At 39.4% G+C, this 267,500-nt stretch overlaps 22 protein-coding genes and 1 non-coding gene across 42 annotated transcripts; 13 read left to right on the top strand and 10 right to left on the bottom strand.

Annotated features, from left to right (window-relative positions):
- Positions 1-5,516: 5,516 nt before the first annotated feature.
- Positions 5,517-9,935, top strand: slc32a1 (solute carrier family 32 member 1). The gene is made up of 2 exons (XM_065274811.1): positions 5,517-6,445; positions 7,534-9,935. Exons 1-2 carry the CDS (start codon positions 6,041-6,043, stop codon positions 8,719-8,721), a joined length of 1,593 nt encoding a protein of 530 aa, XP_065130883.1. The 5' UTR covers positions 5,517-6,040; the 3' UTR covers positions 8,722-9,935.
- A 135-nt stretch (positions 9,936-10,070) lies between these two features.
- Positions 10,071-19,884, bottom strand: aurka (aurora kinase A). Of its 2 annotated transcripts, none has more exons than XM_065274813.2 (9): positions 19,679-19,884; positions 19,471-19,539; positions 18,814-19,114; positions 18,696-18,729; positions 16,519-16,710; positions 16,291-16,429; positions 16,063-16,211; positions 15,146-15,320; positions 10,071-11,533 (listed from the first exon to the last, which is right to left on the bottom strand). In XM_065274813.2, the coding sequence occupies exons 2-9, from the start codon at positions 19,534-19,536 to the stop codon at positions 11,366-11,368; spliced, it is 1,224 nt and encodes a 407-aa protein (XP_065130885.1). In that variant the 5' UTR covers positions 19,537-19,539; positions 19,679-19,884; the 3' UTR covers positions 10,071-11,365. The 2 variants fall into 2 exon arrangements, with proteins under 2 accessions (XP_065130885.1, XP_065130884.1); XM_065274812.1 differs by having other exon boundaries at positions 19,695-19,884.
- A 1,643-nt stretch (positions 19,885-21,527) lies between these two features.
- On the bottom strand, positions 21,528-26,676 carry prelid3b (PRELI domain containing 3). The gene is made up of 6 exons (XM_065274795.2): positions 26,550-26,676; positions 25,063-25,231; positions 23,615-23,704; positions 23,275-23,345; positions 23,004-23,106; positions 21,528-22,850 (listed from the first exon to the last, which is right to left on the bottom strand). The coding sequence occupies exons 1-6, from the start codon at positions 26,579-26,581 to the stop codon at positions 22,734-22,736; spliced, it is 582 nt and encodes a 193-aa protein (XP_065130867.2). The 5' UTR covers positions 26,582-26,676; the 3' UTR covers positions 21,528-22,733.
- A 5,627-nt stretch (positions 26,677-32,303) lies between these two features.
- Positions 32,304-48,741, top strand: LOC135760696 (protein TMEPAI-like). Of its 3 annotated transcripts, none has more exons than XM_065274803.2 (4): positions 32,304-32,653; positions 42,837-42,991; positions 45,356-45,400; positions 45,499-48,739. In XM_065274803.2, exons 1-4 carry the CDS (start codon positions 32,548-32,550, stop codon positions 45,997-45,999), a joined length of 807 nt encoding a protein of 268 aa, XP_065130875.1. In that variant the 5' UTR covers positions 32,304-32,547; the 3' UTR covers positions 46,000-48,739. The 3 variants fall into 3 exon arrangements, with proteins under 3 accessions (XP_065130875.1, XP_065130874.1, XP_065130876.1); XM_065274802.2 differs by having other exon boundaries at positions 45,496-48,736; XM_065274804.2 differs by lacking the exon at positions 32,304-32,653 and adding an exon at positions 40,874-41,348 and having other exon boundaries at positions 45,496-48,741.
- A 4,015-nt stretch (positions 48,742-52,756) lies between these two features.
- On the bottom strand, positions 52,757-56,885 carry pck1 (phosphoenolpyruvate carboxykinase 1 (soluble)). The gene is made up of 9 exons (XM_065274819.2): positions 56,780-56,885; positions 56,322-56,605; positions 55,732-55,916; positions 55,445-55,648; positions 55,148-55,335; positions 54,843-55,005; positions 54,520-54,744; positions 54,206-54,433; positions 52,757-53,948 (listed from the first exon to the last, which is right to left on the bottom strand). The coding sequence occupies exons 1-9, from the start codon at positions 56,834-56,836 to the stop codon at positions 53,488-53,490; spliced, it is 1,995 nt and encodes a 664-aa protein (XP_065130891.1). The 5' UTR covers positions 56,837-56,885; the 3' UTR covers positions 52,757-53,487.
- Positions 56,886-61,612: 4,727 nt separating this feature from the next.
- On the top strand, positions 61,613-67,565 carry ccndbp1 (cyclin D-type binding-protein 1). The gene is made up of 11 exons (XM_065274799.2): positions 61,613-61,790; positions 62,174-62,233; positions 62,316-62,395; positions 62,479-62,560; positions 62,844-62,940; positions 63,374-63,447; positions 64,053-64,129; positions 64,217-64,476; positions 66,123-66,183; positions 66,878-66,924; positions 67,044-67,565. Exons 1-11 carry the CDS (start codon positions 61,703-61,705, stop codon positions 67,153-67,155), a joined length of 1,038 nt encoding a protein of 345 aa, XP_065130871.1. The 5' UTR covers positions 61,613-61,702; the 3' UTR covers positions 67,156-67,565.
- Positions 67,413-74,822, bottom strand: tgm8 (transglutaminase 8). The gene is made up of 13 exons (XM_065274796.2): positions 74,676-74,822; positions 73,924-74,085; positions 73,509-73,745; positions 73,314-73,432; positions 73,098-73,226; positions 72,810-72,990; positions 72,596-72,731; positions 72,145-72,254; positions 71,764-72,006; positions 68,426-68,707; positions 68,099-68,262; positions 67,872-68,008; positions 67,413-67,783 (listed from the first exon to the last, which is right to left on the bottom strand). Exons 1-13 carry the CDS (start codon positions 74,707-74,709, stop codon positions 67,600-67,602), a joined length of 2,118 nt encoding a protein of 705 aa, XP_065130868.1. The 5' UTR covers positions 74,710-74,822; the 3' UTR covers positions 67,413-67,599.
- Positions 74,823-74,938: 116 nt separating this feature from the next.
- On the bottom strand, positions 74,939-79,853 carry gpr180 (G protein-coupled receptor 180). Of its 2 annotated transcripts, none has more exons than XM_065274798.2 (9): positions 79,624-79,853; positions 78,768-78,908; positions 78,339-78,539; positions 78,043-78,223; positions 77,920-77,969; positions 77,677-77,834; positions 77,399-77,590; positions 77,173-77,250; positions 74,939-77,021 (listed from the first exon to the last, which is right to left on the bottom strand). In XM_065274798.2, exons 1-9 carry the CDS (start codon positions 79,760-79,762, stop codon positions 76,905-76,907), a joined length of 1,257 nt encoding a protein of 418 aa, XP_065130870.1. In that variant the 5' UTR covers positions 79,763-79,853; the 3' UTR covers positions 74,939-76,904. The 2 variants fall into 2 exon arrangements, with proteins under 2 accessions (XP_065130870.1, XP_065130869.1); XM_065274797.2 differs by having other exon boundaries at positions 74,939-77,095; positions 79,624-79,852.
- A 96-nt stretch (positions 79,854-79,949) lies between these two features.
- On the top strand, positions 79,950-82,859 carry LOC135760695 (dTDP-D-glucose 4,6-dehydratase-like). Its single transcript, XM_065274800.2, has 12 exons — positions 79,950-80,159; positions 80,406-80,472; positions 80,790-80,858; positions 80,934-81,024; positions 81,120-81,262; positions 81,375-81,473; positions 81,651-81,710; positions 81,788-81,831; positions 81,909-82,074; positions 82,201-82,259; positions 82,334-82,431; positions 82,609-82,859. Exons 1-12 carry the CDS (start codon positions 80,104-80,106, stop codon positions 82,707-82,709), a joined length of 1,053 nt encoding a protein of 350 aa, XP_065130872.1. The 5' UTR covers positions 79,950-80,103; the 3' UTR covers positions 82,710-82,859.
- A 556-nt stretch (positions 82,860-83,415) lies between these two features.
- nufip1 (nuclear FMR1 interacting protein 1) lies at positions 83,416-88,075 on the top strand. Of its 2 annotated transcripts, none has more exons than XM_065272461.2 (10): positions 83,416-83,702; positions 84,082-84,161; positions 85,074-85,172; positions 85,266-85,328; positions 85,418-85,494; positions 85,607-85,699; positions 85,779-85,945; positions 86,084-86,224; positions 86,761-86,990; positions 87,101-88,075. In XM_065272461.2, the coding sequence occupies exons 1-10, from the start codon at positions 83,540-83,542 to the stop codon at positions 87,566-87,568; spliced, it is 1,581 nt and encodes a 526-aa protein (XP_065128533.2). In that variant the 5' UTR covers positions 83,416-83,539; the 3' UTR covers positions 87,569-88,075. The 2 variants fall into 2 exon arrangements, with proteins under 2 accessions (XP_065128533.2, XP_065128532.2); XM_065272460.2 differs by having other exon boundaries at positions 83,417-83,702; positions 85,071-85,172.
- Positions 88,076-91,594: 3,519 nt separating this feature from the next.
- Positions 91,595-102,565, top strand: LOC135760710 (TSC22 domain family protein 1-like). 4 transcript variants are annotated; one of them, XM_065274821.2, is made up of 5 exons: positions 91,595-91,819; positions 91,910-92,021; positions 92,152-93,997; positions 99,989-100,040; positions 100,885-102,565. In XM_065274821.2, exons 3-5 carry the CDS (start codon positions 92,169-92,171, stop codon positions 101,131-101,133), a joined length of 2,130 nt encoding a protein of 709 aa, XP_065130893.1. In that variant the 5' UTR covers positions 91,595-91,819; positions 91,910-92,021; positions 92,152-92,168; the 3' UTR covers positions 101,134-102,565. The 4 variants fall into 4 exon arrangements, with proteins under 4 accessions (XP_065130893.1, XP_065130896.1, XP_065130894.1 ...); XM_065274824.2 differs by having other exon boundaries at positions 91,910-93,997; XM_065274822.2 differs by having other exon boundaries at positions 91,595-92,021.
- Positions 102,566-104,141: 1,576 nt separating this feature from the next.
- On the top strand, positions 104,142-110,854 carry mtrf1 (mitochondrial translational release factor 1). 2 transcript variants are annotated; one of them, XM_065274829.2, is made up of 9 exons: positions 104,142-104,392; positions 107,277-107,365; positions 107,447-107,528; positions 107,617-107,724; positions 108,631-108,803; positions 108,937-109,054; positions 109,137-109,273; positions 109,409-109,507; positions 109,600-110,854. In XM_065274829.2, the coding sequence occupies exons 1-9, from the start codon at positions 104,344-104,346 to the stop codon at positions 109,732-109,734; spliced, it is 990 nt and encodes a 329-aa protein (XP_065130901.1). In that variant the 5' UTR covers positions 104,142-104,343; the 3' UTR covers positions 109,735-110,854. The 2 variants fall into 2 exon arrangements, with proteins under 2 accessions (XP_065130901.1, XP_065130900.1); XM_065274828.2 differs by having other exon boundaries at positions 104,142-104,642.
- A 155-nt stretch (positions 110,855-111,009) lies between these two features.
- Positions 111,010-115,050, bottom strand: wbp4 (WW domain binding protein 4). The gene is made up of 10 exons (XM_065274827.2): positions 114,948-115,050; positions 114,739-114,811; positions 114,595-114,657; positions 113,931-114,051; positions 113,600-113,779; positions 112,979-113,085; positions 112,832-112,907; positions 112,524-112,753; positions 111,505-111,704; positions 111,010-111,404 (listed from the first exon to the last, which is right to left on the bottom strand). Coding segments are annotated over exons 1-10 (1,269 nt in total). The 5' UTR covers positions 114,950-115,050; the 3' UTR covers positions 111,010-111,187.
- A 151-nt stretch (positions 115,051-115,201) lies between these two features.
- Positions 115,202-124,196, bottom strand: slain1b (SLAIN motif family, member 1b). The gene is made up of 8 exons (XM_065274826.2): positions 122,910-124,196; positions 122,119-122,240; positions 120,441-120,551; positions 120,221-120,355; positions 119,627-119,944; positions 117,327-117,470; positions 116,883-117,159; positions 115,202-116,689 (listed from the first exon to the last, which is right to left on the bottom strand). Exons 1-8 carry the CDS (start codon positions 123,227-123,229, stop codon positions 116,614-116,616), a joined length of 1,503 nt encoding a protein of 500 aa, XP_065130898.1. The 5' UTR covers positions 123,230-124,196; the 3' UTR covers positions 115,202-116,613.
- Positions 115,246-115,317, top strand: trnae-uuc (transfer RNA glutamic acid (anticodon UUC)). The gene has a single exon. It is a non-coding gene; the product is annotated as a tRNA-Glu (tRNA).
- A 144-nt stretch (positions 124,197-124,340) lies between the features above and the next one.
- LOC135760705 (uncharacterized) lies at positions 124,341-131,887 on the bottom strand. Its single transcript, XM_065274815.2, has 24 exons — positions 131,760-131,887; positions 131,085-131,228; positions 130,158-130,260; positions 130,016-130,078; positions 129,682-129,726; positions 129,559-129,594; positions 129,411-129,482; positions 129,244-129,324; positions 129,047-129,115; positions 128,878-128,931; positions 128,746-128,793; positions 128,607-128,657; positions 128,472-128,531; positions 128,288-128,374; positions 128,121-128,195; positions 127,951-128,028; positions 127,554-127,619; positions 127,411-127,461; positions 126,746-126,811; positions 126,603-126,653; positions 125,265-125,360; positions 125,071-125,182; positions 124,861-124,963; positions 124,341-124,751 (listed from the first exon to the last, which is right to left on the bottom strand). The coding sequence occupies exons 3-24, from the start codon at positions 130,241-130,243 to the stop codon at positions 124,735-124,737; spliced, it is 1,467 nt and encodes a 488-aa protein (XP_065130887.1). The 5' UTR covers positions 130,244-130,260; positions 131,085-131,228; positions 131,760-131,887; the 3' UTR covers positions 124,341-124,734.
- A 439-nt stretch (positions 131,888-132,326) lies between these two features.
- fbxl3b (F-box and leucine-rich repeat protein 3b) lies at positions 132,327-135,831 on the top strand. Its single transcript, XM_065272474.2, has 5 exons — positions 132,327-132,595; positions 133,234-133,594; positions 133,739-133,861; positions 133,947-134,118; positions 134,331-135,831. Exons 2-5 carry the CDS (start codon positions 133,235-133,237, stop codon positions 134,969-134,971), a joined length of 1,296 nt encoding a protein of 431 aa, XP_065128546.2. The 5' UTR covers positions 132,327-132,595; position 133,234; the 3' UTR covers positions 134,972-135,831.
- Positions 135,832-138,014: 2,183 nt separating this feature from the next.
- On the top strand, positions 138,015-175,524 carry caskb (calcium/calmodulin-dependent serine protein kinase b). 4 transcript variants are annotated; one of them, XM_065274791.2, is made up of 28 exons: positions 138,015-138,604; positions 147,265-147,377; positions 148,767-148,872; positions 149,144-149,221; positions 152,302-152,374; positions 156,213-156,315; positions 156,488-156,663; positions 157,412-157,534; positions 157,746-157,829; positions 158,257-158,356; positions 160,099-160,116; positions 161,588-161,709; positions 164,732-164,809; positions 164,884-164,964; positions 165,819-166,007; positions 166,172-166,250; positions 166,324-166,409; positions 166,514-166,582; positions 166,853-166,918; positions 167,636-167,671; positions 168,137-168,175; positions 168,333-168,529; positions 168,640-168,755; positions 171,210-171,290; positions 171,361-171,441; positions 171,526-171,728; positions 171,814-171,897; positions 173,800-175,524. In XM_065274791.2, the coding sequence occupies exons 1-28, from the start codon at positions 138,546-138,548 to the stop codon at positions 173,974-173,976; spliced, it is 2,817 nt and encodes a 938-aa protein (XP_065130863.1). In that variant the 5' UTR covers positions 138,015-138,545; the 3' UTR covers positions 173,977-175,524. The 4 variants fall into 4 exon arrangements, with proteins under 4 accessions (XP_065130863.1, XP_065130864.1, XP_065130862.1 ...); XM_065274792.2 differs by having other exon boundaries at positions 166,850-166,918; positions 171,225-171,290; XM_065274790.2 differs by having other exon boundaries at positions 166,850-166,918; positions 173,800-175,523.
- Positions 149,293-156,117, bottom strand: gpr34a (G protein-coupled receptor 34a). 2 transcript variants are annotated; one of them, XR_010537474.2, is made up of 3 exons: positions 155,779-156,117; positions 152,512-153,979; positions 149,294-151,776 (listed from the first exon to the last, which is right to left on the bottom strand). XR_010537474.2 is itself a non-coding variant. In XM_065274794.2 (2 exons), the coding sequence occupies exon 2, from the start codon at positions 153,906-153,908 to the stop codon at positions 152,733-152,735; it is 1,176 nt and encodes a 391-aa protein (XP_065130866.1). In that variant the 5' UTR covers positions 153,909-153,979; positions 155,779-156,117; the 3' UTR covers positions 149,293-152,732. The 2 variants fall into 2 exon arrangements, 1 of the variants encoding a protein (XP_065130866.1); XM_065274794.2 differs by having other exon boundaries at positions 149,293-153,979.
- Positions 175,525-177,790: 2,266 nt separating the features above from the next.
- Positions 177,791-203,040, top strand: LOC135760717 (ubiquitin carboxyl-terminal hydrolase 9X-like). Of its 2 annotated transcripts, none has more exons than XM_065274833.2 (45): positions 177,791-178,121; positions 180,614-180,852; positions 180,944-181,089; positions 181,193-181,272; positions 182,874-182,986; positions 183,069-183,287; positions 184,165-184,280; positions 184,572-184,823; positions 184,948-185,086; positions 185,714-185,866; positions 185,950-186,054; positions 186,295-186,501; positions 186,601-186,737; positions 186,818-186,951; positions 187,298-187,385; positions 187,737-188,079; positions 189,085-189,180; positions 189,273-189,475; positions 189,573-189,813; positions 190,303-190,452; positions 190,536-190,656; positions 190,743-190,873; positions 191,626-191,904; positions 191,994-192,119; positions 192,209-192,346; positions 192,445-192,611; positions 192,709-192,817; positions 192,906-193,052; positions 193,130-193,276; positions 193,365-193,572; positions 194,313-194,533; positions 194,623-194,813; positions 195,011-195,184; positions 195,256-195,397; positions 195,864-196,611; positions 196,754-196,877; positions 197,201-197,426; positions 197,860-197,989; positions 198,093-198,278; positions 198,370-198,590; positions 198,701-198,789; positions 198,901-199,057; positions 200,287-200,499; positions 200,676-200,771; positions 201,287-203,040. In XM_065274833.2, the coding sequence occupies exons 2-45, from the start codon at positions 180,751-180,753 to the stop codon at positions 201,422-201,424; spliced, it is 7,653 nt and encodes a 2,550-aa protein (XP_065130905.1). In that variant the 5' UTR covers positions 177,791-178,121; positions 180,614-180,750; the 3' UTR covers positions 201,425-203,040. The 2 variants fall into 2 exon arrangements, with proteins under 2 accessions (XP_065130905.1, XP_065130906.1); XM_065274834.2 differs by lacking the exon at positions 177,791-178,121 and adding an exon at positions 178,140-178,346.
- Positions 203,041-203,538: 498 nt separating this feature from the next.
- ddx3xb (DEAD-box helicase 3 X-linked b) lies at positions 203,539-217,886 on the top strand. Of its 2 annotated transcripts, XM_065272504.2 has the most exons (19): positions 203,539-203,869; positions 204,823-204,871; positions 205,004-205,051; positions 208,879-209,073; positions 209,189-209,321; positions 209,411-209,518; positions 210,983-211,082; positions 211,171-211,306; positions 211,445-211,542; positions 211,633-211,731; positions 212,621-212,781; positions 212,911-213,055; positions 213,133-213,277; positions 213,539-213,589; positions 214,045-214,226; positions 214,317-214,434; positions 214,526-214,679; positions 214,762-214,889; positions 215,021-217,886. In XM_065272504.2, exons 1-19 carry the CDS (start codon positions 203,825-203,827, stop codon positions 215,092-215,094), a joined length of 2,169 nt encoding a protein of 722 aa, XP_065128576.2. In that variant the 5' UTR covers positions 203,539-203,824; the 3' UTR covers positions 215,095-217,886. The 2 variants fall into 2 exon arrangements, with proteins under 2 accessions (XP_065128576.2, XP_065128577.2); XM_065272505.2 differs by lacking the exon at positions 213,539-213,589.
- Positions 217,887-225,110: 7,224 nt separating this feature from the next.
- LOC135760701 (FUN14 domain-containing protein 1-like) lies at positions 225,111-228,298 on the bottom strand. 3 transcript variants are annotated; one of them, XR_012336987.1, is made up of 6 exons: positions 227,951-228,298; positions 227,207-227,375; positions 225,930-226,005; positions 225,724-225,852; positions 225,479-225,646; positions 225,111-225,377 (listed from the first exon to the last, which is right to left on the bottom strand). XR_012336987.1 is itself a non-coding variant. In XM_073815226.1 (5 exons), the coding sequence occupies exons 2-5, from the start codon at positions 227,383-227,385 to the stop codon at positions 225,569-225,571; spliced, it is 462 nt and encodes a 153-aa protein (XP_073671327.1). In that variant the 5' UTR covers positions 227,386-227,533; positions 227,951-228,298; the 3' UTR covers positions 225,111-225,568. The 3 variants fall into 3 exon arrangements, 2 of the variants coding, with proteins under 2 accessions (XP_073671327.1, XP_073671326.1); XM_073815226.1 differs by having other exon boundaries at positions 225,111-225,646; positions 227,207-227,533; XM_073815225.1 differs by having other exon boundaries at positions 225,111-225,646.
- A 454-nt stretch (positions 228,299-228,752) lies between these two features.
- Positions 228,753-262,966, top strand: kdm6al (lysine (K)-specific demethylase 6A, like). 3 transcript variants are annotated; one of them, XM_065272450.2, is made up of 30 exons: positions 228,761-229,210; positions 229,336-229,399; positions 238,106-238,214; positions 238,329-238,378; positions 239,842-239,900; positions 240,623-240,743; positions 242,021-242,075; positions 243,802-243,836; positions 245,336-245,429; positions 245,675-245,801; positions 245,893-245,991; positions 246,935-247,154; positions 247,472-247,606; positions 250,702-250,836; positions 250,922-250,996; positions 251,137-251,247; positions 251,372-251,671; positions 255,317-256,047; positions 256,258-256,387; positions 256,525-256,630; positions 257,200-257,405; positions 257,491-257,555; positions 257,641-257,712; positions 258,330-258,478; positions 258,613-258,727; positions 260,363-260,550; positions 260,984-261,125; positions 261,326-261,452; positions 261,540-261,710; positions 262,002-262,966. In XM_065272450.2, exons 1-30 carry the CDS (start codon positions 229,041-229,043, stop codon positions 262,026-262,028), a joined length of 4,188 nt encoding a protein of 1,395 aa, XP_065128522.2. In that variant the 5' UTR covers positions 228,761-229,040; the 3' UTR covers positions 262,029-262,966. The 3 variants fall into 3 exon arrangements, with proteins under 3 accessions (XP_073671325.1, XP_065128522.2, XP_065128523.2); XM_065272451.2 differs by lacking the exon at positions 247,472-247,606 and having other exon boundaries at positions 228,762-229,210; XM_073815224.1 differs by lacking the exons at positions 261,326-261,452; positions 261,540-261,710; positions 262,002-262,966 and having other exon boundaries at positions 228,753-229,210; positions 260,984-261,129.
- The last annotated feature ends 4,534 nt before the right edge of the window (positions 262,967-267,500 follow it).

Genomic DNA, 267,500 nt, shown 5'->3' with positions numbered 1-267,500 from the left:
ATTTTATTGAATTCATGAATTCACATCAGCGAGTTAAAATAATAAAAGGTCTGTTGGGTAATTGTTTATTAATTTGTTTGTGTATCTATAGGACATGTTATTAGTATATTACAGATGAATAAATGGTTGAGATTAATCTCTTCATAGCAGCTCTTGAGGTTTCAGTTCACGCTGCCGAGAGCGCGCCCGATGACGTCACGATGGCACAACGCCAGACTTCTCAAGAAACAAAATACAGTGTCAGATTACACTTTCATTTTTTAATTGATTTATGTAAACTTTGTGGAATTGATGATGATAACGAACTACCCTGTTGACAATAACAATAAAACCATTATTAAAATTCTAATGGTTTCCATTAAAATACCAACACCATTAAAACCACACTGTAGTGTGTTTTGGGCCATATTCCATTAGAATCAATTAAATTCCCAATAAAACTTCTGTGATGGTGTATTTGTTTTTTAGCAGGGTGATAATAGCAGTAACGGTGCTGATCAGATCTTAAATGTAATAACACGACAATAGTGAATCTGAGAAAGTAACAACATACCTTACAAAATTAACTATGGTTTTACCACAGTTAAAACAAAACAAAAATATGGTTACTGTAGTAAAACCATGATAACCACAAAATAAACATGTTTTTTAAGGTAATCAATACAGCAAAAAATATATATACATTTGCCACAAAAAACAACATTGGTTAATTTTCGTAAGGGTATGTTTGTTTAAATTTGCTAAACAAATACAGTGAACAGAAGTCCATATGTTCAGATGACATCCCTAGACAAAAAGAAGTGATGTAACATTGATTTATAAAACTCTATTATTCTGTTAAACACGAGTGAAAACTGTCCCATGTGGGAACTGAGTCGTTTTCTTTATTTATTCATGAAGTGAACCGATGTGCGCAAGAGCGAAGTTCAAATATAATTCACAAAACATCTCTACTAATCTATTTATTTAATACAGCGCATCTTAAACACTATTAATGATATATAATGTATTTATAAACACATACACAAAGAGAAAGAGATAGTGTGTGTGCGGTGTGTGTGCGCGCGCGTGTGTCAGTGTGTATAATGGAAACAGATTTGTTGTGTTGATTGTGTGGCCTCGGGCTCTGAGTCCCAGATGACCGCGGCCACTTTACTGTGTTCACAGGCGAAGACTAAAAGCCAATTACAATGTTAATGTGTCCTGAACCACAGGGAAAAAAACTCAAAGTCTTGCGGCAAATAAGGTTGTAGGAGAGAGAAATACTAACACTTAACAACCAGACACGGGTATACATTAAATAAATAAATAAATCTAGGTCACATCGGAAAAGAAAGGAGCAGTGGTGGCTGTTATTTGACACACAAACAGAAAGAGAGAGAGAAAGAGAGAGAGAGAGAGATTGACATTGAGTTGCTGTGCGGCACTAGCAGGGTTAATAAAACCCGCAGCTCTCTCGGGATCTCATAATAGCCCATTAAACAGACGCATTCGGATAAATGAAAAGGCTTTTAAGTGGTTACCACAGGACCACCTGGATTTCACTCACGAGCCTCTGTGTGCGCGCGCGCGCGTGTCTGTGTATAATGGCTTTTGGCTAAAAGAGAAGATTTTATTCGAGAGCATTTGAGTACTTGTGTGATTTTCCTGCTTTGGTTTCTGGTAACATTCAACAAATCCAGACCATTCTCATGAAGTGTGGGTATAAATAGCACGTGCAATATATACGAGCCAAATAGCATTTGTTTCTTGCTATAGCAGTCCTTCCCGCATCTTGTAGTGTCGTTTTATGTATTGTTTTTTAGGCTATGTTTCTTATTTTTTTCTGTTTTTAAACCATTGTCGGTTGGTTTTTGGGGTTAGATTTGGGATTTGCTTTAGGATATCATTTAATATAGGTTTCTACATGTTTTTGTACATTTTTAAACCATGGTCGCCTGGAGTTGGGGTTAGAATTTGGTTAAGGTGTCATTTTATGTAACACAAAGTTGTTCCAAAACCCAAGCGACAATGGTAAAAAAAAGAAAAAGGACGGGAAGAACTGGTGTATATGCACGCAAAAATGGAATTTGGTTATGCGCGACGTTTCGCACTGCCCGCTATTTACGCATTTATGAGGATGGGTTGCCAAATCAGTTGCGAGACTTAAATACTAAATTGCACAGCGTTGTCAGGTGTCTGACGTTCAGAAAGGTTCATTGGCAAGTATAATTAAAGCAACATCATCAGGAAACATCAACGCGATAACAAGACACAATGATGCAATGATTTTTTTTAATCCACTCGTGGTTCATATAAAGCGGCAGATCTCTGGTCAGATATAGACTCTAATCAGTGCAATAATGTACTCGTGATTGTCATGCTAATAGTAATGGATTGTGATTGGCTAATTCCCGGAGACCCCTGGAGAGTCGCGCGTCATTTCAGCTCTGTGTTTTAATTGAAGTGTGTTATGTGTTATTTTCCGCTTCGATGAGCCGCAGAAGTGCCGTCGGATCTCGGCCATACCGTGTCTGAAACTGAAAGAAATTTGATATTCCTTCAAATGCAAGGCAGGCATTTCATCCCTTTAGACACAGAAACTCAAATAACATAAAACTACAAAAGCCTATTTCTCTAATATGTGATTCATAAAAATATTGCGTAGAAAAGTGATACAATTGGGGAGTCATCAAAAATACTCCTTACTGTATATCATTATAAAATAATTACAATCATTATATAGTTCTAGTTCATGCGCACGGAGTGCATCTGCGCAGCGTCATAGTTTTGTGTTCAGATAATAAATGATCTGTCTAAAGGAGAGAGAGAATTTATCTGCTAGACTGATTCAGCTCACAGCAGAGCACTGAAGTGTGTAATGAGAAAAAGGACAAAGCAGAAGACTGAGAGAGAGAGAGAGAGAGAGAGAGAGAGAGAGAGAGAGAGAGAGAGAGAGAGAGAGAGAGAGAGAGAGAGAGAGAGAGAGAGAGAGAGAGAGAGAGAGAGAGAGAGAGAGAGAGAGAGAGAGAGAGAGAGAGAGGGAGAGAGAGGGAGAGAGAGAGAGCTGAACAATGCGTTGAGATGGCACCTTGTGAGAGAAGATAACATGAATCCTACAGCAGAGTGACACAGACAGCAGCGTAAAACACCTGATCGAAGAGAGACTGATCCTGGACCAGTGTCTCTGGGGAGAGATGTAGTGTTATGTGCTTAGAGGACTCATGGGAGAGGGATTCTGACCTCCTATTGCCCTCTATGATTTTTCTGAAGGGTAATAAAGTGAATGAAAAGGAAAGAAGAGACCATGCGTTCAACCTCACTGAATTCCATTGATCTGAGACAAAATCAAAAACTAAAACTGGTCTTAAAGATGCGCGAATATGCAGTCACAATGAGGTAAAAATGACAAGGATATGTTATTTGGGGATTTTTACAAGAACAGGATAAAACATCAAATCTTTTAAAATTAAGTTCCATCATAATATCCAGCATGCGTGTAAGGACATGAAACATAAATATTTTAATATAGAACAATAGTTCATATTATAAAGGCTTTCAGGCTTTAAAATATGGTTATTTTACCATAAAAATATTTCTGTCGACAAGAATTCAGTAATACATGAAGGCAGTTATATTCACTCTTTTTACTCTAAAAAAATGCTGGGTTGTTTTTAACCCAGGGCTGATAACTATTGGACAGAACACATTGCTGGGTTAAAATGAATCAAAAATTGGGTTGTTTTAACCCAACTGCTAGGTTATTGTTAATCCAGCATGTTGAAATAACCCAGCAATTGGGTTAAAACAATCCACTATTTGGGTCATTTTAACCGAGCAATGTGTTCTGTCCAATAGTTACCCAGCCCTGGGTTAAAAACAACCCAGCAGTATTCTTATTTCTATTTGATTTTGCCCTCGCTTCTTCTTTGATGTATGATGTAGGAAAGTCAGTCTGCGTCTCGTGATTGTGTTTTTACAGCAGCTGATATCACGCGAGGTCTGTGCGCGACTGATAACGCGCGTGCGATTAACCCGTTGCGCTCCCACCGCGGCCGTCGACAGCCTGAGGCAGGAAAAAATAAATCTCCGGGGAAAGACAATCACAGATGTACACGATTAGATATGAAGACCACAGCAAAACACAAACTATAGAAAAAAATCTATAACATAACGCATAATATATGAAAACAAAAATATGACATCATTGAATGTTTTAAATGCTTTTCATCAAAGCATTATCATTTTTATATTACTGTAAAATATATGCCGTCACATAAACTAAATCTATAAAATCTTTCTGTTATAATCTTTTATCATTTAAAAAGATCAGTATGGGCGCGTTCACGTGAGCCCGCTGTCCATTCTCGTGGTGCTGAAATAAAGTTTCACAGACGCACTATTTACCCCGAGACAAATAACACCTTAAAAAATTAACAATATAACAGTATAGCAACTTTCACAGAAATTAAATATTGTAGTCTTTTTTTGTGAGAGATTTTTTACTATTTATTGTGTTAGATTTGTACAATATCCACGGCATCCAAATTGTTTGTAAATTTGATTGCAACACCGATTGAACAATATTTAATACAAACCAAAAATCACCAAATTTTTATAAAGTTAAAACGAGCGCATTTCTATTGTCTGGATGAAAACAGATATTTAGGCTGTAAAATTAAATGTATGCGTGTAATCTGCGTTCACATTTAGAATAGTTTAAATAACAGAGAAAATTTATTAGACCCAAATGTACACGATTGAAATGATCTATCAGGTCTGTAATAACTGTAAGATGCGTCCACTTCAGTGTCTGCAGGAATCCACAGAGAAGCTCGTGCACAAAAACGCATTCATAAAGCGCACCGGTATGTAAGAGCCGAATGACAAATGTAAATGAGTGAGAAGAGAACAAATCTATAGCTTTCTAACTCCTCAAAAACATCATGATTTATATTTAATTTAATGCAGGTTAACTAAAACACAGTCAGTATTTCTGCTTTATCCATCATAAATATATTGGTTCTTTTTCTAAATGAACAAAAAATAAAAAAAAGTGATCACAAACACACGAGATCATTTAGCACCTAAATCCTGTCTATTAAAACCCTGCTTTTGTGACGTATTTCATTGATTGTTCAATCCAGTGGTGAATGAAAGAAGGCTTTAAATCCAATAAAGCGCATATTCCAAAAACAACCCTACGCGTCGCTGAGGTTGCCACGTCTCCTCTTGTTATTTTCAAAAATAAATTCATTGTCCTATAAACCTTCAGCTGAAGTGATAAAAACCTGGCAAGCTGCAAAAGAAAAAGTCAAGAATTGTTCAAGACAACTTTTAGTGTGTCCATGTAAGCCCTGGTCCGATGTGTGGAGATGCTTTATATATACGTAAAGTTATGCAACACTCGGAGACCCCGGACGCCATTGGGTGCTCAAACCAACTATATTGGGCATAATGAGAGTGAAGAGGAGGATGGGGCATCGCAAGCACCTCCCCTAGAAATGCAGCAAATCTTTGCCCCGTTTTTTTTTTGTCGGTGAGGAGTAGCGCGCATTGGGAGCCGGAGACGCGCGTTGCGCGCGAGACTCTTGGCATTGGCAGGCTGACGGTGACACGTGCCTCTCTCAGCCCGAGCTCCAGTGTACCGCATTGGCATCAGCGACGGCCACTGAAACACAGGAGTGGAAGCTGTGCCACGGATACTGAAATATAATCAAAACGAAAGGCGAACATTCACCTTTACGCACCGGACATTAAATCTGCTCTCGCCTAGGACGCGCATTGTCTCCGTGTTCAGATAGAAAAAAAGAAGAAGCGAGTGAACAGGATGCGGGCACGAGGTATTATCCACGCATGAAAGTGACATGATCCACGGAAACTGCAAAAACAGCAGGCGTGATTGCAGTCTAAACTGGAGATAACGCGTCACCACGAGAGTCGTTTTCCTCTCGCTCCGTTGATGCGCAGACAAAGAACTCGGTCGCACACTTAAACTAGTTTTATCTTAACGCACATTTTCCGTCGTTTTTGAATTGGTCCCATTGAGATTAAACAAATCATGGCCACATTAATTAGAAGCAAGATCTCAAACAAGCTGTCCAACGCGGCCACCACGGTCACCAATAAGTCACAGGCGAAGGTGAGTGGGATGTTCGCCAGAATGGGCTTTCAGGCCGCCACTGATGATGAGGCTTTGGGATTCGCCGCTTGTGATGATCTGGACTATGACCACAGGCAGGGGCTTCAGATGGACATACTTAAAAACGATGAAATGGGAGGAGAGGGCGGCGGGGAAACGGGGGGAGATGGAACGTTTGAAGGGGACAGCCATTACCAGAGGGATGGAACGGGTCCTCCGCCCTCAGGGTCCAAAGACGGGGGATTCTGCTCGGATATTGGCGGTCCGGACAAGCCAAGAATCACTGCTTGGGAAGCTGGATGGAACGTGACCAATGCGATCCAGGTAAAAATGCATTAGGCGCATTGGGACAGGGTGTCCAACAGTGAACACGAATTGCGTTGAGACGTTCAGGAGCATGTTTTTATATTAAGGTCTAAAATATATAAATGGTATAGATTATAGAATGCCTAATGTTATAAATTGTGCAGGTCGAAAATCTTTGCAAATCTTGAGCCAGTAACGAGGAGAAACGTTTTCATTTGTCGTGATGTTGTGTTCTATTCGACGTTTCTAATAAAGCAATTTTAGGTATTTCTTACTGTTTTAGACCCCGACATGAAGGGGACATCATGCTCTCCAATTTACGCATGTCCAAAAAACGACCAAAAACGAACATCACGATTTTCTGAGTGTAAAAACTAGGGAAAAGATTATATAAAAATTTGAGATTTGGAGAAAAGTTTTTCTTTAGCAAAGAGTTTGCTACACGATTTCACATTTTTATATATATTTTTCCCTAGTTTTTACACTCAGAAAATCGTGAGGTTTGTTTGATCGGTTTTTTGGACATGCGTAAAATGGAGAGCATGATGTCCCCTTTATGTCTGGGTTAAAACAGCAATAAATACCTTAAATTGCTTTAAGTAGAAACGTCGAATAAAACAAAATTTTGCGTTTTTTCTTAGGTTTTCGATAGTGGCCAAATTTGCGATGAGCCAATAAAACCCCTCAGGTTTAATCATGCGCAGTTAAGGCTCTTTACATTAAAAGTGACAGTCGTGACGTGAATCCCTGCCTATTCGATTCCTGCTGATGACGACACGATGAGGAGAGCGTGACTTTGCTCAGAGCAAATGTCAGTTAAATTTCTACACAAACCCACAAAATCCCTGCATAAGTTCAACTTCACGCATTTAAGATCTCAATAATTAATTAAATGACAAACAAATAGCAAGGTTAATTATGTGTGGGGTGCTTACAGTTAGTGCTGACACCGAACTACTCTGTTTGAAATAAGAAAAATTGAAATAAACCATTATGTCCCCAGATAGTTGTGCAATATGAAAGTATAAGGAATGGAATAGAAATGAGCAAATGAATGAAATGTTTGGGCACGCGTTAACAGCGCACTCGTGTTTCTCTCCCCCCAGGGCATGTTTGTGCTCGGGTTACCGTACGCCATTCTCCACGGCGGATACCTCGGACTCTTCCTCATTATATTCGCCGCAGTCGTGTGCTGCTACACTGGGAAGATCCTCATCGCGTGCCTGTACGAAGAGAACGAAGACGGTCAGCTGGTGCGCGTGAGGGACTCGTACGTGGACATCGCCAACGCCTGCTGCGCGCCGCGCTTCCCCGCGCTGGGAGGCCACATCGTCAACGTGGCCCAAATCATCGAGCTCGTGATGACCTGCATCTTGTACGTGGTGGTGAGCGGGAATCTGATGTACAACAGCTTCCCTACACTTCCGGTGTCGCAGAGGTCATGGGCCATCATCGCCACCGCCGCCCTGCTGCCGTGCGCCTTCCTCAAGAACCTCAAGGCCGTGTCCAAGTTCAGCTTGCTGTGCACGCTCGCGCACTTCGTCATCAACATCCTCGTGATAGCCTACTGTCTGTCCCGCGCGCGAGACTGGGCTTGGGACAAGGTGAAGTTTTACATCGACGTCAAGAAGTTCCCCATCTCCATCGGCATCATCGTGTTCAGCTACACGTCGCAGATCTTCCTGCCCTCTCTGGAGGGCAACATGCAGAAACCCAGCGAGTTCCACTGCATGATGAACTGGACGCACATCGCCGCGTGCATCCTCAAAGGCCTCTTCGCGCTGGTGGCCTACCTGACGTGGGCCGACGAGACCAAAGAGGTCATCACCGACAACCTGCCGTCGAGCATCAGGGCCGTGGTGAACCTCTTCCTCGTTTCCAAGGCGCTGCTGTCGTACCCGCTGCCGTTTTTCGCCGCGGTCGAGGTGCTGGAAAAGACTTTCTTCCAAGACGGAGGTCGGGCGTTTTTCCCGGATTGCTACGGCGGCGACGGGCGCCTGAAGTCCTGGGGTCTCAGTCTGCGCTGCGCCCTCGTCGTCTTCACGATGCTCATGGCGATTTACGTGCCGCACTTCGCGCTTCTCATGGGTCTGACGGGCAGCCTGACGGGCGCGGGCCTTTGCTTTCTGCTGCCCAGTCTCTTTCATCTCAAGCTCTTGTGGAGGAAGCTCTTGTGGCATCAGGTCTTCTTCGACGTCTCCATATTCGTCATCGGCGGTATATGCAGTATCTCCGGCTTCATTCACTCCGTCGAAGGTCTCATCGAAGCCTACAAATACAACTTGCCCGATTAGTCTGCTCATCGTTTGGTGATCTAAGTGTTAAAACGCATCCCGCATATCAATAACCAGACCGGACGAGTTGCCCTGCCCCGATTCAAATACATCAGACCTTTAACCTCGGTTCACACGAAAGTGTCTGCCAATCTGACTTTAATACAAGAAACGAATTCATACGAATCTTTACGCATCCACACGATGCCTTGGTCGACAGAAATAGGCTAGATAGCAGAAGAAAACACTTTATTTTTTTTTTCGTTTCGTTTTTTAAGAGAGATGCTCATTTTTTTTTAAAGAAAATATTCTGGTTTAGAAAAAGAAAGAAATATTTTACATTCAACAAACGCAAAGCAATGATGTGGAGTGAAAATCTCCTGTTGTGATCATGATCATCTGCAATAGTACAAAATAATTATTTACAACATCACGGCAATAAAATTACACACGAGAATTCAGATACCTCGTGCAAAACAAATTTATAGATATTAATCAATGATATTATTTGATTTGTTTTGCATGAACCAAAATTAAACGATAAGGGAAACGTAGATTTTAAAGGCAGTCGGTGAGCAGATATTAAACTATGCATTCTGATCGTATGATGTCCATGCAGCACTAAACAGATTCACACACACACACTCAATAAATAAATATAAATATATGATCTGCTGCATTCCCGTTAATCTCTGCGAATTTAACACACAAAGAAAATCAGATTTTAAAATAAACGAAAATAAGAGACAAAGAAAAAGGACGAGTCGTCTCTGTCATCAAAAAGAAATTGTGTCTGATAATGAACCACTTTAAAATCAATTCACTAAATTAAAACTGTGACCATTTCGTTATTATCGTCATTTTTTTTTACTTTTTTTTTTTTAAGAAAACCCGGCTTCATGTACCTGCGTGAGATTTATTTACAGTGCGAGTCTTTTGATGGAAATCTGATTCATTATTTCAAATCGAGGGACTTGCATAAGACATTTTTCATTTTGTGCAATCCAATGGGTGCTGTGGAAATGTTATAAAACGTGTGTGTTGTGTTATTGTGGTTTAAAAGATGGAATGTATATCACAAAATCGTTATCATATATCGTGAAAATGAATATATTGAAGAATAAAGAAACGCGTGAAATTATATTGTACAATTGTGTTTTGGTTTTATGCGATATACAAATCCACTGAACACGTGCGTTTTCCTCTCTAAAACACAATAAATCTGCAAAACCGTGGAGCTCTCGCATTCATTGTAAAGTCATCACATTTCATTCAAACACCACATAAAACATTTCAATTACAGGCCACATGGGTTTGTGTTTTCTGGGTTTTTTATTTTGTATATTTTCAAATACCCAAATATGTGTCATTCAATTTTCTGAATTATTGTATTTGTCAAGCTGCAAATAAAAGGGATCATTTTAACTTATATAAATGCAAATATTGCGCAAATATGTAGTTGGAACAAAAAGGTAAAGTTCAACTGCTTCAATGTTAAGCATAATAAAAAAATAGACATTAATCACTGACTAACGAATTACATCTCACTCCTGACCATTAATATTATTTTAAGTAACTAAAGGACACGATGTAGGCTACAGATGATTTTAATGTCAGATGGCGCAACAGCGCGTGGCCAGATGTTTGTCTCCCGCAGGTTAAACCTGTGAACTAACATCTGCATTTAAAATGAAAAATATAATTATAGTGTGCATATACGAATAAATTAATGAGAAATATAAAAAAAAAATAGTTGAACATTTAACATGAACAGAAATGCTTTTTAACAGAAAGTAATAATTTAAATTTGAAGGATGCATTTATTTTTTACGCATTGTTTTCCTATTTAACGCAGCGATATTTTGTGTTCAAATAAAAGGCAACACAAGATGTGTTGTTCCAATAACACCGATGTGTCTAGTTAGAGACAACACATTCAATGCATTTTCCTTAACTACACACAAAATGTGTTTTAACAAAAGCTTTTAGACTAGTGTATGAACTAAATTTCACCAGGGAATAAATCAAAACATTCATCGACTAAGATTTCCATATTAAATCCACAGGAGACTCGAGAACATCACTGTGCTGAATTCTGGGAGTTTGAGTTCAAAGGAGAAGCCATTTTCTCAATCTTAAAAGCACACGTGACAGACAACTGCGCCACCTTGTGTTGAGATCAGACAATGATCAACACAAAGTGAAAGTCACAGTGATCTTAATGTACAATTTGTTTTGGTGGAGGTTTGTTTATAATAGGTAAACTAAATTATTATATTGAAGCGGAAGGACAGGAGACAACAAACAGTAATAAATAAAAGACCTTGAAAAACATTCAACAAACTACTAAACATGAAATACTTTGAGAAAATAGCAAAGAATAATTTAAGTATTATCTAAAGTAATTTAAATTTCACAGCAACACAGTAAAAGTTCACAAAATACACTAAAAGACTTCAAAGAGAAAATAAAATTTATTGTTTCAAGTAATTTTTAAAACTTTACACTGAGTGTCTTAAACAATTAAATATTAAGAAATGACACGAAAATTGCAGCACATGAACACAAAGAGGAGAACAGGAGAGAGAAAGAGAAATGTTGCCAACAGTCCTTTTTGTTCAAATAGTTTCTCATGATGGAGGAGTTAAACCGCAGTGTTTTTCACTCATTTGTTTGTCGAGCGGGTCGTTGGTTTTTTGACAGAGTTCTCCACAACCCATGGATGAATCAGAACCTCTTGAATGGGAAGTCTGTGCATTGGGTTGTGTTTTAGTAAGCTGTTGATCAGATCTCTGCTGCCCTCGCTGACATGAGCTGGATAGGAGAATTCAACCTACAGAGAGAACACAGGGGTCAAATATTAACTCATGAAGACCTCAGACAGATTAAGTAGTAGGAAAACATGTTATAGACGTCTGATAAAACATCAGATTACATAAACACCCCTTACATTACTGAACAATCATTTCTGCCCTGACACTTAAGAGATTACTGCATAATTAAGTGACTCTAATAGACACTCATTACATTTCTACATCAATGTTCACAGACCAGGAGTTACCAACCCAGTTACTGGAGATCTACACCCTTTAGGCCTACTCCACACAGACACGGGGATTTTGATAAAAAAATAAAAAAATCCCCTTCACGCATGCGCTGTTTTAAAGAAATCTCTGCCTACATAAACACACAAGAACCCGCAAAAACAGGCGTGTCAAGAGCATGCCACACCAGCAGGTGGTGATATAATCCTAATCGTAAAGCCTTAATCAGATTCAAAAACACCGGTTCTACCCATCTACACGACAACACTGCAACAGGTATTTCTGAAAAACCTCACCCTGGCAGGGGTTCACAAAAATATTTGGTTTCAGTGATGTGATTCTACGTTTCCGTGTGAACAAAGTAAAAAAAGTCACGGTTATAAAAATACATGTGTCCGTGTGGACAAGGCCTTAGATCAAACCCTGCTTCAGCACACCTGCCTCCAATATTTACAGGGCTTCTGCAGGGTTTAGTCAGTCAAATTTAAGACTTTAAGACCTTTTTATGACCATTATGATTTAAATTTATGACCTACACGAATAACAAAAAATAACAAAAATTCCTTTCAAAAGTCTTTTTTTTTTTACTTTCATTGAAATTAGTAACAAGTTTTATTAGTAAAGGTTCCACTTTCTTAAGAATAACAAATTGAAGGCTCCCTTTTATTAAGCATCAAGAACACAGGAACAACACTTAACAATTGTGTGTGGCACTGGATATGAGACAAACGGAATCCCGTTCTGTACTTGGACCGGGTAGTGACGGAGCCGAACAAAACTGACTGATCGCCTGCACCCGCTGCAGACCTTTTACAGCAACTTTATGCTTTTCTGACTTTGCATGCGAACGTAGGCTTTTATGCTAAGGTGACCAGATTTTTTTAAATGAAAACCGGGGACATTTCCTAGTTAAATGGTAAAAATATCATTAAAATCTCATTTGTTGTTATCTATAAATAAAAAAAAATGGGGACAAAACGTTTTTGAAAGTTTTCTTCTTTTTATTGTTGTGGGTTCACTGCAAAAAATTACTTCTTACTTAATAGTATTTTTGTCTTGTTTTCAGTACAAATATCTTAAAATTCTTAAATAAAGACGCATTTTCTTTAGAAGCAAAATCCCCTAAGAAAAATCTAGCTTTAAGACAAAAAAAAATCTAATTGAAGTGAATTTATTTGTGCTTAAAACATGCAAAAATCTTTTTCTTGATTTTTTTTCTTGTATTAAGTAGTGGAAGATTTTCCCTGTTTTAAGCACAAATTTAATATTTTTGTCTAAAAATGTAACTTATTTTGCCCATCAAGAAAATGCATCTTGACTTAAGAATTTTTTGATATTTGTATTGAAAACAAGAGGAAAAATACTAATAAGGTCATTTTTTTTGCAGTGTTTCTAATTCAATTAATTGTAATTTCTGTAGCCTAAATCTAGTTTTTTTTCCTGTTTTTATACAAGAGACATACCTCATCAAAAATGACTTCTAAGGTACTAATTCAGTTCACTTCATTGGTTTATTACTTTAATTTAACATGCGTAGTTAGTACCTTAACCCCCGATAACTTCAATTGTTTTCATATCTTATGATGACTTGATTGATGATAATGACGCTCTCTCATGTGTCTCAGAGTATATTCTTCATCGTGAAATCAGTGGCGTGCGCAAGTCATCATTAGCTCGCGGCCCCCTCTGCTGGTGAAGATAATCATTACATGATTGCTTTGGTCTGGTACTACAAACACTACATGTTGATCGGGTTTTCAGTGTATTTGCTTGTTGTTTTGGACGTGCTGAAACGGGGACATTTCCGGGGACAGAACACCAAAAAACGGGACTGTCCCCGGAAAACGGGGACGTCTGGTCACCTTATTTTATGCCTAAACTAGACAGCTCCAGCCCCTTCTTACACAGTGTGCAATAGGCTTGATACCGATTGTTTGCTCCGAGCTTGAGCCAACTACTAAACGCACCGTCTTCGATGCATAGCTGGTTTAATGTACACTTTCCCATTGTGATAGACACAGAGATTTCAGTTAAACTAAGCTGACCCTTGAGAGTTCGCAGCTCGCGCGGGACAGCGGGTTTCTGAAGTACTTCCGACAAGTCTGTTTGCTGCACTGAAGCATGGACCTTGTAGTCCTGGAACGCTGTGATTATCCCACCCAGATTCCTCAGACAGAACTACAACAGGCAAAACAAGTGAATGCCGCCGCCAGCGCATTTTTGTGGGGAAAGGCAACAATGAATGAACGAGTATATAAATTTAAGACGTGGCTAAATGTAATTTATGACCTTGTATGGAAAATCCGGATGTTTTTATGGCCTTAAATTTTCATTATTAAATTTAAGACGTTTTATGACTTTTTATGACTCCGCGGAAACCCTGTATTTAGGTAGCCATGAAAAGCTCGATTAGCAGGTTTAGGTGTGTTTGAGGTGAACTCTGCAGGAACAGGGTTAGTGACCAGTGCTTCACAATCCTGTTCCTCGAGCACCCCCTCCCAAAAAGTTTTAGATGTCTTCTTATTTAACCCACCTAATTTAATTTATCTGCTTGTTAGGGAGACAAGTTTCCATTTTGGGAGGCTGAATAAATTGAATCAGGCGTTTTAAATAAGACATCTGAAACTTTTTAGGAGGGGGTGCTTGAGGACCAGGACTGGGAAGCACTGACCTAGACAACCATGATTATGACTAAAGCAAAGCATGTGATATTCAACAAACCTCAACCCCTCACAGGATGAAGCTTTACTTTCTTCTTGTGTCTTCATGCATCCTAATTGACACTTTTTGGTGAATATAAACACCGACCAACCGCTCAATACATCAGCACATTATTGTGTCCCATCATGCCCTTTAACAAAGTCTTAATTTTGTTGTTGTGGTGTACTTGAATACGTTTTATGACGACTGTATGCATGTCACACGTTTTACATTACAGCAGATCTGCGTCAAACCCACAAGCTCTGTGAAGCGCTTCTCTCTGAAACGCTCTGATTGGTTAAGCTGGGATGCGGTGTTGTGATCGGTCATTCTCTTTTAAATGTGTGTAATGTGTATTGTATAGAATGGCTTTGAGGGGATTATTAGGGTACAACACAGAGTTATCTCTCATCATACAGCAGATGAAGACTTATGAAAGAGAAAACCTACAGCAGCTCAAGCAAACCTCTTTTGCTCTGGACAGAGATTTAAAAGTGAAATGTAAGGTCACAATATACAAGCAAGAATTCCACTGATCTTTTGATTTTCACGTCATTTTAAAGCTCAGAAAGCAAACATTCAACACAAGCTAAGAAAGTTTGAAGGCAATAACAAGAGTCATTTAAACATCAGGCGAGAGACAAAGAGCAGAAATCATCTCATAAATGAGAAACATTAATCCGCGCTGGATCTTCACTTACCCTGGATATCTTGCGGTACGTCTCTTCATGACTCTTAGTTTCAAAAGGTGGATGACCAACCAGAAATTCATAGCAAAGAACCCCGAGACTCCACAGATCGACCTTCTCATCGTGAGTTTTACCTTCAATCATCTCTGGAGGAAGATAATCCAGCGTCCCACAGAGCGTCGATCTCCTGCAGGACAAAAACACAAATACAATTACATGTTAGATTTACAATAAGCTCCAAATAACCACATAAACAAACTCTTATATACAGGTGATCTTTACATTTAGACAAGAAAAAAAAAGAAAAAGCAACAAGAAAAAAAATTAAATGGCTGTGAAATTTAAATCTATTTGCTTGAAACAAGTTGTGTAGTTGTTAATCTGTTATTAGATATAATGTGCTGTTCTGATCAGATTTTCTATTTGATTCAACTGAATAAGAAATTTAAAGGGGTCATAGCATGAAAATCTGTATTTTTAAGTGCTATAATTGGGTCTCCAGTGCTTCCATCAACCTAGAAAATGTAATCAAGATCAACCCAGTAACTAAGTTTTAGTAACCCATTCTCTGTAAGCATGAGAAAAAAAAAGCTCATTAAAATTTGGCTCCCCTTGTGATGTCAGAAGGGAATATTATTATTATTATTATAATACAGAGAACTATCATTGGGATCAGGGTTCGCATTTCTTCAGCTCATTTACATTTTAAAGGACACACCCTTACGTTACATCTTTAAAAAAAAAAAATGATCATAAGATCATTGATTAGAGAGTTTGAAGTCGGTTCAACGTGTTAAGATGTTAATGGTGTACAGTATGTGAAATGATACTGAACAAGTTTAATCATTGCCAAAACTAAATCAAGAGAAGCTTATGGTCGGTCATATTTATGCAGTTCTTGTTTGTAAGATGAGGAAGATGAAGGTCACCTTGAGGAGGGCGTGTGGACAGACCAACCAAAATCTGCAATCTTCAGCTCTCCATTGGATCCCAACAGCAAGTTTTCAGGTTTAATATCTCTGTGAATGACTTTCTTTGAATGACAGTAGCTCAGCGCGTCGGCCAGCTCCATTATATACTGCCAACAGATAATATAAAGACATTAAAGAACGACTGTCAGCTGTTGTGTAGAGCACATACGCATGCATGTTTCTTACCGTGGCACTGCGCTGGTCATCAAAGGTCCCGCAGCGCTGGAGCTCACCGTATAACTCTCCTTTAGGAGCAAACTCCAGGATGAGATAGACACGAGCCGTGTCGTGAAAGTAACCATAGAGACGGAGGATGTTGGGATGTCTGAGGAGGAAGAGAAGGAAAATGAGTCCTGTAAGACTCCGATCTCAAGAGAAATACACAAGACTTCAGTGTGTGATTGAGATTCATACCGGAGATGAGACTGAATCTCCACTTCTCTCCTCAGCTGATGTTCAACACCGGCTTTCTCCAGCTGCTTCTTAAACAAAACCTTCAGGGCCAGAATAAACTTGGTCTGACGTTCTCTGGCCAGATACACGCTCCCAAATTTACCTTTCCCAAGAGCTCGTCCAATGTCAAAGTTCTCTAAAGTCCAGGCTTTCCTAAACAGACAAAGAATCACAGTTTTTACATTTAAATTCAGGAATTGCACACAAAATAAACATACAAACTAAAACAAAACAGTAACTGGTGCTCCCATGTGCAGGACAACAGGGTTTACTTCAATAGGTTTAAAATGTCATGTAAAATATATCATGACAAACTATACCATTGCAAAGGTCTAATAGTCCAGAATAAATATTTCAACAGTGTTTTATAAAATCAATCATGTAGAGAGTAATCGACTCATTTATGAAAACATTTATCTCCTGCTTAATGTCACTTTACCCCAGCGGGACGCCTACGTTTACTTCAGTGTTGACTTATCCAATCATGACAAACTATATAATGTTAGAAAACTCTGAGAGTGTAGTTTTCCATTAGGACTCTTCACACTTGAAATAGTTAACCATGGGTTAGTCTAAACCCCAGCTTAACAAAATCATGGGTACCTGACTTCACATTGTTCATACTAAACCAGGGGTAAAGAGTAGTGGTCAACCAATATGGTTTTATGGCCGATGCCGATAAGAAAGCAATGTGTCCGATATTTAAATTCTCTCATTATATAAATACATAGAAATAATAAGTGAAACTAAATAAACATTATGCAAATGTATGCAATATATTCCTTTTTCTTTAAACGCCATATCAGCTTTTAATGCTATATTCACGGTGAGAGTAAAGTGTGATTATATGAAAACTAAAAGATGTGTTTAAAAATCAATTCCTCTAAAATTCTAAAGAACTATTATGCAATATATTAATTTAAAAAAACTTGGTAGGAGGTTAAATAACTACTGCTGTAGATTAATTATTATTTAACATGTATAATTAATGAAAAAACAGCAATTGCATTACCCAGTTAAAGGTTGTTTCACTTTCTTAATGTAACAAAGTTAAATAGTAAAAATATATTAGACCAAAAAAGATGTCTGTTCTTCAGTTTTGTCTTTGTATAAACAACATAACCAGCTGATCGTGTGCCACTGCATGGGCTTGAGTATCAAAGCAATGTGCTAAAGCAGGGGTGGGGAACCCTGGTCCTGGAGGGCCACTGTCCTGCAGAGTTTAGTTCCAACCCTAATTAAACACACTTGAAACATTTAATTAAAGTCTTTAGGATTACTTGGAAATGAAATTCAGGTGTGTTTGATTAGGGTTGGAACTAAACTCTGCAGGACAGTGGCCTTCCAGGACCCAGGGTTCCCCACTCCTGCGCTAAAGTAACCCAACCAGATAATCTATGGGTCAAACAGACTAAATCAACAATATATACTAGTCAACATTTGAAGTGGATCAAAAATGTTCATCAAAGTTGTCCTAAGACAAGAACGGGTATTGGGTATTGGTTTTAGACAACTTTTAAGAAAGGTTTTGATCCACTTCAAATGTTGACTAGTGTATATTAAAAAGCGGCCTCTGCAAATTTATAGGTTGACTACTTGTTAAGAGATAACCCTGGGTATTCATAATCTGACGTTTCACTTTCATACGGTGCACTCTTAAACACTGGGTTAACGCTTTAATTTGCATGTGTGTGTTGTCAACAGTCATGACTGGAAAAAAAGTGATGTCAAACTGACTGAATTAAAATCTAATAACTAAACAACTGTTATCACCCATCGGAAACAAAACAGATGAGAGATTTATGTAACTGCCTCAAAGTCTCCTGGGAAGTAATTTTTACTCCAGTTCAGGTGTTTTCAGTACACAGATGGTGATATGAGGTACAATCTCTTCAGTTTCTGATTGGCTGTCCATTGCTAAGCATCGAGTGACAACATTATAACCTCACTTGGTTTCACACTGCACACGAAAGCAAAGTCACTCCTTATTCTGAGCAGGGTTCATTTTAGGGATAACTCTGCTTCTAAATTACAAGAGGGAAACGATCCTTAACCCGGGGTTAAAAACAGGGTTTAGAACGAAGTTAATCCAGGGTTAATAGCAGCGTGAAAAACCCATTTGTGTGTCCCAAACTTACCTTGCACTACTTGATGATCCACTGGCAGGGGTTTCTGAAAGAGAAGAGTCATTGAGATGTTTAACACTTGATGTTCTGACTGAAAGAAAACATTTAAGAAATGAAGTTTGGTTCTTACGCTGTGGTTCGCTGGGATTGTTGGCATCAGTCACTGGAACACCGCTATGGTTGTTTGGTGTTGTTTGGTTCTGTACAGGTTTGTGTTGTGTCGCTGTTCTCATCTGTTCAGGGTTAACATTTTGATTTCCACGGCATTGAGTTTTCACAGGAACCGAGGGTCCAGCAGGTTTCTGTTGACTGCCGGGACGCTGAACCCGCTGAGGGCCCCATGTTGCACCCAGAGCACGCGCGTGAGGAGCGGACACGAGCTTCTGGTTGCTCTGAGTCACGGGAACTCTTTGAGCTCCACCGGCATAAACCTAGCACAACATAAAGTCTCTTAAAAATACTTTTACGGTTCTTCTCTTAATAAAATAAGTGCCAAGATTTGACACATATACATATATATATATATATATACACACACACACACACACGTGTCAACTGTAAACATACACAAGTGAATGTGTTAAAGAATCATTTACATAAAGACTACTAAATTTATCGAACAGACAAAGAGTCTCACAAACGAGGTTCGTCATGAGTATTTTAATAACAATAGACGATACAATACCAGGATTACAACAAAAGTAAGATTAAAACACAACTATAAGTTTGCTTATGATTGTGTATCATCAAATCAAATAAGAAAATCAAACATGAATTTGTCAAATACCTTTTCATTTTCCGCTCGCTGATTCTTCAAATCTTTGCTTGCTTTGGTTCTTGCAGCAGAGTCCATATCCTGTATTTGAACAACGACAATTCGTCAAACACAACGAAAAATAAAACAAACAATAATCAGTTTAATCATTTCAACACTTATAAACTAATGAAATTAAACGAGTGCAAAAAAAGAATCATGGCGGAGAATTAAAACACACCAGCAGCGGCCGATACCTCGAGTGAGCAGTTTCCTCAAAACACACGATAAACACGATAACTACCACCTCGCCTTGTTATTAATCGGTCTCTATAAACTACACGAAGGGTTTTAAGTCTGCACATACATGAAACATAAACTCGTATCTGTTTAAAATTACGACGACGATGCACCTCCCGTTAGCGTCCGTGAGTTCAGCCTGTTTAATTTCAAATATCCCACTTTTAAATACCTTTAAATCTTAACTGATATTTGATTGGTCGGATGCAACTGTTAACTGGAATACTATTGGCTAGTGGTGAATCTGTCTTGTGACGTTTCAGCACGCAAGTGAAGCCGGGAAAATGTTACACTGCAGAGGTAAGCAGCAGAGGGCGCTAATGATAATAAACGAACATGTCAGATGTTAACATTTATATAATGGAAACTAATTTAGTTCAAGTCTAATTATTCAACACGAGATACTTAAGAGAAATACGCGTATTCAATCTCTATTAAAAAAATAATGAAAACCATTATTTAAAGTTACAAACGACTGTGATTGTTTCATAATGATCAGCGCTGAGAAAAGTAACGAGCATCACGTGACAGTACAGCGCTATTTCTGACCTGGGCGGATGCACTTAAAGGGATAGTTCACCAAAAAATGAAAATTCTGTCGTCATTTTCTCAATCTCATGTTGTTTTAAACCTGTATGAACTTATTTGTTTCTGTTGAACACAAAAGAAGATATTTTGATAAATGATGGTAAGCACACAGCTGATTTTTTTTCTTACTATGGAAGTCAATTTTGGCAAACCCAATGGAATTCAAAGGTTACAATCAGCTGTATTGTTTACATTTCCATAAGGTTTAAACTATATTAAGTTTGAAGTAACTTAAAATAATTTTTTAATTATATATAATAAGTCTCAGTGAACAAGTGTAATACAATGTTCAAAAACCACAATAAGACAATTAAAAGTTCTTAAAAGACAAAACAGACATGTTGTATGATGTTAGTTTATTTTAAAACATGTAAAACAACTGCAATAGCCTTTTAGATTGGAAAAACCTGATTGACAGATGTCAATCATCATTCCTGATGTTTCAGTGACCTTCAGAGGTGGACACTAGTGAAGTATTTTTTACTTATTGAAGTACACTATAAATCTAGAAATGTCTTACTTTTACTCAAGTAAAACTTCTGCTTATTAAAAGTAAGAAAGCACTAGATTGTTAATGCATGTAGATATTAAATGAAATGTAGTGGAGTAATAAGTATAATACAATGTTATGCAGGGTAAAGGTTTACCAAAGAAAAACCCTTTGATCTGAGAATAGAGTCCACCTCTGCTTACAATATATCCAGTAGTACCATAAACTCTTAAATGAACAACAGAAAATAATTCCTGAATTACACAAATGTTTCTGCAGTACCAGTAAAACTCAAATAAATGTAGTATTATTATGGGCATCCAGGTGCGGTTTCCCAGGCAGGGCTTATCTTAGTCCCAAACTAAAATGCATGTTTGAGCTGCCTTTATTTAAAAAAATATATACCTATACCACCAAGGGCTAATGTTTTGTCTAAAGATGCACACCAGTATTGTTTTTTGTAAATAACGTTTGTAAAAACTACTAAAATGTCTAAATATAACTAAGGCCTAGTCCAAGATTAATCTAAACCCCGTCTGGGAAACTGACCTTTATGGGCATTTTGCCCCTACTGTCTTAAATGCAATCATGCTGTTTTATTGCAATAAGTCATAATATTAACTCGCCTCTTTGATAGCATTACAACCGAGAAGGAAATTTTTTGACACGTTCTGTGCTAAAGCAAATCCACAGACATACTCTAACATCATCCTGGTTTTTAGATATTTATTGTTACATTTATTAAATACATCCCATCAACATAAGCCCATCCATAGTTCTAAAGAGGTTCTGCATTGATATATTGGCGTTATGTTTTCCATCACCTACAAGAACGTGCTGAAGTTGTCTTCTGTGGGTGCAATGTTACCAAGGCACAAACATGAACCCACAAAAATAAATAAATAAATAGACACCATTCAAACGTCACAGCAGAGTGAGAAATTCACTTCTACAATAACCTTTTTTTTATGTTTGAGATGTTCAGATTCTGGCCTGTAAAGGTAAAGAATGCCCTGGGTTGACCTATCTTTTCATTGAACTATAACTGTTGAGATTAAAACATTACTGAATGATCTACCAGTGATGAACAATGAAAAAGGGATGACACATTATCATGATGAAAACATTTAGAAGTGCATGTCGTACGTAATCCTGTCCTGGTCAGTGTCTTATATTTTTTAATGAAAGCACAGATTTTAATTCAAACAATCCAACGACAGGTATCTATTGAGCATCTTCATTCTTTACATTTACCTTTTAAGATGATCTAAAACCAGAATCACACACAGACAGATAAACAAACACACATTTCAGAACTGAAATACTGCTGACATGGTCCACCAAAATCTTTTAGATTAAAACTCTAGTTTGTTCCCTTCCTGCTGTATAAGTGTTACCAGTATATTAATAATCATAAAAATAAATATCATAATCATTTTCAAGTATACAAGTGCTGGTGAAGCAATGTTATCCAGCGCTGAGCTGCTTTGCCTTCTGATGATAAAGTTGCATGTAACAGCTAAACTTGGCGGTTTTTGGCAAACAGTCACACAACTCACTCACAGCCTGTGTAAACCTATTTAACAATCTTAACCGGTTGATTTCTTCCTTCGAGTCAAGACAGACAGTTTATAAGACAGGTCTGAGATATTCCTGACGGAGTTGAGCCCTGTAACGGTCCTTTGATTTAATAAAACTGTATGTTTGAGAGTTTAGCATCACACACACATGATGAATACTCTGTGGTGCTGCTTCTTCTTCATGTTCTTGTGTGTTGACAGCGCTGTTAGTACAGAGTCTTCTTTACGTCCCCAATAAGCCTCTAATATAGACGCTTTAAAATGAAAGGGACTGACAAGATGAACTTCCATGATTGGAAAAAGACAGAAGCCAGAGATGAAGACGTGCACAGGAACCATCATTTCTCTGCCACGGCAGCAGCCATAGGTGTGCGTATGGTTCCTCTCGCAGTCATGGCTAATTCTTCGATCTCTGTGTTAAGGCGTCTGATGACCCACTCCATTGCCTCACGACCCTGCGGACAGCAAACACTGCATTTCACACATTTGGCAAAATAGTGACTTTCATGTGAAGAACATTACCAAACAAGAGCTGCAATATTTCTGTCTTTGATTTGATAAGGATTGGGATATTTTCAGTTTTGGGTTGTTTAAAGTGCTTTGCTTACCTTTCCTGCATTGTTTGAGATTGTGGATGCCATGAGTCCCTCCAGATAGCTGCTCAAACTGACACCCTTTACAGAGATGATGGCCTCCTGTGTGAGCATCGTCCTGTGAGCAGACATCATCACAAACATACAAATCAACCCCAGCGCAACAAGAATTTATAGTTCTTCATAAAGACATTATAGACAGTTTAGTTTTAAAGAGAAGTTAAAGAGGCTATTATATAGACTAGACAGCTCATGTGAAAGACTTCAGAAGCGGATGAAATCTTACTTCTCTGGGTCCTCTGGATGTGGTCTGTATGTGAGGCGTTCATCCACAGACACCATGTTAGTGAAGGTGATCTATTATGATAAAAGATTATTCTCTTTACAAGCAGAACTCAGGACAACACCCACCACACATTGCCATAACATATAAACTGGCAAATCCTCATTCCACAGAAACTTTAACATACACATCTAAAGAAGTTATAACATGTGTTGCATATACTGTCAAACCAATACACAATATTATTATTATTATTATATACAATAGAATAATTGGGCTTTAAACATGCTGACTATGATCTGGTTTAATTACTCTGTCTGTAGATCAATGTTAGGCTGCTTACATTAGTTGACTGAAGTTCAAAGGTCTTCTCTTTAGGGTCGACTACGGAGTGCTCTTGAATGTACGTACATGTCCGCGTGTTACCAATTATCTGTGGACATCAAAACAACAGGTTGATCAATAATCACTGCATATACATTTCAAATTTACACATAATAGATACAAAACATGTGAAATCAGATTCTGTTTTAGCTCGGATTTTACTCATTTATAGTTTAATCTTCACTGGCTTTATGCCCAACAAGTAGAAAATCAACTCAAAGCAACCTCTAAGTTTGTACGGTTAACCCTAAACAATTTAGTACATCACATATCTCCATAACAAACTACACAAGTGTTGTCAGGGGTTTAAGTTACCAAGCATATAAAAAAGCACTTTGTGGGAAATGAAAATGTAATATTTTCCCAATAGCAATGAGTCTGCAGATCATAGACACACATAGCAACACAAAGAGTTTATATTACAAACTTCCTCAAACACACTGCTTGGAAATGCAAGTGACAGACGCGAATAATAAAAAACAGCAACCGCCTCAGCTGACAGAATAACTTCCAACAGATGTACAAACATGAATGCAACAGGTCATGGATGAACACAAGGTCACATTCTGACCTCAGTATTATATCATACAACAACGTCACACGTGTAAAGTTCACTGACTGTAGAAATGAGACAACATGTGTCGAGTACACTCACGAGCTGTATTAAGGCCAAATAAGAACAAAGGTTATGACGCACTATAGCAAAGCAACTTTTCCAGCTGTGGTGTCAGGGGTCGTAACCCCTCAACTGCTGCTATAGACAAAAATGCCAAAAACATCAGCATGCAACCAACAGCAAATGCATCCCACTGCCTACCTCAAGTTTATTATAATCATTCTTAACTATCTTTGATTGTTACACTTTGTATTACGTGGTACATCTATCACAACTCCTAGATATCGCACGCACATGCTAGCACATCTTTTATTTGTGTTGACTCAAAATAAATATAAAACAACACCATAGCTTGTTTGTAAAATATTTTGTAATATGCTAATTATGTAAGTGAAACATATTGACACTTATGAATTATTATGTTGATGTTCTGTTGATTTTAATTCAATTTTGGCATGAAACTAAACCTGACTGAGCAAAAAATGTATAATACTTGATTTATTTATACATTTATTATTCTGCCATGGCAGAATGAATGTAGAGGAAACACACAGTACACATTATAGCAGCACCTAAAATCTAAAGCATTTAGCCTGTGTCCTTTAAAATGTGACAAGAATGATGAGACCTAGAAGCATGTAGTAAAGCAATGTCCTTCTGCTCCCCTGTACTTACATTCTAAAAAAACCCTTTCTAAGTTTAAACACCGACTCCTGCACACGACTGACAATAAAGAGGTCCACATTTACTTAAAATTATAATCATAGACCAAAAGAAAGAGAGAAGCGTACAGATCTAACGATGGAGGGAAGGCCCCATTCAGTGCTGAGCAGTCGCTTGCTGTGCAGACGCCCCTGCTGGTCCACATTACGGTCCAACACATCCACTCCAAACACACTGGGGTTCATGGGGTTTGGGTACTTCTGCATCGCAGCTTTGGTCACGGTCTCCCATGGATGACTATGAGAGAGAGAGAGAGAGAGAGAGAGATTATTTTGAGAACAGTGAAACACACCCTAATTCTTTCTTAAGCATTGTTATACAACATGTTTTCCATACCACACAAGTTCACGTAACTTATATCAAGCATTTATGTATAAGCCTGCACAATACCCACAGTGCATAATACTGACTGAGATGCACTTATTGTTACAGCCACTAAACCAATGCCAAAGATTAATATGACTGTATTATATAATATGTCTCCACGATCATGTTACACAACCACAGTAGTCTTCAGCCATTAGACTTCCTGAGTTACATCATCTGTAGTGTGAGCAACCACAGGACATCTCGAGCAGCAGTGCTGCTTTAATATAAACGCATGTCATGAGATAAAAAATGAACATTATAACAATCTGTAAAACAGCTGAACTGTAACTATTCGTCGACTAGTAAAAGGGAACAATCTGAGGTTTCATCTGGGACATTCCGTCATCTGAATGGTTGCCGGGAAACTGTGAGCCGTCACATGACTAGTGACGTCAGGCGCGGGGTACAAGTAGATGAAAGGTCAAGGAGAGTTGCGCAATATGGCTGCAACCTGATACATATTACACACAGTCCTCGTGCAATTCATTCATTCATCTATCTAATCTAATTATTTAATGCAACTCATCTATTTCACAATTGGTCATTGATATTTTACCAACCGGATCCAAAGTTAGTTGTATTCACTTTTGACCCACAGAAGCTTAAATACTAAGGTTAACATCAGGTTTGTGGCGTTTTGGATCACACAATACAAATGAGAGAAAAATATATATATTTAAGTGTCCTAAATTAAACCATACTGTTTATGACATCGATGTAAAACAGAAAGAGTTTGACGTGGATGTCAGTGAGTGTCACAGTGTTAGTCAAGGACAAGCAACTAACAGCAGTGTCCGAAAAGTGGGAACATTTATTTTGCAAACACGGTCTCTTTCAGTTACTCGTTAGTTTAAAAAATTTTGTAACTAGTGTAAGTGTCACCTCATTACCGCATAACCAGTGCAAGACACGAGCTCTCACAAGAAACTAACTGTAACCGAAAAGTTAACGTTACAAGCTCTTTGTATGTTCTATACTAATTTAGATATAAATAAGTTGCGTAAACTGGTGACTAGGAAGTATTTTCTCTAAAAAGTGAACATTTGACAAAAGCCGGCCTCGTGCAGTTCTCTCACCTACCGGTGGCTAAACCCCAGCACATTGACGACAGCGCGATGTTAAAACAACACCCGCGGTTCAAAGCTCGTTTCGTCGCTTTTAAATAAGAAATAAAACATTCACTTACTTGAAAACATGTTCCGACGTCCAGATTTTCATGGTTCTTGTTCTGTTTGATGTGTTTAATGACTGAAGGCTGTAGTGTGACACCGCTCCGCTTCCGCCGTTTGTTCGAGAAAACTCAACGCGAAGCCCCGCCCACAAATGACGCATGCGAAGCGTAGCAGATCAACCGGCCAATCAGATGATTGGATTGAAAACGGAAAATCCTCCCTCCCGGAGAATGTGCGCATGTATGTGTGGAACAGCTAACATTACTATGGGAACATTGTGTGTGTACTTTTAGGAAAGGTTACGAGATGTCACAAAAGAACTTACCGTGAACTTATGCTGCGTTCCAGGCAGGTTTTTGAGTCCGTAAATCACGACGTTAAAACCACGACTCTGAACTAGGAGTACGCGTTCCAGGTAACCTGTAACCCGTGTTTTTTCAAACTTCTACCCGTGAAAGTGCACTGGAATGGCAGTCAAACCCGTGACTGACCACTCGTGAACTCATATTTGATGGATGTACTCACAGTTCAGAGCCAACATTATCTGACTGAGTCGTGGTTTAAAGTCGTGATTTACGGGTTACAGGTTGCCTGGAACGCAGCATAAGTATCACAATACTTCTGTTTATTAACGTTAGCATTAGCAATATAAATGTACACACAACTCGTATATTTAACCTTCTTTAAGGTAATGCACTCTGCTTACCAGAGATGCTTTATAATATAGTACTAAACGAGCTTTCTCCATACTAGATTGCTTTAACTGATTCATTAAAACCTTTTTCAAACAAATATTATGAAAGACATTTACACATACTAACTTATATTTGTTAACCGAATTAATTTCAAGTATTCATACACTTTTAAATCAAGAGGTCATATGATTACAATTAACATACTGTACATTTAGTCAAGTGTCTAACTTTCCACTGCTAGTGGACAAAAATAAAGCAACAGCACATGGCAAGTCTGGCCGAAGCAGCCGATGGTCAGATGACTGACCTGACCCGACCCGCTGATCCGCTTTATGATAATAAATAGACCCAAAAAAGCTGGTATTGACCCATTCACCTCTACCAGATTCTGTTCGAGAAATCCACTAAAACCGCTCGTGCACATCCGGAGAAGATGGAAATGGAAAGATCAGGACTGACAGCATCAAATGAAGAGAAAAATCATTGATGAGTTCAGGGTTCAAGTGCAGGTCGGTCAGTGAGTCTCACCATCGGAAATATGCTTTAGTTTTATGTTCGCTAATCAAGTATTAACTAGTACAATGTCACTACTGTATAGTAGAAACATCAGCACAAGTACTACCCAATATACTAAAGCTGGGGTCACACTTAGATTTTTGCACAAATGATGAATGTAATCTGATCATGGCCAGTCTTTTCCAGTTGTGCTCAGTCTTTGGTTACAGTCACAAGAAAGAACCCTTAAGTGTGTTGTGTCCAGTCTTAGATTGAAGTCCTTAGGTGTGACCCCAACTTAAAACACAGCATAATTGTTTGGTAATTCCTAACCAGAAAAACACCACACATTTTCCAACTCTTCCTATTCAAACACACGTGTATCCACTCATCAGTTTATTAGTAGAGATTTCGAATAATGGGTTCAAAACGTGCACTGTTGGTGTGCTTTTAGGAACAGAGTTAGGAAACACTGAACGAAATCGAAAGCGGCTGTGCATTTATAGAGGAATCCATGTTGTCATTGTAAATACAGCGAGAGGAGACAGTAGCCTATTCAAAATAATAATAATTAAAATTCATGTTAAAAGGTAAACTAAAAATGTAAATAAACACGGGCAATATCATGTCCAATATTAGGATGTTCTTTTAAAGATATTTGAAGTTTCCCTCTCCTGGTTTTAAAGGGAATCTATTTAAACATTTCATGGAAAGTTGATTCTTGACTATATTTCATACATGCCATGAGATCCAGGCCTTAACTCTTGATACATAATAGGATGTGAGGTGGGGTTGTTTTTGTGGAACATTCTAGTCTATATTTGTGATATAAGTCAAGCGTTTTAACATAAACATGTAATGCCTGTAAAGCAGTGTCAGAACACATTGGAAAAGTGCTATAAATATAACATTAAGGTTAAATTAAAACAGTAAAATGAGCAAACAATTTAACTAAAATAATGGTCACAACAGAACATAAACAAACTAAAGTTATTTTATATTTAAAGAGTTACATTTATGTTACATGTATGTATTGGACACTTTTATATAAAGTGACACACAGTGCATTCAGTCTTTACAACTTATCAACATGTGTTTTTTGTAAGATCAAACCCCTGACCTTTGTGTTCTATCAAGTGAACAACAGGAACAAGTCAAGACACAAAGTAGCTAACTCACCAGCATGTGGCGCTGCTGTTCTTCTCATGTGTGTGTGTGTGTGTGTGCGTGTGCGTGCGTGCGTGCGTGCGTGCGTGCCTGTGTGCGCGTGCGCGCGCGCGTGTATGTGTGTGTGTGTGTGTGTGTGTGTGTGTGTGTGTGTGTGTGTGTGTGTGTGTGTGTGTGTGTGTGTGTGTGTGTGTGTGTTTGTGTGTCACGTGGGTGGGTGTGACGTGGGTGTGTGACGTGGAGTGTGGGTTAAGTTCAATGAGATGAAAGCTCACTGACATTATCAGCTGAAGGATGAATGTCATTCCCACAGGGTTCAGAAGGATTTAAAGCAACAGAGTTTATTGTGAATGAATGATTGAGGACACAAACATTTTGATATATGAAGAGGTTGAAAGGTGTCAAACAGCCCGATTACATATTACGCACACACACACACACACACACACACACACACACACACACACACATTTTAACATTTATTGTTACTGTTATACAATAGTTATGGGTTAGGTCGGGGTTCGGGTCATTAATTTTATAAATGTGTGTATATTATCTAACTCATCTTTATATTATGTGTTTGTTGTTATAAACATGCAGACTGCAGAAGGTCATGAAGGTGAAGAGAGACAGAATCATTTTACTGTGTGAATACATTTTAAATGAATGACCAAACCCAGTCATAAAAATAGTGATGTTTATGAGAGGAACACTGCTGCTAGATTTTTTACTTCCATTATAAAGAGATTGACAATTAACAAGTGACACATTACAGGAGCAATATTTTTAAACATTGTAAATTTAATTTTATCCATTTGTTTTATTTATTCATTTCTTTTACTGAAAATGTTAGGGGTCATACTAGTAAGGTTTAGTCAACAGCTTTTCGATCAAAAGATTAAGTGTCAAACAAATAACTTTATTAAAATTGTGATTTAACACAGGACTAAAGGTTACATTGGCATTCGTCATGTTATTAAGTAACAGATGAGAATTGAATATGACTTCAACTTCTCTTTATTTCTAAGTACTTTTGTGTGGCAATAGTTCTGTTATGCAAAGTTGCAGTAATGTTGAATAATGTCATAAATGTCTTGTGTTGTTTTTGAAATAAATGTTTGTTTTTCTCCCCCCACAGATCCTGGAGTCAGACACCCATTAAATTCATCTTTTCTCCTACTGCAGTCTAGACCATGTTTTTCCTGAACTCTGATGCATTCTTCATTTGTCTGTGCGTGTGTGTGCGTGTGTGTGCGTGTGTGTGTGTGTGTGTGTGTGTGTGTGTGTGTGTGTGTGTGTGTGTGTGTGTGTGTGTGTGTGTGTGTGTGTGTGTGTGTGTGTGTGTGTGTGTGTGTGTGTGTCTTCTCCACACTTCTCACTAGATCTTCTGGCTCATATTTGTGATGTTCTCTATCAGTTTTGATTATGTTAAGATCACATCATCATTATTCATGCTGTTTGAGCTCCACATATGCAAAAAATAACATTTCTAAAACTGTATCCTCATATTACTGATGTTATATTTAACTTGTTTGAGCAGTTAACAGTTATGTAATTTATTTATCACTTTTTAGCCAGAAATCTCAGACACAAAAGACACACTTCTTCTAGTGTATTGTTTAATTTCCAGATAAATCCCATTTTGAAAAACAGTAGACATGACCACATGTTGCCCAACAAACATTTGCTTTATAACATCATGTGAGTGTCTGACCATATGAGTCATCAAACATTTCTAAAGGTCTCAGATTATAACATCATCATCACACTTCTTTTGAAAGAGATAAAGCTTCATTAGAACCAGTGTATTAGGCCAAATAAACATTTCTTAAGTTATTTGAGACCATTATAGATGAATTAATGTACACTTCAGACAGTGGGGTGAATGCATTGAGTAAATGTTCTCATATTCTGTTGCTCATCAAGGTAAAAAGTCGCAGTAGGATTGTTGTAGGAGGAAATGAGAAGCAGAAAACAGGAAGTGATGTGTAGTCAACATGCTGTCATTTGCCAAAACAGTTGAAATGAAATTCTTATGGTTAAACTTATATAGCATGAACAACATCAACCAGTTATGGCTGTTATACTATACTGACTATACTGTAGATATACTGTGATTTGACTCAATGTTTTCAATTTTCATTATCCTGCCTGATCGAGACAAACAATACATCTGTCTCCATGTCTTTCTGTGTCTATCTCAGCATCAGTAAGTCTAGAAATGAGACTGTAGTGGCAAAAACTCAGGAAAAAATGTGCATAGTGTCAAACAAAAATGACTTTATTCACTCGAGCCAATCAAAAACTCCTTAAAGAGCGGCTCAAAGACCATCTGACCTTCCAGCATCTGACTCCTTTCTTTATACACTTGACTTCAAAAGTACTCTTATCTGAGATGACGTACACTCTTTGTTTATTGTGGCGAAACTGCAGCTGGACTCTTTTATAAAATAAACTGATTATCTTAATAAAAACTCAATTAAATGTCACTATGACCTTAAATAAAGTGTTGTTAACTTTTAATGCAGTAATCAGTGTTATATTCAGTGCTCTGTGAGAATATACCAGTGGAAACTATCATTTCAGTGTAACATAAAGTATCAGTGTATAATCAATAATAAAATCAATGAAACCCACCAAAAAACTATCATAAGACACACCAGCAGAGGAAAAAAGAAAGCTACAGTGTAGAGTGTGTGCCAAACACATGTGTGTGTCTATCAGTCCATAAAACAATAGAGAGAAGAAAGAGATTAAGGAGAAAGATTGATGGATTAAGACTGGAGACTTTCTGAATGTGTTGTAATGTGCTAGACAACTGCTTACGTCACAGACAGACATGAGCTCATGATGTGCCACACACTAATACATTCAAGATTATTATCACACAGCCTAATACATTAGGTAAGGTTTTAGTGCATTCCTTTATAAAACTTCTTACATCAGATCTAATCTAAAATCAAATGAGCTGAACCATGTTTATCATCAGAAGGAAATGTATAAATAAGGATGCACTTTTTGCTTTTGTCCAGATGGAGGCGTTTCATCTCTGCGTGTCCAGACCTCAGTTGAACCAAGACGCAGTACTGTGTGAGTACATGAACACTGACTCGTGTGCATTTATATCTTACAATACAATCAAATGTCTTCAAACATATAGTTTTATATTCCAGATAAGACAGATAAAATGGCATGAAGGCATTACAATTCTTTGGTCTAAACTATTCTAACATGTGATCCTGTTGTTGTTGTTGTTTATGAATAGTTTATTTTAATTGAAACAGATAAACTGATCGATATTGAAAAGCGTTTTATCACCGTTTGATTTGATTGGCTTTGAACTATGTGAAAGGCCAAGTCTGGCAGTGACGTCAGACTGTCTGCTTCGAGACCCCGCCCACCACAGATTCCCAGCCAACTTGGACTTGAATGAGGTGCGCGCAGCAGACAGACGACACGGCTGGGAATATCGCCGGGAACACTGGAGTACAGACAGCGGGACGGAGTGAGGGGGAAGTCGGCTAGACGACAGCCCTTCATAACCGCCGCCGGTAACACTAAAGGGAAAGAACGAAACCCGCGTCCATGTTTTTAATCACCAGCGCGCGCTGAAGCGAGCACGAGCCTCGTCAGGCAGCCCGTGAGATCGTTTTAAATGTTCGGCTTCATGGGTCTGATGAACGGAACCACCGACACTCACACCAATGTGTCGTGTACCTGTAACTGCAAACGGTCCGCTTCATTCCAGAGTATGGCCATCAGTAAGTAACGTTTATCTTCTTATCTTCTGTTCATTTCTGTTTGGCTCCGTTTCTTTGACGCACTTCACTGATTCGAATCAAAGCTCGAACACGACTCTGAGGAAACTACAGCTGATTCGTTCGGTTTGGGTTGATTTTCAAACTTCAGTCGTCTTTAATGTCTATCCGACGCTCGGTTTTTTGCTGTTTCTGTGGTAACTAGTTTGATTAGTGTAAGATCTGTTCACAACAGTACCTTTAATTCCAGTTTAATTATGTATTTATGCTATAGTAATGAAATTAGGGCTGTCAAAAGATTAAAAGCTTCCAAAATAAAAGTTTTGCATAATATATTTGTGTGCACTATGTGTTTTCTATCTATCTATCTATCTATCTATCTATCTATCTATCTATCTATCTATCTATCTATCCATCTATCCATCTATCCATCTATCTATCTATCTATAATTTTTCTTATATGGATGTGTGTATTTGTATATAATAATAATAATAATAATAATAATAATAACACACAATACACACACACAAGTATATTATGCAAACACAAACTTTTATTTTGTATGCGCAGTTAATCGCAATTATTTTTTTGACAGCCCTTAATGAAATGATATTAAATAGTTTCATTGGTTTAACATTCATAAGAGTTTTTTATGAGCAGATAAAGTCTCATGATTTTTTCAGCTATGACAAATCATCAAAACTTTTTAATTTGCCATAAAATCATAAATGATTTATTGTATTATAGTCTGTTTGGTGTATTCGATTGTTGTTGCTTTGAATCAGGTTGCCTGTTAATGACACGGTGATGTGGATTGATATCAGACATTAAATATTGAATCATGTTTAAAATTTTGTTGCCCTCGGGTGGAGCTGGTTGTCACGTGTCTGGGGTAACTGATGGTGTGTCTGATCTCAAACCCAATAGACTAAGAAATTGTTCAGACAGATTTGTCCTAACACATTCATTCATTCATTCATTCATTCAGACAGTTTTCTGTGAGGATTTAATAAAGAAAAATCTGAAGATGATATGAGTCTGTAGAAGACAAGATGATAATCCACATGTTCATCTCCCTGTTTTTATAATATCTAATTCTTTTTGCTAAGGTCTCTCTCTCTCTTTCTCTTTCTCTGTCTCTCTGTCTCTCTCTCTCTCTCTCTCTCTCTCTCTCTCTCTCTCTCTCTCTCTCTCTCTCTCTCTCTCTCTCTCTCTTTCTCAAAGGCTTTTGTCTAGACAGATTTCAGTCACGCTTGTGTCTACAGAACTTGTTTGACAGCTTGTTTAAGTGTCGTCCACATGGTTATAATCCACAGTTTAATTCCAGTAAATAGAAAAGATTTTGACCTAAACCGTCTTGAGCTGTTTTCATTAGTGTTTGTTTCAAACTGATCGCTTTTCCAGCTCTCTGTAATGATCTCAAAACACAACCCCATTTCCAGAAGAGCTGGGGGGTGGTTAGCGAGAAACAATGAATTATATGTGAGAAATGAGTGTTCTCATAACAGACACAAACCCCCCACCACCACCACCACCATATGATGGGTTTCATGAAAGCAAAGCTCATTTCCTGGCTGTTACAGATGACTCTCAGTGATTAAGCGTCTCTGTAAATCACATCAGCTGATCATTTACACAGACGTCTGAAGCTTAGGGCTGTTACTCTCTCAAACGGCTTGGTGGAGATGTTTTGGACTCGGATGGTGATGATTTGGATTCAGGTGGAGATGTTTTAAACTGAGGTGGAGATGTTTTGGACTCAGGTGGAGATGTTTTGGACTCAGGTGACGATGTTTTGAACTCAGGTGGAGATGTTTTGAACTCCGGTGGAGATGTTTTGAACTCAGGTGGAGATGTTTTGGACTCAGGTGGAGATGTTTTGGACTCAGGTGGAGATGTTTTGGACTCAGGTGGAGATGTTTTGGACTCAGGTGGAGATGTTTTGGACTCAGGTGACGATGTTTTGAACTCAGGTGGAGATGTTTTGAACTCAGGTGGAGATGTTTTGGACTCAGGTGGAGATGTTTTGGACTCAGGTGGAGATGTTTTGGACTCAGGTGGAGATGTTTTGGACTCAGGTGGAGATGTTTTGGACTCAGGTGGAGATGTTTTGGACTCAGGTGGAGATGTTTTGGACTCAGGTGGAGATGTTTTGAACTCAGGTGGAGATGTTTTGGACTCAGGTGGAGATGTTTTGGACTCAGGTGGAGATGTTTTGGACTCAGGTGGAGATGTTTTGGACTCAGGTGGAGATGTTTTGGACTCAGGTGGAGATGTTTTGGACTCAGGTGGAGATGTTTTGGACTCAGGTGGAGATGTTTTGGACTCAGGTGGAGATGTTTTGGACTCAGGTGACGATGTTTTGAACTCTGGTGGAGATGTTTTGAACTCTGGTGGAGATGATGTGGACTCAGGTGGAGATGATGTGGACTCAGGTGGAGATGATGTGGACTCAGGTGGAGATGATGTGGACTCAGGTGGAGATGATGTGGACTCAGGTGGAGATGATGTGGACTCAGGTGGAGATGATGTGGACTCAGGTGGAGATGTTTTAAACTGATGTAGAGATTATTTGGACTCAGGTGGAGATGTTTTGAACTCAGGTGGAGATGTTTTGAACACAGGTGGAGATGTTTTGAACTCAGGTGGAGATTATTTGGACTCAGGTGGAGATGTTTTGAACTCAGGTGGAGATGTTTTGAACACAGGTGGAGATGATGTGGACTCTGGTGGAGATGTTTTGAACGCAGGTGGAGATGTTTTGAACTCAGGTGGAGATGTTCAGTGTAGTTATCAAATCATTCCTGTGCCACCTTAAGAACTCATTATAGTTATGAGGTCTTACAGCATAGCCTCACTGTGTCGGTTTTCATTTATACTTCTGCATGGTCCGCATCGACGTGCAATTACACATGCAGACCACAGTAGTAAGCACTATCCACGCATGTAACCCACAGTAGCAGTGCAACAGCCAAAGAAGCAGCAGCTTGATCAGTAATGTCAGTGGTGGAGGTGAATAAACAGTGACTTTTGTTGCAGTTTGAGTTTTACTGCTCCTCAACTTGGCCCATCTTTGTTCTTACTGTTGCAAGCGGAAATGCCTTTGAAGAAATGCGACGCAGATTTTTTTTCCTGATATAAGGGTTCTACTGGACCAATCACAGCACTTGCGGTCCACTTAGAACGGGTGTATTACAATTTTGTCGAGGTGTGCACCAGGCTACGCATAACCTACGCCGTCGAACCTACGCACGACTATAAATTACACTTAAGGGTTCATATATGTTCATAACTGAAAAGAACACACCTTTAGCTGCGTGACAAAACTAAACAATGTTCAAGACCAGGCTGCTCACGTTATTGTTAAGCGGTTATATTCTAACACTTACTGGAAGTAGCAGGAGTAAATCCTGACCTTCGCTGTGTTTCTATTTGGTTGATCCCTGTATGACGTTCCTCAGTGTTCTGCTGCAGAAACATCTGTGTTGATCAGCACTCAGGAAAGAAACGGAAGAGGAAGAGGAAACAGCTGCTTGTTGGGAACGTTACTCAGAAATAAGACCCGATCCTATTCGTAAACAATGATGTTTGATCCACAGCTGTATGTTTAAAGAAATTCACATTGTGTCTTTATTATTCACCTTCATGTCATTTCAGACCTGTATGCTGTGTTCTCTTATGAGGTCTTGATTTTCTGGTGTTTGAGTGATGTATGGATCTTTAATAAATGTTTTGATCTTCATAGGTCAGCAGTAGTCTTATAATAGCTCGCTGTGGTGCGGACGCGCTGCTAATTGTATGGCCAGTCGGGTTTGACTCGTCTCGCTCACTCACGATGTTTTGTCTCTGTCCTGTGACGTCATTCGTCTTACGATTCAGTCATGGAGATCTCTGACTCTCTCTGCGCTTGTCCTGACACGTATGATATCTTCATTCATCCAGGCTGTGATTCTGCCATGGGTGCTTTGGATCAGGATCCAGTTACAGAAGATCCCAGACCTGCTTTAACGCTCCTGTTGGTTCTGGTTTTGTCATTTTTGTTTCAAAAATGAATATCTTGATCTGTCTGTCATTCTGTCCACCTTACACGTGCTGTTTTAAGAACATGCTGCTCTCTACAAGACGTTCTGCAGGTCTGTTTAGATCAAATTGAGATCAGATGAATGCGAGAAAGAATCCTCTCTGTATTGCGTCTCAATCCATGCACATGTAAGGTGAAGTACATACGAGACCTGGGATTTTAAGATCATGAGATTCAAGAGAGTCAAGGGGATATTTCTCTTAAGAGCACACACAGAGATGATCATTTTAGTGTGTGTGCGTGTGTGTGTGTGTGTGTGTGTGTGTGTGTGTTGTGTAGGACAGCCATCAGTGTTTGTTTCTTTTTTCAGTGATGAACTGACCTTTGTACGAATGTCTAGACTAGCTGCAAAAGAGCACACACATAGATACACACACATAGACAGATAGACACACACACAAACATACACACACCTCTTCTGATCATTATGTATATTATGTGTTGTCTTGTGTTATGTGAGTTCAGCTGTGTGTGTCTGTGTTAAGTGATGTGTTGTGTTGTGTATATTCTTGATCTTTACTTCACTCATGTTGGTTGGTGTGATTGATTGTCAGTTGTTTTAATCTGTTTGTTTACAGAGAGACAGACACACACACACACAGACACACACACACACAGATACACACAGACACAGACATTAGTCAAAGTTGTAATTATTGTCTTAGTTTAATTCAGATGAGTATGTAAATCAGTGTTTTAAATATGAGACACTACAGCTGCTAGGGAGTTTGGGTGAGGGGTGTCTGTGACCCTGAGGTCAGAGGTCAGGGTTGAGACTCACAGGGGCGGAGCTTCACTGTGAATGAACTCTGTGTGTATGTGTGTGTGTGTGTGTGTGTGAGAGAGAGAGAGATCTATCTATCTATCTATCTATCTATCTATCTATCTATCTATCTATCTATCTATCTATCTATCTATCTATCTATCTATCTATCTATCTATCTATCTATCTATCTATCTATCTATCTATCTATCTTTATATCTCTTTCTCTCTCCCTCTCTAGAGCTTGGATGTTTTTATTTGTTTTATTTTCATGAACACTGTCTGTACTTTTATCATTTTCAGTCACATGATTATTTTCCCTTTCAGTTTCCCTGAACACACATCCCATCTACACTTAATAGCGTACTCAGCTCAAATGACCTTTGTTTGATTTAGTCTTGTGTACTGAGATCTGGGAAGAGTTTGTTCTGTTGTGTGTTGTTGTGTCTGCTGTCAGGCGGTTGTGGTCATGTGACATGGAAATAGTGGGTGTGACACAAGACAACACACACACACACACAAACACAAACTGCAATATTCAACAAATATCTAAAAAAAATTTAATCAAGATGTATTTTCTTAAAAAACTAAATGACCTAAGAAAATAAGTCTAGTTTTTACCCCAAATATATACAATTTAAGTAAATTTGTGCCTAAAACAAGCCAAACAATCTGCCAATATTTCAATAAGAACCACAGTGAATAGGAACATGATAAAGATGTGATCGATGTTGACTCCCAGTAAAGAGAGGAATGTGATTTTACCCTCGGGTTAGGAAGGTGCACCTGGCATCTGCCCCAAAAACACAAACACTACCTGTAAGATAGTGTAAGTTTAGAGGAATGTGAGCTCTTTCTCATTCATTTCCTAACAGTGTCATTTAAACACAGATGAAAAGATTCATTTACTTTCTTCTTCTTATTAATGTTTTCCTATGTTGCTTGTTTTAAATCTATTATAGTTTGATCCTTGTCTAGTATAAGTTCAGCTCAACACTGTTTGTGCTTAAGTGTCTGAATTCTGGTTTGGTCTCTCTCTGTTTAAAACACAGTTTGCATTATTTACTGTGTTTTCTGTATAGGCATGTCTGAGCGTCCTCACACAAACACACACAACATGTTCAAACAGATTGCTCCCGAGCCACTAAACAGAAGAGTCTGATTATCCAAACATACACAGAGAAACCTGAGCTAAACCTCCACAGAGCTATAGACTGGGACCAAGTGCTCACGTTTTGAGACCATATTTTTATTTATTAATTTATTTTTTGTTAGGCAAGTGATTTAATTTGATCTGGACAGGGTCGGGTCCCTCCAGCAGGTGTGGCTGTGTGAAGTGAGAATAGTTGTGAGGATTTGTTTGGTCATCTCTCGACGCAGACAGATGCTGCAGGACAAACTAGTGAGGCAGCTCATCATATTGCTTAAAGCAAGAAGTTCAAGTCCAGCATAAGCAAATGACACCACGTGCGCTCAATGTATTAGGCTCATTGCTGCAGATACAATTAAATGCAAGAACACACGCACCCTTTTGTATCTTTTATGATTGATTTAGACTCAGATAATTGCCACGTTATGTTACAGGCATCCTGTAAACTATTTAAAACAAAGATTATGTCATTTAACGTTATTATCTTTGAAATAATGAGAATAAAAGTGTTTATTTAATGGATATTTGTATCAGTCAAGTTAGATTTAAGATGTTTACAATAAATTTAGGAAAACTAGCATACAGTAGGGTTTTCTGTTTACATAGATTCAAGTTGTGCTAACTATGCGTATGATAAAAATGCTGAAAGAGATGTTTATCCATAAGTAAGTAATTATCTGTATTTATGTGTAATTAATATAAAGCATTATTACTTTTATTACTATGTTATAACTTGTTGTTTTTGTTACAGGTCATATATTAAAAAACATGCATTTTCAAAAAAGATGCACACATCTTGCTTTAAAGTAACCATCTTTTTAAATTAAAAATGACCGGCGGGCCAGATAAAAATGATTGGAGGGCCGCATTTGGCCGGTGGGCTAGCCATGTCATTAACCCTTTCTGCGCATGTGCAGCAGACACATATTTTGACATGATGAGCAACACTCTGAACACAAACAGTACTGTGCAACCATGCCAAAATTAGATTTGTTGTTTTAGCAATGCTTATAGTGATCATATATTATATATATAATTGTATATAACTCAGTCTCTTTAATAGAATACATGCAGAAAATACAGGAAATGTGTATATAGTATTAAAGACTGCATAAAAATGTAATCTGATGCGTCAAGTTTTAGGGTAAATTCCACTTGAGCAATAGCAGAAAACTGCAGGATTAAACCTAAATAAAATTAAATCCTAATTTCTTATTTTAAAGAAATTTGTTTTTTACTTCATTCTGATCAAAAATGCTCAAGATGTCTTAAGTGCCAAGAGACGATGATGCCTAAAGAAGACATTTAGTCCTGAAATTTTTTAACATTACACAGATTTCCGGTATTTTCGGTTTGTATCTTAAAAAAATAGAATGAAATATAAATATGGATGGACATTAAAACTTCTAAAACAACAAGTCTGGTGGTGATGGCCTAAGACTTTTGCACAGTACTGTATATTGAATTTGCGCTGCTCGGAAGAGAAGTCAGCAGCCTCCACTGCCCATGACCCTGGTCCTACCAAATTATGTCCTGGTGCCACCAACTATAAAACTTTGTGTGGGAGTCAGGATCTTCATAATACACACACACACACATAAACACACAAACACACACACACACACACACACACACACACACGCATAAACACACACAGTCTTCATTCTTCTTTAACAGAAACATTTGCTTAGTAGATCACAGAGACACACAGAAAGTTTCCCACAGTCTGGTTTCCCTGTCGACTCGAGCGCTCATAAGTCAATGGGAAACAGGTCTGTCTCTCGCCCTTTCTGTCTCTCTCTCTCTCTGTCTTTCTCTCTTTGTTCGACTCTCTGCTTCGTCATTCCCATGAAAATTTGCAAGCAAATTGTGACCCTCTGTGACCTCATTCTCTCTCACACAGCCTGTGAGAATAAGAGTGTATGTGCGTGTGTGTGCGTGGATGCGTGCGTGTGTGTGCGTGGATGCGTGCGTGTGGATGCGTGCATGCGTGCGTGTTATACTATGGTACATCATAAGATACAAAGTTTGTTCATCATCTCTCATAAAGTAGCAGAAGAGATCATGATCAGAAATATTGAGATCCTGGAGAAAATAAATATTATGTCACTCATCATCATTTATATCACACAGATAAAGACCCTGAAATATTTGACATGTTGATATAAAGTAGATTAGAATGAGAGATGTTGTAAAATCTTTTAAAATAAATGGATCTTTTTTATTATTTTACATGAATGTCAAAGATGAAGGGTTGTAGTTTAGTATATGTTAGCTGTGATTGAGTTTTCTCTCTGACTCTCTGTAGATCTGCTGTGTTTATTATTATGGTCTATTCAGACAAAGAACAATCCAGTATTATGAGTTTATACCGTGGTATCCGTGTCTGGCACCCTGGCTGTGGCATATTTCACATCCGCACCCGTCAGCTGTCTTGACATCTTTTTGTTTTCATATGCAAAACTGAGTCTCTCAGACAATTCAGTCTAGACCCGTGGGCCGCTCCGCTCCTCCCCCTGTTACCCATCTGCCCACTTTTTCATTTGGGGTCTGTGGGTGTGGGTCAGCTCAGCTGTGGGAATTTGGTCTTCTTGTGTTAGTTTGACTCTGGACGTGAGAGGATCGAGTCGAGGGCTGAATTTGGCAACATGCAGCTTCATGCAGGCGACGGCTCGCAGCCGTGTGCGCAGACGCTGTGCAGATGTAAGTGATTTTGTTTCAGAGATGGACTTTATTTGATGTTTCTGAGGGTTTGTTATACGCTGTTATGAGCTAAGGATTGAAGCTTTATCTCTTCATATCATCCTGTGGTTGTCGTCTTGTTTTTGCTCATTGTTTTGGATGATGTGAGCTCAGTTTTCTGCATCTTAAACACAAACGGTCATTCTGCTATTGTTTAAGTTTATAATATCTGTGTGTTGGTGGGGTATCTAGTGTAGCTAAAGGTATGGTTATTTGAAACTTAGATGAGACTCTACTGATTCTGTCTACATGAATCAGTGTGAATCTGATTATGAGTCAAAAGTTTGCTGTCATTCACTCTGTTGTTTCTTACTAAATCTCTGTGTTTTGTTTAAGGATTTGTTCTTTAAAGATTTGTAAAGTGATTTCTATTTAGAAACAAACATTTGTTAGTTTTAGGCCTGCTCAATTATGAGGAAAATCATAATCACGGTTTGTAAAAACTCTTAATCATGATTGGTAAAATCATATCTGTGATTGGTAAAATCATAACCACGATTGGTAAAAGCATAACCGCAATTGGTAAAATCATAACCGCGATTGGTAAAATCATAACCGTGATTGGCAAAATCATAACCATGATTGGCAAAATCATAATTGTGATTGGCAAAATCAAAACAATGATTGGTAAAATCAACAGAGTAGTGGTGCCTTTAGACGTGCCATGCAAACACATCGGTCCAAAAGCACACAATTTATAATTGCACACTAATTGTTTTACCTCGATTATCTTGTTTTTGTAATTGTTTAAATCAAATATTTAATAAAAAATCAAAATGATAATTTGCACAGCCATAGTTAGTTAAAACTAAAAGGTTTTTCCGTTGCGTTGTTCAAAAATGTGCCAGGCACATCAAAAACATGCACTTTCCCCACCACTGATGGAAATTAAGAGAAAACACTTCCCTTCCAATGACGCTTCCCTGACTAGTTTTTACGGTAATCTATATTTCTGCTATTATCCACTAGGTGGCGCTCTTACCCAACGTATAAAAAACTAATTTAAGAACATAGAAAACTCATTTTTTTATCATCAATCTGAATCTGATCTCTAATAAAAGATCAGATGCATTTATCTGATTTTTTTTCAAGAAACCTACCCCTATTTAAGAGATTATAAAAAGAGAACAAGTGAAGATAGGATGAAATGGTTTTTTTTTTTCATTTTATATGTTGTATGATTATATATTTAAAGAAGAACATTTTACTTTTTGATGTAAATGTGGGCGCTGCCATCTTTGAGCTGTTTTGTATAAAATGTCTGGTATAAGTTAATACTTAAGTTAAGTTTGAATTCTCAGGACCCCAAAATAGTATTGTTGTGTAAACAAACAGCCAAGCCACATAATTAGTTGTGTTCACAGCCTCTCAAGCAATGTTTGACATGAAGACATTTGCATATATGTGCCGATATGTGTTTGTGATTTTGTGTGTCTTTTATTTGTGCAGCTCAGCTGGAGTTTGTTCAGATTCTGGTGATTGTTGTGGTGATGATGATGATGGTGGTGGTCATCACATGTCTGTTAAATCACTACAGACTCTCAACACAATCTCTTATCTCCCGTCACGGACGAGCGAGACAACGTCACCTACCCCTAACATCGGTAAGAGACACAAACACACACACACACACACAGACACACACACACACACACACACACACACACACACACACACACACACACACACACACAGACACACACACACACACACACTCACTCTCTCTCTCTCTCTCTCTCTCTCTCTCTCTCTCTCTCTCTCTCTCTCTCTCTCTCTCTCTCTCTCTCTCTCTCTCTCTCTCTCTCTCTCTCTCTCTCTCTCTCTCTCTCTCTCTCTCTCTCTCTCTCTCTCTCTCTCTAATAGTCGTCTGACAGCAGGTGTCAAATCACAGTGGAGTCGTTGCTCTAATTTTAGTTTGGGTCACATTATCAGACTCATGACTCACGCTGGGATGTGTGTGTTTGTGTGTGTGTGTGTGTGTGTGTGTGTGTGTGTGTTGTGTGTGTGTGTGTGTGTGTGTGTGTGTGTGTGTGTGTGTGTGTGTGTGTGTGTGTGTGTGTGTGTGTGTGTGTGTGTGTGTGTGTGTGTGTGTGTGTGTGTGTGTGTGTGTGTGTGTTTGTGTGTGTGTGTGTGTGTGTGTGCATGTTTGTGTCTTTATTTGTTCTGCATGTGTTTGTGTCTGTGTTTATCTTGTGATAAAAGAATTTTTAGGACATTCAGTGATTTCCTGTTATTGAGCATCAGTGAATGAGAGTTTTAATCCACAGCTCTCTGATCTTACTGAAGAAATTCTGACACCTGCTGGTTGTTGTTGTTCAGCTCATTAGAAAAACTGCAGTCACTCTTGACTTTCAACATCAGACATTTCTGTGTCCACCTTAGGAGTAATGTGACATATTTCCCTTTTTTAATAGTCGGCCGAGTGGTAGCAGTAGCACTCATCACACATAAATAAAAAAAACTATTATGTACTATTATGTAAATTATGATAAATATTTACTACACACGCCATGTAATCCAGTGTGAGGATGAAATGAAGAAGTGTCCTGATACATCATATGAAGATATATTCAATCATTTTGTGTTGTTTGTTAAAGTTGATGGGTCTTTGATGCGCAACTATAAAAGCAGAGAGGTATAGCAGCATCTGTACAGTGAGTCAGTCGAGTGTTTGTATCTGAAAATACCAAGACTTCATATTTTTTTACATTTTCAGGCGATGCTTTTAAATGTCACAACTGTCCCCTGGTGTAAGGGTTTTTTTTTAAACGGCAATTTTATCTGACTTGTATGAGTTTTTATGGCGACACATCAAGCTTATGACGCGGTCCGACAGTCAGCAGCATCTTTATCATTCAACACATTGTGAGTTATTTCAACAAACCATAATAAACATATTAAATTATTATTTGTATTCAGTATTGCTTTCGTTTTATGAAAATATCATTACATTGCCGCTTATGCCCTAGATGGAGACATGAGCTTATGACATTATTTGCTTATTTTAAAATGATTAGCTTTTTTATCTGAAACTTAACAAAAGTACGCAAAAACAGATGAACTCTTTCCTTGCCAGTATTTTTTATGATTTTCACAAAAATGTAATGCCTTCCAGAAAACGTTCTTTAAATATAAAAAACATACACTATATCAAATGAAAGAACAAAACCCCTGCTTTCAAACGAACAGAAAATCTCTTTGTTCTCTTTTATCACATCTAAAATATGCATAGGTTTCTTCAAAAATACCAAATTTTGACTTTTGATAGAGATCAGATTCAGAGAGATGATCAAAACATACACAGAGTTTGAGCGGTTTGACCTAAGGGAATACTTCAGTGTTTTATAAGTTGGGTAAGCGCGCCACCTGGTGGATAATAGTGGAAATATGGATTGCTGGAAAAACTTATCAATGGCTGGGAAAGAGTTAAGAACCTTTATAAACATTTAACTAATAAGCAGTTTGTCATTTATGACACATTTTTGTAATAATATATAATAGCAGAATAAATAAAATGGCAATAAGAGAACCATTAGATTTAGTGGCTCACCGGACGTTTTACACAAAAGAGCTGAAAGATGGCGGTGCTCACATTTACATCAAAAATAAAGTGGTATCGACCCGATGCAATTATGTTTTATTCACACAAAATTGTTCCTTGCAGTGTCAATAAAAAAGCTAAACACAAAGTTAAATAACAGAATAAAGCAGTAAAATATCTACTTCTAATGGAAACACACAGCATCAGGTCAGATTGATTTTCTCTTATATGATGACATCAGTCATTGTGTTCTCAGTTCCCCATAGTTTGATAGGATGTTAAATGTCTGGTTACATCACTAACTACCTCACAATACTATAACCAACATATACATTCATATATTTGTGTCCGCACCATACAGCTCTGGTGTGTTTTTTAGGAATGTTTCTCACTTATAATGTTGACCGAGTGATTTTCTCTTTTACAGGACGTCAGTTTGTGGTCATCTGATGGTACAGGATCTTCTGGTGAGGTAAATGTCAATCAATCAATCAATGAGTCTTTATCATGAGGTCACTCTTGTGTGCAGTCATCAGAGTTTCACTCCTCTTGTTTCTGTCTCTCCAGCAGGTGTATACACCTCGACCCCCCGACCGCGCCCCTCCTTACCTCCAGCGTCAACGTCTGCCCCGCTTTCAGCCCACTTACCCTTACCTGCCCCACTCCATCATCGATCTTCCCCCGACCATCTCGCTGTCAGATGGAGAAGAGCCGCCGCCCTACCAGGGTCAATGCACGCTTCAGCTCAGAGACCCGGAGCAGCAGCTGGAGCTCAACAGGGAGTCGGTCCGAGCTCCTCCCAATCGCACCGTATTTGACAGTCCGCTTACAAACTCTTCTCTGCGCCCACCGAGCGTCAACGCGGGCATCAGCGCTGGCAGAATGGAGGGCGCACCGCCCGCTTACAGTGAAGTAATAGGGCACTACTATCACCCGACATCATTACCGCAGACCGCCGGACCCGGTGCAGGAGTGGTTCGGGGTGTACTGCAGCTGACCCCGCCCCGAATCATCCGCACAGACAGCAAAAACACCCGCGACAAAGAAAAACACAAAGCACAGCAGGTCTGATATCAGCGTTGAGAGAAGTGACGTCCGTCAGTATGAAGCTCTGGTGTTTGTGGAGGAAAAGCATGAAAGACTTAAAATGGCTGCTCGTTCTCTTCCAAATCTTGCCCACTTTTTCCTTTTCAACTAAAACCTTGCTGATGAAAGTTAAAGGTTAAACATTTACTCTAAATATTTCCATGTTATTCATCGTCAGTGCCGTTTTATTTTTCATCCTGAGTGACTGTGGAGAGTTTGGATATCTTCCTTTAGATGTTTTCATGTCATCCACGGTGTGCTGTATGTACAGACTGCATGTGCTTATTTAAACTGTGCTGTATGTGTTTATGTGTGTGTGTTTGTCACACGCTGGTCTATGCATTAATGTATGTGCGTGTATATAGGCTACTATATAAATATATACAGTATATACATGTATATCAAAGGCAGAAAAGACAAACGTAAAAAGCACCATTTCAGAGTTATTTATATAAATGTCTAAAATTGCACTATTTTAATATAAGAATCTGAGGCTTTGAGCAGTCCACAAATCACAAGACAGAAAGACATTGGACTGAAGTGTGTGTGTGTGTGTGTGTGTGTGCGTGTGCGTGTGTGCGTGCGTGTGTGCGTGCGTGCGTGCGTGTGTGTGTGTGTGCGTGTGCACGTTGACCAGTTGCCCTTAACCACACAAAGCCGTCGATGAAGACGGATCTATTAAACCTGTGCTTCACGGCTCGACAGAACAAGTCTTAAATCAGCTGAGAGTTCTAGAGATCAAAACTAAAGTCATCTAAACTAGTCAAACAACTAGTCAAAGAGGCTTTAAGAAAAGTTCTAGTTTAGTAGAAGTAGTTTAGTTTAGTTTTTTAATCCGAGCTCTTTTCCATTCTGCCTTAGGTTTTCTTGAGCTCTGTGTGAGATAAATTCACAATCATTGATGTTTAGAGCAGCGGTTGAGAGATTTTCTTCTGTTCGGCTGGGAAACTTTCTGTCGGCTCGGCTCGGCTCGAGCGTCTCTAAAAGCACTTTATAGACATGTGGGAGAAAAATGATCTGTAAGCCATGATTTCATTGAGAGGAAAAGAAACTAAAGCAAATGAATATGCAACTGTTTCCTCGCTGGCTGGAGTCAGATTGATAACATCCACCATCTTCTGTAAGAGAGAGATTTTGGGTGGTACACAGATTAGTGGCACATCGATGAATCAATCCAAATGTAACCCAATCTCATTCATACACTGCCAAATACTGACTCACGGGACAGCTGCCAGTCTCATGAATCATCTCAGTCTGACCCGTGAGGGAATATTCCTCTGGTTTATTTTTACTTACTGAAGGATTGCTCTTCATTAAACACAATTGAACATGATCAGATTCAGAGACGCTTCACTTCAACACGTATAAAGGTGTTGTCATGGTTCGATTCAGATCTTATGATCAAAAGATTTGGATGAAACCGCACCTTTATGTCTGTTTGAATCCCATTCACTGTCATTGTATGGATTAAAAACAGCTGAATCTTTCCTCACATAGGTCTTCTTGTTTCTTTTGTGTTTGATTGAATTGTTCAAATGAAAGTGATTCAGTTCAATCGAAGCTTGATATTATAAACAGAAAGTGAATGTGTGCCGATGGTGATCCTCTCTACAGATTGACACGAGGTCTTCCCTTTACAGAGACGCCCGTCTTATACCCGCTGACACGTCAGTGTGACCTGATCCTTAGGTCAGCCAATCAGGTGACTGCTGACAGGAAGTGATGTCGTATGATAGTTTAGTGGAGAGAGTTGCAATATACCGACTATTTGCCTTTTGATAATGTAGTTTATTAAGATAAAGTTGTTCTTTTTCCTTTTTTTCTATGATTTTCTGTATATAAATAATGTTAACTTACTCTTTGTATTAGTTGCCTTCAGTTTGTTAAATGGTCAGATATTGTTTGAGAGACTAGTTAAAGTGTGCCTTTGAGCAGTCAGTAAAACCTCACGTGTGTGTGTTTGTTTTTATTGTTATTCCTCTGTTGCCTTCGAACTGTCCCAATATCTTATCCAACAAATCTGCATCTTCACGTAGACGTCTAAAGCACAAGATGAAGTCAAACGCTGTTGTTGTTATTTTATCTTCAATCATCTTCATGTTGCGTTAAGCTTTTACTTCTCAGTTTAAGTGAATCTGGAGTCACTCCGGTTTGGACCTTTAGTTTACTGACTCGTCTCATATTCTTCATCAAATAACTGAAGCGTTCCCTGTTAAGAGACATTTCCAAAGATGCACTTTCTCCATTGAACCCTTTGAGGTGATTTAAAGGGCCAGATGGAGATCTCAGCTCTTAAATGATGTTTGTGTTTCTGTCTGTGATTAAAGGCCATTCAACATTTCTGTGGGTTTGCAGTATGGACAGATTTGTTGGACTGCAGTGATATTTTTGGGGTTATTTGTTTTCATCTCCAGCTGTAATCAGCAATAACCATTGACATTCATGACCTTAATGTTTTATGTTTCATTTTATTTATATCACATCCTGAAAAGTGTTACTACATTTGAATCTTTGTTGTTATGAGAGCAGTTGAAACACATGTTATACAATCTAATACATTTCAATTAGCTGCCAATCAAACAAATAAACATTTTATAAAAACATACATTAGGTGCTGCTGTTGTTTTTCATTCATGAACAGTTAATACAGTAAAACATGGACTATAATACACTTCTAACATTAAATGTTTGCTTTTAATCCTCATGACATTTTTAAATGTTTTTGATATCATTCCTGTACTTCTTTAGTTCTCCCACTGTGTGGCGCTATAGGAGATGAGATTCAGTGAAGATTATTCACAGTTCAATCCAGTAGATGTCAGTCTCTCATCTTTCTGAATGATGAAAACCTTCAACAGAATGAATGAGAAGTTTTTGTGTGATTCATTAATCTGAACTGATATTACAACAAACATTAACAAACTAAAAAACCTTGTGTTACTCACATTAATGGAGATGAATTTTGCTCCTGGCTGTTATAAGATCATGGGTTTGAACCCTCATCGTGATTAAAAAGAAATGTATAGCTGATATTGAAGTCTCTGCCATATGCATAAATTTAATGAATCATTATCTTATCGATTATCTTGATGATCATTTATTCATTCCTTGAACTGCATTCAAAATTTCAACTTATTTATTTCCTATAAATTTATAAATGTATAAATGAATTTGTTAGATAAGTGAAAGTATTCAAGAATGAATTGAATGTTTAAAAGCTGCTCTGATGAAGTGAAATCCCTATGAATTTAGACTCAAACATTTCACCAAATATCAATTTTGAATAATAAATGATTTGACTAAAACTAATATAAGATTGCAACTAGTAAAATATCTCAATATACACATGTACATTAATTATGGTTAGTAAGTGAAACATCTGTCTGTCATGTCATGTTTAGCTGTGGTGACCTGATGATCCAGTATCAGTTAATGACGTCACTTTCACCTCAACTCATCTGATCTCTCAGAAATGTGCTTTAAGTTATATTTGCTAAATATTAAAACCATTCATAAATATTCATAGCAAAAATAAGCATATTTAATAGTGTTTCTCTTATTATTCTGCAAACACACTGGTTTATATGTGTAAGTAACTGCTTTTATAAAGTGTACACTAGTATTATACAATATTCACTAATATGGAGATTTTGTGCTTTTCTTTGAAGTCAGGTCATTGTGATCCGGTCTCATGTGGATTAAACCCGTGGACTCATAAACCTTGACTTGTGTTTGTAAATCTCTGTGTTGAATGGTTTATGATGTGATAAGATGAACTACAGTACATGTTTAAATGCTGATGCACACATATAGTAGATTTGAGGTGATTTGATCTGACTTGCTAATATTGTTCACATGGGTGAGTTAATGTCTAAACAGCTATAGCATAACTCACGTACAGATAAGAGTGAGAAAAACATGTTGTTGTTCCTGAGATATCTGTCTTAATCTTCATCAGCAGAGACTGAACGTACCGACACGACGATCATCTGTTTTCTGTTTGTTCAGGGCTTTAGTAAACATGGGTGTTAGTTACTAAAGATCTTATTTCAGATGAGAAACTAAATCAACACTTCTTCAATCAATCAAATGATGGGAAGCATGCAGCTGATTGTAACCATTGACTTCCATAGTAGGAAAACAAATATGATGGAAGTCAATGGGTACCATCAACTGTGTGCTTACCATCATTTATTAAAATATCTTCTCTTGTGTTCATCAAAATAAAAAAACTCATACAGATTTAGATCAACACAAGGATGAGAAAATTATGACAGAATTTACATTTTTGGGTGAACTATCAATGACTTTAACACTAGTATATAGTTTGGAATTAGAGGATTTGTTTACTAACAAAATTAAATACCTCCATGTACTCCATCCTAAATGTTCATTATATAATATTACACTCTTAGAAAGATCTTTTTGTCTTAAAAACACATAAATAAAATAAAAAACAAGTAACAAAAGTAACACAAAATGTGTTGTTTCCATAATAACAAAGAGATGAGACAACGCATGTAGTGTGTGTTGTCCCAGAATCAACACTAATGTCTTGTTTTTAACACGTCTGTTCTTCTAAGAGTGTATTTGTTACATTATTTAAATAAGAAAATATATTTAAATAAGCCTATAACTTTAAATACTCCATCCTAAACTATTCTTTGATTTTTGCTTTTCAGTTGTGAAAAGTTATAAATATAAATCAAATGAAATTGAACTGAATAAGGTTAAGCGGTGAACAGATGTGTGACTGTGATCCGGTTACCCATCATGCTCTGCTCAACACTGATATGAGTTCACCTTTGATGTTTCTGCTGTTGCAGCAAAGCGTCACAGGCAACATTATCACAAACATTTCTGCAGAATAAACATGAACTACGTTTGATCAGCGTCACTCACTGACATGAATGAACTTCTGCTCACCACTGAACCAAACCAAACCAGATCTGCATTACAGCTAACTATCAGTACTGAAAACACACTGGCCTAACAACACCAACAACTGCAAACATTACATCAATGATGATCTTTTATTGTGAAAGTTTTCACATGAATCAGTATTTCACATTTCACTTTACTAAATCAACTAAATGATATGTCAATGAATCAGAAATTATGCCATTTTATATAACACTTTATCTGTGAGATAACAGTAAATAGGTAAAAAAAAAAGTGAATTTTGTAATTCCAGAACTACAATAATAATAAAACCCCATCACATTACAGTAACAAGATGTGTAGTTCATTCATTGTAGATAAAGTTTCTCATCCTCCCTCTCTTTTGCATTTGGTCACAAGTTTTCATCAACATCACATCGTACTGTCTGTAATGTCTAATCCAGGGGTCTCCAACGTAGTGCCCGCAGGCACCAGGTAGCCCGCACAGAGTCTGTGAGGTGCCCGCCAAAGCAAATTCTAATAATAGTCTCAATTTTAATATGTATTCATTACATATTTTTTATTGGCTTGTTTTTCGTATGTTAACATTTTAAACAATACTAAAACATATCAAAAAGTAAAATAAAAGAAAATCAACAAGTGAAACAAAAAATGTTTTGAGTAGACTACGGTATATAAAAAAGTAGCCCTCCACATTGTTTTATCCATTGTGGTAGCCCTTGCCCACAAAAAGGTTGGGACCCCCAATCCAACCCTGACGGTCTTCAGGAGAAATGTCTCAACACCTGCACACGTTCACAGTCATCATCCGGTCATGTGAATGATTGTCATACAGTAAATGTTTGGAGATGGATGTGGCTCCTCTATGGGGTTTTACTGTAAGAAAGGAGACTGTGGAGGCAGAAACAGCAGTGATATCCTGAGATCTGAAGTAAACCCATCTGTGAATGCAGCGGAGCGCTGGGACGACACATCATCCCAAACAACACAACATAACACAACACAACACAACACTACACACAACACAACACAACACTGAAGTTAGAGAAGTTTGGTGCCCAGTTGCTGTCCATGATTCAGAAGAGAAAAGAGTCTCACTGTAGTTTGTGTAACAGCAAATCATCATCCTGATTTTATGTTAGCTCCTCTTTGGTCTGGGATATTCACTCTATGTCCGATCACATTTCTTTTCTTGCATTTTCTGCTCAAATTTCCTAAATATTCAAAAAATAACTGCATGCAATTTGCCATCATTTTGTTTTTAACCTTTTTAAATGCAGTGTGTTAGAATTTAAAAAAAAAGGCGCTGTAAATATCTCCAGGAGTAAAATCTTCATCAGAACTCACAACACATTTCTTTGTATTTGTTCAAATGATTATAATTTGACTTTTATTTACAGGTTGACTGAGAATCTTTATCTGATCATCTTCAAGTATTAAACCCCTTAAAGTTCCTGAAATGGAGGGGTTCATTGTAATGTTAAATGTGAAACACAGTAGGCAGTCTGCCAGCCCAGAACTGAATGAGATGAATGTACTGTGAGAGAAACATTGCATTATTTGACAGAAACTTCATGAAATAAAACAACTCAAAAACAAAAAGCTAAACATGTCCCATAACTTTGGAAAGCTGAGATTCTTGTGATTTAAATGCTGTAAAGCCTTTTAGGATACACAATGAGTGTCCTTTGACCCTAAACAAATGAATTATGTTTCTAATGACTGTTTTATCTCAGTGATATTTATTACTGCTGCTGGTCATCAAGGAAATCTTCAGCAATATTCAGGAGGATTAATGAATAATGGTGATATATTACAGACCTGTCTACTACTGAAAACACAGAAACATACAACATACTACAAATAAACTTTTATTAAGATGGACATCATAAAACATCATAGAAATAGAAAAATAAACATTCATACATTAAAGGTGACATAGAATGATTGAAGGAGTATTTATCCTTGTTCTGTGATGTGACATGTAGACAAAACAAATTTTGTTTGGGTCTGTAATGCCTTAGAAGCTTCCTAAAAACCTCTCTCAGATAGCTCTATTAGGGTGGGGGATTTTAAACAAGTGGTTTTGCACCTATTTGGCTCCCCCTACTGGCTTAACTTGCAATCTCATTACTGATTGGCTGACTTTGCTGTAGTTAATTATTTTAAAGTGGAGGGTCATTTAGATGCCTGTGATGTCATAAGCATCAGTTTTTCAGTTTGGGCCGTTTTCTGGCTGACATTTCTAAAAGAGGAATTTCTATGAGACTGAGATGTTTAGCATGTTTAGCACTTTTTGTATGTTTGTTTAATGTGGGTAGACTACCATTATTCAACAAAGACAAGGTAAAAATGGTTTTTCATTCTCTGTCCCCTTTAATCATAACAATAAAATCCTTGGAGTTCTTCACTATACAGTGAATATAATCATTTAAATAATGTTAAATAAACACAATCCTTTCATACATGTTTAAATATCTCACACACATCAGATGTTTCTGCATGAACATTTAAAACAGCAGAAATCAAACCCATAACTAAACAAACGTCATGTGTTTTTCTTTAGGAGCTTCATGATATTCTCCTAACTCTCTGGGCCAGCAGCTCCAGCTGTCTCTCCATCTCTGCAGGAAGATCATCGTTAACCTCACGCTCAAAGTACGCTTTGATCTCCTGAACCTCCTCAGTCCAGAACTCCGCTGAGAGGTCAAAGAGTTCACGCTGATCCACGGCATCCGTCAGACCGCTGAGGTTCAGCGAATCGCAGGCGGGCACGTAACCGACCGCCGAGGGCATCGCTCCCGTCTCTCCGTTTATCCTTCCAAACATCCACTGCAGAACTCGAATGTTCTCCCCGTATCCGGGCCAGAGGAAGCGTCCGCTCGAGCTCTTCCGGAACCAGTTGACGTGGAAGATTTTGGGCAGTTTGGCGTTTGGATGTTCCTCCATGCTCAACCAGTGAGCGAGATACCGACCAAAGTTATAGCCGAAGAACGGTCGCATGGCAAAGGGGTCGTGCATGATCACCTTACCTGTGCAGAAGAGAAAAAAAAACACATTTCTAGATCATTCAGACAAACACAAAAAACTGTTTTTCACTAAATGAACACATGCACAAATGTTTGCTTTTATATAGTTTGACTAAAACCTTGTGAGTCATGAATCACTGAATCAGAGTTGTTTAATGAGTCACAAAAATCACAAAATCAAACTCAAAAGCTGAAATAAAAGATGCCTTTCAATAAGAGCCGGAAAACTGATGAAGCAAAAGTGTTAAAGATCATCTCACCTTTGTGTTCAGCAGCGGCTGTGGCTTCAGATCTCATAGCGGCTCCTACGAACACTCCGTGTGCCCAGCTGAAAGCCTCGTACACCAGCGGGACGCCCTGAGGCCTGCGACCCCCGAATATAATGGCTTCAATAGGGACGCCCTCGGGTGACTCCCACTGCGGGTCGATGATGGGACACTGCCGAGCCGGAGTGCAGAAGCGAGAGTTAGGATGGGCGCTCGGTTCACCTGGAACACACAGCAGACGATATGAGCGAAAGAAATCAAGAGATAGAGATCTGAACGGTTGAGATTGATTGAGCGATGATACCGACCATCCTCGGGTGTCCAGGGTTTGTTCTTCCAGGATTTCAGCGTCACTCCCTCTGAAAGATCCTCATCCATTCCCTCCCAGTAAACTCCACCATCGCTGGTCTCTGCCACGTTGGTAAAGATGGTGTTTTGGCTGATGGTCTCCATTGCATTTGGATTGGTTTTGGTGGAGGTTCCCGGTGCCACGCCGAAGAATCCGTTCTCAGGGTTGATGGCTCTGAGATTTCCTTTAAAAGCACAGATTGAAAATGCAGCTTCTCACGTCTCTCATCTAAACCTCGGTTAACAACCCAGTACAGCCACACAATAACAGATGAGTTCATACCTTCTTTGTCAAACTTCATCCAGGCTATATCGTCTCCGACACACTCCACTTTCCATCCAGGTAAGGACGGCTTTAACATGGCCAGGTTTGTCTTTCCACAGGCACTCGGGAACGCAGCCGCAAAGTATTTCTTCTGTCCGGCCGGGTTAGTGATGCCCAGAATCTGCACGAAAACATCAACATACAGCACATTAATAACTCACTCAGTCTGAATTTAATACGTTTATATTCCCATAATTCAATAAACATTACGTTTCACACACATGACAAAATAAACTCAGTGATTTGTGTGTTTTTGCACTGACCAGCATGTGTTCGGCGAGCCAGCCCTCCTCTTTTGCCATTCGGGATGCGATTCGAAGGGCGAAACACTTTTTTCCAAGCAGCGAGTTTCCACCGTACCCGCTTCCGAAGGACACGATCTTCCTCTGGTCCGGGATGTGAGCGATGAGCGTCAGGTCCGGATTACACGGCCAATTATTTACCAGTGGCTCTGAAAGAGGAACGTTTGGGAATGTTAAATAAGTAGACATGTTCCTGCTCATTACATTGTTATTCACTGTAAGTTATTTTGGATGAAAGCAGTTTGAATGTTGACTTACTCTTGAGAGGAAGAGGACAGCCGACCGAATGCAGACATTGCACAAACTCTCCGTTCCCGAGAACGCTCAACACAGATTTGCCTATTCTGGTCATGATCCTCATACTCGCCACAACATACGGAGAGTCGGTCAACTCCACTCCGATCTTAGACAGCGGAGATCCGACTGGACCCATACTGTACGGAATCACGTACATGATACGACCTACAAGGAAAAATATGGTTACGATGATACCATGATGTCCATAACAAACACTACACGGGAATCTTCTTGCGATGCTTCCGGACCTTTCATGCATCCAGGAAATCGCAGGTTCATGGCTTTGTCCCATTCCTCCTTTGACATCCAGCGGCCGAGCTGACCGGCTCCACATCCACGCGGCGATGGAATGGCGTCTCGCTGATCCTGAGTCACGATAACCGTCTTACTCTCCACACGAGCGACGTCGCGAGGATCCGTGCGAGCCAACCAGCTGTGATGATGACATCAGCGTTCAGTAAACACACATTGAGATCTTCAACATTTCTAAGAGTCAGTTTCCCAGACAGGGTTTAGATTAATCCAGGATTAGGCTTTAGTTATATTAGACATTTAAGTAGTTTTTACAAACATACCTACAGAACACAATACTGGTGTGCATCTTTAGACAAAACAATGACACTAATATATTTTAAGATGTGAGTGCAAGTTGTTATTAAATGAAGGCAGCTCAAACATGTATTTTAATCTGGGACTAGGATAAGATGTGTACATGAAACCGGCCCATAATGTTCTTCAGCACAATCCATGACTACAAGCACATTCACAAATCAGTACTGAAGAACACAAAATGTCCTCATACAGATAATAATATAACACGACTGAACCGTTGTCATACCAGTTCTTGTATTTGGGCAGATTCCTGATAACCCCCTGCTCCACTAAGAGGGCGAGAATGGCTCGGTTCTCCTCATCAGAACCGTCACAGATGTGCAGGGCGTCGGGCTGACACAGCTTCACGCTGCTCTCAATGAACTCTCTGAGGCTGGAGCTCAAAGACGATAAATCGCCCTGAACAACTCTGATAGCACTCTGGTTTTGGGACTGCAGCTGGGGAGGCATGATGATGATGAAGATGAGAGGATGATGATGAGAAAAACAACAAGGGTCCTCACAGGAGTCCTATAGCAACAACAACACAGAAGAAGAAGAAAATGATGAATTATTACTGTATTATACACTGTAGTTTATTTTTAATTTAATGTATTTTAAAGAATTTCATGAATATCATTTCATTACACAATGAATGTATAGTTTATATAATCTCTCAATATAAAAACATCTGAATGATTTTACCTTCAGTGTTCCTGTAGAAGCATGAGATCTTAGAGATGTTAGAGATGTTCTGATCATTGTGTGGACCACTGAGGGGTATAAATACCCTAAAACTCTGAAGGAGGGGGGGAGGAGGAGAACACACACACACACACACACACACACACACACACACACACACACACACACACACACACACGCGCACACACACACACACACACACACACACACGGGCCAAACTACTACAGAGAACACGCCACGAGACAAAAGTCACTCAGTAATCCGCCACAAACACGTCGTCATATCTTCCGTAAATCATTGAATTATTTCACTGTACGTTTGTACCCGGGCCAAACTGAACTGACCTCTGACCTGTACAGCCGTGACGCAACAGCTCCACACGCAGGATCACCTGGTGACGTCATGAGCAGCTGGATGTCGAGCGCTGATTGGTCGCTCAGCTGAAGGCTCGCCTCGCATGACATGATTAAAAACGATGAATTAGTTTTATTTCCATCCATCTTACAAACACCGTTTCACTCATTTCTACAAATCTACACTTTATTAACTTAAGATTCAGTTCATATATTTATATAACATATTAATAACATTTGAAATAACTTTGTCATCCTGAATGTATTGTTGTTTTAATGTTTTTAATTATGATCTGAGAAAGTGATAGCCTATTATTTATATGTATAAAAATGTATATCAACCCTGACGAGATCTTAAACTTTATTATTAACATGTACAGATGTGTTTGTAGAATAAGAATCGATGTTAACATGTCATACGTAACATAACTGAGACTATTTGTCATAAGCAGATTATATAATGTGCCTTTTATGACTGACATTAAGCCTACAATTTATAAATAAGACAATATAAATATGAACTATTTGGATAAATACAGTAAGCCTTTATGTCATAAATAAACAAATGGAAAGTTGAAGACGACGTGTCGTGCTTATCTAAAGAGTTGTGTTTGTTTTTCTACAGAAAACAGAACAACCAGATGAGTTTACTGACTGCTCTTCTCTCAATAACATCTGATAAGCTGTCATAAATCAAGTCAATGTACAGCTGGCTATTGTAAAAACTTTTTGACAGATACTTTTATGGTATGCGGCTTTTTTCATACTGTATGTTTAAAGCCTGATCTTATTTCCCATACAGAATTCTTTAGATAAGATTATGATCTGTGACCAAAATAACAATGTACATTTTTATTTGATCCTAAATGTTATCATATAAAAGACATCAAATAAATCAACAAATATTTCAGATTCTGCACCGTTCTCTGTCTGGCTGTAGAAACTTGGCATCAGGGTTTAGTTTTTTAGCAGTTTTGTGTTTAAGAGCTGCTTCATACAAAGAGCTTCTGGTTTCCATTAAAGCACAAGAAGAAACCTCAGATCCTGCTGGAGAACATCAGGTATCTTCAGAGAGAGAATTCAGTTCGATGCTGATTATTTAATTTAGCTGAATCAGATACAGACTTTAGTTGAATAATATTGTTGATTCTGATTAAATACATTTCAACAGGTTTGCCATCAATTGATAATAATCAGCTAAACAATCACTTAAACAGTGGTTCTTAAACTGGGGGTCCCCAGTGTTATTACATTTTATAAAATACATTCATTTATCATCAATTCTGTGTAATTAAACCTTTGAAAAATAAGGCTATTAACCAGCATTACATTGTATATTTTAATAAAGTTTAACCATGTTTATTTAATTCAAATGTTATGTTTTATGTCATAGATTTATTTGGGGGGCCACGAAGGGCACAAGTGGGGGCCACACGCAAAAAAAGTTTGAGAACCACTGCTCTAAAGTCTTTCATGCAATGGCACAAAAGTCAGATATTACAAACACCTGCACAATAACCAGGTCTAAATAACCAACCACTAACTAAATGACTATTCTGTATTTGAACAGTTCTGAACCCAACACAGTTTTGTTAGAGAGAAGTGCTTACACAGGCTTGGATGATAAGTTATGCAATTCAACCGTGAGATATGGAGCGCATGTTGTAACCTCGCTTCACCCTGTGTCCAGTTTATCAGCACATATATATAACATATATATATACAGCAGGCTGGATGGAAATTCAGATTCAGATTCATTCATTTTTTTTCTCATAGAGGAAATTTGTTTCCACAGTCTGTGCTGTGATACTAAAACATACATATGACTCCTACATTTTCCACCCAATGCAAATCTACACATTTTAACATAAAAACAAACATATACATATTAACATACACATAAAAGATAAAAGTTCACCTGAAACTCAGATTGTACACCTCAGTACAGTCCTTGTATTAATATATGTGTGTGTTACCCAGAGGTGTTAGTAGCAGCAGGGTGATTCATTAATCACAGAGGATACAAAACTCTTTCCAAAGCTTGTTGGGTATCTGTCTGTATTTGTGACCTGATGGTAGAATAACGCAAGCATTGAGAGGATGACTGGGGTACTTTATTATACCATTTGCCCAGTGAATAATGGCTGCATCAGCTGATTATATGAAAGTTCATAGAAAAGAATTGAATGTTTCAGCATATGAAGATAATATGATACTGACAGTCACCAGATTTCTCTATTTACTGTATCTTTACCACAGTGCAGTATCAAATGTTAATACTATGGTACTTTGCTTTAAACCTTGTCAACTCGAGATCCACTTTCCTGCAGAGTTTAATCCTGATCTGGATATGTCTGCTATTCCTGAAGACCTTGATTATCTTGCTCAGGTGAGTTTGATCAGGGCTGGAGCTAAACTCTTCAGGAAAGTTGATCTCAAGGGTCAAAGTTTGCATTATTGTATATTTATTGTGAACAAGAATACTTACAAGCAGGGGCGTCAGTTTGTGTTGAAAAGTGGTGGGGACAAAAGATCAGATGAAAAAACATTACAGCAGGACGGGAAAAATATTGAATAACGGCGCATCAAAAATGGGCATAGTGTAGGCCGGTCAACAACACAAAAATAACAGTTTCTGCAACACCAGCTCAACTGAACAGTGTCAAAGCCACCTAACTGTAGAAAACAGCAGAACCTTAAGTCAATGATTACAATGAAATTCATTACATATGTAAAAGAAAGCACACCATAACACAACATATGTGATCCTGTTCGTACACTGCAAAAAATGATTTTCAAGAAAAAAAAATTTGTAGTATTTTTATCTTGTTTTCAGTAAAAATATCTAAAAATTCTTAAAAATTCTCTTTTTCTTGATGAGCAAAATGACCTAAGAAAATAAGTCTAGTTTTTAGACCAAAAATACCACATGTAAGTGATTTTGTGCATAAAACAGGCAAGAAAATCTGCCAATGGGGTAAGCAAAAACAATCTTGAACATTTTTCTTAAACACTAAATTCAAGAAAAATTCAAGAAAAAAATGCTTACCCCATTGGCAGATTTTCTTGCTTGTTTTAGTGCAAAATCACTTAAATTTGATATTTTTGGTCTAACAACAAGATTTTTGCTCATCAAGAAAAAGCATCTTAATTTAGAATTTATTGAGAATTTTTTTCTTCGAATCTGACTTTCTTACTTAGTATTTTTGTCTTGTTTTCAGTAGAAATATCTAAAAATGTATTTTCTTGATGAGCAAAATTATGTAAGAAAATAAGTCTAGTTTTTAGACCAAAACTATACAATTTAAGTGAATTTGTGCTTAAAACAACCAAAAAATCTGTCAATGGGGTGAGAAAATTTTGCTTAAATTAAGTGTTTAAGAAAATATAATATTATTTTTAGATTTTTTTTCTCACCCCATTGGCAGATATTTTTGTTTGTTTCAATCACAAATTCACTTCAATTGTATATTTTTGGTCTAAAAACTAAACTTATTTTCTAAGTCATTTTGCTCATCAAGAAAAAGTATCTTAATTTAAGAATTTTTAGATATTTCTACTGAAAACAAGACAAAATACTAAGAAAAAGAAAATATTTTTTTTTGCATTGTATCCCTTTAAAACAAGCAAAAAATCTGCCAGTGCAATAAGAAAAATGTTCTTGAAATAAGTATCATTTTTCATGAACACTTAAATCATGAGCATTTTTCTTATTCCAAAGTCATTTTTGAGTGTAAGTCCCACAGGTATTGTTTGATTTTCAGAACATTTTAACCAAATGCTTTTAAAAAGTGGTGGGGACATGTCCCCAGCGTCCCCAGTGTAAATGACACCTATGCTTACAAGAACATGGTAATGCTACATGATGCAAGATGTCATTTTGATAAACCAATTTATTGTTACGTATTGATTAGTTGTATTATAAATTATAACTTAATTATTATTCTTTTTTTTTTTGTTATAGACAAATAAACTGAATTTGTCTTGTTGGTATCGAGCGCCACCTGCTGTCCACGTCACTCTGGTAAACTTTATATGTTGATTTTGTGATTGACAGTTTTCTACACAAGATCAACCTACAGAAGAGTAAAGAACATTCTGTGATAATATATCTTTAATATCTTTAACTGAATGAGATCATGTCAAAGATTGAAATTAGTTAATGATATTCTTAAACTCATTATTAGATGAGATCTGGTCTGCACGACACATCATTTAGTAATATTATTTAGTTTACTTTAAATTTTATCTTCATGTATGGGTTTTAAAACAACTGTAATGAATATACAGAGGCCGTTTCTCAATCTGAAAGTGTTTTTTATTGCAACGTTTCTCATTGCACTGATACATGTTGTATTATGGCAAATAAAAAATAATAATAAAGAGGCTGCAGCTTTCGTTTTGAGAAACGGGCAGACAGCCACAGGTCTCAGATCAGATCAGTCTGAAGGTGTCACCAGAAACTCATTCCGTCGACACACACGCGACGACACTTCAGTTCCGCCGTAGCTTTGCTCTCTGAGGCTCCGCGTGACAGAAGAACGGAACGGAACCGAACCGAACCGGTGTCATGAGCTCTGAGAACTCGAGTGCAGAACTTCTGTTTCCTCTGCGGAATCTCTTCAACTGCGTGAGATCCACACGAGATCGCGTCAGAGGTATCACGAGTTTATTTCACGCGTGTTTGTGTTTAAGGCTAACGGCTAAACTCTCGATAACACAACAACAACAACACTAAACATTCACATCGCGATATTTACACGGTTAGCATGCAGAGAGGAGAAATTAAATACAATTAATAAAGGAGAATTAGCATGGAGGCTTAATTTAAAACATTGAATCAAATCATGAAGAAATATTCATAATAAAAAGTGCAATTCTTTTTGGGAAAATATGGTGAGATATTTAATGATATAGACCTTGATTTATATCCTTTTTTCTGTGTTTCTAATGGATTTGTATATGGTGGGTTATGCTTGTTAAATATGTTAACTTTACTAGAAATGTTTCTTAAAAACGAAACTCTGGTGTGTGTTCACAGATGGAGAGTCAAATGAAAGCAGCGGCTCGTTCAGTTTGTTGACTTTCTGGGAGACTTTAGGTTTGTGTGTTTTTATAATCTGTTGAATGAACTTCACTACATGAATCTCTCTCACGTGTGTTTTCTTCTGGTGTTGTCACAGATCAAGCGGTTAAGGCAACATCTCAAGAAGCAACCAAACTCAGTTTAATCTTCTCCAAGCCTCCGTTGCCCTCAGAGCAGGTGAAGCTCCAAAGCACTTAAACATTTCATTTCATTTCATTAACACGTCACGTCACACTAGTCAACATTTCTTCTCATTTCAGGACTGTGTTAAGTTAACAGATTCTGTTCAGAAGAGCGTCTTGACCTTATCAACAGTTTACTTCTGGTTACCAAAGAGTCAAGGTAGAGTAAGATAACCAGTAACACATAGACTTTATAAAGTGAAGGCTGTCTGTTGCTCTACTAGTTTACTAGATTCTGCTCTCTCCAGGTTTGGTTGCTGCTATATTTTAAATCATTTCTCTACTTTACTTTAGTATTGCACAGACAACAATTACAAGTCTGTTTTAAGTTCTAGTGTTGATCTGTAAGTTAGTAGTTAGTCATGGAGTCTTCAGTGAGTGGTTTGTTAATGAGAAGCATGAGATTAACTGAGATGTTATAATCCGTGTTGTGTTTTCTGTAGGTGTTACGCTGAGGAAAGCAGTTCGAGATGCGACCGCTGAAGTTTTGGAGGGTTTGGTTCAGCTGTTGGATGTTATTCTCTCTTCTCCTCTACAGAGGTACTGGATGTTATTTCACTCTTACATCATCTTTAAAGGTGCTGTGTGTAGATTTTAGTGGCATCTAGCAGTGAGAATCATAAACACAAAACACACAAACACACACAACATGGGAGCAACAGAGCATATCGATGAAATGCATTTAGCCTACACCCATTCCATGTTTTCCCTGTTTAAAGACTGTTACCTGAGGAGTTATACCAGTAAGTATGGTGCCACAAAATAAAACTTTTTTTGGTACCATAGGAATGAATGGGTCTAGGCTAAATGCTAACACATTCACAACGCGCTGTACAGTGCACGCATTGAAAAAAGATAGGTATGTATTAGTTCGTCTAAGTTGAGGTAATAACATAGTTTAATATGGCAAAAGGGTAGACTATTCCTTTAATGAGTATATTATTAACAGTATGTTTATCTTTTGTGTCACAAGTTTGTCTCAGGATCAGTTGACCTCGACCGGAGGAGTCTGGGCCGCCTGTGATCAGTTTCATCAGCTTCCAAAAGGTGAAAGGGGTCAAAACTAATATGGAGGTGTTAACCATTTACTATGGAGGATGAAAAATTACTTAATTCACTTTTTTTTTTCAAAAGTATCAACTTTTAATTTTATTTTTGCACCATTCCTGTTACTACATTTATTTCTAAATTTTTTTACATTATTTTTTATACACTTTAGTCATTTTTTTTGGCCATTTTTGCCTTTATTAACAGATGAATGATGAGAGGAAAGTACAGGGAGGAGAGAGGGGTATGGGATCGGCAAATGACCACGAGTCGGGAATCGTACTCGGGTCGCCGAAAGTGCGAAAGCACCACATTTCAGTGCGCTGCCCACTACACCATCGGCTCCGACTCTGAAGTCATTTTTTGTTCTCCATAGTTTATACATAAAGACAATTAATGCTACATATACTGTAGACTGTTATTGACATTATAAGCCAGATTTTAGTCTCATGCAGGGACAAATATAATCAATCAACACATACATACAATGTGATATGACTACTTCATGGGAACTTAATTTCAGGATAAAATAATCTGTGGTTTTAGGTCAAACTGGATAACAATATTTAACTACAGTGATTTGTGATTGATGCTTTTTATTACAGATAATCGCTCGGCTGTATTGAGAGTCTTGACATCATATATTGGTTTGGTGAAAGATGCCCTGGATGAAATGGAGCAGGTTAGGAGACAGTCTGGCTCTTAAAGTCTTCATCAAGTCTTCTGTGAGTCTTTCTTAAACTTTGATTGTACTCATTTCTCTCGTAAGGCTCTAGCTGAAGCTCAGGACCCGTTTGGAGACATCTTAGATGATGATGATGATGAAATGGACGTCCGTGGTAACCAGGACACATACTGGTCACAGTGGGACCGTCAGCTCATCGGTCAGTGTCAGGGTCTGATGAAGGCATCTGGTGCGTGTCTGCGTAAACTCACTTCTGCTGTCAGAAACAATGGACAGGTGGAGACGGAAGAGAAGATCGCACAGTTAGATGATCTGGCAGATATAGCCAAAGAGATCAGTCCCAGGTGAGTCTGTAAGAGCGACTGCTTGTCCTACATTCAGATTTAAGTCCTGCTGTGTGTCTGGGCCCGGTTGCATAAAGCACCTTAACTGTAATTTTCCCTTAAGTTCACTCGTATGTTTCCCTTAAACTTAAGGGTGTTGCAGAAAAAAAACATACGCTTTTTCTTTTGCATCTTCATGGTAACAATAGTATTTTATAACGGCAAACCTTGGTCACTGTCGTGAAATACTTAACATTTACCCTTACCTAAGAGAACCGTTTAAGGGATTATACTGTATGCAACACCCTTAAAGGAGTAGTCCACTTTAAAGATGGGGCCCATTGACTTACCATAGTATTTTTTTGACCTACTATGAAAAGTCAATGGACCCCATCTATAAAGTGGACTACTCCTTTAAATTATTCTCTTAGTTAAGGGGAATTTACTTGCACGGTTAATACAATGCATTTTTTTCAGGTAGTACAATTCAACAGGCTGTTTTAATTCAAAAACATAAAAATACAATGCATTAAAATTCAAGTACGGTTAATACAATGCATTTTTTCAGGTAGTACAATTCAACAGCCTATTTTAATTCAAAAACTTTTGTCATTAAATTTCTTCCATACAAATGTCAAAAACTTACTAAAATCAATGAACAGCACTAATAAAGCATCATTCTTACAGATCATTAACTAAATAAAGTTGGTTTAGGGTTTAGTTACGCTTTAAGAGAAAAACTAAATTTTTTAATGTTTAAGTTTATGAACTTAATGATTGTTTCATCAGCCTTAGCCGATGACCGATACAGGCTGCCGATTTTCTTGAGCCGATACTGCTTTTGCTCACTCATATTACATCATAAAAATGACACGATGATGATGCCAAATGTTACAAGTCTCAATTTAAAAAATAAAATTTATTGAACTTTAAAAAAAACTATATTTAACAAATAGTAAAAAAAGGTGAGGGTGCTATGGAACCACGAACTGCACTCTCCACAATGACGAGGAACTATCAGCAAAGGATATTGATTTCTAGCACTTTACCACTACAAATATATATATATAGAGATGAGAAATAAAAACCTGCTTTGTTCAGCTATGATCAGCTGTTAGGCTGAACTTTCAATATTGTCATGGAACGGTTGGTTGTTTTTAGTCACATGACCTACAATCGCTTGCGGCTTCCAGCACTCTGTCTGTAAATAATGTCGGAAGAAACTATCGCGAACACAGCAGCCACATATTGGCCAATTTCTTCTCTTTTGAATTATTTGATTCATTTTCTTTTTCAATGTATTTCTTTGGCTACCTCACAAATATTTATGCTTTATTTATTCAAATAAAATAAATCTGTTATCTCAGTTAAACTTGGTGTGTTGATATAAAACCGTATCAACCAATGAGAATGAAGCATCTATATAATCAATATACAGCTGCTCTTGATTTATACAATGACCACATCACAAATATAAAGATTATCAGGTACACACACACACTACCCAATCTTCCACTTCATGAGATGGTTCTGATGATGATGAAGAAGAAGGGTTCTTATGATGATGGGTTATGATGAAGATGATGGGTTCTGATGATAATGATGTTGACGGGTTTTGATGATGATGGGTTTTGATGATGATGTGTTCTTTTGTTTGTGTGTTCTAGTATTGATGACCTCACTCTCTCTCTTTATCCACCCGTGGACCGCTGTGCTGTGGATGAGAATGTAAGCATTTCAAATACAATCACCTTTTGATAATCGCACACCTGTATGTGACGTCTGTGGGCCGTGTTCAAACGAATCTCTGCTGTCCAACAGTGATCATCATCACTCATGTTACTGTAGATCTGACATCACCACAACTCATGTGTGTCTCACTATAGGTGTGCCCGTCTAAGTAATAATCCTTCAGGTGTTGTGAAATCTCTTTAAAAAAAAAAACACTTCAGAATGATTGACAACTTCAAACACAACTCCTGCTGGATTCATTGCTGTGCTTCTCACAAGGATTTGTATATCAATAAATGTTTAAAGGGATCGTTCACAAAAAAAGAAAATTCTGTCATCATTTATGCACTCTCATGTTGTTACAAACCTGTATAAATGTTTTTGAACATGAAGGAAGATATTTGAAAGAATGTTTGTAACCAAACCAATCATTAGCCACATTCACTTCCATAGTAGGACAAATAATACTATGGAAATGAATGTGGTTCACATACGGTTTGGTTACAAACATTATCTTCCTTTGTGTTCATCAGAACATTTATACAGCTTTAAAACAACATGAGAGTGAGGACATTTTTATTTTTAGGTGAACTATCCCTTTTGTGTGATGTGCTAGAATAATAATATTATATTATAATAATGTGAATCTTTTGGTTAAAATGATTATAGCATTATTTTATCATCGTTTTAGGTTTGTAAACTGTCAGTTGTGCTAAAGAAAGTCCTAGAGATCATAAGGTAAGAGCGCTTTAATACTCCTGATGTTGTTATGACTTCATGAGTCTGTGTTGAGACTTATGTCTCGTGTCTCTCCTCTTTATCTGTTGTTTACTGTTTGTTTTGTGATCTCACATCAGGACGAGTCATGTTTGCATGGAGGCAGATTTATCCTGGGTGGAGTTTCTGGATGGAGCTGTCAATCACAATCTGGAGAAAATCCAATCACTGCTGCGTGACTCCAGCTCATAGCGGTCATTCATTCATTCACTCACTCAAGAGAGTTAACCAAACTAAACTAAATCTCATTGACATGAATTCTGGACTTATTTCTTAAGAGTGAAGTCATCTTTTCATGTTATGTTTGGATGAATGATCTGTGTATTGCGTCATGTTATATAATATATGTGTGTGTGTGTGTGTGTGTGTGTGTGTATTTAAGTGGATTCTTCACCTCAGCTTTTATAGCAGCAGTGTTTGTAAAGGTTTAGTTCAGCACAAACACACACTTTATTTTTAATTTTTATTGACAGATAAAAACATGCATTTGCAATAATCTTAATTATTTAATTTACATCATGAACATAACAACTTTAATATTTACATGTAACTGTGCTATTCAGAATAAAACAGCAGGATGATGATGATGATGATGACTTTAACACTGTTTCTGAGGGTTTTTTTTCTCAAACTCTTTTATTTGGTGAAAGTGGTATAGGCCATGCGTGATGTGGCGAGTCGAATGTTGACATCGATGCTGTTTCTGATGTCTTTGAAGATTGAGCTGTCAAAGCTGGCCATCAGTTTCTTTGGTCCGGCTCTGTTGGGTCTGAACTTCACCTTCAGTGTTGCTTTCTGTCCCGGGCCGAGCTCAGAAACCCTGAAGTCATGAAGAGCGAACACAGCAGATGTGAGGGAGAGTCTAGTGTTTGTTTGTGTGTTTGTTTGTGTGTTTGTTTGTGTCTTACTTGTTCTCCTCAGTTTGTTTCAGTAGTCCACTGCCTGTCAGTGTAATGCAGCAGTTATACAGCGAGAGATCAGAAAGAGGATTTTCAAACATCACCTCGGCTGTCATTTCATTGTTCAGAATTGGAGTCCCACTCACCTGAACACAACAACACAACACACATATGAGTTTACACACACACACACACACTGTTAAGATGAATGGATTATTATTAGAGATGAGACACACAGTTAACTGAAGGCTGGGATTATGTGGGACGATGTCTTTCTCCACCAGATAAACCAGTTTTGAGTCTGATTTATCTGTCGCGATCACAGACACTTTAATGCAGTTGTTGTCCAGAAGTTCTGGTCCGTATGCAGCAAACGGGATTACGATGGGAATGATTTGCTCTAAAATAACACAAACAAACTCTTCAAACACCTGTCTGTCTCATATATTACATTATATTTCAAACAAAGACAGAAAACAACGCAATAAGTGTTTTTGTTGTCATTCTGATCATTTACTGTAGATTTTTGTTAATGTGGTATTGTATTTTGTGTTTGTGTTTACCGGTTTTGGGTTGTAGTTGAATATCTTTGGTGTCACTCCAGACTCCGGCTGAAGGGTTGTTGGTGTATTTCATGACCTGAGCGTTCATCTTGACTGTAACTTCTTGTGTTTTACTGCTGTCTGTGCTCACGCTGAGATTGACTTTAATGTCCACGCCGTTCAGAGGCTTCCCATCCAGACTGATCTTCATGTTTACATTTGGAAGAGGAGGATATTCTGCCATCATTACTGCAATGGCTCTCTTCACAGCCTCATCATATGCAGATCGCTCGTTCACAGAACCTGCAGACACACACACACACACATGAACACACAAACACCTCAGATCAACACTCTTCACTCTTTATCCTGGATCTGTCAAAATAATCATACTCATTTTAAAATAAAAGTGTGCGTGTGTGCGTGCGTGTTTGTATGTGTGTGTGTGTGTGTGTGTGTGTGTTAGGGCTGTCAACGAATATTCTAAATTCGAATATATATTCGAATAGTAAAAAAAAAACGAATTTCGAATATGAAAATTAATATTCGAATAATTTTTTTTTTAAAGCCCGCGGTTGTAGAGGCGTGGCTGTCTGCTTTGTAAGTGGGCGCACTAATGCGCCTGGTTCAGGAACAGGTCACAGTAGTCACACTGTCTGTCACTGTTAAAAGTTGACGTGTCTTGCATGGAAGATGGCAGAAATTGAAAGTAATTTACGGGACTGACAATCGCATTCTACAACCGCATTAACTCCCGCAAACTGCAGTGACAACCGCGTTTACAGAAACTTTGCATAGTGTGTAGCCTACATAACCGAAATGAACAACTAGTTAATAAAGTGTTTAAACGTGCATCATGGACATGACAGGTCTCTCTTCTGAAGAAATAAATTATAAATTAAGGGGGAAAAGTCTTCTGAATGACAGAGGCACAAGCGTTTGCTGACTAGTGTTGCCAGATCTTGCACTAAAAAACAGCGAACAAGAAAAATCCAATAATAAACCAAAATAAATCCAAACGCTTTACCTCAAAGATCAAAATATTGGGACAGGCACCTTCACATTTTAACAACACCAAAAACTTGATCGCTTCATGAGCCAAAAGCCATAAACGGTTAAGCGCTAAAATGGTATGTGAGTACAAAAAAGACGAGGACCTGGCAACACTGCAAGAGCGCGCGCAGCCTCACAAATGCGTACAATACACAATGACACGACGGAGGTTTATTGCAAAACATAATGCTCAAGGGCGTAGGTTTGATTCTGGCATTGGTGGGGACATAAATAAAATGGTCGCATTGCAAAAACTGTTTATCACCGTTTACTTGACATAAACAACAGACAACTCAGTATGCACTTTACTCAGTGACATCTGCCTCGCCACCCCCGGTGCCATCCCAAATTTAATGTACTATAATAAACAATTCGTTATGTCCTAGAGCCTAATAAACAGTAACTGTTTAAGTCTTTGTCAAAAAAAAAGAAAATCACATTGTAACATATATGAATCCATATTTACTTTATAACAATGAAGAATATGCAAGTAATATTTAATTCTTCATTTAATTTTGCCAAAAAATCCCTGTGTTGAAGTAGGAATGTATATCATGCTGTTTCCTGAACACAGTTTATTAACGTTTCTGTAGTTCACATTAAATCTTCTTTTCATTAACAGACAGTTAATCAGTGTGAAAAAAGTTTTAAGTTTAAAATGCAACCTTACATTATGTCTACATCTGTGCAAGTAATAACCACAGTGCAGTAATGTAAAGTATTCAGCAATCATGACATGAATTCATGTTTTTACCATGTTGGGGTTATTTTCTTTCATGGATTAGGGACCACCTAAATAACCTTGCTACCCCATTTATAAAAGGTTGACAAAAGTTTGCAACTCCTCAGGTTAACATGGGATTGTCGTGTATTGGTGAAAACACTGTCCTTGAATCATTATGTGACACAACTTTTTTGTGCATGAAACAGTTACAGTGGGTATAATAATACTTTCTTCCTCACTTACCTGTAGCCCGAATAATCACGCGTGTCTTGTTGAGTGAATATTGGCGCGTTGTACAAAGTGAAACCATCCTATCACACGTAAAGTGATGTGAGTTAGAGCGGCGGGACTCAAGAAATGGTAATCCAATCATATTAGCAATGTGAGTAGAGAGGCGGGACTAAAGAAATCCAAAGCCAATCATATTAGCGATGTGACTTACGGAGGCGGGCATTGCAGAGAACGAAAGCTGTTAACCGTTTGTGTACCACATAGAGCGTCATTTTTACAGAACGGGATTGCAACAGATTTCTAATCTCATTTAAATGATTCCTGAAAAAAATATAATAAGTAAAAAATAGAAAACACAAGAATAAGACGGACATCAGTGGTTATATATAAATACAGATTAATTGTTTGGTCGAAATTATTGCTAGGGACAATTCAGTCTTCCCTGAATTTTGCTAGGGACATGTCCCTAGCGTCCCACCCTAAATCTACGCCCATGATAATGCTGTTAAATTATTTTCATCAAAGCTGTGAGTGATAAGCATGTGAGGCGGCAGACCGTTGCTATGGTTATCTCCGTGTCAATCATCATATTTTCACATTTAAATGCGGTTGTCACTCCTGAAAGTTTGCAGTGTGTACGAGACCACAATTGTGGAACTCCAGCTAAACAGTCACGTCAACACTTACTTTACATCGCCCGCCACAAGCTATTTGTCTGCAACACAACAAGAGGTCATAACGGAGAAATTAATTTCGTTCATTTGTAAGGACATGAGACCGATCAGTGTCGTGGATGGAGCAGGCATCAGGGAGTTTTGTCAAGCAATGTAACCGAGGTACCATATAATTTTGATGTCTCTTAATTTACTTGTTTTGTGTATGTAATATACGTTGTCAAATATGTTTAAACTTAAATAGACTACCTATAGAAGTTGTTATGTCTCTTTATATTAATTTGTCCTGTTATTGAAGTAATGCGTCGTTAAACGTCGTTAACGTCGTTGAAAAAATGGGCAACCAGATATTCGAATAGTTCGAATATTCGTGGGTTCTTTAGGGAGAATATTCGAACGTCATGTGTGTGTGTGTGTGTGTGTGTGTGTGTGTGCATGTTTGTATGTATGTGTGTGTGTGTGTGTGTGTGTGTGTGTGTGTGTGTGTGTGTGTGTGTGTGTGTGTGTGTGTGTGTATGTATGTGTGTGTGTGTGTGTGTGTGCATGTTTGTATGTATGTGTGTGTGTGTGTGTGTGTGTGTGTGTGTGTGTGTGTGTGTGTGTGTGTGTGTGTGTGTGTGTGTGTGTATGTACATGCATGCATGTTTGTGTGTGTGTATGCATGTGTGCAGACTGACCCTCTGTGTATTTGTAGTTTTCAGTGATATCTTGTCTTTTGTTGGTCCCTATAGCTTTAGTGCTGATACTTTGTCCTACAGTTTTCGTGTCTGTTTGAATCTTCTTTTTGGAGCCGTTGGCCATAATCAGCCATGAGACTTTATCAGCATTCACTTCACCAAACACAAACGGCACATCGTATTTGATGTCGGTGTGACCTTCACGAATGGCTCTGACAGGAGCAGGACCACAGCAGTAAACATCTGAACGAAACAGAAGACTCTGATTCATTCATCTTCAATAATACTACAGCATCACACACCTCTGTCCCACTGAATATCACTTACACATCAAATAACCTGACTGAGATGAATGAAGTTACACAGTGATGGTCTGAGTACCTGTACTTTTCTCTTGTGGCGTTGGGTCCAGAACCTGCCAGCCGTCATAGAAGAAATCTTCAGAGAGATCAGGACGTCTCATCCAACCCTCCACCCACACATGATAATTCCTACATAACATTATTTATATTTATACACACACCTTCATATAAAAGATGAAGTCAACTCACTGTGGATCCAAAGATTTCTGCTTTAGATTCTTCAATTATATATATATATATAGAAATAATAATAATAATATATTTCTTTACAAAGCTATAATTATAGTTTATATAACTGAGCAGATTTATAATCTAAACATTCCAGTGCACTGGACACTCCTAATTCATCAATCCTTTATTCATTGAATGTTTTATTTCAAATGTGTTTAAAACATTATATATAAAATCATAAGATAACCAGATGACTGTTCAGTCCAGTAGTTTGATATGAATGATCAGATTTTACTTACCAAATACTGTCAAGGTTTCGTCTAGGCATGACGCCATAATCACCGTAGTATTCATCAATAATGAGATTCAGATCCGTGTCATGAGCCGACTGATAGTTGGTGACAACACGACAAGGAATCCCCAAACATCTCAACACTATACATAACACAAACATACATCAAACAGTGCACACAGTGTGTGTGTGTGTGTGTGTGTCTATGTGTGTGTGCGTACCTGTGCACATCACTGCTGCAAACACCCAACACTGTCCAAATTTGACGGGATACCAGTCATACTTCATCCATTTTCTTAAGATGTCCACACTGCTTGTCCATTGACTCGGCTCAACTCCTCCGATGTACGTGCCGTCCCACTGACCCGATAACACCCCCTTATCATCATCATCACAGTTGATCTGCAGGATTCAGAATGAAGTTTAACTAATCTGTCCTTCATCGTCATTTATCAGAAAACATTATGAGAGAGAAACATAAATGAAACGAGTCTGTATATAAAAGTTACCATAGCGGTGACCACCCGACTGATGTAGATGGGGTTACAGCGTGCAGAATAATCCTCCTGAGGGTTCTTCACACACTTTGGGTTCAAATCCAGGAGCTTCAGACAAATGTCCAAAATATCATCTTCAAACTAGAAGAGAACGAGAACACATTCAGATCACATTCACTTCATCATATAGAGATCTCTTATGTTTAGTCATATACTGTATGTGTCTACCTGCCCAAAGTCCCAGGCTTGAGTTGTGATGTATTCATTTACACCCTTGTACAAGATGCCCTGTTCATTCATAACATACTCCTGTTTCTCTGCTTCATTGGGCAGAAACACCCAATCATCTGTGAACACCAAGAGATCCATGAAGACATGAAGACACACAACATCATAAAAGAGTGAATAAGACGAGAGACGTACCCTCACACCAGGGGTTAAAGAGCACTGTGAACGAGGCCACGCGTGTCGCCACAGCCGTCGATGAGCCGCTTTTCACCCACAGTGAGTAGAGACCAATACAGGCGTTTGATGGAGACACAACAGACAGACTAACAGATAAAGATGAGCTGTCTAAAACCTGCAGACTCCATTTGCCGACCTGCTGCTGTTTACTGTCAAACACTGAACGAGTTCCCTTCTCTACAGACGCATTAGGACCTGATGGAGAGAGAGAAGCACTTTAGATTCATGACAGGTTTGGTAAAGAAATGATCAGATCTGCTTGAACATCTCCACAACTATCTAAACATTGAGATTGAGGATTTCTCTTCTATTCTGAGAGATGAATCATACAGCAGACAATCAAAGCAGAATCATTGTGTTGATATCTTCACACCTGTTTCCACAGTCAGCTCGATGTAATTTTGATGTGGACGCTCGAGACTGAGTTTGAATGTGAAGGGTTTTCCTCTCCTCACGATGAGCCGGTCCAATGTGATTTCATTTGTGCGATGGTCTGTGTTGTTCTTCTTACACTGAAGATCCACAGTAACACGACCTGTTAAACAACATTACTACAGTAAACAACCCAGCCGTGTGTGTGTTATAAAGTTACCTAACCCGAACCCTTTGACAGATTTCTGATGTTCTCAGGAAACTCATTTAGCTGTCACTCAAAAGAAAAACATTTTAAAGAAAGCTGGCAACACTAAACATTCATTTGTTTTTATTAAATGCAATGTATGTGTCTGTAATGGAGAAAGTTAATCTTAGATGATCTTAAACCCTTTAGGTGAATGAATTCTGAGTTTATACTGCGTACAGCATTCATGTTAGTAAACAAAGAGCATCACAATCATCAATACACTTTAGAAATGTGCACAAACATCTGAGCAATGTTTTATACCTCCTGAGACTAAAATAACCTCTTTACTAGATGATCTGAATCGGTTTAATATAGTAATGTGCAGAGATTGAATCGGATTTAAGCAATAAACCACTAAACTGTATGTTAGAAAAAACTATCTAAACATATATGTTACTCTCTCCAAAAATCTGTAATACTTTTTACTATAGTAAGACTGATGGTGTATTTACACAATTAGTACATAAACTAGTAGTATAATGCAGTGAGGATTGTTTTCTTACCCTGATCTGTGTTGAGAGAGTTTGTTGAGCTCATGGCTGATGGTTTTCTTCACTGGTATATCTGCGGTGTGTTTGTGTGTTTGTGTTTTATACGCAGCCGTGCCCATCACCTCCCATGAATTTGAGAACATTGAGCACATGTTACACCCTCTGAATGTGGGTTTCATCATTGAGTTATAGGTTGGGATTACAGGTGTGAAACCTTCACTGGAGTACAGTGAGAGAGGAGTAATGACTCATGACTGAATGAATGAATGAAGAGATTTGAACATTCAAAGAGTAAATGAATCCCTGTAATCACAGCAAACAAATCTTTTATTATATAAACTGAACATACGTCATGTACAGTATGATCCTGGATCTTTCATTTGAACTCAGTTTCATCTGTAATATTGAAATGTTGAATAAAAGGATCTTTAATTTCTCTTTATTTTTAAAACTGAAATCCGATGAGAAGAAAAAAACAAACATCTCTTAATATTAAGATGACCTAATTCTCTGGTTTTATTTGAGCTGTGGATAATGAAATGAGATCTCTGATCCCTGCTGATAAAAACAGCATATGTTGTGTTTTGGTGCTGGTATGTTGGTGACAAAACCAGCATGGGAATTATGCTTGTCTATGCTGTTTTTTTTAAGCATGGATATGCTTCACATAAACTACAAAACATGCAGGTCAGGTTCATTGAAGATCAACTTCTGTGTAGATTCATCAATAACTACAGATGCTGGACTGACCAATCAATCAACATTTTTAGATCAAATTTGTAAAAGAAGGAAGTTTATTTACATCACTAGATAATATTATAGAAATAGTTTCTCTGTTAACATGAGCTCAGACAGTAGTGATTGTGTTCATGTTTCCAAGTATTTCACCTGTGCATTCAGGTTTTAAAGGCGGGGTGCATGATTTGGAAAAACACTTTGGATAAGGGAGTCTGGCCGACCACCAAAACACACATGTAGCCAATCAGCAGTAAGGGGCGTGTCTACTAACCAACATCGTTGCCTGGGTTACGTATGCGTGGGGCGGGTCGATCTATTGGGGTACGGGCGTGTTTGTTTAAGTGATTTCAAATATCAACATTGGCTTTCAGAGATCATGCACCCCACCTTTAATGATTAATGGTAAATGAACTTGGCTTGCTGTCCTCGAAGGGAGCTCTGAACCTTCAGATAGATTGAACCTCAGGCCTGGGCTCGAGACCCAACTTCCACCCCATACAACAGAAACTGCATGGAGGAGTTAAAGAGGAGATTGTATGTCGGAACAACTACAGCTGGACCCGGAGGCCCTAAGGCTTCCTTATATACGCCCACAATGATGATTGACAGGCCTGAATGTTTAAGCTCCTCCCAAACCTGTATAGAGCTACATCATCTGCAGGGCTTGGTTTATTACATCAGACTGAATTCACCTCATTTCATCACACCATGAGCTGTTCAATGACACATACATAAATCTTTCACATTTATCTCAAAATCCTTTCTTCATCAGTGACACCCAACACAATACAAACTGACTAATCGTGTACATGACGTTTATTAACCATATTTCCACAGCAACACATGCGTGAGTTAACAGTTTTTATCCCAACAAATCTGTCACATGTCACACTGAAATGTGTAGGACCCAGCCCTACTGAAAAAAAAACTGCATAAACTTGTAGCTGGTTTAAGCTGGTCCTTCAGTCTGACCAGCTATTTCCAGCTAGACACAGCAAAACCAGTTAATACCAAGCTGAGAGACCAGCATAAACTGGTGAGCTGGTTTTAGCTGGTCTCTCAGATTGCTTTTAACTGGTTTTGCTGGTGGGTTTTTTTTCAGTAGGAAGGAGAGGGAATCAATAAACTTCCTCAATATTCATTTCTTTAAAAGTGATTGTCAATTCAGGCACTCATAGGAAATGTCTAATAATTATACAACCTAATTCAGATTACAAATAAAAACATTTATGAGCCATAAAACAAGAATCAGGTGGCATTGTTTCAGTACTGTCTCAGACAATAACACCGTTAGCTTCGTCTCTCGCTTTGACAGAATGTGCCGGACTTATAGATGAGAATAATGAATGAACAGATCCTCATTTACACTTCTGTGTGTCAGAGAGAAACTTCATCGAATAAATAACATCATCAATAACACCAGAATGATGTTCATCTCTGTGCACGACGGTCACGTGACTAAAGAGCATCAGTTTGTGTGTTTAGATGCGGAGTTTGCTGACTTCAGTGTGTCTCCAGGTCTTCATCAGACCATCGTCTTCTCAGTATCGATCTCGAGCGGTTCGCTTCATGGTCAGAGGCAGCGTGACGGAAGACAGCGACGACACTTCCCAATAAAGACTGCGTGACAGGAAGAGTTGGTACAGAATCACCACTGAGATACACTGACACAAAATCACACCGATCGTGACCACCTGCACACGCAAACACACACAGATGAGATGATGCTGAGCTTTAATGGAGACACAAGTTACTGTAGTTCCTCGCTTACCTTTTCTCTCTGATGTTCATTCAGCGTTAATGAGAACACAACCAAAACTGGCTGACACAGGAACCACAGAAAACAACCCTGAAACAAAACACATGCACAAACTGATTTGATTGACAAGTATTTCTAATATACAGGTCTTTAGTCTTCAAACTCATCTCAGTGTTGTGGTGTGGTGTATGCACGCATCTGACGCTCTTAGATCAGACTCTCTCTCTGTGTGTGTTACCTTTGTGAAACTGAGATAGAAATCTCTCTTGAGTGAACTTCTCTCTGTTGAAACCATCTTATAGATGACTGATGCCAGAAAGAGAGCGAGCGCCACACGCAGCACCATCAGCAGCCGCCCGGCGATACTGTGATGACTGTGAAAACTGTGATGCTCTGTGTCCTCAAACTGTTCCCAGATCAGTAATGCTGCCTATACACAGACACAGATACGTAATCTGAAAGTCATCATGTTTCATCATCACAATCTCTCTCTGTCCAGCTGCTGTGTCTTCTGACCTGTGTGATGACCGTGGCCACTGCGACACCCGTGGACACAGGAGATGAATCCCACTGAAGCGGTTTACTCAAAGACTTCCTGCTGCGACTCAGAGACCAGCCGACACACAAACTCAACAACATATAGACCATCTGAACCTGAGCGATCATATCACACACTAACACAAACACACACACATGCTAATGAGCTCATGAACCAACAACATGTGAATCAAGTGTTTGTGTGTATGAATATAAACTCACACTCGGCGAGGCTGCCCGTCAGAGGCATCCCTATCCCATCTCTAGCGTAACTGTGAGACGGACACAAGGTCAGTGTAACATCCCATAATAATGTTAATGATAAGAAGTGTTAGCGGGTCTCACCGGGCCATGTGGACGTAGTTGAGCAGCACTGATGTTCCCTGCAGAAACAGCGCTGTAGATAAAACCTTCAGCACAGTGAGCATAGGACCGCCTTTACTCAACGCCTGCCACAGCGGCTGCACGTAGATGCATGACGCCACGAAATACGCCAAGACCGACAGGAAGTAGAAACTGTGCAGACCTGCAGTGAGAGGTCATTAATGAGAATTAAACATTAGTGACCTTCTGTGTTAGTAAACAAGAAGAGAGAGAGGTTTTGTTTCCAGCATTGGATTAATGGGAAACTTGTGTCTCACCGGCCTCCTCAGCGCTGAAGTGATCCAATGGATTTCCTTCAGCATCCGGATTCAGTAGGATTATCTGGAAGTGTATGTCCTCCAGCTGCCGGTCCACCTGCTCCTCCTGACAGGTGTAACGGTCCGCATACATCACATACCACAGCTGTGGACTGGACTGTTGTGGTATCGTCTGGTTCTGCTCCGCTTTACTCACAATAACTGAGATTTAAATGCAACACTGTTAATATGCAGCTATAAGCTATGGCACATTCAAAATAAATGTTATAATAAAACAACCTCCCTTTGAAGTATTTAATTAAATCAGAGAGAGAGAGAGAGAGAGAGAGAGAGAGAGAGACAGAGAGAGAGAGAGAGAGAGAGAGAGAGAGAGAGAGAGAGAGAGAGAGAGAGAGAGAGAGAGAGAGAGAGAGAGAGTGATGTACTTACTGGAGATGTGCGCTGCAGAAACTCTCTCCAGACAGCTGAGATTGTCAAAAGCGTCGAGGCCCTGAAACAGCAGCAGTCTTGCTTCTCTCTGTAGAGCCACGTGAGCATCATCAACACGACAGACGATCACAGCATTCTCACCTGTGGGACAAACACCTGAGCATCAGACATTCACACACTGATGCTGAGCGTCAGACATTACACAACTGAGCGTCGACATTCACACACCTTAGCATCAGACATACACCAGGGCTCCAGACTGCCACCAAATGGGGGCATTTGGCCACCAAAATTTCAGTGTGCGCCACTGAATTTTACATCCAGTCTCACATGTGCGACCAGTAAATTTGGCTTTTTTTGTGATGTGACACTGAATTTGAAAACAGCACATTGTACTTTCTGCATCTATCATTAAAGTATTTATTAGTAATACAGTGGGAATGAGTAGAAATGTGAATATTTGGTTAGCATTTTGATTTACAGTGTGTGCCCCTAAATTTTCTGGTTGCGCCCCTAAAATTTTCAGTTGGTGGCCACCGTGCTCCTAGTGAAAAAAGTAAGTCTGGAGCCCTGCTGAGCATCAGACATTCAGTTTCAGTTTTATTGAACAATTGACAGTAATATAATACTACAGCAGTGTACCCAAATGTAAACTCACTGTCCGAAAAACAAAGAAAGATGAAAATAGTGAAATGCTTGTAGAATCTGACAAGCTTTGTGTTTTTTTTAAGCTAATATTAATTCAACATAGTGCATTATTTTTTTCTTGAATGAATGAATGAATAAATAAACAAATGAAGTGTGGTGACGTCATTGTTTTAATATATGTGTTATGCTGTAAGATTATAAAACTCACCATGAAACTGAAATCTTGTGATGTATTGTCCCCTGGTTTCTCTTGCCGCGTCGCTCCGGAAAACTCCAGAAACTGTTTTCGCTGTTGCAGGACACGAAGTGAACAGAAGAATCGTGAGACTTAAAACAAACACAAACATGATTTTATTTCTCTACATTCACTGAAATGAATGAGGCCAATACAGTCCTCGTTCTGCGCTGGACGATTGACTTCTGCTACAACCAATCACAGAGAGAGCCGTCTATCCAGCGGACCAAGGTAACCAATGAGAACTCGTCAGGGGCGGGGTTCAGTCTGAGGCGGTGCAGCACATACGTGTCAGCGCTGCCGTAAACCGATGAAACTGTCGCGATGACAGTGTTTACGGACTTTGACACGCATCGAATTATTTTGTGAAATGAAATCATTAAACCTCTGCCGAAAAAGAGACTTAATGTAAGTAACGGATGAGATCAGAAGGAGTTTGGTGTGAGATGAGTGATGTTGTGTGTACGTGAGTCTCACACTGTTCTGGTGACTGGAGGAGCAGGATTCATGTGAGTTACAAACCTCTAACTATCAGTTATAAACTTAACTTACTGGATCACACAGTTAACTTCAGCACAACTTTATACATAAAGCAACAAAAAAGTATCACCGTAAGCATAAATGAGAAAAGAGAAGTTAGTTTAGTGATTCTTGTGTTGATCATGTTGTTATTTCACTAATAGTAAAAACTCTAATATATTTATAAGTGTAAATTAATGTTTTCATGTCATTTATAATCATGTTTGTCATTGCAGTGGATCTCATTTAATTCTTGCTTTGGCTGCAAGATATCCACACTGGAAAATCCTCAATATAGATAATGTAAGATCAGTTGTGTTCATGAAGAGTGTTTTACTTACAAGAAGAGTGATATCAATCTAACTAAAAACACGCCTGTGTGCCTGTGTCTGCTTGCCTGTTCCTGCCCACCTTTGCCTCCACGCTTTTGCCTGCGCTTCTGTGCCTGTGTCTGCACGCCTGTGCTTGTGCCCCTGTGCATCTGTGTGTCTGTGCCTGCGCGCCTGTGCGTCTGTGCCTGCGTGCCTGTGCTTGTGCCCCTGTGCGTCTGTGCCTGCGCGCCTGTGCCTGCGCGCCTGTGCTTGTGCCCCTGTGCGCGTGTGTGTGTTTATTTCTTTCAGTTAGATTACTGCTCGAGTCTGAAGAACCTGAAGTCTTTAGAGAACACCAGCACTTATAAATTCATTCTGGTACAGATCACTTCTTAGTTATTATTATCATATATGTCCAAATGATCTATGACTAATTGCATTTATTTCTCTCAGGGAGACGTATGTGATCCATTATTCATAACCCATCTTTTTTCAACCGAAGACATCAGTGTTGTCTTTCATTGTGCTGCTCAGACTCATGTCGGTGGGTAAGAGCTTGACAAACACCATTCACTGATCATTGAATTCCTCTGACTTGAATTCATCTCACACGAATGTTTTCTTCTCACGTGTGCTTAGAGAATTCGTTTGTGTGTCCGTCACGGTTCATGCATGTAAATGCAGATGGTACCGGTGTGCTGGTCAGAGCCGCATTTCACGCTGGAGTCAAGAGATTCATCTTCGTGAGCACCGATGAGGTGTACGGACCCAGTTTACATCAGGTGAGCAAAGTCTGAACGAAACTGATTTGAAATCACAGAGTTAACCAGATACTAAACTGAGTTTAATTTAAAGTCTGTGAACTTCAGTGATTTGGTTCTTGTTTCACATCAGCCGTTTGATGAAGCGAGTCCACAAAAACCATGCAATCCATACTCGTCGTCTAAAGCCGCTGCAGAGAACGTCGTCATGTCCTACTGGAAGAAACACAAGGTCAATAACACAAATATTTATTATTATTAGAAGCTTATTTTCAGATTCTTGTCTGTCAGTAACATAATGCAGTAGATATGCAGTCTTTTTCTTTTTATTCATTTGTATTGTTGTTACAGTTGTGTGTTATCGCTGTAATAGGATGAATGAAATGTTGTAAATGATTTTCTCCTGCAGTTTCCTGTTATTATAACAAGGAGCAGTAATGTATACGGACCTCGGCAATATGAAGAGAAGGTACAGGTGAAGTTATGCCACACATGCAGATGTTTTAGGGTAAAATTTGAATTGTCATTTTGTATCTCTTTTTGCAGGTCATTCCCAAATTCCTGTCCCTCATACAACATGACCAAAAATGGTGAAGATTTTCTCTGTTTATAATAATACTGGAGTTATTGTTCAAAAACTAAAACTCATCTCTCTGCTCTTATACAGCACTATTGAGGGCACAGGCCTGCAGTCCAGACACTTTCTTTATATTGATGACCTCACTCAAGCCTTTCTTATTGTGATGGAGAAGGGCATTCTGGGAGAGATTTACAATATCGGGACCAACTTTGAGATTCCCATCATTCAGCTGGCCAGAGAACTTGTACACATGGTAAAAACATCATCCTAAAGTAGTGTTGTTTACTTTAGATTTGGTTCCCATCTCCTGGACTGCAGTGTGACATCACATTGGTTGATGTTTATTGTTGTGTTTTCATTGAAAATTGTTTATTTACAGACAGAGAAGAATGTTTCAAATGAAAATCTGGATGAATGGATACAGTTTGTTGAAGATCGGTAAGTAATGAATATAAATGAAGAGTTTTTATTATTTGTGACAGATTAGCGTTAATGATTGTTGATCTTTGTAGACCTGTCAGTGAGATGAGATATCCCATGATATCAGATAAACTTCACAGACTTGGGTGGAGATTAAAAGTAACGTGGAAAGAAGGAATTCGACGCACAGGTAAGAATCTACAACAAACCATTCTGTGATAAACTGTTAAGATCATAAACTGTGATGATGATGAAGACAAACTGTGATGATGATAAATTGATGATGATGATGACAAACTATGATGATGATGACAAACTATAATGATGATAAACTGATGATGATGATGATGTTTTTTTTTGTCTTCAGTTAAATGGTATGAAGAGAATCCAGAGTTTTGGTCGTTGATTACTAACAGGGAGGAAGAAAACTTGACAGCAGCTGTTGTTGGATCTGCCAAAGCCGATTAAAGATGTCTTTATAAAATAGGTTTAATAGATTTGATCTAGTCTATAAAAATCTTTTAACTGTTTTACTGTATTTGTTATCTATTTTGATTGAGACTGTACATATGTAAACTTGTGATACTGATTTAAAATAAAGGACTTGAATATGAATTACTTGAAGAGTTTATGCAGGTGATTCAGTGTTTAATAAAGTTTACTTTTACAGTCTTATCTTAAGCCAGGATTATGCCTTAGTTAAATTAGGATATTTAAGTGCCTTTGTTAAAAATTCCTTATAAAAACATGACGACGGTGTGCATCTTGAAACTGACAGGACAAGCATTCATTATGTCTGTGAAACCGGGCAAATGCAATTTAATACAAAGGCCACTGGATTGAAGATGACCAAAACACTGTAAAATGGGTTTTAAAAGATGTTCAAATATTTTTTTTAGAAGTTCAAGATCATTAAAATCAGTGTCATATATTTTGTTAGTTTTATGTTATACTGACCGGCCTGTTATTCACCGATTAATGACTTTACTTTACTATTAAAACACATGTTTATTAAGATCTATTGCTCTTATTTTGCTTTAACATATTTATTTATACTGCGTTAATGCACTAAACTAACATTTTAACATTTTACTGTAACAGTAAGGGTAAATATTGTGATCATTGATGAACAGTGTTCACCTGTACTAAAGCGACATCTAGTGTTAAAGGCGCGCACAGCGTTATCCGGAAGTGACGTTTGAGGGGACGCACATGTTGTGTCAGCCACATGCGTGTGAAGTGTGTAGTGTGTGTTTATGTGATAGTATTGTGATCGTGTCTAACGTTATATTGTTCTGATGGGTGGACACGAGCGTTATCCGCCGCCTCGCTTCATGTGTCCGGCCGAACCTTCACTCCATTGGACTCCACAGAAGTTCGAGGCCGCGAGAGACTGGAGCTGGACACAACAACCGACACCGGTACCGGCGGCCACGAGTTTCTCGCAACAGTTTTACACGGGTAAGTTATAGCATGCTGCTGCCGCGGACCTGTGCTGTGCTCATGTACCACAGTCATCTTTTAAACTAAAGCAGGGGTGGGGAATCCTGGACCTTTAGACCACTGTCCTGCAGAGTTTACTTCCAACACTAATTAAACACACCTGAAAAATCTAATAAGTCTTCAGGATTACTTGGAAACTCTGCAGGACAGTGGCCCTCCAGGACCCCTGGTCCCCCCTGATTTACAGAGTATCGTAATGATGTATGCCAGTCCTTCAGTGCAGTGTTTACCTGAACTCTTTAACTTCAGTTTGTGCTGAAAGAGTTAAAAATAATCATACTGTGTGTGTGTTTTAGTGTAATGATGATTTATTTACACTTGTTTATATATGATCTAGGTCAACGTCATTATTGTCCTCCTCATCCTCATCCTTACAGAAATGAGTGGCAGAATCATGGACAGCAGTGGGGCAAAAAGGTATCACGAGCAGGACAGTGTACTTTATAGGGAAGCAAAAGGGCGGAAAGTTTCCTGGAAATATTCCCAATTTTAAACTTAACAGGAATTTATGGGAATTATTTGGAAATTGTGGGAGATTTATATATGATACACAAACATAAATGAACATTTTGTTAGGTCATAAGCAGACATGCATGCAAGGTAATACAAACTTTGAAGATTACTAATACTTGCTCTCATCAAGATGTGGATTTAATTGATCAAATGATTGCAGGTTTGATGAGCATAAAAGACTTCATTTAAAAACATTTAAAATAGTAATGTGTCCAAATTTTTGGGTGTTACAGTTTTTCTGTATGATAACAGAAAACTTGTAAGCAGAATGTGGAAGGAAGAGCATCACAGCTACAGTACATGATGACCTCATATGTGTAGCCCTGTGTTTTTCGTATTGTATTTTTCTCCTTTCCTTGTCAAGCACTTTGGTCAATGCAAGTTGTTTTTTAAACGTGTTATACAAGTAAAATTGTATTGTATAAATGTTCAATGAAATAGTGCTAGCTTACATTTAGATATCTGATTAATTGGCTTTAAGAAATGATCTGTGTATGTTATGGATGAATGTTTAATACATGTAGGGGTTGTGGCCTCAATGGCCCTTCAATAAGCTTTGTGCATGTTACTGATAAATGTGCAGGGAGGAATTGCATTAAATCTTGTTGTTTTTATCAAAATTATGCTTCAAGATAACTACATTTAGTCTTAAGCAACTCTGCATTATTTTCAAATTCCCAGTTTATTCCCATTAATTCTCATGGAAAGTTTCCAGCCTTGAAAATTCCCAGAATTTATCAACCCTAGTACTTTAGCACATTTACTCTGATGTATTGATCCGTTGAGTCTGTGTTGTGTGTGTGATTTGATCAGAAGAAGCAGAAAGAGCCGGAGTTCAGTCACTTCTGTGACACGTGTGACCGAGGATTCAAAAATCAAGACAAATATGATGAACACATTTCACAGCATGTAAAGGTAAATTCATCACATTCAGTGTTGTGTTTAAAACTAAGTGATGTCATCATCTTTATCATTGACCGGTCTGATGTGATGATGTTCTCCTGACAGTGTTCTGTTGAGGATTGTCATTTTACTGCGCATGAGAAACTGGTCCAGATTCACTGGAGAAATGTAAGTCCATCATAAGCTCAGGTTTAATGTAAATCATGATGATGAATAGATTGGGTCCAGAGTTTCTCTAACTGGTTCTTATCCTCCAGAATCACGCTCCAGGTGCCAAGAGAATCAAACTGGACACACCAGAGGACATCGCCAGATGGAGAGAGGAGAGACGCAAGTATGATTTATCGTATTGTTCCTGTCATCACCCAAAAACATCTAGTCTGTGTTGTCATGAACTCGCTCTTGTGTGACTCTTCAGCGTGTTTATTGTGATCTTTTTTGTGCAGGAACTACCCGACGCTGAGTAATGTGGAGAAGAAAGTGAAGATGATGGAGGTGAAACAGCAAAGAGGAGATGTACTGGAGACGTCACAATTCGGGTTGGTTTGTTATCCAACTGAATTTACAGCTTGAATGGGAATCTGCTCAGCGTATTAAATCCCGTTCTCTCTCTCTCAGTCGTATTAAGAGCCGCGGTGGAGGTCGTGGAAGAGGGTTCAACAGATGGAGTGAAAATTCCCGTGATAAATTTGACCCCGTGACCCCAAAGACGGATCAGCCGACGTCACTGAAGCGGCCGAATCAGGACGGAGATCCTCTCGGTGCTCTGGCCAACAGTGATGCGGGTCAGCTAGAGAATTCATGCGTTTCTGTCATCAGATGAGACTTTCATCGTCTTACAAGAGTTTGTTTGAGCACAGACTAAACGAGTGCAGATACATCAGCAGCTCAATGAGTTTTCCTGTGTTTTTTTATTTTGTCAGGTTCTGATAAGGATGAGGAAGTTAAACAGAAGCAGATTGGACTCTCTGTTGCCCCCAGAAATGTGACGTCTGCTCTGGGATCACTCATGTCCAGTTATGGGGACGATATGACCACCAGTGAAAGTGAAGGAGAATCAGATGGTTAGTACTTAAAAACCCTGATGAATTTCCATCTAAAAATCTGAATATTCATGCCAGCCGCCTCAAAACAAAAGAAATGTCCACTGAAGTCAATCAGTTTTGTCATGTAACAAAATAAAATAAATGCTGAACATGTAGAAGGTTTGGGGAGATCATGCAAGTTATTTTGCTACCTTTGTATATTATACTTTATCAAAGAATCATCATAAAAAATGATAAAATATTTTGCCAAATATTTAATATGGGCTAAAGGGAATTGCACTCAATGTGCAAGGTGTTTTTTTTTGTTTGTTATTTTAATGACCTGACATTCCTCGCAAATAAAGTGAGAATTTCTTTACCCACCCCAACTCGACCCCGTGCTTCACTAATGTACATGCATGCTCCATAATGCATGAAATCTGTTGTAAAATGTATGTTGTGCATTGGTATTTAATGTGGTTGTAATTATTATAATGTCTTATTACTGCTGATATGAACACATTCTTTTATTTTCAAGCCTTTTGTCTGCTCTAACTAATTTTTGTCTGTCACAGATTCGCCTTTGTTACGAGCGAGTCGAGCTGTGGAGGACAATAAGACGATGTTAGTGGCTCATCCTGTTCCTATCCAGAGCAGCTCAGTACAGCACACAGAGAAACGTCCAGACAGTGTTAAACAATCCCAGCAAGCACCGGTCTGTAAAGGTGGACGACAGACAGGCAAGGGTCAGAAAGGAGTTCACAACAAACCGAGTCAATCACATCGACCGACACTGCTGGAAATGGTTAGTGAACTGATCGATCTGATCTGTTATTGTTTATGAAGAGATATCACAGACTATTTTGTCACGTGTGTGTGTATTTAAATCTTCTGGTTGTGTTCGGTGTATTTCAGTTATTGGCTCCTGATATTCGTCACGAGAGGAACGTCGTTCTTCAGTGCGTACGATACATTGTCCGGAAAGGTTTCTTTGGTCTGGCTGGAAAAGACCACAACGAAATCACGAGTGTGACTACTAGAGACTCGTCATTGTGTGAAGATCATAGAGGACACAACGGTTCCATAGATGAGAAGATCACGAGAGATGATGGAGTCATGAACAGTCAATCACTGGAGGAGGTGAATAACAGCACAGTGCTCCTCCAGAGATCTCCTTTAACCTCTGACACTTGTGATTCGTCTGCTGCTCAGAGTACAGATGAAGTCAAACACTCCGGTGTCTTTCTGAAACTGTTTGCACAGAGTCTAGTGTGTGAGGACACTAAAGATAACCGAGACTTTCCTGATCCATCAGAGCAAAGCCAGAATACATCAGCAAAAGACGATCAGAACGATTCAGTGATAAACACAGACGATCAGTAAATCATCATTGTGAGGAGATTTGTGGTCCCATGGCAATGTACTGAAGATGAACCTTTATTGTGCTGGAAGCCATCATCTGTTTATCTGTGATTTTGACCTTGTGTATGTGTGTGAATCTGAACTGATTCAGAAGTTAAATACGATGAAAAGATGGACCAACAGATGTTGATTTGTTTTTGTAACACTGTTCATATTTTGTGTAGATGAATTGGAGTATTTGTGTGATAATGATGGAGACAGATGGACACGTCTGTGTCTGTGTGTGATTGTATCTGTGTGTTGTCGCGTTCATGAATGCCTTTATATTATGGAATGATAATTTTCTTTTTGTTAATATATGACGTATATATGCACACATACAGACTTCTGTAACTGGATAAGTGTATGTTCAGATGTATTGGAGTTTGGCACAGAGATCTTGTAAATAGATTAACTAATTTCATCTAAAAGTGAATTTTGTTGTTCTGTTATGAATAAACTAATAAATCTGTTTATTTATCTCTGATATTCAAAGTCTATCACTACTTTGTGTTCACACCTAATATTTATGTTGGCTTGAGAAAGCCAACATACTGTTGTTGCACTTAAACTTATTATTATTCCCTCTTCTTTTCTTCTGAGACTAAAATTTCTAACTCTAACTCGTCCTAGAGCTTTCAAGCTACAGCCATCAAACTTTGGACAGACTTTCGGTCTGATCTGACGAGGTGTGCTATATCTTTTCTAACTGATGGGACCTTCCGAATTCCTAAACGGGGCGCTGAAACACCCCAAAATTTCCATTGACTTAACATTGAGACAAACTTTGACGGGTCAAAGCTGCGAGTGAGAAACTTGTAGAAACTTGTGGCTTACCACATTTAAGGAGGCTGACAGGCTGTGTAAGAACATACCTCACAATGGGGTGTAAGCTGTACCCCTGGGGTGTAAGAGGCCCCCAAAATTTCCCATTGACTTATAATGGGGCAGGAAACATGCCCATAAAAGGGAATAAAAGCGTCCCAGATGGAATATCTTCACTTTAGAGGGTCTTAGAGACATGGGGGTGGGCTCATTTTACTCAAGCATCCAATCAGTCTCTTAGGATCACCCCAGAGCTATTAAGCCACGCCCCTAGCAACAATTTTGGGTACCCTAGCAACATCTCCCATAGACTACCATTATAAAAAGCCCAGATGGATATCTTTGCACCAGAGTGTCATAGAGACATAGGGGTGGGCTCATTTTACTCAGGCATCCAATCAGTCTCTTAGGATTCTTATTGAGGTTTTAAGCCACGCCCCTAGCAACAAAATATGAAGACCCTAGCAACATAATAAACAAAGCCTTATATCTCTGGATCTGAACATCGTAGAGACACAGGGGTTGGACCGTTTTTCTTGTGGTTTGACGTGTAATCCTTATGGGATGCCAATTTTCTCCCTAGCAACCAAACTTAGTACCCTAGCAACGGAATAAACAAAGCCTTATATCTCCGCTTCAGAACATCATAGAGACACGGGGGTTGGACCGTTTTACTTGTGGCTTGAAGTGTGATCATTATGGGATGCCAATTTTCTCCCTAGCAACCAAACTTAGTACCCTAGCAACGGAATAAACAAAGCCTTATATCTCCGCATCAGAACATTGTAGAGACACGGGGGTTGGACCGTTTTACTTGTGGCTTGAAGGGTGATCATTATGGGATGCCAATTTTCTCCCTAGCAACCAAACTTAGTACCCTAGCAACGGAATAAACAAAGCCTTATATCTCCGCATCAGAACATTGTAGAGACACGGGGGTTGGACCGTTTTACTTGTGGCTTGAAGGGTGATCATTATGGGATGCCAATTTTCTCCCTAGCAACCAAACTTAGTACCCTAGCAACGGAATAAACAAAGCCTTATATCTCCGCATCAGAACATTGTAGAGACACGGGGGTTGGACCGTTTTACTTGTGGCTTGAAGGGTGATCATTATGGGATGCCAATTTTCTCCCTAGCAACCAAACTTAGTACCCTAGCAACGTAATAAATGTTAGCTTCATGCTAGCTTCCTGCTAATAATGCTAGCTTCATGCTAGCTTCATGTTAATCATGCTAACATCATGCTAGCTTCATGCTAATCATGCTAACTTCATGCTAGCTTCATGCTAATTATGCTAACTTCATGCTAGCTTCATGCTAATCATGCTAACATCATGCTAGCTTCATGCTTATCATGCTAGCTTCATGCTAATCATGCTAGCATCATGCTAGCTTCATGCTAATCATGCTAGCTTCATGCTAGCTTCATGCTAATCATGCTAACATCATGCTAGCTTCATGCTAATCATGCTAGCATCATGCTAGCTTCATGCTAATCATGCTAGCATCATGCTAGCTTCATGCTAATCATGCTAGCATCATGCTAGCTTCATGCTAATCATGCTAGCATCATGCTAGCTTCATGCTAATCATGCTAGCATCATGCTAGCTTCATGCTAATCATGCTAGCTTCATGCTACTCATGCTAACATTATGCTAGCTTCATGCTAATCATGCTAGCATCATGCTAGCTTCATGCTAATCATGCTAGCATCATGCTAGCTTCATGCTAATCATGCTAACATCATGCTAGCTTCATGCTAATCATGCTAGCATCATGCTAGCTTCATGCTAATCATGCTAACATCATGCTAGCTTCATGGTAAATCATGCTACCTTCATACTTAAACATACTAACAGCCAGATAGCCTACTAAACTAAATTTATGTCAAACCGTTTTAAACGTTCAGGCTACGCTTTCTCAAGCCAACATAAAGTTTGTCTTCAAACTTTACTATCTAGTTTGGAAATGATGTAGCAGTGGTTCTCAAACTTTTTGGCCCTGCAGCCCGCCTTATACGGTGAATCACTATGTGGGCCTCAAAGAAAATTGATGACAAAACATTATAAAACATTGGTCAGTAGCCAGTGTTGGGTAAGTTAAACGTAATTCCCAGTTATTAATTACTAATCTTTAATCATGTAATTTGATTATTGTACAAATTACTCTGTGTCTGTCCAAAAAGTATTTAATGACTTATTACTAATTACTTTTTAAATCCTATTTAGTAAACAATACAAAGATAGACTTGAAAAGGCTGGAATAATTCATATAAAAGTACATCAATTATTCTAGTCACACTTTTTAAGGTCTAATTCTCACTATTAACCAACTATTAACTACTTTGCTTCAATATACTCCTACTTACTGCTTATTAATTCTTAGTAAAGTAGTTTTTAAGTTTTGGTAGGATTAAGGATGTAGAATAAGGTTTTGCAGAATCAGGCATTAATATGTGCTTTTAAGTATTAATAAATAGCCAAACCCTGTAATATAAATACTAATAACCAACCAGTTAAAAATAGTGAGAATTGTAAACTACACTAATGTGTTACCATTTTTCTAATTAACTATTTAAAATGAGAAAGATAAATAAAAAAAAAACATGAATTTTAACCTTAGACTTTAAATGTTGATGTTAAATCCACAATTGTATTATATATCATTGATCTACAGTCCATACACAGGATTTACTTTAATTACCTCAGAAGTTACTGTCATTAAATTACTGAGTTATTCCTTACTTTACTTTTTCAAGGAAAAAGTTATTAAATTACAGTAACTAATGAGTTTTTAACTAGTCACACCAAACACTGTTAGTATAGCCTTGTTTTTCTGAGATTTAGTTGCACAGAATTTATGATAAATTAATTTATTTTATAAAATATCATAAAACAATTTTAGGGCCCTAGTTTGAGAATCACTGCTAACTTATATATGAAATACAAGGTAATGGCATCTTTTTGTACCATGGTATCTTAAGTCATGTAAACATTCATCATAACCTGTTAAAGTAAATATTTCTTTATCATTTATAAATGCGTTGCGTGCTTGTAAATGCTTAGAATTCTTTCATCTGCAGTTTTTAGCTGGTCTGAGATCAGCCATTCCTGCCGCATCCCTGCCGCGTCATCTGCCGGCTTGAGGTGGGCGTGTCCAGTGCGCCCGACGGCCCCGCCCCTCGCTGCTATCGTCACCACAGCTGCTAGCTCGTCGGTTAGCGTGCTAAGAGTTGATGTGTGAGGAGAGGATGAGACAGCAAACCTGCGAATGAAGCCATTTCACCACCAACACCATCATCTTCCTCCTCCTCAGCAGATCTTCATCAGGACAACTGCGACACGCGAGGACTCGCGGTATTTCTGACAACGTTCAGCGGAATTAAAGCTTCAGATGTGATGAAGGTGATGTCGAATGTTTATGTTCTTTATCAGCCGGCGTTCAGCTGAAGCGCGTGACAAAAATAAATATTTGTGTTTGTGTTTTTACATCAGAACTCATGACGCTGACGACGGATACAATTTGTGTTTCAAAGACTAACCAGTTAACCAGCGGGCGCATTTGATGTGCTAACCGAGAGCTAGCTGACGTTAGCCCGCTGCACAGGTGATATTATTTCTCATAATCAGCCTCGTGACAGCTCTCCTGCTTTCTCTTTAATGGGGGTTTTCTCCCAGTGACGTCACAGCACAGGGTCTGCTGTGCTCTCCTGACGCGTCTCTCACCTGTTTTACAGGAGTGGATTTCACCCACATGCATCACTCGGAGTCCACCGGTGAGTCCACAGGTAGCAGGAGGATGTCCCACCCGTCTGTGTTCACCGGTCGCAGGGGCAGCGGAGCTGCGGTACAACCCGATGAGCACCAGACAACAGCGATGATGACCCCATCCGGCTCTTCGTCGCCCGGGCCTCATCATCCTCCCCACAGCCTCAGCATCCACCCTCAGGCGCAGAGCGTTGGGGCGCAGGTCAAAAAGAAGAGCGGCTTCCAGATTACCAGCGTCCTCCCAGCGCAGGTGTCCGCTAGCGCCAACAACAGCATCGCGGACGACACCGAGAGTTACGACGACATGGACGAGTCGCACACCGAGGACCTTTCTTCATCCGACATGCTTGATGTGTCCGTTTCTCGAGCCACGGACACGGGCGTTCCCGAGAGGAGCTCCTCTGAAGAAACGCTCAACAGTTTGCACGGAGGTGAAACCCCTGGAGTCGTGTCACCCAACGAGCCCGTAATGCATCACCCTCAGCAAGGGTACATGATGAACGGCGTCCATCATCACGCTCCCCATCATCACAGCCATCAGCCTCCCGGTCATCACAAAGCTGCCCAGGGAAGACCTGCCGTGTCCCCCGTGGCCACGGTCGGACCAGCGACGCAGGGGAAAGTCACGAGCGGCCGTTCGGTTCAGGCTGCTGTCGTGGAGGGTGGTGGACCGGCAGCGATGAGCCACCCTGCGGCTTCGACTCCCGTCGCTGGAGCTTTGACAGGAAGCGTTGCGGGTGCAGCCCAGGAAGGCGGAGGTCCGACAGGGGTCGTAGGAAGCGCGACTGTTGCTCCTGTACAGCCGACACCTCCGACTCAGACGACCGTAGCCTCCACAGCATCCCGCTTCAGGGTGGTGAAACTCGATTCCAACTCGGAGCCGTTCCGAAAGGGTCGCTGGTCTTGTACAGAGTATTATGAAAAAGATGCCCCGCATGGAGATACGGCAGCAGCTCACAGAACTTTGGAGAACATCATTAACTCAGAACATGAGTCCACAAGCAGCAGTTCTTCTGGAAGCACCCTCAGCGGAGGAGGAGCTGGAGGAGATGTCCCGACACCCTCTCAACTCCACGCTCATCCCCAAGACCCAGGAGCTCATTCAGTACTTCAGCCCTCCATTAACGCCCAGGCTGTCCCTATGACAGGCATGTTGAGTACAGACAGTTTATCTGCTCCTGTTAGACCTCAACCGCCCGTGTCATATAGTGTAGATATAGCCCAAGTGCAGAGCAGCTATCCCACAAAACCCCCAGTGTCTGTCAGCCAGCCTGGAATACCACACATGGAATACGGCCAGATTTCATCCGGTGTCAAGCCTGGGGGAAATCAACCGCTCCAGGTTCCTCCGATTCAAGGTGCAGTTTCGCCCAGAGCTGCCCCGCTGCCCATTGGGATGCAGGGACTTCCGCCGGCAGTTTCTCAGCCCGTATCTCCGCGGCCACAGGTTTCTGCTCCCCAAATGGGAGCCCAGCTGTACCCGGATCAGCAGCAGACTGGAACCCAGCTGTCTTCGTCTATCGGGTCCAGCGTACCCCCTCAGAGTAACCTGCAACCAGCGTTACAAGGCCACCCGGGAGGACCGGGTCAACAGGGAGGACGTCTGCCACCGGCAGGAGCCTCTTATAGCGGGATGAGCGGCGTGACGCCCTCTCAGCTGGAGGACGCCCAACGTCTACTGTTGCAGCATCACCAGTTGCTGTCTCTGCCGCGTTTGACCGCAGTAGCCCTCGCTGGACCGACTGCGGCTGACGCCGGCGCTGCTCTTGGACAGGATGCGGTGTTTGCAGTAGCGACAGGTGCAGATGAAGACAGGTGAGACATCACTGGTCATTACCACAGTGTTTAATACATCTTACATCTCTACCCAAAATGTCCAGGTTACTTTTAAAGAAATTATCAATTATATTTTGCATAAAGGGAAGAAAGATTTTTAGTGTGATGTTCATCAATATTCAGCACAAGCACACTTTTATTCTCTTTAGATCAGCCTGTCTGAACACATCAACAGTGCTAGCATGATTTATTGCTCTTTATAGGTAAATAATACATCATTTTATAACCCACAATTATGGGCCAGACATTTCCTAATAGTTATTTCTAATAGTGGTACTTTTCCAAAATGTTATAAGAGCGTTTATTTTCAGTCTTTGGCTTGTTCTTGTTCTTTGCTTTCGGCTGCTCTGTTTGTTTGTGGTCAATGTCGGGTCAATCTTGTATCTCCAAATATATGAGCTCATCTTCAGAGAGTTCATCCACGGTCACATCTCTGTGTCTGTTAACTAGGGATGCATCGATACCGATACTGGTATCGGGTATCGGCCTCGATACCACATTTTCTAAAGTACTCGTACTCGTTAAAAGTCCCCCGATACCAGGGATCGATACCAAGGTCTGAGAAATGTCTATGTTTGAGTGGCGTGTAAGGGGTTAGTGCCTCTTGTGTTGTCCAAAGAGGCAGAGTTTACAACAAACTGGAAAACTAGTCACTTGTTTTTTTGTTAAATTATATGACTAAAGCTGTTACCTGTAAATTTGAATCATGTTTTTTATTAAGTACTCAGTATCGGTATCGGCAAGTACTGAAATGCAAGTACTCGTACTCGTACTCGTACTCGTATTCCAAAAAAGTGGTATCGGCGCATCCCTACTGTTAACGATCGATCGTTTCTTTTTATTTCTCTCTAAGCGTCTCATCTGAAGAGTCCGGTCATGATGTGTCTTGTATGACTGCAGGTGTCCTGACAGTCATTCGATATTGTTGTATATAACCGTGTGATCGGTTTTGTGACTTCATTGACTGCAGTCTGCAGCGAGCTCGTGCGGATGATGTGATTGAGGATGGCCTGTCTGGTTGCCATAGTGACGCATCTGCAGTTTTGTGAGTGACTCAGCAGAAGATGTGAGCATCGCTCCTCTGAACATGATGTTGTAATGAGGCAGGTGAAATTAATCACATGTAGTAACGTGACATCTCTCTGTGATCGCAGTGTTTTTGTATCTGCTCATCGTGTGTGATGTCACAGTGGTGCAGTAACTGAAGCACATCAGGGATTTTCAGGGAATGTTGATGCAGAATTGTGCAGTTAGAGTACTGTTGGTAACCCTCCACATTTATTTTGTTAAATGGTTGTATATCTCAATCTCAGCTGCGTTTCTTCAGACCTCAATCTTGCTCACATCTTCTGCTGTGATACAATCTGATGATCAGCTGTCCAGACTCAGAGATTTTGAACACTTCTGTTCTCACTCATTATTGTTATTTAAATCCTGAGTTCCCATAATCAAATGTTTGGTTTTGTAGTTTTCTAATTGTAACATCTGTTTAGTTTCCTGTGTTGATTAAAGTGTTTCATAGCTGTGTGGTTTAACCCTTACCTGGTGCTGTCCCGTGAGCGGGACACCTAAGTTAATATATGTTAATAAATAAATGTTAATCTATCACGACAAACCTATATATAGTTTGAGAGGTCTAAGAATGTAGTTCTCATATTTCAAAACCTTTTAGCAGTAATAATAATGCAGTAACTGTCATTTATTCATTTGTGACAAGATTATGCAGCAAACCAACACAAACTTCAGTTTTTTGATAGTTTTATGTATTAAAAATAATACTATATTGCATTTTTTATTTATTAAAAATAAATGTAAACTGCTATAAAAAATATATATTTTCACCTCTAAAAATTATGCTTCTAGACTAAGAGTTATATTAATTTAAAGGTGTACATCACCTTTTCACCCCCCCCCCAATCAAAAAGGGCTGCATCAGTTCAAGTGTTAAAGAAGATTTTAGTCAATAGCTGTGACCTCCAATGACTGTATTATAAGTTTGATTGCGTCACAGCAGCACGACTGAAGGTCAGTAAGGTCGTCCCAATTCAAAGGATGCTTAAAATGAAGACTCCTTATTTCTCCACGCTGCTAAGGATTAAACGAATGAATCCTTCACAGCCAAGGCTATCCTAAAATTTATTGCGCGCCTTAACGGCTGAATATGTCGGCTAGATTTTTTTAAATAAACATTTAAACCTTAATTAAATAAAAATTTGTATTTGGCAGAAACAAGTTTCTGTTCACTGTTTTAGTATTATAAGTTATGTTTTGTATTAATATTATTCTGTGTATGTTGCGTGTATTTCTATGTAAGGGATAATGTAGAGGCAGCCGGTAGTTATCGGGAAATAAGCCCCGACAGTGTGATCAGGACCCGACGTGAAGCGGAGGGTCTTGTATCACACTGAAGGGGCTTATTTCCCAATAACTACCGGCTGCCTCTACATTATCCCGCTTATTACACGGCTACTTGTTGCCACATAAGAAAAAAAACTGGACATGAATATGAATTTGAAACATTTTATTGGCATATTTGTTTTAAATTAACATTTTTATCCTTCCGCGAAACTTTGCACAGATGCATAAAATGATCGTAATACCTTATTAAGATCCTCTGCTTCATACTTGTCTGTCTCCATTTTTTTCTCTTTAACCAGTCTTTGAGAAGTTTTAATGCCCATTCTGTATTTTTTTGTGTGTTGGCTTCGTAGCTGTCATGCTCTATTTTGTCAAGTTCAGTCTCAGTAAGCTCTCTGTGTCTTGTCGTGGTTGTCCAGTGTTTGTCACAAGATGGCACCAAACAGTAATCTTTATTGATCTTTATTGGCGCGGAGCGATTTTACTCGTGCAAGTAGTCCGGCTATGCGTTATTAATTTGGAGCGGTTATTATTTGAAAAGAACGAACCTGCAAATGTCTCAACTGACCAATCAGAATCAAGCATTCCAGAGAGCCGTGTAATAAGGTTGATTAATTTAATATACTGTTGGTTAGTTTAATCTACATCAAGTCTACATATTTTCTAAATCTTTTCAATATGCCTTTTCTGATTCATTCGGTCATAAGATCCTCGTTCACAAATTATGTAATTCGTTCATGTCATTTATGACTTCGTTCAGACTCGGATGACTGACTCGTTCAGTGAAGGGATGAATTGAATTCAGTCAATGGCTCACATAAAATGTAAATCTTCCTAACAGCCCACATGATCATGACATTAGAACATAAATAATCATTATATACATTATTTATTAGAGCTGTGACGATGCATCGCATTTCCCATTAAAAAGACCTGTCTGAAATCGATTCTGAATCGCAAGACTCCGATTCTGTGATTTTGTGTGCTGTTTGTGCGTGTACTACGGGTCTTTGATCAGTAAGTCCTTATCAATCTAAAATCATTACGAGCCTGAGTCATTTACAACGTGCATTTAAAAAAGCAACACTTGTCAAACACAATCATTCAAAATATTCTTTATTATCATGAAAAAACCTGAAACAATCTGAAGAACAGTGATATTAATTTCCCTTTAGACATTTCCTGTAATAGTGTTGTTATGGTTCTTCTTTTGCGGCACAAATGGTGTTTCTGCACGAGAGCGCCCTCTGGCTTTTGGATGTGGCGTCATTTCACCGTAATTCATTCAAATTCATTCATTGAGAAAACGCACATTTGCACGATTATTTGTCACAGCCCTATTTTTTATTATCATGAAAATACCTGAAAATGTTTGAAGAGCAGTGATATAAATATACGCTTATACATTTTCATGGAGCTGCATGTGTATGGTTCTTCTTCTGTGGCGCATATTTACTTTCTCAACGAGAGCGCCCTCTGGTTTTTGGATGAAGCAGCATTTCACCGTAATTCATTGAGAAACATAGCAAGCAGAATCGCACAATTTATCGTTACTCCCTTACAAATATGTGTTAAGCATTTTAAACCTTAGATCCTAAATAGATGTTGCTTCTATATAAAATAGTTTGAGTGTTAATATCCTGATGGCTCTTAAGATGATTAAATGGGATTATGGGTTTGGCTGCAGGTTGTTTAGTCTTTGTTTTTCTCATTCTGCGTGTACACAAAACACTTTGTGTGCTCTTTACATGAATGAGGAATGGGTCAGTTTGTCGTTTCTATATTTGTGTGAATGTGTGTCGTTGTTGTTTTTTGTGTTACGTAAGGGCATGTGTGAAACTCTTTTAAATGTAGATGCTGAGGTCATGCTGTATGTCCATCGTACCACATGTTGATGTGATCAGGATAGACCATCACGGTGTATAATAATCACAGTTCATGTTTAGAAATCAGAAAGCATGATTTCTAGATGAAATAAAGTGTATTTCACTGTAAATTCAGTATAGATGTGATGATAATCAGGAGGCTGGATCTTTTATATGGTGTGTGGTCCTAACAGGAACATCTGATTGGTTGTCAGTTTTAATCTCTTGCTGTTTATATAACAATAGAAAGGCTGGTCATGTGAACAAAGTGACATCACAACACCCTTCCATTGGCACTGTTGTAGTGTGATGAGCTTTGGAAAGGTTTGATCGGGTGACACACTACACACACACACACACGCGCTGTATTGGCTGTTGGTGAGGTGTGTTGTTTAACATTGGTGAACAGAAGTTGTGTTTGTCAAACGGCTGTGGAGCGTAAGGAACATTTTATTGACATTCGTGAGAGACTGTTGGATGCGAAAGGCCCTGAGATCATGACTCTCAAACTGCTGTTCTATAATCTGGAGCAGTGTCACAGGTAAAACCTGCTGCAAACTGATCTGAGATGCCCAGAGGACTTTATCAACACTCTGTATTTTTTCAATTTCAGTTAGGCGGACTGCCGATGAAAATTAGCACTTTTGAGCTAACTCGGGTACATTTACATTATGGTAATTAATGTTGATTAATGTACATTGTACTCTTTTTAAAAAAAAAAGGCAGAACATGATGCTATGCTTCTGTGTCATCAAGCTCGATTCTGAGAGCTGAAGTTGTCCATTGTAAGCAAAATATTTAACAGTCTGAAACAATTAATGTAATCTTAAGTTTTCACAATGCATTGGATAAACCTTGCATGAGTAAAACTTGTAATCTATTTAATATATTCGTTTTCATCATCTATTATCAGTCTGTGTAAAGTGTTAAAGTAATATTGAGATTATATTAGAATCTGAAGTCATAAATAAATAAGAATGTGTTCAGTAACTGAGAGTGCGCGTCATCCACTGACCGACAGATGGCGCAACTGTGCTTATTACATAAAGACACAACACAAACACATTAACACTGTAATAACTTCTTATGTGTTGTGTTATCTGTCGATATCACGTGGCTCCTTTATATTGTAAAAAAAAGAAAAAGAGGTTTATTTAAGTATATTTTGTGTCGCCGGCAGAAATAAACCTCACTGAAACAGCGATGAAGGGCGTGGCGACGCATAAATTAGTCAAATATCCTACAGTCTCAGCGAATAGCGCGCCTGCCTGCGCTGAGCCCACTTTATGCAAATCTCTGAGCGGCTGCAGATCAGTCTTTGTGAGGAGCAAGTGATTAAATCACAGCTCAAAATATTGACAATGTGATCTTTAATTCGGCTTAATTTTTTGTTTTCGTTTTGTTTTCTGTTCTTATGAGTGTGTCAGAATGAATTGTGCGATGGATGTCCGTATTTATCGGAGTTTCTCGTGTCTGACATCAGTATTGAGCTCGTGTCCTGTCAGTGTTCATCACAGGTACGACATTAAACACCGCTTAATCGCATGTTATCACGAAGAGGAATGTGATGTAATGTGATGACATTGCGGTGGAAAACCCCTCAGATTCTTTTAGTTTCATGTTTAGACATTTATCGTCGCGTCGCGGTTTTATTCGTCGGTTTTTGAGTTGACTCTTTATGCAGATGTCGTCCATCAGAAAGCGAAATAAAGAAAGGTTAAAAGTGTTGTTTGTTGTCTCTCTACAGCTCGTCAGGAGCCAGTGTGGTGGCCATCGACAACAAAATTGAGCAAGCCATGGTAAGTTTGACTCTTAAATCATCATCATCATCATCATTCAGATTCAGGTGTGATGCTGCGTGGACATCTTTAAATAACCAGAGCTTAAGACGGGTTAAAATCTTCGTGATTACTTATTTGGTTATTATTTGTGATACCGTTACACTTCAAATGTCACTGAATGTAATACATTTTATATTGTGCTCGGTGTGTGTGTGTGTTTGTGTGTGTGTGTGTAGCTTGTGGTTGTTGCCAGGCAAACACATCATGGATGCCCTTCATAAATAAGCATTGTGCTCCTCCTCCTCCTCTAGGATGAAGAACATTCTGTTCCTTTTTAGAGCCCTTAAGTTTTGAGGTTATATAGATGCAATGATCATATGTAAAGTGATATAAATCTTTTGTTTGTTCGTACCGTTACATTTGCCCTTGTGTGTGTCTGCAGTGCATAAGCACAGGGCTGCACAATTCGTCGTCAATTAAAATTTTTGATTCAAACAATTACAAAACACAAGATTTAATAAGTAAAAGTGTTATTGTTGGATTAAAATATAAATTGTGTGCTGCTGGACTGATGTGTTTGTAAGGCACGTCTAAAGGCACTGCTGCTTTGACACGTGGAGTTAATAAATACATGTTTTCAAAGTCACAGAGTAATCGTGTTAAATAGTCATTATTATGATTTTGCAGTCCTACATGAGCAGCAGTCAGTATAAATACAGTATAAATCTCTGTTAAGTAAATAAAGTGACTGTCTTTGGTGTTGCTGTAATATTTCATCAGATGAATTAATCACCGTCATTCAAATCTGTTTATAATGTCTCATATTTTGGCTGAACCGTGTCTTTTAAATCTTTGTCTGTAGGATCTTGTAAAGAGTCACCTCATGTATGCGGTGCGGGAGGAGGTGGAGGTTTTAAAGGAGCAGATTAAGGAGCTGATTGAGAGAAACTCGCAGCTGGAGCAGGAGAACACGGTCCTGAAGAACCTGGCCAGCCCGGAGCAGCTCGCTCAGTTCCAGGCGCAGGTTCAGGCCGGATCACCCACCTCCGGACCCCAAGCGACCCTTCAGCCGAGTCTGACGCTCAACCAGGCTCCCGGCCCCACCGCTTAACAGCCTCGCGTGCGTTCAGTTCGGTCTGAGACTGTGATACTGTGAAGAGACTCCGGCGATTCGAGTGTTTGCCACGATCACATGCATTGTCAACTCATGTCGAGCTTTACCTGCCTCAGACAATCAATACTGACACAACAACCCCTGCTAGTAAACTCAACCAGAGCGAGATACATGTGACTCATGAGCCTGGCCAATCACACGCCGCATGTGGATCCTGTTCTTCTGTGACATCAGTGTTATTATGGAACGGTGATGTAAAATCATGCTGTTGTTGCCACATTCTTTTTTTTATAACATTTTCAGAAAGCCTTGATATTTTTTACTGCTTTTATTCGTATTCATTTTATTTTTTGCTTGTTTTTCTTTCTCAGTTGTTTTGATGTAAAAATGAGCACTTTGTAGTTCAAATGTACAAGAAAAGAAACCAATGAGTTGAGTACATTACATGAATATGTGGAGTATTGAAAGCTGATCTGAATGCTGACGGTGTTACTGTGTTTGTTTGCATTATTTATGTCTCAGTGTTGATGGAGGGATATCAAGTGAATTCAATTGTGTGTCATTGAACCCAAGCGTCATGTTTGTATGTTCTGTTTTGTTTATTTGTGAAAACAAACGTGGACTGTGAAATGCGTTTCACCGAAGAGCCGAAACTACAGCACAAATCTGACAGAAACTCTTTCACAGCCGTCGAATCATCGCAGTTCTCTTAGTATCTTAAATTATTTGAATGAGACTTTTATCACCAGAAAAGCTTAATGTTCATCATCTGGACACACACTACAAATCACACAGCTTCAATCTGTTATTATAATGATTATTATGATCCATGAGTGTCAAACTGACATCACGGTTTCTGCATGTTTCCTTCAATAAACAACACAAGACATTGTGACGTCATACAGTTGCACACGGACTTTAATAAAATGTAAAGGAAATGAGAAAAGTCTTGTGCAGTATTTTTTATGTCTGGTTAGAGCTATTTGTTTTATGTACAGTACTAGTTACTGTCAGGATTTAAGAAGGGATGCTGGGTGGACTTGAGGTAGCAGTGGTTTATGGATGCTTACTCATGATGCTCTAATTGGTCTAACCAAAAACTTTAATCTGTTTTAGAGATTTATTATGTTTCACATTTTGCCGTTTCTTATTGGTGGGTTTTAGCATTAGTGGAGGAGTTTCTGTGAGGCGATGTTTTATACTTTAGTCCAGTGATAAATAACTCTTCAGTCACACACAGACTTACGAACATTCCTCCAAATATCTTCCTTTGTGTTCATCAAAACAACAACATTTATAGAGGTTTGTAACAACATTTGAGTGAGGAAATGATGACAGAATTTTCATTTTTAGGTGAAATATCCCTTTAAGTGTTTTTGTGCAGAAGGAAATCAATGGGCTCGTGACGCCCCCTGCTGGATCCTCCGCTCTCTGACCTGGAGTAATAAATCAAATTTACTTGAACAATCTCATAATGAACTCTTTATATTGTCATTGCAGTTCAGTTACAGTGTTGTGCAAAATCCTCTGGCACATTAGATCTTTACAAAATGTTTTTTTTTAAGATGAGTTTATTTATTTACTATATTTTGGTTAAATGTGTCAGTAGGAAATCTCAGTAATAGTAATAATGAAGTAAGATGAGGAAAGAGATTTGATCTCAGCATCATCACATCTGATTACATGTGTGCAAAAGGCGTAGGACTGAAAAATGTTCAACAAATCATTGAACTCGGACCAAATGCAATAATTGGCCGCATGCAATTTTTGCTCCTCTTCTGTGAACGTGTTTTGCATGCCATTGCGCACCCTGTTCACGCAGACATCATCAGCGCATTCACATCTCCTTTGTAAACAGAGGCAAACAAACTGTACTGCTGATTGACAACCTGCACAGAACCAACAAAACGAAAGATATTATTTGAAACAACGACAGAAACCGTGTGGATCAGCAAAGAGCAAAAACCTAAATTAACATTGATAACTTAACTGCTGAGATGAAAACGGCTGCTGGGGGCAAAGGGTCTGAAAGGGTTGCAGTGTTTCTTTTGGAAAGGTAGGTACACGGTATGATTTTATTTTGATGGATTCAGATATTATACTTTGATGAAACACTGTGTTGCTTATGTAGTTACCTTTACGTATAACAATATTTATGTTTCCTAAATTACAAGCAAACTAGTACTAAATGGCTGTATCTAATTATGATTTAACAAAGTTTTCTCACTGTTGAATGAGACACGAATGGGCTTCTGGTCTGTCCGTGTTCATGTGTTTTGAAGGAGGCCAGGCTTTGGATGGCGATTTCAGTGCCATTAATGTCTTTGAGGAGTGATGTTTTTTCTTGTATGTGTTCAATAGTTGAACTAATGCACAGTTGGATTTTGTCAAATTCCCCTTTCACAGTGTTGCGTGATAAGATCAGTCTATTTAAAAAAACTTTGCCTCTCCTGTTATTTATGTATTGTTGGCTTTTAGTCAACCATTTTTCAGTGGGTAAGAAAGTAGTGTCAAGATCCCCTGAGAAAAAGCAGTGTGGTTCAGTGAGAAACTGCTATCTACAGTAAAGAATGATGCTTAGTGTACAGATGGTTTGCATAAACTACACATCCCAGAAATCACCGCGCCTCTGGAACATTTCCGGTGAGGGTGACAAACTGCAGCTACGCATTAATATTTTTTTCTCGTTCAAATGTCAGTATTTGACTATGGTATTTGACAGTGATATATTGTAGTTTGAAATGAGCATTAATTAAAAATAAAAGGAATGCTATAAATTATATTTAAAATAATATATATATATATATATTAAATGGAAAAAAATATAGTTTTTAGTGACGACTGTGGTAAGTTCATTGTGAACAGCGCTGAGAAAATTAACCGATATCAGGAGGCAGCACACTCCACAGATCATACACAACTATCTACTTTAACAAATAATTGAAATAATCTGAAGAAATTAAGACAAATAGTAACTGACCAATCAGATAGGATCTCCGGCAACACAAGGCCCGCCCTTTCCAGCACGCAGCTATGTGAATGTAAACGTGTGGGTTATGTATTGCTGCTTAGTTTAACATTGATTACTAACAATAGTTTGTCAGATATAATCTCAATGAATATATTTTCATCGACATTATTGTCAATCTTATAAATAAAAGGTGATGTAGTCTGAGCTGACAGTTTAATAACACGGACGGGCTACTGATGGTCGATGGCGTCTCTTCTGCGCAGGCTCGTGCCGCTTCAGACTCTGGTAAAGAACTGCAGATGGAAGTTTATCAAATCTGACGATGTCCTAAAACACCGCGCGGTCCAACAGCACATTAAACGCGTGTTAGATGAATATAAATGTATTTTAACTCGTTTAGATCGCGAACAGGTGAGTGAGTCTGAGCGGAGACTTTTAAATCATAAACTGGTTGAAGTGTCGCAGGTAGTTAACGCGTTTGAGAGAACTGAACTAGCTATGAGTGAGGAGACTGACCTACGAGCTCTCATTCACAGTAAGTCCCACATAAAAGTTTTACATTCATTCACAAAGACTTTGACCTGCTGAGTTAGTAACACATGTTTCTTAACCACCCCAGTATTAACTAACCCAGCCCTGAACTCGTACTCTGGCCTTCTGGATTTAGATTGAGCAACATGATGAGAGGTTTTAATGACGGATGAGTCATTCTACGAAACGGGTGCCATTTCCACTTTGCAATTTTCCAAATTTTCATTAAGAACAAACTTTATTTTTTTTACTTACAACTTTAAATATATTGTTAATCCTCCCAAAAAACATATTTTCCCAGCTCAGGTACAAAATTGTTAATAATATTATCAGTTTTATTCTGGCACAGAAGTCTTTCTTTTACCACCCCGTCACGGACAATATGTATGCCATCTGTGTAGTAAAACAAGAAATATATTTATAAAATCTAATGTTTTCCTAATAGTAAAATGTCCCTTTCTTGGAAACCATCAATATGAAGTCTATAATTTAATTTAAATAATTATTATTCGTTTTTTAATCTTGAAATATGAATTCGACATTTCAATGGCCTCATTGTTTGTACAAAAACATACGAATACACTTAAAAAATACAAATAAACTTACATTTATTTGATTAGTCCACACAACAAGAACATCATTCAACATTAATTTATTTAAAATGTATTTTCTATTACATAAGTTTTTAACAAAATGACCCCGTGACGGGGTGGTAACTGATGTCACAGATAGGTTCACTGTGACAAGGTGGTATGGACAAAGTGTGTATCTATATATGGTATGCTTGTTTTAATCTTTATAAAACTGGGGGAGGGGAAACATTAACATTGGAAACTTTGGTCATGCTGTGAAAAACTAAAATAAGAGCATCATTACAGTGAGTGAGTGAGTGAGTGAGTGAGTGAGTGACACAGTGAGTGAGTGAGTGAGTGACACAGTGAATGAGTGAGTGAGTGAGTGAGTGAGTGAGTGAGTGAGTGAGTGAGTGACACAGTGAGTGAGTGGCACAGTGAGTGAGTGAGTGAGTGAGTGAGTGGCACAGTGAGTGAGTGAGTGAGTGAGTGGCACAGTGAGTGAGTGAGTGAGTGAGTGAGTGAGTGAGTGAGTGACACAGTGAGTGAATGAGTAAGTGAATGAGTGAGTGACACAGTGAGTGAGTGACATAGTGAGTGAGTGACACAGTGAGTGAGTGAGTGAGTGAGTGAGTGACACAGTGAATGAGTGAGTGAGTGAGTGACACAGTGAGTGAGTGACACAGTGAGTGAGTGGCACAGTGAGTGAGTGAGTGAGTGAGTGAGTGGCACAGTGAGTGAGTGAGTGGCACAGTGAGTGAGTGAGTGAGTGAGTGAGTGAGTGAGTGAGTGAGTGACACAGTGAGTGAGTGACTGAGTGGGTGAGTGAGTGAGTGACACAGTGAGTTAGTGAGTGAGTGAGTGAGTGAGTGAGTGAGTGAGTGACACAGTGAGTGAATGAGTAAGTGAATGAGTGAGTGACACAGTGAGTGAGTGACATAGTGAGTGAGTGACACAGTGAGTGAGTGACACAGTGAGTGAGTGAGTGAGTGAGTAAGTGAGTGAGTTAGTGAGTGAGTGACACAGTGAGTGAGTGAGTGAGTGGCACAGTGAGTGAGTGAGTGAGTGAATGAGTGAGTGACATAGTGAGTGAGTGAGTGAGTGACATAGTGAGTGAGTGACATAGTGATTGAGTGACATAGTGATTGAGTGACATAGTGAGTGAATGAATAAACAAACCATGTTAAGTTAACAGAAACAATTTATTAGTCTATATCAGAACCACCCCGTCACATCCCTTACCACCACGTCACAATAAAACTTGTGACGGGGTGGTATGTGACGGGATGGTAAATATCATCCCAAAATGGCCGCAGATCTCCCATGTGGTCAAGTTCCTCACCTAGCATACATGCATTCTATCTGAAATATAATTTTATTTGCATTAATAATGTAAAAAAATATATCGAAATTTGTTTTCCCTCTCTATCTTGCGTGACGGGGTGGTTGCTTTAAGCTTGACGGAGCCTGTCTAACACAAAAAATCAACAAATAAAGAATGTAGAGGAATGTCAGTACTTGCCTGTTTTTGTTCTTGGTGGCAACAAGGCTCCAATGATGTCACTTCTGCTTTGTGATGTCATTTAAAGCAACAGTACATTATTTATAGATAAAAAAAGTTAGTGTGACGGGGTGGTAAGTCAAATTGAGGGACGCACACAAATCATCAAATATTTACAAAAAAATAAGGTTTATTTTGAATAAAATGTATCTTATGTGAAAAGGGACACAAATATAATCATGAAAACAATATATATTTTTTAAAAATACATAACTTATTTGGTGATATTTTGGATGCAAATGTCATGTTGGTCAACACGGACATGTGAAAATGGCTATGTACTAATGTAAAATTATAAAAAATAGTATGTTATTCTTTAAGAATAGTGTTTTTATCATATATCATATTAACAAGAACCCTTGAATGAATAACTTTAAGCTTTGTAAGAACATTTTGGGACATTTTTGTGCCTTATGCATCTCATCAAATGTTGCGGACCCAAATGGCACCCGTTTCATAGAATGACTCGGATGAATGATCGTTTGTTATTGTTTTTGTGCTCCAGACACGAGAGCAGAAGATCATGAGATGCTTTCACTGCTGCACGAGGAACATGAAGACATCAGCAGAAGATTAGATGAGCTGAAGAAAGAGGTTTGGAAAACAACTCATAAAGAAAAAACCGTGTTGATGATGAAATAAGGTCCCAGTGTTGATGTCAATCAATGCTTTCAGCTGATTCAGACTCTTATTCACGCTGATGAGCACGACAGTAGAAACGTCATTCTGGAGGTGGCAGCAGGAAGAACCACTGGAGGTTTGTCAAGTTTTCAGACATACTTTGAGAATTGAAAGTGTTTATTTCTGTAAGTAGTTGATGAATACTTGTGTCTGTTTTGCTGCAGGAGACATCTGTCAGCAGTTTACCAGAGAGATGTTTGATATGTACCAGGGCTTTGCCAGCTACAAAAACTGGGACTTTGAGATTTTAAATTATACTGCAGCAGATTATGGTACTAGTTTGTCATCATCATCATCTTTTGAGCTGTGAGTGATGTGGTGATGATGTCACACCTGAGCTGTGAGTGATGTGATTGATGATGTCACACCTGAGCTGTGAGTGATGTGGTGATGATGTCACACCTGAGCTGTGAGTGATGTGGTGATGATGTCACAACTGAGCTGTGAGTGATGTGGTGATGATGTCACACCTGAGCTGTGAGTGATGTGGTGATGATGTCACACCTGAGCTGTGAGTGATGTGGTGATGATGTCACACCTGAGCTGTGAGTGATGTGATTGATGATGTCACACCTGAGCTGTGAGTGATGTGGTGATGATGTCACACCTGAGCTGTGAGTGATGTGGTGATGATGTCACAACTGAGCTGTGAGTGATGTGGTGATGATGTCACACCTGAGCTGTGAGTGATGTGGTGATGATGTCACACCTGAGCTGTGCGTGATGTGGTGATGATGTCACACCTGAGCTGTGCGTGATGTGGTGATGATGTCACACCTGAGCTGTGAGTGATGTGGTGATGATGACACACCTGAGCTGTGAGTGATGTGATTGATGACGTCACACCTGAGCTGTGAGTGATGTGGTGATGATGTCACACCTGAGCTGTGAGTGATGTGATTGATGACGTCACACCTGAGCTGTGAGTGATGTGGTGATGATGTCACACCCGAGCTGTGAGTGATGTGATTGATGACGTCACACCTGAGCTGTGAGTGATGTGGTGATGATGTCACACCTGAGCTGTGAGTGATGTGGTGATGATGTCACAACTGAGCTGTGAGTGATGTGGTGATGATGTCACACCTGAGCTGTGAGTGATTGATGATGTCACAACTGAGCTGTGAGTGATGTGATTGATGATGTCACACCTGAGCTGTGAGTGATGTGATTTGTAGGCGGTCTTCATCACGCAGCTGTCAGGCTCTCGGGGGACAGTGTGTATCGCAGGTTGAAGTTTGAGGGCGGCACACACAGAGTTCAGAGGATTCCCGAAATCGGTCTTTCTTCTCGCATGCAGCGCATTCACACGGGAACTGTGACCGTTATAGTCCTGCAGCAGCCGGATGATGTGAGCCAACTTCACAAACTTTTTTTTTATTCTGAAATGTGTTGCACATTTTATATCTTCGTTGTATTTGAGTAAGAGATCAACACAATAAAAGACAACAACAAATGATCATCTTTAATAACCGTGTACACAGGTTGACGTTCACATAGAGCCAAAAGACCTGCGAATAGACACGTTTAAATCCAGAGGAGCAGGAGGTCAGAGTGTCAACACCACTGACAGCGCAGTGAGAATCGTTCACCTGCCCACAGGTACAAACAGCATTCGAGGATTATTTTATTGTCATTGATGCTGCTGGAGTGTTTTAATGTACATGGGATTGATTTGTTTCAGGGACTGTAGCAGAATGTCAGCAGTATCGCTCGCAGTTACAGAACCGTGACACGGCCATGCGTGTCCTTCGAGCGCGTCTGTACCAGAACTGCGTGGGACAGCAGAGAGAACAGACACACGCTTCACGAAAACAGCAGGTCTGTCGCTGACAGTCAACAAATTACACAGCTAGTTAAGTTGTATATGTGTTTGATAACTGCATTAGCAGTGACATGTGATGAAGATCAGGGATATAGATGAAATCTGAATAAACTCATGTGTTCATGTGACAGGTGGGCTCTCGATCACAGTCAGAGAGAATCCGCACGTATAACTTCAGTCAGGACCGCGTGACGGATCACAGGATTGGCTATGTGACACGTGACATCAAGGTAAACCTATGAATCTGACACACGGTGTAAATGTTGATGTAATTGTGAACCTGTGGAGGATTTAATACTGTGTGTCTGTGTGTTATATTCAGGAGTTCATGAGAGGAGGTGAATGTCTGGAGGAGGTGATCAGACTCCTCCAGGAGCACAAAGACAGAGAAGCTTTATTTAAACTGCTGGAGAAGGACAGCATTAACACTGATCCAGAGTCAGAGATTAAAACATAGTGTGAATGTGGAAGTCTTGTGATGGGATGATTTTGGATCAGAACTTCTTCCAGACGTCATAATGAATGAAGCTGCAGAGGCTCCTCACTGAAACGACTGTGAGTTTGTGATAAAAGAGCGCTCTGATATAACAGCAGAAGGGTTAAAGATAACTCAGTCTCTCATGTTTAAAGTCTTCTGTATTATTTGTTTGTTTGTACATCAAGTACATTCTGGTCACACTTTAACACAAACGAACTCTTAACTCCTTTTGCCTCAATACAGTCCTAATAACTGCTTATTAATACTTACTTAGTCAAGTAGCTGTTAGGTTTAAGTATTGGTAGGAATTGTGTAGGATTAAGGATGTAGAATAAGGTTTTGCAGAATCCTTATCATTATTAAGTACTAATAAACAGACAATATTAATGCTAAAAACCAACTAGTTAATAGTGAGAAACTACACTAGAGTGTTATCATTATTAACTCGCAAACGTATTTAAAGTGAAAAGGATACATAAAAAACATGCATTTAACCTTAGACTTTAAGGGGTGGTTTCCCAGACAGGGATTATCTTAAAACAGGACTAGACCTTAGTTTAATTAGGAAATATAACTAGTTTTAACAAACATGCCTTACTATTTTGAGGCAAAACAAAGCACACAGATATGTCAGTGCAAGTTGTTGTCAGTTTGGACCGCTCTTATATTAAGTCTAGGACTAGTCTAATCCCTGTCTGGGAAGCCACCCCTATATGTTGTGTTATATATCATTGATCTACAGTCCATACACAGGATTTACTTCAATTACATCTGAAGTTACTGTCATTAACTTACTGGAAAATGAAGAGTTAAAGGGTAATTCAATTACTTGGTAACTAGTTCCACCCAACACTGTGCTCAGTCCAGGTGATTTTCTGATGATCAAACGAGCAGCTCTTGATTGTTGTTGTTGGGCGTGGAGAGCGAAAGCGAATATCAACTTCAGCACAAACACACATTTTCCTATCAGACACAAACATTCTAGAAAAGATCATTTCTGGCACCGGTTATTTATGTTAATATCTGTACCATATGTTCATTTGGCACCTGAAGTACTTTCTAACCGCTCCGTTAGAAAGAATTAAGAAACGATTTGTCCCTGTTGAGTTTACCCATCATTTACAAACATTACATGATATTTACTTAATTGAGGTTCACACTAAAACTCCTAAAACAGGTAGAGAAATATTTAATCTACCTATGGCTTTAATTCATTATGCCAACAATAAAAAAATACTCTAAAACACCTTCACAAAGATTTTCAAACATTTATGATCGTATCCAAATCTGACTTCTGTAAAAAAAATCATTTTGATGGTGACCTAACAACAATTTATAAAACAAACATCACACATAAAGAAATCTGCTGCCCAGTGATCGTAAAGATGATGTGAATAAATGTTTTGAGAGACAAACACTGCTGTATTAAACTCTAGTCGTCATCATCTCTCTGTCGAAGACTCCTTGATTTTCCATTCTCAGTCTTTCTCTTCTTGAACGTCTCTCCTCCAGCGTTGCCTTCCTCACCCTGACCCAGTGAAGTGATGGTGCGCTCCTTAAATTTAGGCCGTGGCTCAGGTGCGAGGTCCGGTGCGGCCGGCGCAGTGACTGCGGTCGCCGTGTGCGGCAGCTGCAAATCCACTTTCTCACTGCAGATGAGTAGAAAAGGACATCATCACTATAACTATTGACTGAATATATAAACAATGATGCTGTGTTCAAAGCAGTGATATGTTGTGAGGTTCTTACTAGGGATCATCCTCAGGCTGGATTTGTTCCCAGGCTCCATATGGATTTATCTTTCTGGGTTTCTTTGCTGGAGTCACTTTGACTTCGACTGCAGCAGGAGCGGACGTCACCTCCTCTTTCTTCTCCTGGGGTTTTTCTTCATCACTCACTTTCTGTCCTCCGTCATCCCCTGATGTTTGGTCCGGCTCTTCCTTTCGTTTCTGTCAAAAACAAACGTGTTTATTTCCTGGAGTGTGTTTGTGCCATGTTTACATGCACAATTTTGAACTTAAGCACAATTCTTCTGCGCATGTGCCCGAGGGTATTCTTGCATCTGATGCTATATTACGATTCACACGTTTACATGCATATACTTTTCTCTTGATGATCGGATCACAGATGGGACTACACCACCCCTTTAAATACAATCGACATTTGCATCTGATTAAACCTAAGGGTATTGATTAACTCTTTCACCGCCAGCATTTTTAAAAAAAGTTGCCAGCCAGCGCCAGCGTTTTTCATGATTTTCACCAAAGTTTAATGCCTTCCAGAAAATGTTCTTCTTTAAATAAATAAACATACAATATACCAAATGAAAGAACAGACCCTCTGCTTTCAAACAAAAAAAAACGTTTCATCCTACCTTCAGTGGTTCTTTTGCAATCAGCTTTTGAATATGGGTAGGTTTTTGCAAAAACACCATATTTTGAGCGAAAAGCAGAGATAATTCCATTTTTATGACGGACTTTTCATAGAGATCCCATTCAGAGCGATCTTTAAAACAGACACGGACATGCAGCAGCTTGCCATAGGGCAATACTTCCGGTTTTAAAAAGTTGCGGAAGGGCGCCACCTGGTGGATAATAGCGGTATTGCGGAAAGACGGAAAATCTCGTCATTGGCGGGGAAGCGTTTTCTCTTAATTGACGAGATATCTCGTCAATGGCGGGGAAAGAGTTAAAGTGTTTACATGAAGGATTTTGAATACGATTACCAACAGATTATTTCTTTGCATGTAAATGTAGCTTCTGTCTCACCCTGAAGCTGATCTTTGGGACTTTGGTTTGTTTTGCGTCCGCTGGTTCTTCTTTTGTTTCTTTAGGAGATTCAGAGGTCTCTTCTCCTCCACAGAGAGAGTCGGGCTGAGGAGGAGCAGCATCACTTTCAGAGGGAGACTCGGGCTGAGGAGGAGGAGCTTCTTCCTGCGTCTCCTCATGAGAAGATCTGTCCTGTGTGTTGAGGTCATGAGGTTTATCCCAGCTGGATTCTGCTCAGAAGATCACAAAATGTGTCATTGATCGAGTTCTGCGTGTGACCTGAAACATCAGCGTGTTTGTTTGCTCACCGCCCGTCTGTGTGTTGTAGTAGTACGTGTACCCGTCAGGGCTCACAGCTTCCATCCATCCACCGCCCGAGATAACCTGTGAAAGACATCGTTCATGTGCTCGGCTCCAAACACACAGATTAAGAGCTGAAGAGTAAATCTGTGTACCTGCATCTCGCCTGTGCCCGGTGGTAGTAATAATGATGATGACGGTGATGAAGATGAGGATGATGTGCTTCCACCCTGAAACACGTCTGGGTTCTCCCACTGAGACTCTAAGATCAATGACACACAATCACATCAGTAAAGTTTCATCTCGAAAAAAGTTTCCTGGACAGAGTTTATCTTAGTCCCAGACTAAAACACACGTTTGAGCGGCCTTCATTAAAAAAAAGACCTTGCACTGACACTTTCTAACATATATCAGTGTTCATTTTTTGACTCAAGATGCACACCAGAATTTTTATTTTGTAAGGTATGTTTGTAAAACTATTTTAATGTCCTAATATTACTAAGGCCTAGTCCTGGAATAATCTAAACCTTATTATCTTAAGCAAGGACTAGGCCTTAGTTTAATTATGAAATATAACTAGTTTGAACACACATGCCTTACTAAAACATTACTTGTGTGTATTTTGAGGCAAAACAAAGGGCACTGATGTATTTTAAGATATGTCAGTGCAAGTTGTTTTCAGTTTGGACAGCTCTTAAAAATGTTTTATTGAAGGACTAGTCTAATCCCTGTCTAGTAAACCGGCCATTTTTGAGTATTAAGGTGTGATGTGGTACCTCCTGTGATGGTGTTGTAATAATATATTTGTCCATCATCTGTTCTTCCTTCCACCCAGATGCTTCCCGTTTGAATCTTTCTGCTCTCTTTCACTTTCATTTTACCTTTAACTTCAAATTTTTTGGATTTTGTCTGTGGTCGAGCTGGAGCAGGAGCTGGAGCTGGAGACAAACTTTCACCTGTACACAAGCAAACAATGAGGTTTTTATCAGAAATGTCTTAATCTGAAACATTAAAAAACCCTTAACTGAATGAGAAACATTTATATGCAGTCGACTCATGATGCGAGTGTTAAATACGGAGACTTAACATCATCTAAATCTTAAGTACCTGTTCCTGTGAGTCTCTTCAGATCTTCTTCATAAGCTTTCTGTGCAGCTTCTTCCATCGCCGCAAACTCCTTCGACATCTTCTTCTCCTGTTTGGCTTTAGCGACGCTCTTTTTCTTAATCTGTCGTTCAACATTGACAAGAAGACACAGAAGTGTGACACAAACATTGCTGTCCAATAGGAGAGCGTCTCTACAGACACGCCCACGCTCTTATCATCGTACACATGCTGATCTGAAGACAGCAGCCAACTTTCTGTTTACTACTAACAGCACTGAACACCAGCACGTGTTATACTACACATACTAGGATCATATAGTATGCACACTAAGCACATGTACACGTCAGGCCTGAAGTGTGCAGTATATGACGGAGCAGAGATAAACATCCCACAATGCACTTAGTGAACATGAGGTCAGGATCTGGGCAATAACTATTTACGCTTGTGTATATACTACTGCTCTTTAAGAGAGAAGATAAAATACCAGAACAGACTGTTTGAACTCTTGGCAGAATAACCCAAAATAAAACTCATTCTGTCATGTTAAGCAATGGGCACGTGCAGTGAATGTACTGCAGCAAAAACATCTATCATTAACCCTAACCCCAAACTCCTACTGTTAAATTCATAACCCAGGATTTAGATTTAATCTGTTTTACGTTACCTCCTCGATTTTGGCCGCGACATTTTCCTTGTGATTCTTCCCTCGCTCGTGAAACTCGATGCACTGCGTGAAAAAGACTCAGAATGAGAACACAAACATCACTCGTGTTTATAAATAAAAACCTGAGCTGTAATAATAACTTACGGGTTTGTTATCTGCGATCCAACACTTACAGTACTGACAAAACTTCTTCGGTTGTGATTTCCAATAATCAGCCCTATTATGAACGTACACACAAACACAACACGTATATAAACAAAAACACACTTGTGTGTGCAATAACACTGAAAGCTTAAGATATGCGTGCTTGTTTTATTAACAATGTTATCAGTCACAAGTACATCGTTACTTACATGTTTAATAATTATAATGAATAAAAACTTCAGTCTCCTGCACTTAAATGTGATCGCTCCCTACATCGCTAATGTCACCTCGATATGACGTCACGAACAGCGCGACAAATTTGCGACGGATCATCACACATCCTCGTTTTAAATTGTAGGATAAAAAATATACACTATATTCGTAATATAATTTTATGATCATAAACAATACTAAACGTTAAAATAAATCCGTTCGTGAATATACAGAATGATCGTACTTGATGGTGTCATTAATAATTACCGAGCAGCTGTAATGGCACTCGACACCTCCCATATGGTCTAGCGGTTAGGATTCCTGGTTTTCACCCAGGCGGCCCGGGTTCGACTCCCGGTATGGGAAGTAAATTTTTTTTCATGTATTTATGCGATTATCTTTCATGTATTCAGAGTTTGCGTGTGATTGTGACTAAGTGCTGACGAAATTTCCTTTTTAGTTTTTAAAGTCAACCCAAATTGGAAGAAAATAAAGAAAGGTTGTGAGGTGAGAGGCTTTATTAATTCCCAGAGGAAAACCTTTTAATTAAACGTCACTAAACATTCATAAATTACATCACAATAAATAATTAAACAAAACAACAGCAAAAAAATGCATTCAAACAATTCAGTCTTGATCATCCAACTAGACAAGGTTTGAATAATGTTAAGAAACTATAAAATACAGAAAGTCATTTTTACATTTCGCAGAAGATTTCGTCTAAAGTGACTTACAGTGCAATGTACATTTCATCATATGTGTGGGATTCACTGGAGCTTTTCCTTTATATCACCGTGTATCAATAAAAATATGTCATACATACAGTACAGAAGTCAACCAGCAGCAGATTAATGGATTAATTAGTATTGGTTAGTAGTTGACACTAGTAGAGTCCAGTAGATTGAGAAAGTATTGAAGTGTTTAAACACACAGACTGTCAATACAAATAAAACATTATTATGACTGTAAATACTGACACACTCATTCAAATATCAAAGAGAAAGAAAATTCTTACTTACAGAAATAACCTGTCGTGTACACATTTATAACATATGGAAATAAACCCAGAAACAAAATAACAAACATAACTTAAAGTAATCTGCTACATCTGTGGCCATTATTCAAGAAAGAAAACATACAAGACATTAAATAAATACAACAATCTAAAGTTCAGCGGAATAAAAACACAATACTTGGTCCATATACACAAGAGTAAATGTTAAGTGTATGTCTATAAAAAGGGTTGTTATTATTATTATTATTAAATTAAAGGTATAAACACATCCACATCTAAAGAGTTATTTACCTGTAAAGAGTTAAAAACCTGATGAAATTTGGTTAAAACCTTTTGAATGACAAAAACTGTATTTAAATAACATTTCAAGTTGTTTTATTTCAGCAGCATGAAAGCGTTTTTATGCCCAAATCACTCAAAGGTTTTCTGACAGATCTTCATTCACACTCATTGTTCACATTAAGAGGAAGCTCTGGTAAATAACTGAATGGACGTCACTCCTGGTTATTTAACTCTGATCTCAAGAACACTTGGTGAGTGAGAAAGAGAGACGCCCTAACCAGCAGGGCAATTCTTAACACGTCCCGTTTACACGTCGCTTCATTGCTTCAGTAGTTAAACCCTGACCTACATCTCTCTCAGACCGGTTAGTAACATCCATCACGCCAGCTCCCATCACGCAGAGCGCTCAGCGTCATCAGACTCTTTGGTGGTGTCAGCAAACTACAGACAGAGAGACGACGAGAGACAAAAGATATCATAAATAATCATGATTCAGAAGAAATATCACATGCAGCGTCATACAGTTCACTAGCTGTATATCAGATATAATCTGCCTCATCTGAACAGATTAACATACTTTTAATCTGGTCAACAATCTCTTAATGAATGAAACCGTGAGGAGATTGATTCTGACCTGCGTACGGGTGTAGCGAGTTTGCTGCGAGGGGTCGAGGCGGTCGATACGAAAGACGCCGGCCGCGGCAGAGCACTGCGTGCTGGGATCTGAGAGCCGCCCGCTTTACTGGGCTGTGGACTCCCAGCGGTGGAGAGAGATTGTAAACTGAGTGATGATGTCATGGATGAAGAACCCTTTACCGTTGGGCTGACGTAAGCTGTGGCCTTCAGAGATGGACGAGATGAGAAGTTTCCAACGCTTTGAACGCGATGCCGCAGCTGCCCGGGAGACGACACTTCACACGAGACAACAATAAAACACTTTTAATGACATCAATGAGATACTATTGTGTCGTTTCAGACCACTTTCATTCATTCATAAAACACAAAAGTTAAATCTATCAGTAATATCTGTGTCATAGATGTTAAATTAAACCTAACAGTAGAGTATTTAAAGACATACTGGCGGTCTGAAGTCGTCCCAGTGCAACAGATGAATCAAAGCTCTGACTGTTCCTGATGGATGAAGATATTTGACTGACAGGGATTGAGATGCTGGAGACGCTCGGAGATCTCAGGAGATTTGGCAAACTCCTCCTCAGCTTATCTGAGAAAACAACACTTCCTGTTAGTTCGGCCAATCACAGAGACAGAAATGCTCCATCAAATATCCCTGACATCAGATTAGAGCTCAAATGATTTATAAGGATTGAAATCTGATTACTGACGGCAGCAGAAGCTTGGGTAACTTCTTATATTAAAACAGATTCAAGATTTGATTTTCACCAGAGAACAGCAGATTAGTTTAGTTTCTATACAGCTACACATCAGCTGATGATCACATGATCAATTCATGAACAAGCTCAACTCTATAACAACAAAATGTTTCCTCATATTCAACTCATTTCATATTCAGAAAACCCACCAGAGAAAAAAAATAAATCACTGTATTCAGAACAACACTGAGCTCAATCTGTCTTGTTTATGGTCAGGCACTACATCAATACATCTCTAAAACATCCTCAATAATGTCAAACACGGAAAAGAAATGCGTGGCATGGGCACATAAAATGGTGAAAATATGTGACATACTTTTATTTTGAAATCTTAGGAGGTATGGAGGTGCTGTTTGTGTATCTTGGCACACTTTCTGAGTAAGGCCTCATTCTGATTAAGGCTACAAAAGATGAAAAGTGAACCCTTGTGTACGTGCTGTGTAAAAGGTTTATCTCCACCTCTTAGCTCCTGGCTGACAAAGGACACAAGGTATTGTTTTAATTTTTATAATGTTTGGTCAAGAGACTCGTGTGTTTATTTAACTCCTTGTTCATCTCTTAATTAATCTCATCTGAAGCTGTTAGCTAATGTTTAGCGGGTCGTTTGCATATATTTGCTAATGTTGCTACCGTAAGCAGAACACAAAGTTTTATTGTCTCGTTTCTGTTGATTGCATCCTAGATTTTTTTTAGGTCATTTTATGTTTTTCTTTAAATTGTACCAAAGCTAATTCATTGTTAACTCCAGTCTTTAATTTAGCTCACATTGCACTTTAAAATGAGATTTATGTAGATCTTCATATAGATATCATATAGATCTTTCAGGTAGCACTTTAAAAATAGGTTGTCACTTGTCTAAAACCTTTTAGAAGTCTTTATAAGCACTAAAAATTGTTACTGTCAGTGTTGAAATAATTCATATTATTAAGGATTACAGTACAGTAAAGCAGTGTTAAATGTGATTTATTTTGTCACATTATCTATGGTCTAAACCATTTAGATTTTACACATGTATTCATAAGCCTATGTGTTTGTAACGGACATTTATGTTCAATTGCAGGCAAATGTGTAATTATTGTCTGTTTGTTTGTCTTTATTCAGCTCTTACAGCGTTTGGCTTCGAAAATTAAATCCTTTATAAACATCATTTAAAGACGTTGCGCAATGTATATAGTTTGTTTATTCGGGGTAGCAGTGAAGTTTTGTGTGTGTGTTTGTTTAATGTTGGATTTAGTTGAAATGAGGCGGTCCCAACCAGGTCATTAGTCACAGGCGGGAGGTAAAACTGCATCAAATGCTTATTTTAATGGAAATCAGCGCGTAAGTGCATATAATGTAAACAACATGTAGTGAATTATAATCCAGATATAGTGGGATCTAGGGTTGTCAAAAGTATCAGGTCTTTGTTACCAAGCCAGTACTAAAAAATAAAAGGTCATCGGTACCAGTGTGGAACCGGGTCCACCGGTTACTAATGCGGCATTAGACAGGTTGTCAGTCGTAAACTTTTCATAGAAGCAACAAAAGCGTTACTTGCAGACAGAAATACTCCAGATTTAAAAATTTTACTGGTATCTGTACCCACTACTGAAGTTTTGGTACCGTGAGAACACTAGTTTTGTTTGCGTTGCTTGCTTGTGACTCGCTCCTCCCACTGGACACCTCGTGTTTTTCTGGAAACAATGACTAAAGCTGATCTGTCTTTTATATATTTGATCAAACTAAAGACTCTTCAGAGATATGAAGGATGTAATATTACTCTATAGGTACTCGTGATGAGATGAGCAGACACAGCTGTGTTACAGGAGCTTTCAAATTTAAAGCAATGATGAGTTCATTAAAACATTTCAAGAACTGACTTGTGATTGGTGTTTTTATATGATGTCACCTGCAGCAATTAATTTCAACAGAATCAAAGACTTCAACTAAAAAGATTTGATCAACTGCTTTAAACTTGAGAGAAAGCACCAGCAGTATCTGGACTCACCTGAGGAGATCCTGAGGTCCGTCTGCTCGCTGGAGGATGTGGCGCTCGTGTTTGAGGCAGATTGAGGTTGGTAAGGTGAGATGGCGGTGTACTGCGGTCCCCTCCAGTCCCTGACGCCGCTGAAGGTGTGCGAGTGCCGAAGAGATCCGGCCCGACTCAGACGCGGCTGTGGAGGGGGCAACTGATCGTAATCTTCATCATCATCCTCTTCTTCCTCGTGTGACTCGGCTCGCTGGACAAACTGGAAGGAAAAGCTGGCACTGCGACGATTGTGAGAAGACGAGGATGAGGTGGTGGTGGTGAAATCTTGACGCAGACCTGAGAGGAACGACCGTTGATGGGCGAGTGACATTACAGCACCGCACGCTTGACAGAAAACCTTTAGTGGTGTCTACTTTCTTATCATTCATTATATGAGAATCAAGAAGATTCTCCTGCTGTAATGTCAAATAATCTCATCATTCTTGAAACTCTTTCCATCTGGACACCCGTAATAACAAATGTCATTTCTTTAATCTTTAGATTTCTCTGACCGGTCTTTGTCAGTACTGACACACAAACATAATAAAAGACCCTGTAGTTTACTTGACTTACTCTCTTCCTGCAGTCGAGCCATCACCTGAACATCAGTGAGATCCTGCAGTTTATAACTCAAACTAAGAGAATCATCATCAGACATCACGCTGACATCTGGAGACACCTGACTGAGAGGAGCGCGTCTAACACCACCTGTGACCATCACAAACAAACACAATCATCACACCATAAATCAGTGTCTCCAGTCTGAATGTTAGGATGTTTTATTAAAGGTTACCTGCTGTACAGGAGTCAGGTGTGGAGGGTTTAGAGGAGGTGCAGAGAGGAGAAACTCCAACTACACGAGCACGAGGATAAGCAGGGGACAAACCTGACCTCCATCTGTTCACTGAAGAAGAGAGACAGAGTTTAACATCATGTTCATCACTACTAGTTTATTTGGACCATCAGTAGATGTTTACAAGTTAGTTTAACAGGACTGAAATCTAGCAAACCTACATTAGAGATGATCAGTTGTGTTACTAAAGGTCCAGCAGAGTTTTGATTCACAAACACACAGAGCAAACATCATCTGTGTGGACTGGAGTCTCAAATATATTCATTGAGAAATAAAAGTAAATCTATTACAGAATCCAGTGATGATTATACTTCAACTTAAAGCTCCCGTTCTGTCTGTGTTCTTGAAGCTTTGATTGTGTTTACAGGGCGCAATATAACATGTGTTCATGTTTCACATGTAAAAAAACACGGTATTTTTCACACATTTTACTTATCTGTATAGCGCCGTTTTCACTGTCCTAAAAACGGTCTGATGTCTTCATTGTTTTAAGAAGTCCCTCCTTCAGAAATACATAATGAGTTGTGTGTTGTGATTGGACAGCAGCTTAGCTTAGCGGAGCCGTTTGAGCGAAAGCTGGCGACTGATGTATTCATGTGGGCCGAGTTTAGTCAAAAACTGTTTTATTGACGTCATTAAAGCAGGAAATAGAGGGCTGTAGTCCAAACCGGCCCTTCCCTGTAGGCTTTAAAAGGGGAATAGAGGGTATGCATGTGATGTCACATTCGGCGAACGTGACTGCGGTTACGCCCACTGAGTGGCAAAAGACACTCAAGTAAAAGTACTCAATTTTAATGTAATTAGGTATTACATACATTTTAATATGCAATTTAAAAGAATACACTCTATTCTGTAAATGAATCGCCTGGCAGTGAACTTTGACCTTTATCATTTTACAGGTATTATTTATGGTGTTATAGCAACATTACACACTTACTAAAGTTTGACAAACGGGATCAGGAAGAACGTGACCTTTAAAGTACTGAGGAGATTTTAGTGTCTGTAGGAAACATGAATGTAGATTTCTAACCGTCCTGTTACAAAGAAGTGAGATGTTTGTATAAAGAAAAGAGAGAGAGAGATCTGATCTCAGCATCATCACACAAGTGTTGTGTCTTCATGATGGAAAATCTTTTCTTGTTGTTTTAGGAAAGCATCTAATGTCCTAAGAAAGGTTTTTGCTCAATGCTGTATCTTTTCCTCCACATCAATGATAATGCTATACAAGGGATTTAGCATGAAGAGCTCAGCACAGTTTCTATGGTTACCGCTACCGCTGGTCTACAGGCTGAATATAGCAGCAGCAAGTATGAGACAGGAGCAAACAGACGACCCAAAATCAGATGAATAGGTCTCTTGTTATGGCTTGATAACCCTACTTGTCTTTGTGAAAGTGGAATAACAATCTTATGGGTAAATCTTTATTATTACATTACAACCGTCCCAGACTGAGAAATGTCTGGCACACCTGCTAACATTTACATATTCATGTGATGCTCCTCCCCTCAAACACTGATGATTGACAGGTGACACTGAGCTCTTTGAAGAGCTGCTGACGAATTGAAACTCTTCTGAATCATAAGAGCAGAACAGTTCATAGATTTTAATCTCAGCTCACCGGACTGCAGTGTTTGTTTCCTGGTATTCACATCTGACCGCTGCTGATCGAGAACCCGTCGACACCAATCCAGAGCGCTCGAAACTTCACCGGACCACAGAGACCTCGGGGACACATAGAGCCTGGAAAGAGAGAGAGTGAGACTCACACAAACCAGAGATTTCAACTCTTTTCAGATTATTTTCGAGTCACTAATCTTTAATCGGACGATTTGCTTTTCATGTCATGATTTCCTGTAAACAACACAGACGACTACTAGTCTTCACTATTACACAAATATCCATGTTTAACTCCTCCACCTCTTATTTCTGCCACAACACAAACTTGCCAGTGTTAACAACCTACTAAATATTAAAATGTTACTACAGAAAGACCACAGTAAATAAATCACACACTACCAACCTTAACCATTAACTACTACTGGTTAAACCAGATCACAAATCATACATGAGATGTTTTATTAATGGAGATCATCTTGCATATCTGTCAGTTACACTCATTTCACTCCATCTTTCATTCTGATCAACAGACGATATTTGGGCTACTATAAACCAACTCATACACAGATCACATGACAGGTGAAGTAGTGAATGCGCATGGGTTAAATCAACCTGGTTAAGATTCATTCTGTTGAGAAAATAGAGCACTATGTGTGTGCGCTGACAACTGTTACACTCGTAATCTTTAAGGATCAGGTCAGAAATCATTCATGTTAATGATGCTCAACATGATGATGATGATGATGATGATAGAGGAACATGATTGACAGGTTGACATTCATGGATCCTCACCAGGTCTCCTCAGACTCCTCATAGCTCGGGAAGATGATATCCAGGTCCAGAATCTCCAATTGGTCCAGAAGCGCGCGGGGCTCGTCATCCTCCTCCGCGGCGGAATGCGGCTGGAAATACGAAAACGGATCATCCGGAGGGAAATAGTGATATGCGAGGTTCGATGCCGGACTCGGGACGCAGCAGGAGCTCGCGGGCGGCGCGATATTCGCGCGGCTGCGAAGCTGCTCGTTTTGCCGTTCGAGTTTTCGCACGAGCTCCTGCAGCTTCTGGACCTCCAGCTCCGCGCGCACGTCCGGCATCAGCACCGCCGCGTCCATCCGCACCGAACCCGCGCGCGCACACCAGCACCGACGCGCGCTCCACTAAACTGTGCGCGTGAGATTCTCTGCCAATGAGCGGCGCGAGACCGTCTGACTATCACCTCACAATACACACAGAGACAGACACACGCACACACACACATACAGAGAACACACAAGCAGACATACACAAAGGCACAGACACACCTTCATTTAGTGACATGAGGAAATATTTTAGTATAGCAACAGTCACCATTTTAACAAATACACAAACAGAGATATAATCAGTGTGTGATTTTTTTTACATTTACATTTAGGGGCGGTTTCCCGGACCAGGATTAGGTTAATCCAGGACTAGGCCTTGGTTTAATTAGGAAATATAACTAGTTTTAACAAACATGCCTTACTAAAAACATTACCTGTGTGCATTTTGAGGTAAAACAAAGGGCACTGATGTATTTTAAGATATGTCAGTGCAAGATATTTTCAGTTTGGAGAGCTCTTAAAAGTGTTTAAGTCTAGGACTAGTCTAATCCCTGTCCGGGAAACCGCCCCTTAGTCATTTAGCAGACCCTTTTGTCCAAAGCGACTTACAAATGAGGTAAGCAATTATAGCAACACAAGAACAGCAATACATAAATGCACTGGAAATAGTCTCATAAAGTCTAACATACATAGCCATGGGTAAGTATTTTTTTTTTTAATGATTTTTAAATAATAAATTGTTGAAACACTTTTCTTGAAAATCCCATCATAACAAAAAGACATCAAAGAGAAGAGAATCATAAAACATCATTAAATGTTTTAAACCCTTACAACCAGTAAACCAGTTTATAATCTAGAGTAAATGTGTGTTAGTTTGCAGTTTCAGTGTTTGAGTTGATGTTAAATCTGCTGTCAACATTTATAACGTTACAGAAAAAAACATCCAGCACTCTTTACAGAATCATTAATACATCAATGCAGTGTGTAAACTCAATGACAAGTAACTAAAAGTAAAATTAATTTATCTAATTCCTAATGATTCAAACTTTGCCTATTAATAATTATAATAAAACTTTGAAATCATTACTAATAATCACTACAATAAATATCACCAAATGACATCATTACAATTTGTGTCCCAATCTGTGAAAACTCTGCTAAAATCGTTTTATTGTGATTGACAGTTTTCTAAATAAAATCATACACGATGTAAAGAACATTCTGTGATAATATCTTTAATATTGACCGAGTGAGATCAGATCAATGCTCCTCATCTCATCTCATCTCATCATGAGATTGAGACTGAATGTGGTGGAAAGTGGAGAAGCTCAAAAGTGTTTACACCTGAATCCATCTGTGATCTGATTGTCTAAAACACATCATAATATCAGGTGTAAATAACAGCGTCTTTAGACTGGATTTCACAGACAGGATCACATTTGAACCCTGTGTTGTATTCAGGTGTTCACTGATTGGTTGAACGGTCACTTTCATTCTCTGACGTGTCTCTGTGTCTCTCTCATTCATATATGGATTTCTTAAAGGTACCATTGACCTGGAAAGAAATGGTAAGAGAAGTCAGTCTATATTAGGAAAGATAAATGTTTTACAGGTTACTTTCAAATTAAAACGGTAAACACTGTGAGAACTGAGTGAAGATTTACCCTTGACTTTACTGTAGCAGTTTGAGCAGTTCACCCGGTCCCTGTGAACCCAAAGAGACTTTCCAGCCTCCAGGTTCCCAAGATCTCTGTTACATACAGAACACTGACACAAACACAGCACAGGGATTAAATGGAAAAACTCTTTTGTCTCTCATTTCTAATCATCTTTCCAGATTCAGAAGAGATGAAGAGGTCATTCATGAGTTTTACCTTGAAGCAGGAGGTGTGACTGGAGATCTTCAGATCTTCTAAAATCATTCTTGCTGATCCATCAATGGGTTTACCACAAACTGAACAAACATTGCGGCTGCTAACAGAGTTTCTGTAGAGAAACATCCTTATAGTAAAGGTGGCATAAATAGCACGAATAAGCTATAGTCAGTTATTAATAAATGAACTCTGACCTGGTGGAGGTGAACTCTGAATATGTTGTTTTTGTTGGTGAATACAGCGTTTGTGATGAAGTGGAATAGGGCTGATCATAGGACGTCATCTGTGATCTGACAACAGAAACATACACACTCACTGTCCATACTGTCTCACTGTCCATACTGTCTATACTGTCTCACTGTCCAAACTGTCTCACTGTCCATACTGTCTATACTGTCTCACTGTCCAAACTGTCTCACTGTCCATCATGTCTCATTGTCCATACTGTCTATACTGTCTCACTGTCCAAACTGTCTCACTGTCCATCATGTCTCATTGTCCATACTGTCTATACTGTCTCATTGTCCATACTGTCTCACTGTCCATCATGTCTCATTGTCCATACTGTCTATACTGTCTCATTGTCCATACTGTTTATACTGTCTCACTGTCCATACTGTCTCATTGTCCATACTGTCCATACGGTCTCATTGTCCATACGGTCTCATTGTCCATACTGTCTATACTGTCTCACTGTCCATACTGTCTCACTGTCCATACTGTCTCACTGTCCATACTGTCTATACTGTCTATACTGTCTCACTGTCCATACTGTCTATACTGTCTCACTGTCTATACTGTCTCACTGTCCATACTGTCTCACTGTCCATCATGTCTCATTGTCCATACTGTCTATACTGTCTCACTGTCCATACTGTATCACTGTCCATACTGTCTATACTGTCTCACTGTCCATACTGTCTATACTGTCTCACTGTCTATACTGTCTCACTGTCCATACTGTCTCACTGTCCATCATGTCTCATTGTCCATACTGTCTATACTGTCTCACTGTCCATACTGTATCACTGTCCATACTGTCTATACTGTCTCACTGTCCATACTGTCTATACTGTCTCACTGTCCATACTTTCCATACTGTCTCACTGTCCATACTGTCTCATTGTCCTTACTGTCTCACTGTCCATACTGTCTCACTGTCCATACTGTCTCATTGTCTATACTCTCTATACTGTCCAAACTGTCTCACTGTCCATACTGTCCATACTGTCTATACTGTCTCACTGTCCATACTGTCTATACTGTCTCACTGTCCATACTGTCCATACTGTCTATACTGTCTCACTGTTCACACTGTCTATACTGTCTCACTGTCCATACTGTCTCACTATCCATACTGTCTCACTGTCCATACTATTCTTCCTGCCCATACTATCTCACTGTCTGTACTGTCTCGCTGTCTATACTGTCTCACTGTCCATACTGTCTCACTGTCCATGCTGTCTCATTGTCCATCCTATCCATACTGTCTTCAACTATCAGTTGCATGACATAATCACTGTATGACCTACTGGTATACACTTCCAGATCGGCTTGGAGTTAAATTATCATCCAGTGAAGCACTGAAAAACAAAAGATTTTAAATCTTAATCAATCATCTTGTAAAGTTAATAAGAGTATAACAGTGTTATTGTGTTGATACTTTTATAGTTACCTGGATCTTTCACTGGTGTAATATCGTGTGTTCAGTGTATCAGATGATGGAGTTGTTGAAGAATAACTGAGGGGGTGTGTGGGGGTATACAAACAATTATTACATCTTTATGTGTGTCAAACACCACAATGAATATACTCACTGTCCATACTATCTATACTGTCTAACCGTCCATGCTGTTTCACTGTCCATACTGTCTCACTGTCCATACTATCCATACTGTCTCACCATCCATACTATCCATTCTGTCCATACTGTCTTACTGTCCATACAATCCATACTATCTTCAACTATCAGTTGCATGACATAATCACTGGCTGTTTCTCAATTCCGCAAAGAACAGACTTGCGTTCTCGTGGAGATTGGTCTTGCCAGGCAACCTTGGAAGAACGAACTCAGAAGGTCGCGAGAACACAGAACGCACTTGTGAGAATTGAGATGTGTGAGATCTTCCTGTTGGTCACCTGACCTCGCCAGATTTCAGCGCACAAGTCTGCACTCGATGCATCCTTGATATCAAGAACACATCCGGGAATTTTCATGCGTCCTCTGTACTTGTGTTCTTGAGAATTGGAATTGACTGTTAATGATGACGTAGAGCGAGAACACAAGGACGCAAGATCGCTGAAGAACGCATATTGAGAAACAGCCACTGTATGACTTACCTGTATACACTTCCAGATCTGCTCGGAGTTAAATTATCATCCAGTGAAGCACTGACAAACAAAACATTTTAAATCTTAATCAATCATCTTGTAAAGTTAATATGAGTATAACAGTGTTATTGTGTTGATACTTTTATAGTTACCTGGATCTTTCACTGGTGTAATATCGTGTGTTCAGTGTCTCAGATGATGGAGTTGTTGAAGAATAACTGAGGGTGGGGTATACAAACAATTATTACATCTTTATGTGTGTCAAACACCACAATGAATATACTCATTGTCCATACTTACTATACTGTTCATACTGTCTCACTGTCCATACTATCAATACTGTCTCACTATCCATACTGTCTCACTGTACATACTATCCATACTCTCTCACTACCCATACTTTCTCACTGTCCTTACTATCCATACTGTCTCACTGTCCATACTATCCATACTGTCCATATTATGCAAACTGTCTCACTGTCCTTACTCGCTTAGTGTCTATGCTGTCTCAATAATTGTCAGTTGTATGACACAATCCATATTACTTACTTGTATTGGGACGATTGTGAGTACACACTTCCAGTTCGGCTCGGGATTAAATTCTCAGCCAGACCATCCAGTGAAGCACTGACAAACAAAAGATTTTAAATCTTAATCAATCATCTTGTAAAGTTAATAAGAGTATAACAGTGTTATCATGTTGATACTTTTACAGTTACCTGGATCTTTCACTGGTGTAATATCGTGTGTTCAGTGTATCAGATGATGGAGTTGTTGAAGAATAACTGACATCACTGTGTGTGGGTATACAAACAATTATTACATCTTTATGTGTGTCAAACACCACAATGAATATTGTTGGTTTATGTGTTGAATGTTCCCAGACCTCAGCTTCTCTGAGATCTTCTCTGTAGGTTTTGTAGTTCGAGTCTCTTCCAGGATCAGTGAACTGGAGTTCGAGCTGGTGAAGCTCCTTCAGTTTAAAAGGCAAATCACAATCAGAGATCATAAACAGACACACACACACACACACACAGTTTTGTCAATTTTTGCACACTAAACGCACTCACTTTGTAGAAGATGTTATAGAGGAGTTGGGCGACTCATAAGAGAAAGACACAGTTTCATTCCTTAAAACACAGATGAACAGAAGAATATGAGGAAGATGAACAGAGATCTGTATGGTGAATGATAATGATTCATACCTGCTCGAGCTCTTAACAGGTGATGGGATCACAGAAGAACTTTTCACACTACTGTAAAATAAATAAATCAGTTGTCAAGTAATCGAACATCACCAATCTCCTCAGTCTAAATTCATCTGAACATTATTTCATCTCTTACGTGCTAGAGCTGTTGGATGTGACTGATGACAGCGGTGATGGAGGTACACTGTTTACACCAACACACAATCAAAGACAATGTTTAATACTCCAACTCAACTGTTATTAAAGAAAGACATCTCTGAAGACTTACGGAGCAGGTAACGGAGGGGCTGGGGGTGGTTCAACACTGGAGGTTTTTTCTGTTCTATTACAAATGAATACGAAACTAATCAACAGCCAAACAAACTGTATGTGATCAATATTCAAGCAATTGGAGGACATTCAGTGAAATATTACACGTTTCATCTGTTTTCACTGACCTGCTGATAGTTTGAGACACTGTGACCTCTGGAATCTTCTCACCAAATGATCTTTTGACAGGACTTACCCTGTTTAACACAAAGCAAACCTCTCAACCACACAGAGACAGCAGAGATTGATTTACATCAATGTTTGACATATGCTTGAAATAAAGAGTGAGACACCGCTGGCAAACGTATCACTTTTCTTCACCTACGTGTTATTGTTTGTGTTTGCTCCTGAAAAAACACGAGCTGTAAAACTTGACGTGTTAGGCGAGGTCTTGAACGCCGAATTCCTGCAACCAAACACATCACTCATTTATTGAGTCAGTCATCTGAACGCTTTAATATTTCATCTGAATCTTCTGTATGCTTATCTCACTTGACAGGAACAGGGGGTTTGGTGGGTGACGTGGGTGTTGTCACAGAGGTTTTAGTGTAAGTTGTGGTGATGCTACAAGAGAACAGAAAATCAAACATCTTGAATGCATTTATGAAATGAATTGAAAGCCAGCGGCATGGAAACCAACCTGCTTTTATTGCTCACTTCCTGACCGTTACCAAATCTGCCAAGAGATCATAAAGAATAATATTGATCATTCATCTGAGAGTTGAACATGCGCTGATATATGAATCGAAAGATTAGAGATCACCTTTTGATAACTGAACTGACGGAGGTCCCAGAATTCACCGGGGGACTGAAGGTTATAGACATACAAGAGATCATTACAACCCAGACAGTAATACACAGATAACACAGTCTGATATGACACAGAGGGCTATAATCTCTGTAAAATGATTCATTTCTGTGAAATTAAACTCATCACGAGCAGAGCTGAGAACAGCTAGAATATAGATTCACTCAAATAAATATCATTGCTGTGGTTTTTTTAAATGTTATGTCATGACTTTATGTCTCTTTCTTTGAAAAGCTCTCATATTTCCAAGTGAACATTTCCAAGGTCCACGAATAGGAATCTGTCTTACCTGTCGACATCGTCTCCAGATTTTAGCCGTCCCAGGACAGATTTACCAAAGTTTGGATCGTAACTACAAAAGCAATATGGTCAATATTTTACACTGCTTATTTGCTCATATCATTTTAATCTGATGTGTGTTTGTGTCGTACTCGACTGGGTCATCCTCTTCTGCATCTCGTCTGATCCAGCTGTTATCTTTTAACTTAGTTCTCCTTTTGCCGCCATCGGACATCATCTTGCTGGAACTCAAACCTGTACACACATCTGTGTATGAGTCATGTGAAACCATCAAAATAAATCGTCTGTCCTAAAAACAGACATTTGTTTTCTCAACATATGTTTCTTTATGTCCTGTATAGGTTTACAGACTATACTCTCTCACCAGACTGAGTCGATACAATAAAGGAGATGTTCTGTGATCAGCATTAAACACTTTATTATTCATTCTTATCAGTGCTTTGTTTTTAAACACCATTGTGCTCCACATGCACTGCTGTGTGTTTGCGAGAGCATGTGATGCATAAAATTGTGCTGTAGGCATGTTGCCATGCATATTTGCGGCAGGTGCCCTGGTGTTACTCGGTAACTTTGGCCGGTTCTCTGGGTGTGACCTGAAGTTAACCGTCCTGATCAACCAGCAGACGCCCCTTCGAAAACTCAAAACAATTACTACACACCCTGATGATTACCAGTTTCTCATTACTCCCTTTCTGTCTATTCATCTGCTGTTTCACCTGTCACTCATTCACAGAACAATCCCAAATGATTCAAAGAGGTATTTAGGTAACAACTCCATAAGGGTAACTATTTTCTTTTCTTATCTCACAATTCTTAAGTTTTTTTTTCTGAATCTGAAGTGACAGGATCATGACTCAAAAGCACAAAATAGTGTTCATTTTGACGCGTGAGCTTAATTCATTATTTCATTTATTCATTATACACAAACATCATTTGACAAACTCTCAACAATGTCCAACACATCTCACATGAGTAATAAAAACATAAAACACACTTATAAAATACACAAAACACACACTCAGAATATAAAGTTAAGATGGTAATGGAAGTGAACTCACCTGTGTTTGACAGGAGCTGCTGTCGGTGTGTATGTGCGTATGTTTGTGTGTGTCTGTGTGTGTGTCTGTGTGATGTTAATCTTGTTCTGCTGTCACACCCTCTGTTATAATCTCTTAACCAATGAGGGGTTTTCACTCTCACACCTTCAACACAAACCACACACACACAGTAAGTAAACCTGAAGGGTGAGTTACTGCTGCAAACATCAAACAGACATTTTCTCTCATATTAAGATTCAAGTTCAGATGGTTAAAAAAATAACCCTTTACTTTATTCTCTGAACTTTTAAAACATACTTTAGTTTTCATTCGGCATTAGCTGGTACATTCTGTAATTGAATAAATGTAATATGTTTAAATCAAACATAGATATTATTGATATTACATAGATTTAGATTATTATTAGATTTTTCAATATGAACAAATAACCTCTACCCTAACTCTTAGAGAAGTCCACATTCTTGATGAGTTATATTAGAGAGAGAGAGAGAGAGAGAGACAGAGAGAGAGAGAGAGAGAGAGAGAGAGAGAGAGAGAGAGAGAGAGAGAGAGAGATTATATTTCATAATTAATTATTATATTTAATAATATTTTATTCATGAGTGAGGTGAGAGAAAGTAAATGCTGCAGGTCCAGACGTATTTTTGTTGAAGCAGGTGTGTAAATCAGACAAACCTGTCTCACATTCCTCGGAGTCCTCCTCCTCCTCCTCTCTCTCTCTCTCTCTCTCTCTCTCTCTGTCTGTCTCTCTATCTCTCTGTCTTTCTCTGTTTCTGTCAGCATCTAAAGATGAATCTGTATCAGATGATGATTGAATGGACACCGCTGGACACTGATCAAGAGACACTGAGACACACTGGCGTTATAAAAGTCTTACGAAAGCTACCATTTATCTCTTTCACTCAAAAAGGTGTAAACATATATTTAGGATATTTAGGAGCAATAATGTATTTACAGCGTGCCCTAGTCGACTGTCAACGACAAAGTTAAATCAACATAGAACTAACCTAACCCTAAACAAGTTAGGTGTGAGGTTTACAGAAAATTAATACACCCATGAAACATTTCTCAACCAATCAGAATAGAACATTCAACAGCATGTGTTGCATTTTATATGTCAAAATAACTGTGTGATATTGTAAGTGTTTGTGGTGATGTGTAGTTTTTCTAACTTGGTTGGAAGTTAACCAGAATGGATTGATTGTGCCTTCTACTGGCACCGCGTAAAAACTACAAGCCTTCGACTTTACCCACAATGCACCGCTCGCGCTTAATCGCTACACACTCGCCATTTTTCGAAATTTAACTGGGTCACGAGACACTCGAACCGAATCTTCACTAAATCGACCGATCTCATTTGATCTGCTGGATCTCCCGCTGATCCGTAGCGTCGATCAGGAGCCAATGATCGTGTCAGGCAGTGCCGCTGAAATGAAGTGTTCACGCGCGGGCCCGGGCTGATCCGTCACTGACCCACTAACCGAACCAAAACCACCAACACAACGACACAGGTACACAAACCCAACACTATCGGAACACACCTCTTACTATTCGTTATCACGTCTGTGGGTTAAGTGGTGTTGTGTTTACTGCGCTGTTTAGAGACTCCGAGAGCTGTTTATGTCAACATCCTGTCACCTCACAACGACACTTGTGTTATTATTGCACGAGACAAGATTGTGTATTTTTATAACAGCAAAATCTGTTGTGTGTTCTAATGATACAACCAAACACGAGTCATATGAGTACACGTCGTGACTAATGTTAGTAAATAATTATCAGTTTTATTATTGTGTAAATTGGTTTCAGCAGTAACAACATAAACAAACGACTTTCGTGGAACAAGCGTTTCTTCCGGTTAGTCCTTTTAGAGAAGTTTATTTCTGATAACAAGCTAAATAAACAACAAGTAGATTACCTTAGTTCAAAATTATAGGTAAAGCGTTCATGTGCTGCAATTATAAATGCATGATAAATAAATTGCTTTTAGTTTGTGTCGTGATGAACAGAATAATCGGTGTTATGTTTGACTTGAATAGTGTAACAAAATCATGCTTGTCATGTCAGGTCAGCAGTTAGTGTCGCTCATCGCAAACTTCTCACTACATTCACACAATTAACCCATCGTGTCAATCACTCTTTTCCTCAGAATGAAACGAGGTGAAAAAATAGGCGATATCCTGGAGGAGGGGGGAGGATGCACACCGGGGCCTGGGGTCCGCAAGAGGCTCCGGCGGGAGGAGTCAGAGGAGGACGGGACGGTGGACTGGAGTCTGCTGCCGCAGGAAATCTTACTGCACATCTTTCAGTATCTGCCCCTGCTGGACCGAGCCTTCGCCTCACAGGTGTGCAGAAGCTGGAATCAGGCCTTTCATATGCCCGAACTCTGGAGGTGCTTCGAGTTTGAGCTCAATCAGCCTGCCAGCTCGTACCTGAAGGCCACTCATCCGGACCTCATTAAACAGATCATCCGACGTCACTCCAATCACCTGCAGTTCGTCAGCTTTAAGGTAAGAAATAATGGGATCATTAAACCCACAGTGTATCATTAATAAAGACATCTCACGAATAAACGAATGAATCCACAGCAGCTTGTCTGCTAAACTTCAACATGATCTGTATGGTTGCATTAGGTGTTGTTGTTGTGTTTTCAGGTGGACAGCAGTACTGAATCTGCAGAAGCAGCGTGTGATATCCTCTCTCAGCTGGTCAATTGTTCTCTGAAGACCCTTGGACTCATCTCCACCGCTCGACCCAGCTTCATGGATCTGCCCAAGGTAAGTCACACGCTCTCCTTTAACAGCTCGCAGGTCAGCGTCGCTAGTTTATTTCAGATTCTGTGTTCTCATTCTTTTTCCTCAGTCTCATTTCATCTCGGCATTGACGGTCGTATTTGTGAACTCAAAATCTTTGTCGTCACTGAAGATTGATGACACGCCGGTGGACGATCCGTCACTCAAAGTGTTGGTGGCCAATAACAGCGACACTCTGAAGCTGTTGAAAATGAGCAGCTGTCCGCACGTGTCTCCTGCAGGTAATGTTGTGGCCCTCGTTTGCATATATGTGTGCTTTCCATACGAGATATTATTGATATGCAATGAGTGTTAAGTTAGCAGCTGTTGGTCAGTGATGAGAAAGTTTAGCATCATTATGCTTGCAAATGTTTGACCACAGAAGGCTGCCAGTGACCAATCGGGTTTGATAACGTCTGCAGTTAAACTGACTTGTGTCGTTTCTTTCGCTCAGGGATCCTCTGCGTGGCGGATCAGTGTCACGGTTTACGCGAGCTGGCGCTCAACTACCACCTGCTGAGCGACGAGCTGCTGTTGGCGCTGTCGTCCGAGCGGCACGTCCACCTGGAGCACCTGCGCATCGACGTGGTGAGCGAGAACCCGGGCCAACACTTCCACACCATCAAGAAGAGCAGCTGGGATGCAATGGTGCGCCACTCGCCCAAATTTAACCTGGTCATGTACTTCTACTTGTATGAGGAGGAGTTCGGGCCCTTCTTCCGCGACGAGGTTCCCGTCACGCACCTTTACTTCGGCCGCTCGGTCAGCAAGGAGGTTTTGGGTCGTGTGGGTTTGACTTGTCCGCGGCTGGTGGAGCTGGTGGTTTGCGCCAACGGCCTTCGTCCTCTCGACGAGGAGCTCATCCGGATCGCCGAACGCTGCAAACACCTCTCGGCCATCGGACTGGGCGAGTGCGAGGTGTCGTGCAGTGCATTTGTGGAGTTTGTGAAGATGTGCGGCGGCCGCCTCTCGCAGCTGTCCATCATGGAGGAGGTTCTGGTGCCCGATAATAAGTACGGGCCAGATGACATCCACTGGGAGGTGTCAAAGCATCTGGGTCGGGTCTGGTTCCCTGACATGATGCCCACGTGGTAGACCGGAGCGTCTGAGGCCAGAAGGTGTCGGGATATTAACCTCTCTTTCCTCTGTGTAGTGCAAAGTGACTCCCGTCCAACGTAATTTTACTTAACATCAGCTCACAGCAGTCTGCGTTTGGATTCACATGAAAATAATCTGCGTGTTTAGATGCGTTCACGTGACACGGCATTCATCTGATTGAATCGGCATTAGATTTCGAAAGTGCGAATCAATAAAGCCGAAATCAGTTTGCATAATGATTTACAGTGGTGCATTTAAAGCACTTGTACCAAATTATATTTTATAACTAGTTAAGGACTAGTCAAGCGGGGTGATTGAATACAGTAGAGTAAGGAGGAGCGAGCCGTCGAGAATAGCCATGTTATGTATCTGTTGCCGATTATGTAAACATGGCCGATCCAGAACAAATGAAGAAACTGTCATTTTGTACTGCGCTAATTATTTGATTTTTGGTATGAAAAGTAACAGATTATTTTGTTCAGAATACAGAATATATATATAGAGAGAGAGAGAAAAATAAAATCTGATGACTTTTTCTCCTGATTGTCAGGCATATTTAAATACCACAGACTGTCATTGTTGACAGATGGCTTTGGTTTATATATTTTGATGATGTTTACAGTAACAGAGTTCATCATATATCTGATCTGTATGCACAAGCGGCTCTTGTAAGTAAGGTCTATGATTTGACTTGTTATAAAGCAATAGATATATATTTGTATTTAATGATTTCCTCCCTGCACTTTACATAGAAATGTGTTTCAGAAATGTACAAAAGATGGTCAGTTCTGTCAATATTTCCCCTGTTTATTGTTGTTATTATTATTATTTGCATTAAATGCATAGTGATATAAACATTGGAGAATAAGTGTTTTTTCCCGGCACTACAGTTTTTGTTTTCATTCAATGATCTTTTTATAAAGATGGCTATATAGATATTTTATTCATTAAAAAGACAATGTTTTCCAGTGTTGTGGCAGTATCTCTCTTGTTTTGGAGTACACTTTTGTGAATGTAGTAACTCATGTTCATAATAGTTTTGTGGACACTGCAATGACATGTAGTTAATAAAATTATTGTCTAGAGAAATCTGTAATGTTTGCATAATATGAGTAACTAGCAAACATAAATGAGATGAATATTGTAGCAGGTGTGATGTTTTATTATTGGACAAATCAATCTGTGTGCTGAAGCATCTGCTGTGCAGCCGTTTGTGTGAATGTTTTGGATAATGTGTCATCTTTTCCTCTGTAAGTCCTCTTATGTCCTTCCTCCCTGCAGCTGTGTGGAGACTGATGAGTGACAGTGTAGTCTTTAAAACATTATAATTATTATAGGAACAATTAGTCAGTAATATACTGCACTACACGGATAGTCCTGTTGTGTCTCTGTGTAAAGTAAATGATTTTCTATGTGTATTTCTTCTCTGTGAAGTTGGCAGGAAGGGCTAACACATACAAACACCAAACCATCACTTTCTTTGTGTTGTCATAGTAACCGCATCTCTGTGGCTCAACCTAGTGGCTCCACTCATCATTACACAGAACTCAAATTCATATTCTTTATAAAAATATACTTTATACAAAAGATTCATATAAAAGTGGCTCTGCTTATATAATATTTACAATTTCTTAAGAAGGGCAAATATATATGATGGATGTAAAGTTTATTTAGTCAGAATACATGGCTACTTTTGTTCAGCTATTTGATTTACTTTTGTTTGATCATTTTTGTATCTACCAGCAGGCAAACCTTAGCATGATGTCTGAGAGAGTGTCACGACTTCATAAGCATCTGATAAATAAATGTTTCACACCTGTTACAGAAATTAAGATGCATGTTAAAAGTTGAAGAGCTTCATCATATTAATAATGACAGCAGATATAAAACCCACCAGATCGTCTTTATTCTTTACACTTAAACTGTGATGCACTGTGTGTGAAACCACTGAAATATCAGTATGGTGAATTATTATGTATAAAATATGCTTTATAGACACCAAACCTATAAAAAAACTATACAATCCGATGTTTATAAATAAGTTATCTATTAAGTATAAACTCAAGTCAGTTTTATTGTATCAAAGTTTGTAAGTATTTGTAAAGCTATCTATTAAAAATCTGACAGACCAAATATTTTTATCTACTTTGATCCATTACTGTTGTATATATATATATATATATATATATATATATATATATATATTTCACACCTAAATACGTAAGACAAATTAAATTCAATGGGATCATATCTTTCTATTTAATATTAAGCCAATGCAAATGATTCAAGCAATCACAGTTTAATCCTTTAAATTCTCAAAAAAATCATTTGCTTACGTGCAGCATTGTAATTTGCATATTTTAAATGATATTTGTTAAAGACTTTGTGTTCGTGTTAGGAAATAAGCGCGAATTTTCTTTAGACACATTGGAGAGAGAACGAGACGAGTGATGTCATTATTTTAGCACATGCTCAGAAGAGATCTGTTTCTGCCTGACAACAATTATTACAGACATAAAGACCTGACATGTGCAAAACATATCAATTTATACAGAAGATTACAATTTAAAGGCTGTAAAAAATAAACCGAACTCAAATCTGCAAAGATGTAAATGGCCAGCCAGTGGCGTAAAGATCAACGTTTCTCTCCATCAGGACCATAAAACCATGGTCCATAAAATTCTATCAATGATTACCCGATTATTTTCATCAATATATTGAAATATTCCACGCGTATTCCTGCTGCATTTATATAGCGTAAAAATATAGGGATCCTGAGAAAACTCTGACGTCTTTGATGGTCAACTAGCAGCGGAGAGACGCGGCTCGCTGATTGGCTGGTTAACGGGCGAACGACTTTTGCCTGGATAGATTAGGAAACTGCGTGCCGTTGGCTCAAAGGCGCGCCCTTTATCCGACATCTTGGCTCAAACTGTCTATACAGAGTCATCGGAAACATCCGGGGAATTACACGCACTTCTGTCGCCATTACGGCTCTGTTTTCGCGAGCTTCATAACCTTGAGAGGGCGGAGCGTTTGCGTTGTGAACTGGAGTAGCAGGAGGAGAGAAACCTGCGGAAAACCGTTACACGGGAGAGGTGCTTTTCTTTCTGCACGGCTAACGTTAGCAGCTTTAACGTAACATTAAGGCGTGTGCCGGTGCAACCGCAAGGCGACCATGAGCGTTTTGGGACGGACACCGAGGCGACATCAGCGCCTTTAAAACGCTTTTCATGTTTCAGGCGAATCGTCGGGAACGCTCGAGCCAGTTGGGCGCATCAGCGCGTTTTTTGCGGCCGCTCGCGTCAGATTGACATCCATTATTTGAAGCGGCACGGCGGATGCTGCGACCTGAATCCCGTAACAACCGTTTTTCCTGACATCATCCCACCATCCTCCTCATCCTCCGCCGTGAACAGACATCTTAAAACGAGCGGTGGTCGTCGACGGGAATCCGGACGATTTACAGGGATCCGGGTGTAAATCATCAGATTCTGATATCTGATCGATATTTTCCCCAACACCTGAAGCATCGGACTCATCGCGTGATTGTGTGTTAAATCGGAGCAGAATGGCTGACGACGACGTGCTGTTTGAGGATGTGTACGAGCTCTGTGAGGTGATCGGAAAGTGAGTGATCACATCTCATTCATCTTTATTTGCTCTTGTGTCATCGGTGTGTGTCTGTGTGTGTCTTCTATTTGACACTAACATTTATTGAACAGTATGTCATTAATGTGTGTGTGTTGTGTTTGTGTGTGTGTCTCAGTCTGGTCTTAGTCCTGATCTTGTAAAGGTTAAATATGCAGATTAATTGTAGTATTCTTGATCTTTCTTCGCTGATTGTGTCTGATATTGGGTCTCGGCTGTGTGTTACTATGTCATGAGGGTCAGTTTATACTCTGAGCTGTATTGGTTAATTGTTTTTTATTAGTTATGGTTTAATGGGCACACAAGGCAAACATTAATAATGTAGATACACAAACACCTGCATCCATACTTCCCATCCTCATATATACTGAGCTGCAGTCATACAGCAGGTTCATGTGCTTTCATCTGAATCTTATGAGAGAGAGAGAGAGAGAGAGAGAGAGAGCAAATGTTGTCTATCATTACTGTTAATCTACTAATATGAGACAATATTGTCTTGTTGATGTGACTGCAGTAAAGTGAGTCTGAAGTTTATGTTCTAATTTGGGTCAGAGTTCATCATGTACATCAGTTTACTTTTCACATACTGCTGTTATATCACAGAGACCTCAAGATATCTAATATTTACATTGCATGCCCATAAAACTGTCATGAACTTCATCTTTATTTTTATAATGTCCTCTAAGGTCCACTTATAATATTAGCAAGATTTGTACATCATAAACATCATCTGTTAGAAGTAATGGACACTTTATTCCTTGGTTTTGTTATGACTGAGGCTTGTCACATTCAATACTCAGAATTAAATTACATCTGTTGTGATTGATTAACAGTTTTGCATTAAATGTTTCAGTGATATCCTCTGAAAACATTTTACATTTGGTTAAAATTCATAAATAAACCAAACATTTCAAACAATCTGTAACAAACAAACCATTATGATAAACAGTAAAAATATTGTTGCAGTATGGTTTGGCATCACATCATCTTTTAAAGTGCACCTATTTCATTGCTAAAAACAAGGTTATTTGGTGTATATGGTGAATTATTTTCCACATACCTTACATTTTTGTTACTCCAAATTTCCCTGTCTTACTCAAATACTTTTTATTTTTTGGTTTTTTTCAAAGCAGCGATTTGAAAAGCTCTGTGTCTCTGAGCTAATCTGTATGTTGTGATTGGCCTAAATACCTCTGACGTAAGCCAGAAATGTGACGCTAATTACCATGTTTGAAAGATTCGCTCACAATGCAATGCTGAGAGGAGTTAACTTACAGGCTGTGAGTCAGGAATTATGATAATGTCGGTCTTGACTGCATCACCAATCCAAGTTAACTGTTTTGGAAGTGAAGAGAGTATTTGCCAATGTATGGTAACCCATACTTGAAATGTGACTTCTGCATCTAACCCATCCAGTGAATAGTGAACACACGCACTGCAAGTCGTGAACACACAAACACCCGGAGCAGTGGGCAGCTATCCCTGCATTGCCCGGGGAGCAATTAGGGTTAAGGTGCCTTGCTCAAGGGCACCACAGTTGCAACCCGCCGGTCGTGAGCCTCGAATCGGCAACGCTCGGGTTACAAGCCCGGCACTCTAACCACTAGGCAACAACTGTGTGTTTGTTGTAGTCCAAGAAAAGAGATTCATGTTGGAGACGATAACTTGCGTCATCGTTTACTTTGCGTTACATTTGTATCTTTTGCATATTGTTAACATGAACTAATACACGCTTACACACCAAAGGAAATGTAAAATCATGAATCGGACCATAGTTGATCATAGTTGACCATAATTTTTAGTCTTTCACATGTCCCATCATGTTTTGTTTAAAAACGAATCTTTAGTTTAAATAAGTAGAGATGCACCGATTGCAATTTTCTTGGCCAATTCTGATTTCAGATTGCTCTGTAGGTGTGATTCCAAGAATCCAATAAAAACTTTATTTTCATCATAAAATAAATTATTAAACATTTTACTTTCACCCAAACTGCATAAAATTACAGGATCTTCTTTCATTTGAAAAGATCTCAAAGTGTCCTCAGACAGATTATGTTAGATGTATCATGCTTTTTGAACTGCCAAAATTCGCAACTACCATCTGTGCATTTGATGTCTGTCATTTTAAATATATATTACAAAGTTTATTTCATGTTTTTTAGTTTGTAAACAGAATTCAATTTCTGCTATTAAACTGCACAATGTGTTCAGAGCTACGAGCTTTAAGACCTTGGGGAATCCCTGGGATGAGTGACGTAGAAGAAAACTTGCGAATGAATGAAATATCTTGAATTTAAACATAACTAAAAGACAAACTTTAGATGCAATGTACGTTATTTACAGCAATAATCTGACATGAAATCATCTGAACAGATTTATTAGTACTCCACCTCCCGAGTGACATCATCAACTTTATTGTAAAACCAACATGGTTCAAACGCAGGATGTGCAACAACTATGCATCGATGTGCATCGTACTATGGTGATTCAGCAGCGAGTTATGTTGTTGTTCAGGAAACGCACGCCTAAGCAGTCCTGCACAAGGGCGGGTAAACTGGTGGAATAATATCAACGTGTCATTTGCGGATGTATAAATATAGGCAAGGGCGGGCTGCACGAGCGGTTCAGATTGTGGTCTTTATGTAAAACAGATCATGTTTTTGGGTATGGAATTAAATGAATGCAGCTGTTGAAAACGGGTCAGGAGCTGCTTCCACTGCAAGTGTGTGTGTGTGTGTGGCTGTGACGTTGTTTCTTTAACGACTGGCAACAAAAGGACCGGCTCGGAATCAGAATGTTGTGAGACTGACCGGCCAGTTACCCGTCCTGACAATCAGGCGTAAAATCGGCCAATTTCGCTCTGTGTTCGGTCGATTGGTGCATCTCTAGAAATAAGGGCGAACAAGCAATGTCTTGTTGACACAATCTGAAACTTGGTTAAAAATAAAGTTTTTCCACAATTTCCTAATGTTACAGTTAGGGCTGCATAACGATTAATCGCGATTAATCGTTTGCAGAATACAAGTTTTTGTTTACATCATATATGTAGATATTTAAGGCGTATTTACATCTGTATATAAATTTTTATATTTATAAATAATTTATATTATATATTTTTCTTAAAATTATACATGCATGTGTGTATATTTATTTATACATAATTATTATACACAGTACACACACATGTATGATGTAAACAAAAACTTTTATTCTGCAAACGATTAATCACGATTAATCGTTATGCAGCCCTAGTTACAGTCACAATTGCAGAGATACAGCAAAATAGGGCTGTGACGGTTGTCATAAACATTGCATAAAGTGCGACCTGTGCTGGTGTGCACGTCACAAACTATGAAAAAAGTAAAGTAAAATCTTGCCCAGTGAGATGTCTTCAAGTTCATGAACGCAAACAGCCACCAGACTCAGAGTTAGTGCGCTACTTGCATAATCCTGTCTTTTCTGTCTAAACTCATACTACATGTGTGAACCAGTGGGCGGGGCTAAAGAGGCAAAAATGTTTGATTGTTTGAAATATTGATTTAAGGGATTCTCATTCTAATGTAGAAAAAACAAGCAGCATTGTATAGTATGCAGTATAGGACTAAAGTGTGTATAGTAAATATTTGTTGTACTTTATACTGATTTCTATCTGTTGTAGAATAATACATTAAAAGTAGGGCTGAGCGATTTAATTGTTTCAATTCAGCGATAGAAATCGAGATATAACTATAGTGTGCCGGGCCGTATCGTGAGATCTGTGTATCACTACAGCCCTAAGTTAAAGTATTGCATTGAATGCAGTGAGGATGTACTGACACTAATAAGAATAACTAAGAATTATGTGTTTTTTTGTTTTCTAGTTTGAGTAATGAGAAGTGGAGGTGAAATGATCAGAATTATCATGAAAGTAATGTAATCTTAAAGAAATCTTAAAAATGGTCATTCATTTTCTTAATGCAAACATTTAATCCAAACTTTTTATATGATTTGCTCATGTTTCGGATTCCCTGTCCCCTTTTGGCTCTGTTGTGTGTGTTTCTTTCAATGGCATCATTTTTTGCTTTAAGTCTTAAAATAAATAAAGAGCGAATAATAAATAATATAGGCGAGCGGAGCTTTATTAATGTGTCCTGCAGTTTTTTTTTCAGTGTTGTGTTGTTGTTGTGTTAATGTGTATTTAAATGCTATGCACTATCTGGACAGAAATGTGTTTTATCTCTACAATAATAATAGAAAACCTGCACAGCAAAATCACTCGTGTTAAATGTACACTGCTGGTATAAATATGGGTATCACCAGGTTATCGTATAAACACCAGCCGTGTACATTAAACACTAGTGGTTTTGCTCTGGTTTTATCATTTCAGTCGTTTCAAAAGTGAATTAAGTTAAGAGTACAGTTTTCACCATAGATTTGTATAAAGGCTAGATGTCTTACCGCTGAGTCCCCAACGTCATCACCTGGTGGCCATCTTACCACAGGGCGCTCGCTCACTCGTAGCATTGAGTTTAACTGTGCAGGTACTTTTAAATGACCATAACTTGCTCAATTTTCTACCGATTTTCAAACGGTTTGGTTTTTTACAAACATTATTAACGTGGCTATAATTCTGGATGCTTTGACATGTTTCATGAATTTATTTTTATTTTTAGTATAGTGTCATAGTTACATCTTTGACGTTTATAACAAACCAAATCGTTTGAAAATCTGTAAAAAATTAAGCAAGTTATGGTCATTTTAAAGTACCTGCATCATTAAAACTCAATGCTACAAGTGAGCGAGCGCCCTGTGGTAAGATGGCCGCCAAAATGCGAACGTTCCACTCAATTAGCCAGCAGCGCGGGCGAGACATCTAGCCTTTATACATATCTAAGTTGTTTTCATGAGTAATAATATCACTGTGATTCAGGTCATAGCAATCAAATCATCTGAGGTGTAATGTCAGTGGATCTATGTTCAAATAAAGCGATGTATTTCAGCACAAGTTTAGTTTCTATACAGAAATATTTGTATATTGTGTAAAATAATTGATGATAGCAGTTAGGTGAATGTTTTTGTGAATCTTCTTGTGTGAAAGAGAATCGTAAGATATTGACAGAGAAAAAGATTCATGACATAACAGTAGGGCTGGTAAAAATGATCACAATATTTTTCTGTATCAGTCGATATAGATCATTTCCACGAGAAATGACAAATCTTTATTCCTGTCAAATTTGAAGGCAGATTTTTGCTCCTGAATGAAAGTTGTAAAAACTAAACAGTTAATTATGGTTTAAAAAAAAGCTTTATTCAGAACATTACAAATACTTTTCAAACAAGTGAGATAGAAACCCAGCTACTAATAAGTCTAACTAAGTGAGTGACACTGGGATTGTAAACCAAGACCGCGCGTGCAACATCCGGAAGTGCAGTCTGCAAAATGCCTGCGCAGCATTACGCAAACCTTATCGATCATTTATCGAACCATCATCACTGGTTTATCTGTGAGTATATATTATATCGGGAAAATTATTGTTACCAAATGATCACCCAGCACTATGACAGGTCAGAAAATAAAAGTTTTAGTTTAAATGTTTTTATTGGAAACATATTTAAATCTGTATGATATTAAAGTTATGTTGCAGTTTCTTCCACACATATTTACTTCAGCAGTGATAAGCTGCTTTCTCTGTGAACCTGTGAAAATCATATTTTCATTTTAGTGGTTTAATGTGAGGAACTTTCATACGTGTCATTTTGGAGACAAACCTCTCTTATGGTTGTTAAGTTGTTGGTGAGTGAGAGTTCATTTTGTTTAGATAGGGTGACCATATGTGTCATTTGTCCGAGATGCGTCCTGGCCAGAATTTTGAGTGCATCTTCTTTGCCGAACGCATACATCATCAAGGTTTATTATTTCAGGTTCTATTTTAGAAAAGCAAGTGTTAAATGTCAAGGTAAGAATAAAATTACAATGATCGTATATGTTTTTAACTAAAATGTGAGAACCGCATGTGGTCAACAAATACGACTTCCAGAAGACCCATCCTGGAAAAATGTCACGTATGGTCACCCTACTTGAAGTCTTTCCATATAAATTGATTTTGTTTTACCCATGTTTGGTTCATCAGTGCTGATGTGATGTTTTCATGTTAGTTTAGAGAGTTTGACACCTGAATCATAAGGTCCTGTGTTCAGAAATCTCATCGGCTCCAACAGACCTCAAACCCTCTGCTGATGTCCCATGACTGAACCCAGCGGATTATTAAAGGCTACATCAATCTGTCTGATGCTTTAAAACCACACCAATATTCTTATGCCCTACATCATGTGATCGATACCCTCTCTTAGCCGGATAATATTGATTGGTGCAGAGCTTCATGATGGTACACACACACACGTCTACAGCAAACCTGATAAGACGGCGAGTATACGGCCTGTTTGCTTCAGGCTGTGCTCAAGGGCACTCACTTCTCAATCTAGTGTTTTTGACTGAATTATGTCAATTCTCCACATTTTTTTTCAAGCATGAAGCTGAACATATTTTGCCTTTGATGAAGTGGTGAAAACAATCCTGTTGTGATTGATTGAAGGGTGATTGAAGTGCCATCAAGTGTCGTTAAACTTAATGTCTTATCGTTGATAAAATTGTTATCGGATGATGATATGAGCATGTCGCAGATATTTTGGCATCGGCGCATATGTTGCTGATTTGTCACAATATATGTGCTTGTACATGATGTAATTACTTAGTCTCTCCAGCAGAGTGCGCTCGATTGTTTACTACTGGCGACCCCGGTCACTATGACACCAGCCAAACCAGGTCTCTTGTCCCTGTCTGTTAAAAATATTTAGGCACACCTGCATGAGTGACCTGATCCCAGCTCATGAAAAGCTATATAATAACTTATAACATTTTACAAGCAAATAAACTTTTACAAACAATGCTGTCAGGACGGAGTTTACTTCTTGACCACCACAAAAGCATGTTTAAATGATTATAATACAAATCTAGCTTAAACTAAAGATTTCTTTGATATCACAAAATTACATACCCAGCATGTTTGTATCTGATGTAGTAGTTGTGTAGTGTGAGTCACTGGTGAACAGGCTTCAAATATACTGAAGATGCTGAAAGCAAAAGATTCTTCAGGACCTGGACTGAAGTTTAATGTCTCAGGACAGACAAGAAACCAACTATCAGAAAACATACAAACACTCATTGATTGTTCAGTATTATGAATCAGATGGATATAAACTCTTTTAGAAATTCTGTTATTATTCTGTGGTGTGAACTTTTTCATGTGAAAGAACTTGCTCATATTAAAAAAAGGTCCTTTTCTTTTTTTAAATGTTCAGGTGAATGTAAACTTTTACTTGCAGCTGTAAATGTTTGAGGAGAATACACTTAAGTTACGTCTTATATCCTCATTGTGTAGCGACAAAAGAAAGCTCATGTCATCTCTCACACTTAACCTGTCACACGCTGTTGTTGATATGTTAACTTTTTAACTGAAAAAATATTGAGAACCCTATCATAACATTCTGACTATCACAAACTAAAGCATGTGTAAGTACGGTGTGTTCAGTGTTTAAATGCAGAGGTCAATTTTGATTAAACCACAGGTCTGTTGAAAGCTTTATGCTGATTGGTTGAGAAATCTTTCATGGATGGTGATTATATTTCTGTAAACCGTACACCTAACTTGTCAAATGTGTTAAAATAACCACCAGATCAATGTTTGTGGTAACTGTGGTATAATTGACTTCAGTCCTTTGATTTATTTGTAAATAATGCACACCTGCGGTGTAACTCTTCTTTGTGTCGTGCCGCATTACCACATTGAGGGGACATTATTTTATAATAATTCAACAGCCTGTCATCAATTATTCCTTACATAACTGGTACCATACTTGATAGTCACCTCACTTTTACTTCACTTGGTCTAGAAAAGATTTTTTCCAAAAGTCAAAATAAATTTATGCAGATTTATCTATGGTTGTATTTGCGGTACACGAGCTGCAGTTCATTCACTACTTTAGCATCCAATGTGAAAGCGGTCATAACACCTTTGTCAGGATCTTCAAAAATCATATCGCTGATTCGTCTAATAGATCCAGAAATACTGTCTTAATTTTTCCCCGGTGCCTCCAAACTTGATATAGTCTGATGTGATGAATAATACCTTGCTCATCTTTCTTTTATTCCAGTGAATGTCTTTATGTGTTTATCAGATGTTTTCATTACATTATCACTGCTATCAACTTAATCTTCTGTATTTTCATTCAAGTCTGTGTAAACAAGTGATATAAAACAGTTTGTTACACCCCAGACAAATGTGATATTAACCACCCAGACAAATTTAGTAAAGTAAAGTAAATAAAATAAGTTATCAAAGCAGACAAGATGCTCTGCTCTCAAAAGCTGGGGGCGTGTCCTCTGTCAGCGTTGAAACCACGCCCACTCATGGTAAAAAGCTCCCATTTCTGTCAACATTCATATACAGCTACAACCTGATTCATTCTGTTCAGAAGCTCAAGTGTGTTTTTGTATGTAATTGTCCAGTGTCTTCCTGTAAAAACCCTATTTAAACTAAACTTCCATTAACTTTAATTTGACTGTGGATTCTGATGATTATTGTGTGTTTGTTGTGTTTCAGAGGGCCGTTCAGTGTGGTGCGAAGATGCATCAACAGAGACACAGGACAGCAGTTCGCTGTCAAGATCGTAGATGTAGCCAGCTTCACTTCCAGCCCCGGACTGAGTACAGAGGGTAAAGACACACACACACACACACACACACACACACACACACACACACACACACACACACACACACACACACACACACACACAAACACACACAGAGATTGTGATTTCATTATGAGCAGAAGTAGAGACATGTCAGATACAAAGTGAATCACACGTGTGGGTTTGTGTGGTCTCAGTTATCCCTGCGGTGTGGGAACAAATACAGTAATGATGAAGATATGAAGAGTTTGGTTCCAAAACGCAATAAATCCATTTTGACAAATTTTGGTAAAAACGTGTTTTCTATACCAAGAAAGTGACAAGATGAAAACCACTATTTTCTGTTACAAACTTTCACATAGCATCTTTAGGTTATAAAAACATAAAAAATTCAAATCCATAACTTGATTTTCAAAGATTTATTATAAAAACTGATTATTTTTTCCACAAAATGCAATAAATCCATGACAAGTTTTTATTCAAAGTGCTATAAATCTATTGAATCAATAGCCTATATAAATGTGCATTCATCTTTGCCATGTTATATTCATTTAGTTGACTAGTTGTACACACTAATTAAAAATATAAACATTAATGTCATTAATCAAAACACTTACTTTGTCATATTAAGAACACTGTCATTGCTGCGGTTATACTTGACGTCGTGGCTTAACGTTTTTCACAGCGATCAGCTGTAAAATGTTTTGGTCCTGCTCGATTTTCGTTGACTTTGAGTAAAATTATGGAAAGTTTTTCATAAGATCTCCTGGGGTCAATGTGTTATCATGACAGAAACTTGATGCTGTCGGCCCGGACAAACAAGCACCCGTCTCTTGCGAAAATTATTAGATGTTGATGGCTTACGTTTCTTTCCCGTCACAGAAAACCATCACAGGTTTATCAATGCCATTAAAGTATTATGTTGTTTTTGTTTGTTTGCTGATCAGGAAGTACATAGTAGATGAGGAAAACTAGGATTCCGTGTACTCAGCGCGCCGCCATTGTTTGTTTACATTGCGTGAATGGTGCGCTGCAATCTGTGGAGTGGATTTATGGCATTCTGTAGAAAAGGGGGAGCGGCGTTTATTGCATTTTGGAAAAAAAGGGAGAAAAGATGACAGAATAACATGGCGGATAATGGATTTTGCATCAAATTAAGAATTTACTTTTTAATACTGACCTGATATAATACTGGTTCTGGCAGTAACTCATTTTTTCAAAAATGGCATTTATTGCGTTTTGGAACCAAACTCTTCATATACAGTTTGTATAGTACACAAGTCAGCACATCTATGGAAATAAAACAAGGATACACAACATGTGTGTGTGTGTGTGTGTGTGTGGCTCCATCTAGTGTTGTAACTCACATTTGATTGAATCAGAAATAAAGGCATGTGTTGTTTGTCATCAGATCTGAAACGTGAGGCGAGTATCTGTCACATGCTGAAACATCCTCACATTGTGGAGCTGCTGGAGACCTATAGCTCTGATGGGATGTTATACATGGTCTTTGAGTTGTAAGTGTGTGTGCGCATGTGACTGAACAAATTATTTTATTTCATGTACTGTAAACTTTTGTTATTCACTTAAATGCTATACAAATGAAAGGTACCTTTTAATTATTTACTGTACTTTTAAGTGAACTTTTTGAAACTTGATGGATTAACTGTGGTATAAAATCTTTACTATTTGAAACATGAATATATATTGCACTGTATATAATATAACAACTGTACTTAAATTATTAATTGTTTGTGTGTGTGTGTGTGTGTGTGTGTGTGTGTGTAGTATGGATGGTGCAGATCTGTGTTTTGAGATTGTGAAGAGAGCTGACGCTGGGTTTGTCTACAGTGAAGCTGTTGCCAGGTGAGACTCACATCATTTACACAATGACTACGTTTACATGTACAACAATAATGCGATTTATTTCCAATAATCAGAGTAAAGATGTTAACATGACTGGAGCTATAGGTTCCTCTTTACTTCTGTTTACATGCAGCTCATAATGATGAAATCCCATATACTGTCAACTGTTTTAATTTACTTACGTTAAATGACAAACACGTTCTTATGGACGTATTTTGTTATTCGGTGCGGTGATAAAGACAGAAGTCTGATAACAGTGCCTGTAATTTTTTTATTGTGTTATTTGAGCCGTTTCATGTCTTTACATGGCCGCATCCTGCTATTAAAAACTGCGAACAACATCTGTTTTAATACGATTACTGCGATTATGATATGTTTTTATCCAAGTATTGAGAGTTTGGTTCCAAAACGCAATAAATCCATTTTAACTAATTTCGGTAAAAATGTGTTTTCTAAACCAAGAAAGTGACGAGATTAAAACCATTATTTTCTGTTACAAACTTTCACATAGCATCTTAAGGTTAAAATAAAATAATTTTGAATCCATAATTTGATTTTTCAAAGATTTATTATAAAAACTGATTTTTTTTCTGCAAAATGCAATAAATCCATGATTTAAAAAAAAATGCTATATCAAATGTATTTTTTAAAGTAACAAAGTAAGTTGACCGATATATGACAGCCAACTTGGTCAATAGTAATACACTGGACCAAAAATACTCTTCCAAAATGAATTCATCAGGGGCTCGTTTCAGAATGGAGGTTAAGTGAAAACTCTGAGTATGTTAACCCTGAAATGAGGGAAACTCTGAGTTTCTGTTTCAGAATGAGAGGTAGGTTAAACCCGAGACAGCGAGGGAAGTCAAGCATGTTTCATAAGGAGAGGTAACTTATGTTTCCGGAGTAACTTACTGTGTGAACCTAACCTGGTCGAGAGCAGCTTTTATCCTGTAAACTCTTGAGTTTCTTGTGGTCTCCTCCCCATTTTTAAAGGAGCAGCGGTGTTTAATCTTGTTAGTTGCTTTAGTACATTCATTTATTGTGCACATGTTTATTACGTAAACTGTAAAATATTTTTAGCTGTCTTTAAGTTATTAAGATATCAAATTTCCAGTGTAAATAATTTAACCTTAGTGCTTTATATATTTGTATAAATTACACTTAAATGTAAACAAATTTAAACAGAAAACAGTTTATTGAAATGATCAGTAAAGCCAATTTGATATACTTAGGTGCAGAGACCGTCTTAGTGAATAAAATCTTATGTGCTTTTATAGAGGATCCTGTAGATGATGATGTTGCATTTATTTGTAGGAAGTTGCATTTATGTCAGGAGAAGATTTGTTTTTTGTCTTTGCAGTCATTTTAGGGATATAAATATCCTTACATGACTAATATCAGTTTTTGTGGCCGTGCTCTTACAGTTGCCTTTACATTTCTTATGACTCCACTCATCAAAGCCGCTGGTCCAGTGTGCTATGCGCAATGAGCGAGCAGACGTACTGTCGGCGATCTGAGTTCAAATACCGGCTTTGCATATTTCAGTTTTATTCATTACAAACATTTGTAAAGTTCGTAGCCTTTTATGCTAAAGTCTTAGGCCTAATTTCATTTTTAGCTGAGCTGCTGTCTTATTATTTTTATCCATGGGATTACATCTGCATGACAACTAATATAATGTGTAATAATGTATAGTCCTCCTCAGTTTATTTACTTCTGATATTTTAACCTTGATGAAAAATTAAATGTATGCATTTACTGGAGTACCAAAGTTCCAAAACAACGCTTTTCTTTAAAATATATGCTCGTAGTTGCTGTACACTTGCAGTAACACTTTCAGTTTTAGTAGTAAAAGGATTTAGACCTTTTTTTTTTGCTGTTGCCATGGTGAATCGTAAAACTGGAGCTCCATTGATGATGGCTATTCAGAGTGGTTGTGCACGCGCTTAACTCAGAGTTAACCTACTCAGAGTCAATTGAACTAACTAAGATCAGCTGTTCTGTAACCGAAAACTCAGAGTTTCCCATCTCAGAGGAAGTCAACTCACAGTTCAAGTTTAAACTCAGAGTTGGTTGAACCTCCTTATTGAAACGGGCCCCAGGTCATCTTGTTTATGCTATTAATTAATTACAACAACAACAAAATGCCATCATGAACAAGAACATGAACAACAACATCACATTAGATCACACAATGTCCAAAATGACATTTCCCTTACATTCAGCTTCCAAATGTGAATTCACTGATTTAAAAAAAAACATTAATGGCATTTATCACAACACTTATTTTGTCATATTAAGAACAATGTCATTGCTGCTGTCATCCTTGGGACGTCGTCACTGAACTTTCTTGACAGCAATCAGCTGTAAAATGTTTTGGTCCTGCTCGATTTTCGTTGACTTCGAGTAAAAAAATGTCAAGTTTTTCATGAGATCCCCTGGGGTCAATGTGTTAGCATGACAGAAGCTTAATGCTGTTGGGAGAACAAAGCAACAGCTGACATTTCGTCTGAGTGCCTCTGACGTAAAGGATTTTGATGGCTTAAGTTTCATCCCTGTCACAGAAAACAACCACAGGTTTATCAACACCATTAAAAGTATTATTTTGTTTTTGTTTGTCGATCACAAAGTACAAAGTAGACGAGGAAAACTAGGATCCTGTGTGTATTCATAGCGGCAGCATTATTGTTTATGATGTGTGGAATGGTGCGTTGTGATTGGTTAAGCGGATTTATTGCATTCTACAGAGAAGGAGGACTGGCGTTTATCACAGTTTGGAAAAAAGGCAGAGAAGATGACAGAATTACAAGCTATTGGATTTTGTGTAAAATTAAGAATTTACTTTTTAATACTGACCTGATACAATACTGATTTTTTTTTTTTAAATGGCATTTATTGAATTTTGGAACCAAATTCTTCTATTGTGTTTACACGAGGTAAAGTATAATCGCAATTTTGCCAAAATCCCATTATAATCGCATTATGAAGGTGCATGTTAATGTGGTCAATGAGTTGTTCATATTTAAGTAAACATACATACTGTATATATGAGTGTCTTATGTTTATATTATGTTTCTCAGTCACTACATGCGACAAATACTTGAAGCTCTACGCTACTGCCATGACAACAATGTCATTCACAGAGATGTCAAGGTAAGATGCGTGTGTTGAAGCAAAATGAGGCCCAACAAAACCTCCAATGTGTTACTGTGTTCTCATAAAGAGTCATTCCTCCACTAGAAGATATTGACCAGTAGCAGAAGTCCATGTAATTCTAATGCATAAATCACCTGCTGATGAGGGGCAGTCATTGCTCTTACAATGTAGAAAAGGTATCGTCCATGCGTGTAGCCCATGCGGTGCAGAACGAGCAACAAATGATGTCATGCAAGTTCATGGAAATGAGTTTCTTATAAAAGCTTTTTGTAGCACTGGTGGGCAGTATTCATCCCGTAGCACACCTGTGCTGAGTGCTGCCGTTTACAAAAGCTTTCCTGAGGTTTCACTTTTTTCAGTTTGTTAGGCCAGTTATTTGTGAACAGGAAATTCCCTCAGCGATGCCGTTAACATGGCCCGACTGACACCGATGGGCCGTGATGACACCCAGGCTGCCTCGAGACGCGGTCAGGACCGCAGCGGTGGACACCGATGTCCTCCGGAACTCCGTGGTAGAGCTGTTGGTCATGATGGGGTCACGGCGCAAGTGGATGAATCGCGAGAGCGCTCCTATCACGGCCTTGCGCACCGACCCGGACAGCATGAAATACATCACCGGGTCCAGGCAGCTGTTGAGGGCCGAAAACAGAAGCGTGACCTCGTTGGTGCGGTCCGCTAGCCGGCGTGTCTCACACGTGACGTCCCTTAGCTGCGACTGGACGTAAAAGCCCCTGAAAGCGTGATACGGTACGAAGCAGACCGTGAACAGTAGCGGCACCACAAAGGATTTCTTGGCCGTGCGGCTGTAACGCGTAGCGTTGGGCAGGTCGGGTTTGTCCCGAGAAGCTCGGAGCAGTCTCTGGGCGATCCGGCCGTACGACACCAGCAGTACCACAAACACCAGCCAGAACACAGCCACCATAAAGTAGTTGAAGTAAGCTTTGCCTCGAGCCTTGGTCCTCGCTTTGTATTGGAAGCACTTGTCCGGGTCCTCGTTGCCCTCCGTCAAGGCGATCATGGGCACCACCATCATCAGGGCGCAGCCCCAAAGCAGCCCGCACGCCACCAGACTCCAGCCGCTTCCTCTCAGTCGCCGCCAGCCGCAGCCCCGCCGAGATCCCCGGATGCCGATGATCTTCATATAACGGTCCATGCTGATCAGACCCAGGAGGGTTATGCTGACGTACATGTTCATGTAGAAGAGGTTGCCCACCACCTTGCACATATGCGTTCCCAGCGTCCAGCGGTTCCCCCGGGCGTGGTAGAGCACTCGGAAGGGAAGGCACGCGATCAGCACCAAGTCCGCCAGGGCCACGTTGATGAGAAAGATGCGGACGGAGTTCCTGCGCGAATGCAAGAAGAAGAAAACCCAAAGAGCGAGCAGGTTTCCTGTCAGGCCAAACAGGAAGATGAAGGAGTACAGGACGGCCAGAGGAACCCGCAGGTTCTCCTCTTCTAGAGGACACGAGTGGTTGACGACTGGAACGATGCTCTGATTGGTCAAGCGTTCAGTGGGCCAGGCGGTGGTCATTTTGATTGACAGGTTGTGTTTAATATGTCTTGTTAGAGAATGTATCTGATGGTGTTTCGACTTCTTCGGCTCTGAGAAGAAAGAAAGGAAGGTTAGACACTCTTCACGTACAGTAGTGAACAACAGAGGAAAAATTCATCTTAACCCAAAACAAATGAAATAGGAGCAAACTTTGGCTCTTCAGTTCGGTTTCTTCTTCCAAATACCAGTTTAAGGGGAACATCAGTTATGGTTGGGCACACATCCCAGATTCTGAACTCTACACACTGCTGACGGCGGATTAAACGTTTTCTCTTTCTCATCATACCTTGTAATGTTTCCATTCCCTTTTTTCCAGATCTTTTTTATTTGCTTAAATTATTTAAAGAAAGTTGGAAAGCTATGGATTAAGTTGCCAGTATTTTTTAATGTTCATGTGTTGAACAGGAAATAAAATGGAAAGCTTTGAGGCTGTTCAGGGTTGATGTGGCATTCAGAGGGTAAAGTTAATTTTGCACCTGAACATTGTTATCATTATTCATCAGCAGCCGTGTGTATACTGTATAAAAACAGTACTGTACAAAAGTCTGTGGACACCACCACCACCAGACCTGTTGTTTTAGAAGTTTTAATGTCCATCCATTTTTATTTTTCAATCTATTTTATTAAGATACAAAAAGAAAATACAGGAAATATGTACAAAAAAATTAAAAAAATGTTCAGGACTAAATGTCTTCTTTAGGCATCGTCGGTGTTTAGTGTGACCCCTCTTGGCACTAAACACATTCTTTAAAATTAGAATTTAGGATTTAATTTAATTTAGTTTTAAGAGATCCTGCAGTTATTTCTGCTATTGCTCAAGTGGAGTTTACACTAAAACTTTACACATCAGTTTACATTTTTATACATTTTTTAATACTATATACACATTTCCCGTATTTTCTGGATGTATTCTATTAAAGAGACTGAGAAACAATTATATATCATCACTATAACAATTCAAAAACAGGACCAGGGTTGAAGAACACTGCTTTACATTAATCTTGTAACTGTTAACAATAGTTATACCACGGGGCTGTTGAATGCTTTATTCTGGTTGGTTAAGAAATGTTGCACGGTTGTTGATTATTTTTCTGAAAAACTCACACCGGATCTGTTAAATGTCTTCAGATAACCACCAGAGCGATGTCTGTGGTAACGGTGATCCTTTGAATTATTTGAAAATAATGCACAAATAAGCTTTGTGTCGTGCCGCATTACCACCTGGGTGTGAATTTTTTTTTTTGAATAACTGTATTGGCATTAACAAACAGGAACAAAGATTAATAAACACAGAAAAATGCCTATTGCTTATTGTTAGTTCATGCATTCACTACTGTTAACAAATACATCCTTATTGTAAAATGTTAACCCTTTAATTAAATATAAAACAAAAGTTACACTTAAAAATGTTAAAAACTTGTAAAACAAAAGTGCTAACATTATCCTCAAAATCAAATAATGAATAACGCTGTAATGAGTGCATAAAACTGATTAACCACATGAAACCAAAGACATTTCAGTAATGAATTAAAGAAACTTGACTGTCTGTCACTGTGTGGAAACTTTTCATCGCGTCTAGTTTCACAAAACACTTCTAACTTTCACCAGAGATGACGGATGCTTTTTCAATCAATATAATAAAGTTTTATTTCTTTGATTATTTTTTTACACCAGTCTCTCTCTTTTGAAGGAATGATAAATGTATTTGTCATGTTAAAGAATTTTGTTTACATCGTTTTTTCTAGGATTGTTTGAACCCCTTCTTACTTCAGTTGTGCGTCTGATTTTACAATACAATCTAGATATCTCATTCACACAAACACACACGCCTGTATAATTTCATACTCACAGTTTATTGTATTAAATCCTTTATTTCTTCCTGCCTGACTGCAAACTCTTTTAAATTGTCCATAAGATTGAATGTGTTTCTCTCATCTGCTGCGTCGAGCTGCACTGACACGACTGTTTCACTAAAGCTTTCCTCTCTCACCCACCCTGTTTCACACTCACACACACACACGTACACATGCAAACACACACACGCGCACACACACTGGTGTGGTTTCAATCAAACCACTGTATATTAACATTTGTTCCTCTGCTGCAGTAAGTAACCCTGAACTTCCTCTCTTTTTAACTCTCTCTCTCTCTCTCTCTCTCTCTCTCTCTCTCTCTCTCTCTCTGATGTTTCTGATGTGATAAAGTTTGTATTCTGTGTCTGTGTCTGATCTAAACCGTGTTGTATGATTGTTTAAAGGTTCTGATGTGTGTTTGTTTCTTTAGCCTCACTGTGTTCTGCTGGCATCTAAAGAAAACTCTGCTCCTGTTAAACTGGGTGGTTTCGGTGTGGCCATACAGCTGGGAGAGTCTGGACTGGTGGCTGGAGGTCAGTGAGTGCCTATCAATGGGTCAAACATTCGAAGTCCCCCCTCTCTCTCCATCTTTAAAACTTTATTGAAATACAACAAGTTCTGTTAAAACATTGTTTTATACATAAAATGTCTCTCTCTCTCTCTCTCTCTCTCTCTCTCTCACACACACTGTTTGTGTGTTTGTAGGTCGTGTAGGGACGCCACACTTCATGGCTCCAGAGGTGGTGAAGCGGGAACCTTATGGGAAGCCGGTTGATGTTTGGGGTTGCGGTGTGATTCTCTTCATCTTGTTAAGCGGCTGTTTGCCGTTTTATGGGACCAAGGAGCGTTTATTTGAAGCCATTGTAAAAGGCAAATACAAGGTAGTGTTAGTTATTGAAGAGTTGTGGTCTCACCAAAGACGTAGAAACACAATAAACTCTCTCTTCCAAACCCTACTGAGCTGTCTACCTAGGGAGCATTTTAGTTAGTATAGTCCATCCACACAGGACCGTGTTTAAATCCATTCTGTGATAAATCCTGTGAATGTGTCTGTGCTGACACACAGATGAAACCCTCATTGCTCGCAGGTTGATCTTTTATAGACCATTTTGCAAGGTGTAAACAACACTGGTCCAGAAACACTTCCTGTTTCACTTCATAACTTTTATTTTAAATATTTTTTAAAGAGGTTCGTTTAATGTTTTGATTCAGTTATATATGTTTATGAGTGTCATGCTGTAAAAGTAATGTAGATGACGTATAGCTAAAGTCATTTGTGTAAATTTGATGTTCATACTGAAATCTTCAATAATATTGACTTTTAAATGCAGACTTGACAAAGCTGAGTTCAGTTTGTGACATTGATGAGATCTTATTTGAAAATCTAATTGAAACATCTGTGAGAAATAATTGATATTAACAGAGATCTCATTTGTGATTGAAATGTTGCCTGCTGCTTGGCATCTTAGTAGGGATTGAAGAGACTTTAATGATAACCTGTGAATGTTGGCTTACTGTGCTGACACAATACAGGATTGAGCATCATTGTGTTTTTAACAGAATCAGAAGATTGCAGTGTTGATGTGGTTGTTGTGCATTTTGTGTAGTTATGCTGCATTTATTCATCAGATGAACCCACGGCAATGGAGTCAAATATCTGAGAGCGCTAAAGATCTGGTGCGCCGAATGTTAATGCTGGACCCTGCTGAAAGGATCACTGTCTATGAAGCTCTTAACCATCCCTGGCTCAAGGTCATAAACACACACACACTGACACACACACGCACACACACACACATAGACTTAAAATGAAGAAATAGTTTATGCATTAAGAGTGAATGTTCTGCTTAATTCAGTCAAATCTGAGAAGGCCGTCAGTTTTTATTTCCTGTTTCTGAAATCTAGCGTTTGATTTGTTTGGTGTCAAGTGTTGTTGAGTGTGTTTGTGATTTGTTTTGTACAGGAGAGAGATCGTTACTCTTATAAGATCCACCTGCCAGAGACAGTAGAACAGCTGAGGAAGTTTAATGCTCGGAGGAAGCTGAAGGTATTTATTTACATTTATCCTGAAAAACACATCACAGGTATTATATGTGTTCTGCAGCATAACACACACACACACAAAACTCTTATAATCCTAATGTGGTCATAATGAGAGATTTCTTCAGTCGTCAGCATTTTTTTTTAAAGTTGTTTTTGTGTGTATTTGTGTAGTAAAGGTGTCAGTGTTCTGATTGTCAGCTCTGTTTGCCACATGAAAGATGTTTATTCATTCAGACTGAACACAGATATGATGATGATTCGACTCTTTAGTGTGTGTAAAGGTGAAGAGCTCGTGTCTGTTACTTCATGTTTTCTGCTACTCTATGTATTTCACAATGATGAATGTTGACAAAAAAATAAAAAAAGGTGTTTTTTAGAACTAGTGAAGAATGATTTAGTAGAAGTATATTTATGATGCGTATGGTTGATAGGGGGCTGTGCTCGCTGCCGTCTCAAGCCACAAGTTTAACTCCTTCTACGGTGATCCCCCTGAAGACCTTCATGACTTCTCTGAAGACCCCACATCTTCAGGTACATAAGAAATAAGATCTTAACACAAATGTTGGGTTATTAAACTGAGAGAACATCTGAGGAAACGCGGCTCATGATGTCACTATCTCAAAATATTGAGGTCATACAAGGTCATCAACAGCGGTCACAATGCACGTACGGCTGACTGAAAATAAACCTGCTTGTTCACGCAATAGTTTGCTGAATGATGGATGGAGGAATGAAATAATGAATGCATGATGGGTAATGAAACACAGGATTGATTGATAGATGAATAAATGAATGGGCTAATAAAAGCAAACTTTCCATTGACTTAACACAGACGGCTTCACTTCACACTTTCTGTTCAGTAAATCTCACTCCATCCTGATTATGTCAGCAATTTACACAGCTTGTAGTTTTTGCCGTCTGGGTTTTATGTTATGAATCTGATTCTAGAATCACAAATAGGAAGTTGGTAATATTAGTCATCAACTTTCTCCTGATTATTATTTATGTCAGTTATTAGAAGAAAATATTCTCAGAAAATCCTGCAGATATCAACGGACAAGTAAATATGTATGAGACGACCACCTCTTCATCCTATTTTTCAGATATGTTTTATCTCAGACTCTTCTCTGTTGGTCTGCGTGTCGTTCTGCTCACAGATATTTACGGCTCCATCAGCAGATTGCGTAGACGGGACGTGTTGAGAAACATGTAGTGTGTGTTAAAAGAAAAATCTCACTTCCTGTAATTGTGCAGGCGAGCATCTGAACCACGACCAACGAGTGTTAAATCTTCTGCACTGTCACATCCAAACGTGAAGAAATCATTCAATTCAGTTTGATTTATATAGCACTTTCACAAGCCTCACATGAAAGTAATAAAAACACACAAAACAAATAAAAGTAAGGTCGTTTTTAAATATAGGCTTAAGATGGAGTATTTAAAGTGTTTCATGAGTGTTGACTATTTTCTGTAAATCGCACACCTAACTTGTCAAATGTCTTAAAAATAAACACCAGAGCAATGTTTGTGGTAACTGTGGTATAAGAGGAATAATTGACTCTGTTCCTAAAATAAAGCACACCCGTGGTGTAACCACTTCACGTCGTGCCACATTACCACCTGTGCATTATTTTCAAATAATTCAACGGCCCGTTGTCAATTATTCTTTATATAATAGTGAAGTTGTGTAATCTGTAAGATTGTAACTGGACTGAAACAATGAAAGCAGAATTACTAAATAAAGTCCCAAGTTCAGCTAATGTCAGCAGTCTCTCAGTAAGAAAGCCAACAGAGCAACAGCGGTCATCATATAAATACTCATATATCACAGTATGACTCATTATATATGATGATGTAAATAACAATGATGATGTACATCACTGGAATATCAACAGATCATTTAAAGACCTGTTTTTATAACGCTTTCATCTCAGTAAACACAAACCACACAAACCCTACAGATCATTCATGAGTTTACAATAAAAAACAAATCATTTAGGCTCAAAATTCAGATTTAAAATGACTGAATGTGTGATTGAGGATTAAAGTTAAGATTAAATTCACTTCTGATATTAAACACTTTTATAAATCCAGACCTGAGAGAGATTCATTATTAATTATATTTGATTTCAGAGCCTCTCGATGTTTCCTCAGATCTCTCTCTCTCTCTCTCTTCTGTGTCTCTCTCTCTCTCTTTCTCTCTCTGTTCTGGTTTCTGCTTTGGTGTTAAGCTCATAGTGTTGTTGATGTTTTTAACGCTGCGTGTGCTGTAGGATTGCTTGCTGCAGAAAGTAGGTACCCCCTGTATGTTCACCACCCAAACATCTTCATCTCTTGCATGCATGTCATCTGTTCATCATCATTCTCATTCTGAGAGGTTTTCTAGAGACAGGATCACATGAAACTCATTTCATTAACATCAGCACCAGCGGTCTCTCATGAGACGTTTCATTCAGTGCTTCCCACACTATTGCTCAGTTATTCAAAGTATATTTGGCATCACATCTTGTCATTTTTTATCCATCCGTGATAATGACGCTTTCTGTGTTTGATGAACTAGTGCTTCTGCATCCTCTCCTGATGATTTTGACATGTGAGCGTGTCCTTTCTCTCCCGATGAGTTTATTGTGTCTACATGATGATATTCAGCAACACATCAGAGAATAAAGATGAGAAAGACTGAACTAAAGACATGTAATATGATGAAATGATTATATGTAATATTTTAACTGGTAAATGTAATGGCTGAAAGAGTTTGAATTATTGATAGTGAAATTGTACGATAAGATGGGACTCTTCTATGAAAAACCAAAGAAAGATGATGAAGTGTTTTGACAAACAGTGGCAGCTTTATACATGAAGTAAAGAGGTGAAATTATCAAATATGAGATCATTATAAATGTTCACTTAATTAAAGTATTGTGTTAGGTCTTACATTTGGCTTATTTCTAAGATGTAATACATTTACATTAAGTCATTTAGAAGATGCTTTTATCCAGTTAAACAAGACAATGTTTTAAAAACAGAGATTGATACATCTATGTCCTTCTCACAGCATCTAGACACTGTGTATACCAAAGCCCAGCAGCGTCTACACCTGCTGAAGAAACTCAGAGATTTTAGTGTGGGTTAGGAGATTTTAATCAGGGTTTATCCGTCACTTATTATTGTCTACAGTTATTGCCATCAGGTGGACGTTATAGAGTCCCACTTGCAAGACAAAACATATACGAAAAATCTTTCATTCCCATGGCTATTACTGCACTGAATAATCATTTATAGAAGAAATCATATTTTAGATTTTTGCACGTGTATGTTTGTCGAGCGAATCTGAGTATTGTCTAGTTGTTTTAATGTTATCTGAGCCTGTCTTGTCAAAGTCAAAGACAAATTTCTGTCTCTTGTTACAGACAATAAAGTTTTTCCTTCCTTCCTCCAAAGCCATTTACAAATGAAGTAAACAATGGAAGCAAACATAAGTGCACTAGAACTAGAATCACGTTTAAAATAGCACACTTAGCCGAGGGTTACATTTTTATTTTTAAAGACAGAAAATATAAAAACAAAAAAGATATTAAGCTCTCTATGTAATACAACAAAAATTATATCAGCTACTCCCATAAGTGTTTTTTTTATTTGTGGGAAGCACTGCATTTACATTTACTCCCCCTGATTTACAACCATGAACTGATGATGCTTTGCTCTCTGTGTGTGTGTGTGTGTGTGTGTGTGTGTGTGTGTGTGTATATTTTGTGTATTTAGGGGCTGTGTCTCAAGTACTGGACAGTCTAGAGGAAATTCACGCTCTGACTGACTGCAGTGAGAAAGATCTGGACTTCCTGCACAGCGTCTTCCAAGACCAACATCTGCACACACTGCTAGATGTAAGCACACACACACACACACACACACACACACACACACATTCTGGTTTCCATGTTTTGTGGGGACATTCCATAGACGTAATGCATTTTATACCATACAAACTGTATATTCTATTCCCCTTACCTGCCCCATTCCCTAACCCCAACCATCACAAAAACCTTTCTTGTGCCTTAGATTTTCAATAAACATCATCTTGTTTGATTTATAAGCTTGTTTCCTCATGGGGACATCAAAATGTCCCCACAAGGTCACAAAAACACTGGTATTCCTATCTTTGTGGGGACAATTGGTCCCCACAACGTGATAATTACCAGGTACACACACACACACACACACACACACACACACACACACACACACACACACTTCTTCAGACTCAATCGTAGTGGTTTTCTTACTAAGATTACCATTCTTTAAACATAACCATCATGTGAACATACATTTTTATAAAATTAAACATCCCTTTACTGTATTTATGAGGACATTATCAAACACAATGTAAATGACACATTTTATAGACTATAGTAAAATTGAATCAAGCAGCTTCATGAGATCTGAGATGTTTTTAAAGCAGTGATGAAGGACTCATTATTCAACACATTTAAAAGTCACCAAAAAATGACAATTCTGTCATCATTCCCTCATCCTAATGTTGTTCTAGATCTGTATGAGTTTATTCTGATGAACACAAAAGAAGATATTTAGATACATGATGGTAAGCACACAATCGATTGTAAGCATCTTGTTTTCTTTTGTTTTCATCAGAATAAACACATACAGGTTTAAAACAACATGAGGAGAGAAAATGATAACAGAATTTTTATATTTTAGTGAACTATCCCTTTAATCTTGTATTGTAAATGAATCTTAATCATAATAGTAAGAAATTATATTTATTATATCTTTGGTATAGAAAATAATTTTGGACATTTAAGCCTTAATTTAATCAAAAGATTATAAACTATGAAACATTTTTGTGAAGTGACATCAGTCGCACCTGTAGGGTTATATTTGTGTTGTAGGATAGAGAAACTTCCTGTTTGTAAATATCTTCATTTAATGTCCTTTCAAAAGATCGCTGATGAGTTGCTGTGAATTTGTTTCAATGTCAAAGGTTTGATTTGTCAGATTGAAATCGATTTTGGTGTAGTATTCATACACAACACACCCACAGTCTAGACAAAAGTCAAATGAAAGTCCGTCTGTGAAGAGTCGGATGAGTCTCGAGTCTTTAAATGTGGTTAAAGATTCAGTATTTCTGTACTAGAGTAAAACTCAACTAGTTGTGTGCGTTAGGTTTTCTTGTCCTAATGTAATGACGGGATGTGGTGAAGATCTGTGTGCTGTTAAAGTTCATGGTGTTGCTTATGTTTGCAGAAACTCTTTGTGTGTGCGCGCGTGCATGTGTGCAAATATATGTGTGTGTGTGTGTGTGTGTGTGTGTGTTTGTTTGTTTGTTTGTTGGGTTTATTTGTAACACAAACACTTTGGAAAAAATGAAATAAGCTCTAGAGGAATGAAATACAGTCGAAGCGTTTGTGTTATCAGTAATCTTTATCTTTAATTGTGTTTGCTGAATAATATATTGAATAGGATTAATGTGTTTACAACAGTTCTGCTGCCAATAAAACAAACATTGAAATCATTTTAATAAGTTTATTACTATTATATACTGGATGTGCATTATTCATGAAATTGAGTAAATATTAATTGAATTAAAAAACATTTTTAAACAAACCATTTAATTAGATATTATGTATTAGTTCTTACATTTAAATATTTCAATTAAAATAAAATGAAAATAAAATAAAACAGTTTTAAAGAAAACAAACATTTACTAAATGACCTCACACACATTTTATGTATGTGTTTATTTATTGAATATTTGTATATCTTTGCACAAATAAACTAATTCATTAAACATATAATGTAAAATATGAAATGCAACTTTAACTCTTTATTGAACCTTTTTAATGCGTGTGTGTGTGTGTGTGTGTGTGTGTGTTTGTGTGTATGGTGTGTGTATGTGTTTGTGTGTGTGCATGTGTACCTGTGTGTGTGTGTGTGTGTGTGTGTGTGTGTGTGTGTGTGTGTGTGTGTGTGTGTACCTGGTAATTATCACGTTGTGGGGACCAATTGTCCCCATAAAGATAGGAATACCAGTGTTTTTGTGACCTTGTGGGGACATTTTGATGTCCCCATGAGGAAACATGCTTATAAATCAAACAGAATGATGTTTATTGAGAGTGTGAAGTATCAGAAAGTTTTGTGTGATGGTTGGGGTTAGGGAATGGGGCAGGTAAGGGGAATAGAATATACAGTTTGTGTGGTATAAAATACATTACGTCTATGGAATGTCCCCACAAAACATGGAAACCAGAATGTGTGTATGTACCTGTGTGTGTGTGTGTGTGTGTGTGTGTGTGTGTGTGTCTGAATGACTGAAGTGAATAATTTTATTAAGTGCTATAATTGGGTCCCCAGTGCTTCTATCAATCTAGAAAATTTAATAAAGATCAACCGAGTAACTTAGTTTGGGTTAGCCATTTTCTGCAAGCATGTGAAAAAATAGATTGTTCAGATTTCGCCTGTTTTGTGAGGTAGGTAGCAAGGTGAATTACAATAATTACTCCCCCTTTATCTGCACTATCAAACCACAGCACTGATATTTAATGCAGAGAGAAAGTTTCAATTACAACAAACCACCATCATTGTGATCAGTGTATATATACACACACACACACACACACACACACACACACACATACATACATATATAATAAATGATCTGTGGAGTATTTTAAGATTAATGAAATTTTTAAAAACATCATACAAATCTCATAATATGACCCCTTTAATCTTCTTCTCTTCCTTTCCAATTTTATTTTAATTGTGCTTTATTGGAATGACAAAAACTGTACATTTGAATCGCCAAAGCATTTGCAAATAGTGCAAATAAAAGTAAAAATAAAACAAAGTATATAGTAAGTAATAGTCTCTCTTTCTCTGTGTGTGTTGTAGCTGTATGATAAAATCAACACCAGATCATCACCTCAGATCAGAAATCCCCCCAGTGATGCCGTCCAGAGAGCTAAAGAGGTAAAGTAGACATCATATTCACCAGCGCTTCATCTCTTTAACGCATGACACATCTTCTCATGTTTGCTCAACAGGTATTGGAGACCATCTCGTGTTACCCGGAGAACATGGAGGCTAAAGAACTCAAGAGGATTCTCACACAGCCTCATTTCATGGTGGGTTAAATATAAAAACACCTGCGGCAAGAGTTTAATAGCACCAGCTGAGTACATCAGAGGATGAACTTTTATTTCAAACCCTGAGGTCATTGTTATTTTCAGGGTGAATCTGAGCTGACGTGACTCAAATCCTTTGGCTCAGCGTATCTTGTAAATGATCCAGTGAAGCAGACGCTTTAACAGCCGATTGGCTTTAATACGTCCGAGGCCGATCAGAATGAGGTTGTTGTCGTGGAGACGCGGGGTCACTGAGGGAGACGGGGGAAACCCAGTGTGTGTCATTTAGATGAGATCACACAGCATGAGTACATGGAGTACTACACACAGATGAAATGAACACGGATACAGAGGTCCTGCTCTGGAAAACAAGACTGAGGAATTCTGGGCTAGCAGCTGATCGTTTATAAAGAAATCGGCGAGTTAAGATTTAGACAGAATTGTGCTTTTTAATTGACATACTGCTTTATATTCAGCTGAGAATGGTTTTTATGTGTTAATGTATTGAAAGTGTACAGGCAGTAAATGTATGTCAGTCAGGTTAAGACTGAAGCCGTTTATCCTGTTTGAGACAGAAGGTGTTTTTGCACGAGCGCCGCAGAGACCTCACACATACGCCATCATGTCAACTATCAACTACTGCACAGAATGATGGGAAAATGAAGTATTGATAGATATTTCCCCTTTTATGACTCTAGCTGTGGTTTAAGGTTTGTTATGAGAGGTCGGTTAATGTGACAGACTAGACACACGAACACTGAGTAATCTCTCTCATGTGCTGCGTGTCTCGTGTTAATCTTAACATGTACTGATCGTATCTGAAGATGTAAACCTGTGGATTCTGTGCCACGCAGGCTTTACTGCAGACACACGATGTGGTGGCTCACGAGGTTTACAGCGACGATGCTTTGAGAGTGACTCCTCCTCCGACCTCACCGTACCTGAACGGAGACTCGCCCGAGAGCGTCAACGGAGACATGGACCTGGAGAACGTCACGCGTGTTCGGCTCGTCCAGTTCCAGAAGAACACGGATGAACCCATGGTGCTGAACAACACACAAACACTTAACTCACTTAGCTTATGAACCTTTCTGAACATGCTCAGTCAATAACATATCAGCAACGACGAGTAAACATAGTTTCTCAGCAAACTCTTATGGCAGTCATGCGTATATAAATGGTGCCTTGTTTATTGTTGTGTTTTCAGGGCATTACTCTGAAGATGAATGATTTAAATCACTGTATCGTGGCTAGAATAATGCACGGAGGAATGATCCATAGACAAGGTACTGACATTATTCATCATGCATCATGGGATACGTGTGTTTGTCATTCATGACCACTGAATGTGTTTCTCAGGTACGCTTCACGTCGGCGATGAGATCCGTGAGATTAACGGCATCAGTGTGGCCAATCAGACTGTAGAACAGCTGCAGAAGATGCTGGTGTGTGAAGATCAGATTGAGAGATCAGTCTGTCTGATTCAAACATGAGGATTATAATGTGTAGAAAGCAGTGAAAACTCTTTACGTCTTCTTGTGTCACACAGAGAGAGATGAGAGGCAGTATTACATTCAAGATTGTACCCAGCTACCGCAGTCAGTCTTTGTCCTGTGATGTAAGTGCTCTCTCTCTCTTTCTATATATTGATCAGATCAGATAGATCTACACACTGGGTTTATTATCAATATTCTCTTCAAGTTAAGATGATAAACTCTTCATTTGACCAAATCTGAGTTCATGAAAGGTCATTAATTCAGAATTGACACTAGTATGAATCACTAAACCTCATCTGTCCTACAGTCGTGCGTACATCTCCGTTTTCTCATTTTTTCTGACATCATAAGAGAATAGTGACATCATTGTCATTTGATTTGTGTTTCAGAAGGAGTCACCGGATCTTTCCAGACAATCTCCTGCTAATGGACACTCCAGTGTCACCAGCTCAATCTTAGTAAGACTTTCAATGAACAAAATAACTAAACATTTCAACATTATTACCACATAATATTCTCATATCATTTCATGATAAATCAATTGAATTTTAATAGTTTGTGTTTTTAAAGGTCTCGTTCTTTCTGTGTTTTTGAAGTTTTGATTGTGTTTTTAAGTGTGCAATATAACATGTGTTCGCATTATTTATTTTTCTCTATAGCACTGTTTTCACTCTCCTTAAAACTGTCTGATGTCTTCCTTGTTATGTGAAGTCCCTCCTTCAGAAATATGTGTCAAGTTCTGATTGTGTAGTTTGTTTAATGTGTTGTGATTCAACAGCAGCTTAGCTTAGCAGAGCCGTTTGAGCCAAAGCTGGTGACTGACGTATTCATGTGGGCGGAGTTTAGTAAAAAAAAAAAACGTTTTACTGACGTCATTAAAGCAGGAAATAGAGGGCTGTAGTCCAAACCGGCCGTTCGTTGTAGGCTTTGAAAGAGGAATTCTGTTAAAGAAAATATATCGCCTGGTAGTAAACTTTGAGCTTTGTCATTGTACAGGTATTATTTACAGTAACATTACACACTAACTAGGGTTTAAAAAATGGGATCAGGAAGAACGTGACCTTTAACCTGTTTTGCTTAATTGTTAACCTGCAGAATATATCTTTTTTTTTTTATTTAAGGAAACATTATTACTTTGAATCACAAAGTTTTAAATTAAAATATTTTCTGTGCAGGATTTGCCATCAACTATTCAACCCAAAGGACGACAGGTAAGATTGAATTCATCTCAGAGCTGATGGTGTATACTTTACACAATATATTTATTGAGTAACCTGAGTGTGTGTGCGCATTTGTGTGTATGTGTTTATTTGTGGTGGTATTATGTGTGTGTTTTATTCTCTCACATGTTTCATCTAAAGGTTTGTTCACACCAAACAAATCACAGATTAAACTAATACTACAAATATTTACACAACTAAATAATAAAGTGAATTGTGCTCCAGTCACTCATTAACTTCAATCTAAAACACAAGACTTCAGCAGTCAGTTTCAGGTTTTTCTGGACTGATTTTAGATCAGATCTATAGTATAGTACAGTGCTTGACTTACATGAGGAAGAGGTTTTGTCGCTGTGTCAGGTGTGAATAAATATTTAACACTGCTGTTAATGCTGTTCAGCTTATAGATATCTCTGTGTGTGTGTGTTTGTGTGTGTGATGCTTTTAAACCTGTAGATCTCCAGCACAGCAGTCAAGGATAAAATCTTTCAGAAGGTGAGTGACTAGTTTTATAATTGTTTTTTTTTCCATTTAAACTCCAGATGTTTTTTGTCATTTTCCTGCCGTACGTCTCTGTATGTGAGACTCTTGCTTCTATATTTTTAATATCAGTCAATAATCTGAGCATTTTACGGTCACATGTTGTTTTTAGATATACGTACGAGCGCAGTTTGAGTACGAGCCCGCTAAAGACGACCTCATTCCCTGTAAAGAGGCGGGGATTCGCTTTCGAGTGGGTGACATCATTCAGATCATCAGTAAGGACGATCACAACTGGTGGCAGGGTAAACTGGAGAACACGAAGAACGGCACGGCGGGTTTGATCCCCTCACCTGAGCTACAGGAGTGGTGAGAGACATCAGATTAATGTCACTTTCAATGAGAGATCTTATCAGTCTTCAGCTGGATCTAATCTGTGTCTGTGTGTGTGTGTGTGTGTGTTTGTGTGTGTTCATCAGGCGCGTTGCGTGTATAGCGATGGAGAAAACTAAACAGGAGCAGCAGGCCAGCTGTACGTGGTTTGGCAAAAAGAAGAAACAGTACAAGGACAAATATTTAGCCAAACACAACGCAGGTAACCAGCAGCACACAGATTTACGAGTGATTTATCTCCATTAAACATCTGCTGAATGAGTAACACAGTGAACAGTGCTTTATGTCCTCATGACCGCACCCACACGCCACATTTCCACTGGAACACCTGTCAATCACACAAGCCACGCCCCTTACATTTTATTTCTTTTGTGCAGACATATTTTGGAACCTTGTGCGTTTTCTTCCTTGGTTCGTTTCGTTTAGGCATATGTGAACACGGCAATCGCGCTCGGATTCGCATCAAAACAACCGCTCCGATTTTAAACAAACTCTGGAGCGGAAAGCAATCCGACCCAACGGACCAATGAACAGGCTCTTATTGCTTTATTAACCATGAGCTCACGTCAACACCATTGAAAACCAAAGCGCACCTGTTCCTTGTGAAAAGCTGATGTCTGTCAATCCTGATGGACAACTTTAGATAAACAGATGCGCTCTGACCAATCAAAGAAGAGTTTTCTCACGCGTGACTCTGGTTCGTTTGGAAATTAGTGATAGACCGATATATCCGCCAGCCAATATATCGGGACGATTTTTGTGAGTTTTATGTGTATCGGCCGTAGGGCTGGGCAAAAAAAAAAAAAAACGATTTTTCGATTAATCGTTTTTTTTTTAAACGTGGTCGATTCAGAATCGATTCTCAAATAGCAGAATCGATTTTTTTCTTTCATATTTATTTCTGCAAACATTGAACGAAAGATTAACATTAATCAAATTACTAGTCTTCTTCACTAGATGTCACCCTCTTTTTTTGCCTAGCGCATGTTACCAAGGAGCAAGAGGCAAGCCTGTCATTCATTCATTCAGTGCTTAAAATGGCGGTTTCAGGTGCTTTGTCGATTTTATTAATTACCCACTTGTAACATGCTGTTCACTGTTCTTTTTATTAATCTAGTATTTGTATTAAATCTATATTCATTGAGTTGAATAGAGTATAAAAACCGGTCCGAGAACCAGAATCGAAAATTGAATCGAGAATCGAAATCGAATCGATTTGGTAGCTTGTGAATCGAAATTGAAACGATCTGGAAAATCTGAATCGATACTCAGCCCTAATCGGCCGATACGTGGCTGCCGTGTTTGCCGATTTTTTCCGACATTATTTACAGACAGAGTGCTGGAAGTGATTGCAGGTCATGTGACTATAAACAACCAACCTTTCCATGACAAAATTGAAAGCTCAGCCTAACAGCTGATCATAGCTGGACAAAGCTGGGGTTTTTTCTCATCTCTATATATATATTTGTAGTAGTAAAGTGCGAGAAATCAATAACTTTTGCTGATAGTTCCTCGTCATTGTGGAGAGTGCAGTTCGTGGTTCCATAGCACCCTCACCTGTTTTTACTATTTGTTAAATATAGGTTTTTTTTTTAAGTTCAATAAATGTTTAAATTAAAACTTGTAACAGTTGGCATCATCATTGTGTCATTTTTATGATGTAAATTGAGTGAGCAAAAGCAGTATCGGCTCCAAAGAATCGGCATTGGCACCCCCCCCCCCCATATCGGTCGATCCCTATAGGAAATATTGCCTTGTGAACGCAAACTGAACCAACATGAAAGTGCAGCATTGTAGCGCTTTAACCCCCGGTTTCAGAACAAAGCAATGGATCTACAGGTCTGAAAACACCCTTACACTACATATAGCTCAGATGATGAAGATTTGTATAAATGTTATTTTATATCTAATCACCTTGAATAAATGTCAGTCTTTCACATTGATCTCTTGCTTTTTTCAGGATTACTTTATTTTGACTGTTCTGTAGTCAGTTTAAGATGTCAATATTAAGTATATGCTATATAAATAGACTTCAGTGTGGGCGGAGCTTCTCAATGACATAAACACAAATATCAATATTAGTTTGACTTTGGGTGTTTTGAGTTTGTTTCTTTAATGAATGTACTTCTTCACGTCTGAGATGTGTTGATGGGATGTGTCAAATGTGAGTGTGTGTGTGGCTGTTTCAGTTGTGTTGTGTTGTATTGTAATGTGTGTTTAACTGACCCTGTCCATTTTACACGCTGTCTCACCCTAACGGCTCCCCCGCATGTAAGTAACTAATCGTGTCAATCTTCTTTTGCTTTCTGTCTTGAGTAACAGTTGTTTGTTTTTTTCTATTTGTCACCAGCAGTGATCATCTGAGTCAGGTTCTCTTATATGAATGTTTCTCATTAGATCGATGGATAAATGATTGACAGACAGACGTGTGTCTCTTTTATTTAAAACAGTGAAGTGCTGATCATTTCCAAGAAAAGAGTCTGATTGATTTACTTTACTGCAGACTTTTTTAAAACTGAGGAAAGCTAAGTCTTTATCAGACCCGAGACATACAAATGAAACACAGCACCTGATCGGGAGGCTTTATAGCGATCATTTACATCTAGTTTTAGCTTCTCGTCTCTCATGCTGCTCTCATTTTTGTTTTGTTTTTAAGCCTTTGACCAACTAGATCTGGTCACATACGAGGAGGTGGTGAAGTTACCTGCGTTCAAGAGGAAAACTCTAGTGCTGCTGGGTATGAAACGCTTCTTTATCTTGTTTATGATGACCCTGTTCATGGTGAACTGACCCGATGTTTGCCGCAGGTGCTCACGGGGTCGGCAGGAGACACATCAAGAACACGCTGATCGCAAAACATCCGGACAGATTTGCGTATCCTATTCCACGTAAGAAAGGCAGACAAGAGTGAATTAATCAAACATGAACGACATGGAAATGACTTTTTGTCTCTTTCCACAACCGTCAATCAGACACGACCAGACCGCCCAAGAAGGACGAGGAGAACGGGAAGAACTATTACTTTGTGACGCACGAGCAGATGATGCAGGACATCTCTAATAACGATTATCTGGAGTACGGCAGCCACGAGGACGCCATGTACGGCACGCGCCTCGAGACCATCCGCAAGATCCACGAGCAGGGTATGATCGCCATCCTGGACGTGGAGCCTCAGGTACTCTGAATCTCTTCTGACAGAAGCCGCATTGTGTTATTTGTGACCTGTTCTGATACGAGTTTATGTTTGTGCGTTCTTAAAGGCGTTGAAGGTGTTGCGGACGGCCGAATTCGCGCCGCACGTGGTGTTCATCGCCGCACCAACTATCACACCTGCTATGAATGAGGTGAGGACGTCCTGACCGCCTCCGTGTCTGCCACGATCCTTTTAGATTTAACCATCGTCCGACTTGAATGTTTCTCTTTGCATGTCTCTCCTGTCACTCAAACTGCATGTCTGCTTCTGTGCAACGCTTTTTGTTTTTGCCGTTTCTGTGTGCTGTGCTCAGCTGCCGAGATGGTGCAGGAATTTGCCCGTGAGTACAGAAACGCCCCGAGTCATCCTGTGAAACGTCACCTTTTATATTCAATTGATATTCAGCTTGTATTTAAGTCAGTCACCTATTACAGTAATCCTACAACGCTGAATTGATCTGTTCCTCTTTCTAACTGGCAGTGATTGTTGTTTTAGATGCTGACATCTGATATACTGTATGATGATCATGAGAAACCTCAAACCATCAGAAAAAGCGAAGAGTTAACTTTGTATCTCAAAGCTAAATGACTCATATTGATCTCTAATTCTGATCATCCAGATGTCTGCTTGTCTTCATCCTTAAGCATCAACACTTTGATCTGCCCTGCTTGTTTTGATGAGCTTTGATGCCTCTGATTAAGTGTTGTGAAGGGGAAATCAAACTTTATTTCAAATCAAATAGCAGATTTTTGCGTTCGGTGAATTTGATGAAAGCAGATGTGTGCTCGTTTCAAGGATGGACTCAGTAGGTGTATTTAAAATGATGTCTTTCTGTGATGGTTGTGTTTCAGTCTAGATTAAGATCATGTGTCTTCTCTATTCAGTTTGATTTATAAAGCCCAGGGATCTCCAACCCTGAGATCTGCCTTGCTTTATATTTTAGTTCAACCCCGCTCTCTGTGTGTTCACACCAGACGCCAATCAAGTGGATAAATTACGCTATTCACTCGTAGTTGGACGCTTGAACATAGAATAAGCTCCAGGGTTTCCCGCAGAAAATGTATTAGTTAAGGTGGTAGGGTTGTGCAGGTGTGCGGGCCGGGGGCATGGCAATCAAAGGGGCGTACACGTCATGATGAAAAAAAATATATATATTTATTTAAACACTCAAATAAAACTCAATTTTGAAGAAACTATGACAGAAAATGAACACATACTAGATTAGTAATGAATTAAATGTTTTATCAACAGGCTAGTTATCCTCCAGACAGTGACAGACCATGTCTTTCTCTCATTTTGGCCATGTGGCGTTTGGTGGAATTTTTTTTGGAAGACCTAATTAAGGTGGTAGGGTATCCCAGCTTAGGTGGGCCGCCCGAACTGAAAAGTGCTGCGGGAAACCCTGAGCTCAATTTACCGGCTTTAGCTAGCTTGAGTCTCAATACATATAACTTATCAGATTGTCCAACCTCCTCACTCACTTTCTTCCAAGCAAGATCTATTTTATTCCTGTTCCTATAAAAGTACGAAGATGTGTCGTAGAGCTCCAGGTGTCCACATACAGCGACGATGATTTTGTCCTTCATTGTTGTTTTGTATTTCTTCCTCTGCTCGCTCTGTCGTAATCACGTCACTACTAAAGCAAGCTCCTGATTGGTTAACGTGGCGTGAATATCTGCCAAAGTTCACATTTCTCAACATGTGAATCACACGTTGCTCGCATCAAGTGCCTGAAATGCTCAATTTGTGTGTGTATAGCCTCATTCATGCCACCTTATCCACGCAAATTGTGCCGTAGGATGTCTATCGCATCTTTGCATTGACTTTACATGTACATCACTGGTGCTTATCACATCATTCGCGTCTGGTGTGAACGCACCATAACACATCTGCCTGTGATTCGACTGAGTTGGTTTAGCTGTGATTGATCGAGGGTTCATCTGTGCAGGACGGTTGGAGACTCCTGACTGACGTGGCTCTTTTTCCTTCAGTGCATCTTTACGGTCTTTCGTTCGGCTCGTGTCTCACCGATGTTCGCATTTGTTTGTTTCAGGACGAGTCTCTCCAGCGGCTGCAGAAAGAGTCGGAGGGGCTTCAGCGTTCCTACACGCATTATTTTGATCAGACCATTATCAATAATGAGATCGATGACACCATCCGCCTGCTGGAGGAGGCCATCGACGTGGTGTCCAGCACCGCTCAGTGGGTCCCCGTGTCCTGGGTGTATTAGCGGATGTGCCGCCCCGTAATCGCTCCTCGTTAACCTGCGCGTCTGCGCAGACTGACCCGCAGCTGGAACTATCGTTACGCAGTGCTGTATAAATCTATACATATATAAATATCTATAAATATGAATATTTAAGTCATAGATATGTCCTGTACTCACACCGAGGGGGGGTCGATGACCTTTTATACTGTTTTCTTTTTAAACGTACGAGACGGCGTCTCAAAGCAATGACGAGCACAGTGATGAGACTCCCCATTCGGTCTAAACTGAGTCTGTGGGCGTGGTTACGGTGACACGCCCACCAGCAGTCGATAAAAGCACAGCTGATCATGCCACAGTCCCAATCCCTCCCACCGTTTGCACGGACCGCGAGAGACGGCTCTGTTTACAGGTTTGCACAAAGAGCTGCAGAGAGGCCGAAGCAGATGTGCTCGTCACCGGCAGATAAAAATAATCCCGCACGAGATAAGCAAGGAAATAACGGACATGTGTCGCACTATGGGTCAACCTCTGAATGGACCACTTTTACTTCTTACCCTGTATAGTGATGTGTTTGTAAATTGTCCTGGGTTTGATTTCTTGTGCAGAATGAGGATGATGATGATAGTCATTCTTAGATCGATAGTTTCAGAAAATGTGCTGTCTTAAGAGTCTTACTGTTTTACTCTGGAAAACCGAGGGGGTTTTATTGTGTGTAAATGTTTCAATGGTGCATACATTTTGCGATTGAAATGAAGTTGTGTGCGTGCGTGTGTGTGTGTGTGTGCGTGCGTGTTTGTGTGTGCATAAACACAATTGAACAGACTGTGTGAAGTCTTCAATTCATATTACCCTGTGTAAATTCCCTCCTCGAATGACAAAACTGTTTTTTTTATCTATTTCCTTTAATGTGTTGAGAAAGTAAATTGCTTTTGAAACCATACATGTTGCTTTATGTGAGTAAATATGATGGTGGTGATGGGGGGCTTTTAAAATGCAGTTTGTGTTTCCTCCGTTAGGTGGTGCTGTGTCTGTCGTATCCGATTTAAGATACAAGATCGTCACATTTATTGATATGAAGGCAAAAAAATCTGTCACGCTTGGTATGACTAACAGGATTACATTTTGAGCAGTGTGTTTACATCAAACACCTCTTTGTCACATGGCTCAGTATTTAAAAGTTTTGGTCGATGAGCATAAAGCAAGGTTGGGCTTTTTTAAAAGGCCGTATAGTAAATATTTTGAGAGCTTCGCTGATTCTCCCTTTAGCAGACCAAATGTTTCTACATTAAATGTGTTTGTCACGTGATGATTTATTAATTAACAAAACACACAAGTATTTCAAGGGGAGGTTGTTAATAGGGCCGCACGATATATCGGGGAAATGATCTTTGCTGTGCTAACAGTATGCACGATATCTTGGAGAGTTGCGATAGCTGTCTATCGCTTGTGTGTTGCATGCTTAGATTGACCAAATTAAACCAATCAGAAGAGACCTTACTAAATTCCCCGCCAAGTAGGTCTTATACTGTTATACTATTGGCTAGACCACAGGCGCAAAGATGAACCTAGCGGCTCAAAGCAGAAAGCGGAAAATAAAGTTTTTTTTAGCCTGAATTAAATGTAATTACATCAGAAGAATATGTCTTACCTGTTTAATTCAGTATGATAATTACATATCTAAATGATATTTAATAAAAATAGCATTTCTTCAAAAAAAAAGATAACACCATCGCCAAATTCATCAGTAGTATCACATATTTTCTCAATATCATGCAGTCATAGTTGTTAATCAGTTTGAGCTTCTTTGGTGTTAATAAAACAACAGGTGCACTAGATGGGCAACCATGAGAAGAACCCAAAATCACCAATGGTTTTATAGCTGGAGGCCACTGACCTTTTTCCCCTTCTCAACTTTTCTGACCGTTTTACAGTCGTCTATGGTCGGTGTCACTACTGGTAGCATGAGGTGGTGATACCTGAACCCTACAGAGGTTTGTTGTGTCTCCCAGCACGGCCTCAAGAGCATGAAGGAGATTTCATGAGATGGGCAGTTACTCTGGGAGAGCTGGACAGGGCCATCAGCAGGACCGGTAACAGATTGAGCCCTCCAAAATCACCTCCAGCAGGTCACTGGTATGAATGTCTCTGACCAGACTTCATGAGGGTCTTCTAAGGTCCCGACGGCCTCTAATGGGCCCTGTGCTTACTGCCCGGTACCGTGGAGCGTGATTGGTCATTGACCCCCACTGGTGCCATGTGCTTTTCACAGATGAAAGCAAGTTCACACGTGAAAGGGTCCGGAGAAGCAGTGGAGGTGGTGGTCAGTGATGGTCTGGGGAGGATAGAGGGACACACAGACTCGACAATGGCACCCTGACTGCCAAGTAAAGGGATAAAATCCTTGGACCCATTGTCAGACCGTACGCCGTACAATGCCAGGCCTATTCAGGCAGGTTCTGAAGGGTTAAGGAAAGGACATCACTGAATGACCCCACGCTCGCCTGACCTCGAACATCTCTGGGATATTATGTTTCATCTCAGAGTGTCCAGGAGCTCAGTGATGCCCTGGTCCAGATCTGAGAGGAAACCATCCGTTGTCTCATTAGGAGCATACCTCGATGTTATCAGGCATGCATACAAGCACATGGGGACCAAACATAAACTACTGAGTCATCTTTTTTAGCTAAATGGACTGGCCTGCTGCATCATTCATGTCTTTGAATTCAGTCCCTGATAGCTTGATATTTTTCATGACCAACAAACGATTTGACCTCATTTTGTTCCTTACACATTACCCAGTCCATATCAGTATAAATATCCAGCATGAAATTTATCCACATTGAGATCTGATGTGTTATTTTAAGAGTGTATTAGCATGCAAGACTGCATTGGCCTAACCCTACACAACTCAAAACAGACAATTACAAATATTTTGTAAGATAATCCCTTATGGATCCAGTAAGACATTGTTGTGGTTTTGTAAACTAAACTAAACTAAACTATGAAATCTAGTGTAGTACTTACAAATGCATTATTTGTTTTTTCCTCATTATTTCAAAGGGCCCTAACCTGAAGCACAATAAAAGCTAAAAGACAGAAAATCACATTCACTCATATCCATTTAATGATGATGTAACTTCTGCCACCTGCTGGAGAATCCGTGACGGAGTCATAAAACAGTTATGACGTCAGAGAGTCCTGTAGAGCCGGAGGGGTTTTCAAACTGTATGATGACTAGGACCTGAATGACCCCCTTCCTAAAATATGTGTATTAACATTAAAACTGTGTCAGATAAGTAGGTATTGAGAAATTATAGATATAATAATAATAATAGTTTATTTATTTATAAAGCACAATGCTGTATAAAGAATGAGTCAATAGCATGTTGTAGTACATTACACATACATTTATAAAAGAAAAGAACAATATAAAAATACAAATAAATAAGATATACAATGTTAAAATAAGAAATGTAATACAGAGGCCGTTTTCAAATAGAGGAAAGATGTAGACTGATATTAAACTTTTAGATAATAAAGTCAAGGAGCCGAGAAGTTCAGTTTTAAACCTGAGATCAGTGAGAAGAAGCTGAACCTAAGGGATCTATCTAGTAGAGTTAAAAGAGCTGCGAGATAGGAAAGTGCCAACCCATTTTATGATTGAAAACAATGACTAACATTTTATACTCGATTAAGACTTTACTGGTATTCAACTACTGGACTGTATGAGAGAATCAATAAAGTGTAAAGTTAGAACAGAAGATGGCAGTAATGCAACAAACTGCTGTAAAACCCCAAAGAAGAAGTCACTGGTGTTTATATACAGACAAATCAATGACATCTTTTAAGATCTGTCAGTAGAAGTTATTTTTTAGTCTAGGATTAACCTCAAGCCTTGTCTGTGAAACCAGGGGCAAAAGTCACAAACACACTGCAGGACAAACATCGCGATTTAATGTCGGACAACGCGCCACTTCATTAAAACACAACATGTTTAAATAATATGACCAATCACCCGTGTGTTAGACTGAAGCTGGACGGGTGTCGTGGAGGGGGGCGGCTGGTGGTGACGCAGAAAAAACACCCGAAAAAAGATCTCGGATATAGTGTATAGTCCCGTATCAACCGTGGACAGTAATAACACGCAGCGGATGCGCGAGCTGTGGGTAAGTTAAGTGTTGTCGGTAAACGAGCTGTCACTAGTTAAGCTCTTCAGTGAAAAAAGAACACGAGCCTCGATGACACTAAAAACATCCCGCGTTGTGGATCTGACAGCAGGTTCAATGAAACCGGGTTGTGTGATACCGGAGCAAAATGTCTGCCTGTCACAGAGGCTCAGATCCGAGCTGCGGTCCACCGACTGTACGCGGTGTTTCAAGCTCTCGTGTGCGGTAAGACTGCAAGGGACTGATCGGATTTGCGTCCGAGCTCGCGAGGTCGTTTATCGCGCTGAGTGTCGCGCCATTAATAAGCTGGTGCTATGTTTAGTACATTAGCAGCCTAACAGGCCTCAAATCACACACTCGCCAAAAAATAAACATTCAATCGATGAACACTTTTATATACAGAGAGAGAAAGAACACGTGTGTGCAGGTGTTGTCAGTGTTTGTTTTATTTCTCTGCAGAAATCTGAACATTCATGTTCGTTGAGTGGCTGTGCTAATGCTAATGCTAACTGCAGCGGTGTAATAACGGGGACGTTAATCGACATTTTAGTTTTAAATCGAGTCTGTGTAACAGTTTTAAACAAATATATGATATATGTCCATATTGTAGTTACTGTCATGTGAGTTTGAAGTTTGTGTGTCTGTAAACGTTGATGTTTATGAATGATACCGTCTGTATAAATTTGTGTGTCTGTCTTTATAAAAAGTCTCGTGAGTTTGCTTTGTTTTGATCTCTGACAGACAGCTGTCACTCCAGAGACGTCTGATGTTATTATAGCGGAATAACACGCGACATGTTTGTGTTGTAATCACAGCATTACTGTCGCGTTATGAAGGTTAAATGTTTCTGACAGTCAGTTGTGAGTATGAATGTTGTTGTTGTTGTCACACTGACAGAATTGTGTTTCTCTCTATCCTGATGTTTCTTGTTGTTTTACTGAATGACTGGAGTGAAGGGGTTTTAATGACAGACAGACAGACAGACAGATGTTGTGCTTTTGTCACTTTTCACACCTGACACTGAATGAGCTGCAGATGTGTTGGGGTGAAGAACTGGGCCGTTTTAACCCTTCTTGTAAATCAATGCGCTTAACTTTAGGGCTGCACGATTAATCGGGTTGAGTTATCATGGCCATCTCATCAGTAAAGGTCTGGTCAGAGTTAGGGATGCACCGATATCGATACTAGTATCGGGTATCGGCCTCGATACCACATTTTCTAAAGTACTCGTTAAAAGTCCCCCGATACCTGGAATCGATACCACGGTCTGAGAAATGTCTATGTTTGAGCGGCGTGTAAGGGGTTAATGCCTCTTGTGTTGTCCAAAGAGGCAGAGTTTACAACAAACTGGAAAACTAGTCCTTTGTTTTTTTGTTAAATTATATGACTAAAGCTGTTACCTGTAAATTTAAATCATGTTTTTTAATTAAGTACTTGGTATCGGTATCGGCAAGTACTGAAATGCAAGTACTCGTACTCGTACTCGTATTCCAAAAAAGTGGTATCGGTGCATCCCTAGTCAGAGTCACACTACCCTTCTGACAGTGTCAGAAATTCAACATGATTAACACAGAGTGTTTGTGCTGCTTTAACCTGTGTACCAGTATTTGTTTACCATTACGCATGCTGATGATGTTGTGCTAACGTGTATCGCAGCCGTCACATCCTAAGATCTAATAGGTGTCATAACTGTACAGTCGTACCCAAGTTTAAACGTTTCATGTCACACAGTGTGATGACAAAAATCCTGCAGTGTATACACTGAGCTTAAGCGACGAGACACACATTATAAATAAACCCGATTAATCGTGCAGCCCTACTTAACTTCTTCATACATCATGAGTGACACTGAATTACATCAGTTTCTGATTTAACCCGATTATTAAACTAAAGGAGGAGTGAAGGAGAACTCGGTTAAACACGTGTTTCTCTCTCTTTCTCAATGTGTGTGATCTGTTTTGAGTTTTGGGTTTGATCTGAACATTCATATATGTTCACTCTATATAAACCCAATGTTGTAACGCTGTGATCTTTGAATGGATCGACTGATGGAGAACCCTACAGTCAAGTACTTCCGTTAACAGACAGAAAATCTGCCCTGAACGATCATTGTTTTTTATTTTGTGTATGGATGGGAGAGAGAAGTTGTACAATCAGGGTCCGTTCTGCTAAAGTACCACCTCTGCTTAAATCAGGGGTGTCAAACTCAGTTCCTGGAGGGCCGCTGTCCTACACACCTGTTTAGAAGTTTCTAGTAATCCTGAAGACCTTGATTAATCGCATCAGGTGTTTTTGATTAGGGCTGGATCTAAACTCTACAGGGACACCGGCCCTCCACGAATTGAGTTTGACATTCCTGACTTAAAATGAGCAGTTGCACATCTGATCTAGGACCAGTTCTGCACTGTAGTAGCACTATGTATAAATAAATGTATGAATGATCCAAGTGAATTTTACTTCATCTTGCTGTCTGTATTTTGCATTTCTTGCAGGTAATGCGATGATCTCTACGGTCCAGTGAGAGCTCCAGGTGCCTCGTATCTGCCCCGCCGCCCTGCAAGCAGTAACTTTCCGCTTGGCCCCCGCCACCTAAACGGACGAGATCACAAAGATTTGCTCCGTCCCAAGCATGACGGCCACCACCCGTGGGTCCCCCGTGGGGGGCAATGAGAGCCAGGGGCAGAGCCAAACGCCGGACAGCCAGAACCAAACCCTATTAACCCAGAACCAGGTCTGCGTGATTGATGGTTTGACATCCTGTCGCTCTGTGTGTTTGGATCTGATCTGTGATCATTGCCGTTGTCTCTTCTGTGTGCGTTTAGACTCCTTCGACAAACTCCTCTAATGAGACGTCACCTGTCAGTGCACCTGAGGAACAGGGTCAGGGTGATGCCCCGCCCACACAGGAAGAGGTGGAGCCTGCCTTTCCCCACACAGACCTGGCCAAGCTAGACGACATGATCAACCGGTCAGTTTCAACAAACTTTATCCAGGTGTCCTGTACGATTCATTGTGAAGTGTGCGATTGTTGTCATCTTTCTGTCTTCTGCTCTGATTTGTGGTTGGTTCAGGCCGCGCTGGGTGGTTCCGGTTCTGCCAAAAGGAGAGCTGGAGGTTCTGCTTGAAGCTGCTATAGATCTCAGTAAAAAAGGTTATCAAGTTATATATGTGATCATCTGTCAGACGCCGTGTTATTTAAGGGATCAGGGGCTCGTTTCAGAAAGGAGGTTAAGAGAAAACTCTGAGTATGTTAACCCTGAAATGAGGGAAACTCTTGAGTTTTCTGTTTCTGAATGAGAGGTAGGTTAAACTCGAGATGGTGAGATAAGTCTAGTCTGTTTCAGAAGGAGAGGTAACTTATACACAGGGTACCTTAACTCAATGAGTAGAGGTGTTTAACTATCTCATTAACCCATTTGGTAAATTCAGTCAATGAGCACATTTGTATTACATACACTGTAAAAAAATCGCTTTAAGTTATAATCAAATTGCAAGTGCAAGTCAATTGAAAGTACTACTTTATATATTTTATATATTACACTAAAATTTAAACAAACAAAGGAAAACAGTGAGTTGAAATGAATTGATATACTGATGATGATGTTGCATTTATTTGTATTTGAGAGTTACATTTATGTCAGAATGATTTTTTTGTCATATCCACACATGCATTTATTAGGGCAGCATAATTTTTCTTTGCATTAATTTTTGATATATTTCAATACTTCTCAACCTTTGTGTCCATGCTCTTAAATCCAAACAGTTGCCTAGGAGTGGTATACGCAGAGGTCAGGGAAGACGTACTCTCAGCGACCTGAGTTCAAGTACCGGATTAGCATATTACAATTTTATTAATGTCAACCATTTGTTAACTATGGTAGCCTTTAAGTCTTCTTCTTTATTTAATTTGTTTTATCAAAGTTTTTATTGTTGGAGACTTTCACTGTACTTGCCAAAATACAGATAATACAATTTTCCCATTTTCCTTTCCCAAATTGCCCTCCCATATTCCCAGGCGACCAAACCCACCACATCTCTCAGTGGTTAAATAAAACTATATATTTATATATATATTTATAAGTAAAATAATTTCTAGGTAGTGCAAGATAAAAGGCATATACAACTGTATGCATAAAGAAAGAAATTGAGCAGTCCTAGACCACCAGGACAAGGTTAAGGGTTACAGCTACTTCTAACCAGGCTGAAATTGTCTTTTGAGAAGCACCATGTAGTTGTTTATTTAATTTTTAGTTGCTGTCATGGTCATTTTGTCCATGGGATTGCATGAAAATTAATATAAAGTTTAATAACTTACAGTCCTAAGTTTCTTTATTTCTGATATTTTAACTGTGATAAAAAATGAAATGTATGCATTTACTCAAGTAGCAATTTCAAAACTCTTTTCTTTATAATATATGCTCATAGTTGCTGTTCACTTGCAGCAACACTTTCAGGTTTAATAATGAAAAGTATCCGGACCTCTTTGTCAGGGGTTTGTTGCCATGGTGAATCCTAATATTTGAGCTCCATTGATGACGGCTTTTCAAAGTGGTTGTGAACACGCTTAACTCAGTCAGCCTACCTAGAGTCGATTGAACTAACCCAGATCAGCTGTTGTGAAACTGAAAACTCAAGAGTTTCCTATATCTCAGAGTAAATCAAGTCAGAGTTTGTTAAACCTCCTTACTGAAACGGGCCCCAGATCTTTACACAATCTCTTGTTGTTGTTGTTGTTGTTGTTGTATTGTGTAGGGCTTGATGTGAGATGTGAGGCATGTCAGAGGTTCTTCCGTGACGGCCTGACGATCTCCTTCACAAAAATCCTGACAGATGAGGCTGTGAGCGGCTGGAAGTTTGAGATTCACGTGAGCGCTGTGTCGTGCTTTTCATTTATGGTGGTGGGATTAAAGGCTTCTTTCTCATGGTCTTTTGTTTCGGCTCTTTCAGAGGTGCATCATTAACAACACTCACCGGCTCATCGAGCTCTGCGTGGTCAAACTGGCTCAGGATTGGTTTCCTCTGCTTGAACTGCTCGCCATTGCAACAAACCCGCACTGCAAATTCCACATCTATAACGGCACGCGTCCGTCTGAGAGCGTCCCTGCCGGCACCCAGCTTGCAGATGATGAGCTGTTCGCCCGCTCGCCTGACCCTCGATCGCCTAAGGTACTCTCTAAAACTCTGGTATGTGCCGGAGGGGTGCAGTAGGGTACGGTCATCGTTTCAGATGGGCTACTCTCATGGGCTGTGTGTCTGAACTGAAGCTTAAATGCTTAGATATGGCACAGTTTACCCCTGCTGCGTACAAACCTGATATCTCAATGTATTTAACACAGAACGTGACGCAGGACGTACTTTGTTGAGGAATTAAAAATGTTCTGCTTTTGTACTTTGATTTGATGCCTGAAGGTATTGATGTTGATAAGTAACTAAGTCAGAACTTGACACATACTGTACATATAACTCTCATCACAAAACCTGGCAAAAGTCATTTTTGGTGATTTACTCTTTTTAAAAATAAAATCATCCTACACAACATAAAGACAATTCTGTGAAACTATAAAGAGCTCAAATACAAAATCCTCTAAGTGTGTTTCTGTTGCAGTTAGCCTTTAGCGGCTTTTGCATCTAAGCTCCTCATATAATTTTGATATCTTTTATATTGGCTGTGTGAGATCATGTCAAAGCTTTGATGCTCCTGATCTCTCCATTAGATTCTGAGACTTTGGTCTGGATTTAAAAGAAAGAGGGAAATATTGAGCAAAATGATAGCGTGGCCGGACTGGATTGTATTTGACTGAATGCGTGACCGTGTTTTCTTCCCATATATATTATCTTTATTTATATTATTGTATTTTATGGATTTGGCTTACAGTGCATTACAAGCTATACATTTTTTTTTATATCAGTATGTGATGTGGGGACCTTTTGCGCTGCAAACACAATGCTCTACCACTGAGCTATACAGGAACGCTGCCATGTAGCTGCCAGTGCTTTATTTGTTTGTTTCATTTATCTCATCGATGTATATTTCTGTGCTCAGGGTTGGCTGGTGGACCTCATTAATAAATTTGGAACATTGAACGGGTTTGAGATTTTACACAATCGCTTCATGAGCAGCCAGGCTCTCAACGTGCAGATAATCGCAGCTCTTATCAAGTATGTACTCCTGCATTCAGACGCACACTTACTATCTGTTTCATTCAATCATTAGACATTTAGCTGCTGTTTCATTACCTAAAGGAATCAGACGTTCGCTCGACTAAAACATAAAGACTTTAGACATTACTGCCTGGAGTGTGCGTTAGCTTTCATTTCATTTTTTTGAATGAATTAAAAAACATTTTAATTCCAACCAATTACTCTTCACTTCTTAAACAGAAAATGAAAGATTTCAATCCAAGAAGCATTTGAGCCACACAAAATTTCTTTCCTTAATTTGTATTCCAGACCTTTTGGGCAGTGTTATGAGTTTTTGACTTTACATACGGTGAAGAAGTTTTTCTTGCCTATAATCGAGATGGTGCCGCAGTTTCTGGAGAACCTCACAGATGAGGAGCTGAAGAAAGAGGCAAAAAACGAAGCTAAAAATGATGCATTATCCATGATTATAAAGTCACTGAAGAATCTGGCATCCAGAGTTCCTGGTCAAGAGGAAACGGTCAAAAACTTGGAAATATTTAGGTTAAAAATGATCCTGAGGTAAGCTGTGTGATGTTTATCTCATTGTGTCACCTGACATGAACGCTTTCTATTGGTCCGCTTTATTGGTTATCGTTGAGAACTCTTTACGGTCTGATGATCTGATGTCTTGGCTGCTTCACAGGTTATTGCAAATCTCCTCGTTTAATGGGAAAATGAATGCGCTAAACGAGGTAAACAAAGTAATCTCCAGCGTATCTTATTACACACATCGACATGGCAATCCTGAAGAAGAAGAATGGCTGACTGCGGAGCGTATGGCTGTAAGCGCACCAATCACTTAAACCTCACAGAAACCTCTTATAAAGGTCATCTGTGTTTATGTGATAGATTTGTTTTTAAATATAGAAGAGAGAGTCATCTATATAACCTAATCTAGTTAGAGAGTCGGGCTTGTAAGGGGAGAGTTGCTGGTTTGAGTCTAACCATTGAGAAAGTCAACTGTAGTTGCGTTTCCATTTACAAAAACTTCAATGGAAAGAGTTTATTTGCACATAATTATTATTAAAAGATGAAGCGGTATGAACTCAAACCTCCCGGAAACACCTCAATACATCTCTGCCCACAAGTATTAAAGGCTTAACTTGGGATTAATTTTTGGATAAAACTCTTATGTCTCCAGTTAAAAATAATGCCTATTGTGGTGGATGTGATATTAGTAAACCTATCAACATCAGTGGATGTGAAGTGGAATGACTTATCGCGAGAGGAAAAAGTTTCAGTCGATATTCAGTTGAAACGCCGTCATTACGCAATAATCTTTTGACGGCATTTAGAGAATAATGCTAACGTTTTGCACAAATGGAAACGCAGCTCTTATGTGTTGAGTAAATGCAGAGGTTATATTCTGAGATAGATTGGTCATCCTTACGTCTTATTATTCGTGTCAGGAGTGGATTCAGCAGAACAACATTCTGTCCATTGTCCTGAGAGACAGTCTTCATCAGCCACAATACGTGGAGAAGCTGGAGAAGATCCTGCGCTTTGTTATCAAAGAGAAAGCTCTCACCCTGCAGGACCTGGACAACATCTGGGCGGCACAGGTACTCAACTTCATTCATACCAGAGCCAGACAGACACGGACTAAAAACACTTTCTCAGTTTTGTCTACGTTTATCTTCCTCAGGCTGGTAAACATGAAGCGATTGTAAAGAATGTTCACGATCTTTTGGCCAAACTAGCGTGGGATTTCTCTCCTGAGCAACTTGACCGCCTGTTCGACTGCTTCAAGGTTCGTATGCTATTATTATGATGTAGTGATTATTAGGGTCTTTCTGGTCAGGTCCTACAGAGTAATATTTCATCCCTGGTCAAACACGCTGATCGAGGTCCTCTGGACGACTGGTGTTTTTGATTTTGGGTCGTTACTAAACCTCTGATGGACCGCAGTTGGCCACCGGCTCTGTTATATGAACCGTTACGACTCTTCTCCGTGCATTCGTTGTCACGTTTGCGTGTTTGCGATTTGCAGGCGAGTTGGACCAACGCGAGTAAAAAGCAGCGGGAAAAGCTTCTAGAGTTGATCCGCAGGCTGGCCGAGGACGATAAGGACGGGGTGATGGCTCACAAAGTGCTCAACCTACTGTGGAATCTGGCGCACAGCGATGACGTCCCTGTGGACATCATGGATCAGGCTTTGAGCGCTCACATTAAGATCCTGGATTACAGCTGCTCTCAGGTGAATGCCAGAACGCATCTTTGGTTTCACGAACGATGAGGTGCTATTGCTCACCGTCGTGCCGATAACGCGTAGAGATTGAACTCTGTTGTCTTACAGGACCGCGACACGCAAAAGATGCAGTGGATCGATCGTTTTATCGAGGAGCTTCGGACGAATGACAAGTGGGTGATTCCAGCGCTGAAGCAGATCAGAGAAATCTGTAGTCTGTTTGGAGAAGCTCCTCAGAATCTCAGGTCAGACCCATAATTAGCAGAGGTTTGAAATGTCCTTGAGGTTTTGTCCTGATGTCTCACAGCCTCTCTCTCTCGTGCAGTCAGACGCAGAGAAGTCCTCACGTCTTTTATCGTCATGACCTGATCAACCAGCTCCAGCACAATCACGCTCTGGTCACGCTAGTGGCTGAGAATCTGTCTGCGTACATGGAGAACATGAGACACTTCTCTAAAGGTGCGTATGAGTGTCGTCTAACAGGAAGTGATGCGTCTTAATGTACATGCTTGAATACGGTTAACCCCTTAAAGTTCCTATGTACTGTGAGAGGAACACTGCATTCTTTGACAGTAAACTTCATGACATACAACAACTCAAAACATAAAGGTAAACATGTCACATATCTTTGAAAGCTGAGATTCTTTTAATTCAAATGATGTAAAGGCTTTTAGGATAAACCGCAGGTAAAATTGGTGTCCTTTTTAGGTGTTTTTTTAATCATTTTTCAGACTTGCACTCATGTACATGTTTGTTTGTATGCTTTTGCTCTCATACTGAGCTACACCTGTAATGTTTGACTTAGATCATCCAGGCTTTGACCCTCAGACGGTTCGAGTGGGCAGCAGGTACAGCCACGTACAGGAAGTTCAAGAGAGACTCAATTTCTTGAGGTCAGTCACAGCTTTCAAACAAGCTGCCCAGTGATGGATCAGGCACCTCACGTATGAAACTTTACCAAAAAGACACAAATAAATGCACAAATGTTTATTGGAACAAACGTGTGCGTGACAGAGTCATAAAGTTTACTTTATAAATTCCAGTTGTTGCACACGAGTGTGTGCGTATGGTGTTTGAAAACGTGAGATAAAATTACAGCGTGTAAATGTTGTCTGTGTCTGTATGACATTTTACTTTTCTTCTAAATATCTTAAAGAAAATGACCTGTAAATCAGAACGCAGCAGCAGCAGATGTGCTTCTTTCAGCTTTTCCTCTGCTGACGCTCATATTAATCCACGTTCAGGTTTCTGCTGAAGGACGGGCAGCTTTGGCTTTGTGCTCCTCAAGCTAAACAGATCTGGAAGTGTCTGGCGGAGAACGCAGTGTTTCTGTGCGATCGAGAGGCCTGCTTTAAATGGTACTCCAAACTCATGGGCGATGAGCCGGACCTGGACCCGGATATCAACAAGGACTTCTTTGAGAACAATGTGCTGCAGCTGGACCCCACGTTGCTCACGGAGAACGGCATCAAATGCTTTGAGCGCTTCTTTAAAGCAGTGAACTGCAGAGAGGGGAAGCTGGTGGCCAAACGGCGGGCGTACATGATGGATGACCTGGAGCTGATCGGCCTGGATTACCTCTGGAGGGTAACTTACGCACAACACCACTGAATGAAGCACGCGTGTGATTGTTTTTGCATGTAAACTACATGATAATGAAGAGATCGTGTTCTTATCAAACACTGTGGCCGTACATGTGTTAACTTTCTGCACATATAAAATGAGTACCACCAGTTTAGTGCAGGTCTGTCATGACGATTCATAGGAATAGTTCATCAGAAGTTGAACTTTCTGTCATCGTTTACTCACCCTGTGTCTTGCCCTTTGTTTCGTCTAGTCTGCTGATGTCGTGCAGATTTTAGTTCCAACCCTGATAAAACCTCACCAACCTGTAGTTTTTAGGGGACTCTTTAGACTTTGATTAGTTGTTCAGGTTTGCTTGATTAGACCTGGAGTTAAACTGTGCAGGACATCGGCACTCCAGGACCGACCTTGTCTACCCCTGCTCTAGTCCATGCCTGATTTAAAGTTATTTAATGATATTTAATGATAGTTATTTAATGATATTTAATGATAGTTATTTAATGATATTATAAATAAAGTCATTTACACCTAGGATGGCATGAGAGTAAATCTTGAGAGACATTTTGGTCACACTTAACAATAAGGTTCAATAGTTAACATTAGTTAACTACATTACTTAACATGAACTAATAATGAACTGCACTTTATTAATCTTTGTTCATGTTAATTTCATCAATTACTAATACTTTATTAAAATCATGTTAACATTAGTTAATGCACTGTGAACATTTTTTTTTCTATTAACTATAATTAACAAAGATTAAAAAAAACTGTAACAAATGCATTGCTCATGGTTTGTTCATGTTAGTTAATACATTAACTAATATTAACTAGTGAACCTTATTGTGAAAGTGTTACAGAAATTTCATTTAGTGCTTAATTATTCGTTGATCAGAGATTTACATGATGAATTTTAGTAGAAACCTAACCTGATATTTAAGCTATTAAATTAGCGTCTGTGAATGATGTTTTTATAGGAGGATTTATTGCAGTTCTGTCATTCCATAGGTTGTGATTCAAGGAAGTGATGACATCGCCGTGCGTGCAATAGACCTGCTGAAAGAGATCTACACTAACCTGGGACCAAAACTACTAGTCAATCAGGTGCTCTGTCTCTCTCCATATATATACCCACACACATATTCAATCTCACCTCTGCGCACGCTGCTTATGCCTCGTCTGGTCTGCTGTTATAGGTAGAGATCCACGAGGACTTCATTCAGTCGTGTTTCGATCGGCTCAAGGCCTCGTACGACACTCTCTGCGTTCTGGACGGCGATCACGACTGTGCCAGACAGGAGGTCACGCGTGTGGTGCGAGTTCTCACTGTGCTCAAAGAATACATCAACGAATGTGACAGTGACTATCACGAGGAACGAACCATCCTGCCCATGTCCAGGTACCTGCTGCTAAACCGTCTGCTTCACTAACATTGGCAAGATCATCATGAGTTTCATTCCCATGGAACGCACAAAGCATTTAATTTTGCTCTACAGGGCGTTTCGTGGAAAACACATCACCCTAGTGGTGCGCTTTCCCAATCAGGGCCGACAGGTGGATGATCTGGACATCTGGTCCCACACCAATGACACCGTCGGCTCCGTGCGCAGATGCATTCTCTCTCGCATCAAAGCCAACAGCACGCACACCAAAGCCGAGCTGTTTATTGGAGGAGAGGTCGTGGATCCCGCCGACGACCGGAGGCTCATCGGACACCTGAATCTTAAAGACAAAACTGTGAGGTTTATCCTCGTTCGAGTATACTTACTACTTATGGAAGTTACAGCAGTGGCTGTAAAAACGTTTTGAGAAATATAACACAAAGTCTGCTGCTTCAGTGTTTGTCAGATGTTACTTTGGTTTACTGAAGTGTAATTACAAGTATTTCATGAGTGGCAAAGGCTTTTATTTACAATTACATAAAGTTTACACAAACAGTCAATCATTTTCATTGTTATGTGGACGACGCACAGCTCTATTTGTCCTCTATCATCCTCTCTTAGAGGAGTAAAATCCTGATTTTCACTTTTGATTTTCCTGAGTTTCCTTAAATACTAATAAAACAGAAATTATTTTAGTATGGACCAAATCCAATTTGTCATAAGCAACACATTGTTTAGTAATGTTCAAAAACAACACAATTTCTCCATAGTTGCTATTACGATTTGCTAAATCGAGGACTGGAGCAGTTTTATAAAATATCCTTTTCTCTCTCTTTGTGTGTAGCTCATCACTGCGAAACTCACCCAGGTCAGCACCAACATGCCCTCAAGCCCCGACAGCTCATCTGACTCGTCCACGGGCTCACCTGGAAACCATGGCAACCACTACAGCGATGGACCAAATCCAGAAGTTGAGAGCTGCTTGCCAGGAGTGGTAAAAATTCATTCTTGTGTTGGATATATGAGAGGATTGTCTTGTAGACAGATTTTGATGAGTTTAACGTGTTTGACGTGCAGATCATGTCCCTGCACCTGCGCTACATCTCCTTCCTGTGGCAAATCGCTGACCTGGGCTGCACTTTAAACATGCCACTGTTGCGGGATGGTGCCCGAGTCCTTATGAATCTCATGCCTCCAGGTATTGGTGAAACAAAAGCCTCGCAAATGTACTGTACTGCAAAACGTGTCGATTGAGCTCCTGACGTGTCCTTTTTACGTTGACAGATAACACTACGGTGGAGAATCTTCGAGCGATATGTTTGGATCACGCTAAGCTAGGAGAGAACAGTCTTAGTCCCACACTTGACTCGCTCTTCTTCGGCCCTTCACCTTCACAAGTGTTGTATCTCACAGAGGTATCACAGGTCATACCTGTACCTGTAATGGGCTTTATTTGTTTGCATGTATGTAGCTGTAACTAATATGCTTTGATATTCTGCCACCACACTCAGCATCACTCCGCCAGCTTTTTTAACTGCAGTGCCATGGTGTGAAAAGCAGATGCAGATGCAGACTTTAAGTCTCAGTCTCTTGACCAAAACGCAATTTAGTTACAGTTAAGTCATTTATGTTGTTCTAGTTTTAGTCTTATTATAGGTGACTTAATCTACATTAATACAAATGGTTTGACTGTAATTTAGTTTAAATGTAATTAAACGTGCCATACGGACAAAAACCTAATTGTTGTGATAAATTGAAGGACATGAAGCAGTTCATTCAATTTGTTAAAGCTCACTCGTTCAGCGAGTAACCACCCAAACAGCGCTTAAACTTGAATGCTTTTGACTAAGCATTGAGAACAAGTCGTTCAAGATTCATTAAAAATATCGATGTAGTGAACGTAACATCACTATCTGACATTTCGGGACAGATTTACTAACAGCATGTGCCAGCACAAACCATCGTTTTGTTGTTAAGTACACATAGTTTAACCCTGTTGTTTTTTTAATTTTATGTACTTATTTTTTCTTCTGATCATTAATAGATTTGATCTTCTCTTTTTCAGTCACTCAGTTTTTTCAGATTTTGTGTGACAGATCAGATCTTGAATCTTGAAGCTGCCGTACGATGCATTTTATTTAATTTTGTTCATGCACATTTCTGTTAGGTTGTTTATGCCCTGCTGATGCCAGCCAGTGGAACACTGGGAGATGATGCCAGTGACTTCCAGTACAACTTCCTGAAAAGTGGCGGCTTGCCTCTCGTCCTGGGCATGCTCACTAGAAATAACTTCCTTCCCAACGCAGACGTGGAGACGAGGCGCGGCGCCTACCTGAACGCCCTGAAAATCGCCAAACTTCTGCTTACTGCTATTGGATTTGGGCACGTGAAAGCTGTGGCAGAGGCCTGCCAACCTGTGGTGGAGGGCACCAACCCAGCGTCACCGGTACTGCGTGCGAGCAAAGTTTAAGCCTTTTTTATTTTTAATTATTTTAAACTCGTGGCGATGTGACTTTTTGTTTTGTCGTCTTTCAGATAAATCAGGCAACCCATGATCAGGCTCTGGTGCTACAGAACGCTCTCCAGAGCATTCCCAACCCCGCCTCTGAATGCATGCTGCGCAATGTGGCCATCCGATTGGCCCAGCAGATCTCAGATGAGGTTCCTGGTTTTGGCCGCTTTACGGTATATGTCGTCTCGAAGCCGGCTGGCTGGCGCGTGCTGATTTTTGTTTCCTTGTTGTGCCGCAGAACTTTTTTCAAGCCTCAAAGTACATCCCAGATATCTGTGTGATTCGAGCCGTGCAGAAGATCGTTTGGGCTTCAGGCAGTGGAACGCTCCACCTGGTCTTCAGCTCAAATGAAGAGATTAGCAAGATCTACGTGAAGGTACGCTGCTGCCTAAAGAAGAGGTCGGTCTGTTTTTTTAAAACTGGCTCGTAATCCGGCAGTCGGCCGTACCTCCACACGATCTGTTTGTTTCGCAGACTGCTGCAGGAAATGAGCCGGTCGCAGAAGACGAGCAGGTGTGCTGCGAAGCGCTAGAGGTCATGACCTTGTGTTTTGCTTTGCTTCCTACGGCCCTTGATGCACTGAGCAAAGAGAAAGCCTGGCAGACCTTCATCATCGACTTGCTGCTGCACTGCCAGAGCAAGTAAGTCAGATGAAAGCGATGGATGACCATGAGATGATGTTGTCATAATGGCTCATAATGTTTCATTGCTCTGTTGCGGTGTGTTTCCGTACGCCAGAGTTGTGCGTCAGATGTCACACGAGCAGTTCTTCCTCATGGCCACCAGGTGTTGTATGGGACACAGACCTCTTCTGTTCTTCATCACCCTCCTCTTCACTGTTCTGGGAGTGAGTACAGTGGTCAATGTTGTGCTTTCTTAGTGTGTGTACATCATAGACAAGCTGGTCATTTCTTGCTGTTTTTTTTTTTTTTAAGAGTACGGCTAAAGAAAGAGCCAAGCACGCTGGTGATTATTTCACCCTCTTGCGGCATTTACTCAACTATGCGTACAACAGCAACATAAACCTCCCTAATGCCGAGGTGCTCCTCAACAACGAGATCGAGTGGCTCAAGAGAATCAGGGTAAATTTATCGCAGTCATTCGTCATGCTTCACACATGGGAAAGAGCGATGCTTTAATTGAATCTTCAACTGTGTAGGATGAGGTGAGGAGGACGAGTGAGACGGGTGTTGAAGAGACTATTCTAGAGGGTCACCTGGGTGTCACCAAAGAGCTGCTGGCCTTCCAGACCCCCGAGAAGAAATTCTACATCGGCTGTGAGAAGGCCGGTGCTAATCTCATAAAAGTCAGCCACTTTTAACTTGTGATGTTGATTTTACTGAAAGTTCATTTTGTGTGTTGCCGACTTCATTTCCCATTTATGTCTTTCGTAGGAGCTGATTGATGATTTCATCTTCCCGGCGTCTAACGTTTACCTGCAGTATGTGAAGAGCGGTGAGTTTCCGGTGGAGCAGGTCATCCCGGTGTGCAGCAGTCCTGCGTCCATAAACGCCGGCTTTGAGCTGCTGGTCGCTCTTGCCGTTGGTTGCGTGCGGAACTTAAATCAGATTGTTGACACGCTCATGGATTTGTACTATCTAGGTTTGTATTTACATTCGGCCGCAGATTGTGTAAAATTCAAATTGCCTTATTATTTCTTTTTGAAAGGAAGTGCACTCTATTTTTCTTTTTACTTTTTAAACAGAGAAAAATACACAGTATTAATATTTTCTCGCTGGCACATTAGTTGTCTAGCTTTACTTTTGTTTAAAGAGCTCTCTATGAATCTTAAACAACTTATTGGTTTAATTCTTTATAAATAAACCCGACTCTCGCCATAAACTTGAGCCACAGAAGCTGTCATTATGTTAACTTTTTCCAGTCATTGATGAGTTAAAGGGATAGTTCACCGAAAAATGAAAATGCTGTCATCATTTACTCACTTTTATGTAGTTACAAACCCACATACATTTCTTTGTTCTGATAAACACGAAGCAAGATATTTTGGTCTGTGGACCCCATTTACTTTCAGAGTAGGAAAAAAGAAAACTATGGAAGTAAATGGGGTCCACGAACGCTTTGGTTACAAACATTTTTCAAAATATCTTCCTTTGGGAAGAAAAGGATTTTCATTTTTGGGTGAACTATCCCTTTAACTCTTCCCTGCCAATGACTAGTTTTTCCAGCAATCCATATTTCTGCTATTATCCACCAGGTGGCGCTCTTACCCAATTCATAAAACACAAGAAAAGAAAATGAGACCTCGAAATGGGGAAAAAACAAAGAAAACACAGAATTGTTTCTACTCGTGTTTCCTGTTTAAAAGATGCTGTCATTCTCAGGTTGTGAGGTGTTAACCGAGTGGGAGTATTTACCTCCGGTTGGGCCACGGCCGACCAAAGGCTTTGTGGGTCTGAAGAACGCAGGAGCCACGTGCTACATGAATTCTGTCATACAGCAGCTTTACATGATCCCACCCATCCGAGACGGCATCCTGGCCATCGAAGGCACAGGCAGTGACGTTGATGATGACATGTCTGGAGATGAAAAGCAGGACAATGAGGTAACAAGCAGACACCGATGTCAATAAACCGAGGTTAGGGAAAAAAACATCCGGATGTGCATCATTCATGTTGAGGTGTTGTGCCGCAGATTAACGTGGACCCCAGGGACGATGTCTTCAGTTATCATCACCAGTTTGATGACAAGCCCGCTCTTAACAAGGCAGAGGACCGTAAAGAGTACAACATCGCAGTGCTGCGTCACCTGCAGGTCATTTTTGGCCACCTTGCAGCGTCTCGTCTTCAGTACTATGTGCCCAGAGGCTTCTGGAAACGGTTCAGGTAAAATCAGCCGTCATCTCTCTTTATAAGTGTTATTGAAGAGATGATAGAGATTTGCTGTGGATGACAATATTAGCGTGTAAAAGAGCAACTTTAGCTACGTCACAGTCCAGGTTGTCTTGATGCTAGAGGTTCAGTTTTTACACTCGTTAACGTTAAGAACATTCGAAAGAATAGCTTTTCAATCTCCACTGCAGGTTATGGGGAGAACCGGTCAATCTTCGAGAACAACATGATGCATTGGAGTTCTTTAATTCTCTGGTGGATACGCTGGATGAGGCGTTGAAAGCCCTCGGGCGTCCCACCATGCTGAGCAGGATCTTGGGTGGCTCATTTGCAGACCAGAAGATCTGTCAGGGCTGTCCTCACAGGTAAGGTCATCACTTTGGACCTCTCCGTGCTTGTTTATTTGGAGATTATTCATTTGCTTGTCTCTTCATAGGTATGAGTGTGAGGAATCCTTCACAACACTGAACGTTGACATCAGGAACCATCAGAACCTCCTGGACTCTTTAGAACAGTACGTCAAAGGGGATTTGCTCGAAGGAGACAATGCTTACCACTGCGAGAAGTGTAACAAAAAGGTGGATAGTGTTTCTGATCTTCCCTCCATTTAAAAAAAACTGTTTACTCAAATAATGAACATGTCGCTCACGTGTTTACGAGAGAGTCTAGTTCTGATATTACAATATTTCTTTAGACAGACGTGTTAAATGCGCTTCAAAAGACAACACCAGTTGTATGGATTACTTGTATAATGAATGAATGTATGTACAAGACCATTCAGTGGTGTTTCAAAGACAATGAGAGTCGGGATATTTAAGAGTCCTGTTTTTCCCGATCCCATTATTCACCATAAACACAATCGTAGCTTCAAAAACACAGGGACCTTTAAAATAACTGTGTGTATTCACTCCTATACACTTGGGATAGCACGAGGGTGAAAAAATACTATTTTTGGGGTTAACTGTTAAACTTCTTGTAACTTAATAGTTGCTAGTTTTTGAACACAGCGTGAGTTGGTGACTTTTTCTCAAATGTGATCTGCAGGTCGACACAGTGAAACGTCTCCTCATTAAGAAACTCCCACCGGTCTTGGCCATTCAGTTAAAGCGCTTCGATTACGATTGGGAGCGCGAGTGTGCAATCAAATTCAACGATTACTTTGAGTTCCCTCGTGAGCTGGACATGGAGCCCTATACGGTGGCAGGCGTGGCGAAGCTGGAGGGTGACGAGGTCCTGCCGGAGAGCCAGGACGCCCCGGCGGAGTCCGAGCCAGGCAGCGGTTCCCGTTACAGGCTGGTGGGTGTGCTCGTGCACTCGGGACAAGCCAGCGGCGGACATTATTACTCTTACATCGTTCAGCGTCACGGTAGCGGCAAGGACGGACAAAAGGACCGCTGGTATAAATTTGACGACGGTGACGTAACGGAGTGTAAGATGGACGATGACGAGGAGATGAAAAACCAGTGCTTCGGTGGAGAGTACATGGGTGAGGTCTTTGATCACATGATGAAGCGAATGTCGTACCGTCGTCAGAAACGCTGGTGGAACGCTTACATTCTGTTCTACGAGCGCTTGGACGCTGCAGGGAGCGACGATGAGCTGTCAAAGTACGTTTCCGAACTGACGCTCGGACCCCGGCCCGACCAGCCCGAAATGCCTTCAGCCATCGAGGCCAGCGTCCGCAAACAAAATGTGCAGTTCATGCATAGTCGCATGCAGTACAGCCTTGAGTATTTTCACTTCATTAAAAAACTGCTGACCTGTAATAGCGTCTACCTGAATCCTCCTCCAGGTGCGTTTGGCTGTTGGTCTTTCATCTTATTCTTTGGCAATTGGTACAACATTTCAACTGTATTTTTACCTCATCTGTATCACTGGTGTGATATTCAGATGGCAGATTTTGTCAAGTATTCTCCTTTTGTGGATTTTCCTAGGTCAAGATCACCTTTTACCAGAAGCTGAAGAAATAGCCACCATTAGTATTCAGCTTGCTGCTAGATTTCTGTTTAGCACTGGTTTCCACACCAAGAAGGTCGTCCGAGGCCCTGCTAGCGACTGGTGAGCATTATTGTCCGTCTCCATGTTTTAATACACCCGAGTCTTCACTACTACCATGTGTGTCTTCAGGTACCCTGTGTCGAGATTAAATCTCTGCACGCTTCTGGCGTTTCTTTTATTTGGATCTTGGCTTCTTATCCTTCTGTTTTCATGCTAATTCATCAGTGTTTTGTAGAAAATATAAAGCTGCCTTATATAACAACTTGACATGGTTGATAAATGTAGTCAATCGTGTCGAAAATTTCAACTGCAAGACTATATTTGTTACTAGGCAGATGGAAGTTTGTCTCATTTTCCCAATGGGGATTTATTTTTGCTCACAGGTATGATGCGTTGTGCGTCCTACTGCGTCATAGCAAGAACGTCCGCAGCTGGTTTGCACACAATGTCCTGTTTGCCTTCCCCACGCGCTTCTCCGAGTACCTGCTGGAGTGCCCGAGTGCAGAGGTCCGTGGAGCCGTTGCCAAGCTCATTGTTTTCATCGCACACTTTTCCCTGCAAGACGGACCCTGTCCAGTCCCTGTGACATCACCGGGGTCGTCCACACAGGTACAAAGGCAAACTGAAATATCTTGTAGTTTAGAGTTTTAAACGTCCAGTGTCTGTTTAATTCAACAAAAGCAAACTTCAGGAGTGACGTGACGTAACGTTATCTAACAGCAATGTAAAAGACCAAGATCTGTGAAATCTGTTCAAATATTCACTTCTGTAAAACATCAGTATTGTGTAATAGAAAAATGAATTTGAACTTTTTTCAAGATAACGTCTTTTTTTAACCATTTTTCCCACATTTTAATTTTAAGTAAATTAATGCAAGCATTATTTTAAGAGGAATTTGGCAGAAATGTCATCGGTAGTTGACCGAATGTAACAAAATAATCATTTTACTAAATGCATACCTGTAAATATTCAATGTAGAAACACTGAAATAATTTTGAATTGTTGTCTGAGTTATGATGAATGTCTGTGGTCTGTTCGGCAGGCCTGTGAGAGCGCAACACTGAGCGACCATTTGTTACGAGCAGTGCTGAATTTACTCAGGAGAGAAGTGTCAGAACACGGACGTCATCTTCAGCAGTACTTTAACCTTTTTGTCATGTACGCCAATCTGGGTAAGAACTTAATCCGGTCATGTTCTTGGTTCCTGAGTTCCACTCTTTCGGATCTCAACTGTTATGTCAGTACGCTTGGCAATACCCTGCTTGTCTGTTGCAGGTTTGGCAGAGAAGACGCAGCTTTTGAAGTTAGGCGTGCCAGCCACGTTCATGCTCGTGGCGTTGGATGAGGGTCCCGGCCCTCCCATCAAGTATCAGTACGCGGAGCTCGGGAAACTTTACACGGTGGTGTCACAGCTGGTGCGCTGCTGTGATGTTTCTTCGCGCATGCAGTCCTCCATTAACAGTGAGCGGCGTGCGCTGGCGATCCTTATTTGGTTTTGTCAACTTCAAGGGCCGTGTAAAGCTTTTAGCTGCGCTCTCCTCTTTTCTGACAGGTAATCCACCTCTGCCCAACCCGTTCGGTGACCCCAGTCTCGCGTCTCCCATCATGCCACTGCAGCAGCTGGTGGGTGAGATTCTGTGCGTGCGCACAAGCTACGTGAAGAAGATCATCGAGGACTGCAGTAATTCTGAGGAGACGGTGAAACTGCTGCGCTTCTGCTGCTGGGAGAATCCTCAGTTCTCCTCCACGGTTCTCAGTGAACTGCTCTGGCAGGTTAGTCGGTGATTTAAAGCGTTTCTTATCGGCAGCAGAGTTGTCAGGCAAAGCGAGATGATCTTACGTTTCCGGATTGTCGCTCACTGCTAACTTTACATCGGTCCTAGGTGGCGTATTCCTACACTTACGAGTTGAGGCCTTACCTGGACTTGCTGCTTCAGATTCTTCTGATAGAGGACTCTTGGCAGACACACAGGTGAATTGCAGGCATGCGTGCCATCATCAAACTTGAAGTCTTGATTATTTTATAAAACAGATGAGCACGAATAATAACCTTATATTACGGATACTCATTCTCTCCGTTCAGGATCCACAACGTTCTGAAGGGCATTCCTGATGACCGAGATGGGCTCTTCGACACCATCCAGCGCTCCAAAAACCATTATCAGAAACGGGCCTATCAGTGCATTAAGTGCATGGTGGCTCTTTTCACCAACTGCTCTGTGGCTCATCAGATCTTACAGGTGAGGGTTGATGGTCTTTTTCTTGCAGACACTTTAATCCAAAGGGTCCTCCAAACCAAAGATAAAACAATGTCAGAGGTGGGGTTTTGTGGTGCGATAATGGCAACCGTATATATCCGTAAAACCCACATGGATTAAGCATAGGGTTAGGCCAATAGACGATGAGAGACATCAAGAGATGTTGAGCCCACAAAAACATCTTAATCACACTATATCACCCAGTGCAGTGCATACTTTCAATATCCATGCAGTTACTTCAAATAATATTTTATAGCACTAATGAAGCCCCATTCTTACAGATTTGTGTCATTTTCAAAGAGGTTAATTAAATGTTTCTTATATATTTTGATTGCATTTGTAAGTACAAACGTAACTGCCTAACTTGAAATGTAATATAAAAATATTGTTAAAGTAATCAAATCTTAATTGCATCGAAGAAGTTTTCGACCACTAAACCTTAGAAACCAGACATGCGTTAGGGTTTAACCTCCACACATAAACGTGAGGAAAGGTTAGGTGATGCTTGCGACTTCTTCAGTTTGGTAGTTTTTTAAAATCCTGCAGAGCCTTTTATATAAAAAGGTTGAATGTTACAAATGTTAAAAACGTTACAATAGTGTATGATATGTAAGGGATAATGTAGAGGCAACCGGTAGTTATTGGGAAATAAGCCCCGACAGTGTGATCAGGCCTCTACATTATCCCGCTTATTACACGGCTACTTGCCACATAAGAAAAAAAACTGCCGTGAATATGAATTTTAAACATTTTATTGGCATATTTGTTTTAAATTAACATTTTTATCCTTCCGCGAAACTTTGCACAGATGCATAAAATGATCGTAATACCTTATTAAGATCCTCTGCTTCATACTTGTCTGTCTCCATTTTTTTCTCTTTAACCAGTCTTTGAGAAGTTTTAATGCCCATTCTGTATTTGGCTTCGTAGCTGTCATGCTCTATTTTGTCAAGTTCAGTCTCAGTAAGCTGTCTGTGTCTTGTCGTGGTTGTCGAGTGTTTGTCACAAGATGGAGCCAAACAGATAAAGATCTTATTGATCTTTATTGGCGCGGAGCGATTTTACTCGTGCAAGTAGTCCGGCTATGCGTTATTAATTTGGAGCGGTTATTATTTGAAAAGAACGAACCTGCAAATGTCTCAACTGACCAATCAGAATCAAGCATTCCAGAGAGCCGTGTAATAAAAGTTTTGTATGTGCATTGCTTGCAGAGTAATGGTGACCTGAAGAGGAAGTGGACGTGTGCAGTGGAGTGGTTGGGTGATGAGTTAGAGAGGAGGCCGTACACAGGAAACCCTCAGTACAGCTACAACAACTGGTCACCTCCAGTACAGAGCAACGAGACGTCTAATGGATATTTTCTGGAACGTTCTCACAGTGCCCGTATGACCTTGGCTAAAGCCTGTGAGCTTTGCCCTGAAGAGGTGAGGCAGTAAATATCAAATCTGTTCCTTTGCATTCAATATTTCTTTCAAGAACTTAAACGTACCATGACTGATTGTTATTAATTGGTTATTAACAAAGCAAACTTTTCTTGCTATTATATGTGCCAAGATGTTTTTTTAATAGTTCAGATGCTAATATGTTTTGTTTTGTTCAGGAGCCAGATGATCAGGAAGCACCTGATGATCACGACTCGTCGCCTCCTGAAGACACCACCCTGTACCCTCACCCGCCCGGGACACAATATCAGCAGGTAACGTCCCACCCCAAAGACTGATGCACTTTACATGCGTTATTAAAAACATCTATAGAGGTTTTTTTCTCATGTAATGAACACTACTAACAGCAGACCAGGTTTGTTGCTTATTACTTTCCTCGCCTGCAGTGTCAGCATTGATGACAGGATGGGGTTATGGTAGATTTTGCACAGAACAGGGAAAATAAGAAAGCCGAACTAAACGGATGAGACCATGATTTAGGGACGTGGGGAGTACCTTACACAATTTCATATTGTTCATTACTGAGAGCTTGTGTGTGATGACTGCTTGGCTGCATTTTGAAATTTGATCTAGTGACATAAAGGGCATCAGAGGTCCTGTAACTAACATGGTTGGCAGCACAAAGGATCATGGGTTTAATCCCAGGGAAAACAAATGCTGATAAATTGTATAGTTTAAATGCACTGTAAGTCATGTACTTGTACGGTTAACCCTAACCCTGCTCTTGGACATCTTTGTACATCCTAATGTGTACTCTCTCTCTCTACAGCCTAATAACCATCATCACGGGCAGCCCTACACCGGCCCGGCCGCCCAGCATATGAATAACCCACAGCGCACCTCTCAGAGGCCTCAAGAAAGCTGGGACGGAACGGACGACGCGCCCCAGATCCAGACTAAAGAGTAGCAGTCACCTCGTGTGACCACGTCTCTCTTATTGAAGGACTGCTCTCGGACAAGTCCAGGCCTTACAAGCAACTGCCAGGTCCCAGGAATGGAGAAATGTCCCTTTCTTAACCACACACTTTATCTCATCCAGACGAGATCTGTTCCCTTCAATGTGAAAAGGATTTAAGTCTCGACACTGTCTGCTCCCCAGAAGCAAAAACACAAATATAAATGCTGCCTAATGTACAGCTCTTTGTGTTAACAGTCACACCATAGTGTGAATCTACAAATATGAAAGATGATGGTGTGTGTGTGTGTAGTGTGCATAGATCCGGACTGTTGGATAACACGAACACATTGGCATCGTCTAAAAATACCACCGAAAGAAACCTGATTTGTCTTGATTCATGCTGGTGTTGGTCTGATGTGAAGATGAGTTTGGTTGCTTGTGTTGGGTGGATGATGTGGACCATTAGCAGAGGCTGACAATCGTTTCATCCCTCAGTGACTCTCTCTAAGGTTAAAGGTTAAATTTAGGTAAATCTGCTATTATCTGCATTTTTTTTCTTTTATGCTCCATTCATTTAAAAAGGAGTGCAACACATTAACCAAACACTTTGTCAACCATCCGCTACAAACGCACACATTTACTTGCACTTTAGTCGGTCTTTACAGGCTGGAAAGAAAGTGTTGCTCATCTATTTCAGCTATCTTTGAATACAAATTTAGTCCCTCCCACTTTCTCTGTCCCTGTCCAATCGAAATGTAGCGGCGGTCACTAATTTTTACAGCGAGGTCCGAAGATTCATCGTACTGTACTGGATTATAACACTTAGGGCTTGTTGTTGTCGTTTACCTAAAATACCAAAAACGCTGCAGAAGATAGAAAAAGAGTTGCCATATTATTATTTTGCCATTTTCCTGGAAGGATGTTATTTTGTTGAAATTGAAAAGAGATTTGTTTAAATGAAAAGCGGTTGTCCTCGTGTTCTTTTTAAGAGGATCTTTACTGAGTTTTTGCAGATGATGTTGTATTCTGGAGCTGCTTTATTCATGTGAAGTTTTTACTATCCTGTACAGTCATATAGTTACAGAAGCACTGAATAATAAATGCAGTAAATAAATAACTTTAATGCTTTTTAGGGGGGGGGGGGGGTACATTGTGTAAATACCTAATGCACGCAAAACACAAGAGATGAGCTACAAAGATGCACTCATGTTTGTTTCCTGATGGTTTTATTTAACATTGAACAGAAGGTTCTCCAGAAAGATCTGCCCAAAACCCATCCAGAGGCCTACAGACAGCCTAACATAGACGACTTAACCAGGGCTTTGGTTATTGAGGGGCGAGGAGTTGGTTTAACCAGCACTAGAGATCATCAGGCCTCTCCATAACAACCATCTGTTAAGATGACTTCCAGGTCTCCTCCTCATCCCATCATTTTGCTTTTTTGTAAATGTCAAAATTATATTTGCCTTCTGGTTCTTGTGTGTGTGTTGTTATTTTATTGGTTCTTTTAAAGCTCTTGTGAAACGTGCATGGTTAATATTCCTCAATCTGCCTTAGAGAACTGTACAAACCCAGCGCACTGTAAAATGACACTTTAAAGGAAAAATAAAAGAAAGTGTATTTCAGTTATTTGTCTGGAAGATAAACTGTCTATTAATAGTCTATTAACAAATTCACTCATGAAAACGAGACATTAAGCCCTGGTTTCACAGATAAGGCTTAGCTAAAGCCAAGACTAGACCTTAGTTAAATTAAGATGTTATCGGTGTGCATTTAAGATCTCTGCGTGCAAGTTATTTTCAGTTGAGACAGTCTAGTACCTAAGCCTTGTATGTGAAACCTGGGGATAGTTTAGGTTTTTAAACTATGAATCAAATTCCAGAATGTAAACAGTTCGTCGTTAAATTGCGCGTGCTTTGTGCATAAATGTTTTAGGTTAGTATATTCCAGGAGGAAATATGTGGGGAAAACACGATGTTTCAGGCCCTTTGATCAGCCTGACATGTACCCTCTTAAAAAGAACAGAATTACGGTCCTGCTGATGTAAACACACAACACTGTGCATCGCTCCTTAAAGTCTCGCGACATCACAGATCGTCCAATAAAATGACGCGGTTTCCGCTGCGCTCTTATTTCACCTCAGGTTGAGAAAGAAGAGCAGCTCGAGTTCAGACTATTGTCGATAAGTCGTCATCTGCTTTAAATTATATTTCATCAGAAACATTACAGATTACACCAACCTTCACGCGTTGTCCTCGCTTTATTTTTCGTGTTTTTTAAAAGTTTACAGTCTCGCGGAACGGCGTCGAAAGGAATCACAGGACACGGCAACAGCGCGAGCACGAGCGACATACCGGCAAACAAAGAAATCCGTTTGTGCGCGACATCAACCCTAACCACTCGTTAGTTATGAGTCATGTGGCCGTCGACAATGTACACGGTCTAGATCAGCAGGTAAGCCGATGCCGACGATGCGTTTCTATTCGTGTTTTCGGTTTGCCCGGCGGTAGATGAAGTTGTAAAGCGGTACTGCTGCGTGTTTAAGATGGAGGTGCTGCTGTACATGAACGGATGATGGCGGAGCTGCGGCGCGTTTATTCGCACTGTCGCCTAATTACCCATTTGATGGCTCACTAGAAAGCGGTTGAGAGATGTTTTGTTTTGAAAGCGATTCGTGTCGGTATTTATCCGATGCGATTTCATTCAAACACCGCATCCACCCCGAGATCGGAAGAGAAACTTTGAGATTTTTATGTCGATGTAATTCAGCGATCTCTGGCCTACTGTTATTCACTCCAGGTTGATTTGATTTGTTACACGTGTACATGCAGTTGTTTGCTGCATTGCTGTCTTAAAAAAAATCACAATAAATAGCGTGGGTTATTTTTTTTAAAATATCGATGTCAACAACTATTCGCTACATTTTGCTAGTGATGTGGCACGTGTGATGTTGATGTCACTCCCGGATCATCAGCTCGCATGTGTCTTTATTTGACACAAGTTTAACTTAGTTGTTTGAAACCATGAGTACAGTTTAATTTACCATTAGTGTGACGATATTAATCGTTAAACCGCTTTAGTACTGAGCAAATGCTGGGCGTTGTTGATTTTGTGGTTTAGGTGTAAACTGCTTATTAGTTAAGAGTTAAGTAGTTGTGTATACAATAATGTTTAGGTTTAATTCTGAAATCTTAGTTGTCTAATCATGAGGCTTCAATAAGCCGGTTTCATACCGGCAAGCAAAGTACAAAGCGACTGCAAAATCTGCTCGTGCTCTCCTTAGCACCCTCCGGTGGCAGTACTGCGATTATTCGCTTGTTACATTGACCCCAATTCAGTTGTGTGTCGGTGTGTGTGTTTTTGTGTGTGTTCGTCCCATTAGTTCACCACGATCTTCTTTCTTTCAGCTCGCTGTGCTAGACTTAAACTCCCCTGATGTTCAAGGTGTCAATGGAAGTGAGTATCTGGTTAGATGTCTCGTGAACCGCATTTACATCTAGGTTGCAGATTCAAAGATGATTTTGTGTGATGTTAACTGAAGGTTTGTGTTGTAAATGTGTTCTTTTAACAAAGTCTGTCTTTCACCAGGACGCTACATTCCACCTCATTTAAGGAACAAAGAAACTTCTAAAAATGGTACGTAAAGCTTCTCTGAGCCCATCTAACCCTCACAAAGTCCATTTAGTTAGTCCATTGTGTAAGTTAGAGTTGTCTAATATCTGCTGAATGTTTTGGTCTAGTTCAGTTTTCGACTAGGAAGTGTGTGTGTGTTGTGTAAAATTAGCAATGTCTTGTTCTTTGCTTTATTTTGTTGTGCTCTCTTTGGGCCAGTACACTACGGGTGGCCCATGAGTGTGCAAAAATAAGTTCTACTTTGTACATACAGAGTTTGACTTTTTTCTCTTTTCAGCACATTTTTCCTAACCTTCCTCGACTCAAATCACACACGTAATCGGTATACGTCTCTTAACACTGTGATTAAGTACACAGATAGTGTGACCGGGATCTTTGGTTTTGCTTCATTCTGTAGTCCGTATGTGTTCACACTCGGGATGTCAATTTATGCAATTTCCCATTTTAGATAATCGGTTAAGATAACCATCAATTAAAGAATTGTAAACAGTAATAGTGCAATAAGCCTTTAATGCAGTGGCATATAGCCAATGACATAAAAATGTGTGTAAAAAAGCTTCCTCACACAAATTCAAAGATTTTATTTTGTCTAAACGTGCTAGTGGGATTGTAAAATGAGCCAATGTAGGTGGTGTTTGATAAAATCATCAATGAAACATAATAACTAACAGTGTATAACTCCGCCTCACATTTGCACTCTGCAGCAGTCACATGTTAGTTCATGCATCCATGACATGTCAAAATAAATGTTTTGTTATCATCAAGTCTTTATTTTTCTAGTTGTTCACCTTGCTTTCAGAGTCGTTGATGCACCGTTTGTTGTAAATTATGTCCAAGAAGCACACGAAGGGCACTTTTCTGGTCGTCACCTCAGCTTAGACCTGCGGCGTACTTTCAGCAAAAATGCTTATATTATGGGGATCGCAACCTTCCATTACTGTGCTTTCACACCGCCACCGGCGAGAGCGTCAATAAAAGCTCTGACTGCCTGCCAACGACGCTTTAGAAAAGGTGTAGTGGATGCTCTGACACTCGAACGCATTCTCTGAACTCCCCTCAAGTGGAGGTTTCCACCTTCCAATTGGTTGGCGCCAAACCATGCCATAGCTCATTACCATAAAGTTGAACTGATTTTAACTCTTCTTGACGCTCGCACTGTACATGACGCGCCACTTTGATGCTCTTGCCGGTGGTGGTGTGAAAGCACAGTTCGAAAACACGCAGCGCCTTAGCCAGACAATAATGATGATCAGTGATACATGTTGCTAGTCTCGCACGACATTAAAAACCCTAGGGGTATGTTTGGCATCAAGCATTGTTGTGATCATAGCTTGTTAAAGGGATACTTCACCGATTTAGCATTCAGCTTTGTATCTGTAGAAACCCGGCAGTATTACTGAATGACCATGTTTCCCTCCCTCATTTCTCCCTGAGAGGAGAGATATCTGCATTTTGGTTCTGCAAAAAAGTCCTCCGATGATGTAATATGACGATTTTTGCATCATCGGAGGACTTTTTTGCAGAACCAAAATGCAGATATCTCTCCTCTCAGGGGGAAATGATGGAGGGAAACATGGTCATTCAGTAATACTGCCGGGTTTCTACAGATACAAAGCTGAATGCTAAATCGGTGAAGTATCCCTTTAAGTTCTCCGCGCTAGTTTCATTTTTTTTCTGTGGCTGTATGTGTTTTGCGCAGGCGTCGCGCACACGTGCATGATCTTGCTTATTCAACAATCGTTACGTTTTATCAATTTAATTCTTATTGTCAATTAAATGAAGATCGATTAATTGTTAACATCCCTAGTTCACACATCCCATAAAGTTGTGTGACATCAGGGTGTGATGTAATTGTGCACTTGGTGGAATATTTACTAAGGCATCTAAGTTATTATCTGTGATTTCTCTTATAAAAAATAACACGCGAACTAGAACATTGGGCACCGTTGCATTAAGCTGGCGAATGATCTCATGCCCTGTTTTGAAGTCCATGAGTCAAAGTCATGAGTTCATTTTTGTTTTAAAAATGGCATTTAAACTGAAAAACGATCCTCTTTAATACTGGCGTTTCAATAAAGATTTCCATCTTTACAATACATGACCATAAATGCATGAAAAATCACCACTTGCACACGGCATGCACTTAAGTGTAAAAAAATCTTATTGCTGCAATAATGGCTTCCTCTTTGCTCAGGTATGCAGCCACACTGTCACAACACTTTTTCAGCCAGTTGTATTGAATTTTCTGTTGGGAGTTTATACCGCACATGACAGAAGTGGACAGCGCACGTAATATTATATATCCATATACTGGTATAATGTTTATAATTTGTGGTCATAGTTGGTGGGAAAAAGTGCACTATTTAGGGGCTGGCTGTTGTATCTCGGTAGTATAATGGTCATATGTCAGTGGCTTGATGGTTCAGAGAAGGATACGCAATAATTCTGAACACCCAGTCAGGAGTAAATGTGGGCATCTTTCGTTTAGGGCAATTTTCACAGCAGCGCAACTCCTGAGAGTCTCTGTTTACAAAAATTGAAAACTCAGTTGTGTGCAAAAGTAATGCACTTTAAAACAAAAAAGCACTAATCTGTTTTTGAATGAAAACTGTCTTTGCTATGACGCACCCCTTGTGGCATTGCTTCTGCCTTTAATTCACAATATTACAGAATCAGTCAACAATGTTACTAGGTCCCCATCCCAGGAGCGATCTTTGGAGCAATTTGGCAACGTTTTGTGTATACATGGAAGATGCTCTGTATTACGTCAGCATGTAAGAAAAGCATGCATCTCAAATCTATGCAAGGCTCTTCTAGGACAAGGATTAGCTCAGGGGTGGGGAACCCTGGTCCTGGAGGGCCACTGTCCTGCAGAGTTTAGTTCCAACCCTAATTAATCACACCTGAACAATCTAATTCAAGTCTTCAGGATTACTTGGAAATTAAATTCAGGTGTGTTCGGTTAGGGTTGGAACTAAACTCTGTTGGACAGTGGCCCTCCAGGACCCAGGGTTCCCCACTCCTGGATTAGCTTAAGCCAGGACTAGCCCTTAGTTTATATAGGAAATATAACTAGTTTTAGCAAGTATGCCTTACTAAAAACATTACTTGTGTGCATTGTGTGGGAAAACAAAGGGCACTGATGTATTTTAAGATATGTTAGTGCAAGTTGTTTTCAGTTTGGAGAGCTCTTAAATTGATTTTAGTCTAGGACTAGTCTTATCCCTGTCCGGGAAACCACCACATAAGGAACAAATTTCCTAGCTCTGTGGCGTAGACTCTTATCGGATTGATTCCTTATTTTCACGTTTCTGGCTGTTCAGCCCCAACACCCTCCTGACTATTGGTTTTCTTTTTAGCAGGAGCTTATTCCTCTGGTAGACAGAGCGCTTACTCAGTGGCACCAGGAGGGAGCTGTAAGTTTCAATTATGAACGGCCTTCGTTAAAGGAAGTTTTGAGGGAAATGTCCACAACCGTGCATGAGTCCATGCTGTTTTATCCATGATTAATTTCCTCAATGCTTTTGGAATCGTAACTTGCGTGTGCTGTCGCTTGAATTACTTTGGCCGCATTCATGCTTGCAAGCAGATACCAAATGTCCGTTTCATTAGTTCTTTTATTAAGACTGGCGGCAGAAGTTTTAACTTGGGCCACGTGCATGAGTCTGTTGCCCGTGTTACTAATCGTGTTACTTTTGACACCCCTCTTCCCTCACCTGTGCAGAAAGCTCAACTCCAGCTAAAGATAACAACTTAAGAGGTCTCATTTCTGACTGGCGTAGGTGTGGATGATGATGATGATGATGATGATATTCTCTCTCTTGCACAAGATTCACCCGGAGGATGGGATAATGGACGCAGCAATGGATTTGTGAATGGTTACCATGATGGGCGTGACAATCGCATGAATGGTGGCAGCAGTTTTGGGGGACGTGGTCCCATGCGCAGTGACCGTGGAGGAAGGGGCAGCTACAGAGGAAAACCAAGTGGCTCCTACAATCCTATCCAGCCAATGCAGAATGAAGGCAAGTGTCTTAACTATGATTTGTTCGTCAAATGTTCACAGCGATACTGCAAGGAATTCAAGGTGCCTGTAGATCTTCTGTTGTTCACATTTAAAAAAAAAAAATGGTTTATTAGGATTTGGGTACGAGAACAAAGATGGCGGTGGATGGAATGCTCCAAAAGACAATGCCTACAACAGCTTTGGAGGACGCTCTGACCGAGGAAAGTCTTCCTTCTTTAATGATCGAGGGTCTTCGTCCAGAGGAAGGTAATGTCTTTTTCCATGGAGTGACCATTAAAAACTCACTTTAGATCTGCAATGCTGCTCTCTAACTTCTGCAGTGTTGTGTTTGACAGGTATGAGCGTGGAGGGTTTGGCGGCGGTGGCAATAGCAGATGGGTGGAGGACTCCAGGGATGAAGAAGACTGGTCCAAACCATTGCCCCCCAATGAGCGCCTTGAACAGTGAGTGTTGACCCGGGTTTAAAGAAACCTGTCATTTAGTTTGTAGATGTGTATTTTATGGTCGTGTGCTTTGCTGATAAGTAGGGCTGGGAATCTTTTGGACCCTCATGAATCGATTCTTGACGTTACGTGTCATGACGTCACATTTGCTCTTAAAGTCTGTCTACTGTTTGCACTTTTGGTACTAGTCTTACTGTACTTTAATGCCACTAAGTGCTTAATAAAGTCATTCTTGGATACAAGTATGTTCTGTTTCTGTTGTCGGACATTAAAATAAAATAAGTAATAAATAGTAATTAAAAGTTAAAAATAAACATTTAAATCTTTTTAAAATTGACTTTTCTCCTTTTTTAAAACACCTGTACCAACTCATCAGCCTCCTTCCAGAATGTCTCCCTAACAAGCTAATGATTTAAATCCGGTGTGTTAATTAAGGAGACCTCTAAAACATTCTGGAAGGGGGTCCTTGAGGACCAGGGTTGATCTACAGGATCCTCTATAAAAGCACATGACATTTTAGTCATTTAGACGGTCTATGCACTTAAGTATATCATCTTAGCTTTACAAGTCCTTTCAATTTACTGTTTTAATTTTTTTGTTGAAAGTGTAGTGTAATATATAAAAAATATAATGTAGTAAGTTAAAATGGTTTGCACTGGTAATTTAATTATAACTTAATGACAGCAAAAAATATTTTACAGTGTATGTAATAAAAATGTGTGCAATGGATGTACTAAAGCAAAAAATAAGATTAAACACCCCTACTCCTTTAAAAATGGGGAGGAGACCACAAGAAACTCTGAGTTTACAGGATAAAACCTGCTCCTGACCAGGTTAGGTTCAGAGAGTAAGTTACCTCTCCTTCTGAAACGGGCTTGACTTATCTTGCTGTCTCGGGTTTAACCTAGCTCTCATTTTGAAACCGTAAACTCAGTTTCCCTCATTTCAGGGTTAACATACTCAGAGTTTTCACTTAACCTCCTTTCTGAAACAGGCCCCAGGTCTCTTGATGGCTTAATCTGTTTTGTATTATTATCTGTAGAATATGTTGTAATGCAACCACACATACATCGCCCATCCTTCCTCCCTATAAGATGGCCGATTAAAATCCATTCATGCAGTCAGTTTCCCCCCACCATAGAGAGTGTAGTTTTTGGTTGCTTAGCAGTGGAAGACACCATGGGTGCGCAACCTCCTGAGTGCTTTGGAAAGAAGGAAGGAAGTTCCTTGACATGCGTTTAATGTGTTTTTAGATGAGAACGGCCCATTTAAAGTTTAAATCAATTATCAAGCAAATATTAAACAATTTTTTTCTGTGGGTAGTATTGACAGTAGATGCAGGGGAGGGGGTAGAGGGTGGGCCGCAAATTGCCCATTGTCCAGCAGTTTAAAACTCATGGAGAAATAGGTTGTTACCCATTTATATATTTTTCTTCTGTGAACTGTAAATATTTTCTCTTGCAGTGAGCTCTTTTCTGCAAGCAACACTGGGATTAACTTTGAAAAATATGACGACATTCCTGTTGAAGCCACAGGCCACAACTCTCCTCCACATATTGAAAGTGTGAGTCACTTAATCCATATCTCGGAGTTGAAATGCAAATAAGTTCTTGGGTTTGAAGTGAATGTTTTTTTTTCTTTCTGTAAATTAGTTCCATGATGTAGAGATGGGAGAAATCATTATGGGAAATATAGCACTGAGTCGCTACACGCGCCCAACTCCTGTCCAGAAGTACGCTATTCCAATCATCAAGTCTAAGCGAGACCTGATGGCGTGCGCGCAGACCGGTCAGTTCGCTGTCACTTCTTTGTGTATTTCTTCTGGAAATGTGTTTGTAAAGTAGAGAGTGTTTCCCGCATTCTACGTTTGGTTTTGCGAATATGTGTGTGTGCTCTAATTACACTTTGTCTTTGTTAATCTTGCAGGCTCTGGTAAAACTGCAGCGTTTCTGTTGCCGGTGCTGAGTCAAATATACACAGAAGGGCCAGGAGATGCGCTGCAGGCAATGAAGAACAGTGCCCAGGTATTAACTTTGTGTGTTTTTGTCTTTGAATGTAGGAAGAACCTTTCCATACATGATTTGTGTGTGAAACTGAGCATTTTTTTTCCTTAGGAAAATGGGAAGTATGGTCGTCGTAAGCAGTACCCAATTTCACTGGTTCTTGCTCCAACAAGAGAACTTGCCCTCCAGATCTATGATGAGGCCAGGAAGGTAATAAATGATGTAGCATTAGAACTAAACCAGCTCTTATTATTATTTATTCTTAAAGCGACATTCCACTTTTTGGAAAATATGCTTATTTTAAGCTCCCCTCGAGTTAAACATTTGATTCTTACAGTTTTGGAATCCATTCAGCTGTTCTCTGGGTTTGCCGCAAGCACTTTTAGCATAGCTTAGCACAATCCATTGAATCTGATTAGACCATTAGCATTGCGCTCAAAAATAACCAAAGAGTTCCAACCAATATTTTTCCTATTTATAAACTTGACTCTTCGTGTACTAAGACCAATGGAATATTAAAAGTTGCTTTTTTTAGGCAGATATGAACTACACTGTCATTCTGGCATAATAATCGAGGACTTTGCTGCCTGCAGCAGTCGCAATGATATTACGCAGCGCCTGAAAATGGTCACCTGCTACTGAAAGATACTAAGGAAATGAAAAGGTTTCTTTTGGCTGCTGCGTAATATTGCGCCTCCTGCAGCCATGTTACGGCAGCAAAGTCACTGATTATTACGCCAGCTATTCCTAGCTATATCTGCCTGGAAAATGGCAACTTAATTTCCGTCGGTCTTAGTACACAATGTAACGGAAGAGTCAAGTTTAAAATAGGAAAAATATCGAAACTCTGGATATTTTTGAGCACGATGCTAATGGTCTAATCAGATTCAATGGATTGTGCTAAGCTATGCTAAAAGTGGCAGCGGCAGACCCGGAGATCAGCTGAATGGATTCCAAAATGGTAAAAATCAAATGTTTAACTCGAGGAGTGTCCCTTTAAATCTTCACTCTTCATGGTGGTGAATTGATTCCATGTGACACCGTATTAAATTCAATACAATATTGTCAACATTCTTAAAAAAAACTTGTTGTTTTTTAGGTTGCCTACCGTTCTCATGTACGTCCTTGTGTGGTGTATGGAGGGGCAGATATCGGTCAGCAGATTCGTGATCTGGAGAGAGGCTGTCATCTGCTGGTGGCCACACCTGGTCGTTTAGTGGATATGATGGAGAGGGGCAAAATTGGCCTGGACTATTGCAAGTATGGCAACATTCATTGGCACTTCTTCTTTGTGACTGTAATCTAATGATTTCTTTCTTTCAATTTAGCCATAGTAAATGGATAGCAAAAGAATAGGTTTAAATTCGAGCTGTGCGTTTTTGTCATTAGTTACTTGGTGCTGGACGAAGCAGACAGAATGTTGGACATGGGTTTTGAGCCACAGATTCGCCGTATCGTCGAGCAGGACACCATGCCTCCCAAAGGGCTACGACAGACCATGATGTTCAGTGCCACCTTTCCAAAGGAGATCCAGGTATCGCAGTGTCCACGTGAAAAGGAGTTTTGCTAAAAGGGAATGTTTTTCCTGATGGGTTTTGGTGTGCTTCTCAGATCTTGGCTCGTGACTTCCTGGAGGATTACATTTTCCTGGCTGTGGGAAGAGTCGGTTCCACCTCTGAGAATATCACCCAGAAAGTGGTGTGGGTTGAAGAAAACGACAAGAGGTCCTTCCTGCTGGACCTGCTTAATGCTACAGGTGATTTAATTTGTTTAATGGCTCTTAAACGCTCTGGGACGTTCATGACGTGTTGAGTTTGAGCAGAGCAAATGAGCATAATTTGAGTTGGCAGAGAATCTTTTGTATTAGCCATGAGATTCTCTCTCTTCAAAAGTGCAGCAAATGCGGAGAAATGCTGCATGCTTAACCACCACCTCCTAAACGCAGAGCTTCATCATTGAAATAATAAATAATGAAAGCGATCTATTGAGGCTCATCATAAGGTCTCATTTTATTCAGTCATTCCCAATGAGGGTCAAGACAATACGGGGGAGAACGTAGAAAAACCTGGTGAGTAGAGACTTCTTCACTGAAAGCGGACTGAATGCAAGTCTCATCTCACTTTTTTTTATTTTGCTTAAACATTGTCTTGTAACAATCCCCCCCCCCCATTTCATATCTGATTTGTTCCTGAAAAGGACTTTTACTTGAAATGTGCAAGTTTTGTGTGTGTATATATATATTTGGATTTTTTCCTTCTGCTTTTAATTTGGAAATCATCACGTCCAACAGTCCTACATTTAGATCTGTGCATGAGGTCAAGCCGAATGGCTGCTGTAATTCACTTGCATTCATCATCCGTCTAGGAATAATATTGTGATTGATTTCAAATTAATTTTGGGGAGGTACGAATGCTCGTCACTCTTTTTGTTGGTGTTCGTTAGCCCTACACTTTTCGGGTGCAGGTGGAGACGGAAGAATCTCAAATGTCTGGTTTTCATTGTCTTTTTTTCATCGTCCAACAGGAAAAGAATCTCTGACTTTGGTGTTTGTTGAAACCAAGAAGGGAGCTGACGCTCTGGAGGACTTCCTGTACCGTGAAGGCTATGCCTGTACGAGTATCCATGGTGATCGTTCCCAGAGAGACCGCGAGGAAGCGCTCCACCAGTTTCGTTCTGGTCGATGCCCTATATTGGTCGCCACTGCTGTATGTAGTTTTCTTTGAATTGTCCGATTGTCGTATCATGTGGTCTCGTGGTGAAGGTCACTAAATGTTGTTGTTGATGTCATTGTTCAGGTGGCTGCTCGTGGTCTGGACATCTCTAATGTAAAACACGTAATTAATTTTGACCTTCCTAGCGATATCGAGGAGTATGTTCACCGTATTGGACGTACTGGTCGTGTGGGCAACCTAGGTAAGCACCGTAACGCTATTTGCTGTTAAGAACGGGTCCTTATGGATTTCGAGTCCTGGCCGCACGTCTTGCTATGCTTTGCTTGTCGCAGGTCTTGCCACGTCGTTCTTTAATGATAAGAACGGCAACATCACCAAGGACCTGCTGGACATCTTGGTGGAGGCCAAACAAGAGGTACCGTCCTGGCTGGAGAGCCTGGCCTACGAGCATCAGCATAAGAGCAGCACCCGTGGACGATCCAAAAGGTAACGTTTTCTGTCTTGTAAGCGTACGCATCTCTTGTGATCTTTTCATTGGCAGCCTGTTAATGTGTTTTGTGTTTGTCAGGTTCTCTGGTGGTTTTGGTGCCAGGGACTACCGTCAGACCACCAGCAATACCAGCAGCGGAGGCTTCGGAATTCGCGGTGGCCGTAACTCAGGGGGTCACAGTGGTGGAAACCGTGGATTTGGTGGTGGTAAGGGTTGGTTTCTTTTAGGAAAATGCCCTCGTTGATGGCTTCCTTCCTATTAATGTTTTATTTATACACTGGTCACTAGATGATCTTCTCTTCAGTATCCTCACTTACCGAGTATTTCTGATCCTCAGGTGGCTTTGGCAATTTCTACAACAGTGATGGGTATGGAGGAAACTACTCGCAGGTGGACTGGTGGGGAAACTAAGGCACTTTCCCTTCACCTCTTCACATCCCCCATGATTATAGTGGATCACCATGCAAACTCACTGAATGGAAACCACATGTACCATAGCCAGACTATTTACCCTGTGTAGCTTTGAAGAACTTTGCAGTACATTACCAGCTGTGATTCTCTGACCTCATCCAGAAGGGGTCTGATCCCATGGGATATGGGGATACAAGGACAACTGGAAGTTTGGCTGTAGCGGGAATCAGTCTCACGATGTGCTCATCTGTAGAACGGAGGGGGGGAAGGAGGCAGAAAATCTTGGACTCTAGTTTTCCACTACATCTCTCTTTTTTTGTACTGAATGAGAATCATTTTGTTTGTTAATGTACTGTGCCTTTAAATTTAGACCTTTTTTGTTTGTTTTATGTCTGGCTGACACTTGACCTAATTTTCCCCCTCATCATCTCACCCCCCCCCCCCCCCCCCATTTTGTTAAGGAAGGCAAAAAACTAAGCTTGGATGTAATCAAACCTTGGCAACCTTCAGGATGGTCTGTCACAACCTCATTTTGAACTTAAATTATAATGGGGTGAACAGTGCTGTTGTCACACAAAGGGGTCTGACCCCTCTTATATTGGCTTTTACATTCTTGCGTGGGAATAAAAACGTTTAAAGGAAAAGATCTTGCTCACTCTATCCTGGAGAGATACATATAGAGACACTGTAGTGTTCTGAAAAAAGCCAAGCCATTCCACTATATGATCGTAATTTAAGTTGTTGAACCTGCCTGCCTCCCATCGCTCCACTTGGCAATTGTAACATTGAGGCAGCTAGTTCAGTACCATGCTAGCTGTTTATTGGAGTTGAATTATTTGACTTTTTTTACTTTTACGTTTTACTTGAACAGTTTCGGAGGTAGCAATTGGATGTTTTTTTTTTTTTCTTTTAACAGTCTTGAACTTGAATATGATACGGTAGGCTTGTGGCATCTTTCATAGTGAAAGTTTAAATGGCTACACCGGACCACGGCGTCAGAGCGGACTGGTCCTAAAAGTCATGCCTGTCTCCGAACTAATCCGCATGCTAGTGTTCTTGTTTTTTGGTCAAGGAAATTTTCAAACCAATTTCTGCAGCAGGCTTCTATGGTTGTTACAGGTAACGTTTGTTCACGTTTTTTATTTCTCGTTTCTCTCTCTTTTTCAAGCTGCGTTAAATGCCGCAAGACATCTTCGGTTTATTTCTTGAGACACGGCGACCGCTCCCCCTCTCCTACGTCTGTGTTTTAGGGCAGACTGGGAACGTAAGAAATCGACGTTGACGACGAGGAACCGCACAAGATGAGACACCGAGGCTGGAAGGGGTGTAGTTTTGACTGACTTTTGGCTTCTTTGTCTTTTGAGGATGATCTTTTCGTGGCATCCTGGCCAAAGATCGGGTTTTTCCCCAGTTCTCCCATCCACCTTTTATCGAATTCTGGCAGCTGTAGTCTCGGGTTGAGCTGCTGTAAGTTAAATGACATCAGCTGATAGCGTGGCAGTATCTCCTTTACCAGGCGGACGGAGCCTGACGAGGGTGGGTTGGGGGTACGTTAAACTAAAGTGCAATAGATTTAATCTCAAGCGTGTTGTTGTGCCTTTTTTGATAATGTTGAAAAAGGTGACCTGATGCAGATGCATTGACAGTATTGTGGTAACTTGAGAGGAGTGATGCTGCTTAGGTCTAGACCCTTGCGTGTTGTGCGCTCCTCATGTTTTATGAAAGTTTTATTGCACATCTTGGGTTTTATATAAATGTCTCGAGTGCGTGTCCTTAAGCTTCCAAATAATATGTGTAAAGATTGTGAAACGCAGCTTGTTTACAAAAGGGGAAGTGTTCTCCAACAGTTAACCAGGATTGATTTGGGACCAGGGGGATTAGCAGTGGGGAATTTAGCTATTTGCACACAGATTACTAGATTCTACTTTTGCTGCTAGTTTGTGTAATTTATTAAGCATTTTTGAGAAATATTTATTTTTATAAGCCTAAAAGTGATCGTTTCAAATAACTTGACCAAAAGACAGTACAAAAACACTGGCACTTGAATGTTGAATGTCACCCGTATGCGTGAGGTTTATATTTTTCGGGGTAGTGTGAGCTTTTAATGTCTAAAGAGGTCATTTTGAATGCAGAAATCCTCATCTGTAATCGGTCTCGCTGACCGTTTCGATTCAGTCAATCAGAATTGCTTAATTGGCGGCCAAAATTGAAGAGAAAAAAAAGCAAAACCATGCCAAGGTTTGAAAAACTTACAGTAATATTTTTCTAATTGCGTGCGAGGTGTTCAGATTCTCCCGTTTTTTTTCCTTACGTTTTTCTTGATTTGTATTTTAACCCCCAGTGAATGTCTGGCACACGGCAATCTTAAGTAACAAATACGTGGTTATTCTCTATTGTTGCATTTGCATATTGTGGGCTATGTCGGTCTTGTTCTCTGACAGGTTTGGCCATAAATTCAGTCTTAATTAAAGGGGTCAAGTGTTGAAGTAAAAGGGTGTGAAAGTGTTTAACATGAAATGGGTGGCTTTTAATTCACCGAATCATGTGAAAGAACATCACCGGAGCCCTTCGAGTTAGTGTGTTTGCTTTGTAATAGTTTAGAGGCTGTGCACTGCACGAAAAATGTTTCTTGTATGATTTTACCAAATTAAAAGTTGAAAATTGCAAATACAGAAATTGTTCGGTGTATTTGCAGGCTGGCTCAAGCATATGGGTCTCTTCATAATGCTTTTGTCTTTTTGTCATTGTTTTACACAGAATGAATACTGAAAATAAAAACCTGCTATATCTTACATTTCTATACTGTGGTTTGTGAGCTCGAGACATAGATCACATGTACAGTGGCCTTGAAAAGGTCTTGTATGCTCAAAGGGGGGAACCCAAACCCAAAATGAAAATCCTGTCATTTAATAACTCTTGTATGAGTTTTTATTCTCTTGGGACATAAAAGAGATTTTTTTTTTTAGCACATTATTGATTGTACTCCTAGACTTTCATAGTATTTGTTTTTCCTGCATGTTCAGTGTGTGATGTTATAATCCAATTCTGCCAAAACTTGTTCTGTTGCAGCACTTCAATATTGGGATGTACAAAGAATTTAAAAATTTCGTTACACATTAATTTTGTGACAGGCTATGGTAAAATGAAGCATACTTTTAGTACACGTGTATTTACATTTTAATCATAAATGTGTCACTCCTCCTCTTGGTTGTCTCTTCCATCTCTCCAATTCTGATTTGCTCCTAGGTGAGTGGATTAGGTGTGTCGTCAAACCAGTGTGGTCGTGAGTTTATTATGCTTAAGGCCTTATTTGGCACTGAACATTTATTATAATATTAATCTAAAATTTAGTAGTCTTGAAATTGTTTTAGATGCAGTTGCTTAAGCTGGGTACTCGCCACAAGATAATCGGGCTGAATTTTGGCCGATTTTCCCCCTTACGACAATCCTATAAAGTACCGTCTTTGTGGTTGCACCGATTATCTTCTCAAATTTTCCTGTGGTGTGCGGTGGGTTAAGAGCATCTGAATCTACTCAAAAGCACATCGGGGCCAGTGATTTCAAAAATATAAAAACAATTTGAATATTTACAATCAGAAATCCTGTTGTGTGGAGGAAACCCCAAGGACAAACACACACGCTGTAGATCGTGACGTAAAACGAAAGAAACCGTAACAATCAGAAAGCGAGCTGAGGAAAGATTAAACCATAACAACTACATGAGGGGCAGCAGGCACAGTCCAAAGTGAGATTAAAAAAACAAACAGTCCATTGAATTAATACCATTTCTTTATGCTTGTTGTTTGCTGTCTGAGATTCGTGAACCTGGAGACTCCTGTGTACATGGAGTTTTGTTTAAATGTGTGTTATAAATAAATAGTGCTCATAAATGCGGTTTAAATAGTATCCTCCTTTACGTTTCAGAACGGAAAACACTCTTGTTCTTTGAGTCACAGGTTGATGATGTGTGTAAAAAAAGAACATCAGCGTATGTACTTTCTTCGTAAGCTTCGCAGTTTTAGTGTTGATACTGTCTTTATGAAAATGTTTTATATTAAATCTGTTCCGTTTTCCTCTTTTATCTGTTGGCATGGGTCACTTCCTATTTAACAGAAAAAAATCATGCAATTTATTGTGAAGGTCTGCAGCAAAATTGTGGGAACACCATTAGATGACCTAATGATCTGCATAAGGCCTGGGGCCTGATGTATAAACGTTGCGTACGCACAAAATGGGCATAGAAATATGCGTACGCAATTTTCCACGCACATGTCGGCATTTATAAAAAATAAACTTGGCGTAAATAAGAGCGCACCGTACGGATGCTCTCCACTGTGCGTACGCACTCTTTTTGAGCGGTGTGAAAGAACATAAACTCTGTTCTTGTTTTCATACACATTTAGTTTAAATATACCCGTTTCATTCATGAAGATCAGCACTCAAATTGCATCTAGGAGTCGCACCTGCCTATGAGTAGCAAACATTTAACAGATGAAAATTATTGAAAAGACGAAGCCTCTACGGTGAATGGAGTGCCACACACATCTGTCATGAGCGCGTCTGTGTGTTTGAAACGCAAGGCTATAAAGAACTACATGAATAAGCTTTTCTTCACTCAACAAACCCTAAAGGCTAATGTTTCGTGTATTAGTCTTTATCATCTAATCATAGACAAAACTGTAAAAAAAAAATAGTTTTAATTTAGTTAAGCCAAATGACAGAAACAAACTCGAGTGACTACATTGCTACAATAGACTTTATAACCTGTAAGATGATGAAAAAAATGTGATGCACTCGTCTCTGACATTTAATAAAGTTTAGCCTAATATAAAGAGACGTTCTTACAATGCGGGTTTATATAAGAAAAACACTAACAAGTATTTAAACTCATTGGTTTTTATATTCTGGTTTCATCTGCTTACCTGTAAATATGTTTTTTTTAAGGTTTGTACTGAACTTTTAGTTTGTAGCTACTGAACTTTTTTTTATCTTAATGCCTTATGGCAGCGCCGCGTAATACATCATTGCCTTTATGTTTTATTATGGGAAACACTTAACGCGAAACTTTTATATGCTGGGCTCGTCTACTTGCCTATAGCAGCCTATTCTTTATAAGGTATTTAATATTGCAGTCTTAATGCATTAAGTCGCCTTCAATGGTATAATTGATGCACTTGCCACCTGAGATAAAGACGAACATGACCCGAAACGATCTCCACCATCCGCTGTTCAAAAACATTTAATCTCCCTCTGAGTTTGTTTTATATCAAAAATGTTATGAATATAATGACACCTGTCTGGCCATATGTGAAACCAGTATCAACTTTGACAATGCCAGTGTTTAAACACTGTTTTTATAATTTCATAAAACCCATAAGCCTAAAAAAATTATTTCTCTGGCCAAAAGTATATTTTAAATAATATGCAAAATAGGTTAATTTTATAAAGTTTATTTTTTAAGTTGAAACTATTTCATTTTAATCTTTTTAAAACTGTTTTATTTACAGGTTCGTAACATAAAGTTTTTCTTCCAATGTGACGTGAATATATTTCCTAGAATTAAAATATATGAAGGGCTAAATATATTTTTTAATGCTTTAAAATGTATTTACTTGTGAAAAATATATTTTTGTAAACATATTTCAAAATATATTTCAGCAAATATATATTTTGGCATTTTTTTATTATTTTGAATTTAAAAATATATTTTTACGATATTTTCCTTGCGTTTTATAACGTTTATCCATATTAAAATGATATGCAGACCACATTATGCCTATTAAAACTAGGGGTTGTACGCTCCATGTATGGTTGTTTCGGGGAGGAGATGGGGGCGGGACGCACGTACGCACAATCTTCCACTCACTGGGATTTATCAATGGAATTTTGCGCAGTTTCTGGAGTACGCATGGTTTTATAAATCTGAAAACTTTTGTGCGTACGCAAATTCTGCCTTATGTGCGTACGCACACTTTAAGGATGGAATCTACGCAAAGTTTTATACATGAGGCCCCTGATCTTTAAAGCTACTCTGGCTGATCCGAGTCATCCCTTTTGGGGTGAATTTTGGTTGCTACCCTCTGGGCGTACATGTAGTCTGCTGTGATGTAATACAAATAGATTCAGAAAGTCATTCATCCCGGCTGTTACTCCCATTGTTAATAGCATTCTTTAAATCGTGTTGTACTGTACTGATGTTTATTTATTGTTGTTTAATGTGTTGAGGTTACTGCGTGATGTCGAGGATAATAGTGACCTTGAATCTTGGTCCTTGTTACTGAAATATCAACGTTATTGACACCACGCCCAGAAAATGGCCTAGTTTGTAGTCGATTTTTAAATGCCGGCTCCACTTAACATCACCACCTTTAAACTCATCCATTGGTTTGCGCAGTAGATAGCGTCCAAGGAACAAACATGTCGTTGAAGACTGCTAAATATTGTGCAGTGCCTGGTTGTTAAAGAACACAGTCACTGCATAACCTTCCCTCAGAATCTGATATTAGGGGTGCGTGGTTTTAAGAAGTTTATAAGAAATTTCCTTCAGAAATACGTAACGAGTTCTGATTGTGTAGTTTGTTTAGTGTGTTGTGATTGGACAGCAGCTTAGCAGAGCCGTTTAAGCTTAGCTGGTGACTGACGTATTCCTGTGGGCGGAGTTTAGACAAAAAACTGTTCTAGTGACGTCATTCAATCAGGAAGTAGAGGACTGTAGTCCAAACCGGCCTATAGACTACAAAAACCCCTTTTCTCTGTCAAATAGGCACCAAATTCTAAATGTATGTTACATTTCGACTACAAATATGAAGCACTTTTAATAAAGATTAATGGTTCTATGGGTGAAATGCTCCTTTAAAGTTATTTGTAATAAGTGAAGTTTACCGTTTAGTTCACACCTTACAGACTCATTTAAAAAAAAAAGTTTATCGTTAAATGGTTACCCCTGCCTCCATTAGGCTACATATCTTTTGCATTTCGTTATAAATGTTTAATTACCACATTTGAGTGAATTGCAAAACGTGTTTACCGGTATGTATATATAGTTTTTGACTGGAACTGTATATATAATAAAGTAGCCAATAAACATACGTTTGGACACACTTCCCATTTGCATTCAAACTTTTGACTGATACTATATAAGAATACAGTACTGTAGTAGGCTATAATATACTGTAGTTTATAAAACGGTTAGTTCCAATCCTTGATTCTGATGGGTCAATAGATGTGCTTTATTCACGATAAAACACGCCTATAACCGCTTCACCAACAATTCTATTTATTACTGTGCCTCAGCAACCACACATATCAGTTTGAAAACGTTTTTTTGTTTTTATTTGAGCTTTCATGCATATTACACATTGAAAAGTTATTGTTCACGGTCAGGGATTGTGTTTTTTTTTCTAGCAGAAGGAATGCCTTTATTGTTTTAACTTCATGAAAGTTGCACTAATACATTTTCTATACTTTAATATTGTGTTTTAAATGTTTTTATAATAGCAATAATGTACTTGAGGCAAGTGTTGTATCGTGAATAGGTAACAGCTGAAGGGGTTCACGATAGCAGCACAGCCTCTTGTACCTTATTTCTTACATGGACTGTCCTATAATATACACATAAAGAATACTGGGCGATATTTCAATCGGCAACGCTCCCAAACCCCATATCGGTCGGGCTCTAGTAATTTTGATATTTGGTTTGAGTACCACTTTAAACCATGTAATTTTAAATCTAGTAACATGGGTTAATAGCACAGTATTATATTACTGACAAAAATGTTAGCAGATAAGAGTTTTTTTTATTTTGTTAGGGATTACAAAAAAAAAAAATGAATATCGTTGTAATGATGCGATTTTTTATTTAAACAGTAAAATGAGATTGCCCTGCTTCTTTTCAGTAAATGACCAGTAATCGGAGATGTAATAAGACATGCCCGCGCGGAACTGAAATAGATGTATATAGATCCTCCGTATGTGTGATAAACGTTCACGATGGCTGTCGCAAGTGGATTTAATATGAATTTTTGTTCCCCTTAAAATCTGCGCTACATTTCTGGGCTTTAATGATGGGTAATCTTCAGATTAATGTTATAATTTCGTCATCATTATTATTGTCATGTTTCTACTACACTCACCTAAAGGATTATTAGGAACACCTGTTAAATTTCTCATTAATGCAATTATCTAATCAACCAATCACATGGCAGTTGCTTCAATGCATTTAGGGGTGTGGACCTGGTCAAGACAATCTCCTGAACTCCAAACTGAATGTCAGAATGGGAAAGAAAGGTGAATTAAGCCATTTTGAGCATGGCATGGTTGTTGGTGCCAGACGGGCCGATCTGAGTTTTTTTTGCAATCTGCTCAGTTACAGGGATTTTCAGGCACAACCATTTCTAGGCTTTATAAAGAATGGAAAACATCCAGTATGCGGCAGTCCTGTGGGTGAAAATGCCTTGTTGATGCTAGAGGTCAGAGGAGAATGGGCCGACTGATTCAAGCTGATAGAAGAGCAACTTTGACTGAAATAACCACTCGTTACAACCGAGGTATGCAACACACACAACCTTGAGGCCGATGGGCTACAACAGCAGAAGACCCCACCGGGTACCACTCATCTCCACTACAAATAGGAAAAAGAGGCTGCACAAGCTCACCAAAATTGGACAGTTGAAGACTGGAAAAATGTTGCGTGGTCTGATGAGTCTCGATTTCTGTTGAGACATTCAGATGTTAGAGTCAGAATTTGGCGTAAACAGAATGAGAACATTGATCCATCATGCCTTGTTACCACTGTGCAGGCTGCTGGTGGTGGTGTAGTGGTGTGGGGGATGTTTTCTTGTCAAACTTTAGGCCCCTTAGTGCCAATTGGGCATCGTTTAAATGCCACGCCCAACCTGAGCATTGTTTCTGACTCATGTCCATCCCTTTATGACCACCAGGTACTCATCCTCTGATGGCTACTTCCAGCAGGATAATGCAGCATGTCACAAAGCTCAAATCATTTCAGATTGGTTTCTTGAACATGACAATGAGTTCACTGTACTAAAATGGCCCCCACAGTCACCAGATCGCAACCCAATAGAGCATCTTTGGGATGTGGTGGAACGGGAGCTTCGTGCCCTGGAGGTGCATCCCACAAATCTCCATCAACTTCAAGATGCTATCCTATCAATAAGGGCCAACATTTCTAAAGAATGCTTTCAGCACCTTGTTGAATCAATGCCACGTAGAATTAAGACAGTTCTGAAGGCGAAAGGGGGTCAAACACAGTATTAGTATGGTGTTCCTAATAATCCTTTAGGTGAGTGTTTATAATACATTTGCAGAAAACAGCTCACCTTGGGTCTCATTTATAAAGCGTGCCTATGCACAAAACGGGTCTGGAAATGTGCTTACGCCAATTCCCACGCAAAGGTTGTGATCTATAAAAAACAAACTTGACACGAGAATGGGCTTGAAGGGTGGGATCTGAGGATGATTCATGTACGCACACTTGCAGGTTATCTTTTATAAAGGGAACAATGCTTTGTTTTATAATTTTTCATATTTTTGTATTAATTCATGCGTAGGTAGACTTTAGTAAGGATCCTACACACAGTTATAAAATGAGGCCCCTGGTCTTCCCTCAAAAAAGCGCGCCACTTCTTTGTGAGGTAAAGTGCTGTGAGGCGCGAGACATGAAATACATTTGAACCATTAAAAAAATCCTTACGCTTTATGCAAAACTGTGAAATGTAAAGTTAAACGAAACGACAGACATTCCTCCTACTTAACATAAATTTGCAATAATGCAGTGTTTTCTAATCTTTATGTATTGTACATATTTAAAAAGGTCCCTGTTTTTCATTCAAAGCTGCTTTGAAACAATGCAACGTTGTAAAAATAACTTTTCAGATGAATAACTCCAGCTACATTCTTCATATGTAGCATGGCAAAGTTATAGATAAAGAATAGCAACATAAATTATATAATTTCCAACCTTTGTAATAACTTCATAATAATAAAATGTCAAAACGTAAACCATGATTGATTTTATTTACAAACTAAGTAAATGTTTACAGTAATTTACAACAGCACAAAAACTTTATACACTGAAAACGCCGTTGAAACAAATAACTTTAACATTTTACAAAAATATACAAAATAGAATTAAAGCAATGAGAGTAACACTGTAAGTTCAGGAAGAAACAAAACCTGATGAGTGTTAGTTGAGAGATTTGATTCCTTTCCATAGCTGTCTGTGCTTTGACAAATGATCATCACTTCTAGAAAGATCCCAGACTCTGTATTGAATATACACGTATACAGTCAATGGAGTATAATACAGCTCCTTTACATCCACGTTCTGACATCAAACTCACAAATACTAAGTGACTTAACTTACATAATAAGCATAGGTATCTTAACTCCAGACAGATTTTAGCACCAGAGAAAAGTATTATTTCATAGATCACTTAAAACCAGCTTCACAAACTCAAGAAGCAAGGCCCAGGAAGAACCCACCAACAAATCCACTTGATATCAGAAGGTTTTTCTTCACAGATTCTGTAGCCTGAAAGATCTAGAGGTTAGGGTGTTGTTTTTACTGGTGAAAGTTAATACAAGAGATGTCAAGCAGAGCCAGTTTACCTCCTCAATAAATGTGCTGATCTCAGGAGCTGCTTTATTGGCTTTTTTCTTTAGATGCCTCTTTGCTTTATTAACATCTTTCTCCACTTTTTTCCAATTAACTTGGACATAACCGCTGTGATTGGCTATCTGCAAAAATCTTCAAACAATCAGACCACAAATCCAATGCAACTTGTTTAATGTACTGGATAGTTTTTAGTTCTTGCCTGTAACAACAGAAATCCTCCTCCTATGGCTGTAGCTGCAACTTTTCCCACCCGCTGAAACAGATACCCGGCACACCTACCGGTGAGTGGAGTTAACAAAACATGATTTTAATTTACAACGGGCTAAACAAAAATAATAAGCACACCTTTATTCGAGTGTAAGCTGTTAGCGTTTCATGTTTTTAGGCTTTTCTGTGTTAAGATGCCAAATTGCCCTTCCCAACACGTGTACAGATGAACCGTTTCTCACCATATATTCACAGATACTGGAATGACGTTAAGAATAAAATAAATTAAGCAAATGTCTCAATCAGACACACCCACACATATCCGCGTCACTGTGTGGAAATATTTGCATAATGCCGCCCAAATGCATATGGAAAGAAAGAAGGCGTGGCTTCAGTTATCACTATAGTGTTGCTGCAGTCGTCGTCATGTTGTGGGGACCGAGTGTTTCTTCGTGAAAGCAAAAGTGCCTTATTTGGCCTTTTGAAAAAGGACATAATTCAAAATCAGTAGTTAGGTTTTATTTAGAGCACGGTTCCAAAACTTTTTAACCAAAATATTTGAGATTGTGCAGCATTTAATGGAGGACAGTTTCATCAACATGAGAGAGTTAACGGTCAGCTGTGCAGAAAGGCTGCTTTTAAAAAGTGGAGGAATTGCAACGTTGCTAAGACAGTCTGTCGCCTCTTATTTACAGCATTTAAGTAAGTTTTAAAATGCAGAGTAGAGTAACGCATACTGTTTGTTGGTGGTCGATGCTTTTATGTTTAGATAATATCCTCTGTTATATAAGAAGAAAAGACAACAAGTAAAAGTTAATCCCGCTTATACCATAGTCATTTGCCAAGCTGAAAACAAGTAAAGGCTGTTAATGAAGTTGGTAAGGTGATGATTATGATAATGGCCGTAACGTTTCTCCCACACGCTTGGGGTATTCTGCCAATCTTAACGCACTGGGTCAGCTGGCCAATCAGAGCACACTTAGGTTTTCAGGATGATGAACTTTGAAAAATTTACCCAATTTTAGAAGGTCTGACGACCACTTTTGGGTGAACTATTCCTTTAACACACTGTAGTACAACACCAAATACACAAGATAATGTTATTTTTACACTTTAATAAATGTTGAACATAATGCTCTAATTTTTAAAAGCATTGTTTACACCTCATTGAATGTAAGCTATGGGATGCATGAGCAAACTATTTGTATGTGCATATTTAGCAGTTCTCAAATCATCTGCCAGATTTCAAGGTGTGAACGAATTACATACCAGCCTGTGACGCCACCCATCACAATCTGAGTGCCAACAGAATACTTCTCAGCAATGGGGCCAGAATTGTTGCCAAACACTGTGCTCCACCATTGTTGACTGCATGCATATGTTGTCAGATCAATGATTTCATACGTCTCATCGTCTTCACCTTGACCTGAAGACGCCACTGCATGCATGGTGGGGATAACAGCATGAGGCGTAGTAAAAGTGAGACTAACAATCTGCAGTATTATGATAATCTATGGGCTAAGAGGAATTCATCAAGAGTAATATGATATTGACACATGAATCCACTGGACAGTAAAGACAAAACTGCTCCGTTTGCTGTACAAGACATTAATATGATGAATATGAGGCAAAAGTCCAGACTGTCACAGTTTATTAACAACAACCTTTCATCCTGATATACATGTTAACCCTAACCTAATGAATGAATATTGTTAAGACATTTCTTCACTCCACAGCAAAAAGACCAAAACTTATAATGGACTATCTATCTATCTATCTATCTATCTATACACAAGTTTGCATTTTGAAATTAGATGTATGTAACTTGGGGTCATGTTTTTAGAATATAAAACTATTTATAACACCTGTTCTCAGCAGTAGCCTACTGTAATATGACAACATCTCATTTTTATTACTGTGTTATGAGATAGAATCAGTAAAAAATTAGGAAACAAGTGACAATAATTGACAAAATTGTAATGTTTTTATGTTCTTTTATACAAGCTCGCTTACCTCCCGTGTGTTGTTTTTCCTCCATTTTGGGTCCGAGTATGACGTCATAGCGCCAGGTGACGTTGACAGCTGCAAGTACACGCGCCGCCTACAGCCACGTCAAGGTTTAAAACATTATTAATCTCTCCAAATAAACTCAATGTGTTTTTATATTCTTAACACGTATTCTTTATCTGGTCAATAATCCGACGGAATTTACGTAGATCTCTGAATACAATGAGCTACTGACGAGTTTTGTTTATGTAATTTTTCCCAAAATTCCAGTCGTCAGTGAATTCTTAACGCATCTTAACTCGAACAATGTGTCTCTGCTACAGTTCGACGTAAGTCGTTGAGAATTAAAGTCGTTGAGAATTAAATTGGGTCTTTTATTATGTATTGCGTGTATTAATTATGATGCCGTTTCATTCAGAATAACTTTGGGTCGAAGGTTTCAAAAGATTGGACCACCCAACCTAAGCCCTACCCATCCCTTATCTGTACAACTGTCACTATATAATTTCCCTATTTTATAAAAACCACACCTCTTCTATTTGCATTTCATAACAAGGTAAATAAGTTTGATATCCGGGGTTTTAGAGAGGCAAATCGAAGCAAACCTTTGTAGTGCTGCTCCTTTAAATGTGCCGTGTAGAATATTTTGGGTGACACATTCAAGCGAACATTTTAGGAAATAAATTTACCTAAAAGATTGGACCACAACATTTTAGGACAAGGACAGTGACGTGATTCGTTTCTCAACAGCGATTGGCTGTCCTCCCAAAGAGGGCGTGTCGAAGGCAACGGCGTGGGTTCGCCTGTGTGACACAATTACAACAACTTTAATCTGGTGGCAGACACAAGTTTGTCATTTTTTATACAAATTGAGAATTTTTTATTGTGTACGGATTGCAACGCGCGCGCACGAAACACTGGCTTGGTGCATTGCACGGTTTGTTCCTAAAAATGTGAGAAAACGAGCCACTGGAGCGCTAACTCACTTCATACGGGGCTTTGAAGCTGAAGCGCGTTTTTACTGGGAAAAGTTTCGGTTTATTGTGGCTTTTGGACGCACGGAGCTCAACGCCTCTCGACTGTACGGTGCGATTCCATGAAATCGTGCCGAGTGTCACTCGCCGTCGCTGCTGCTGCCGCTCGACGCCTCGGCGCTGCTGCTGGTGATGAGGAGAAGAAAATGGCGGCGGGAAAAGCGAGTGAACCCGAGGAGGACGCGCCGCGACTGAGCGCGCAGGAGCGCGACACTCTGGCCCGCATCGACAGGTCGGGAACGTCGCTTAACGGAGACCGCGAACGCGTCGCGTTTTACTTTTGAATGTTTCTGGATGTGAGATGTGCGTTTGTTGACCAGGAGCCCTGTGTTTGCGTTTGTCTCTCTCTGTTCGCAGCTCTCTGTTCGGATATCAGCGGTTTCATGAAGATGGCGCCAGTATGAAGGCCTTACTCATAAAGGTAAAGACACGTGTTTCAATTAACGCAACGCACCGCTGCTTTATAGCAAACACTTGCATCGTGCAAAATGACACAGGGATCGCTTCACGGTGTTTGAAACGCCCCGTGATCTGCACGGTTTGGGTGTGAAAGCTTCGTTTGATGTGCGCGACACGGCTTGGCTAACCGCTCGGCTAACGCGTTCTTTGGAGTTCAGTCAAAGGCGTTCATTTGCACTTTGTGGATTTGTTTGCACGCCAGTGTTATGAGATTTATAGCGATAAAGTAGAAATGACTTTCCACCAAACAGTGAACACAGGCTTGACTTTATAAAGTCATCAGCAGCTGTGTGTGTGTGTGTGTGTGTGTGTGAGTGTGAATTGCTGTCAGTGGGGTATAAACGCGTCTCCTCGCAGCTGTTCGTCTGGGTTTTAACGTTGAGTTCTAAAAAGAGTTTGTAGTTGCTTCATAGAACCGCAGGGCAGTGTGACGACTCACTCGATGTGTGTATGTTTGTGTTTATAGCTTGTGATGTGTGCAGATATTTCTCATTCAGGCCTGCGTGGACGACCGGTCTGTGCAGAGATAAACTGCCGTGACGCTCGCATTAGCGTTCTGATTAACGTTTGTTTGTTTGTTTGTTTGTTTGTTTTAATGTGCGCTGCCCTGCATTCAGTCGTTCATGATTTCCATCCGTGTTTCTAAACCGAGCTCGTCGTTGATTTCTCTTACACATTCGCCCCTGCACGTGAATGCATATAAATGTCAGATTTTTGCATAAGTCACTTGAACGCAGTGAAATCCTGAGGAGTTTTAGTGCACATACGCGGGTTTGTGTGCGGCGGTAATGGCTGCTTGGGTCGGCCCAAGATGGCGGGGTGGGGAGGGGTGACACCGCGTTATAATGCAGAAACAGAAGCGAATAAAGCTGCAGAATGTGCAGCTCACATGCATGCACTTCGTGGAGTGCAACCTGTAGTGAACACTAAAGAGTGAACAAAGAGAGTTGCTGTTAAAAGGGGAGATCTGTGTCAACATCAAACTTTTTCTTTACTTACAAACCTTAAGCACACATGTCATGTGTTACTGTCACTTCATGTACATAGCCTGAGTTATTAAATGACTTGACTTTGACTCTTCATAGTAATGTCATCATATGCACAACCAGAATAAATAGATGCTGCGTTCAAGACAACTCAGAATTCTTTGATATAACATCTAGAATGACATTTGACCTCTGAGTGTAGGGCAGACAGATATCAACCCCGACCTCAGCGAGACGCGTCGTTTGACGTCACATCAGCATGTTTCAAGTGAGAATAGCACCAGGCTGCCTTATGTGAAACGTAAAAACAAGCGTTTAAGGTTTAGGCCTTATGCCACCTTCGAGACGGGCTCTGTTTCATATTATGTCGCGCTATAAAAATGCCTGATACGACCATTGCCAAAAAACACCAACAAACTTAGTCACACCAATCAGGGCTCAACCCTGAGGATATTTCTACTGGCCTAGTCCAGCCAGTGGTTCAGATTTTTACTTGCTCTGCTAAAATTTTCACTGGCCACTCCGCAAGCAGCACTAAAATAAAACGGGCAGATTAATCAAATTATGAGCACTAACACAAATAAACACAACAGAACAAACACACAAATGAACGAAACAGTGCTGTTCAGGTGTTTTATCTGACAGTAGGCTACTGTACCTTTAATTGAAAGTTTCACTGTGTAAATGAAATCTAGATTAATCCTTATTAAAGAAGTTGAATGGTTGTTGATTTTTTTTTTTGTCTGTTGCCGTTTGATTAATCTAACACTAATTTAAGGATTATCTGATTGCTGTTGCTTTGAGACTAAATGCACAGATCCAACTTACTGTTATTCATGCATTTTATTTCTGAACTGGTCACACAGAACATAACCGACCATGCTTATAGGGATAATTGCAACACTTTTACAACATTTGAATGTTTGTTCAAGCGCAAGAAAACTTGAACGCTGTCTCCGAGTCCTATCTGAAGTCTGATGTTGATGCATGCTGACTTTGAACACACATTTTGGGGCGGCACAGGGCAGCATTTCGCAAGAGAATGACATTGGGGCAAATATGGGATGCGCGACCAAGTTTTTACCGCTCATTTGCATGACACATCAATCGTTTTGTCACCATGCGGTCAGTTAATCTACTGATGGGTGTATGCAGCTCCTCATGAAGACAACAAACCCTAACACATCTCACTCATTAGATATTGCAGAGATGAGAGAGAGCGAGAGAACTTCTAAACTAACACAAAAAAACATTATAGATGAGAATAAAGGTCTCAGGAAAACTGGATAGAAGACGAGAAACTTGTAAAGGATAACAGTATCTATAAAGCCACGTCACTCATCTCATTACAAAATTCCAACTGGATAATGTTGGTTTTAACTTATTTTATATATTGTTTACATTTATTCATTTAACTGCCGCTTTTATCCAAAGCGACTTACAATTGCTATACATGTCAGAGGTCGCACGCCTCTGGACCAAGTTTTTATTTATTTTTTGGTGTGGTTCGCATTCACACTGCCCTTTTTGCAAGTGAACCAAAATCTGTAAACAAAAACACATGTGTGTTAAGGCCATCCATACATTGGACAGAAATGATCAGGAGGGGGAAAGCAGCAAGTACAAAATCATGGAGATCATTTGTAATGCAATTTTTGTTCTGTTACTGATTGGGTGTTATTGGCAGCTAATGCAAAATGCAGACACTTTCGAGGAGCGCATGATACGATGAGCTTGTTTACAGGTACACCAATAATGCGATTATTTCCAATAGTCAGAGTAAGGACTTAATTGCAGTAAGACGTTTACATGAGTGGTGCTAACCTCTTGACTCCTGTTTACATGGTTTATATTTTAGGATTATTCATACATAGCCCAATGCAAAGCACGAATGATGAACTCACATATATGGTCCACTGTTTTAATTTACTTGCGTTAAATGACAAACACGTTGTTATGGACGTTTTTTATTATCCGGTGCCGTGATGAAGACAGAAATTATGCCGTTCACATTATAACGATGACTATAACTATAAAAATATATTTTTGAAAATAAAGATAATAGCGGAGTTCATGCCACAACTATAACAATAAAGATACAATAAACAATATCGTTGGGATCACTTTCTGAGTGATTTTGTCTCACCTGATGAACGATAAACCATTGACAGCCAATCAAATCTATTGCAGAGGAGAAGCTCATTGCTGAGGCCTATAACATAAAATGATGAACAGGCGCTAATTCAGTTGCTGTGAAATTCACTACGTAAAGCTTTTTATCCTACTACATTGACTACTCCAAAAGGTAAGATTAGATTGCACAAACTACTGGTTTCACTGTTTAGTTACGCGAAGTACAGCATGTTGAGGACATTTGCTGGTTACCCGCTGTGTAAATGCAGCCTATTTACATATTCAGTGACATGTAAACAATTGCAAAAAAGTTTTTATTAAAAGAAATATTCAAAATAAGTTAATTCCATTAAAGGCAAGTGCTGAATGTGACTGGTACCATTGCAGGGTTTAGGTTTAGATTTAAGGCGTGCCCCTAAATTTTCTGCTTGCTCTTTTAACATGTTAATTCAAGGGTTAAAGTGCTCCTAGTAAAAAAAGTTACTCACAAGCCCCGGAATGGAGTACTACTTACATTATTTATCTAAGATATACATTACAATAACTCCATGTAACTTTAAAGGTCACGTTCTTCCTGATATCATTTTTTTAAACCCTAGTTAGTGTGTAATGTTGCTATAATAGCATAAATAATACCTGTAAAATGATAAAGCTCAAAGTTCACTGCCAGACGATATATTTTCTTCAATAGAATTCCTCTTTAAAAGCCTTGAACGACCGGTTTGGACTACAGCCCTCTATTTCCTGCTTAAATGACGTCAGTAAAACAGTTCGTTGACTAAACTCCACCCACATGAATACGTCAGTCACCAGCTTTGGATCAAACGGCTATGCTAAGCTAAGCTGCTATCGAATCACAACACACTAACCCAAACTACACAATCAGAACTCGATACGTATTTCTGAAGAAGGGACTTCACATAACAAGGAAGACATCAGCCTGTTTTGAGGACAGTGAAAACAGCGCTATACGGATAAGTAAATTGTGTGAATAATACCGCTTTTTTTACACTTGAAACATGAACACATGTTATATTGCCCACTATAAACACAACCAAAGCTTCAAAATCACAGACAGAACGGGAGCTTTAAATACTCCATCCTAACTAGGGATGCAGCGATAAACCGGTTTCACTATTAACCGTGCTTTTAATTGTTGCGGATAAGTAATTGTAAAGCCTCCGCTACACAGCGTGTTTTTATATCATGCACACACAAACCAGATCCACAAACCACCAAGAGGCGCGTGCGTCATGATCCAGACTGGTTGGGGCACTGTATGACAAAACTCAACGTTTCAAAAGAATATATGCGCGTGACGCGTCTCTTGGTTGTTCGTGCATCTGGTGTGTGTGTGTTTGCGCCTGCATGGGTACGTGAAGGAGTCACACTCCAATCTGCTGTGCAGCATTAAAAACCTCCTGCTCGCGGATCAAACCTGGGCGGTTTGCTGGTGGTCAAACCCAGGCGAGCGCTCCTGGTGGTCTGACTGACTGCATTTAATTACGTTGAATTATTTTAATGCGTTAATGATTAATGAATTAATAGCATGAGTTAACACGTTAATGCTGCCATCCCTAATATTTATATTTGATTTTTGTGTAATATTATGCTAAACCTGTCAAAGTGACTCGCAGTACCTGGTCTTGGGCTGGGTTTCCCGATAAAGATTGAACTTAGCACTTAAGAGCGCTTTCTACAAGCTACTTAATGAACATTACGTGCGTTTCCCAAAGATGCACGTAAAGGCATCGCTCGCAGCTGGGTTTTAAGTGTTACTTACTTTCTGTTTGTCAAGTGCTAAAATGTCACCAAAATATTGTCTCGAATTTGTAGCAGAAGCTTGTTTAGGCTAATGATCTTCAGTTGATGTGCACTAATATTTTTTATAATATTTTTCATTATTGTTCAATGACTCTTTAAATGTTTTAATAATTTGTGCATAATGAAATATTCTTTTCCGTATTTAGTTAGGACTCGTCCCACTCTGAAATGCTTATTATTATTATTTGTTGTTGTTGTTGTTTTTTAGTATCTATGTTTATTTATTACTATGGATTATTGCATTGTACTGTAAATATTTATTTGGTTTCTTTAATCAGATGCTATTTTCCTTCAAATCATTTTTTACTGTAGATAAATTATAGCAGCAATTGGTAGGAACCATTTATCATTTTGTTAGTACCAACTTTGACCAAAATTTTACCTAAACTACCTTTTCCTTCTTTATTAATTTATGTTTAGTCATTTGAATTTGTGTTAGGGTTAGTTGTTCTTCAGTGCTTTCTTTGTTTCTATTTCATGTAAAGGTGCTTTTGAACAATAAACAGTTGAAAGCGCTTTATAAATTGAATTTAATTGAATATTATGAAGTGTTAAAGGGAGAGCTCATCCTAAATTTTTGTCATTATGTAGGGCCCTATATGTAGGGTTCGTTTTATTTTTTCCCAAATTCCGTTTTCTCCGTTTTAATTTTTGCAAATTCCGTTTTATCCGTTTTAATTTTTGGCAATTATTTTTTTAAACCCTTTACTGTTATTTTAGTCATAAAAAGAGTGTGCCTTTAATGTTAATGATTAAAATGTCAATGATTTGGGAAAAAACTGGATAACACGATTACTTAATGACTGTAAAACATGCATTTACACACGCACATACACACGCGAACACACACACACAACTCAATTCAATGCATTGTTTAGTGTTGTTGTAGAAGGCTACAACAAGGTGTCAAATCAGTGGTGCCTTCAGAAGTGCCTTAAACACATCAATCCAGCGGATCGCGATCCACGTTTTAAACACAATCGCTTGAAATGCATATAACTTAACAAACATTCACAGGATTACTGATATGACTTAGGACAGCATGCTCTATGCACGTGCGAGTGAAAGAGAGACAGAGAGCGGCGCCCTGATGCAGATGATTATATTTTAAATGCGAGGGATAGTCAGTTTGCCTCAGCTCGCTTGAAATGCATTAAACTGAACAAATACATGAGGATTTGTGTTCGGACTTCGGACAGATGCGAGAGCGCGTGCACGTGAGAGAGGTGCAGTGAGAAAGACGTGGATGAGAGAGAGTGCATGTATCTTTGAGCTCACAGTGAACAGTGTTGACAAAACGTACAAAATAACAGTTCTCCAATCTCCGGTCACATAAAAGTCATGTGAGAACTGCTCGGAACTAAGTGCTTAGCATCAAATTTCTTATTTTTTTCGCTAACGAAAGCAGAGTCGTGGAGAGCCGCTTCGCATGGTTTCAGTGTGGGTCTGAATCGACGGAAGGGGGTGTGTCGCCTAGATTTACTTCCCCCGGTCTGCATTTCCCCCAGACATGCATTCGTCTCCCACACAAAAACAGAATTTTATTCAAAATATGTAAAATTCCGCGTTAATACTAGTTTCCGTGTTAATTTGCCAATTCCGCGCTTCCGTGATCGCGGAAATTATAAGGCCCTAATCATGAACTTATAAACCTGTAAGAGTTTATTCTGTTGAACACAAAAGAAAATATTTTGATAAATGATGGCAAGCACACAGTTGATGGTGGTACCCTGTTTTTCACTGTTAGTTTATGTATACATCAGACAGATATCCTTTGATAGTTCATCGCTGCGTAGCATTAATAAGAGGCTACGAAGTCAAGTTAAAGGTTTCAGAAGTGTGTTTTGTGTTTGGTTCAGCTGAGTCTCTCATGTGAACGGCTCTTGCGGCTGTCCCGTCGGCTTTGGCAGGTGTGGTTTCTTGGGGACGGCAGACTTGTGATAATAGTACACGTTTTGTGGCCAGGGAAATGTCTTCCTGTGGAGTTTATGAACTGCTTTATACATCGCATTATTGCTTGCTTGAAATGTAAACAAACTATAATCCACCCCGTCAAACCTTTAATGTAAATGAAGCAAAGTGGGAAAAAAATCAACATATTGGTCAAAAAAGTGTTTGCTTTCTAATAGTGATCGACCGATATATCGGTCCCTAACCGTAACCCTAACCCAGCTGGTCATAGCTGGACAGGGTGGGTTTTTAATTCTCATCTCCATAAATATATGTAGTAGTAAAAGGATAAAAATCAATATCCATTGCTGATAGTGTCTCGTCATTGTGGAGAGAGCAGTTCATGGTTGCTAACGCTGAATTTCGCAGAATTTTCGTCAGCAAAAAAATTAAGAAATTTGACGCTAAGCACTTAGTTCCGAGCAGTTCCCACATGACTTTTATGTGACCGGAGAACTGTTATTTTGTAAGTTTTGTCAACATTTCCATTCTCTCTGAGCGCAAAGATACATGCACTCTCTCATCCATGTCTCTCTCACGTGCACGCGCTCTACTATTTGACCAAAGTCCGAACACAAATCCTCATGTATTTGTTCAGTTTTCTGCGTTTCAAGCAAGCTGAGGCATACTAACTATCCCTTGCATTTATTATAGGGCCCTAGGGTGTGTGAGGTACAGAAGTGGGGCAATGCGCATGTTATTCACAATTCTTTTTAAGTTGTTTTTTGATCAGTATTGCTGTTTACATTTTCCTTGTCGTCTTATGAAAGACATTTGCTCTACAAGAGATTAAGTTAAGTGCACTAAAACTTAGACCTAAGCATTAAATAGGTTGTAAATAGTTGGTTACTTTCAAGGATAAAGTAAAGTGTTCCCCTTGTTATGCTGCTTGGTTGCTGCTACTGTGTGCAATAGTGTAATTATTTTATTTATGCTTAGTATTTTCAGCAGCACTAAATTTACCTACTTGTTCTACCTCACCTGTTTTTACTATTTGTTAAATATAGTTCAATAAATGTTCCTTTTTTAAATTAAGAGTTGTAACATTTGGTTTTATCATTGTGTCATTTTTATGATGTAAACTGAATGAGCAAAAGCAGTATCGGCTCCAAATATCGGCTAAAGAAAATCGGCAGCCTGTATCGGCCATCGGCTAAGGCTGATGGGAAAAAAAATCCATATCGGTCGATCCCTACTTTCTAATGATGCAAATAATCGCGCCTGTTGGAAATTACTTTCCAAGACATTTTTGTTTGTATTGTAGTGTGTTATATTAAGCATTAAAGCAACACCAAAGAGTTTTGGCTCTTTGCTCCCCCTACAGGTTAGAAGCGTAATTGTCCATTACCCACTGTCATAAATACTGAGGCATAGCTGGCTCTGATTGGATTGTAGGTCTGCCGTAAAGCAAGTTTTTGTAGTATTCACTCGGACTACAGGACCACTCCCCGACGTTTGGAAACTTATTTAGTGCGGTTTTGGCCGATAGAGGGCTGCAAAGCTAATGTGAAAGTGCTGTTCACCCTGTTTAGAGTGGATGAATGACTGAAACTGTTTTGGAAGCGTTATTTTAAGGTAAAAAAACTCTTTGGTGTTGCTTTAATTCTCGCAGCTGGTGTGAAAAGTTCCATATAAAGCAAACGACTCCATTAATCGTGCTAAAATCATGCTTTGCAATATTGATTTATTCTGTTTGTACAGTGCTGTCGCCGTTGGGTTATTGTGTCTCTATGTGTAGGGTTTGTTTGTGTATAATTCTCTGTTTTCTCTGTCAGGCTGTTCGCTGCTATGAATCTCTCATCCTGAAATCTGAAGGAAAGGTGGATCCGGAGTTCTTCTGTCAGCTGGGTCACTTTAATCTCTTACTGGAGGAATATACGAAAGGTGTCGATGGTTGATCACATAAAATGAGTTTCTGCAGTTCAACTCATTTAACTTCACTAAAAACATTGTGTTTAAATGATTTCAAGAGATTGATGTGCATTGTTTGTGTTGCAGCATTATCGGCGTACCAGCGGTACTACAGTTTACAATCAGACTACTGGAAGGTGAGTGTGATGATGATAATCATGGCCATCTTAACATGTTGTATTTCGCTTGTGTTTTGACTCGTGAAGGTTAGCTGTGTGTGTTTGTTTAAGAGAGAGAGAATTTATGTTCAGTTTTTTTTAACCTCTTCGTGTAAATGCATTCTTTTATGTGAGAGATAATGGTGTCACGATTTCGATTTTAGTCACACCCTCGAACTTCGAATTAAAAAATGGGATTGTTGATGCTGCCACGACCCCATGTCATTGAGATTTATAATTTAAACACGAGGGATGTATTGCTACAACTCCTTCCTTGAAATGCATATCATAAACAGGATTACTACCTAGTGATCTGACTTTGAACAGAGCGCAGCTCTCTGCACGTGCACGAGAGTGAGAGAGCCGCCAAGATGCAGCGGGTTATATTTTAACAAAAGGGATAGTTTGCCTCAGCTCGCATAAAACTGAACAAATATGTAAGGATTACTACTTTAATTTATGTTTAGACTTCGAACAGATGCGAGAGCGCGTGAACGTGAGACAGAGAGAAGCGCAGCTGCTTATGACGTCCTGGATTTATTTCGGAGTCCAAGACACGCGCATTAAATCCATGTGCGTGCAAGAAGGAATCCTACAAGCTTTCTTGCGTAAAGTGAAGCCCACAAAACCCCCATGCGAGGAAAAGCACGTAATGTGCATTTTAATGTGAAACTATAATAATAATGGCATAGCATTTTTATCTTTCAAAAAGAGGTGAAAAAACATTGAGAATCGAATTGTGGCCTTAGAATCGAAAATGTTATCGAATCGAGGATTTGGAGAATCGTGACACCCCTAGTGAGAGAAATAATTAATAATAATAATTTGTTATATTTATATAGCGCTTTTCTGCAGACCTCAAAGCACTTTACATATGAATGGGGGAATCTCCTCAACCACCAACAATAATAGAAGATCAGTGAAGTGTTTAATTATATAAGAAATACAGCGATGGTTATTTATGTACCGCTCTGCACGTTTCACTCATCTGATCTGAGACCAGTTCAGTTCTCTGTTAACCATCACATTCATGTATGAAACAAAGTTTACAATATTAAAGCAGTGAAATGCCTTTTAGTTTATTTCTCTCTGTTGAAATATAAAGACATATTTGGATATAAAAAATACTTACTGAATACTGTGAGTAGATTATGTGCCATTAAAAACTTAGTTCGATGTATTTGTTGTTTCTTCTTTAGTGGAAGTGATGTGCTTGCAGTATGTTATAGTGTTTAATGTTGTGTGTGAGACCGAGAGTCTGTGGTTTTCACATCACCTCATTGACACTTTCACTTGGTTTCTAATTTCATCTAAGACGGGAATTGGCTGTTTTTTATAATACATACATGTTTTTGTCCTGTTAAAACAATATACGATCAATGTCAGACATGAATGTTTGTCGGTGACGGTGTATTTATGTAAATCTTCATCTCCTCCTTCAGAATGCAGCCTTTTTGTACGGCCTTGGTATGGTTTACTTTCATTACAGTGCATTTCAATGGTAAGTGTCTTTTCACACTGTTATGTTAACATTTATTGAAATATGTCCAGGGAAATGTCAATGTGGAGATTGTAAACAAACATAAATGGGTTCCTACAGTAATATGGTTCACAGGTTATACAGTTAGAATAATAATTCATATTTTATAGCCTATTATAGACTGTTTCAGCAACATAACAACATAAACGAACGTTGGACTAAACACAACTTCTGGTAGACTTCCACCTGGAATGAATAACAACAGAGATCTTTAACAGGAGTTTATTTCTACTAACAAGTTAAAAAATGACAAGTAAATTACCTTTGTTTATATACCATATCTAATGCATATCAACTATGCCACTGAGCTAATCTTACTGTGTAAAATGAATGTATACAATATTAATTACATTATTGCCTGGCTGTCAAACCTCTCCACACAGTTTTGATCCACACCCGTCTTTAGCACACCCAAACATTTTATTTTTAATAAGAGATTTGTTTCAGAGATCAGTTTAGCCACTAGCCAAACGAAATATAAATACAGACCGGAAGTTCACTTGCATTCAGGTGCGTAACCGCGACTGTGTGTGTGCGTCCAATGAAACCGTCTGTAGATTAAAAAATGGTCTTGATGTGATTTTTATGAAATGGTTTGATCTGATGGTGATTGGGCAAACACTGTGTTTGTTTTTTTCTTGATATATAGATTATGTGCAAAAAGATTGTTTGTTTGTTTTCAGGGCGATAAAGGCATTTCAGGAGGTGCTGTACATCGACCCAAGCTTCTCTCGAGCTAAAGAGATTCACCTGCGTCTCGGGCTCATGTTCAAAGTTAACACCGACTATGAGTCCAGCTTAAAGGTACAACACCAGGTTTTTTGTTATTTTAATTAATGTTAAAGGAAAACACCACAGTTTTTCAATGTTTTACTATGTTCTTACCTCAACTTAGATGAATTAATGCATATCTGGGTTTTTTTCAATGCGTGCACTTTTAATCTTTGTACAGCGCTTCTTGAATGTGTTAGCATTTAGCCTAGCCCCATTCATTCCTATGGCTTCAAACAAAAGTTTTCTTTTGTGTCACCATACTTACTCATGTAACTACTCATGTAACAGTCTTTAAATAGGGAAAACATGGAAGTGTTTGAAACTTCTAAATTCATCCCTGTTTGGAGCCATAGGAATGAATGGGGCTAGGCTAAATGCTAACACATTCACAACACGCTGTACAAAGATTAAGTGCATGCATTGATAAAGATCGCTATGTAATAATTCATCTAAGTTAAGGTAAGAATATAGTAAAATATTGAAAAACGGTTTCCACAGCATATTGCAACAAACCTAAATTTTGTCATTAACCAAATTTAAAACATGAACAGATAATAAAACAGTTAAAAAAATAATTGCACAGTTAGAGGTGTGCGATGTTGGTCAAGAAAAAAGACATGTTTTTACATTATTGCATCTACTATTTAGTGAGGGATATGCATTTTTATGAAGCAACTGCAAAAGTTTGAAACAGTGGTACATGGGTGAGAAACGCCAGCTGTCCAGAAGAGATTTTGAGTCTTGAAAATGTACAGGTGTGAGTTTGGATATATGATGCCATTATCGCTCCCTAAATAACCAAACATTGTGTGAAAGCAACGCAGACTCAAATACAGGAGCGACAACCATATTCTAGTGCTGTGTGAACTTAACTTTTCTCTTACCTAGAGCAGCAAATCAGGCAAAACCTATTGTTTGCCTCTAACTCAATCACAGACGAGTAAAATCATCAAACAATGGACTGGCTGTTGAAAACCTTTTCAGTTGTGTAACGTAAAATTTGGTAGCATGCTTGAACGTTTTACTTGCATTGTAGAAGGCTGTATACTGTTCTTATTTGTTTCTGTCACTTATTCTGTATTTTAGTCTTGGTATTAGTCCATTCACAGACATCTTTTATTTTAAGCACAAGACTGCGATCAGGAAAAAGGCTCATTCACACCAAACACCAACAAACTCTTATTTGTTCAGAATTATTATGAATGAACTCATACTGCTGTGTGTGAGTGTCTTGCATCTGTATGACACTGAAATGATATTAAAGCAGATGATCTGATGGATGACCTGCTTGTTTTCTGTGTTTATAGCACTTTCAACTGGCACTCATAGATACCAACCGCTGCACTTTATCTAAAGCTGAGAGTAAGTATAAGACAAACACAAACACACACCTTCAGCTAGCATCAAACAACAGCGAATTACATTTGATTCATTTAGCAAATGCTTTTATCCTAAGCGACTAACAAGTGCATTAAAGGTTTTGTGTTAAGAATCGTTGTAATTCTGTAAGTGACACAAAGGAATTGTTATCTCATCAATTAAGAGAAAACGCTCCCCTGACGAGTTTTTATGGCAATTTATATTTCATCTATAATCCAAAAGGTGGCGCTTTTACACGTCTAATCCATGGATTTAAAAACAGTATAAACTGTGTGTATGTTATCAGTGCCGGTCTTTCCTATACGCAAATTACGCAATTTGCATAGGGCCCTGCACCACTAGGGGGCCCCCTTGATCTCAGAATTATTTAAAACCATTATAACAAAGAAAAATTATTATTATGTTTAAAGAAAACAAGATGCTATAATTTAAATAATTTGCAAACTTTCCGAATTTATGCGGGTTTTTAAAAATACTTAATGATTTCTTAAATCACTGATATGTACTCGGACAATATGCAGGCAGTTTCTCAATCCGAAGGCTGCAGCCTTCAGAGGTCACATTTGTAGGCTGCATATGCATCATAAAAACGTATTTCAGAATATTAACAATAATAATGTTGACTATTATTCTTAGTTAATGGTTAATTGTTTTATTATGCTTATGACTTGCAAATGAAATGCTTATTTAACTTAAATAAATCAGGCTTGATGACGTATGCAGCGCGCATATGCGACATCCGGAGGTTGCAGCCTTCAAATTTAGAAACGGCCGCGTGCATGACGCAGAAGAGTGATTTGGTAACGTTGCGCATATTATATGCCCACCATTGATTTAAAACAAAGCTATCCATCTGGGGCAAAATAAAGGGGAAAAAACGTGAAGCAAGGGAAAAAGATAAAGGATTTGCGTGAGCAGATTACATACAAAGTCAATGCAAAGACGCATCCACACGCGTCCTAGGGAGATGTGAAATGACGCGAAAACTTGCGTTTTTCCCTTTGAACTTCAAGAACGCGCTCTCGCGCAGGATAATTTGACATGAGAGAGAGAGAGAGAGAGAGAGAGAGAGAGAGAGAGAGGGAGGTAAGAATGTTGCCCACGTCGAGAAAACTTAATAGAAGACTTGAGATTTGTAAAGGATTAAAGGATATGTCACTCGTTTAATTACAGTATGTTAACTGGATAACACTGGATATAACTCATTGTATAGTTTAATAAAAGAATGTATTTTGATTACACAAATCAGACCCAACTATATGATTGTTTTAGCTGCTGACCAGCATAGGGAATCTCTATGGCTAATTTATAAGACATGTTGATGATACAGTACTGTGTGTTGTACCTTTTCTTGTTAATTGAATCTTTTTGGGCATCTTATGCCTAGAATTATCCAAGGAGGTTGATTCTTTTAACTTCCTTTTAAAGTTTGATCAATTGTGCATAATGACATGTGCAACAAATGGATATAGTGTGTCAAACTCATAGATTTGCAATATTTAAAATCAGACACCTATTTGAGAGGTGATACAAAGAGAACAAAGTCTCTTTAGAGGCTGCTTTTTTATGCATCGGTTCTCCTCGCTTTCATCTGTGCCCATCGTTCTCAGACGTTTATAAAGGATCGTGTCGCTTGTGAGTGTTCACATAAATCTTCTGTTGTGTACCTGCTGCCAAATCTCGTCTGTTTCTTTCTTTTCCTTTGTAGTCCAGTTTCACATCGCCCATTTATATGAGATTCAGGTGAGTCCTCTTTTATCTAGTTTTGTACATATTTGTGACCCTAAATGTAAAGAACTTTGTGTAAAAATATAGTCTTGATATCTTTAATATTGACCGAGTTAGTTCATGTCAAAGATTAAAATCGATGAGTGAACGCAAACTTTAAAGCTCCTAAACTCAAAATTAAATATTTTTTCACAGACAGACTCACATTTCTCTAACCACAGATAGATTTTACTAACAAACACCAAACTAACCTTACTACTGTCTTTACTGATGAGCTGATAATAGTGCTGTTGGAGCTTTGTAATATTCAGGTTTTTGTTGCCATAGCAACAGATGTAATGATGTCATGCTTTTGCGAAGGCATCCCTCATTTCTGAATGTGCACCAGTCTACATCAGATGATCTATTCATGTTGTTGGCATGGAGTTTAGCTTTGTTTGTTTTAGTTTCTGCTGTGAGTTTTTCAAAACTTGCATGCAAATAATAAACTTTCAGCATGAGGATGCAATTGTCCGCGATTGATATGTGTTGTATACGCTGTTAGATTGGGGTGTGAAAACGCGTTGCGCTGTTAGGACCGGAGCGCGTCCTCATAGAAAATACACAGATCTCTGTGAAGGCAAAGAGAGAAATCCAAATCTGCACATCGCACATGAGCAACGGGTTGTAAAAATGCACACTCTGCGTAAAAATGAAGCCCTATGATGACAAAAGTAAACACAAAGATCGGTTCATGAGATCAGCAAATTAAATGCCGTTATCAGCCAATACCGATCTGCGGCCGATCAATTGGAGCGTCCCTACTTTTCAGTTTTCTTGGCTGCCTTACGTTATTGCTGATGCATTCCGATCCTAAGATCTTTCAACATTGCCCATTTTTCAACACGTGTGTCATTATTCCTTTGGTCTGTCATTGGTCTAATGAATTACCTGCTCTGAATAATGATTGGCTTGTGTAATGTGCATGCATTCTTTTGATAACAACTGAGCTTCCCTCTTTTATGCGGTGGTGTGAACATGGGCGATACCAACAGCAGGCTAAATCAACTCATCAAAAAAGCTCCTTAAGTTCTTTAATTATGAAGGGTCTGATCCCTCTGGAGGAGAATAATGTGCTGATCATCTTGGACAACACGTAAACGCACACGGAGCATATTCAGAACCATACATTAGCGTTTTTTTCACCAAACTATTTGAAATGTGTGGTCAAATCAAACACTGTGCACGTGCGTGCCGAACTGTGGGAGGATAACAGGACGCTTCGATTCTTTACCGAGAACCGTTGCAACCCTAGTATATATACTGTGTGTCTAATCTGTTTATCTATCAAATAAAATTAAAAGGTTTTGTCAGTACAGCGTCTCATTTAAACTATGCAAGAAATCCAAACAGTCCTGTGGTAATTCTAAACCCTGCTCAGGTTGACTGTTGTCTATAGCAGAAACACTTTGATGTTTAAACGGGTGCATGTCTAGCTCATGCAGGCAATATTGAATGTTTTTTTTTTTTTACAGAAGCGATACCGTGGGGCTAAAGAGGCATATGAGAGTCTCTTACAAACAGACAATTTACCTGCCCAGGTGAAGGCTGCTACCTTACAACAGCTTGGTAAGATCTGACAGAAACCCGTGAATGAACTGGACTTACATATTTAAAATGATGTTAGATGTCAATCATAAAGCTTCTCCTTTGACTGAAATGTCTATTTTGTGTTATGTTTTGGAAAAGAACCTAATGCTATGAGCGGATAACGCTGTTATAACAAGAGTGTATTCCTGTATGTGTGACAGATTGGTCTGAAAATGTCTCTCTTTCTTAATGACTAGGATTGATTCTGTCTGTCTGTCTGTTAGGCTGGATGCATCATACAGTAGAGCAGCTGGGTGATAAAGCTAATAAAGACAGTTACGCTATTCAGTGTCTCCAGAAATCCTTGGAAGCAGATCCAAACTCGGGCCAGTCCTGGTATTTTCTGGGCAGGTCAGTTCTGTGTGCAAGAAGGGAGACGTGTTAAAGAGATGTGCCGTGTCAGCTGATGACTAACGTTAAGGTTGTTTTTTGCTCCGTGTAGGTGCTATTCCAGTATTGGGAAGGTCCAGGATGCCTTCATCTCATACAGACAGTCCATCGACAAATCAGAGGCCAGCGCAGACACGTGGTGCTCTATAGGGTGGGCAGCCGTCACAAACTTCACATTTACATAATTTCATTACATTTATGTGTTTGGCAGACGCTTTTATCAATTTAAAGGGATAGTTCAACCAAAAATAAAAATTCTGCCATTATTAACTCACCCTTATGTTGTTCTGAACCCGTATAAAGTCATTCACACAGCACCGGGAAAGTCCCATAAAATAGCCAGTGTGCCTTCTGTGTGAATGTGAACGCATCCCTTAATTGTTTTTGTGGTCGCTTCCGTAAAGGGGACCTAGTGATATAGCGGAAGTCACGGAAAAAATAAGCAAACTTCCGATTCTGTGGAAAAATACAAAGTGCAGGACTTTAAATATGTCTCAAGTCTCTGCACGCAAAGATTCCAGAAATTCAATGTCAGTGTAAATGAGCCAAAATCAAACGATCCCCGGACAAATCCCGGACGCATTTTCTGTAATCTGTTTGTGAAAAGAAGATACATTGATAAATGATGATGAGCACACAGTTGACTCATTTACTTCATAGTATTGGTTAATTAATGGCTACCGTCAACTGTATGGTTACCGTCATTTATTAAAATATTTTCTTTTGAATAAAGAAACTCTTGCATGTCTAGATCAACATGAGGGTATGATGACAGAATGTTTATTTTTGGGTAAACTACCCCTTTAGTGTATAGACGTTTTTTTTTTAAATCTGTTTGTGTGTTAGATTTGCATGACTCTACCGAATGAGCTACAGTAACATTTTCATCCTTTATTTTGAAAATGCCACTTTTATGTTTTCTAATATTTGCTAGTCTGTTGTTCTCTCATAAGCTGTCGTCCTTTTGTAATCCAAGCGAATCCTTACAGAGCTCTTGGCAATGCGGTGGCAGTTCATAGTGACCATGTTTTGATGAAGAATAGCAGCGCAACCGTATCAATGTTAGTAATGATCTACTGGTGTCCGTCTTGCAGCGTGTTGTATCAGCAACAGAATCAGCCCATGGATGCGCTGCAGGCGTACATATGCGCTGTGCAATTGGATCACAGTCACGCTGCAGCCTGGATGGATCTGGGCACGCTCTACGAGTCCTGTAACCAGCCCCAGGACGCCATCAAGTGCTACATCAACGCAACACGCAGCAAAGTCTGCACCAACGGCGCCGCGCTCGCGGCCCGCATCAAATACCTGCAGGTGAGCGCTAACCTGCTTAAGGACGCGCGCCGGGCACCGACACCAGGTCTCAAGGGGGGGCACTTGTCACTTTTTATGTGGGTCTCACTACATGTTGCATTTGTTCTCAATTATTTTCTGTCACCTTCTTCATTCTTCGTTTGTACGAGTGAGTCAAGTGATCATTATTGATTTCAGCTGGAGCTTAAACGTATTGTGCACTAATACAGTTGCGGCCACTTTGACCCTTCACACGTGTGGATCTGCTCTGTATGAACTGATGCGCCGCACCATGTCACATGGCTGTTAAATGTGTTTTTCACGCGTTTTCGTCCTAGGCTCAATTCTGTAACCTTCAGCACAATAGTCTACAGAGTAAAAGTAAAATGCTTCCTAGTATTGAGGAAGCCTGGAGCCTCCCAATCCCAGCAGAGCTAACGTCCAGACAGGGTGTCCAGAGCACAGGCCAGCAGGTGAGACCAGATAGACACACACCCCTAGAAACGCCCCTCTTTACACACACACACACACACACACACACACACACACACACACACACTGGTGTAACCACGCTCCTGCTCAACACAGTCTTCAAAAGATCAAGACTGAAAGTTGATGAGCTGATGACCTACATTTATTCTGAACGCTGTGGGTCCGATCAGTAGCGTGGTTTCCTGTATGTGGCCATTAGTAGCTCTAGACATCGATACACCTGGGTCAAAAATGTGCTTTATATCTTATTAAAGGAATCGCTTATCCAGAAATAACACCTGCTTTCATCATCTCTTCACCCTAATGTTGTTTTAAACCCATCTAACTTACTGATGACCAAAGTTTAAATGATCATCAACAATACAGCAGAATTGAACAACCAGCAGGTTATAAACTTTACTTTTTTTTAAATGAACCCACAACTATTCTGTTAAAGGTTAGGTTTTTTATATAAAGAGATTGTATGAGTTTGGAACCACATCAGGGTGAATTCATGAAAAATTATGTTTTTTTTTTTGTTTTGCTTTTAGATTGAGAATTTCCAGATTAACATAAACACCTTTCACTTGTAAATCAGATGAAAACTCTCTTAGCATTTTTTACCCAGGATTCTGTTTGTGCTGTAGTTAATAGTTATTAGTGCTGATGGAGAGCGGCTCTAGTTTGTGTAGTTGTGTGTGTGTGTGTGTGTGTGTGTTTGTGTGTGTGTGTTCATTAATGACATAGTACAATGAGAGAGTTTTTTTTATTCGCTCATTGATACTGATGTACCCATTCATAATGAAGAATTATATTTGATTTTGTATGGCATTTTGTTTTGTGTTTTTGGGCTGGAGGGTTCATTTAAATCCTGACACGACTCATTTAGGCGCTGCGCTCTTAAGAGATTTTAAGGTCCAATTTTATATTCATTAGTGTTTTTAAGTCTGATGACTTCATATTTGTTTTCTACATTGGAATCCAGAGCCTTGTTGCATGAAACAGGTTGACAAACTCATAGTTGTAGAGTTCATTTTGATTTCAAGGGTTAGTTTAGATTTATCTATTTCATAATGCTGGTTATCAACATTTTCACTTAACTTTGGTTTAAATCCTGAATTGATAATAATTCATCATGCATGTGGACATAAAGTCTGATGTTTGGTCTGATCTACCAAAGTGTCTTTATTAACACTGAAGGGTTAACTCAGAAGGATTAACTTCACTGTGCTCACAACTGATTGGTCCAGTTTCGGTTTCCAAGCTGTCTTCTGAAGCTGTCATCTTATCATACTGATGATAACCGCTTAAACCTAGTCCACCGTCTCGAGTTTGCACACGGTAAACCCAGACTTACCAGAGTAACCACTGTAACAAGCTTCATGCAACAGGCCTCCTAGAACCGTATGGTTAAAGGAATAGTCCATTTTCTTAAAAGTAAAAGCCAGATAATTTACTCACCACCATGTCATCCAAAATGTTGATGTCTTTCTTTGTTCAGTCGAGAAGAAATTATGTTTTTTGAGGAAAACCATTGCAGGATTTTTCTCATTTGAATGGACTTTAATAGAGCCCAACATTTAATACTTAACTCAACACTTAACAGTTTTTTTCAACCGAGTTTCAAAGGACTCTAAACGATCCCAGCGCGACCTCACGTAAATGCGTAGTGACGTAGGGAGGTCACGTGTTACATATATAAAACGCACATTTGCGGACCAATTTAAACAATAAACTGACACAAGGACATTAATTAGTATCATTTCACGTACAGCAACGTCGGAACGGTCCTCTTTCTCCACACTTGTAAACACTGGGGCGGAGTGTCGCGTTTGTCCTCGTGAGGTCACGCTGACACTTTCAGGACCGGATCTGGACGAGAAGTTGTGGTTTAAAAGTGTATATTTGTTATTTTTATTGTCAAAAATGACAATCGTTTTGCTAGATAAGACCCTTATGCCTCGTTTGGGATTGTTTATAGTCCTTTGAAACTCTGTTGAAAAAAACTGTTACGTGTTGAGTTAAGTGTTGGTCTCCGTTAAAGTCCATTAAAATGAGAAAAATCCTGCATTGTTTTCCTCAAAAAAAACATAATTTCTACTCGACTGAACAAAGAAAGACATCAACATTTTGGATGACATGGTGATGAGTAAATTATCTGGATTTTTCTTTTAAGAAAATGGACTATTCCTTTAACATCACATACACGAGAGAGATTGTCATCAGGCCACATTTAAGGCCAGTGTCTCGTTAAAATGTTCCTCTAGAATTAAATGCATTACTTTGGGGCTGAAACAAAGTTCAAAGTACTTTTTTTAAATTATTATTCACGGGGTTAAGCCAACATGGTTTTCACCTGACTGGACTTCCCCCATTTTGTGTTGAATTGAAAACATACTGGTTCTGTTAGCTGTCAGCAGGTGACATAATCGGGGTTGTGTTATCCCCAGACCATCCTGGTATAAAAGCACAAAGCTTTAGAAACTACGTTATTGATATAAATAGTGAGGTGAATTTGCAATGCTATGTGGGACATTTTGAAGAGTTTGGTGAAAGTGCCAAAGTGAATACGTTTGGGGGACAGTAGATTGATAAAGTTCCTTTGCTTCATGTAATTGTACAGACATATTTTAAGGTCTTTTAAATATTGAGGATTCACGTGCAGTTTTTTGGTCTTGTTCGCCATGATGTTTAAAATAATTTGACAGAAACATGACCGACTGAAGCTGATGTTAGCAATGGTTGGGCATATTTAAACTATTTAACACTGTTTATATTAGGTTACCTGAGGCTATGCATTTGCCACCTACTGGTTAGAAGTTAGGAAGCTGAAAATATTTGAAATTTGTTTGTAGTATTTGAAATAGCCCTGCGGTAATTTGGGAAAACTGTTATATTCAAACACATCTGTTAGATTTCTTGACTTAATAAATACACTTAATGGCATTGTATTTCTGTGGTATTTTTATAATCCGTAGTGTCACTGCAGCTTCATGTTGTGTGTTTCTGTAATCCTCACAAGCGAGAAGACTTGTTTTTACTGAGAATGATGCTAAGTGAATCTGTCTGTCTGTCTGTCTGTCTGTCTGTCTCTCAGGCATGTAAACCTAACCCTGGGTCATCAGGGGGGGCTCATGGCTCTGGACAGTCACTGCCCCCCCATGTGAGTCTGGATCAGGGTGAGGATCAGTCCAACCCAGCCAAGAAGAAGAGGACCGACAGCCCTTCTAAGGTTGGTTTCAGTGTCATGATCCTCTGTGATGTCAGTGATCGAAGGACAAGAATCATGTCTGATCTCAAGTCTTCACTCTTCACAGATCTCAGACTCTTGGAGCAACAATCCAGCACAGCCACAAAATCCAAACTGGTACCTGTCCCCTCAGAAGCTTCAGGTGAGTGGGATCACAATTCTTCATTTACAGTCATCTGATTATTTGATGTTGGGGTGACGTCTGCGACATACCCGTATAGATGTTTTGAGCCTACAAAGCACTTCGGAGACGGATGCTAATGATCTTTCACTCTCCTTCAGTTGCTGGAGCAGTTGCGGGAAAACCGGGGCAGTCTAAAGGCCGCTCAGCTGCAGGTTCTGGAGCAGATGGAGGCACAGCTGTCGGCCATGAACCTCCACCAGCAGCAGCAGGTACGACGCCGTCTTCCAGAAACTCGCTTTTGTCGTCACATCTTCATTAACGCACAATAACAGAACGTTTCTTTTAATGGAAGGTTTATTTGAAATGTGATTCCTGGTTTCCTCTTACCTTCAGATGAGACAAAACACTTCTGGGCAGATACGAACCACCGTCCCCAATGGGCCCTCAGCAAATTCATCACTCCCTGCCCACCCAGCTCCTCGCAGTCCGGCCGTGCGACCACCCTGCATAGCTCAATCGCTGACCAACGGTCCCATTCCACCCGGCCCCCAACCCCCTTCAGTCGGCAATAATCACATCGCAGCAGGACCCAGAGCTAACGGAGACGTGCCTTACCTGCATCCCAACGCACTACCTCACAATTGCACAAGCCCGAAAGACGCGTGGAAGAGTCAGCACCTAAACTCCACTCAGGTTAGTTTGCTGTCACACGCTTTCTTAACATGACATTAATGTAGAACCCATACAAATCTCTGTTCCTCACAATCACAACAACCATTCAGCATCATCAACCTCAACCATTCATCAAGAAAAACATTTGGTCTTTTTTATGGTCTTTTATCGGGGACATACAGAGATCTTCATTATTTACAATTTGAAATGTATAAAAATAAATGAAGATTAAACCTCAATCTGATCTTAACAAATTCTAAGCGACACACTACAGCCTGTAAAACATTGAGATAAATAGCAGTAATAACCCTGTCTTTGCTTTTTCTATTTCGATTTTTAATCGGGCACGTGGGTTCTGCATGCCTAAGGTCCATTTCAAAGTCTACTGATGCAAGATTGGCCAATTGTGTTTTTTTTTTTTTTTTTTTAACAATAGGTGGTCATTGAGTATTAATAAATATATACGATCTGTGTGCTGTTGGTAAATCTTGTGTGAACGTTTGTTAAATAAGAGCACAACATTTTAAAACAAATAACTTTAATGTGACCTTCTGAGGTCTCTAAACCAGGGGTGCCCAGACCTTTTTGAGTGGTGATCTACTTTTAAAATTATAAAACCGACAATATCTACTTGCTAAAAAACAGGGTTAATATTTTTAATGCATGTTAGGACTACACTTCATATATCTCTACAATAAATTTAGGGCTGTCACCATTACTCTATTTTTTGTTGAGGGGTTTAAAAAATCCTTGTAGATGCAGACCTGCCAACCTGTACGCATTTTGTGTAGTAGGTACTCATTTTGACTAGTGCTGCCGCGAATAGTCGACGTAGTCGACGTAATCGACGATGAAAATTTGTCGACGGCAATTTTTTTAGTCGAGGAGTCGCATATTTATTTTTTTCCATCTCAAACGGCCCACTGTAATTCTGTCTCCTGTCTCAAATGGCTCAATGTAATTCACCTCCACACCAGTCTGTGCGCTGTGCGCGCCCTGCTGGTTAATCTGCTACGCTATCATCTTTCTTCCCTCTCCTCCTTCCTTCACTGCTTTAATTTTGAAAAATTGGCGGTGGCAGGCGAGTCTATGGAATTATGAGTCGGAAAGCTTCCGAAGTATGAAAGTATTTTAAGCCAAGTTGTGATAAAAGAGTGGTCTGTTACACCGTGCCAAACGTCGCCGGCTTATCACGGGAGCACAACGACAATGCACGAGCATCTCAAACGAAAACACTTGGGAGTTATTGACGAAACACCCGCAGAGAATAGGACAACGTAAGTAACTGTTATATGATTATTAATGAAACGGTGAGCTAGTCTGTTTTATTAACTCTTTTGAGAAGTACAATGACTCTGTATTTGGATGTTAAAGGCTATCAGTGTTTGCTCGTGATTCCGCCACGGAATCAACACTGGACGCAACAAATAGATTTTTAATGATTCCCATTTACATTTTTATTTTACTATTTTAAACGGCTCAATTCATTGTTGCGAGTGTTCAGCGGGTCTCTCTCTCTCTCTCTCTCTCTCTCTCTCTCTCTCTCTCTCTCTCTCTCTCTCTCGCTCTCTCTCTCACTCATGTTGCTTGCAGCGCCTCAATAGCGCGCGCCTCTCTCTTACGTGACAGTGAAAAGGTGGCAGTGTTTTTAATGTACTTTCTTTTTTGCGTAAACGTCAACATTCACAGATGTCTCTGACAAAGACGACTGATCGAGTTAACATGACTTGAAGAAAGATTAGCAGTAGTGTGAGTCTGTGTGCGAGCTTTCTCACTCCCTATGATGCTGTATGCCGTGTTCTGTAGTCTATGTAACAACAACAGTGTATTCTCTTATATTTCTGAATTTGCACCGAATTGTCTGCGCTATATCACTCGCATTTAAAATCAAGAAATGGCTCAAAACACAACAACAATTATGAGAAGAGCAACAGCAGTAAAGCTACAATGTAAATGTATGGTGATTTTTGCATATCTAAATCAGGATTTTAGCAGCAGTTAAAGGAACAGCTGGTTGGATAAAAAACGAGGTGATGGGTCATGTTTAGGCACTATTTTATAGGCTACAACAGAACAGATAATATGTAAAATAGCATTCAGTTGTGTTAAAATGCAATATAAGATCAAAGAGTAGAAGTGAAACATTTCATATTTCTGTTATGCATCTACTTTGCACTGGAAGTTTTTATTATTATTTATATTGTTTACATTGTAATTTTTTATTTGGTAACATTTAAGTTATTCATATTGTTTATGACACCGGTGAGTTCAAAATAAAATGGACAATGAAATAACAAACACTTGAGTTTTTTTTTAATTAGTCGTTTAGAATAGTCGACTATTCGAAAAATTAGTCGAAAGATTAGTCGTTAGAAAATTAGTCGTTAGTGGCAGCACTAATTTTGACCTCAAAGTACGGTGGTACGATTTGTCACTCTAAACTACGCAAAAACCTGATGACGCGCGAAGTACTCGAAAGAAGCAACAGAAAAAAGAAAAATATGTCCAATCATAGCACTAGGCTCATCCACCACATAGAAAGTGGGGATGATTGACAAGTCGTATGGCCAATCAGTAACAAGATTCTGCTATCGATGGAATCACAAAATCCAGTCAATAAAATAAAATGTCATATACAAACCAACCACATCAAATAAAGTTTTATAAATGGAGAATATCTCGTGTCTCGAGCGCCCCCGTGATAGGTGCCTATGCCGTACTGTACTGCACTGTAAACAAAGCTACAATAAATTACAGACATACATACAGTTAACAGCACTACTGTCACAGTTAGGGTTGAATTATGTTATGGTTATGATAACAGAATGTCATTTGTGGGTTAACCATCTCCCACTGTTTAACAGTAATATCACTTTTAACAGTGTTTGTGCAGACATGCTAAACTTTGGAGAATACAGTATTTAAATAATGTTATTAATCACCATGTATGGCAAATTTTGTTAAACATGATTTTATCTACATTTATAATTATTTTTAAAGCAGATTATGGGAGGATGGGGAAAAAAGTGAGTGCAATGTGCAGCATGTTACCTTGAAAGTTACCAAGAGGTGTGTGTGCGTTCATGTGCGCGTGCATGTGTTAAATTATATGTTAAAAACCCGTGTTCTGTCCTTTCGGTCGATGCTACCGTACTCAAAAAAAATTCCAAGGTTGGCAGGTCTGTAGATGTCGACTACTCCTTAAAATAGCGGAGATACGGTTTAGTAAAACAAACTAGAAAGAAAATGACAACAATATCAGCATGAAAGCATATAAGTCAATGCTACATAGCCTAGCTTGTGTGTGCACGCAGACAAGCGCATGGATCCGCTCCTGATGATGGCAAGAATGCGCATCCTGGTGAATTTCGGAAATTAGACGACTGATCTGCAGCGGGCAGGCATAAGATTCATAAAATCACATTTGAGAATAAAGGGTGCAGCAACTCAGAAAGACATGTGTGTTTTTACAATTACCCTAAGACCATAATGCCAATTTCACGCTTTGTTTTCTGAAGCTCGTGGAGCTGCATATACACAGTTAACTTATGTGCAAACTACCACGATCCACCTATTGGGCTGATCTAAATTGAACTTTACAGTCCAAAACAAAACCTTTAATGCCAAAGTATTGCAATCTACTCAGTGTGTGCTTTTTCTTCTCAGGGGCTTCAGAAAGGTCCAGGTTCGCATTGGGCGGGTCCTAATGGAGACCGGACTCTCTCTTCCAGCGCTTCTACCGACGGCGGCCCTCACAATCAGGTTGGACATTCCGCCACAACCCCCAACGATCCCTCGGAGCCAGCTGTCAATCATCTGTCCTCCCCTTGCTCCACGTCGTCACCCGCTTCCTCATCCTCGCACACGGCTACCTCAGGCGTGCCACCCAGCACCCCCCTGACCAAAGAGAGCGCCACCCCGCAGGGCAACGGTTCCACTGCCACCAACCATCACAGTCCGGGCCGCACACCCACTTCCACGTCCGGCTCGCCGGCTGCCCATTCCAGAGACAATCCGCAACTCTCCACTCTTCTCGGAGGCAAAGAGATTCCTGCCGCAGGCTCCAAGGTTAACCACGTCCACCCGGCCACCTCGCTGACTGCCCCGAGCGGTTCTGCCGCTTCTTCTCCCGCCTCTGCGCTGTCCACGACGTCCCCCTCGCCCCGCTCAGTTGAGCCTACAGCTGGCCTTAATAACCCGAGGTCTGCCGTGGCCGGACCGCCTCCCGACGTCACGGTTAACGGAAGCGGAGGAGTTTGTTCGGAAGACTCTCGAAGCCCGTTAAAAGCGGAGCCGCCAGAGCTCTGCGTTAAAGCAGCCACACCTCACAACCCTCCCCACTCCTCATCTACGGTCTCGATTTACCCGACGTCCACAGACGTCCTGAAGGCCTGCAGGTGAGTTCTGTCTCTTAATCACGTCTGTTGGCTTTGATGCACGATAGGGGTTCGGTCCGCTCTCTGTCTTCTGAAAGTATGTTGCGCAAGTAATGGTAACTTGGTAGGCCGTAAGCCTTAGGAACAAGAAATGGCATGGTTTTAATCAGAAAAATTATTTTTGTTTGTAAAAGTTCAGCTTGTATGTAATAAAACACTTCCCCCTTCCAGGAGTCTTGGGAAGAATGGTCTGTCGAGCAGCAGTATCCTGTTAAACAAATGCCCACCGCCACGCCTCCCTCCACCTCCTTCACCCATTCTGGCTAAAGACAAACTCAATCCACCCACACCGAGTATTTATGTGAGTATCCGTCTATAGATATATAGAGAGGTTGTCTTATCACAATTTAAACAGAAACGTGCGTGAAAATATCTGAAAAACACTTTTCTAAGAGGTGTGACACGTCTTGAATTGTTTTCTCGTTTGGTCTGTTTCAGCTGGAGAATAAGAGAGACGCGTTCTTCCCTCCACTGCACCAGTTCTGCACCAACCCGTCTAACCCGGTCACTGTCATACGCGGCCTGGCAGGAGCTCTCAAACTAGGTTAGAAGAATGTGACCCTTTAGCCCATAATACACACAAAGACTTCAAGACTCACCTAAAAGGCCAAATGTCGGATTTCTGGTGGCAGTGACGCATTTCTATGTGAAAATAACAACATTTGTTGCAATGAGATGTTTTATTTTGATGCTGGATGACCTGCACAATTCTTGGTGTGATTTACAGCTCACAGCGGTATCGATGTTACCTCCTAAGTGTTTTGTTTCTTTTCAGCTTGAATCATTTTCAGGTGCTTGTGAACGTTTACGTGTTAATGACTGTTTCTCAATATGCATTCTTTGTCTGTACTTGCGTTTTTGTGGACTTGTGAAACGTCATCAGTCACAGCCCAGTTTACATAAAATCCTAGAAAGTGTTCTTGCGTGTGGACTTTATTTATAACTTTATAGATTATTTGTGTCTATTATTTACATGAAGTCTGTTATTTGTTATTATCATGTTAGCAGAGGTAAAATAAGGTCCAAAACTTCCAGCGGTAAAAGTAAACATTCAAAGTTTCTGCGTTCTGATGTTTTTTTTTAGCTTTAACCCATAAATCTCTCTCTCCACAGACCTAGGCTTGTTTTCCACTAAAACACTGGTCGAGGCGAATCCAGATCACCTGGTGGAGGTTTGGACGCAGCTGTGTCAGCCAGCGGATGAGAACTGGGACGCGAGCGGCACGAGGAAACAGTGGCGCTTCGAGAGCAGCCGCTCGTACACCACTATTTCTAAATACGCACAGTACCAGGCTGCATCTTTCCAGGAGTCGCTGCGGGTGAGAGTTACAGCAGATGAGTGTTTGTGACATAACTCCGTATTGCAAGAGTCACGAGTGAATGTGTTGTGTGTTTGTGTTTCAGGAAGAGAATGAGAAGAAAGGCCAGAAAGAACATTCAGACTCTGAGATGACCGGATCATCAGAACCGTAAGTATCGTTCAGATCCTTTCACACGGTCCGCCCCACGTGTTTGTGCTGTAATATTAACTGACGTCTTTTTAATCCGTTCAAGTGTTTCTAGAAGAAAAGGGCCTTTCAAACAGATCAAATTTGGGACCAACATTGACGTCTCTGATGAAAAAAAGTAAGTCTGCCCTTCAGTTTCTCCATAAACGACACAAGTGTTTGAATCTTGCATCTGTACTTTGGAAATGGTTCTTCTTCTTGGTCATAGAAAGCAGCGTGATTGTTGATAGAGGATCTGAGGGTCATGAAATGAATGAAACCGCTCAGTGCATGTAAAGCCCATTTAACTTACATGATGTGAAACAAGAGATTGAAAGAGAAGTGAATATGGAGTAACACTGGTTTTATCTTTAAATTTAACGATTCTGAAATGTTTTTTGTCTTTGTGGTAATGTGCACCAAATTAAAAAAAGAGACTTGAGTCTAATGCATGAAATAGCATCAGACAGGATTTCATGTTGAAATACAAATCATTCCAGTGTGTAAGTAGTAAATGTCTTGTGAAGAAAAATGATGTGTTTGTAAGAGAATGTGATTAATATTTGATCCAAGCAGTTAATTCAAACACAGGGGCACGTCTATAAACTACAAATCTCATTGGTTTTCTGATGACTGGGATGAGTAAATTATGCGAGAAATCTTATGTTTTAGTGAATTATGTCTTTAAGTCATGCCCTCCTCTTCAGCACAGTTTAATAATGGCCTGATTTCAGATCTGTGATGGTCTCTCCGCAGGTGGAAGCTGCAGCTGCAGGAGCTGAGTAAACTGCCTGCATTTGCACGGATGGTGTCTGCAGGTAATCTGCTCAGTCATGTGGGTTACAGCATTCTGGGGATGAACACGGTCCAGCTCTTCATGAAAGTGCCTGGCAGCAGAACACCCGGTCAGTGCTTTTTTATCTTGTTCTGAATAAGCATCATGGGTTTTATGTGAGTTTCTTGCTGTTTTGTATTAATTGGTGTGGTGGTATAGATAAATATTTTAGACACACATGTTCAGCTTTTCTTTCATCTTCAGGTCATCAGGAACACAACAATTTCTGTGCGGTGAACATCAACATCGGGCCGGGGGACTGCGAGTGGTTCGCCGTTCCAGAGCCGTATTGGGGCGTCATGAGTGGATTCTGTGAGAAGTACGTGACGCTTGATACACGTGACCTTTGGCTGCTGTGGGCATGAAAAACGGGGCTCCTGCACATAAGCAATCATTATGATATTCATTTTATTTCATAAAATCCTGATCCGGTAAATGACTTGCCATTTGATCAATCATGACTTGGGATCCCTGTTATTTATTTGATTTGATTTATCCTGTATTTAACCACAATTTCACATAAAAATTAAGTCCACATTTTGAAACATGACCATGCTAGAGATTCAGATAAAATACTGTAACGTGTACGTGAACCTGCGCCACAAACAAATCGTAATGTTGTGCGATTGAGCGGTCTCCTCAAAGATTCCTGCAGTTCTTACTGAAAAGGTGCTCTCCGCTAGTTTTTCTTTTAGCCTTAAAAGAAAGACCGAAAAGACCGATAAGTGTTTTAATTTAAGAACTTTGTCTACATTTTAAAACTAACTTGTGACCCTGGACCACAAACCAGTCGTATGGGTCATTGATTTGAAATTGAGATTTAACCTCCTAAGACCTGGTGTGTCCACATGATTGGACATCACATCTTTTTGTTGTTTGCACCATTAATACGTAATTCTGTGTTACTGGAACCTGTTGAACACAAACTTGGACAATTAGACTGGTAGTCTACCCACATTCACAAACATACAAGAAGTGCTAGACATGCTAAACATCTCAGTCTCATAGAAATTCCTCTTTTAGAAATGTCACCCAGAAAACGGCCCAATCTGAAAAACTGATGCTTATGACATCACAGGCATCTCCATGCCCCTCCACTTTAAAATAATTGGTTACATTTTTTGAGTGGCAGCAAAGTCAGCCAATCAGTAATGAGATTGCAAGTTAAGCCAGTAGGGGGAGCCAAATAGGTGCAAAACCACTTGTTTAAAATCCCCCACCCTAATAGAGCTATCTGAGAGAGCTTCTAAGGCATTACAGACCCAAACAAAAACTTTTTTGTCTACATGTCACATCACAGAACAAGGATAAATACTCCGTTCAATCATTCTATGTCACCTTTAAAGAAAAATATTTGGTTATATTTCTTGGTTCTTCCTAACCCCAAAATAGCTGGAAATCTAACACATTACTAATGAAAAATACATTTGTGTTAAAAATAAGGGTAGGGAATTTACCAAATAACTTCATGAAACATGATCTTTACTTAAAGCGTTAGTTCACTCCAAATTGATAGTTTGATCATAAATCTCTTACCCCTAAGTCCTCCGATTGTCCTCAGAACTCATTTTTAGATATTTTTGATGAAAACTGGGAGGGTTCTGTCTGTCCTATTGAGTTAGTTTTACAATAATTTCCCCCAGAAAAGACAGACATCGCCAAAAAGGTTCATGTGCCATCAGTCGTTTAATAATATTATTATGAAGCAACAAGAACACTTTCAGAATGAGTGGGACTAAAATCATACATTTTGTCTTATTTAAACCAGTTTTAATGATTTTTTTTTTTAAATGATTTTTAATACTTAAAAATGGGATGATAATTATTAGGATATGATGGGTCTTTTATCTCAAATATATGTTATCACAATTAGTTTGAACCTTAACATTTCTATGTAGTAAACTACTGTATACTATATGAAGTAAATATAAGATCATCTGTCAAACGTTTTCAGGAACAACATCAACTTCCTGAAGGGGTCATGGTGGCCGAATTTGGAGGATTTGTATGAGGCTAACGTGCCTGTGTACCGTTTCATCCAGCGTCCTGGAGATCTGGTCTGGTTGAACACAGGGACGGTCCACTGGGTCCAGGCCATCGGCTGGTGCAATAATATTTCCTGGAATGTTGGCCCTCTTACAGGTACGTCATATAACAGAGACGCACATGTAAAAAAATCCAGATTGTTGTTGTTGCCGCCAATCACAAAGTGTCAATTACAGCGTTAGGGTTTCAATCTACTTCTGTTAGATTTTGCAGCAATGATCATTGGCACTAATCAAAAACATTTCATATGCGCTGGTGAATCCGAGTTGTTTGACTCATCCATATTGCTCTTTCTCACGAGTCTCATCCACCATCACCATATAATTAAAACCTAAGTGTCTGCACGTTACACATAACCAAATCAAGATCCCTATTTTACTCGATGTATTGATTTTGTGTAATAAACGGCTTCAATAACTGGGACTTAAAATGATGAGCTGTCATAATCGTGTCTGATGTTTCATCTGGTCATGTGTTTGAATGCGGTTCTTACCGTGTTGATTCGTGGAGGTTACGTCTTTCCCTACAGCGTATCAGTACAAGCTCGCTGTGGAACGCTACGAGTGGAACAAGCTCCAGAGTGTCAAATCTATGGTTCCCATGGTGCATCTGTCCTGGAACATGGCGAGGAACATTAAAGTATCCGACCACAAGCTGTTTGAGATGATTAAGTGAGTATTTTTACCATCCGATAAATCTGCAGATTGGGAATGTGGTTTTCTACTCGTCCTTAAAGCTCAATAAACCTTTCATGAGGGTCTTGTTGATCATCTTGGGTTTGAGTTGGAATTGGCTGATCATCTGGATCTCTGCAGAAGCGTTAGTAGGTCCAACAAGTCGTGGGACTGCTAATAATTCTCCTGGTTAACAGGTTCTGTCTTCTGCGGACGCTCAAACAGTGTCAGGCGATAAAAGAGGCGCTGGTGGCCGCTGGGAAAGAGACGATTTGGCACAGAAGATGCCGAGATGAACCGGCCCATTTCTGCTCCATCTGTGAGGTGCGTCCTCAGTCGTGCAGCCCTTCACGCTTCAGGTTATTTTTATTTATGGCGTGCAGAAGTAACGTCGTGGTCATTTGGTTTCAGGTGGAGGTTTTCAACCTTCTCTTCGTGACGAGCGACAGCTACTCCAAAAAGTCTTATGTCATCCACTGTCAGGATTGCGCACGGAAGGGCAGCAGCGATCTGGACGGTTTTGTTGTTTTGGAACAGAACAAGATGGATGATCTCATGCAGATTTATGACCAGTTCTCATTAGTAAGTCATTTTTCCACTCTTATCAATGTCGCTTGTTCACCGGCATCAAACCTTTCGTCTGCTTGACATAATAGCATTTTGGTGCTTTACATTTTTTTTTTGTGCACGTATTAATAATCAAAGTGTCCTTTTCTCAGCAATTCAGGTGTCACACCTGAAAAGGGATTTAAATATAGATTAAGATGCAGAACTAAACATTGCAATGCGCGTTTCAGAAACTTGTGTTGTGTTTTTATGAAAATCTAAAGAAAGCTCTTTATTAAGGATTTCTTTCTTCCTGATGTCTTCTAGGCCCCTGCGCTGCATTCTTCATCTTGACATTAAACGCTGTACGTGTGGAAAGTATGGCATTACAGGAACTCTATAAACGGACCATTTCTGATATTCAGGACAGTCGCGGCAGCGTCTCGCGTGGCTGGTGACCATAGCTAACGTGCCGGACTGACGACTGAAGTGGCTGTGTGTCTATGCAACCTGTTTATAAACTGCAGCGTGTCGTTACGGCCTACAGGGGGTGGCGGAAGGCCCACAGACCTCCATGTAAACGGGCTGCTCGCTTCTGCATCACCAGGGAAATGAATCTGAAAAAAACGTGGAGGAAGTGATGAGGAAAACGGTTTTGTACATATTGTCTCTCACAAATGGCGTCGTCACTTAAAGACTACTGACTTTTTTTTGTATTTTGTAACGTTATGAAAGTTGAAATCTATCTTCTGTCGAGGGTTTCACCTTCACGGGCGAGAACGCTAGCCGAGCTTTTTGTAAGGTAGCGATAGCGATTTTACCACGACTTTGGATGGTAAAATCTCCCAAAAATTTGTAATGTGAAGAATTAGGTGATATAATTTTTTACTGCTTTTATCTGTCTTTACTTTGAAACTAGGGTTGATATTTTGGTTTCTTGGGTAAGAAAAAGAAAATTGTGGGAAAAAATACAGCCAAGTCACAAAGAAAAACGAGTTGCACATAGAATAAAGTTGAAATTGTGATTGTTTTCCCCTCGTTTTTGTTTCTAATCCTGATGTACATTTACACTATTTATAAAATGCATATTTATTGCTTGAAGATCTTTGTGGATGGAATGCTGTTATTTTTCCCAGAGTACCTGCCATTCAATTTGAAGGAGTTTAGTCATTTAAACTACTCCTGCATTTTCTATATAGAATTAAACTGCTTAGTGTAAGCATTGTACAGATACTATAAAATTGTTTTATTGTTTGAAGAATGTTTATGACTTATTAAACAAGTTGTCAACAGTTTTATGCCCCTTTTGTATTGAATCTGAAACTTGCATTAGCCGCTCTTTACTCTTCATGAAGGGTTGAGTGTTTTTAGCAGTAATCTTTGTTTACAGACAGTTATGCTGTCAGTTACCATTGAACCTCCAAAAAGGTTTAAGTTTATTGCGGTCTTTTTCTGACAAACACTTGAACAACAGTTATGTGTTTATGTGTTGTTCAGAGACACAGCGACTATTACAATGTTTATGAAAGCCTTTATTTAAAGTAAGACATTGTCTTAAAACATTTGCAGGATTTGGATTCAGAGCAGCGGGTAATAACGGGTTTTAATTCAAGTACATTTTGCTTTCAGATTGAAGGTCTGTGGTTATCAAGCGGTTTTGAAACCCAGCATACAATGTAGCTGTACTTTGTCATACACAGATTTCTACACTATATGCCAGGTTCAAAACCACTCGTCAAGGTTTTCATCCCGAGGTGTCACCCTGAGGACTGAACAGGAGGGCATCAGAGACCCAGTAGCCAGATGTAGCTGCTGAACGGCCGACAGGATCTACACTGACTACTGAGCGAACGATGGGTCTGCGCTTTGTGTCCCTGTGTCCTGCTCGTGTGTTACAGCCTAGACAACAGAGAGATAACTTTGACAAAAACATCTGTCTGTTCATAGAGGTTTATTCATGTAGTTTGTAAGCCTTGAGCAGAAAGTGAAACGTCATCCTCTAAAGCAGTGGGTCTCAAACTGGGGGCCCCAGTTAAATGACATTTTCTAAAATACATTATTTCATCATACATTGTGTAATTAAACCTTAGAAAAATCAACTAACCAACAGAACCACATTGTATAATTGAATGTGTTTTGTTTCATTAAAATTTTAATTTTTGTAATGTTTTATGTCATAAATTTTCTTTTGGGGGCCATAAAGGTATGCACTGTACACAAGGGGACCGCACGCTGAAAAAGTTTGAGAACCACAGCTCTAAAGGAGATGCCCTCAACCTGGCCGCTTGTATAACAGCCTGTAAATGAGGGTAAATGGCAGATGTGTCCTGGAAAAATGAGTTCAAACAGTCAGCGTGGATGGAAAGTTAAACAGGACTGAAGTGTTGTAGATTACCAGAGCTGACTCAGCTGATCAGTTACCCAACCCAACATGCATCCGATTATCATCAAGCACTACATCAATCAAACTCTTTCTTAAACTTAAAACAACTGTTATTTGCAGCTTGATGTAATGTATTCATCATCTGTGTCATGTGACTGAGTGTTAAAGACTTGATGATGTCACATTAGAGAGGTTTTCTGTGGATTCTTTTGTGAAATCTTGATTTTCTATCTTTATTTCTCTGCACTTTCAGCTTAATACATTTTTTTTTGTACCAGCACAGTTATTGAACACAATCATGTGATGAACTTCAGTGATGGTGTTTGAAGCCATGAATGCAGGACCTTCATTGACTTTCTCTCTCTTTCCAGCCTTCTCATTTCATTTATTTTCTCCCCTCTCTTATTCTGTCATCTTTTTCTTTTCTTTCCACTTCTCCTCTCAGTCTCATTTCACCCCTTATCTCATTCACGCTCTCTCTTCTCTCTTCTTCCTGTTTTGCTTATGGCCTCCCATTTTTTTTATTTTTCAGTTTGTTTAATTTGATTAATCCTCAAAAGTGATCAATAAAACCAGTGACCATAACTGTTTGTTATAAAGTGTTTTGCACCCATTAAATCGTGGTGTCATTTTTGCTAGCAGGGTCTGACCAATCAGAAAGCTCCTTGCGACAGTCCATTCATAAAAGCATCTGCTACCCTCCACCCGCTGCTGTTTCTCTCTCTCTCAGTCTGTTCCTACCTTGGCTGTCACCCACCATTACACAGAATACAAGGACAAAACAATGGCGTTTTTCCACAGATCCTGGAAAGGTCCTGACTTCTGACCTGTGGTTTGACAAAACATATTCATAAATATAATAAAGTATAAAGATTTCATTAGGCTCATATTGACAAACGTTTCCTTCTCAAAAACAACATAATTACTCTATAAAATGGTTTTAGAAACTGAATATAGCATGAGCTGGGTTAACTTCACAAGCAGTTTAGTAAACTACCTAAACTAAATGGATTATAGGATTAACAATAGTTAGTTTGTCTTGTCATTTGAAGTCAGTGAGCACATGACCAGCATCATGTTTGTCTCTAACCAGCTGAATATTTCTACTTGAAGTATATTGATTTATTCTTACTAAATGAGATTTCATTCACGTTCCTTCCTTATTTACAGAACAGACGGATCCTCCTAAAGAAATCACCCATCTTTATCCTCCGTAACAATGACTTTAAATCATCAGCTTATCTTTTGTCTGTCTCTGGTCCGGTTTTAAATCTGTTTCCTGACCTGGTTATGTTCAGTGGGCAAAGAATGAGAGCGGGCACACGAGAAACCTGTCGGTGTGCTCAACTTACTCAGGTTGTTTTCTCTCCGTGGTGTTGTGCTTTTGTCTTTCAGGTTAGCAGTAGCACTCTTGCCCCTAAACCCAGGTTAAGGTTAGTCATTGTCCACTTTCATCTTGAGATTAATCTGTAATCTGTTTCAAAGGGCCGGTGCTGTCAAACACACACACACACACACAGCATTCACTTTATGTCTGTTATTTTCAAGACAAAACATTTTTACATTGCAGTCCATCACAAAAAAATATCTTAAACCACAAAAGAACCAAGAAATTGCAAAATCTAGTACTCACACTGGAGTCAAGTAGCAGCTCAGATCTGTTTATTTAAATCTTAACCCAAATCTTTCTCATTCCTGTCTGAGTTTCTTCTGAACCCTTTCTTTATCCAGACTGTAAGTCACATGTCGCCGGTCTGACCCCTGTAAAGAGAGGCGGGGCTAAAGTGGGCGTCAACTTTAGATTCTGACCTATCAGATCAGTGGGACAAATGAGACATTTTTATCAATGGGAAGCTCACAGTCAGGCTTCACTCATTGAGGTTAAACAAATTTCAATTTTATGGAAAGACGCTGATCGTGTATAAATATGAAGTTCATTCAAATAATACATTTGTAAATGAGATATTATTATAATGACAATAATGATCAAAGTATCAAATAACATTGATTTACTTATAAAGCACATTTTAACAGAATCTCAACTGACCCAAAGCCCTGCACAGTGACCATAAGCAGGTTTACACAGTTAAACAACAACAACAAAAGACATCAAAAAAAAGATTTAAATGTAGACTTTAATGAAAATGGGAGCTAATTTCAAAGCTTGGACCCAATCACAGAAAAGCTCTCATCACCCTTTAATTCATAGCAACACCATGACTTAGTTTAAAGCAGGACATTAATGCACAAGAAGATCACAAATCATACATCTGTGCACGACCATAAGAATTTTAGTATCAACCCTAAAGAAGCCAAGGGACACAAAAAAAAACTGTGAGATGAGATCAGACAGAAGTGTAGCGGCTGCATTTTAAACAACTTGAGATTGTTGATGATGAAGATTGAGGAAGACCTATAGAGAAGTGACTTTGACTTCTTAACTGATATTAAATGGGGGGGGAGGGTCCTCTAATAACACATTTATTAATTTATTTATCAGAATAGTGAAGAATCAAAAATCACTCCCTGGTTTTTATTTTGTTTGCGTACACTGATCAAAAATGGCTTAAGCGAGGACTAGGCCTCAGTTTAATTAGGAAATTTAACTAGTTTTAACAAACATGCCTTTCAAAACACATTACTTGTGTGCATTTTTAAGGATAAACAAAGGGCATTGATGTATTTTAAGATATGTTAGTACAAATTGTTTTCAGTTTGGACGCGCTCTTAAACTTCCCTTACAAAAATTTACTGTTTTTTGTAGTAAAAGTGTAGTAACCATGTTTTTGGTGTATTGATTACTATCAGCCAAACCATGGTTTTACTACACTTACTATGGTTTATATGGTTTTTGAAAACCATGGTTGTCAAAACCATGGTTACCATGGCTTTACTACAGTAACCATGTTTTTTTGTTCATTTTCGTTATGTATGTTAGTCTAGGATTAGTCTAATCCCTGTTCGGGAAACCGCCCCTTTGCGTTTAACTTTTGTTTAGGGTTCAGACTTAACCCTAACCCTATTCAGCGTTTATCGAAGCAGAGATTTGTCACCACACAGACGACATGGCTGTCTAAACCTCTTAACCTATACTGTCACCTGAAGCCTAGTCAGCACACTAGTCAGACAATATTTTGGGTAACAGGCGAGATTTGGGAACCACATCCCGCGACGCGTTGCGCTTAGCGCGTCACACACGCATAAACCCTCAACCCGTCCACGTATCGTAATTGAAAGGAAATTTGCCTTTTTTTATTATTTAATTGGTTAGAAGGGATTATCGATACTACATTTCGAGTTCGGATTAAGGTGAAAGGCAGCGCTTACCTGGGTCTCAGTCACGCGACTGTTTGTCCTGAAACACCTGCAGCTCCAAACAACACAAAAACCTTTACATTAAATACACAAGAATGATATACAACATGTAGATATACAATATCACC

This window comes from Paramisgurnus dabryanus, chromosome 7 (genome assembly GCF_030506205.2).
Source record: "Paramisgurnus dabryanus chromosome 7, PD_genome_1.1, whole genome shotgun sequence".
Taxonomy (NCBI): domain Eukaryota; kingdom Metazoa; phylum Chordata; class Actinopteri; order Cypriniformes; family Cobitidae; genus Paramisgurnus; species Paramisgurnus dabryanus.
This window is presented reverse-complemented; position numbering and strand designations above follow the sequence as displayed.

Excerpts from the sequence above, each read along its gene's own strand:
- slc32a1 (XM_065274811.1), top strand. The coding sequence starts at position 6,041 with ATGGCCACATTAATTAGAAGCAAGATCTCAAACAAGCTGTCCAACGCG. Across the intron at positions 6,446-7,533 it reads ACGTGACCAATGCGATCCAG|GGCATGTTTGTGCTCGGGTT; the intron begins GTAAAAATGCAT and ends CTCTCCCCCCAG.
- aurka (XM_065274813.2), bottom strand. The coding sequence starts at position 19,536 with ATGGACTCTGCTGCAAGAACCAAAGCAAGCAAAGATTTGAAGAATCAG. Across the intron at positions 18,730-18,813 it reads CAATCCCAGCGAACCACAGC|AAACCCCTGCCAGTGGATCA; the intron begins GTAAGAACCAAA and ends CTTCTCTTTCAG. Across the intron at positions 16,711-18,695 it reads GGATCATCAAGTAGTGCAAG|GAAAGCCTGGACTTTAGAGA; the intron begins GTAAGTTTGGGA and ends TTGTCTGTTTAG.
- prelid3b (XM_065274795.2), bottom strand. The coding sequence starts at position 26,581 with ATGAAAATCTGGACGTCGGAACATGTTTTCAA. Across the intron at positions 25,232-26,549 it reads ACGTCGGAACATGTTTTCAA|TCATCCATGGGAGACCGTGA; the intron begins GTAAGTGAATGT and ends TCTCTCTCATAG. Across the intron at positions 23,346-23,614 it reads TTGAACTTCAGTCAACTAAT|ATCACCTTCACTAACATGGT; the intron begins GTAAGCAGCCTA and ends TTATCATAATAG.
- LOC135760696 (XM_065274802.2), top strand. The coding sequence starts at position 32,548 with ATGTTCGGCTTCATGGGTCTGATGAACGGAACCACCGACACTCACACC. Across the intron at positions 32,654-42,836 it reads ATTCCAGAGTATGGCCATCA|CTCAGCTGGAGTTTGTTCAG; the intron begins GTAAGTAACGTT and ends TTATTTGTGCAG. Across the intron at positions 42,992-45,355 it reads GTCACCTACCCCTAACATCG|GACGTCAGTTTGTGGTCATC; the intron begins GTAAGAGACACA and ends TCTCTTTTACAG.
- pck1 (XM_065274819.2), bottom strand. The coding sequence starts at position 56,836 with ATGATCAGAACATCTCTAACATCTCTAAGATCTCATGCTTCTACAGGA. Across the intron at positions 54,745-54,842 it reads GATGAAGTTTGACAAAGAAG|GAAATCTCAGAGCCATCAAC; the intron begins GTATGAACTCAT and ends GTGCTTTTAAAG. Across the intron at positions 53,949-54,205 it reads AGCCGCTGCTGAACACAAAG|GTAAGGTGATCATGCACGAC; the intron begins GTGAGATGATCT and ends TCTTCTGCACAG.
- ccndbp1 (XM_065274799.2), top strand. The coding sequence starts at position 61,703 with ATGAGCTCTGAGAACTCGAGTGCAGAACTTCTGTTTCCTCTGCGGAAT. Across the intron at positions 61,791-62,173 it reads CACACGAGATCGCGTCAGAG|ATGGAGAGTCAAATGAAAGC; the intron begins GTATCACGAGTT and ends GTGTGTTCACAG. Across the intron at positions 66,925-67,043 it reads AAAGTCCTAGAGATCATAAG|GACGAGTCATGTTTGCATGG; the intron begins GTAAGAGCGCTT and ends ATCTCACATCAG.
- tgm8 (XM_065274796.2), bottom strand. The coding sequence starts at position 74,709 with ATGAGCTCAACAAACTCTCTCAACACAGATCAGG. Across the intron at positions 72,991-73,097 it reads GTCGGGTGGTCACCGCTATG|ATCAACTGTGATGATGATGA; the intron begins GTAACTTTTATA and ends TGAATCCTGCAG. Across the intron at positions 68,263-68,425 it reads TCAACTACAACCCAAAACCG|AGCAAATCATTCCCATCGTA; the intron begins GTAAACACAAAC and ends GTGTTATTTTAG.
- gpr180 (XM_065274797.2), bottom strand. The coding sequence starts at position 79,762 with ATGTTTGTGTTTGTTTTAAGTCTCACGATTCTTCTGTTCACTTCGTGT. Across the intron at positions 77,970-78,042 it reads AACTACGTCCACATGGCCCG|TTACGCTAGAGATGGGATAG; the intron begins GTGAGACCCGCT and ends TCCGTCTCACAG. Across the intron at positions 77,096-77,172 it reads ATGAACATCAGAGAGAAAAG|GTGGTCACGATCGGTGTGAT; the intron begins GTAAGCGAGGAA and ends TTGCGTGTGCAG.
- LOC135760695 (XM_065274800.2), top strand. The coding sequence starts at position 80,104 with ATGTTGTGTGTACGTGAGTCTCACACTGTTCTGGTGACTGGAGGAGCA. Across the intron at positions 81,474-81,650 it reads CCTACTGGAAGAAACACAAG|TTTCCTGTTATTATAACAAG; the intron begins GTCAATAACACA and ends TTTCTCCTGCAG. Across the intron at positions 82,075-82,200 it reads CCAGAGAACTTGTACACATG|ACAGAGAAGAATGTTTCAAA; the intron begins GTAAAAACATCA and ends GTTTATTTACAG.
- nufip1 (XM_065272460.2), top strand. The coding sequence starts at position 83,540 with ATGGGTGGACACGAGCGTTATCCGCCGCCTCGCTTCATGTGTCCGGCC. Across the intron at positions 85,700-85,778 it reads CTGGAGACGTCACAATTCGG|TCGTATTAAGAGCCGCGGTG; the intron begins GTTGGTTTGTTA and ends TCTCTCTCTCAG. Across the intron at positions 86,991-87,100 it reads GACCGACACTGCTGGAAATG|TTATTGGCTCCTGATATTCG; the intron begins GTTAGTGAACTG and ends GGTGTATTTCAG.
- LOC135760710 (XM_065274821.2), top strand. The coding sequence starts at position 92,169 with ATGCATCACTCGGAGTCCACCGGTGAGTCCACAGGTAGCAGGAGGATG. Across the intron at positions 93,998-99,988 it reads ACAGGTGCAGATGAAGACAG|CTCGTCAGGAGCCAGTGTGG; the intron begins GTGAGACATCAC and ends GTCTCTCTACAG. Across the intron at positions 100,041-100,884 it reads ACAAAATTGAGCAAGCCATG|GATCTTGTAAAGAGTCACCT; the intron begins GTAAGTTTGACT and ends CTTTGTCTGTAG.
- mtrf1 (XM_065274828.2), top strand. The coding sequence starts at position 104,351 with ATGGCGTCTCTTCTGCGCAGGCTCGTGCCGCTTCAGACTCTGGTAAAG. Across the intron at positions 108,804-108,936 it reads TCCTGCAGCAGCCGGATGAT|GTTGACGTTCACATAGAGCC; the intron begins GTGAGCCAACTT and ends CCGTGTACACAG. Across the intron at positions 109,274-109,408 it reads ACGCTTCACGAAAACAGCAG|GTGGGCTCTCGATCACAGTC; the intron begins GTCTGTCGCTGA and ends TTCATGTGACAG.
- wbp4 (XM_065274827.2), bottom strand. Across the intron at positions 114,658-114,738 it reads GGATCGCAGATAACAAACCC|TGCATCGAGTTTCACGAGCG; the intron begins GTAAGTTATTAT and ends TTTTTCACGCAG. Across the intron at positions 112,754-112,831 it reads CTACAACACACAGACGGGCG|AATCCAGCTGGGATAAACCT; the intron begins GTGAGCAAACAA and ends TCTTCTGAGCAG.
- slain1b (XM_065274826.2), bottom strand. The coding sequence starts at position 123,229 with ATGGACGCGGCGGTGCTGATGCCGGACGTGCGCGCGGAGCTGGAGGTC. Across the intron at positions 120,552-122,118 it reads GAAACAAACACTGCAGTCCG|TGAACAGATGGAGGTCAGGT; the intron begins GTGAGCTGAGAT and ends TCTCTTCTTCAG. Across the intron at positions 120,356-120,440 it reads ACCTGACTCCTGTACAGCAG|GTGGTGTTAGACGCGCTCCT; the intron begins GTAACCTTTAAT and ends TGATGGTCACAG.
- LOC135760705 (XM_065274815.2), bottom strand. The coding sequence starts at position 130,243 with ATGATGTCCGATGGCGGCAAAAGGAGAACTAAGTTAAAAGATAACAGC. Across the intron at positions 129,116-129,243 it reads GCAAACACAAACAATAACAC|GGTAAGTCCTGTCAAAAGAT; the intron begins GTAGGTGAAGAA and ends TGTGTTAAACAG. Across the intron at positions 128,532-128,606 it reads CCTGTTAAGAGCTCGAGCAG|GAATGAAACTGTGTCTTTCT; the intron begins GTATGAATCATT and ends CTGTGTTTTAAG.
- fbxl3b (XM_065272474.2), top strand. The coding sequence starts at position 133,235 with ATGAAACGAGGTGAAAAAATAGGCGATATCCTGGAGGAGGGGGGAGGA. Across the intron at positions 133,862-133,946 it reads GCTTCATGGATCTGCCCAAG|TCTCATTTCATCTCGGCATT; the intron begins GTAAGTCACACG and ends CTTTTTCCTCAG. Across the intron at positions 134,119-134,330 it reads TCCGCACGTGTCTCCTGCAG|GGATCCTCTGCGTGGCGGAT; the intron begins GTAATGTTGTGG and ends TCTTTCGCTCAG.
- caskb (XM_065274790.2), top strand. The coding sequence starts at position 138,546 with ATGGCTGACGACGACGTGCTGTTTGAGGATGTGTACGAGCTCTGTGAG. Across the intron at positions 156,316-156,487 it reads GTCTGGACTGGTGGCTGGAG|GTCGTGTAGGGACGCCACAC; the intron begins GTCAGTGAGTGC and ends GTGTGTTTGTAG. Across the intron at positions 167,672-168,136 it reads TTCAACCCAAAGGACGACAG|ATCTCCAGCACAGCAGTCAA; the intron begins GTAAGATTGAAT and ends TTAAACCTGTAG.
- gpr34a (XM_065274794.2), bottom strand. The coding sequence starts at position 153,908 with ATGACCACCGCCTGGCCCACTGAACGCTTGACCAATCAGAGCATCGTT.
- LOC135760717 (XM_065274833.2), top strand. The coding sequence starts at position 180,751 with ATGACGGCCACCACCCGTGGGTCCCCCGTGGGGGGCAATGAGAGCCAG. Across the intron at positions 197,990-198,092 it reads TGTCATGTACGCCAATCTGG|GTTTGGCAGAGAAGACGCAG; the intron begins GTAAGAACTTAA and ends TGTCTGTTGCAG. Across the intron at positions 198,790-198,900 it reads GACTCTTGGCAGACACACAG|GATCCACAACGTTCTGAAGG; the intron begins GTGAATTGCAGG and ends CTCTCCGTTCAG.
- ddx3xb (XM_065272504.2), top strand. The coding sequence starts at position 203,825 with ATGAGTCATGTGGCCGTCGACAATGTACACGGTCTAGATCAGCAG. Across the intron at positions 204,872-205,003 it reads TGTTCAAGGTGTCAATGGAA|GACGCTACATTCCACCTCAT; the intron begins GTGAGTATCTGG and ends GTCTTTCACCAG. Across the intron at positions 212,782-212,910 it reads ATTGGCCTGGACTATTGCAA|TTACTTGGTGCTGGACGAAG; the intron begins GTATGGCAACAT and ends TTTTGTCATTAG.
- LOC135760701 (XM_073815225.1), bottom strand. The coding sequence starts at position 227,975 with ATGGAGGAAAAACAACACACGGGAG. Across the intron at positions 225,853-225,929 it reads GAGGATTTCTGTTGTTACAG|ATAGCCAATCACAGCGGTTA; the intron begins GCAAGAACTAAA and ends AGATTTTTGCAG. Across the intron at positions 225,647-225,723 it reads TCAGCACATTTATTGAGGAG|GCTACAGAATCTGTGAAGAA; the intron begins GTAAACTGGCTC and ends TAGATCTTTCAG.
- kdm6al (XM_065272450.2), top strand. The coding sequence starts at position 229,041 with ATGAAATCGTGCCGAGTGTCACTCGCCGTCGCTGCTGCTGCCGCTCGA. Across the intron at positions 256,388-256,524 it reads CACCCACACCGAGTATTTAT|CTGGAGAATAAGAGAGACGC; the intron begins GTGAGTATCCGT and ends GGTCTGTTTCAG. Across the intron at positions 261,711-262,001 it reads TTTATGACCAGTTCTCATTA|GCCCCTGCGCTGCATTCTTC; the intron begins GTAAGTCATTTT and ends GATGTCTTCTAG.